Source organism: Cuculus canorus, chromosome 5 (genome assembly GCF_017976375.1).
Source record: "Cuculus canorus isolate bCucCan1 chromosome 5, bCucCan1.pri, whole genome shotgun sequence".
NCBI lineage: Eukaryota > Metazoa > Chordata > Aves > Cuculiformes > Cuculidae > Cuculus > Cuculus canorus.
The window spans coordinates 8,673,396-8,961,753 of NC_071405.1; the positions used below are offsets into that span (position 1 = coordinate 8,673,396).

General features: G+C 44.1%; 2 protein-coding genes and 2 long non-coding RNA genes across 9 annotated transcripts; 2 read left to right on the forward strand and 2 right to left on the reverse strand.

Moving 5' to 3' along the window:
• The first annotated feature begins 416 nt into the window (after positions 1-416).
• On the forward strand, positions 417-29,586 carry LOC128852243 (uncharacterized). Its single transcript, XR_008449966.1, has 3 exons — positions 417-568; positions 25,552-25,644; positions 28,836-29,586. It is a non-coding gene; the product is annotated as an uncharacterized LOC128852243 (long non-coding RNA).
• Positions 6,191-39,435, reverse strand: HIF1A (hypoxia inducible factor 1 subunit alpha). 6 transcript variants are annotated; one of them, XM_054067149.1, is made up of 15 exons: positions 39,276-39,435; positions 23,233-23,423; positions 22,179-22,324; positions 21,993-22,077; positions 18,494-18,606; positions 17,209-17,411; positions 15,755-15,861; positions 15,426-15,573; positions 14,305-14,525; positions 13,839-14,119; positions 12,940-13,062; positions 12,314-12,708; positions 11,368-11,476; positions 8,529-8,655; positions 6,191-8,360 (listed from the first exon to the last, which is right to left on the reverse strand). In XM_054067149.1, the coding sequence occupies exons 1-15, from the start codon at positions 39,308-39,310 to the stop codon at positions 8,209-8,211; spliced, it is 2,436 nt and encodes an 811-aa protein (XP_053923124.1). In that variant the 5' UTR covers positions 39,311-39,435; the 3' UTR covers positions 6,191-8,208. The 6 variants fall into 6 exon arrangements, 5 of the variants coding, with proteins under 5 accessions (XP_053923124.1, XP_053923122.1, XP_053923125.1 ...); XM_054067147.1 differs by lacking the exon at positions 39,276-39,435 and adding an exon at positions 37,597-37,673; XM_054067150.1 differs by lacking the exon at positions 39,276-39,435 and adding an exon at positions 32,947-32,978.
• Positions 39,436-41,046: 1,611 nt separating this feature from the next.
• Positions 41,047-63,511, forward strand: LOC128852244 (uncharacterized). Its single transcript, XR_008449967.1, has 3 exons — positions 41,047-41,692; positions 47,125-47,299; positions 61,153-63,511. It is a non-coding gene; the product is annotated as an uncharacterized LOC128852244 (long non-coding RNA).
• Positions 63,512-89,207: 25,696 nt separating this feature from the next.
• Positions 89,208-219,742, reverse strand: PRKCH (protein kinase C eta). Its single transcript, XM_009564404.2, has 14 exons — positions 219,119-219,742; positions 191,112-191,175; positions 165,482-165,632; positions 164,629-164,663; positions 163,078-163,166; positions 161,319-161,448; positions 160,276-160,403; positions 155,642-155,785; positions 154,751-154,924; positions 140,705-140,859; positions 112,539-112,677; positions 111,395-111,583; positions 92,174-92,317; positions 89,208-90,734 (listed from the first exon to the last, which is right to left on the reverse strand). Exons 1-14 carry the CDS (start codon positions 219,476-219,478, stop codon positions 90,588-90,590), a joined length of 2,049 nt encoding a protein of 682 aa, XP_009562699.2. The 5' UTR covers positions 219,479-219,742; the 3' UTR covers positions 89,208-90,587.
• Between the last annotated feature and the right edge of the window lie 68,616 nt (positions 219,743-288,358).

Genomic DNA, 288,358 nt, shown 5'->3' on the forward strand with positions numbered 1-288,358 from the left:
TGGGGAAAGGCTGCGAATAGAGGTGATTATAGGAGAAGACACATCTGTTCAGCACAAATCACACTTCATGCAAGACATTATCATTTCCAAAGAGTGAACAGTGTCTGGAGAAACACTGTCTAAAAGAAAAGATGCTATCAGAGAAAGAAAAGACGCTACCAGAGGGATATCCTGTCTGACTTCCAAAAAAATACAGTTAGATGAAACTTCACTTTAGCTTAGACCAAAAATATTCCGCTTTTTGGAATAGGAACTGGTCCTTGTGTGGGGAGAGCCTTGTTTCCCAGGGCGGGCTGTCGCCCCCGGTGTCCCGCAGCGCTCCCCGCATGCCCGCTCACACGTAGGCGGGCGGGTCGCGCTCCGCGGCTGCCGGGCTGCACGTAGAGCGGTGGGCGCGGCTTCGCGGGGCTGCCCCGCTCCGCACGTAGGGAAAGGGCAGCTCCGCACGTAGGGAAGGGGCAGCTCCGCAGCCTCCGAGGCGGTGGGCAGAGAAAGGGAGAGGGAGAGAGAGAGGAGGAGGCTGGAGCCGGAGGGACCTCCGAGGAGAGCAACTCGCCGAGCTCGCAAGGTGTGTTTTGCGGGGAGTCGGGTGCCTCCTGTCCTGGGAAGCCGCGAAGCCTGGGCGGTTCCCCAGAGGGTTTAGGGATGGGGATTTGGTTTCAAAGCGTGATGGGAGCCCAAGAGAGGGATGGTTTTCCGTGGCCAGGATGGACGGAGCGGGGCTGGGCAGCGGCGGCACCTGCGCTGGGGAGCGCGTCCCAGGCTCGCCGGGATGCTGCTGCTGCATCCACGGGGAGAGCGACGCTGCATCCCTGGGGAGAGGGGATGCTGATGCTGCATCCCTGGGGAAAGAGGATGCTCCTGCATCCCCTGCGGAGGGGGCTGCTGCTGCTGGATCCCCGGGTAAGAGAGATGCCGCTGCACTCCTGGGGAGAGGGGATGCTACTGCACCCCTAGGGAGAGAGGATGCTGCTGCGTCCATGGGGAGAGAGGATGCTGCGTGCTCAGCTAGTCGGAGATTGCCCTTGCGCCGGGGGAACCTTTACGGGTGGGGAAAGGTAGATAAAGTGAACGCGCATGGGAGGGTGAGTTGTGTGATGCCTTTGGGAGGATATTTAAACTTGCAGGAGTTTCACACCATGATTAGGTTAAAGATCTATATTTCACTTTCTTGAATAATCGTGCACTGCTCAATGAATTTCTCACTATGCTGCCCCGGTACTGGGTCTGAAGTACTGGTCCCCCGGTACTGAAGGTCTCCAGTTCACCATTAGCATCCACTACTCGTTCTAAAGGTCGCTTCCTTTAGGCACTTCAAGCCATCAGCTCCTACAATGACTGTAGCTTCTGCAATGCTTCAGGCATGAAAGCATCTTTCCATACTTGTATTTTCCAAAAAGTTGGTGGGATCCAACCTCTAGTTGCCCGTATAGATGAGCAGGAAATGAATGGCCAAGCAGCTATTGGCTTTAAGCACCACTGGCTTCCTCTTCCACTGATTGTAGGCACAGAAGCTTTACCAGAGCTCTCATTTCTGAACTGGGCAGGTTCAGCAGCGGCATGGGCTGAGCTGTACCTGCTCCGTTTCCGTTTGGCTTTTTTCCCCGAAAAGACATTTTCATCTGTAATTTGAATTCCTGCTTAGAGCCATAGGGCAGTGACCCCGTTTATGCAGTGTCTGACCCTATCTTCAACAGATAGTGCTGATTTTGAAACAGAATGCCAGTCCTCTTGGCAAAAGTTGTAACATACTCTCCGCATTTGACTTACCGATTTGAAACGCAACCAAGTTAATAACTGAGCCATCGTGGAGCATATTTGTCGTTACCTACAAGTCACGCCAAGCCCTACTTAGTTACAGGCATACTCCCTTCATTTAAAAGGCTCTGGAGAGATGCAGGACTTGTAAAACTCGAGAGTGTTTTCTGATTTTTGCATTATAAGTGTGCAGTGAGTGCTGTGGTTTCTCAGAGATAGTGTTCGAAGACACGCTAGATAGAAATCTTTCTTATTTTTCCTAAGGCAGACGGGGCTGGGTATTGTGACACTTTCACTGTCTGAAATGATACAAGATGTAGTGAGGATGAGGCTGTTGTGCCCATACACGTGCTAAATCTTTCCTTGCAGAAAGATTGGGTACAGTGTAAAAGAATGAAATCATAGAATTATAGAATGGCTAGGTTGGAAGGGACCCACTGGGTCATCGAGTCCAACCATTCCTAACACTCCCTAAACCATACCCCTCAGCACCTCGTCCACCCATCCCTTAAACACCTCCAGGGAAGTTGACTCAACATGCAGAGGAATAAAACAAAAAATAAAAAGTGTGTTTTTGTAGAATCTGTGGTGTATACAATTAAATATGGTCAAGTTTTAGACTTATTCTCTACTCTTCGTGATAAATTGTGTGGTTTCATATAGTGCTCCTTCAAATTTTTCATTTTAATTCTTAATAGACTGCCTTCCAAACTAAAAAATGGAATTTAAAAACATGATTAGATGATGTAGGGAAGAGTGTGCTGGTTGCTCTATCTTCTCCGTTTTCTTATTTAACTCAAAACAAAAGGATGAGGTCACGTTAGTCCTATTAATTTGTAGGTTATAAATTGCAAGTGAAGAAGCTGTTTATCCTGCCTAGATATGAATAACATATCTAGTGGGTTCTCCAGCTGTGTGTGGACAAAACAACCCTTTTTTTTTTTAAATACTTTGCATGGTTGTATTAGAACATATTTTTTTAACTGAAAACATAAACATAACTCTTGTTTTCATGGATTTTTATGAGAATCAATCATGGATATATTTTATTAAATAGCATATTCAAACTTCTGTATCATTAATATCAAATAACAAGTACATATTCTACTGTGACAGCACTTGGACAAGCCGTCTGCTTTCAGACTTTCCAACAAAGCCAAAATGTTGCAGAAAGATTTTTAATCTGTGTGATAGGAGGTGGTACTGATTTCACAAGAACAGCAAGACTCAGAGACCCTGTGGAGTCATTCGCACGTACTGAGAGCAACTGAAACCACCTGAGGTGTCATCTGGGATTCGAGATAGTTTCTGTTTGTTTCCTAAGGGTGTTCCTGATGTGATTGCTCAAGAGAGGTTTCATACAATTCCTCTGCCCCCCTGGTTGTGTTGCTCTCTGCTCTCCATACCTTTCCACAGGAAAGCCTCTACAGTCCCCAACTTTAAGTCCAACTTTATGCTTAACCTCTTTTGATCATGCATGTAGTCTAGTTAATTCAGGTGGGATAATCACTCTATCCAAAGTGAACAGGATCCAGCTGTAAGGGCGAGACAGAATTTATGGAAAACACACTTTTTTTTTTTAAAACAGACCACTTCTATGCTTAGTGTCAAAGTTTCTGACTTTGTTCGTCACTTCAAACACGCAAGGAGTTTTAGTTTAGCTGCATAGTGGTTATTTAGTTGATTTTAAAAAGTGGTTTTGCCATCTTCACCTTTTAGAACAGGAGTTGTGGATGAACGGAAAGATCACACGTCACAAATTAGAAACAAACCCTCTCTTTTATTGAATTTTATACTGTTACACAATCAAAAAGAAATACAGTCACAAGTATGTCAAAATGTTTCAAGAGAAATATCAATTGCAATACGTCGTACTTGGTTCCAAAAAAGAATTCCATTAAAATATACCACTTCTTCATGAGAGAATACTGCTATTATTCACAAAATCTACCATACTGTATAAATCCAGTAGCAAACTCTTTAACTTTTTGGTAACTTGGCAAGCCTTGCTCAAGGTAAACAGGGAAGCAGAAAGAAAATGACAATTCACTTCTAGCATTTGTATCAAACCTTACAGTTCTCCAGCACTGAGCTTTCCAGGGAGTCAAGCGCCTAATTGTTAATGGTACTTCTAATGAAAGCCGGATAATTGGCTCAGGTGAATTCCTATGAAAATGCTCTTCCTACAAAGCCCTCCTGGCCTGTGAAATGTTTATTGTCATGCTGGACAACTACAGTTTGAATAATGCGCATGAAGTGCAGTGACATTTGAGTGAGATGCATGGTTCTGTGCAGCAGCAGCCGCCGCTAGTCTGAGAGGATGGAGCAGATGGCTGACCTCGGGCACGTCCAGCCATAGCCTGGTTGACAGCAGTCAGGCACTCACAGCTTCCACAGCCCTGTTCATCAAAGAAAAGGGTTCATTCTGCTGTTTATCACCGACAAATACTGGGGAACAGCCCACATTTCTGCCTTTAGATACCGCTGTTTAATTAAACAGCTTTTAATAAACATATTACTATTAAATATGCTGCAGTTTAACCTGTCACCGTAAGAGTTTTGATTCCTACAGTTGTATTTCATTTAAATCAAATCTGATCAATTAATCCAAAATAAGCTTTTAAATTGTTACCAATGTTATATGTAAGTTTTAATTGTATTTTCTGGCCTTAAAGGATCACAGATTATTCAGTGAATACTCAGGTAGTGTGTACACAGACACAGAGGAAAAGAAACTTCACCTTTGAGTGAAATGGAAACAATTTGCTGTTTTCAAAGAGCAACACACAATCCAAACCTTTCTTACTACATGGGAAGAAGGTATGTTGGAAAGGTGTACTTTGGACTCCAGGCTACCTTAATTTACTCAGTATATTACACTCGAGATTAAGCCACTGGACTGCAAACTTCAGTGACTTCTTGGGAACTACAGCTGTAATTAATTATAGGTAAGGGAATGAATAATATAATCATAAATAGTAGTTTAAAAATTCCTTTACCTTTTAACAAAACCATCACTGTTGCTGATAAAAACATGAGTTAGAATCCATCCGTAAACATAACTGTGCTATGCCATGAAGAAAGGCATGGCTCAGCTACCGCTGTAGTCACAATAACCTTCTGGCAGTCAGCTTTGTTACCCTCCTCAGTTTTTCCCCGGAATCTAGCGTGTTTCAGTTGCAGAAGGAAGGAAACGCTCTCTGCCTACAGGTTCTTTACTGCTGGTAAAGAACAAATCCTCAACACTTTTAAAGGCAGCAAGTCAGCAAACATATGATTCAAAATCAGTAAGAAAGCATTTTGAAATTAATGTATTCTAGAAGTAGGTTTAGAATCAGGCTGTGTATTCTCAGAGCCTAAGCGAAAGAAAAAGTAAAAACCAAACAGAAATAGCACCTGAAAGGTGAACTCCTATAGCTTTTGCAAACTTGCAGCTGCATTCAGCAAAGCTTTCACAGGACCAGAGCCATTACTGTTACTTTTCCATGTTTTCTTCAGTGTCTAGAAGGTCTGAGAGGTTTATTTATTTGGTGGGATTTTTTTTCTCCCCTCAAAGTAAACTGAAACAGCTACTGCAGTTCATTCCTTTAAGTGCTTGTTTCAGTCACTTTTACCAGGTCAGTAAAGAAAATACTAGTCCCATTATCAAGCATAATAAAAGCATGTGAGAAATGGGAAGACTCTTAGAGGAAATGTGGCTCATTAAAATCCACAAGTGCTGTCATTAAGACCAGAGATGATTCCAGCAGCCTCATAATCATAAATCACTTAAGTCTTCCTCCTCTTTTTAACACTGATTTTTCTCTGTGAAAATTTACTGCTCTCTTGAAGTGCACAGAAGAGGAACTGACAGATCGGAACAGGTCAGGCTCCCCCAAAAATAAGGTCAACAGAGTAACAGAACAACATCAAGCAGAAAGTATGAAGTTTGTTGAGAGATGAAAAAAGATAAACCCTTCAGGCCAGATCCAGGCTCGCTGGGGCAGTAAGAAAAGCAGAACCGCTTGTACCTTTCATGTCTACAAGACTGCCCTCACTACCTCACAGAAGCATCATGTGAATCCACGCAGAGCTAGGCACAAGGGACACCCCTACCAGCTGGTAGTTTATCTAAGCCTTCAGCAATTTCACTATTAAACTTTAACCGCTGACAGAGATGCTGCAGAAAGATGCCATCCGAGAAGCCTCACACAGCAGGTATGCGGTAGCTCTGCTGCTTTTATTTGGAGAGCTTTGTAAGCTTTGTACACTCAGATGCTGAATTAAAAATCTTTAGTAGTGAGGAGCAGGTGTATATATTGAAAACGTGTGCACAAAGCTTCAACTGTAGCTTAGTGCACCTATGTGTCTTCTCTCTTTGTGCAACTTCAACTCAAACTCCAAGAAGCATGCAACCATCTTCTGCTGCCGGTGCCTGACCTTTTTTCAGCCAGTAGCCAATAGTCTCCCTTATGTTTAATACAGTCCTGTCAGTTTAGAAAGTGCTCCTTTCAGTGAGACAGTAACAGGCATTTTAAGAATCAGGTTAAGGTTATGTACCATTATAGTGATTTCATAAGACTCAAAGGAGTCCGTCCAATGAAACCAAAGTTTCCAAAATAATTGTTGTGACACTCGACATCTGATTTCTTACATTCATTTTTTTAAAACAGTTTGAAGAGTGTGGAGTATCTTGACCCTCTTTATGCATTACAAGGTTGCATTAGTACATCATGTTTTATGACAGCCAATGACAAGTCACCTACTCAAAGTTACTGAGTAAACAGCCCAAGAATGGAGAACAAGCTTTATCACCAAGTACCAGCTTCATTTTTAATCATGCAGTTTTGTGATAAAAATCCATCTTTAACTGATCCCTCCTGTTAGTATTACTTTTTCCTGCTTTCCCGTGTTACCTTGATGCAGCTTCCAGAAACAAGCTTTTAAGCTGTCCATAAGGAAGAATCTTCCCACTCTGAAGTAACACAAATGTGCCGTCTCCTCACTTTCAAGTTTGCTAACTGGTGTGATAACAGATTTAAAAATCTAACATCTTTGGCGAGCGGTATTACAACACTGTCTAGGAGACTTCAGTACTGAACAGACTCAAATAATTAACGTGGAGATGTTACAATCAAAATAAGGAAGCAGTGATTTCCAATCAACTGTAAGGTAAAAAGGGAACACGGATGAACAATAACCACTAACAAAAATATAAATTATCTCATTTCTCTCAGATAAAACACTCCCCCAGGGGGCCTGGTCCACATATAGTTTATTGATGTAAGAAAACAATACAGTTAGTGTTAGATCCAACCACAAAGAGCAAAAGAATGAGTGAATGAAGGTTTTGTACAGTACATATAGGAAAATAAGATGTTTGTGACAACTATATATCTCTAAATAAAAAGGCTTCTAAATATATTCAAGTTATTGAAATCTACGTGAAAACATATGGATGTTAATAGCAACAAGGTGCATAAAAACCAAAACATCAAAATATTGAGCAACTCAATGAAGTACTAGATAAAACTTTGCTAACGATGCAAGATGTTTTACAATCTGCTTGAAATATCACCTATACCACACAGGGTAAGCTGAACATTTAGATTTAAGATCATACACAATATTAGCATTAACTTCAACAACTACAGGCAGGGAATTATTTTCTTAAGCTGGCAAAGTGACTACTTCAAGAACAAACTCTCTCTAAATTGAGAACATATCCAAATAAAATGCTGCTAGCCCTTTCCAGATAAAGCCTTTCCTTTGAGTAACCACGGTCATTTAAGTCAAAAGCATAAGACAGCATTTAAGAACATAATGACATAATGACACAATCCAGGTTGAAACATTATTTCATAGGCAAACAAAAGATTCTTTTTAAAAACTAGTTTTTATAAATGCAGAATATATTGCATGAGGAACTGCTGGTATTTTTTAAGAAAATATATTGTGCGATTGTGGCTACAATGCACTGCTGCAAAGCATTGTTGTTTCTTAAAAAAAAATATTAAAATAAAAAACTTATTTGAACATAAAGAGTAAGAGAGCACAAGTCTTCCAACTACCTATGAAGAGCAGGATGGAAGTATTGCCAGTTTTTCCTGTGTTGATGTTTTACTAATGATAAGTTTTGGTGACCAACTCCCCAGCCAAAAAAATAAATATTTTTTTTTTAAAAATCAGGTGCATATTTCAAAGCTGCTATTGCAAGTATGTTTTAAATGTAATGGACTTAAAAGTGTATGTACCAAAGAATTATAAAAATGAACTACTGTTTGAGTTATTGTTACATAAAGAACATATTAAAAAGACTGTCAAAATAAGTAGGAAGGGGATCAAAACTGAACTAACTGAATTAGTGCAGTACTGTAGCCAGGCTTCTAAAATCAGATATAGAAAATATAAATAGACTGCTTTAGGTCATGATTCACCAGTGTCCAAAAAAGGAACAAGTATTGTGAAAGCTCAGTTAACTTGATCCAGAGCTCTGAGCAGTTCTTCCCCCTGTAGCAGGTTTCTGTTGCCTTGTATGGGAGCATTTACTTCGCAATCATAACTCGTGAGTTGGGGTAGTCCACTTTCATCCATCGACTGCCCTAGAAGTTTACTTGCTATATCTACAGAGGGAGGGGAAGGAAAAGAAGCACACTTTATTCACCATGCTTAACATTTTCTCCAAAGCTCTTCATAAAGTAGGTTAAGTTTGGGTCTGTTTCTGTCACTCACTTCTCTCTCACACAGTCCCTTTTCCACCCTTTTCTACCGATTTAAAAGACAATACGAACCAGTCGATAGTAGAATGATTGTCTTTTGCTCCACTCCATTATGACCACTCGTTTTACATCCCTTTACACGCTTCCAAGCAAGTGATGCATTTCCTCCACGGTCACCTGTCTGCTGGAATAAAGACCCCTAGAAAGAAAAAGAATAAATCATCTTTATTAAATACTGTATCTTTCCAGCCCTCCACGCCCCTTGTCCACACTAATTACTAATACAGACATTGTTACAATGTAAAGTGGGCTTCATTCAGAACCTGGGGAAAACATATTTCCTTGAAAATTGTTTAAAACTGAATCAGATTAAGACCCAAACTTCCCTTACAGAAAGCAATTACTAAATGCTGGTTATCATTTACCATGCTCAAGATTAGCATGTACATGTACACATACACACCCATTTAATTACCACCACTCTTGTGTGAGTAAGCATCAGGTTTTCACTGAAGTCTCTAATGGTTTTCTGCACTGCAATTAATAGCGTAGACATTAGATTCGGGAACCTCAGTAGGTTGATTCTATCTAACTCTAAGATGTAAATTCTGATTGAACTGCGGTTATTGCTACCAAGCCATCTAACCCAAGTCTTGTGGGGAATGCAGTCCTAAGCCATTCTACTGCAGATATGGCTCCTTAGCATAATGTTTTGACAGCAGCATAGAAGATGTGGAGATTAGAAAGCTTTTAAAGGCTCCATATAATTAGGATAAGTAAGAAGATGCTGCCACAGAAACAGATGGGATGGAAGGAAAATATGCCACCTTAGTATATAAAGTTTGCTAGCAAAAGTGCTTGAATCTGCAAAGTTTTGTCTTGGCAGTAGTAATGAAAGCTGCAAAGAGAGGAAAAGGTATTTCAGAACACCATTGTTATCCCGAACACTTGAAACAGTAAGGAACATATGTTTTCATGTTATAAAACATCCAAGAACAGTTGTGTAATAGAAGCTAAGAGTTAAACAACTCCGAGTAGCTAAATTTCACAGTAAGGTCAGTCACCTACATTGTTGCTTATTTATTTTTTTTTAATTGTGAATGCAACACAGCCCTTCATACTAGGAAAGGTGTAACACAGATCTTTAATTTAATGATTCAGACCATCATTTCATAGCTTACTATAACACATCTTGCCATGTCTCTTTCTTCCATTTTCTAGAGAACTAAAGTAGTATTTTACTCTTGTCTTTGCTTATTTTCATTCTTGGCCAAGTGAGTCCCACTTCCTTACAGCTAAAAAATTATGGCAAGTTTTTGCCCAGACCCAAAATACGATGCATTTACAAAATACCATACAAAAGCCTGCATTTAGCATCATTTTTCTTCTGTGTGTGCAGAAGGCATAGTTCATCCACTCAGAAATTCATTGTGGAAGAAGATGACAAACAACAAAAGCACTTGCTTGACATAATGTCAGTAAGATGCAGATACATGGGAAATTCATCTTCTGTGTGGAAACCATGAAAATATATGTAACGCTTTTGTCAGGTACAGGAAAAAGAAAGAGGTTTAGCAAAGGACGAAGTCTGAATCTATAAGCATTAAAAAAGCACTAAGCACAGAAGCCTGAACACTGTTACAGTGGTGAGCACAGAACCGCTTGTGTTCTGTGCATTTAATGGCATCCATGCTATGCTGAATATTTAATCAGCAACACTACATGACACCTGTAGCACCAATTCATGATGAGAAAGAGGCAACGAAAGGCAATGAAACTTCTTGCAGAGCTGTGAATTCTTACAGGGCTACTGGAAGAAACAGAACGAGGTGCACGAAAGTGCAAAGCATTTGGCAAATGACAACAATGCCGTAAGGATGATATTTTTTTAAATAAAGCCTGCTTGCCTGAGAGAAAATGGACATACAAAAGCTGTCTCAGCAATTCTAAGGGAGAGTAATGATAAAGGCAGTATACAGTGATTTGCCTCATGCCCAAACCAGAACGCTAATACAGGAATTAATTCGTAGTTCAGAAGAAAAACAATTCCCACACTTTAAGACACAATAGATGACTACACCTAGGAGATGGACCACTAGCGAAATAAGGAATCTCAAAGGCTACATCACAGCAGATACACTAAGAATTAACTATGTAAAAACTTAGGAGAAGTGCACGTTTGCAATGAAAGCAAGAAGAGAGGTAACAGTTTGTAACAGCAAAGGTAAAAAATTCAAAATACTAACAACTGACAGTAAGAGACAAAGAAATACCTCTGCAGAAAATAAGCTTGAGAGCCCTAATCAAGCGACAAATCTAAGAATACCTAAAAGGTTTCTTCTGACTAGCTAGGACAGATGATTGTGAGCTACTCAGTCACACACACACACTAGAGAGTGTGCACAAAATGCAAGTGCTAGCAACATACATTTCCTAGGTTATTTGTATTCTATCCCATTATGGTTCAGATAGTCTTGTTATCCGATCAAATAAAAGAATCTCAGACTCGATGGAAAAATGAAAGCATAGACAGAAGCATAAGAACATTATCTCCAGTATTGACAAATATAAAAACCAAGTCTGAATTCAGAAGTGAAATAAATATAGCAATTATAAATGCTATTTATTGCATTGGTGCATATTCTACTGAAGAACACACGTTCACAAGAGTATTTTCTACCTAATCAAGAAACGTGTTTGGGTTTGGAGGACACTTTTGAGACGGCTGACAGTAAAAGAGAACTAAAATCAGAGTATCTGCATATATGTGGGAATTTCACTATCAAACAATTATCTGATCCCAAGATTCCACTGCACACCAACAGCTAAACTGAGAAGTCTGTACTGATGCCTCACTTCAGAAATTGCAAGGTTATAAGTGAATATTTTAAAATGGTAAAACAAAACTCACAATTCCAACTGCCTGAAAAAGTGAACCATCATGTTCCATTTTTCGTTTTCTCTGAGCATTATGCAAAGCTAGCATCTTTGGATTTAGTTCTTCATCCATTGCAGTAGATCTAAGAAAAATTGATTCAGGCTGTTAAGACGTTTCTACTACCCTCAAGCCATTCTTCTTTTGTGGACACTTATACAATATCACAGAACTGAGTTTATGAGCTATACTACTTTTCTTTCATAATCAACTCATTTTAACAATCATTGTCTATGAGCATAGCAAATATTAGCTTTTAATCTCGCCGTGAAGCTCAGAATATAAAAAAAAAAAATAAAGTCTTTGCAGGGGAAAAAAAAAAAGGCATAAAAGTTCAGCAATTGACTTTCAACAGAAAGGAGGGAGAGAAGGGTGAGGAAAAGTATTCTTAATATTTCTGGGTACAGATAAGTCTTCTATATATCCAAAGTCTGATGTCTGGCATTACATGTACAGTTTTCTATCTTGATAAATATCTACTACATATGCCACTGTCCATTATCAAACACAGCCCATTTTAAAAGCAATAAATGTAACACACAGACTGCAGTCAACTCTTACCTCATAACCAAGTGGACAAGAAAAGCACTAGAAATATCGTGTGGGTGTAACTACATGTAAATTGCCTACTGCATACTTTTAAAAAGGCTGCACTCAGATACAAGAGCAGAACACAATTATGAACACAGTTTGCATACAGTAGCTGCTTCTTACATAAGATGTTTACATAAAAGCTACTGTGAAATTAACTTTGGGGAAGCTTACTATCAAAAACCCACCAAACTTGTTTGAAATGGCCAAATTTAAATGTATCGATTTCTACTTTAAAGTAGAATGCTGAAGACAACAGTCAGCAGTATTTAACAGTGTATTATACCTAATCTCTTAGACATGAGGGCTTAAAGCTTTGCTTCTAAAATACCTTTTATTCAGAGTGACTGTTAGCAAACTGGGTGTTCCCGGACAAGATTTTTCCGTCTGATCCAATGTTCCTTTTCCTGCTCTGATTGGAGATGCAGTTCGACTCCTGTTTCCACCATAAGGTGATGCTGGGGCACTACTCGTTTCACTGATTATGTGGACAGGAGAAGAAGGAACAATTAGCGTCTTTACGTCATCCACACGTTCTGCCACTGGTTTTATTTCATCAGCAGTACTTGATGGCGCCTGAGTCTGCTGAAATATGGTAATGGTGGCTGCATTTTGAGAGCCGGGAGAACTGCTTTCCAGTGGAGATAGCTGATCAAAGGATCGCAACTGAAAGTCATCATCCATTGGGATGTAAGGAGCCAACATCTCCAAGTCTAAATCAGTTTCCTGGAAAAGACAAGAGATAAAAATTATAAATACATCAGAACGTCTTAACCATGGCTTCACTAAGGCTCTTCTTTTTACCAAACCCTTAAAACATTTTTTTTTTTTTTGCAATTTAGTTTAATATAAATATTACATAAAGGAGGAAGGAGGTTCCTGAAGACGTTCTGAGAAAGAGAAGCAAACTGAGAATACCTATTAAACAACACAGAATTTTAAATTTATGTACATTACCTGAGTAGAGAATGGATTTTTTGCTTCTGTATCTATTGCAAAGAGCTTCTCCACTAATTCCAGTTTGAATTCATTAGCCATATCATTATCCACATCAAAGCAGTAGTCGTTGGGACTACTGGGCTGTGAAAACAGTTTGAGTGCAGTTGTAAATTTCTGCCATTACATCATTGTGCTGTATCTACAGAGTCTCTGAAAAGCATTCTAGCGTAAAAACTAATTCCAAGCTATAGTTGCACAAAATTACAAGGAGAAAAGAAAAAACTTACATTTATCAGTGTACATGCAAATATACCTTACTTGAGAATCATAGAATCACTACATTGGAAAAGACCTCTTATACCATCGAGACCAACCATTCCTATCTGCCACTACACCACATCCTTGAGTACCTTGTCTACCTGTCTTTTAAATACCTCCAGGGATGGTGGCTTTACCACCTCCCTGGGCAGCCTCTGCCAGTGCCCGATGACCCTTTCTGTGAGAATTTTTTTCCTGATGCCCAGTCTGAACCTCCCCTGGTGCAGCTTGAGGCCATTCCCCCTTGTCTTATCATGAGTAGTTGGAACCTGAAAATAGCCTCTAAGGGAATTTATTGCAACCAATTTTCTGTTTACAGAAGTTATCTCTGAGCCATACTTTTCTAGAAAGACCAATCCCAAGCTCTTCTTATTTCCATCAGGTGTTACTGCATGGTTTTGCAAGATTTACTTTAATGATAAGATAATTCTCAATATGAAAATTTATCTTTTCCCCTCAGATCATGGCATGAGCTTAACTAGGTCACTACTCAAATAATTTGAGATTCCCATCTTGGCTGCATCTTTAACCAGATGTGCTCCACAAGCCCCAACAGCACACACATTTTAATGGCATTATATCCACATTACGTAACTAACCTCAGGTGAACTTTGGCTGGTACTTGCATCAGAAGGGCTGGTTGGCTGCTCTTGCACCTGAGGCATGGTAAAAGAAAGTTCGAGTGGCTCTGAGTTTGGCTCCAGCTTTGATACAACTTCTCTATTGAGTGCAGGATCAGCATTGCTACGGAGTGGCTTTGTAGTTTCAGAGGCAGGTAGTGGGGACATTGCCATATTTATATTCTGCAATTTCTCACTGGATGAGGGGAGCATTACATCATTATACAAAGGAACTTCATCACATTGTTGTTCATCAGACTCTATAAAAATTAAAAGAAACCATCAACCTAAGTAACAATACTGTGCGTGTCTACGGACCTCATTAAATTTAAACAGTGGCTGAAATATCACTAGACAAGTGATACTAGGAGGTTATATTTCAAAGTTTACTGTAAAATAGTAACTTGACTAATTAGCATGCTCTCCAATTTAAACACAAACCCACCATTACTGCTGAAATCTAGAGAGATAATAGTGTCTCCAGCTGCTGGGGCCAGCACAGTTAAAGCATCTGGTTCCTGTTTAAGTTTTTCAAATAGGCTGTTGGTATCATCCAGGTCATCTTTGCTGAATATTTTGGTCATTTTCATATCAGGAGACTCCACTGGTTTCAACATACACTCAGTTTGTCCAAGGGAAAAAATCAAGTCCTTCTGAACAATCCCACTGCCAGAAAGAGAGCAAGATGACTGTTAAAGAACAGCTAGAAGGAATAAATTCAGGCTTAATAGTTTGATGTTGAAAAAAAGAAAAAACAATCCTCCAAAAAAACCAAACAGATAAGCCCCAGACACCACACCACGAGAGGACAGGAGTTTTAAAAATTCCCCTTTTTCGCACTCATTCTTTCCTAATATATAACAAACAAAGCAAGCACTAACTGTGGTGCCATCAAAAAAGGAACAAAAATAAACACGCTTTTCTGAAAGCATTGAGAAAGTAAAGAAAAAAGAAAACAGGTATTTCCTAAAACACTTTTATTTGTTTTAAATGAAATGTGTGATATGTGGACAGCTTGATACTGGTACATTCACTGAAGTTTCAGAGAGCTAATTTAGGACTACTATTCAATTGCAGAAAACCAGTCAACAAGTCTGCCTTCAACTGAAGCTGTCAATTGAAAGAGAAATTCTAAGTAAGAAAAAGGTAAATAGGATTAAGAAAGACATCATTACTCTGATTCCATAAATAAAAGTTAGTAGTGAAATTAACTGCTACAGACTGCAGATAAAGATTAGAGAGATGTCTAGAATGCGCACAAATAAATTCTCAAATGTTTCCATTTAAACAGCACAGAAGAAACTGGCTCTACGATCATTTGCTTGCAGAGAACTTCCTCCTGACATTGCTACATCCAAAAAGTGTTTTGTTTTCAGATACAATTCCTAATCTTAGGACTGGCTGTATTCTAAGCAAAATTTGATCTGCAGGAAACAGTAACACCATAACATATTCAACAGGGGATCACATATCAGCAAGTTGAAAAAAAGATGTAGTGCCATCCAATTCTGACTTTGTCTTCCATAAAAATGGAAGACCAAGAACAGCAATGTCCACTCAACTTACCTCAAAACATAGTTTACGCACACAATGCACTGTGGCTGAGAGTTCTTAGTGTTGTATATAACAGTTGCTTGAGTTTCAACCCAGACATAGCCCCCTTGTTTAGCAAGCATTCTGTACTGTCCTGTCGTCACCTGCCCTTTTGTGAACACTGAAAGCAGAAAGTAAACCAGCTTTAATTACAGGCAGAATAAACCAAAACCATTTCAAGTAAGCATTCAATGCAGATTCATATCTGCAATTAAAAGAATGCCCTCGTTCTCCTGCTGCTTTCCCCCGGTGCTGTCTCATCTCTTGTAGTTGGAGGGATTTAAATACGCCTTATCACTTACTGTCGTGGTGCGTTTTGGTCAGGTGATCAGAATCCAGAGCATGGTAGTACTCATAGATGGAGCGACCCAGGAGTTCCTCTGGCTCATACCCCATCAACTCTGTAATTCTTTAAAACAAGGGGAAAAAAAATCACTAAGTAACAGTAGACATGGACCAGCACCAATACTTGAGCATCTGGATGCAGGGACATCTACAAAGACCCCAAGAGCCACTTCCATACAGGTTAGCAGCAATTTGGTTTTACTGGGAGTTTTCATTTTGAAACAAACTGCTCTTTTTTTATGATGCTTTAAGAGAGAAATTTCAGCAGGCATCGGATTTTACTTCTCACTACTTATCATTGAGTATTAATCACGTCCTGCGGTGGACAGGATTAAGTAAATCCCCGCTTTCTAGACTTTTTTTTGGACTACAATATCCACCTTATGCAAATATGAGAATGTAATAAAATAACAGATATGCTTCAACAGTTTTAAACCTGCAACTAAGAGAAACGAGGAATGAGATTTATCCTTCCCACTCAACCAATGCCAGCTTTAGAAGAGCACAGCATTTCTCCAGCCTCTAGAGGGCAGAGCCAGCCAGGGGAACCCATCACTTTTGCCCTATTGTACAGGCAGAGTGTGACCAAATAAGTACTTTTTACACAAAACCATCAATCCCAGAAAGGCAGTTACTGCAGAGGACAGAAAGTAACCTGCACTAGCACCTCTCTGCATCTAACTGCAGCAACTCAATAGTAGTTCAGTTTTGTTACAAACACCTCTCTGCATCTAACTGCAGCAACTCAATAGAAGTTCAGTTTTGTTACAAAGAAAAGGAAGCAAGCAGCAATAATAACCAGCTGAAAACACTACCCCCCCAACAAAAAACCTCAGGCCAGATTTCCTTCACTTCTGTTTTTCAAAGTCAAGCTAAGTGTCCAGAGAACAGTAAGAGCAGTCTTACGTATTTGACTACATTAAAATACAGCTGAACTTTGGGTTTTTTTTTTTTTGAACTGCAGAAAGCAGACAATCTCCCGATGAAAGGAGGAGGGAAATAGTAGCAATAAAATGCATCTGACAAGTATCACACACACTCTTGGCAGTCACCAAAGTGCACCACCATCTTGTCAAACCTAAGATCCTTCCTGATTTTTCAGCATCCAGAAAAATCTACGCATTTCAATTTAAGCACCGTCACTACACTAAAGACCAGTTTGAACAGAAAGTTAACTGCAGGCAAAGGATTTATCCCCAAGTAATACTGCACTCTCCTTAGATTTAAAAATCTGTCTTTAAATAAGATATCCTGATCAGTTAGGAAAAGCCAAAGTATCCCATCGATAACACCACTGTCAACAAGTAAGACTACATAACTGCATAAGGCCAATGTTAGCCAACAGGTACCAACCCTGCAAATCCTTCAAATGAAATTTTTTTTTTTTTAAAGTATTAAGTATATATGTTACCTTTCATCACAATAGGAAAATTTCATATCGAGACTGTGACGACTGAGGAACGTTTTGCTGTCCAAAGGGACCTCAATGTTTGATGGATGAGGAATAGGTTCACAGATCAACACCAGACACGTCATGGGAGGCTTTCTGTAGCCACAGTGAGTTTGATTGCTGCATGTGTCGTACACGCGGATGTGTCCAGTGCAGTGGAGTACCTAGGGGAAAGTTATATTTTCAAAAGAGAGTATATTCTTGTCTGTCAGACAATATAATCGTATTTCCATTAGCACACCTGTAACAAAGACTTTCCCCTTCCCGCCCCTGGACACGACAGCAACAAAGGCAGCAGCACTTTCAGACTGATGGCTAAGCAAGAGCAGTGGTTCTCCTCACACTGCACAGACTGCAATGAGCACACAGGCTGCCAACTCCTTCCTCTCGGGCACTTACTGAGGCAACACCAGATGTTTCCGCATTTCTGTGAACTTTTCTTCTTTGGAAGTCATATAAATGACACTGACAAGCAACTGCCTCAGCAGAGAACTATTTCAATGTGAGAGTTAGGGTAACAGTAGCAACCTCCATTTTAGATCTTCCATGGAAGTGATGTTAAAGATCAAATATATTCTTCAAACCAATAAGTTTTGCATATTGTGGTTTAGGTTTTCTTTCTTTAACTATCTGAAGCAGAAACTATTCATAGACAGAAGCAAAGAAGAAAGAAGTTGTTTGATTGAGAATAACTAAATTTAAGTTACAAAGAGAATTGTGAGCCATAATACCACTCAATACAGTAAAAGGTTACTTTTTGTCCAGAGGAGAAAATGCACTCACTGCACAAAGTTATCAGGCTGGGCTCTTTTTGTTCTAACTGTTACAAAAGGGATAGCCAGCAGCTTCAGAAAGAATGGTATTGAAGTCCTTCAGAAAAACCTAACTGTCACATTACAGTGTGAAATCAAAAGAAACCAGGTATCAGCATAAGTGGTGTCAAGTTTTTTTTTCCCAGAGCTGAAGGCTTTATGCAAACATTTAGTAATTACAATTTCTAGTAAGTAAATGACCTCTAATTTAAAATGGAGAATTCATTAAAAGATATTTGAAAAGCTAATTTTAAAACATGGTTTCAGTTACCTCCGTGATGTATCCAGCATTGAAATTAAGCACACTGAAGCAAAATCATTAGTTAGGTACTTAACTCAAGCTCGTTACTTAAGGTAAAAATGTTGAAATACAGTGTTATGACACCTGAAGAGGAAGCTGCCCAACTATGTGAATATTCTTTTGCATTAGTTACCTTCCATGTTGCAGACTTTATGTTCACTGTTCTTCCCCTGCTAGTCAGTGTACACTTCATTCTGAGAAAAAAGCTGCGTTCCGTGTTTTGCTCTTTGCCCTTTTTCACAGGACCTAGCAAAAGCAAATAGTAAAACAATGCTAAAGCTCTTGGATCATTTTCCAAAGGCAGAACCTTCCCCCATGTTATAGAGCTCTTAAGACTAGGGGATGACCCAAGATCGAAATTTAAAAGATTGATAAACCTAACAGCACTTTCAATAGTAACATTTTTGAGAATGAGTTTTACTGTGAGGTACAAAAACCCATGAAGTTTCAATGTTTTAAGATCAGAATCATATTTGCAGCTAACTCCACATTCCCAGATTTTGGGAAAAAGGGATAGTGAGAAAGAAACTGATTGAAAATTGAGTATATTTTTAAATCATGACAGAAGACAAGAAAAGCATATTTGGAATGAGAAGCACTGTTGAGTTGGCTTCCATTTAAATCTGCGAGGTTCAAATCAAACACATTTTGTGCCTGTAGCTCTACAGGACTGCAGTATTTTAAGTTTTTTTAATTCAGAATTAACAGCTCTGCTGTCTACACACATATGAGTATTTCCACAGTGACTTGCACTCTTCGATTAAAGAGGGATCAAGTTTTTAAACACATCATTGACATTCTTGCAAAAAGTAAAGACATCCTAATACAAGTTAATATTGGCAGCATTCATTTTTTAGCCTTACTTGCTAACAGCCAGCTTTAAGTTAAGTTTTTGCCTCTACAGGGGAGGGCCTTTCAGAGCTGATTACTAGCTAGGCTATTCTGGGCAAAGAAAATGCAAACTGAACCTATCAGGAGGTCTGCTTGCAGCTTGCTGTGCATGGAAGAAGGAAATAAAGCACCTAGGATAAGGAGCAGGGGTAGAGCAAGTTTGCTGAAGCATGCTAAGGAGCAAGGACCATATCTTGGCACAGGGCTGAAGGTCAGAACATGTGTGCTTACTTCTGATACAAGCTTATACGATAGCTTGCTCTCATCCTCCACAGACAACAGTAGCTATGAAATTCTCCCTAGTGGCTTGCACTACAGCTGCTTGTTTGACAAAATTGATTAGAAAAATGTTTAAGACCTTATGTATGCTACTCTGTCTATTGCTTCTAGCAGAGGCAACGATATAGGAGGACAAGCCTACTTCGTGCCACATAGAAATATCCTCAACGAAGGACGGGGAGAGCAGAGTTCAGAGAAGCAGTCAAAACTTATTTAATTCAGTGTTTTCTAAAGAGTTACACTAATCTAGAAATTCTTAGCTGAAGGTCACACAATGTTATTGTTACCAACTCCTGATGCTTGAGGCTGGGTTTCGAGAAGCAACTGTAAAAGATGGAGCAACTTTTTCAACTAATTCAGCACTGGACACAATTTTTAGAATAGTCAGCTTTGAAAGCTTAAGAAGCAACTCTGTAAAATCAGAATCCAGCAGTTCAGCTTCTGCCAATCACATTTGTATTCATTTGCACTTGTATAATCCCAATGGCGAGTGTTTAATACTCAATTAAAAACTGAAATAATTTCACTGATGTAAAAGCTGCAGTAGAACGCAACCTGGGAATGCTAATAAATAGAAAAACATACTATTATTACTGTAATTTAGACTTTCGTCTGCCAACTTCATTTGTGAAACAGATTCTGTAATAATGCTTTCCAGACATCTAATTCCACTCTGGTCAGTTTAGACGCTAGAGTTGGTTTGTGTGAAACTCGGTAATATGACGTCAAAAATAAGCTTTTGCAACAAGACCAGTTTTTATACTGCTTCAGTGAAGCCGTTTCTCCATCTTTCACAGATGCATTGCTGTACTCCAAAAGGCAGGGTCAGGGTAAGTCTTATCCAGCCCTAGAAACATACTGCAATACTGAGGGCAGACAAGTTTAGAAAATGCTTAAAATTCTGAGATGGGGCTCTTAATGCTATGACATCTTATTAGGTCTCTTTCACTGAATTAAATAGAATGACAACATAAAAGACTTCCGATTTAAAGCGCTACATGAAAGCAGAGGTCAGGCTTGATAATTTATCACTATCTATTGAGCCGGCAATGCGTGCTCACAGCCCAAGTGGCCAGCCCTATCCTGGGCTGCATCAATAGCAGCCTGGCCAGCAGGGCGAGGGAGGGAATTCTCCCCCTCTTCTCCACTCTCATGAGACCCCACCTGGAGTCCTGTGTCCAGTTCTGGAATCTTCAACATAAGAAGGATATGAAACTGTTGGAGTGGGTCCAGAGGAGGCCACGAAGATGATCTGAGGGCTGCAGCACCTCTGTTATGAGGACAGGCTGAGAGAGTTGGGGTTGTTCAGCCTGGACAAGAGAAGGCTCCAGGGAGACCTTACAGTGACCTTCCAGTACTTGAAGGGGGCCTACAAGAAAGCTGGGGAGGGACTTTTTATAAGGGCATGGAGGGGGAATGGCTATAAATTGGAAATAGGAAGGTTTAGAGTAGACATTAGAAGAAATTCGTCACAATGAGGGTGGTGAGATACTGGAATAGGTTGCCCAGGGAAGTTGTGAATGCCCCCCACTGTGGTGTTCAAGGCCAGGTAGAACGGGGCCTTGAACAGCTTGGTCTAGCGGGAGGTGTCCCTGCCCATGACAGGGGGGATGGAACTGATGGCTCTGAGGTCCCTTCCAACCTAAATCATTCTATGATTCTGCATCCATGCAACCCTTGTTTGATGAAACAGGAATTAGATAGGTTGGATTTTAGACTTCTAACAATTGAGTAAAGTAGATTTGTTTGGAGGCATGCAGGCTGCCAAGTCTTTAACATCATTAACAAACCTTTAGAAGAATTAAAAGCTATAACTCATGGGCATTTGTTAAATTCAGAACTGTACAGAATGTGTGTGTACAGAGTGTTCTACTCTCTTGAACAGAGAAGAGTCAGAAATCTGTGAAAAGATACCAATTTCATGCACCAATTAAAGGGTGGAGGGAAGCATCAATCCTGAAGCCGTTTTGGGAGCTGTCTCAAGCATTCCCCAATTAGTTTTTCGGTGTCCTAAATACAGGATCTTTCTCATGCCTTCAGTGTACCACCACAGATTCTGGAAGAAACGACTTGCTTTTAAGTTGCCCTGTAAAGGTAAGCCCAGGCCAAGACAAATGTGCCAATTTAACTTCTCCATCCTTCTGTAGTAATCACTTCATGCCAGTCTCAGTTTTATTCCTGTAGGCATGCTAAATTCTTTCAACCCTCAATAACTCCATTTTAGTCATTAGTTTTGTTTTAGAGTACTAATGAAGTCTAGTCTCTCCTACAATTAGGATATTGCCAAAACATTCTCGTTATTTCTGTTGTTTGGTATCTCTAAACAAGGTTTATTTTGAGATCTAAGCAGTAAAACACAGTAGTTTGTTCTCTCAACACCTTTTTCTGGCAGATATCCAGCTGTACTAATGCCAACAGGAACTATCTATAAGTAAATTAAATAGATTGTCTGTCTTTCTCACCATTCCTGTGTGTAAGCATTTCTCTCAGCTCTTCATGGTCACATGGATGAGTGAAATCAAATACACTGTGCCCCGTCAAGTCAAACTGCAAAAAAATAGAGGTATACAGGTGTTTAACTTTACATATACAAAAATGTAGCAATGCTTCCTAAGACTGTTTCCAATCTGTAAAGGTCAGTATTTCACCTGAGTGAGTCCCATACACTTGTTCACGTTTTCAGACATGAAAATCATGTCACCATCTTCGGACAGAACCATGACAAATCCATCAAGAGCTTTCAAGTAGAAACAGTTCAGTTCCTTCTCCATTTTAGCTTCTGTCTCCAGCTCACCTGCAAGCAGCCACACAGTTTTGTTTAAGTAAACCTCAGCCATTCTTCCCTTACTAGCAGGAATGACTCCTGGCACCAGTCTGCAGGGAGTCTTGCAGGACTATTCAAAACCACTACAATTCACTCAGATAAATGATCAATTAAGTTCTTCAAGCTCTAGTAATGATATCACAAACCACAGAGATACAGAGTGAGGCTAAAACCCTGTGCTTTTGTACATAAACCAATAAACCTTCCACCTTAAGGAAAAAGTCCACGTGGCAAAAACATTACCATCTATCTCAAAAAGGCATTATGACCTTCTCGCAGGCATTCTAGGGGACATTTCAGAGTATGGCTACCAAAGTCAGTCCTCCGTACCGTCTAGACAGGCAGGCATGAGGACAAATCATCAGGACAGCATCTATGGTGTGCTACATGTATACTGGTTCATAAGCTAACCCAATACTGTTGCAGTTGCAGGTGTAGGGGTAAGTGTGACTGCAGAGAAACAGATATCCTCGCCTAACTTCACATTCAGTGGAGTAAAATTCACAGTATGAATTTTACGGTTTTTGAATTCGCCCCACTGGAGCAACCAGCTCTAGGGGAAAGAGGTTTAAAGGAATTAAATTAACTTAGGGACAAGGGTCAAATAACCCAAACTGAAAATGCCAGTATGGCTGCAATGAGCCAACTGGGATCATGAGAACAGAAAGGGAAAAACTAAAGTCTGTTGCACAGTGGCCATCCTTTCTGTGCCATCCCCAACAGCCTATTTCTACTGTAAGGTCTACCACCTTTCTAGGGAAAGGATGTAACTATTAATGTATTTATTTCTTTATTTAACTGCTGGTGGGTTTGAGAAACAGTTTCTTCCTCAACATACCTCCATCCCCTTTTCCAGATTCTGCTACGTATTCACTTACCAGCATCTAGCAGCTTTCTCATGCGCAAGTAGCTGATGGTCAGTCTCATAATGGATGCCTTATCCAGGTGTGCACTCACGGTGTGAGGCAGGGGCAGCTGATGAGCAAGCTCGTAGAAAACTTCCGATTCCTTGCTCCTTCGGCACCGGGCTGCATCTCTTGACTTCTCTTTTCTGCGTTCTGAGCTAATTCTATACAAACAAAGTTTGGGGTTAATATAGGAAACAGAGTCCTCTGTGCAAGTTAAATTTGAAACTAAACTGCCCAGTAGCCAATTAACCAGTTAGCAAAGTTGAATAATTCAAAACCTCAGTTTAGAAATGTAAATGTAGTTCTGTGGATAGAGTTCCACTGCAGCTGGGTTCTTACAGAACTAAATTCCAGCCCACAGTGTCTTCCAAGAGGATTCCAGAAGAAAACTTTTCACCGGGAGAACAGTTAACATTGGAATAATTTCCCCAGGGAAATGATGGATTCCGCTACACTGGGCACTTTTAAGGCTCAGCTGGACAGGGTTCTGGACCATCTCATTTAAACTACGTATCACCTAAAAGGCTGGACCGGATAATCCTGGAGGTCCCTTTCAACCTGGCATTCTATGATTCCAACAAGTACTTCGAATGGACATCTACGTACTCAGAACCATTCCTGAAGTGCTTCTCTCATACCTTGACCACTGCCTCTCTAGCCTGCAAATCCCGTTTCCTTCCTCTTTCCTGACCCCTGAAGACCATTCAAAATACTACAGCGCAAGTTACTTCCAGATTGATGCTCCAGCAGCACTGTGCACACTCTCCAAGTTCTTCCCTTTTTACCATCCTTACAAAGTCCACCTAACAGGTCAGATAAGCAAGGATATTGATATAGCGTGAGGTGTCCTGCTTTTCAGGTGGTCAAGAAATTCCTCTTTTCAGCTCTTTCTCCAGTGAACCCCCTTCCATAGGACCTCCAGCTGTAAAAAAGTTGCCTCATCCTTCCTTCATCTCTGTTAACAAAGACTTGCCTCCTGCAGGACGCATGAAGTAAAGGACAGCTCACAAAAAGCAAGCACCGAAACAAATGAGACTCTCCTTCAGTCGGTAATAGGGATAACTCCCTCTCTGCCCAGTACCCATACCAACTCATGCTGGTCTCATGTATCTCTCACATGAATTTTGAACTAAACATTTGGAAGTGGGAACTCCAGATTTGTCTTAGATTTGAACAAAATCTCAGCACTTCTGTGGCCCCTGAGGAAATTATGCAACTGTAGTTAAATATGCTTTAATTTTTAAATGGATGATACAAAAGCATTCAGTATTATTGTCTATTTTCTTACCCTATCTTCATTCTGCATACACCTGAGCTACAAAACACAGTTGCGTTTATCAGTAGGATCCCCTTTTTTCCACTGATTTTCATAAAAGTTGTAAGATATACCTATAAACACTGCTTTTACAATTTAAAGTCACATCCCTTTTAATGACATCGTAAAGAGATAAAGTGTGACTAGTTGAAAAAGACAGACAATAAACCACTGCATTATTTAATGCCAACAGCACAGGAATTACTTTTCTCAAATTTCACTAGAGTCAAGTCATGTTCTACCACTGCCAAATTCACACTGCGAAGCCTGCAGACATGTGCAAAAATGATTTAATTAGCACAGATCTTGAGAGGTACCACAAGCTACAGAGGAAAGCTATTCACCAGCTGATATTGCCTGGGAAATATCGAACTAGGTTCAAAGTAAGCAGTCGAATACACACCCAAAGAAACAGATTTTCAGTCCTTTACCTAATGTGCGACCCACAAAAGGCAAAAACCTGCTCAACTTGTGCAGAAACATGCAAACGATACTACTAAGACTGATGTCGGAAGCATGAATACCTTGAAACATAAAAGTTTAATAAGCTCCGATAAAGACAAAGAAAGCCATCAGAATTTCTGTGAATGCCTTCGTATTTCCTAACTTCATAATAGTGTATGGCATCCCATCCATGCCCACTCCCACCATCCTCCACTCCTACCCGCTGTCACTGCCAGAAGGAAGCACAAGGAGCTTGACTTTCAGAATCATAAGTTTTGTAAGAGCTGAGAGGGTGATTACATTTTCTCCTTTGATGTCAAAACTGGACTACTAGATCACAGAAATAGGATGCTATTTCTATGTAATGAGAAACATTAATAAATGAACATAATAAATGAAATAAAACTAACTTATGGGAATTACAGTAGCAAAAAAAATCCAGACATGCAATGGTTTGGTTTCTGTGAACGCAAGCTCATGTTCCTCAGAACAGCAGCCTAAAACATCTGATAATATTTCATATCTTGCAGATTTCTTCACATTCCATTTCCCTGTGATAACATATGTTCCCGCTCTTGTCATGGATATCTTGGTCTGAGAAGCTTGAGGCTCCTGACAGACAGGTATATCTGGAAACAGCCATTACAAGAAGTCTGACCTTTAATACTGACAAAATATTCTACCTAACCAGATTGATTAAACATTTCTTACTGAAGACAGGCCTCAAGTACCTTTTTCTTGGTGGAAAGCTAAGGGCAGGGGTGAAAAGCCCTCTGGATTCTCTTTGTCCTCTTTCTTGGACCACAGATTTCACTGACAAATGTAAAACAAGTAATTAAGCTGCCTTAGAAAGATTCATGTTTATGCCTCAGATTTTCCTTTGTTAGCTACTCATTAAAGATCCTTTCACCCGCAGAAACCTTCTCCTACAAGAGAAACTCATGGGAAAAATCACTGGAAGTAACTGGTTTCCTTCTGCCTAGATACCTGCAATTCTGTCACAGTTTTCATTGCAACTGCAGGCACTCCTTTAAATTCCCCACGCATTGGCAACAATGCTGTGCACTTCAAGGCTTCAAGCAAGAGGTGAAAACAGACACTAACCTCACAAATTGCAATTTCAGCCCTTTCCTTTCTATTTTCTTTCCGAAAGCCTGATGCTCATGAAAATATTTCAGCTAGTTTTCAGTTTTTTGCCTGGGTTTCACACACTTAGTAGCAGACTTAAACAGCCAAAACTTCTCACAACCATTCAATTATTAAATAGGGACTGAAGCACTGCTCAAATCAAGCTCATAGTGCTTCCGTTAAAAATTAATCCTGGAGAAAGAGAATCAAGTGCTGCCTTCTGGAGCACTGCCCAACTTCGCGACGGGCAAGACTCAAGTGCAATGTTGGCACCAGCCACTGCTGTCCAAGCGACAGAGCCCTCTCTGCCTCTCACCAGGTATTTCCTTTCAAGAAAGGCTACTGCTATAGATAGATATATAAACTGTACAGCACAACAGCTTGCTATTTTTAGCTGCTGTTTAAAACTAAGCCGTAACCAATCTGAGTAAAACCCAGCCTTTTAAATAGGAAGATTAACTACCAGCTTCAAAGAGCATTTCTTTAATGGATCAAATTAATAGGGAAAAGGTCTTTCACAAATGAGGTTTAATTACCAAGTGAAGTCAGAGTTGCCTCAACATGGGATGCCACCAAATAAAAAGAGACACAAAAAAAATCCTTTACTGCTGCAACTGCTCTAAGCTTTATTACTTCCAGTTGCACAAAGTAAATGAAAAAGCATACAATCGCTGCATGTACCTGCCCCAAAGTTTCCGTGCAGTCAATTAAAGGATTTTGAATTCCTGTACAGAAAATTTATTTCCTAAGCGAGCTCTCTCTCAACAAGAAAAAAAGAGCTCAAGGAAAAGGATTTTAAACAATGAGATAGTAACTGGCACAGAGGCAGTTTAAATAAGTCATATAATTTAAAAGATTTTCAGAAGTGCCCATGTGCAATATTCATGGTCTTCATGACAGAAACACTACTCTGTAGAGACAACAGAAAACTGAGCCCCATTTAAAATAACTCCTAAACTTAAGAGCTGTATTGCAACCTTCTGCTATCAGTCTTGCATGAAACAAAACCACCTAAAGTCTCGGAAGAAAATTGCAGCTGAAGAGTGGATTATATGTGCAATGAGAATATCAGAAATGCCAGTGCTAGACAGGAAATTGCATGCATTTTCAGGTCTGATGTTTCCTGCACAATTTCACTGCTAGTCATTCATTTCCATTTTGTATTTCTGCCACCAAAACACAGAAGAAGAGAGCAATTCAAAGCAGGTTATGCACTGCAGCTCACAGAAAGCAGTGTTCTGCTGACAGCTTTACACCCAATACCTAGCACATTTTCTATCTAGAAGATGTTCACATGCAATCGCTGAATAAACACCTGAGTTCCAAAAGATAGCTGAGCTAGAGACCCAGAGCAAAAAGATATTTCATCACCAGGATTCATGCAGTTGAACAGAGAGCTCAGCTGAAGGATATTACGCAGGGTCCCAACTCACTGCCTCAAATCAAAAAGGCTTTAAGATATGGCTAGGTGAATATAAGCAGAGTTTTACAGCAAGCAAGAATTGGCCCCACAGCCTTCAGAACAAAACAGCCAGCAGCAATTCCAGATGTTAAAGTGGCTTATGTACTCAAATGTGCGATTCCTGCAATTACAGGCCAGAGCGTCTCCCACACCAATGCACTGTTCCCCTTACTACTCCAAAGACCCCTCCCTGCCAGTGATTCTCCACTCAATCTTCTAAATAAAGCCCAGTTTTCATTTCCTCAAGTGTAAAACTAATCAGTAGCCACATTTAAAGCCAGCTTGTTCCTCCTTATTTACCATCTGTAACTAAGATGAAAAGAACCCTGGAAAACAGCATCAGTAAATGATAAATTTCAACTAAAAATAACTAATTATATTAAAAGTGGTCAACAGATCTTAAAATATTTAACACATCAACTTTGTCTCCCAGTTTCTTACATCATCATCCAGTCTCAAACAACACTGTACACTGTACCTGCAATATTACATTAACACAACTAATCGGTTGGAGGTTTCTCCCGTATGTTGCTTTACTGCTGTTAACTATTTTCTAGTCTTTTTCTCATTCTAACTTATTGTTTCTCTAATCACATTTTTATACAGCTGTTTTTAATTCTCATTTAAATAGCTATTTTGCATATATTAATTAATCCAGGCTTACCTTTCTTGATCCAGATTTCGAGCACGTTCTAAAAAATAAACAAGCATCTTCCGACAGTGATTCACTTTTTCTCTTTAGAATTGTTTCCTACAATTGACTGGCTTTGCAATTGTTATCTATTCTTAGAGCTGTATAGAAGCATGACATGTAGAAACAATATAATCCAAATGGATAGCACGCTTCAAATACGATACCATTTCATTATTGAACTTTAACTAGTTTTCACCTCTGATGTTAATTCCTATAATTTGCCAGTACAAGACTGCATACACAATCCTTCCATATTAGATAGAACCTCTCCCAAGACCATTAACCTAGTACTCAAAATAGTTGGCTTACTAGTGGAGTCACAAAGACTGCATCTACCATAATACAGCTTCACTTTTTCTTCATTACGCAAAAAGATGCGGCTATTGCAATGAAACAATCCCCTAATAGCTCTATGTCATCATGATGGTACTGAAACTTAGATAGCCAACATTTAAGTGGCCCCATATTTAGCTTTTAAGGTTGAATTTGTTCCTGCAGTTGGTATAAAACTGTTGTCTTTTCCTACCTAGCCTAAAACAGATACTTCTGCCAGCACAGCTGTATGGGACAGACGACTCCTGGTTTGCAGCTGTAGCCCAAGAGAACACTCCAACATGGTTAACACATCTGGCTGTATCCATGGGGAGCAGCCGAAGAGCTCGACCCTGGGCATGTCCATGCCAACCACTCTCATTGACCACACAACAGCACGCCTCGCCCAACAAATACCAACTAGGCACAAGCTCACTTAAAAGATGCAGATGTCACAGAGCCTGTTTACAACAGAGCTCTTCTCTTTTGACTGTGCTGAATATGCAGTCATTCCATTTTCTTCACTGCTTGTTGGAACTTTATTTTGTCCAGTGCTGCTAACCACAATAAATTATTCTTCCATGGAAAGGAGTCTCAAGCAAGCCCAGCACTTAGCACAGAGAAACCAAACCAGTATAACTCAACTTCCCTAAAGACTTCATAAAAAAAGGGGGGGGGGATTATAATGTAAGAGAACACCACCAAATCCAGTTATTCAAATACATGGTGAATTAATGATGCAAGTAAAATAAAACCAAATACCAACAACCTCATCTCCCACCTAACAGACAGAGAATACAACAATTAGGTGCTCATCCGCTTTAAAATACTTGTAAGTTGACTTGATCAACTTCAGCCAGGGCCAACAGAGATGTAGGATTGGCACTATGAGAAGGACCCGCACAAAACACAACCCAGAGCTGCAGGCAGCCCCAAAAGCCCCATTCCTCTCTCACCACCCACCCAGCAGCAGCGTACCTGTCTGGCCTGACAAAAGCCGAGATACAGCAGCACGGACTCCGCATCGCTCAGCGGGAAAATGATAGAACAGCTTGTGAGCCAAGGGTAGACGCGACTGCGTCCACTATACTTGGTCTTGCAAGAGAGCCCCAACCTTTGCTGCTGTTTGAAGATGAGAAAAGCCAGACAATGGGATGGGGAGGAAAAGGGCCACCTGACCAGCTTCAGCTCCTGTGCCAGCTTACAAGGCTACTCATTTCTGGTATCCAAACACCCCTCCCAGTGGTAGCAGGAAAGGCATGCACTCTCCAACACTTACTGCGAAGTCTGAATTTTCAGTGGGATAGTCAGGCTTTCTGGGAACTGTAACATATTTGGAAATCCTCCATAAATGGTACCTTTCCCAAACTGGTTAGGAGGGGTGGCTCCTTCCTTCTGTAGCCGATTTACAGACCTAGTGTAACCTCTCAGCTACCAATTCACAATGAACTCTTGGTTACAGCTTTGCCTCCTCTTGCTTTGATGCGATTTTCTTGAAACATTATTGCTTTCACCACTACAGTCAAGTTTATTTAAAAATTCTCCTTATTTTACAGAGTCCTTATGAGGAAAATACCAACCAAACAAAAAACCCTACACAAATCTTGTGCATAATCACAAGCATGTGATTTTCTAAAAGAAAGTCTTGCTCATTATGAATTAATGAACATCACAGCCCAGTAACTCCACACAGGAAAAGAAATCAGAGATTCCTTGCATACAGTTACAAAGATTTAAGAGGTTTAACTGCAGAGACTAGCATAATAACCAAGCACAGAAACAACACTTCTATATGTAAACTATACAAATTCATTCCTTTTTACATCACCTTCTGACAAAAGAATTTAAACTATTTTTGTTATATAATGGCATTTACCATAGCTTGACCACCACCAAAAATAAACCCTAACTGAAGAAACTAACAAATTAAGGGAGCAAGCAGGCAGTTCAGACTGAATTAGCTACAGCAGCACAAGTGTTCCGAGTGAAGAATAGAACCCATTGCCATTTGCAAATGACAGTGGGGAGAGGCAGTGGGGAGAGACTAGAGCTACATGTTAACTTGCAAAGCAAAGTCTTACTCTGAAGACAATGAAGTCTGTATAAACATCAATTTTACAGACAGGTAAATTACAGCACGTAGGAACCGGCAGCAGAGCCTGGAACTTCTGAACGCAGCACAGGACCACACTGCCAAAATTATCTGTCACCTGGATTTGGCCTTGAACTGACCTGAAACCCCAACTACATCCCCGATTACAAAGTGTGAGTAAGAAGGTAAAAGCTTCCAAAATAAGTATTTCTAATTCAGAACATGGTGAAGTGATTCTGCTGTGTCTTGCTACACAATGTAACCCACTGATATTTTACCTTTGCATAGTAATTTACTATTTTAAAATAACTGTATGGCATACAGTAGTTTCTTGTAAGAAAATGCTATTTATTTTCCAACTAGTTTATTTGTCTTTTTCCTAGAATAATTTTCTTCTTTTAATTAGCTGTACTCTGCCCTTCAAGATGAAAGATACAAGAGAGTTAAATTGTGGTTATTATTACAGAAAAAACACAGCTATTCAAAAGAGGTACCTGGACACGGGCTTCACAACTAGCCACTAAGCACTCCCCTTCCTTCAGCCCTAGCGCTTTTGCTTCTACCAGGATCACAAAGAAGATGCAAAAGATATCCCCAAGACATATGTCAGACTCTCAGTTACCAATGTTTTAGCTATGAACTCGTCTATCTTCAGATAGATGGAAACTCTTGATAAAGTAACTAGTGTAAATTATGGTTTTAAAATACACCATTTATTTTTATGTCATTGCATCCAGGTTTTCCAGACTGGAGGCTGGACATTTTCCCCTCACTGCTTCCATCCAGCTTCTTGTCCCTTCATCTCACGTTCCCCAATTGCTTTCAGCTAACAGCATATTTCACGATCAAAGGTTTTAAGAACTAAAAAAGCCAAAACAAAAAGAGAGAAAATTTTATTTTCCCATACAAATAAAGAACAAATGGATCCACTAAGCAATCAAGAAAAGCACTTACAACAAAAGCTAAAACAAAAAGCCTGCACCAATGTCAGCAGATTGAACAAGTCACAAGGCAAAAGTCTTTTCTGAAGGACTGAGCACTGAAGACTCCCGTCACCAGCTAAATCACGAACGGTTTCTCATTCCTTTAGCTTAACTAGTAGAGGCTGCAGGTTTTACACTTTATGGGTACTACTTTAACTCTTCTGTTCCTTGGAGCATGTTCCCATCTCTTCCAAGGGGTGTGAGCATGCGGCAAACACAAGGGAACCCTCTCCTCTAGTAACTCTCCTTCTAGCGTAACAGCAAAACATCTATTTCTCTCACATGTGAACAGCATGAAATAATGTCATGAAAATCAGAGGGCTGGCCTCAAATTCTTTTGTTTCTTGAAATGCAAGAAGCATCATAAAGTAACGATAATCGGGTTTTGGTTTAGGATTGACTGTGGAACTACTCATTCTGGTAAACAAAAGGGTCATTTTTTCCAGATAATGCCTCCAGGATTATTAAAAATTTATTTGAAAAGGTTATTTAATAAAGTTACTTGGAAAAAACTTCTGCTGCTGTAAACGCAATAACAGCGCAGTTCAGTGCCACTGGTTGTTTCCTCACTTCTTCACTCGAACTTCCAGGTTCTATTTGAATGTAGTGAGTTACAAGTTCTGTTGTAATATTTTTCCTCAGAACACTGAACAGGCATTCATTCACACCAAACTGACTTAAACAGAAGCTGCACAGTGTCTCTCCTAACCAGGAGAGATAATGGGTCTTCCTGAAGCACCAGTTCTGCAGTGCCAGCAGAGACATTTCAAACATCTTGGTAGTAAACTACCTCAGCATTTTAAAAGGCTACATTTCTGTGCAAGTCCCACTATTATCAGGTTTCAACAGAGAGCAATGACGGATTATGCATACGATGAAACTCCCCTTTATCGATGCCTTTACTCCAAGATCTCGGACCAAACCCGCAGGCTGGTATGAACAGGCGTAGCTTCAATGAACCTGTGCTCATTTACATCAACTGAGGCTATGGCTCCACATCAAAGAACCCTGAAGTGTTCGTCACCTACATAAACTGCATTTAAAAAAATATATATATGCTGGCATGTATTCACTTGATTTCTTGTTCATGCTTCTAATAATTTCAGAACTTTACTTTCACAGAGACTTTTATTCTTAGCTAAATAGCTTAAGTCTCAGTAGAGGAAAACCTTAACAGCCTTCATATCCAATGGTAATTTGGAAACCCGATTCTTTCCTGAATTTTCAGACATTAACTAAAGAAAAAAGGCTCACCTTCTCTCCTGGGCCATTTTTGTAGATCACAATAACATAAAACCCCCGAGTGTCTCCCGTTTCAGAGCAGTTCTCAGTGGAAAACTCAGATTTTCCTGCATGCTCTTCCACCTGCTCTAATACAAAGGAGGCTTCACCAGAGAGACTCAAAATGCTCAAACTTTCTTGAATTCAAGAGAGAAAGGGCTGTTATAACATGAAAAGATGATTAAGGTCCAAGTCCTTCCCATGCATTACCTAGGTGGTTTTTCTGAGGCATGTAAACACCTGCCTGTATAACTGTGTATGTGAAGATAAAAGCAGCATTTGAGCTGATGACTTGTAATCTGGAACATTCCTTCCTTTTGGACATCAGCTAGATAGACATGGCTTACTGCACCTTCTTGCTAAGGTTCTTTCAAGATTTGTTTTTGTTTTGAAGCTGTTTGGTTTTTAAGGAATACATATTTTAATGGGATCAGTATTTGCATCTCCTTGAAAAAGCATTATCATCAGGAAAATCTAGATGCTCTTGTCTACCGCCACTGAACTTCCCCATGGGTTTACTTAGCGATGCACGCTCCACAATCGTATGAGAATTATTCTGTTGGCATATTATAACACCAAGATCTTTAAGAATAAATTGAGATAATACTGCCCGATTCTCTTCAGCAGTATAAAAAAAATGAACTCTCAAGAATCAGCGACATCTGTCACTCAGGGTCCCCTTTAATACTGAAAAATCTCAAAACATGAGCCTACTTTAAATCCAGCCTTCTAACATAAACTGGTGCAATCCTACTACCAACCACCAGAAACACACTCAAGAATCCATTGTGTTACATAGGCTCAGAAAGAGTCTTCAAGCCTTTCGGGCAGAAGCACACTAAAGTAAACACACGCACTTTTAAGAGCCTCAGAAGGGTCTCGGCTTACGCCGCAACACTGCTGACATTTGCTACTGCTTTTTCTTCCACTCTGCCATGAGCAGAGTCTTGCTAACAGTCTTATAAGCTCCATGCATTATAGTTCAAGGATAGCGAGGAACAAAGTCTACGGTTCTTTTCACAACATGTAGAGAAGGAAGCAAGAACCTGCAAGTAAATGCATTCTGCTACATTGCTGACTGAAGCCTACACATGACAGCAGGATAGTCTTCTTTGGCCTCTCTTCTGGTGCAGCATAAACACAGCAAGCAACTGTGCTTCTCAAGGCTTACAAAGGACATACATCAGCATGATCTTAGCCTAACCGAAAGAAGCCCTTAATGGACATTTCTGGGAAGACAGAAAACACGAGAAAATGGGGATGGCAATTAAAAGGAAGACTAAAATCCACTTTACACCTCCACCTTTAAACCAATAGTTGACTTAATTCCCAGACTGAATTTGTTGATAATATTATGCAGCTACATTTGCTTCCCCCTGCCCAAAACGGTCCCAGATGTGCCTCCAGAGATGGCAGAAAGGAAGAGCATTAGAACAGAAGGCACAATCGCTAAAAAAGCTTGGACATACGTGAAATAAAAACTGCCTACCATCCCATCACCCTGTTATAGACCACCTGACAACCTGGATCACATCTACACTAGACCTCTCTGCTAAGTGCAGACTGGCTGTTGATATATCAAGTATGCCAACCAAGAGACCCTGACTGCGGACTGAAGACATTATGTTTTAAAAGGCCAGAACCAGCATTACTGTAAACAAAAAACCAGAACCCCCTCCCGCTGCTTCCATCAACTTACTGCCAAATACTCAAGAGCCTCACTGATAAAAGGAAATCAAAGCACCAAGAGTGAAAAATTATGAAAAATATCTGCAGTAGGCAAATCCTTCGCAGCTACCCTTCCTTCACTTCCAGTGCCTTGATAACAAGGATGAAGGGCAGTAGCACTATGCTGTTCCCTCTAGTTTCTGTGGGCACTGGAAAGTAATCTCTGATCGCCTTTACTAAAGGAATCAAACCAGTTTCATGTTTGAAGAAATGGCAAAGAACAGACAACAAAGGCACTACCACCAGGTAAGCCCTGTGGCAAGGCAAACAATCCAGAAAAATCCAGAAAGCAATAAAAACACTGTTCTGTAAGCCAGAAAGCACTCTGCCCTCCTCTGCCCCGTACCTGTAGGGAGACTATCTACTGAAAGATTTCTCCTCTTCTTACAACAGGTAGAGAGGTACAGCTAGAGCGTATACAAAAGGTTTTTGTATTCCCTTTGGACTCAGTTCCACCAGCGTTGAAAGAAATTAACAGAAAGAGCAATGGCATGTATAATCCCAACGACCTCACACAGGTTTAAGAAAAACCAGCAGTAACCACTGACCCTCAGAGATCAGCACAGCACTCAGGCTTCTCAAACAAATTTTGGAGCTGGACTTCAGTGGCAGAGATCCAGCAGCAAACCCCTGGTCTTTCAAATCACCTCATTAAACACTAGATATTAAGTTTCAAGTCCCAGCTCTGAGAAACTGAAAAGCTGAAGTTCTTCTGCAAGATACTCACTGCAAGTCACTTCAAGGGATTTCTGCTTCTCATTTTTATTTAGTACCCATACCATTAAATACACATATATTAAGCTACAAGTAAGGACTTAAAACAGTCCAAGATCCATTTTGGTAGTGTATCTATCAGCTGCAAGCCACTGCCAAAGCAACTAGTAACCCTAAATGGCTCATTTACATAAAATGGTGCAAGAATTACTCTGCTAATAGCAAAGCATCACACAGACCTGGGGAAAAACTTTTCATACCACTAACCATCTGCACACTGGCATTTGTTAAAAGAATGTTGAGAGAAATAAGCATACTTCTGAAAAAAAGCCTGAAATTTGAACCAAATCAAGAGCAAAAAAAGTGAACTAAGCTCCCAACAACAGTGTTTTACCCACAGTGTGTACCAAGATAAACTTACTTCTTTTAGTACAGAGGGAGTTTCCCAGCAGCAAGTGGAAAGGACGCAAGTACTGAAGATACCCCAAAACCCAAATAACTCAATACCTTATGTTGCTGATACTCTGTTTCGTATGGAATCTTAAGCCCTGTAGGTACATGAGCAGCTCAAGACTACATCAAGGAATGGTATAAACAAACCAGTAGATGAACCCACACTTCAGTTACTCTTATGACTAAATTTCACTTATGTAAGACATTCATACACATTCGGTCAAATTGAGTATTTTCTGCATCTCACAGCATGTAATTAAGCACAAAACAAGAAGCTTCACTTTAACTATCAAGAGCTAAACACTATCCAAATAAAAGCACAGAGAGGGACAAGGAATAAAAGGATCTTAACAAATGTCAAAACTGAAGTGCACTACATAGACAAACAGCCAAAACTTTATCATCAAAGAACAGAATTGGAAGGTCTTCTGCATTAAAGGTAGTCTGAACATGGACACCATCAAACCTAAACCCTTCTAAAACAAACCAGATTCTTGAGAAATGCTTAAGATTTTCAATAAATTCTCTGGTAAGCTCACATCCTTCCCTTTTTGTTTAGCCATCTTTGCTCAACTGCACATTCACAACCCTCAGGATGAGTACACAACAGATACAGGTTTATGTTTTCAATTAAAAAGTACCCTACAACAGAAGTAACCTGAATATTCCTTACTGTTTTATAAGAAACATTCCCAACTTTGAACTCAGTCTACAGGAAAGAGAAAACAACAAATTCTCTTTCTTAAGCCCTGCCTTTAGGAAGGAAGGATAAGCTTTGCATACTGATTCTTACATTCTGAAGAAAGCAGATTACATCCAGGATAAGGAAATTGCAAAAAAAGTACCCAAGTGGGACAGAATAGCAAGTAAAAAATAACAAATGCTCAAGGGTGAAAAAATAAGTCAAATCAAAGCAAAACCCAGTAATAGCGAATAACTTAAGTCTCAAAACCCCTTTATAGGGTGCCACTAAATTTGGGCAGCAGAGCAAAGCTCAGAATAACACCTTCTCTTGCAACATTTTCTCCCAGACTTCTGGATAGCCATTAGCTTTGAGGAGAAAAACCAAAGGCTACAGAACCGGTGTCACCTCAGGTGCTTACTGCGTGGATTTCATTAGACCAAAAGCTACCTCTGCCCTTCCCTGCTCCAGCACTGCTGTAACAACTTCCAACTTTCCCAACTTCCAACCTTCACAGGAATGGCTCTGTCCTGATGTCCTGTAGGTGAGGTGCTGGCTGCACCCCACACAAAGCTCACCATCCATTTTAAAAAGCCAGACGCTTTCCCTTCCAAACACAACTTACACCCTAAACACTTAACTACATTTAACCCACTCAGACAGCTCTCAGATAAAGCTAATCTTAAAAAAAAAAATAAAGGTATCGATACCACTATAAACAAACGGCGTCTTCTGCACAGTCACAGAATACTTTGGGTTGGAAGGGACCTTAAAGATCATCCAGTTCCAACCCCATGCCATGGGCAGGGACACTTCCCAGCTGCCCAAGGCCCCATCCAACCTGGCCTTGGGCACCTCCAGGGATGGGGCAGACAACTTCCCTGGGCAATTAATCCCCCCACAAATCCGCACCAGCGCAGGGATCCGGACACCCAAACACTCCCAAATCCCCAACTTCACCCATGGAACAAAGGCTTTTAAGGCTTTTATTTCCCCTTCCTAAGTGGAGCTAGCAATCCTCGGTGAATTATTCATACTCAACTCACATTGTCCAGCCACCTTCCCCCAGTTTTGGCAAGGGGGAGTGTGTGTTGTTTAACCTTAACATTCCCCGATTCCCAAACAGCAAATCGTCCCGAACACCATGGGCTCGGGGGAACAAAGCGCAATCCCGTTCCCACTCGCTCCCTTCCAAGAGCCCCCAGGATCCAGGCGCCCCCCGCGGCACCCCCATCCCCGCATCTCCCCCCTCCCCGCCAAACCCCGCAAGATCGCGGTGCAAAAAAAACCCCCGTGGATAAACCCCAGTCGGCGATGCGGCCCCGGAGCAGCGGGACAAGCCCCGAGCGGCCCCGCCGCGCTCCCCCCGCCGACAAAATGGCGACGTGGACGGCGGGGAGGAGGAGGAGGAATGAAAGAGAGAAGCGCTCCGCGGGCTGGGGGAGCGCGGGGAGGGAGGATGGGGAGAGGGAACAAAGCGGGGGAAACCGAGGGGGGACAGGGGAGTAATGGGGGAGAGGATAGGCGAGCGGGGAGCGGGTGGACAAGGGAATGGGGGGGAGGGATAGGGGAGCAGTGTGGGGGGGGATAGGGGAGCAGTGTGGGGGGGGATAGGGGAGCAGGGATAGGGGAGCAGTGGGGGGGGATAGGGGAGCAGGGGGGGGGGGATAGGGGAGCAGTGTGGGGGGGATAGGGGAGCAGTGTGGGGGGGATAGGGGAGCAGTGTGGGGGGGATAGGGGAGCAGTGGGGGGGGATAGGGGAGCAGTGGGGGGGGGATAGGGGAGCAGTGGGGGGGGATAGGGGAGCAGTGTGGGGGGGATAGGGGAGCAGTGTGGGGGGGATAGGGGAGCAGTGTGGGGGGGGATAGGGGAGCAGTGGAGGGGGGGGATAGGGGAGCAGTGGAGGGGGGGGATAGGGGAGCAGTGGGGGGGGGATAGGGGAGCAGTGGAGGGGGGGGATAGGGGAGCAGTGTGGGGGGGATAGGGGAGCAGTGTGGGGGGGGATAGGGGAGCAGTGTGGGGGGGGGATAGGGGAGCAGTGGAGGGGGGGGGATAGGGGAGCAGTGGAGGGGGGGGATAGGGGAGCAGTGGAGGGGGGGGATAGGGGAGCGGGGGGGGAAGCTAGGGGAGCAGTGGGGGGGGATAGGGGAGCAGTGGGGGGGGATAGGGGAGCAGTGGGGGGGAGTCGGGAAGGGGAGCCCCGGGCTTGGCGGGGAGATGGAGGAGCACAGCGATGGAGGAGTCATAAAGCCTAGGGATGGGGGCATAGATCAGGAAGGGGAGCCCCGCGATGGCGGGAGGAGGGGGGGGGGGCGATAGAGGATCACGAGGATGGGGAGGGATCGGGAAGGGGAGCACAGGGATGGGGGGGTGGTCGATAGAGGAGCATGGCGGGGCGTGTGTCAAGAAGGGGAGCACCGGGGGAGGGGGTACGTCTTGAAGTCTCGGAATGGGGGGGGTCGAGAAGGGGAGCCCGGAGGAGGTAGGAGGGGGCGACGGAGGAGCATTGGGGGGGAGGGGTGGTGAAGCCTAGGGATGAGGGGGGGAATCGGAGCCTTGCAGTGGGGCGGGGAGGGGGTTGGGAAGGGGAACCTGGGGATGGGGGGAGGAGGTCAGGACGGGGAGCACCGGGGGGCGATGGAAGAGCATGAAGGGGAGGGGGGGTCGAGAAGGGGAGCAGGGAAGGGGGGAGTGGAATGGAGAGGGTCTCGGGGGCCGCCGGTACCTCTTCTTGTCGGTGACGCCGCCGGGGCTGTCCATAGCGGCGGCTCTGGGCTCTCGTCCCGCCTGGGAGCGCAGCGGGCAGATGGCGGCGCGGGGCCGGGTGTGGGGCCGCGCGGGCTCGGCGCGGCGGGGCCGGGGCGGCGGCGGCGGCGGCGCGGGGCGGTGTGCGCGGAGGGGGCGGGCGCGCGCGGCCCCGCGCAGCCAATGGGTATCCGCGGCGCCGGCCCGGCCCCTGCGCCCGCGGGCTCAGCTGAGCGCCCAGCTGGGAGCGGGCGGCGCCGCGCGGTCCTAGCGCCTGCCAGCCACGACGCGGGGGGGCTGCCCGCTCGGGTTCTGGGATCCCGGAATGGTGGGATCAGAGAGTCGGAGAATCACCGGATCAGAGAGTAACAGAATCACAGGCTATAGAATCACAGAATCGTAGAATCACAGGATCAGAGAACAGCAGAATTACAGAATTGTAGAATCACAGTATCGCAAAATCACAGAATAACAGAATCTCAGGATCATAGAGGAATAGAATAAATTAATTGCAGAATTGTCGAATCACAAAATCACTTATTAACAAAATAAGAGAATCATAGAATAAAAGAATAACAGGATCCCAGAATCATAGAATCACAGCATCACAAAATCACAGACTAACAGAATAACAGAATCCTAGGATCACAGAATCACGGAATGGTTTGTGTTGGAAGGGACCTGAAAGTCCATCCAGTTCCATCCCCTGCCATGGGTAGGGACACCTTCCACTGGGTCAGGCTGCTCAGAGCCCCCATCCAAAAAAGTCCTAAAAAAACAGAACGTTGCCGGTTTAAAAAGAGTACAAACTCTTCATATAAATTACAAAGAACAGGCAACTGCGTGGCCGGGCGGAGAACGCGCAGCTCATTAAGCGCGTTTCTAGCAAGTTTTACAACTTCAAACAAACCCCGACCCCTAAAGGCAGAGCCGGGAGGGTGCACGGGGGCTGCACCGCGCCCCCGATGCTTCCTCTCCCACCAGGGAAGGTTCTTCCCACAGCACTGCAGCTTTCGCAGGGGCAGGAGTGCAGCTGCCCCCGCTCCTCGCCGAGCGGGGGCCGGGCGGCGCTAGGACCGCGCGGCCCCGCTGCCCCTCTGGCGGCCGCCAGGGAGGCGCCCTTGCCAACCTCTATGGAGGGGAGCTGAGGGGCGGGGGTGCTCAGCTGGGAGAAGGGAAGGCTCCAAGTACTGAAAGCGGGCTTAGAAGATAGATGGAGAAGAACATTTTAGTAGGGCTTTTAGCTACAGGACAAAGGGTAGTGGTTTTAATCTAAAAGAGAAGTTCAGATTAGATAAATTTAGATAGATTAGGAAGAAATTTTTCATGCTGAGGGTGGTGAAACCCTGGCACAGGTTGTCCAGAGAGGTGGTGGGTGCCCCAACCCTGGAAACGTTCAAACTCAAGTTGAATGGGGTTCTGAGCAACCTGATGGAGTTAAAGATGTTCCTGCTCACTGCAGAGAGCTTGGACTGGATGACCTGTAAAGATCATAGAATCATGGAATAGTTTGGGTTGGAAGGGACCTTAAAGATCACCCAGTTCCAACCCCCCTGCCATGGGCAGGGACACCTCCCACTGGCTCAGGCTGCCCAAGGCCCCATCCAACCTGGCCTGGAACACCTCCGGGGATGGGGCAGCCACAACTTCCCGGGACAACCTGTTCCAATGTCTCACTACTCTCATGGTGAAGAAATTCTTCCTTATGTCTAGTCTAAATGTGCCCCTCTCCAGTTTATATCCATAAGATCCCTTCCAACCCAAAGAATTCTATGATTGTGTGATTCTATGACTCCATGATTCCGTGAGTCTGTGAAATTGCCTCAACTTGAGCCAGGGAGGTTTAGATTGGGTATTAGGAAATATTTCTTCCCTGAAAGGGTTGCCAAGCACTGGAACAGGCTGCCCAGAGAAGTGCTGGCATCACCATGCCTGGAGGCATTCAAAAAAACATGTAGATGTGTCACTTAAGGACATGGTTTAGTGGTGGGCTTTGCCGCACTAGGTTTACAGTTTAACTCAATGATCTTAAAGGTCTTTTCCAACTGAAATGACTCTGTGATTCTGTATCCTTAGTCCCATGCGCCTGAGCTGTAGGAAGGCAGGAAGGGTAAACCTCCAAGTGAAGGGACTCCATGGAGCTCAGGGGTTCCTCTACAGCTTGTAAGCTTCCTCCAGCAAGGACTTAAGTGATCATATGGAGCTGAACCTTACGAGACTAGTCGGTTTGCAGCTCTGAGGTAATGATACCTTTAAAAAAAGCAGCTTTGACAGGCATAAGTAATATCCCTGCACTGCTGTGTGCACATGTGTTGCAAGAAACACCTGCAGGGCAGAGTGATGCCGTTTCAGTGCTGCACCATCCTCCCACTTCTGCACTGGGTTCCGAACTTCCAGGTAACGAACAGTCATTTCTGCATACAAATCTGAGTGTTTTGTGGGGTGGGTTGGTTGTTTTTTTGTTTTTTTGTTTTAATTTCTGCTGAAGAAAAGCAGTGACTGTGACATTTAATAGAAATCACAAGAAGTTTCTGTATGAGATAAATTGCTTCTGCCCCCAGCAGTCAGATGTTCAGAAGAGGCACAGGTGCTATATACTCCTTTTATTTCTTTAAGGTTCCTCATCTAAGTGCTGACAGGGCTGAGCTTTACTTAGCTTATGAGATGTGACAACACGATAGCCTATGGCAGTGTGACTGTGGACTACTGATATTTTTGTTGTTCTGTGCTCACTGGAGCCTCAAGAAGAGAAATAATCAAAGCAAGGCTCAAACTCAGGTCTCTTGCCGGAATATCATGAAGCCTTGTACAAGAGTTCAGGGACAACTTCATCTTTCAAAATGGGGTATAGGCAGTTTAAACATAGGAGGAAATTCACTCGTGTGCAGCAGCCGTGCACTATTTTAGTACAGTCATAGAGTCACTGTAACAGTTTCAGTGGTGGAGCAGTGCTACCAGAGGTACTTCCCATGCGTTAGAGGAGGCTGGTACAATTTAGAGCAGCTGTTGCCGCTTTTGTAACCCAAGTGTGAGGATGAAGAGGTTCCTGGTGAGCCTGGCACACTCAGAAGTGAGAGTATTTTCTGCACTTTGACTGCAGTCTCGGTGCTCACACTCCTTTCAAACACCAAGTAGCAGAGATGTGGTCCAGACCAGGGACTGCCTAGCTGTAACCCAGCTTACCCTACTCAGTACCCTCTTGTTTTCAATCCTACAGCTGTCACTCCTTTCAATGACAAGTTTGGTGCCCATGAACATGCATGTCTTAGTATCCCCATGTGTACCTTTGCTGCAATTACGCAAATTCACATACTGTGTGATACGTCGAAAGGCTTCCTCGTTGAGTATTCTCACACTAGGTTCTGATAATTTTAAATTATTCTAGGCTAGAGATGTGTTAGCAAGCCCTGAATAAAAGACACTGCAGAAAAATCTCGGCCTACAATTTACCGACACTGCTCAAGCTGATTGTTCAAAGATGTCAGACTTCCCAGCATGAACTGGCTGATGAGCTGTGAGTAAGTGTTGTGGTCTCCTTACTAGACACATTTCTTTCATGCCAAGCGTGCTTACCCCAAGCTCATAATAAAGAATACTACATTAAAAGCCAACTGTGTTTCAGGACCATGTTAGTGGAAACTTGTTCAACAATTAAGCATTTCAAATCATAGCAGCTTGAGAGAGATGTTAAGCGCTCTCGCCTCACATTCCACCCCTGTTATTAAAACTTTGCATCACTCCACTAAAATTCTGCACATACTTTTTCTTTCCCGCTTTTGCCAGTGAATGATAACAGAAATTTATTACAGTAAATAATTCCTTAGTAACTTTTCTTGACCTTTATTGCTGTGCTAAGTTCATACTCCAGCTTACGTTAAGAGAACTTCCTGAATAAAATAGCATTTGCATATGACTAATTAGGGCAAATGCACAAGCTGATGAGTCAGCGAGCAGCTTGGTGAGGACAGTGGCAGGGATTCAGCAGCAGAACAAATCAAGTGAAGAGGTGAGATATGCTCCTGTCTGTGGCTTCAGATTTACCTGCTGGTGGGTCAAATCTCATCACGATGGGCTCAGTATGCCTTAACTCTTCGGACCCAACTGCATCCCCATCAGTAATGATGGGCAAAACTTCTGCTGACTTCAGTGGGAAGAAGATTGGGGGCTTATTTTTCTCAGGCATCTTCCCTGTGAAGAACACTTAGCATTTGTGAACATGGACTTCACAGCTGGAGGGTGTTAAAGAGAAGTAAGAATTCCATTTATCCCACTTAAATTGGCAACTCACATCTTATGGGATGTCACTGTAACAACCTGCCCATAGGACTCACTTTCCTGGGCTTTCGCTCTGTAGTACAGCCCTTCATATTTAGGGAATTAATATTCCTTGATTCAGTAAATAGGCATATAGTGTGGCGTTGTGACTAAAATACCTCCTTTACCCACAGCGCCGCTTTGCAAGCATCGTAGAATCATAGAATCACAGAATGCCAGATTGGAAGGGATCTCAGAGATCATCTGGTCAAAACTTTTAGGTGATATACAGTTTAAATGAGATGGCCCAGAACCCTGTCAAGCTGAACCTTAAAAGTGTTCAGTGTAGAGGAATCCACTTCTTCCCCGAGGATATTATTCCAATGTTTACCTGTTCTCATGGTGAAAAATTTTCTTTTGGAATTCAATCAGAATCTCCCTAGGAGCAACACATACTCATTACCTCTTGTCTTTTCTGTGTGATTCCTCTTAAAAAGGGGAGTCCCCATCCTCTTGTCAGACACCCTTTCCATACTGGTACGTGGTAATAAGGTCTCCTCTAAGCCTTCTCTTCTCAAGGCTGAACAAACCTCATTTTTTCAGCCTTACTTCATATGGAAGGTTTCCCAGTCCTCTGATCATTTTGTGGCCCTTCTCCGGACCCTCTCCAGCCTGTCTGCATCTTTTTTTGTGTATCAGGGACCAAAACTGGGTGCAGTACTCCTGACAAGCACTGAGTAGAGTGAGTAGGGTTCATTTACTTGAAAGACAAGTGCCACAAGGTCTCTAAGAGTGTGAAGACCTGTGACTTTGCTACATAGGCTGCCGATGATCACTGACTTTGCTTAGCAGTGCAAGAAGCTGATGTCTCTGGTGGTCAACTTAATCCACAATAGAAAAGTGGTTTGAAATCTGAATCAAATTCAAACCAAACCATTTGTAGCAAAAGCCTAATGCTGCTGTTTCTGATATACAAGGTATTGTCTGAAACAAGAGTATGCGATGGGAGATGCAATCTCTCTTTGGCAACTATGATTTCCACTGGTCTTTTCTAACCTCAGCACTTCTCCTCTCTTTCTGGTGCCAGGATATTATTTGTTTCTTTTTTCGCATTTGCACAATCCACATTTTTTAAACTATGACCGTCTCCTAAAGCCTGCCTGACTCAGTGCATGTTTAAGCATTTGGAAATACTGTCTTGACAGGGATTTCTGAGATGTACACCAACATGGGTAACAAATTCTGCACCATAATAAAAAAACCCTATGTCCACTTCAATGTAATTAGATTGGGGGCAAGGATTTTTCTACCCATGAAAGGAATTTTCCAAATGAAATCGTAAGGCAAGCAGGCACTCAGCAGGCTGCACTGTACAATTTCACCAGTTGGCTGCAATCCTGCCGACCCCAGGCTGCTCCTGAATAGGTATTGCCAATAGCATGGTGGTTTTCCTGACGTGGATGAAAAGCAGGGTGGAATTTAAAAATTGTCCTTACAGAAAAGATGGGTTTGTGGGACAAGCCTTGAATGAAGGCTCAAGGAGCTGAAGTTTTGTTCCAGGCTTCCTATTGGATTCTGGATAAATCACTTAGAGAAAGGCTTTCAGATTTCAGTGCTGCAATCCTTTGCCACAGTGCTGAGAGGAGGAATGCACTCCATGCCAGGTGTGGAGTCCGGCTCCCCGTGCTGTGCGCTGGGAAATGTGGGACCTGTGCAGGAGCCTCAGAAACCAGCTGAGGAGGGAGCAATTGAGATAACAAAAACAAGGACACTGAAAAAAAAAGGAGTGCTGTTCACACCCATAACCTTGCCAAGGCCAGGTCCAATTTTCAGCCTTGAAGATATTACTCTGTGCTCAGGATCCTCAGCTGGGAACTTTGCCCCACAACTTGGTACAGCTATGGGACATGGGAAGAGGAGCCAAAGTGTAGGGGGTAAAGAACTGTCTTGGAGGTCAGAGATGCTTGTTCAGCCTCTGTCCTGTGCAGCTCAGACTGGAGTGTGGTACCCACATGGGCGACGCCTCACTGCTTCTCTCCTTTGGGAGCTGTTTCACTTTAGCCCGTGAACTGCTGTTTACAGGGAGGCACACGGGGACATGAGGTATCTGGGTTTCAAATCCTTGCTCCAAATCAGGCAAAGCAGAGTCTCGCGCACAAATTTGCCCCAGTCGGCATTTGGAGATTGCAGAGGTGCTTAAAGAGTGGGTTTGCTGCTCCTCACCTCAGTCCTGAGTACATTTGAGCAAACCAAGCACTGTTTTCATGGTTGTCAGTCTTACTGTATAAGATAGAGACACAAACACTTCCTTCCCCTGCCTTGCCTCTGCTCACACTCCAAGCACAACTTTCTCATGAGGCTGTGGTGACCAGCCCAGGATAGTCTGTCGTCACACCGGCAAGCAGGTCACCAGCTGGTTTTGCTCGTGACCAACAAAGTGTTTTAACCTACATCTCTGGAGCCAGCAAGACACTCCCAATATGCCAATCGGCCCATAACACCTCATACCTTACCAGGCTAGTTTTACTTTCTTCTTTGCCCAGCTTCCCTTTTGAATGTACTATAAACAGAAGTGAAATGCTTTGAGGAGACGTAAGGGAAAATAGATGAGCAGCCAGCAGATGCAGCATGATCTACGCGACAGTCTTTGCATGAGTTATCCCTAGAGCAGAAGGAAAATGTTTTTCTCAGAAGGAGACATGGTTTCAATCTCATGCAGATTTCTGACTCTTACAGCTAGTTACGTTCCACAGAATTGTTGTTGAAAGAGGTTTCTTTTTCCTTTTTTTTGATCCTTTTTGTCCCTTCTACCAAGCCCTTTTTTATTTTACTGTTTGGAACTGGAAGTTTCTCACACGGAGCAAGAAAGACTCAGAAATAAATTGAAAGATGAAATTGAATGGGCTTCACTTGTCCTTAAGACATAAGCGGACCAAACTATCTTACCTGCTCCAAAACTGAGAACTGTTTCAAATTCTGGTTTATTCCAGTTTTGGTACTGAAACACACTTTCTTGCCAACGATACAATTTCTTAAATGATTCCACTTAACATTTCCCCAGCTTGGATCTTGCTAAAACACAAAGGGCTTGAGGTTTTGTTTGTTTGTTTGTTTGTTTTCCCACAACACATTAGAAAATGCAGTGCAAGCTTTAATGACTATGTGTGTTTTAACATGCCTTTTGGAAGACTGTAGGCATTTATGGGGGAATGAGGTAATTAATATATTACTTAGGCATGCAAAGACAAGTTAGAAGCGGCTGTCTTTCTTCTCTTGATATGGCAACACAATAATTAAAACAATAGCTTCTAACATCTTTTTTTTTTGTTCCTCTCTGTGTTCACAGATTGTTCAAGTTGCTTGTTTGAGCCAAAGCTTTAAGAGATCACTGTGTTTTCAGGACCAGTATTTCTCTCAAACACATTGTTCTCTCTTTTTATTTGAAGTAGCAAAATGAAAATAAGTATCACAATCCATTTAAGGAAATGTTGGCATCCAAGTAAACTCAAGAGCTCCCACGTTCTCATTTCAGCCGCTAACAAATGACGTTTGTAACACATCCATTTCTCTTCCAGATTCAGTTTTTCCACCTATTAAGCTAGAGCCACAGCCTCCACAGCTGTGGTGAGAAGATGTGACCTTAGCTGATCCAGCCAGCTGCAAGAGGTGTTACGTACCCTAGAGTCTGAGATCTACAAGCAGATGAAGGAAGGATCAGGTCGCATTGCTTCCTGCCTTGCAGTAAGCCAGGTAGGTAAGTGAAGGGGGGATTCCTAAACTGATGTTTCTAAATTGCAGGGTCAAGGAAGCCATCATTACTCTAGGCAGAAATAAGCCCTTTGCCAGTTTGGTAACAACAGAGCTGAGACACAGATTACAGTTCCTTTAATTTTCTTCCAGTTAATTAACTGACCAGTTGCAGCATTGGCTTTCAGCCATGGCAATGCCAGCTGAAATGAGCTCTCCCGTTTATGAGAGATTAATCAATAGGCATCATTGGCAGCAGTGATATGCTTTTTTTATTTTACAGCCAAATATCAAAATGCAGAGGCAAAATACTGCTGTTATTCATAGCAAATCGAGGTCTTCACCTGCCCCCAGAAAATCCCATTGAAGGGAAGAACAACATAAGTAGTTACAGCTTTAGCTTGGGTTGTGTTTTTACTTCTCTGCTTACCATAGATTTCCTTCATAACCACAGACAAAACACTTAGGTCCAGATATACAAAGATATTCAGGCAACTGAGATAAAAATCAGTCGGACTTACATACATAAATAGTTTGTGGATATGGTCCTTTGAAAGACTGAGTTCTCCACTTAAGAATGAGTAATAGGTACTTTCCAGCAGAACTGCAACACCTCTCCTGTGGAAGACAAAGGCCAAGTAAGAGCTGAGGAAAGGCAGCAACTGAGCAGCTCCAGGGTGTTTGACCACAAGGCAGCATCTGAGCACTCTGCTAAGTGTCTTCTCCATAGCATTTCCCACGTCAGCCATCAGTAACAGAGACAGACCTCCACTTTGATCACTTTCCAGCTGTTCAAACTAATCATTCCCTAGGACTTTAACTGGAGATACTGTGGAACGCAGGAAGGGTGAAATGCTGGGCAGCGAAACAAGGACCACAATTGCTGGGTCGTCAGGGCATTTTGGCAAGTGGAAAAATTAAAACAAAAATAGTTGAGGCGTAGAACGGGCTAGGGGCAGTCTTATATTGTTAATGAAGATTTCAGCAATCGTGGCAGGTTGTGGCAGGAGCTAATCTGCAGTGCGTTTCAGAGACCAGGAAAACCCTGGGTTCCTGTATCAAAAGATGTCAACACAGGATGGAAGGACTTTGCCAAGGAACTGAGTAAGCAAAATTGAGAACCATAATGACAATGCTGGTGCATCAAACCTCTCTTTGCTATCTGCGATCACATGTTAAGTGATGAAACACTTTATCGATAAGAGACAAGTCATGAGCGTGGGAAACAAAGATCTCATAGGAACACGATCTAGATAAGAATGACCACAGACCTCATCGTTTTCAAAACCAAATGAAAATTTGTTTATGCTGCCAGCTTTTGCTCAGTGCAAGTCTTTAGTACATATAGGTATTCATGCACCCAACCGAGAGAGATACACACAAACTAATCAAGTTTCCTTTTTTCTTATAGTCTTGGAAAGGAGAAACAAAGTTAGTTCATGGATTTGATTTTCATTTCTAGACAATTGAGAAGCTGTCAGTTCATCATGAACAAAATATCTCACAAAAAGACTGGATAGTAAGGTCAGAAACCAGTTGAAATTCATCTCTATTTCATCGCTGCTGACTTTATTAAAAAACTAAGTCAAGAAGAGTATAGCAATAACATCTCTACTACTCAGTTACATTACTTGAACTGCTACGCAAAACTGAGAGAAGAGAGTATTGCCTGCACTCTCCCCCAGGTAAAAGCATGCGTAGGCCTGAGTACAGCAGTTCGTGGATTATTGATAGGACTAGCAGCTGAACATTAAACCACCTTCTCCCGAAGCACCAGCAAAAGAAATCTAGTTTGTAGAGTAGAGCATGGTTTCTGGAGAAAGAAGAATCCATTCTGGTGTAACAGGGACAATTTGCAAAGTTTTAAACTGATTTAAGCTTGAAAGCAGACAAACAGAAATCATCCATTAGATACCAAGATTCATCAAGGTGAACTGGGCCAGGAATTCACACGCCAAAGAGTCTCAGTAGCTGTTAGAGGCGTATGTATCACTGTAACTGATTTATTGGGCAGGAACACACCATCTGACACATCTGGAGCACCATACCCTCACCCATCTGCCAAGCACCTCTGAGCCTCAGACAGACAGAAAAAGGCCTGGAAGCAGTAGAGTTAGGGGGAAAGAAACACCTCAGTGATATCTTAGGCTCCTCTGTAGCCAACCTCACTGAGCAATGCCTCTTACATTGCATCTTGGCATTATCTTGCTTCCCCGCAGGTATGCGCAGAGGAGAGCCTATGTGAGGTGCCCCCAGCTCACCAGGCTGTGGGAAAGGCAGGAACAGGCAGGCTGCTCCACCCCTGTGGTTTCTCAGTAGAAAACTGGAAATATAGGAACATACAATAATAAAATACAAGAGAAAACAGCCCTTCTCCCCCAAAATACAGACACACAGGCCTGGCTCAACCTAAAGGTCAGCTTTTTGCCAGTCCATTGACTTCTTCAAGATCACGTAGGCAGCCCGACAGCTTCTCAGGGATACATCCCAAGTTTCCAAATTCACAGGCCTGCATGTTAACCACTAATCTCCCTGGCAGAGATTTTTTACAGGCAAGAAGTCCCTCGTGTGGTTTTACCCCATCAAGAAAAGACAAGCATTTTGCATCATGCACCTCGTATTATTCGTCTCTGCAAAGCAAATTTGTCTTAAAAAATGCTGTGAAAATTGCTTAAATGAGATGAAAACTACCCAGGAGCAATGTTTATTTTACAAAACATAGTTATCTCATGTCCAGGAGCCCTCATTAATTTGAAAACTTTCCGCATGACCTCAGAGTTTCTGTAACATGTGTGAGCGTCCTGAAGCCACTGCTGCATATGATGGAAAAGAAATCACTACTGCATCCCTGTGGAAAGAGTAACAAAGTCCTATCTATCACGTCTGAGGCAGCACAACCAGTTTCTTTTTTAAAATAAATTATAAAACTGCACATCTCAGTGCAAATACTTAATTGATGCATATGTATGTTCACCCCAAAAATGCTGCTAAGCAGAGGTACCTGCTAGTCCAAGGGCAATGGCCTGTGTCAGACACTGTCGTGCTTCTTGAGGTTGGATGTGGACAGCTTTGAAGTGCTGGGTGTCAGTGAAATCAGACCACGCTCTTGCAGGCTCATAGGAGGGGTATGAGGAAAATACAATTTCCTGGAGTTAGCTAATACATCTGACCAGAGAAAGTCAGTCTCATCGATTAGTGTTTCTTCTTCAGCTGGCCCTCTCTAATTTCTCCTGCTTGGGCGACACCTCCCAAGCACCTCATTGCTAAATAGCAATTAAAGACTAAATAGATTAACAACTCTGTATTATAAACTTGCTGGCAAGCCACATGGTGCTGCCAAGCCTGGCTGTGACAGTGGGACTCCGCCTCATTGCTGGCGGCTTTCCCATGCCAGGAATATCGATCAGTCATGACCAGAAATGACCTCAGGGTTCATGTCCCGTTATAACATGATTTTGACCTTTGTAGCCTTTGCGAGGCGTGCAGTGTTAAATGGGGCCAGGTTCAGGTGACTGTTCCTGTTCCCTGTTCGTGGGCAGCTCCTGCCCCAGCAGACACTTGCTTCTTCACTTGACTGGGTCACAAGTTGTCCTTTCTGAGTTCAGATGGTGGGAAGCATTCATAGTCCATCATACTTGCATCATACATTGCATATTGCAGCTCCTGTTGCTGCAGCACACCCATGCAGGTACTTGATGTTCTGCACACAGAGCCTGGCAAGGCAGGGAAAACCAGGGCTTTCCTTTCCAATATTCAGCTTATCTCCAAGAATATAGGGACCGGCCGTGGAAACCTGTATCTCCATTTACCTTTCTGAGCACACAGAAGTTTGAAGTGAGATTTTTGTGAAGGCACAGGAAGTTTGATGGGACACTATCATCTGCGGTTCACAAGGGAAACACCAGGTGTGATAGCCCTAGCAGAGCAGGGAATCTCTCACTGCCAAGTCAAGGGCATGCATGTGGAAGAGGGTAGGATAGGCAGCGAGAAAGCACTGACTCTGTAATCCCTTCCTTACACAAGTAATCCCTGCTCTCCCGAGTCATCTCTCTGACATTTTGCTGTGGCAGGTCATAAACAGCAGGTCCCCAGGTATGGAAACAGGATGCTTCTCCAAAGCATGTTGACTTTGACTCAGTGCACCAACAGTGCTGAGCACACGAGCCTCAGGCCAAGCCATTCCCCCTTTGCTGCTCCATTTCTTCTGGATATCAGCTGGCCAAGTTCATTTCCCCTGTGGTGAAACAAGAAGATAGTTGTTTTAAAGTCCTGGAGACTTGTATGAGAGGAGAGTGTGGGCCTCCTCACTTGTTTACTCACCATTTTGGTGAAAAAACAAAGAGATGAGCCTGGGAAGAGAGAGGCTTTCCCAGGGCATCCTGCTGAGCTGTCCTTGGAGGTCGCTGAACTTCTAAACCAACACAGAGGGTGGGTAAAAGGATAGAGGTGGCTGGAGAGCAGAGGGATGGTAAACACATGACTCAGGCACTAAGTGGTTTCAGCAGAGGGATGGTAAACGCACAAGCAATAAAATGGGAGCTACCAGCACATTTCCTGCTAACCACATACCAGACTTGCTCAGCTTTCCAAGAAGAAGAGATTGGAGAGAGGAAGGGGGGATCTGCTGAGGAGCCACGGCGAGATCCGTACCAATGTGTTTCCCTAGATGTAAAAGACGAGAAACTCCCATCACAATCCAGCACAAGAGCTGCAGCCGGCAACAAAAAAATAAATAAAGGCAGAAACATGGGCAGCGCTGGAGTGAAAAGCCTGCAACCTGGCAGAGCTAGGGAAGAGCAGCCGCCTGCTCGGGATTTGTGCCACACTGCTGGATCAGCTCCCCAAGATGCATAGGATGGGGCGTTCCGCTTAGGCTCTGCTTGTTTTTCCTCTCTAGAAAAGAAAATTTGTGTTGGGGCAGGTATCTGGAGCCACTCGTTGTGCGCTGCTAGATCAGGAGCTGCACTACCATCAGAAAAGCCAATGGTGCAAAGTGCTTTAATAAACACTTTCTGCAAGCAGCCTTTTAATGGGATCTTTTGCCTCTGGAGGATGTGACGTGTGGGAACAGCCTGTCTGCAGAAACACTTGCCTGTCTGTCTGCAGAAATAGGCCAAACACGGAGTTTTCTCCTGATTCACACCAAAAAAAAAAAAAAAAAAGATGTTTTTTTTTAACTTAAAAACTGGCGTGCTTTCTCAAGCATGAACACGGCGCCAGCAGCTGCTGAGGGAGAACTTTTCTCTCCATCACACGCAGTGGGATCTGCTGCCTCGCTGCCATGGAGTAGCTGCTCTGCGTGCCCCTGCTTCTACTCATGAAATTAATTTTATGCTTCGCAATGCATAGATTTACTGAAGTCCGGCACTTATGGAAAGCCACCGGATATTAAAAAAAAGTGCCGGGATTAAAACTGGAAAAATGTACAATATTAATAGCAGCACTGATTTTTAAAACAGTTAACATGCATAGAAAATATAGCTGACCACATTTCATGGCTGTTTAAAAGATGAATGGTATTTTGTGGCAACGTACTGCTGTCAGGTAGGGAGGGAACATCTGGGACAGAGGGACTCAATGGCATTCATTTGTCTCTCCGTGTATTTTGGAACATGATTTATTTGTGTTCATTGAAATGACAGCTTTTCTGGTAATTTCTTCCTTTTCCAGCAAAGAAGCCTTAATCTCCTTACTGGAAATTGTACTATTTATGCAGAAAATCCTCCTGCCTCTGAGATTGCTTGAGATCACAAGTTATGTAACCCAAACAGATGGAGATGGAACCTTTTTTTTTTTAATGTCAATTCATATTACAATCCCAACAGGCTGCAATCATTTATCAGCTCATTTGCAGCATAATAAAAATAGACTCAGGATTTTAAATACACATTTAATATACGCTTACATAGGAACACTTAAAACAGTAACAAGACTGTCACTAAATACCAATAATAGTAATAATGCTCATTAAGTACTTTCCTCATTCTTATGAATAGAAGGACTCCATGTGATACACATAATAATATGTACATGATATTATGACCATCACCCTGCAAAGACACGTGTGTGGTTGTCGGCAGCAATGCTATAAACTTAAATCTGAGAGTACCTGGAAGATCAAACCAGTGAATAAGCAAGAAGGAGGAGCTAGAGGAGAGCTGGAGAGAAGCAGGCTAGGGCAGGGCAGTCGGTGTAAAGAACCTGATTGATGCTGTCCCGTTCGACTCTTGAGCAATATTAATGAATCATCATCCAGCTCCCATCTGATCACATGTGTACTCTGTAGAAGACAATATTTAATATACAGTATCTTGTTTTAAAATTCACCTTAACTTAATAGCCTGTCTGGTAACACGATCAGGCAGATAAAACCCTAAAAGGCTCAACCACACTTGCAGACATTTTATCCTCTTTTTGTTACTAATGTGGATGTTCTTGATTCATGACAGTTCAAGCTAAAGTGAATCAATGGCACAGGAAAAAGAGGATAAAAAGTGATGGAAGGGAAAGGTAGCAAGTTATTCCAAAATAGAATGAAGGTAAATGTAGTATCTAGGTGTTCTTAAAACTGAAGAGGGCTTGCTCAGATGAATTTGGGAGAAAGAAGAGAAAAAGAATAATTTGAACCTAAGCCTAATTTTCTATCAAGCTGAAGTTTAGCCTGCTTTAAAAAAGCCACCAAATTTAAATATGATCTTAGTCCAACCACATTATATACTTCTGTTCCATTCTGTGGGAATTCCCCATGTGACACACTCGCATGTTTGGGCCCAAAGTATAATCTTTGGCTCAAACCATGGCAAGCGGCTTTGCTAGAGGAGAGCTTTCAAGAAGACCTTAGGAAGCCAAAACAGAGCTCCTGGTATGACGCAGTGCTTTCTGTAAAAACCAAAACGGAGGCATGGTGCTGCTTCCAAGGCTGGGTTCAGGGATCTGTGCATGGAGCTTAACCTCCGTGGACCTGTCTGTGTGTTGTGTTTAACTGTTCTTGCTCAACCACTGCTTCGTTCCAGCACACTGCCTTATTACGCTGGGGTTTGCCAGCAAGGGGTGTAAGTTGGTTGGAATGGGCTTTGGTCCAGGGAACATAAGGAGAACCCAAGGTCTGGTCTGTCTCCAGTGCTCTCTGCTATCCTTCCACACATTCGTGGTGGCAGTTTTTCCTCTTTTTTGGGGGCTATTGTGGTGCTTGCCTGCTGGTTTATCGTCCCCAAGAGTACAACTGAGTGGGATGCTGTGAATGAGAGTTGTGCTGCAAGAGATGTCAGCAACAGACCGGGCCCTGCTGCAAGACAAAACCTTACATTTTGATCCCGTCTTCATTTTGCTAAAATCTGAATGCTTTTAGAGGACCAAAAACTGCTTGTAGGCAGGTGCTTCACTATCAGTCATTTCAAAGTCTCACCACTGACAGCTGATCTTCCACTATTTCTAAGCAGAACAATAAAAACCAAGTCAGCAGGAGACAAGCATTTAAATCCACCTGTGGTTATAGCCTCTAAATTCCCTCATCCCCTCAAAGTTCATTTTTTTCCTTTAATTTTTAAAGCTGCAGAGAGAATAATACATTTTAATGGAGCATCAAGTGATGGAAGTTATTAGAAGGTGGTCTGACAGTAGAGGGAATTACGACATTTCAAAGACAACCCCAATTTTAGCCAGGGACTTGCCATTTCTTATACACAATGCTATGTAGTACTTTGACCTCCTCTATTCTGGCCCATGGGCTTTACATACTTGGGACTACTAATGTGCATAAATTATAATGGGTTTTTAATTCATTGTGGATTTTGGCCAGTGTTTAATTTAGTCAGAAGATTTTCTATTAGCCAAAAATTCACATATCCTTCTTTTAAATTTTCTTTTTTTCACAAGGGAAGAAATGAGTTACTGCTCCTGTTTGTAAATATACATAAATGTTTAGCTGAGCTGGATTTTGCTGAAGCTTATAAGGTGTGCTTTCTTTAGAATAGCTTTTCCCTGGATGATGTAATTCACTTGACTGGGTATTTTCTACTCTTGCACAACTGTGTTAGTCGACCTAAGCAGATTAATCTAAGCACCAACCTGGCACTTGCTTTGCCAAACAGTTATTCAGTGCCCTGAAAAAAAAACCTGTTGTTATTTCAGGGAGGCAAAAGGATCACTTCTCTGTGCCCGAGATGACTTTCAGATGGATGTTAGTCTGTTTGTGTGTAAATAGGTCTAAAAGCCCCAAGGACTGACTGGCTGGATGAGCCAGATTCTGTATCAGCAGTTACGTAACAGGAGAGGAGGAAAAAATGCCATTTTTTCTCCACATTGTTACAATGACAGTCTGGAGTCAGATGATTTAAAGGGCGTAGAGATGATTTTAAAGGGAGCATCCACAGCGCTGGCTATTCTGACGAGTCCCTGGACACAGAGCTCTTGATATGAGAGTCTGGGCTTGGAGGGTAGGAGAGGAAAAAAAAGAGAGAGAGGAGAAATAAGGAGGCTTATTTTAATAGAAGTTATTCTCAGACAGGGGAAATGTGATAGACTGGCAGCTTTCAGGAAACATTTTGTTTAAACCTAAACCACAAACTGAGGGGGAAGCAGATCCAAACCATCTTTGTAACACACTCCAAAATGCTTCAATCTCACTGGGTCAGTTTGCCCTTAAGGGTGAGAAAATTACAGCTGTGCTGTCTGAATGAGGGATTTTTTTGGTTCGCTGAACAAAATTTTATTTTAAATCAACTTGAAACAAAAATTTGACTCCTTGTTTTATTAGAGTTTTGGGGAAGTTGATATTTTCCCCCTTTTCACTCAAAATTAACAATATATTTCAGGCAATACTCAAGAAAACACAATTTTTCATTAGGACTAAGGAGATTTTGGGGAACAAAATCATCATGAATATTTTTGCTGTTGAAAAAATACTTCCTAAATTCAGCGTAGGTACTTGGTCACGCCCAACCTGCAGGCTCCTGTGGTGAAATGTCTTCTGGGCTTCTAGTGATCTCTGAATAAAGCTTCAATTCCTCAATATTTCTGCCCATTAAAGACATAGATTTGGTACATCCAATCACATCTCCCTCTTGTGGCTACTTCCCAGGACTAAACCCGTTATCTACCCAGAATTATATGGGATTATATAGGTTGCTTCTTTCACTAGCACTATGTTTTCCAGCCTGGTGCCCTGTACGTGCATGTTCAAGAGGCTACACCACCATTTCTTGCCTTGTGCTTCCCAACAAGGTGCCACCAACTGCACCTCTAGTTTTGGGGACAACAATACCAGGCTGGAGGGTCCTGCCAGCCCCACGCTGACCAGCTCATCCTTTAGACAAGATGAGAGAGATGTTAGCAAAGCAAAAGCTTCTCTGTATGCGTGATGGGCAGCTGACCAATCCAGTAAATAGACAATCCCGATGAGACGAGGGCTTTTAAAGTTTTGCCCTCCAGAGCTCTTGTGGAAATTTGCCCCTATATTATAGCATTTTGCAGCTCCTCGCTTGGGTTTTACAAATAGCTGCTTTTATAACTACATTTATCCTCCTGCTAATGGTTTCACAGCAAATGATATTTCATTTTGATTAGAAAGCTTTTGAGCAGAAGCCAAATTGCTCCAGGCAAAGCAGATTTTGTTTCCCTACAGTTTAATCAGTAGGAAATTAAGAGGCCAATATTGTGTTGCCACAGACGTGGAGGCAAGCAGCTGCTTTTGCTCGGGTGAGTTTTCCCTCTCTCCCTCCCCAGGACATAACCAGGAGTCAAAAGTCACACTGTCTAATATAAATCTGATGGTCCAAGCCCTGAGCCCATGTAAATTAGTGTCATTCCATCAGGTGAAGTGCAGATTTACAGCCTTCATCAGTCAGCAGGTACACAGCATCCATCACAGAATAGTCCCAGATCAGCCAATCTCTCTAATTTGTTAAAAGGTCAATTTTACCTTTTAAGAGAAAATCGAGGACATAATTAAAATTCTTGTTTGTGTTCTTGCCTCAAGAGGAAGATGGCTCCTAAGTGGCTTCTGGCAGCTGGTCAGACGGTATGAAAATACACTGAAATTATTCATATGTATATTTTTTCATGCTGTCTCAGAGGGTCAAGGCTGGCTGCTCTGAGGGAAGGTATTTCTAGGCAAATATGAATGTGAAACTCTGTTTGAAGGGGTGACTCAGCCCCAGAAACGTGTGCCTGTTATCACACATTTCAAACTCTGTAAAAAAATAAGTTTACAGGACTTCAATCTTCTCATTCTGTGGTGGAGTTTGGCTCAAATTCTCCATCCGAAAGATGTTCATCTCACAGGTTTTAGCTAACGTCAAAATTTACAGACTGCTCCCATGTGACAAGTGATAGGACAAGGGGAAATAGCCTCAAGTTGTTCCAGGGGAGATTCAGATTGGACATTAGGAAAAAAATTTTCACCAAAAGGTTCATCAGGCACTGGCAGAGCCTGCCCAGGGAGGTGGTGGAGTCACCATCCCTGGGGGTATTTAAAGGACAGGTAGACGAGGTGCTTAAGGATGTGGTTTAGTGGTAGATAGGAATGGTTGGACTCGATGATCTCAGAGGTCTTTTCCAACCTGGTGATCCTATGATTCTATGAAATGCTTTCCAAGAGGTATGTACTTTATGTAGAAACTACAATACCTGTGTTGCTTTAAAAAGAACCCAGCGTTGTTATCTAGGTGATGGCATTCCGACACAAACCTGAATGATGATGAGGGACATGCAAATCCTACAGAGTTGTCCCTGTAAAGTCTCGCTTTACAGCAAAAGACTTATACATCCCGTGCTCCATCCGTGAGAGTGAAAACTCCTTGCTGGGACCTCAGGCTCCTTCAGAAGGAGTTTTTTGCTGGCTGGTACAGAGGCATGTTGCCAGCAGCCGCTGGTCCTGCGGCCAGCAGGGCTTTAGCACTTGGATTTTTACGTGGGGTCATCTGAGGCAAGGGTGGGGGTGGGGAGCATATTAGCTTGGGCTCCTCCTGCCCTCTTTAAATCAGGATCAAACTGACACTTATTTCAGTGCTGGGTCTGCCCCCTCCCCCCTTCAGCCAGGGAGGGGTGGATTTACCACACTCTTGGTGGGGGTTTTAAGGGGAGACATCTGCAAACTCCAGCTCTCACCCTGGCTCTCCATGTGGAATGCATTTGAGCAGGCTCAGCTGGTGGAGAACCAGCAGGAGGGAGCCAGGAGGGAACGGAGCAGCCTGGAGATGCCCATGCTGGCCAGGCACAGGTTGGATGCGAATAAACCCCATTGAGATGAATGGGCTGAGATGCAGCGCTGAGCAAACCCAGCTGAACTGCCTCCAACCCCAAACGGGTCAGTTCTGTGCTGCCAGTGGTCCCCTCTGCAGCATCCAAAGCTCCAGGGATGATGAGTGTGCTTGATATGGAAGGAACATCTTCCAGCGCTGCCTCGGCATTAAGTGGCTTTCCTGGGAAGGCAGCCACTGATAGCTGATCCTAGGAGAGGAAAGGGGAGGATGGCAGCAGGGAAAACCCTGTCACCTTTCTCCACATTTCCTCATCTCAAGAGTCAGCACTTTATCATATCGCTGGCGGAAACTATTTAAAGGCTCCTTAATTAGTCTGTGGTCTCAGGCAGTTCCTGTGCTGACTGCTAGATGGGTCTGGGAGATACCACAGGGTTCATTTTGTCAGACAGAAAAAGTTTTCATGTAAACTACAGCAAAATCTTGAGTTCACTTGACTACAAAGCGAGTGGAGGTGGAGAGGGGGCAGTTGTGCCACATAGGATTTGTCCGTGTGATGTCCTGGCAGGAAGCGACAGGCTCTAGATGAGCTGGAATTCAGCAGGTCTCACCTCTGAAACGCTTCCCTACTCCTGACTGTTGATGTCTTGTGCCGTGGCTGGTGGAAAGAGGATGGGAATTGTTTCTCTGAGAAAAGCTGCTCAGCATCTTAAAAAAAACATTCTGGGTTTTGTCCACCACATTCTGCTGCGTTGACAGCCACCGTAGCTGAGGTTTTCCTATCTGAAGTCTCACAAAAGCCTGTTTTTGTAGGACCCCTACCTACCGTGAGCCGTGCCTTGGGTACCACCACCGCAGTAGCTCTGCCTCATCCCTGCTGCCTGCACTTCGGCTCGTGGCCACAGTGTTGGGGAACTGAAGGCTGGAAAAGGACCTTTCATCCATTTCATGCCAATAGTAGAGGCTGAGTTAATCACTTGCTAAAATTATTGTGAAATTAGATAGTTAACTCAGCCTTTTACTCAGCTGAGGAACCTGCTTTTCATCTGGGGAACCTAGGCGCTTGCCCCCAAGACTGGGCCAAACCCCAGGCAAATCCTAACTGAAGCTCCTAAGCTAGAAGGAGATCCAAAACTGGAAACTTGGAGACATTTCCTTGCTGCTTCCCCCTCAGGAGAATGGGCCTGCCTCCCATTCTTTATTCAACGACACCTCCTGAGTTGTACAAAAGTATGTGCACACATGTGAATACAGTGATCTATTATAGGGAAGTGTTTCTCCCACAAGTGTTCAGAAAAGAGCAATCTGGGACCGCCTGTTGCTGATTTTTCTCATCTTTACTCCTACACATGCAGCAGAGGCTTTCACAGGCAATAACAACTGGAAAAATACTTCTGAAGAAGTTTAAATTAAGAGTATTTTCCTGTGCTTAGGCAGGCATTTGACAGTGTAATTCTTAAATATACTTTATTGCTATTAAGTTTAATTCCCTTGAAGGATTACATATCTGCTTCCTTGCAAGTCTGGCAGGATTAGGAGAGTAGTGTCTGCTTAGTGTATTTAAAACATCAAACACCTACAAAGCCCTGAGCAAGAAACCTTTTCTGAGGGCTGCAAAATGCCAAGGGTCCAGGGAATTGCACCATGCCGGGAAAGCTGATGGCATGCTGTTTGAGGAGCTCTGCTTTTCAGCTGCCGAAGCATGTGGTGACAGAGAAACAGCCGCTGCAGAAACTCTCTCTGCACCCAAATAGTCCAAATTCTGCTCCCTGACTGCATAAAACCGCTGGTTTCAACCCAGGCAGCCAGTTGGGGAAGTGGGAGCTTGCATCCCTTCTCCACGGGATGAAGAATTCTAGGATTTGGGATTTAGATGGCCTTTGCAATATTCACATTGTAAGTAATTGTTTCTGATGATCTCCCTCCTTCTCAGATGTAAATGTGGAATGAAAATCAGTTCCTCTAGTCCTGAAACCATGGATTTGTAGCAGGGATATTGAAGAATTGTTGGAGCAGGAGGTGCAGCCCAGAATGGGATGAGCCAGGCTGGCTTGGACCCTCCTGACATGGTGAGGAGATTAGCACAACGCTCTTTGGAGGATCTATCTCTTTAAAAAGGCTCCTCAGTTTCTCAAAAGGGGCTGAAAGTCACTATTATTTGTGTTAATTAATGGCCTCTCCAGCTCAGGCACCAGCCTTCGGCAAATACACCCCAAAAATCCCCTGGAATAAACACTACCACTTTGATGATAGCGTATGAGATGACTTGCCTTGCGTTACAGTAAATTGGCATGTGGGAAGAGCAAACCAGCCTCGCCGCTTCCCCACTCCCTCCAGAAAGCTCTGGGAAAGCTGCCACACAGGCACAGGATCCTTCACCCTCCCTCTTCAAGGGAACAGGGGCTGTGTCTTGTGGGTTGGAGCCAGTCATGCCAGGTTCTGAAGGGCCCATAAGCACCACGTAGAGGTACGAAGCAGGGGTAGGGAAGCATATTTTTGTTTCAGCTGCTATTAAGGTGACTCTGGTATCTCTACAGATGCATTGGCTCTGCATATTTCCAGGCGTAAAGGTTTGGCACTGGAATGCGTAGAAAGAAACACTTGAGCTACAGTAATAGATTTTTAAAAATTATTATTATTGTGTTTTCTTTTTTACAGCTGATGAGTATTTGTCCCCAGGGAAGGAAGCACGCGCAGTGGGAAGGCTGCGGGTGCCAGGGGCAGAGCCAATCTGCAGCAGAGCAGCACCTCCCATTTGGGAGAAGATGGACACGGAGAGGACTCACCCATCTCTGGCAAGATGTGATGGTCAGGAATCCCCAGAAATCTCATTTTCTGCAACAAAGGGGGAAGAAGAGACTAGAAAGCAGAAATTACTTTAAGAGCTGCCTTCAAATCTCTGGCAGGAGATTTAAATCTAATCTCCAATTACTTTACCTCCACAGCGCAGCTCAAATTGCTTGTAACTGTTTCCTTTACATCAAAGGCACAGAAACTTGAAATAAAATAATAATCAAAGCAGCAAACAAATCATGAAGCAAAGAAAGGGCTTCTTAAAGCAGAGAGGGAGACAGGTCTCTCCTCTTTTGCTTGAGGAGAGCCCAAAGACAGAGCCTCACAGTTGCTTACTAAAAAGTGGGGTCACAAGGGAAGGCTCTTGGCTAAATCCTCCACCCCAAACCCACAGAGGGGTTCAGGCAAGCTTGGTTTAAAGCCATGCTTCCAAACCAAGCTTCTTGCACTGAAAAAGAGCTGGGGGCACGGGAGAAGCACTGGCCAGCCCCAGAGGCAGCTGGGCAGAGCGTTTGCCAGCAGCTGGGAAAGGGATCAGACACCTCTCCAGGCTGAACCTCACCCACAATTACCCAGCTCTAATTAGCCTGATGGGAAACATGATTTTTCATGAACAGAGTCCAAGGTGGGGAGTGTCACCATGTCACAACTTCAGTTTGAATCATCGGCTTGAAATGCGATAGCAGCATCAGCCAAGAATAAATATTTCCACCTTTGTCTGGGATTTGTTGTCATCAGATGGTGACATGAACGCGGGAGGACCCACGGGCATCCGATGTGGGGCACACCAGCTTTTCATAGATGACCTGGTGGGAAACTGAGCTCTGAGTTATACTCAGAATCTGTGGGCAATTCATTATCCAGCCTGCAATATTAAATGTCGCACAGTGTATACACGCCCAGCAGAAGACTGATTGCTCTGGCAGCGATCAGTGCACTCCTGGGAAGTTTCCTTTGCATTAAGTGCTTTTGACACTAATGTCGGTGCCTAAGCAAACACATTACAATGACTAAAACACTCGGACTGCGAGGAATCACAGAGCACATATGCTGGAAACCCAGCAGCAGATCCCGAGCAAGAGAAAAGTAACGTGCTTTTGTTTTACGGCTGGTCTTCGGTCTCTCCTGCTTTTGCACAGTTGTAAGTTGGGTTTGATGAGATGTTTATGGGTGAGTCGATACTTCCTCACAACACTTTAGTGCTATTTATGAAGCAGACCTAAATATTCTGCGCTTAAAAGTTGTGCGTGTGCATTATGCTTCTGTGAAAATTAAGTGGATTTGAGTGTGCTCTTTACAAATATTGGGATATAAACCCATAGAGCCTGCACTCAGTAGAATTACTAAATGTAAGGGTAGCTGAAATGATAAGAATATCAGGTTCATTGTGCATACTTGGTGCCGCCACACAACACTAAAGGTTTTGTTGCACAGATTTACAGCACAGATATTCCCATTTGGAAGAAATCGAGATCCGAGGAATTATAAAGGATGCGTGGGAGTATTAGGCAGTTCTCCATGCTGAAGATGAAAAAGACTCTCACAGAAATACTTAATGGCCTTTGAAACAAGAATAAAGCACGCAGGATATTTTTAGAAGCCCGCCTGCTCTTGCCAACACCTGCATCTGCTGATGGCAGAGGCTCCTGAGTGTCGACATCCAGCACCTCTCCTTGCCGTACCCCTCTGGAGATTTATACAAGATTATCTGCTACAGCCACAAGAAAGGGGTGAGCTTGGAATGCACATTCTTGGCTGAAGCACGGAGCATACCCTGACTAAAGCATCCTGCAAAAGTTACCTTGATAACTTCAAGGACCTTGGTTCCCCTTCTACAAACCCAGAACATGTTTGTGCTTCAAAGATGCCACTCTGGAACACTGGAGGTAGTCCATAGCACGTGAGAAGGAATGAAGTGGGAGTCGCCCAGCGAGAATTTGACAGGTCCCTCCTTTGCCCATCTCTTCTCTTGGTTAGGGACATTGTATCCTCAACTATGTCTTCTGGTTTGGACTTCTTTCTGGAACTCCAAATGGTGGCTGCCATCCAAAGACACCGTACTAGTCAGTTATGGAAATGCTGAAGTGATGCGAGTTAGAATTTCTTTGGAACTCACACTTCAAAGCAGCAGAAAAATACAGAGTGGTTCAGTGTTTTGCATGTTTACCTGCCACTCCAAAGAATGGTTAGAAGCAGGTTGATAAGTGAGGGTTTGTAATTATTCTTTGTGTTTTTCCTTTCACCCCATTTGCTATTAGTTTCCTTAAAAATAGATACGCGCACATTGGAATGAAGCATTTTCCCATGAAAAACTACCAGTGCTGGGCTGTGTAAGTCCTTAGGAAATTACTTGTTATTACTTGTTTGTTTTTTGATATTAAACTTTTGTAGTGTCTGAATTTTCCAGCAAGAGAAACTTAATTTTATTGTGTAAGAATTATCCCAGGCCAGTAATAACATTTCTGAAGAAACCAGTCATGGAAAACATGTTTCTCAGAACTGTTCTCAGGACTAGAAATTTCCTAGGAAAATCTAATACTCAAAAAAATAGAAGGAAAATTGAAACCAAAGGTCTCAAGATAGAGCTGGAACTGCTGTGCAAGAGTGATATGTGGGAATTTAACTTGTTGCTGCAGCTAATGGGGGGGGTTGTTCTTCAACAGGATGGGTAACTGTTGTGTTTTAGATTACAAAGGGCCACCTCACATAGGAATAACAACATTAAAGCTATCAGGTTGCAGAGGCTGTGCCACAGAAATCTATACACTTCTATGGGTCAGCCTTTGGGCTCAGTATGAAAGTCCAGGACGGCTTTCTCTTGGCACAATCTCCATTCCTGAGCAGAGCTTTGGAGGAGAAGCCACCTTTGCATCCCACTGCCTTCTGCTCCAGCCAGGTGGGTCGAGGTGGTCCCCCCAGCAGACCCACAGTGCAGGCACCTCTCCAGAAAGCTAACGGAGCACGTCATGAGCTTAGTCCTTAGGGGTGCTCTGGTTCTAGGGGTACAGCCAGGCATCTCCCTCAACATCCAGGCCCCGGGCAGGCTGGCTGGCCGCTCGCTGCTGCAAGGGGCAGGAACCTGGGCTCCTATCCCCAGGACCTCCCCTTGCTTGCTAAGCATGGCTGCAGGGATGGACTCTTTTCCTACCCAGAGTCATACATGGAAAATATATTTTGCTGACAGCGTTATATCTGTCAGTTCTCCTATTAAAAGAGGAGACATGAGTTTTGTCTCTGCTAAGGCTTGTATGTGCAGTAAAAGCCCTTCTATCAACAGAGGCACCAAGGAAACGAGCTGGCTAAAACCCAGCTAAACTGTACAAGATCCTATCTACCATCTCACAGACTGCTGGATTATTGCCTGCTTACACTGAGGGCATTCAGCTTGAGCAGGGTCTGGGACTGGGCGTCAGGGGAGAAAAGAAGCCATGCTGCCCTTGAGCCCTCGTCTGGGATCATCAATCCTTTCCATCAGGCCACCCTCACTCTGCACACTGAAGAGCCAGAGAAAGTCTGGAAAAAGGCTAGACAGGGAGGAGAAAAAAGAAAAAAAAAAAAAAAGTTGTTATTTCAGACCTACCAAGGACATTATCAATGTGATAAATGCTTTTCACTAGGAGAAGCAATGATTTGTTTGGGAAACAGATTAATTTGGAGCCAGTCTGATGTAGATCTTTCTTTTCCCCCTGTATTTACTGTTACCACTTGGAGTCTTCTGCTGTGATGTAAGGGCATGTTGCACAGCGGAGCACTGCAATAAGTATGGTAGTCTTGCATTATTCACTTACTCAGCCAACAGGGAGCAACTTTGTTACAGGAGGCCGAGGGCAACTCCAATCTCATTCTGAAGAGCCATATTTCATTCAGGCATCCTTTGAGGATCAGAGTCTCTCCATGATCTGAAGCTATTGCCTTAATCTAAATTGTTGGTTCAATTGCTTTCCATGAATTTAGCACTTAAAGGGATTAGGGTGAAAAAGCTCTAATTTTCCTTCTGACCTTTTATCATCATCAAATGAAAGCTGGGGCATCAGCAAAGGAATTTTAAGTCAATAACTGTTTTGTAGCGACTGTATGTTTGTGAGCCAAACACTGCCCTTGCACTAATCCTCGCTTCCTGTAAGAAACAGAGTCATTGGCTGTAGTCTTCTGGGTTTGGCTTCACACCGGCCTCACCAACGGGACAGAACTTGCAAACAAGGCAAGAGAGCAATGACTGGAATAAAAATCAGAGACATGAAGCTGCGCTGCCTGAGCCCCGGCAAGTTCTCAAAATGGGCTGTTGCTGAAACCCTGACCTTGTTTGCTCTTGGGCTGCCTGAGCTGCTGCCTACCCTGTAGCCAAGATTAATTAATTCTCACATTGATGTGTCGAGCAACTGCCATGAAATCATAAAACAAGCAGAAGGCTGTCGGCATCCAGTAAAACTTGAGGAGGAGACAGGCAAACAACACATAGGGATTTACAGTGTGGTATACAGCCCTAGCACAGATATAATCTTGAGTTGTGTTGCCCAAAAACAGGCAGATTAGGCACCTCACTCTGTTCTGTATCACCCTGGGTAGAAGTTAATGGACTTACATTGACGTAAAGCATGTGCAAGTGAAAAGAGTAACCAAGGAGGCCAAATCCTTAATCCTTTGAAGTTTCATCTCTTAGACCAGGTAAGAGACTAGACTGAAGTCTTTTGGCAGACAGGTTTAGTTACAGAGATGAGTTGTAGGTTTGGATTTCCTTTCAGCCATCGGAGTTCATCTTTGTCTCCTCCTTGGTCCTGTGTTGTCTTCCCTTGTTGTCACTTCAAACGGTCGCAGCGACATTCCCGGATTTAGAAAAACTATTTTAGAGGTGTGATTCATGCTCATGGAGGGGATGGAGGGGAAAGCAAAGCCGTTGTGCAAGCCCTCAGTGGTTGCAAGAAACAGCAAGGCTGGAAGGAGGTGTAACCCATGGCAGGAGCCTCTCACCATCGTCTCCTCAAATGAGAAGGTCCATGGATCATTTGGGTAGCACAGATGGTGCTGGGCCATGTGGGGTTGGGGTAAATGCCTCAGTGGTTCTACAGAACTGGAACAGGGGCCCAGATCCACGGCAGCATTTCTTTGCAGCAGGCTGCACACGAGGCCAACTCCACTTACTTCTTTCTGCTTTGAAGGTCTTTTCTCTTAGATGCTGCCTCCTTGGGAGTGGACCATCTCTTGCAAAATCTCTGCATTTTTCCAGCACAATGAGCCCCTGTCAGGATTCTTCACTTTCTTCAGCACCAAAGTTCAGGGGAACCACAAACAAGAACTGTAGTGTTGCAACATCATTGCACTGTCACAAGCCATCTCGGTTAAAACCAAACTGCCAGGACAGACTGGCAGCCTAAACAAGCAGCAGCTTCTCAGTGAATGCTGTAAGGAAGACACCTATCGAGAGTAAACTCAGACCAAGCCTGAATATCTTCAAATACTGTGATGAGTTTAATTTTTTGCCTCCCTTCGGAGTGTAAGTCCGCCCTAACCCTCTCCTGCTCCTCTGTCCCAAGCAAGCAGTCTGGAAGCTGCTGGGATTTCTGTAGAAGCTCTTCAATTTAAAGATTTTTTCCCTGTTCTCATCACTTCAGAGTATTCATGTAGCCTACAAGAGAGTAAATTCCCATGTGTAGGGACAGGAACAACCCTCACTTTCGCTTTAAGTTGAATCCAAGTGACCTAAGAGCTCTGTTTCTTAGCTCACCCCTTCACATTTTGCGGTCATACGCAAGTTTTGTACTGCTTCATAGGGAGCAAGGGAACCAGCCTTGCGGAAAACTGCCCACAGGCAGACAAAAGCCGGCAACAAAGCCCAGCAAGCTGTTTTGTCTGAGCTGAGACTGCTTTTGCCGGGACCGGCAGCAGTGGAAAGCCAAGCTAGTTTTCTCAGCTGATCTTGCTTTAGTCTTAGCAGGTTATCTGAAGTTCAGCTCTCCCTCAACCCGTGCCAGGCTGCCCACGGCACATGGCTGCGATTCAGGGCAGGTTCTCAGCCTCATGGGAAGTTACTGGCTGCAGCGAGACTAGGTCTGATGCATGCTGTGCTAGACAGATTCCTATCTGAACCTGGATTTGGAGGCCACACTGTGTGTCTCACTTAAAAGATTTTCCTTCCCTCTCCTCGTACTTTCTTTTTAGTGGTTTCCAACTCTGTGAGAGAGCCTAAAAGGCTAGAAAGAGAAATCTAAATGGTTTTCCCTCACTTTCCCCAGATGCAATGTGGGATACAGCTTCATAAGAACCTCTGGCTTCTCCAGGAAGCTGCTGCTGGGCTCAGCAGCAAGTCTGCCATCTGCCTTTAGTCCTGCCATCCACCTTTGGTCCTGCCATCCTACAGGTCTGTGTAAGAAACTAGGATGTGATCCAGAAAGTTTTCCGATTTCACCAATCCAAAGTTCGGGGGGACTGGACCAGCACAGCTCCTGTAACAGTCCCGCCACCATCGGATCCTCATGAGCTGCATCTATGACAGCAGAGAAGCAGAGACCTGGCTGGGCCCAGGCATACATGGCCATGTCACTGAAAGGATCCATCCCTTTATTGCTTGCTCGGTCTCCCTTGTGCCCAAAATAGCCACATCCTATGGAGATCTATGACCACAAGGAAATCCCACTCCCTTTAGCCTCCTGCTTTGCCTTCTTGTCTTTTGAAAAAGACTTGGACCAAGTAACGGGACAGGATGCTGGCAAGCAGAGATAACAGCAGGCTGCAAGTGGCAACAGACTGTTTTTTTTCTCTAGTGTCAAGTAGGCAGGGAGCTGGTGGGGCTGCCTCCCTGTGCCGCCCTGACACAGGCAGTCCTGCTCCAGGAAAACGTGACATTCTGTCCCCAGCCCGACCCCGTAGAAGGCACTGCAGATCCCTTGTCCTCAAGCGTTCTGCTGATATGGCATGGGGAGAGACGGACGAGAAAACACACCCTGGGTCTACATCTGTCCTTGTATAACATGTCTCCTTCACCAGTGCGGAGGAATAGTGAGAGATGCAATACTGAGAGATGACCACGGTTCAGCACGGGTGCCCAGTTGTTAGGAGTATTTATGGTGTGCCCAGTTTCAAGTGGGATCAAGGTCTGGAAAGATTTTGATTCAGAGATGCCAAACCACTTCCAAGTTAAAGCAAATGTATCTTTGATGCTCCCTCATCCAAGGGTTAAATTTTTAGCTTAGCTTAGCATGGCACCTCAGTTGGACACCACTGAGTGAGGGCAAAGTGTGTTTTCATGCACAGATCTCTTTGCTGCAGGGCTTTGGAGCTGCAGGTGGGATCACTTGCAGGTTTGCTGAAACAGTTCATCACCAGAGTCCCTCTTGGCAAGAGGCAGCACTGGGCTGGCGAGTGCGGGTGCAGAGTATGGGATCAGACCACCTCCAATCACTGCTCCCATCCAAATCACCGTCATAAAGTCATTGAATCATAGAATAGTTTGAGTTGGAAGGGACCTTAAAGATCATCCAGTTCCAACCCTCCTGCCATGAGCAGGGACACCTCCCACTGGACCAGGATGCCCAAGACCTCATCCAACCTGGACCATCAACAGTTGGAGCAGGCACAGGCACAAGCTGAGCCCTTGCTAACCAAATGAAAAAGAGTTTTCACTGGGACCTAGCAAATGGCAGGCAATGCTACAAGGAATACTTCAGCTCCTTGTAACAAATCATTTCAGCTTCAACCCTTCTTGGTTTTGCAGAAATTACTGGAAAAAACCAAGGCACCAATATTCATGGACAGGTCCGTCTCTGACTAGTGTGATTTGAATCTCATTTCTTCAAGGGATTAGCAGATGTAATGTGAATATTAAAAGTCTCATGGGGGGATTTAGGAGTGAAACTATGCCCTGTCTGCATCAGACTCTGAGAAAGGCAGAGACAGCGAGGAATGCAGGAGCAGACTTCCATCTCGGGTCTGAAAGGCTAGGCAGAAGACTATAAAGCCACATGCAGCTGATTACGGCTTTCATTCACCTTCATTTGCTGATTGCAAGGCTGGGAAGGAGGGAGGCAGACAGTACAATTAAACAGCTAAAGGTTGTTGTCAGAGATGCAAAGCAGAGATGCAGTTCCCCAACCTCCAAGCTGGCCTGTTATAGCCCAGTCCTCCAAGACCTTTGGGACAGACTGAAAACCATAGCCTGATGGTGCTGGGCAGCATCAAATCCTTGGTCCCTAGGAGATAACGGAGACTGGGATGTGCCTTTGGCAATGATCCTTGAAGAAAACAAAGCAATAGCTGGTGCTGGAGCTGGAGCTGGAGCTGGAGCTGGCGCTGGAGCTGGCGCTGGAGCTGGAGCTGGAGCACCCTGCCGCAGGATGAGTTATCTCTTGCTAGAAAGGGGCCGATGCTCACGGTGTGTTAACTCATACCTAACTCACAACAAGCATTCAGTCTCGTGTGTTTGAAGGCTCTGTACCGAATCTCTCAGTGTCGGCTGCAGATGTGGTCATTGGTATTCAGGGATGAAGCAGAGTTGTGGCCTGAGGCAGAGCTCCCTCAGCATCAGGGAGTGCGATCAGCTCTGGTTAGAGCGGAGTTCGGCACCTCCCGGATTGCCTACAGAGGCACCACTCCACTGCAAACACTCCTTTGGTTTTCTATTCTTTCGATCAGCAAACAGCTCAGCCTGGCTTCTCCCTATTTTCTGCATAAATGTTCAAAATTCTTCCGAAACGGCCTTTAAAAATTTTCCATCTTAAACACAATCTGGAATTTAAAAGAGAAAAAAAGCTGTGTGTAGCCAAGACAGACAATATTGGCTGGCTATGGGATTTATGCTGTGTCATTGTTATATTTGGCTCATCCTAATGACAAAACCTACTGTGCTTTTAAGGTTACATTAAAAAGATAAAAAAGGAAACAGAAAAGGACATTTCAGGCCAAACTTTACTGTTGAATTGGACAAATATACAAAGCAGCTGCTTTAAAATCCAGAATCAATATTTTCTCATCAGAGCACTGCACAAAACACAAACCAGAGAAATTGGGGAGGTTTTGACAGGATTTTCTTTGGAAGGTCCTGGCTGGGCTCTGGAGGCTGGGCTGGCCAGGAGTCAAGGCTGCAGGAAGCCTTTACAGGAGCTTTGTGCAGGGAAACATCCACATGTTTTATAGCTCCGCAGCTGTATGGGCCAAAGTGGAGTTTGCAGGGCTACAACTATTTTCCACTGGATCCACTGGGGGCTGCAGCTGCTACTCTGTGGGAGAAATTTGGTCCTGTGATGACTTGTATTTCCTTACATGAAGAAAAACGCTTCCCTGCTAGTTTATGTGTCCTAAAATATACTGAGGAGAGGGAAGTCATGCCAGATGGCGCATAGCAGATAGCAGCCCCGTCACTTGCACCCTGCATTATCCTCCTGGCTGACTATGCTGCCGAATAAATAGTGCAGCGGGGATGATAATTGGTGATGCTACCGCTTGAAGAGTAAATTACTGCTTTGTGAGCAAAAGCAGCAAGGTTAGTTCATCAGATATAACTTGTTTCTCTTAGGAAGGAAAAGTTCAAGCCAAGGAGCTTCTCTCCACAAAAGCAAAATTTGTAAAGTAATTCATGCCAGCAAGTTATTACTTTTCTGATCAAAGCATGTTTGAGATTGATAGAGAATCTCTCCATATACAACATGTATATGCACAGGAATACCGTGTCTCAACCACTTTATAGCTCCAGGAGATAGGAAGGTGGGGCAGCAATAAGAAAGGCTGGATTCATCCAGATGGAAGCCGGCACAGCACACAGAAAGCTGACTTCTGAGCAGAAAAGAAAGAAAAATTAAAGTAAAACTAAGATCAAAAGAAAAAAAGCCCTGAGATGTGAGAGGGATGCTCAGTGCCCTGGCGCAGGCTGGGTTCACCTTTCCTTGATCAAGATTATCTTTTATTAGTTCACTATTTCAGTTTAAGAAAAAGTCCTTGAAAATAAAATTGGAGTGAAGTTTTAAACTCTAAGAGCAAAACCCACATGGCTGTGATTTTCCAGGGTCTGCTTTTGCCTGGATGCTTAGATGAGGAGGGCTAGAGTCTCTGGCAGCTTCAAGTATCCTTGCCATGGAGGGAGGACACCACTAAGTCAGGGACATTGCTGACAATCACAAACTGCTACTGGAAATCACTGCCCCATGAAGACAACATTAGCAGCTCAGGCTGGGTAAGAGGTGGTGTGAGAAAGTCAGAAGTGAGGCCATAATACTTACAGAAGAGCCTGAGCAGCTCCTCTCCTCAGCCTATGACACTCCAGCACCTCCTATTTATATACTCTGCACCCCGTAATTGCCTTTCTCAGAGCTTTAATCAGCTGCAGCAGAAATACACAGCAAATGGATGTCGGCGGAGACGCAGCCTCACCTTGCTCAGGCTCCCTGATGGTGGGGGAGAAAAAGAGGCTGTCTAGGGTAGCCAAGAGTATGGTGTGAGATGGGAGAGAAAGAGCTGCAACCCCTCCATCGGATCCTGGCCCTTATGGCAGCTCTTGGATGCTGTAGGAATGTGACTATAGCTCTTAATATCTGCTCTGTATGCCATCCTCACCGGCGTACAGCAATGGCATCCCCAAGGGCAGCTGGAGATGTGGTTTTCCCTCAGTTAGGGTCGTGTCCAACATTCAGGCACATTCCTGCCTCCGAGGTGGCTGAGGCCCTGCATCCAAGGCGGGCAGCACCAAATCAGGCTCCTGAGGACCTCATCCCTCTTGCCTTGTGGAGGGAAGAAAGATGAAACACCGGATATAACCACACACATGGAGTTCAGACTAATTTTGAGGTGGATTGGCCCTCTGGAATACCCTCCCCTCAGTCCCAGCCATGTTTTTCCAGCAGAGGACACTGAAGGACATCCTGGGTGCTGCAGAAAGCAGAGGTCTCCTGGGAGAGATTTAACAGGGAAAAACCTGTATATTCTGCGGCCTCCTGTAGGCACCCATCCTTGGATTCTTGAGCAACTCCAGTTGCCTGATTTGCCCTATTCCTGTTCCAAACGGTTGCAGGCTGATTTGCCCGTCCAGGCTGATGAGGGTTGAAGAGGCCAGGCTGACTCAGCACGTACAGAGCCGTGACTCACCCCGGAGGGTGGATTTCACCCCAACTCCCGTGCCTCACTGCCTGCCCACCCGCAAATCCACCGGCTCTGTGGTGGGCGGCCACCGCTCAGCTGCCGGCATCCCCACCAGCAAGGTGATGCCCTTGGGACCTGTGACATTTCGCACTAACAACCAGGGTATGCAAATGAGGGGCAAGGAGGAGCTGAGCACCGTGGGAGGTGCAGTGCCAACATGTAAGGCGGGTGGGCAGAAGCCAGAAATGTGCTGGGTGATACTGCTAAAACCAGCTGGGATGGGGAGGCAGAGCCCTTAGCTCCGACCCATGCCTTGGGAAAGCAGGGGGGATGCTGAGCCTGCCTGGCTAACAGGGCTGGGATGGAAACCCTGGCAGTTTGCCGTCAGAGCTTGGAAATGCCTTGCGGGTTAGGAGATAAACCATAGTGTGCCAGGAAGGAGGAAATGGAGGGGCAAAGCAGTAAAAGGTTCTGATTAGGGCTTTGTAATCAGAACAAATATTGAGTGAATCTGAATCAGCAGCAGCTGATCAAGGGAGGGGTAAAGTATACTTCTTGCCATCTGCGACAGCACAACAGACTCAGACCAAGCAGCAAATGTGGCAAGCAGGCGGCTTAGAATCATAGAATCATAGAATAGTTTGGGTTGGAAGGGACCTTAAGGATCATCCAATTCCACCTCCCCTGCCATGGGCAGGGACACCTCCCACTGGCTCAGGCTGCCCAAGGCCCCATCCAACCTGGCCTGGAACACCTCCAGGGATGGGGCAGCCACAGCTTCCCTGGGCAACCTGTGCCAGTGTCTCACCAATCTCATGGCTTCCCCTATTGCTATGACACCTGCTCAGCTTCTGTAATGGGGACCCCAGAAAACCGGCTTCTGGGCTTCCTTCAGTGAAAAAATGCCTTCTGCTGTGGTGAGCCCTGGTCTTTGTCCCGCAGGGATGGCAGGAGCACTCAGCACTGGCTGCCAGGCAGGAGGCCAGGACAAACTCCTGGGTTTTTTGCTACATATCCCAGTAGACAAACACTACTGGCAACCCATGTTACCTCACTGGGGGATGTTGCAAGAAATGCCACCCCCTCCTAGCCAAACCTTAAGCAGGGGCAATGGCCAAGCAGCAGCGGAATGCCCCAATAGCCTGTGTCATTTGCCTTTAGCCTTCATTTCACATTGCTGGGGTGCGGTCCCCACAGTGCTCACACCACCTCAGCTCTGGGCTCAGGGGCTGGGTTGGTGCCTGGCATGGCTATTGCCTTTTGTTTCCCTCCAAGGTCATCACAGTAGGTAGCCAGGAGAGGGCTCGTTTGCTTTTTTTCACTGGGAAGGCATCGGGAGGTGTCACCTTTGCAGGGCTCACCAGGCCATGTATGGGCTTGCCATCACCACGAATACGGGCTTGGAGCCCAGGCTAAGCCCCGCTGTTGAGAAATTCAGACCTTCAAATGAGACCTTCAGATGCAACGGGAAAAAGCAAACAGGAAAAAAACCCAACCCAACCTCAGCACCTCCCAAAACCATGACCCAAAATTCACTTCTGAAAATCCAAATTCTCACTCTATATGTAAAAGACACTCTTGCTTCCTGCTGGCTCCACCCTCTTGCTCTCAGCATGGCCGTTATTTCACAATATGTGGCTGACAAAGAAATCTTCACCTTTCCTAACAGAGACTGATGCCATCTGGGGTTCTCTGATGTGCAGCCCTTTTGTTCTTGGCTGTTGCAGATGGGCCATGGCTTGAAGGAAGGCTGCTGGGCTGCCTCTGGTGCCTATGGAAAACCAGCAAAGTTCAAGGGGGAAAAGAAGCAGAGCAGGACCAAGAAAATAGTAGTGGATCCTACGGATGACCACATCATCCCAGGGTGGAGACTGAGAAGGTTCCTTGATTGCAAAGGTCTTTTCACGCTTCCTGCATCCTTCCCACCCATCGTGCCAGCGTGGGCAGCCCAGGGGAGTGGTGCTGTGGTGGGGGGCTGTGCGCGCAATGGGGCTGAAATCTGCTCTGCCAGAGCAGCCTGGGGAGGAGCGGGAAGAACTCCCTGTGCCAAGAGCACCTATCTCCTTTCATAGGAAAAGGTGAACATTTCCAATCCCACTACGGTGCTGAGCAAGGGGCAGTGGCCTCCCTGTCGGTGATGGAGGGGGCTCCCAGCCATCCCGTCGCCAAAGCTGGTATTTCAAAACCACGGCAACAGTTTGCTCACAAGACATGCACCCACAGTGGACACATCCATACCCAGACAGGCAGAGCTCATTTACACCAGCTTCAAGTGCGCAGGAGTAGTTTGGCAAGCTGAGTAAATGATCAACAAACTACCTCCCCAAAACAAAACACTGGCACAAATAGTGACAAAATCAACATTTCAGAGATCAAATTTATACTTTCACCTTGGAGCAATGCTGCTGCTCCTCAAACAGGAGCTGAAATGACACCAGAGGATCACAAATGACACCAGGCACAGACTAAAACACCAAAGGAGAGGGAGAAGGATAAACAAGACAATGTGAAGATCATGTAGGTACAAAGTAAGGCATGTCCACAGGCCTGCATGACTTAAAATGGATTTGCCAAGACCTGTCCAGTGATTGACCAACCCATGTGTGCTGAGATGCAGCTGGAAGTGACTTGCTAACCAGATTAGTGGGAGGTGGAAACTCCCTACAAAACCTGCAGTCACTGGCTAAGAAGTAGGGGAAAAAATCAAGCAGAGGACTTTACGTCCATGCAGATCACAGCTCACAGGACAAAAATGCACAGCCTCGCTGTTGCCTGATGGAGCTTCTCCATCAGCATAAGTCAAATATCACCTGGGTTCTGGCAGCCACCACTGTCTGCAGTTCCTGCAGCCGGCAATGCACAGTGCTGCTTTGTGGCTGAGGTTCCTCACTGCTGCTCCAGCCCTACACTTCCCGCCCCATTGTACCTCCCCAGTGGCCTTCAATGGCTTTGCCTGAGAAGAGGAAGAGCAATAAGTGGAATGTGGTGAGACTCTGGGAAGTTACCGATGCACTGGTCAGCACTTGGGGAAAACGTGAAATGTTTGTCACAGGCTTCTTATCACAGGCACTTACTGCTAAATTGACTCTGCATCAAGATTTTGTGCTCCAATTACAGAGTGCCTTGCCCGTGGTAAGAAAAGTAGTGAAATATGAGGGACCTGTTAAGAAATAGCTCTGGCATCCTCCCTGGGACCTGGTGAGGAGCTGCTCCCATTTTGTGCATCACCTCAAGACCACATGTTGCCTTCTACAGACACTTTCCCTGCTCGTGTCCTGGCCCCAGACGGCTGGCCGGGCTCCTTAGTGGTGCAAGAGCCATGGCCCATTGCATCATCCTTGCTCCACCTGTCCAGGGCAGGTCTCCATCAGCACCAGACCTTCCCCTGGGAGGACTTTGCCAGCCAGGCCCAGCCAGCCAAGAGGAGCTGGGGCAACGCGTGCTCCATGTCGTGGAAAATACCCAACATTTTGAATCATTTCCTGGTTCCAGGTCATGAGGAAGCCAAGACATTTCCCAGTTCTCCTGAGACAAAGAGGAGCACCCTCCTCCAAGACCTCTGTTCCAGCTCCTGCCTGCTTGCAAAGACTTGCCCCAGAGGGACGGAGTTGATGGGTTTCCAAGTGCCTGGAAAGGGTTGTTACGGGCATGTATTCAGATTTACGCACTAAAAGCAAGATTATTTTACCTGGATTCCTAGGAGACCAGAAATGAGGGCAAAAGCGGAGCAATTAGCATCCCCTCTAAGGCAGGGATGGAAAGGTGAAGGTTTAAGGGCAGGGTGGCTGTTTCTCAGCAAAGTTGGGGCCGGGTGCTGCTGGGAACCTCTAGGTAATAGCTGTGAGAGAGAAGCTGGTCCAAAAAAGCAGCTTCCCTTGGGCTGGAGAGCACCCAGAGATGCTGCATCTTCTCCACAGCCACCGGCCACTTTTTTTTCTGGGCTGGGAGGTGTTCCGTTCTCTTGTCCACCTGCAGCGTGATGGCCTGTGTCTCTGTCTCCGGCCTGACAGAACACAGTCTTAAAAGCAAATGCAAAATGCAAATCCTGTTTGTATAAAAATAAAGTTGGCAAGAGTTTTGGGCCTGAGGGAGTCCATGAACTCCTGTGGAGAAACGGGCTGGTACCAGAGCCAGCAGAGGACTTCAGGGAATCCAGCTGCGTCTCATGACATGCGGCTGGAGGCAGTGGAGCCATCGCTGGGCATCACTGTATCACACGGCCAGTGGTTCAGGCCTTCCATCATGGGCTTTTCTATTTTTGACCTTCCATGTAATCACATAAGCTGCTTTCCAGGGTAACTACAGCGTTTGCAGCTTTCATTGACTTCCTCAGCAAATGACAGCGAGGACTGCCAGGAGGGAGGTGCCAAGGCTGCACTTGTTTTGATGTGGTTTATTCACCTGGATGGTCCATGGGCTTCAAATAACACCAGGTGGGCAGGCAGCAGGGTGAGCACAGGGCTAGCAGTGCCCAGTTAGCATCTGCCACCCCTTATTGCTGGCAACTAAGAAGCAAAATACCTAATGAACAGAGGAGTTTGGTTACAGCTCTTTCCAGCAGCAGAGGCTGAACTAAAAAGCCAAATCAGTCTCCACTCCACAAGAAACAGTGAGTGTTGGGTTTTAAAGAGCATCTCACCATGACCTTGACGGCCCATTTTATGCATGGTGGCATGGAAGGGAGCCCAAAGGTGAAAAGGCTTAATTAGTAATACTTCAAGCTGATTACTACGGCCCATATATAGGGTGACCTGCATCTACTATCACTTAGCACGGTAATGACTAAGTACGGCATGTGGCTTAAATATCTCCCTAACGCTAAAGCTAAATGCATCTATAGCCCTAACCCTCTAATTGACTGATTCTAAATATGATAGATTAGCTTTCCATCTCATTATACGTATCTAATCAGGGGATGAGGGTGTGTATACCTTTGGACAAACAGTTTTTCGTTTCTACTGCCCTACAACAGCAATTAAAAGAAAATTAGTTGTCCAGTTGGGTTCATTGCAGGCTTATCTTGCACTCCATCTCAGAAAGCTACCAGATCGACTTTATGATGGTAATAAAAATAACCTGCAGAATCCTCTTTCTATGTGGACACCAAGGTTTAGAAATATAGTTGTTGCCTATGTGACCTTTGCCTGATGACCCTAAATCAGCTAGGGGCTTTTGCTGCCTGTGGTCACTGCCCTGTAAACAACTGGCTCAGAGGGTGCAGTGCCCAGTGGGAAAGACTGGGAGCAAGAAGCAGAGGAGGGTCTTGGCACGAATGACAGCTTAGGCTTCAATTCCCCATGCTCAACTAGGATGCTCATTTAGATATGGTCTAAAAGACGTTTCCTGATTTCAGCAAGCAGCTGTATGGGGTTCCATTTTCTGCGGTCATCAAACCCATCTGCAAATTCCTGCTCATCAGGCAGGCTCCACTCCCTAGGAGCCGCTCACTGTGGCCCCATCCTGAGGACACGGGTGGGTGGAAGACTAAGTCAAAGTCCCTGAGTGACCTCATGTGCACCTTCCAGCCCAGATGAGCACTAATAAGCTTCCTTACTGCATTTAGGCTTTCACTCCAGGTCTGGGTAGCTCCAGGCACCTCCTTACTCGTGCCTTGTCTCTGCCTACAAATCAGTTCCCAAAGCAAGATTCCAGGGGCTGGCTGCCCAGTTTTGAACTCAAGTTGCTGCTGGGGGTTCCTATGCCTCTTGTTAGTGCTCAGGAGTCCTCAGGACACACTTGCAATCCACCAAAACTGAGAGGCAATGACATGAGGTCACCCTCAAAATTTGGAAAGCATCAACAGGCTGAAATTTCCTCTGAAGACCTCGCTCTAGCCCAGGAATCATGTCCCTTCCTGCTGGGAAGAAAGTGTCCATCTGTCCCTCCCAGTCCCTCTGCCTGGGCTGTGCTAAATGGGAGAGAAGGTCACTGGCTTTTTGCCCAAGATGCATTTAAGGGAACCAAGAATCACCCACCTCTAACAAACCTCCGTTGTTAGAATTGCTTCCTTTTATGTTGAACCCAATACCGAAGCTACAGAGCCAAAACAAAGGCTCAGAGTTCTTTTACGGTCACGCTGGCTGGTCCAGACCAATGCAGATACATCTATGTGTAGACACAGAGTATTTCACCACGGGGAAATCAGCCATGCTATAATTTTGTTATTTTCCACTCAAGTGTCCCAGGCTCTGATTGCAGTTTGGGGATTTTCTTTCTGAGACAAATTACCAGGCTCCACCAAAATAGCTGAGACACTGCCCCATTTTGGATTACATCTTCACCAGATCATCACCAGCAAAGCTCCCTCCATATCCACAAGGGAAGCGCCTGCCATACGCAGGAAACTCGGAGCCAGGGTAAATTGTGGCAGCACAAGGAAAATTAAAGGGGTCAGGGCAACAGATTAGAGAAGGTATCCTGAGATGGCAGAGGAAATTTGTGCTCATTAGAAACAAAACCAAAAGTATGTTCGGTTGCCAAGGTGTAATTTAGACTCAGGCTTTTCAAGGCAATTTTTGTGCGTCTGCATGGAGCCCCGGTTAAACTTGGTGATGAAGGTTCCCACAAGTGGAAGGATTTTGCCAAAGTCCAGGCCTAGCAGAGCAGGTTTAAAGGTCACAATTGCCTTCCCCTCCATTAGCATTTGAAAGGGAACATTAGCCTGTGACATCCAGATCCTGACTGGCTTCCTTAGGTAGTTGGAGGCAGGTTTTCCAGCAGTCCAGGGAAGTGGTAGAAGTACGGAGCTGAACTAAACCACCACCTCGCCTTCCCCTTGGAGAAAGGGTTAGCAATGAGCAAGAATAAAGGGCCTGAGAAGTGGCAAACAGAAAGGCAAACAGAAAGACTGCCCCAAGGAGAGTAACATGTTCAGATATGTCTATCAGATAACAACACTTAAGCTCAAGCCTGAAAGTGAGTTCACAGAGCTTAAAAATTGTGACTCAGCTCTAGGTGAAATTCTTACTCACCTGTATTACTGCCCTCCTGTTTCAAGTCAGAAAGCTAGATCCACCAATGGTCTGGCCTTCACTCCAAGTTTGGGAGACATCAGTATCCCAGAAGGAAGAGCAGACATCAGCCAGAGTCTTGTTGACATTTGCAAACCCAATGAATCATAGAATCATAGAATCATAGAATCACAAGGTTGGAAAGGACCCATTGGATCATCGAAGCCAACCGTGCCTAACACTCCCTAAACCATGCCCTTCAGCACCTTGTCCACGCATCCCTTAAAGACCTCCAGGGAAAGTGACTCAACCACCTCCCTGGGCAGCCTCTGCCAGTGCCCAAGGACCCTTTCCGTGAAAAATTTTTTCCTAATGTCCAACCCGAACCTCCCCTGGCAGAGCTTGAGGCCATTCCCCCTTGTCCTGTCCTCAGTCACTTGGGAGAAGAGCCCAGCTCCCTCCTCTCCACAACCTCCTTTCAGGTAGTTGTAGAGAGTAATAAGGTCTCCCCTCAGCCTCCTCTTCTCCAGGCTAAACAACCCCAGCTCTCTCAGCCACTCCTCGTAAGACTTGTTCTCCAGCCCCTCACCAGCTTCGTTGCTCTTCTCTGGACACGCTCCAGAGCCTCAACATCCTTCTTGTGGTGAGGGGCCCAGAACTGAACACAGGATTTGAGGTGTAGTCTCACCAGTGCCAAGTACAGAGGGAGAATAACCTCCCTGGACCTGCTGGTCACACCATTTCTGATACACGCCAAGATGCCATTGGCCTTCTTGGCCACCTGGGCACACTGCTGGCTCGTGTTCAGTCCACTGTCAACCAACACCCCCAGGTCCTTCTCCTCCAGGCAGCTTTCTAGCCAGACTTCCCTTAGTCTGTAGCACTGCATAGGGTTGTTATGCCCCAAGTGCAGGACCCCGCATTTGGCCTTGTTAAACCTCATGCCATTGGCCTCAGCCCAGCAGTCCAGCCTGTTCACATCCCTTTGCAGAGCCTCCCTACCCTCCAGCAGATCCACACTTCCACCCACTTAGTGTCATCTGCAAACTTGCTAAGGGTGCACTCAATGCCTTCATCCAGGTCATTGATAAAGACATTGAACAGAGCTGGACCCAGTACCCAGCCCTGGGGAACCCCACTTGTAACTGGCCTCCAGCTGGAGTTAACTCCATTGACCACCACTCTCTGGGCCATTCAACCAGTTTTCAACCCAGGAGAGTGTGCATCTGTCCAGGCCAGAGGCTAACAGCTTCTGAAGCAGAGCACTGTGAGAAACTGTGTCAAAGGCTTTACTGAAGTCCAAGAAGAGTACATCCACAGCCTTTCTCCCATCCAGTAGTCGAGTCACTTTGTCATAGAAGGTGATCAGGTTAGTTTGGCAAGACCTGCCTTTCATGAACCCATGTTGACTGGGCCTGATCACCCGGTTCTCTTGCATGTGCTTCATGATAGCACTCAAGATCACCTGTTCCATGACTTTCCCCAGCACTGAGGTCAGACTGACAGGCCTGTAGTTCCCCGGATCCTCCCTGCAACCCTTCTTGTAGATGGGCACAACATCAGCCAGCCTCCAGTTCAGTGGAACTTCCCCAGTCAGCCAAGACCACTGGAGGACGATGGAAAGGGTTTTGGAAAGGACATCCACCAGCTCCTTTAATACTCTCGGGTGGATCCCATCTGGCCCCATAGACTTGCAGGTGTCTAGCTGGGCAAGCAAGTCTCTAACCACCTCCTCTTGGATCATGAGAGCCTCATTCTGGTCCTCTAACTCCTGGGTTTGTACACAAGGGGAACAACTTCCCTTACTATAAAAGACTGAGGCAAAGAAGGCATTAAGTACCTCAGCCTTGTCCTCATCCCTTGTCACTGTTGTTCCTTCTGCATCCAATAGGGACTGAATATTCTCCCTAGTCCTCCTTTTCTTGTTAATGTATTTGTAGAAAGATTGTTTTTATTATCTTTCACAGACTTAGCCAGTTTGATTTCTAGTTGGGCCTTATCCAACTAGATTTTTTTAGCTCCTGATTTTTTCCCTGCACGATCTCACTTCCTCCCTGTAGTCCACCCAAGACGCCTGTCCTTTCTTCCAAAGCTCATAGACATTCCTCTTCTTTTTGAGGTCTCTCAAGATCTCCCTGCTCAACCAAGCTGGTTTTTTCTCCCCCCCCCCGCCGTCTCCTTTTCTGGAACATGGGGATGGCTTGCTGCTGAGCTGCTAGGATTTCATTTTTGAAGAGCGCCCAGCCCTCGTGGGCTCCTTTGCCATTAAGGATTGTCTCCCATGGGACTTTGCCAACCAGCCTTCTGACCACTCCAAAGTCTGCCCTCTGGAAGTTTAATGTGACCGTTTTGCTAATCCCCTTTCTTCATCTCACCTAGAACTGAAAACCCTATCATCTCATGATTGCTTCGTCTCAGATGTCCTCCAACCGTCACTTCAACCATAGTGTTCCGGAGGGGACGTTTTAGCTGAACGATCGCCTTGCTGGCAGGACCGAGTGGACAAAGACCCCGGGGCTAATCAATCACCTGTTCCACAAGATTCAGGTGAGCAGCTGAGAAACTTAAGAGAGATAGAGATGGGTTCTAATATGTCAACTGAGGAAAAAATGATAATGAGAATGTTGCAACATATTTTAAAGAAACGAGAAGTTAAGCATGACAAGTATATGCTAGAATTATTATAGCATGGTTGAAGAAAAAGAATTTGCCCGCGGAATTACCACGTGTTTTTGATGTTGAGACTTGGAAAAAAGCTCATAATTTGATTTTTGAACATGCTTCCAAAGGTGATGAAAACGCTATGCGTGTTATGACTACGTGGTGTTTAGTCTTTGAGACTTTAAAAGAAATGCGTTGTAAGGAGGGAGTAGCAGAGACAGCTCAAAGGTCTTGGGCCACAGATATGTCTGTGAGACAACGTCCAACGTCAGGAGAGTTGGACAGGCAGGAAACTGCCACCCAAACAGATGAGAGTGATATTGAGCAGGAACAAGGAAGGAATGAGATTGATGGTTCTGATAGTGAAAAAACTGTTGTTTCGAAAACCTCCTTGTTGCTTTCAAGAAAGTGGATGAAGAAAAAGGAGAGAGATCGAGGGAAGATAAGACTTGGGGAACAGGATAGTGATGGAAAGCAAGCAGGGTGACTTAGTGGAAGTGTGATAAGGGAAGGATGGAGGAAGGTACAAAAGGATGAACTGAAAGAAGGGGAAAATATACAACTAGCCTTTCTGGTGATCGTACGGCCAGGTCAGCTGGGACAATATCAGGCATTTCATTGAGACTTGATAAAAGAAGTAAGAAAAGCAGTGATGCAAAATGGTTTACAAGCCCCTTACATACAAACGTTGTCAGAGAGAATGTGCTGTGTGGACAATTGGTGACTCAGTACGATTGCCATCAGCTGGCTTCACTGATCTTATCACCAACCCAGAAGCTGTTGTGGAGAGACAAATGGCGTGAACTTTGTGAGGTGTCAGCCATAGACAACCTAGGCAGACTGGTCGGTGACCCGCGTGCCAGAGTGGGAGTACAACATCTGATGGGAACGGGTCCATTTGCTACCCCTGAGGTGCAAGCTCGAGTGGATCCGGAGATTTTAAGAGATTCTGCACGTTTAGTCTTAAGAGCTTTTTTGACAGTGCCAGAGTCAGGAAAGAAGCTGGTGTTGTTTACATTAATAAAACAAGGAAACTCAGAACCTTACATGACGTTTATAGATTGATTATGTGAGGCAATAGAAAAACAAGTTCCATCTTACAGCAGTTGGTACAGGAACAACTACAAGCTAGACACATAAAACCTTCACGGAGTCCTTGGAACACTCCGGAGTTCGTGATTCTGCAAAAATCAGGAAAAGCAGCTATGACATGGCAGGAAAATAACAAGTGGAAATCACATGTAGTGGTTACCACTGGATCACCACAAATTGTCAAATTACAAGCAGTTATTGAAGTATTTAAGCGGTGGGATAAAGTTCCAATTAACATCTCTATAGATTCAGCCTATGTGGCTGCAGTGGTACAACATTTAGAAAGATCATTTTTGAAACATATCAACCATGAGATGTTATTTTTGAAAATGAAACAATTGTGGTTGTTAATTCAACAGCGAGAAAATGAATATTATATATGTCATCATCGCAGTCATACCAATTTGCCAGGATTTTGTGCAGAAGGTAATGCTAGAGCAGGTCAGTTAACACAAACAGTTTTTGTATCCCCAGTGCCTAATATACGGCAACAGGCTCGCATCTCCCATGAATTTTTTCACCAATCAGCTAAGGTGTTGAAAAGACAATTTAATCTACTGATATCAGAGGCCAAAGCAATTATACAAGCGTGCCCTGATTGTCAGCAATGTAATAAAGGGCCCAATGTTGCTGTCAACCCTCGTGGATTGTATTCATTACAGTTGTGGCAGATGTTACACGTCTCAGAATTTGGGAGATTAAAATATATACATGTGTCAATAGATACCTATTCTTTGGCAATTTGTATGACAGCATTGAGTAGGGAGACTTCATGGCACATTCAGACACATTTTCAACATGCATTTGCAACCTTAGGAGTCCCAAAACAGATAAAAATGGATAATGGACCAGCATATGTTACACAAAGTACAAAAAAATCTTTCAACAATGGGGAGTGTAACATTTTACTGGCACTCCGCATTCCCTGACAGGACAAGCGATAGTTGAACGGACACAACAAACAATTAAAAACTATTTGCAAAAACAAAACCAGGGGGACTTAGGGGAATCACCATCAAATAGAATCGCTAAGGTACAATACGTGATGAATTTTTTGCAGCTACCAGGTGAAAGTTTAATTCCATCAGTTGTGAAACGTATGCAAACCATGTCCACAGGAATGTTAGAACATAAAAATCAGATAAAGGTAATGGTAAAAACATGGGAAGGAAAATGGGAAGGACCATTTCAGTTAATAACATGGGGATGAGGGTATGCTTGTGTCATTACAGATAAAGGAACACGCTGGGTACCAGCAAAGTGGATGCGACCGTATATAGAGAAGAAGACACAGATTCAAGATGAAAACGACTTGGACAATATGGACAGTAATAGTGAATGTTGAATTGTTGGTTGGAGCCAAGAAATCATATTGCGAGGTAGAATAATTTTGTTAATGGTTTTTATGATGTTAATGATAGCCTTTTGTATTATGCAATGGTTACGGAGGCTTTTAGAAAGAGCTTTTAATACTATAGCCATAGTTGAAAAACAAAAAGGGGGAATTGTGGGGAGTTTTTCACTCGGCGCCATTGCCCGGAGCGTGGGATTGCCAGCTCCTGCAGCCAAACGGCCACCCCCCCAGCTCTGGGCACTGCCGCGTGACCTTGAGCGACCTTGAAGAAACGGACAACAGAGGAACATTGCTGGGAAAGTACCTACGACAACACTGTAAACAGAACAAAATAGACGATTGTAGCTTTCTGATGCCCAAAGAAGGAGTTGGAGCTGCGCGTGAACAGCGAGTGATCAGTTACCCATTGACCAGTTGTTCTGAAGTTTGAGCGCGGGGACAGTTGTTTGTAACCAATCAGATAACACCATGGTTTTTGAAATTTAACAGAGTTGTATGAGAGCAGCCTGCTTTTATAATAAAGGGTCTTCTGTTAATACAAGTTCAGGAGTCCGTGTCTCAATCCCCTCACTATACAGCATGCAAATGTATTCCACAGCCTTCCTTCTCAATTTTTTCACTCCTGTGCCTCTTGTGTGCAGCATGGTTTGTTACGTGGGGTTTGAGACAGGGAGACAAGAGGCCACACTGCAGTGACTATACAAAAAAAGGAAGCAGTGGAAAAATACAGAAATGCCATGCCCTCTGTTCTTACAGTTTTATCACCCATCTCTTGGCGCTTGACATTTTCCTCTAAGCTCCGGCACCTGGCTTCACATCAATTCATGGACTTCACCTTCAACCTAAAAAAAATTATAATTACAGGACATTCCAGTTACTATTGATGTGGAGAAGAAGTGCAAGTCAGAATCTGAAATATTCATAATCTAGATGTTAAAAGAAAAAAACAACAAAAAGACTTTGACATTTATTATTTTGGAAAGCTCTCTTGATTTCTGAATGAGCCATGATTTTCAGACGACCTGAGTCATCATTTCTGAATGCTTTGGTTTGGCAGCCCTGTATATATTTAGTAATACAAACCCTGACTTGCAACTTCCAATAAGAATCCTAATGGCATGATAAGACAGATTCCCATCTCATTCGAGTCATTTCCAAATATCAGGGGATTTCAGCAGCAAGAGTCGTAAAAGCTGTGAAATGATCTCCCTGGGGAGGCGCAGAAACCTCCTGACTACACTCTTGAGCAGCTGAGCAAACCAACAGCGAGCAGACAGCACGGAACAGCTCTTTACTTTCTGGCCAAGGCACAGAGCAGATGACCCCAGAGGCACGTTTTCCTCTTCATTTCTCCTGGCTGTGGGCACTGCTAATCAAGTCCTCATACCACAGCTCCCGAAGCCTCTCTCATGCCCAACTGGAGAACAGGCAACTTCAGCAGGAGAAGCACGCGGCTTCAAGGAAAAAACCTGTTGCAAACCATTTAGGACTTCACAAGAAGTAAGGAACCTGTGCCAGTCTTTGAGAATGCATTCAAAGCATCTTCATCCAGCTTGCATTTTTTACATTAAAACCCCTTAGGCACTTGGAGTCTTTGAGATTTTTTTCCCATTGCCTATCTAGCAGCAATATTAAAAACGATGTTTTTGGCAGCACAGCCAGCCCGAGTAGATGCGAGATGATTTTCATCTATTCATTCTAGACCATCTGCTTCTTACCCTCAACTTTCAAAGGCCTTGAATGAGACGTAGGCCACTGAATTTTATAGCTAAATTTCATGAACCTCTTTGAAAATGAAAGGATTGCACAGAACACAAATTTAGAGACATCAAAGGGACCTTCCCTTTTCATGCAAGCACTAGAAGCAGAGCAAAGGGAACTAATTATAATCTGCTCTATTGCCAGTTTTCACACTGGAGCAAATACAAGCATTTTATGCTTTAAACCTTATAAACCAGTGGCTGCCAGCTCAATATCCTCCTAAAGCCAAGATCAAATTAATAGACTAAAACCATCTTGCATCCACTCAGGTAAGCAATGAAGCCAAAAGAGCTGGCAGGCTGGCTCACGGAAAGAGTCTTTCCTTTTTTTCTTTATCCTTGCTTTGTTTATAAAGAAAATAATCAATATTTCTTTGCATTTTCAATGCAGCGTAAACATTAATTCAGCTTTTTCAAAAGCAAAGCTATTGCATAGATACTTTTTATTGAGCCGATCTTCATTCATGCTGCTGACAGAGTGTGGCTGGAACACGACTGAAATGGCAGCCCCTTGTAAAGAGTACGGCAGAGTTCAGGGATCTTGGCCAAACGTGGCTGACTCAGGATCTGCTGACTTAAGTGGCTGAAATCATTATATAGACATGTGAGCTCCAGGCAGGCAGTGGGGGGGGAAGAGCAGCCCTAAATTATGCAGCAAGATTGAGGGGAAATTGTGAAAATCAAGGAGATTACTGTATAGCAGAACATTAGGCTTCCAGTCCAAACACAGACCTGCACACGTGCTTTGCAGCGATAGTGATGGTACGGTGGAGTGACCCTGAATCCACTTGAATGAAATCTGTGAAAAGTGAAGCTGGGGAAGAATCTTCCTTTGCTATTTAACCCCTGTCCCATCAAGCTAACAAGCCCTGGGCCAAAGGAGGTACTGGCTGGCCAGTACAAAAGCTTTTCCTGCTCCTCAGGGTGGCCTTAGGCACCATTTTACATCTTCCAGAGAGCTGCAAGCTTTCTGATTTACAGTTGACAAATATGCTAATGGAGCACCTACAGAAGTGTCTTAGTTTCTGTTCCCCAAGTTTTCAGGGCACAGATTGGAAGGTATTGCTACACAAATATAAGTCTCCAAAGGTGTTAATTACATATTCTTCAAACTGTCAGTGGTGTAAGCAAAGCTGCTCGGACCCTGGGCCCACGGAGATGGGATCATGTTTTGATGTTGACGATGATTGGAATCAGTCCAGGTCTCCAGAGCCCCAAGGAATAACACAACCAATGAAAAAAATCCTGGGATGATATCAACTTACTGGCAAAAGAGTTTATCACTTACTGTTCTCCCAAGTTGATCTTCAGGGAAGGAGAGGTCATCCACAATCCTCACCAGTGGTAGAGTTAAAAAGCTGTCAACACAAAACTCACAGAAGGTTTTGGTGCTGTCACTTTCGGTGGCCAGGTTCACTGGACTTACGCCTTATGAAGCGAGTGCTCCTGTAGTCATAATGCTGGGAAACGGAGTGGGAAACTGAATGAGGAGTTGCCTAGGGTCATATCTGCACCAAACAGGCGAACACTACCTTTAATTCATTCGTGAATAAGATGCCCCGGTGGCCCCTTCATACAAACGCGTTCATCCCTGTATTTCTTCCTATATGACAACGCAATTCAACCTAGTCTGTGTGACTGGTCCTTGGATCATTTTTCCAGATATCCACTCTTCTTCTCCCACTTATACTATACAATCTGTCTTTCCTCCTCACTTGCCCCCCTTTGGAGGAGTTGGGTATCTTCAGACCAGCAAAGAGTTGAGAGGCTGGCTGGTTGCAATTTGGCCAGAAGATGCTAACGGAAGGGAGGGACAACCAAAGGACGAAGCAGTGCTTATATGAAAGAGGAGATGCAGGAGAGAAAGAGGGAGAATTGGTAAGACACACAAGCACAAAGGCAAGAAGAGTCCAAGGGTAATTGAACTGCCTCATCTGTCAAACAGTTCAGTGGATGGTTTCAGGGTAGAAGTAAAAGGGACTCAATCAAGCAGAAAGGATTTGGGTGGGAAAGGGTAACACTTATACGTAGATCTCAGGTTTCATTTCCTATTTCTAACTTGGTCTCACAGCAGGTGGGCATGTACATATCGGTAGGCCTGTGCCTATGTAATTTCCTTGACAAAAGCTTATGCTCCCCTACGTCACCTCCATGTGCAGAAGGTCTGTCATCTCAATCTTTAATCAGACCGGTTATCCCCAGGGTATTCAGCCCCTTGAGTTGGAAGACAGGAGTGGAGAGCAGAATAAACCTCCCCGTAACCCAGGAGGAAGCAGTTAAAGACCTGCTACACCACCTGGACACCCACAAGTCTTTGGGGTCTGAAGGAATCCACCTGAGAGTACCGAGGTAGCCAGCAGAGGAGCTTACCAAGCTGCTCTCCATCATATATCACCAACCCTGGTTAACAGGGGAGGTCCCAGATATCTGGAAGCTTGCCAGTGTGATACCCAGCAACAAGAAGGGCTGGAAGGAGGATCTGGGGAACTAATCTGGCCTGTCAGCCTGACCTCAGTACCAGGGAAGATTATGGAGTGGTTCATCTTGACTGTACTCACCAGGCATGTGCAGGACAACCAGGGGATCAGGCCCAGCCAGCATGGGTTCATAAAAGGTTGGTCCTGCTTGATCAACCTGATCTCCCTCTATGACCAGGTGGCCCGTCTAGTGGATGAGGGAAAGGCTGTGGATGTTATCTACCTGGACTTCAGTGAAGCCTTCGACACCATTTCCCACAGCATTCTCCTAAGGAAGCTTGCGGCTCATGGCTTAGAAAGCTGTACTCTTGGCTGGGTAAAAAAATCTGGCTGGATGGCCAAGACCAGAGAGTTGTAGTGAAGGGAGTTAAATCCAGTTGGCGACTGGTCATAAATGGTGTTCTTCCGGGCTCAGAGATGGGGCCAAGTCTAATATCTTTATCAGTGATCTGGACGAGGGGCTTGAGTGCTCCCTCAGTAAGTTTGCAGATGACACCAAGTTGTGTGGGAGTGCTGATCTGCTTGAGGGCAGGAAGGCTCTGCAGAGAGATCTGGACAGGCTGGATTGATGGGTCAAGGTCAATTGTATGAGGTTTAACAAAGCCAAATGTCAGGTCCTGCATTTTGGTCACAACACCCCCATGCATCGCTCCAGGCTTAGGGAAGAGTGGCTGGAAAGCTGCCTGGTACAAAAAGGACCAAGGGATGCTGGTTGACAGCAGCTGAACAGGAGCCAGCAGGGTGTCCATCGGCATCCTGGCTTGGATCAGAAATAGTGTGGCCAGCAGGACTAGGGAAGGGATTGTGCCCCCGTACTCGTCCCTGGTGAGGCTGCACCTCAAATTTTGTGTTCACTTTTGGGCCCCTCAGTACAAGAAGGACATTGAGGGTCTAGTTGGAACTGGATGATCTTTAAGGTCTCTTCCTACCCAAACCATTCTATGATTCTATGGTTAGATAAAGTTTATTGTTGTTGTGGAAGAAAGTTGTCCTTTTGTATTAACTGTTGGTCAGCAACTCTGCTTTCAAGCAGTTTGCCAGCTCTGTTGCTCCAATCTCAACAACGATACAAATAACTTAAGCGCTGCCACTTTGGATCAAAATTTTAATGAGGCACTAAGCCCACAAAAGGGGCTCTGCATAGCATAATTAAATATAATGGGCCTAAATAAACAGTAAGATTTTACAAGTCATGTTATAGTTAAAAACAGGTGGGAAGCAAAGAAAGGAGCATTGAAGATGCATGATGTAAAAAGGCATTTCACAGAATGCAAACACTAAAACTTTTCATATCGCACAAACAGTAAAACACTATGAGCACATGACTTCCCTTTAATTTGGAAGAATCTGAGTGGGGAGCAGGGCATTTTTTTTTCCTTCTGCTAGTCAGCACAATGAAATATTTCACATAGAAACCCAAACAGTGGCAAAGAAAGCCGTTTGTCCTTCAGAAAGAAATAAATACTGCAGAAACAGGTAAAGTCAGTAGGAACATCTGGTTCAGTCAGCCCATGTGGTGCTGGATCATGGCTCCAAAACGCCAGAGTGTGCTAGGGCTCCTCAAAATAGTCTTGCAAACAATCAGAATCGTAACAAGTCTGTTTGGCTCAGAGCTGCAAGACACTTGCTCACGCCGACTCCTCGCATCCACTGCAAGCAGTGACATTCAGGCTGCGCCAACTAGCTCAGCATTCAATTCTCTGTCTGCTTCAGCTATTTACAGTGTCACGTTTGTTCCATTCCTGCCAATATTTGATCCAAGAACTGCATAAATCCTACAAACACAGGAAGGTTTCAATTTCACATTAAGGTAATGTTGACAGTGGTGCTGCTGTATTGGGTAAAGTCAGTGCATTTTTACTCCTTGAGTATGAAATTTCTGGTAAACTTGGTTTTCATTTCACTTCCCCCCAGTCCTCTCAGCAGCCCTTCCCCAGAGCTGATGCTATTGCTGCAGTTCTGGGCTCGTGAAAGAAAAGTTTCTAAATTCATCTTGGTTTATCATCGGTAGAATCCCTTCTTCAATGGGAGTCAGGATGGGCTCCTCTTTTATAAAATCTGGATCAAAGTTGCTCACGTCATCTTTGGATTTCTGTCAAATGGAAAAGACAAAGGAAAGATGTCAACAGCAGGCAGCATCTGCCTGATCCTCACTCTGCATCTTGAGTACAATGAACCACCCCCTCCATAACCCAGGCTGAGCTTACTGAAAGCTTTCACTGGGGTTGAAGTTGGAGCAGCTGAGTGAAACCACGGAGCTTCTCGCAGTGTAAAGCCTTTTAGAGCCTCTGCAGGCTTTTGACAGGGAAACCTCCCTCTGATTTAACTGACACCACGTCTGCTAGGTTGCCTGCCCAGACATGGCAGGCCAGGGCACATAAATCAGTTCCTTTCCTCAAGTGACAGCACAAATCCAGCCATTCGAAGCAGTTAACAGCCGTGTTTCCAACGAGCTGACTCCACACTGTCCCTCCTTATCCACAGAGTGTCTCAACTGGGGTTTTTGGGGGGATAAACTCCTCTATGCGTGAGCTATTAAACTTGCACAGTTAGGAATTACTGGGTGGTGGGAAGACAAATAGCTTGTCTCCAGCTGTTGGATTCCTGCTGCATGCCACGAAGCGGGACTGTTTACAATGCACACACACAAACTGGGTTTGTGGCACATTTTGACAAGGTGTGTATTTTTCCTGCACCCAGAACAAGATGTTTTATTGACTTTGACGTCTAATGTTCCCAGATGCTGTCCAGCTCATGGCAGACTGAGGAGGCTCCCTTAGCCTTTGATTCAGGTCAAGAAACAACTTAAAAGCCTGATCTTGAACTGACAAAGCTCCCCTGAGGGCCTGATCCTGCACCCAGTGATTTTTATGGACCAGGACTGGGTTGACCATTGCCACTAAGAACTTTCCGAGTGACCACAGCGTGAGACAAAGCTGTGCCAGGTTACAATTTCAAAGGCAAGGAAGCCGCAGGAATAACCTTGGAAAGTCTCCCCATGGACAGCAGCACTCTCTGTCACAGAGCATCCTTCCAGCTGCATGGCACCACTGGGAAAAGTGGCAGCACTGTGTCCTATGCAGCCTGTCTGCTGTTTGAAGCACTCAGCTGAGAGCAGACTGAGCAGGGAACACCGTGCTGGGTGCACTACAGACAGAGAGATAAGAGAGAGACAGCCTGTTGTGAAGGGGAGGGTGGAGGGGGAAGGACGAAGATTACATACCCTGTTTTATTCTGGGGGCAAGGAAAGGGTAGTTAGGTGCCTAATCAGCTGTTTTTCCAAACTTCATCTTTTTGCTGAGCTGCCTTTGAAAATCCAGCATGGAGGGGAAAAGCAACCTGTACAGCAGCTGGCCAACCAGCAACCAAGCCAAGACCAGACACCTCAGCTCCTGGCTCCTGGGCCAGAGCTTTTGTTTCAAGGTTGCCCTTCCTTCACCTTCTTTCCTGTCTCATGGGAATAAAACTATTTAGAGAGCCCAGACGAGAAAAATACAGGGATCCCTTTCCCCACTTCTCCTTCCCACGTACAATCCGAGGCCTGAACGGTGGCTCCATCTGACGCTGGTTCAGTAGGTCCCAGTCCAGATCTTTGAAGTAGGGATGCCGTTGAATTGCGCTCTCGCCTCCCAGCCCTGGGCTGCCCAGCCGCATGTTGGGGTTCTTCGTCATGAACTGCAAAACAAAAAGGGCTGTTTGTTTCCTCCCATCTGGCAGAGCCACGGGAGAGGGACCTATTAGCAACCGCACAAAAGCTTGTCCTCAGTTTTCCTGTCGTACCCTGTTGCTGCCCAGACTTCTCAATTTCATTGTACTGGAACCGCATGCAAGGATCTTGACTCATTTTCTAGAGGAAGAAGCTGGGGTGTGTTTCTCCTTGGTCCTTTTTATTTTGGTCAAATCCGTGGTTACCACAATAAGAAAAAAAAGTTGAATTGCATTGTTTGCAACATTACAAACGTTGCACAATGTATTTGACGGTCATTTATTTCTGTATTAATTTCTCAGGAATACAAGCTCACACTCAAATGCTGCTCACCAACCAGCCAAGCTTTGGACTGGAGTCAGTCCTGAGCTGTGTCTTTTTCCTAAACCTCAGCCTGCTGAAGCACAGCCAGAAGCCTACGCTTTCCTTCCTGTCATCTTAGGAAACAGAGGAAAATGAGCAAGACGCTGGCTTTTAGAGCTCAGCAAACTCCAAGCAAATGCGAACAGATAGGTGACCATCTCCTCTCTCGGTGAAACTGTAAAAGAGGATTCCTTTTTGTAACATTTTCACTCTGCTACCAGTGAAAAGAAATCTCAAACCTCAGCCAAAGTGCCCCGATTTGCTAGGGAGCAATGAGAAAAGCTGTTCGTCAAGCACACAGTGCGAGAGCCCTGGTGGGTGCCCTTTAGGTCCTGATAAAAATGATGAACATTTTGTCAGTGCTGTGGATATTTCTTAAAGGGAAGGGGAATATTGGGGGGAAGAGAGGAATCCTTTCCTCAGGAAGGAAAAGAGCTAGTTGGCTTGTTAATGTAAGATTACAGTTCTTAAAAATTCATTAAAAAAACACCTTTCCCTTACTCTCAAGCGTTTCTAATTCATTAGAGAAATCAGGTTATGTTTAAACTGGGAAAAGAGCCTCTTTTATTCGCCTATTGAAACAGTAGCATAAAGCAAGCTCCACTCTGGTAGAGGTGTCCAGACGATTTCCTCGAAGATGAAAGAGCATTATGTTTAGCAAATAGCTGAACCAGCCAAACCAGACAATCAGTCACTGTTTCGGGAACGACCAAGTCTGCTGCATCTCAGCAATGGGGAAATGAAAAGAAGGGGAGGTGCAGCGAGAGACCAACTTCATTCTGACTGTAGGAGCTTTTCAGAAGGTACAAATTCTCCTAGGACAAGTAGATAAAAGGTCTAGTCATTCCCTACCTAGAGAGAAGACAGGGAGAAGAAGGATAGCTGCCAGACTTATTTTAGAAGTCTCAATATCCCATTCCCAGCGGGCTTCAGAGCCAAAGCAGATGGGGCATCTGCAGCTGAGACCTTACAGGACCCCAGACTTTGCTGACATTAGCACAAAATCCCCAGCTCCAGCCCGACCTCCTGAGCTCTTGAGGACGTGTGCTGCCATGGGACTCCCTACAGCAGAACTGTTTTCCACCAGTCCACCAAAACATCAGCAGAAAGAGCTGCTGAGTGCATCTAGATTTATAAGAGCAGTCACCAGAACAGGAGCAAAGCTGATGTGGCTCTGCAGCTGGGGTTTTCCCATGCTTCTCCAGACTCTTCAGCCCTGTAAGTCCAGGGTCAGACCCAAAGACAAGCACAAATTCTCTGTCTCCCTGACCACTTGAACCTCTTCTTCTCCCTTTCTATCAGCAGAATCCAAACACAACTTGTTTCCCAAATGTCTGTGCCTCAACGTTTCTGTGGGATGCTGATCTCCAGACAACAGCTTGGTTTCCAAATAAGAAATGGGTCAAGGCAAAATCTCTCAGCGACCTGGTTCAGGCAAGCCCTTGAAAGTCATAAACTAAACTTCTTTGATTTGCAAATGAGACCAGAAATCTCTTGGTAGCCCCATCTTTCCCTATAAATTCCTTGCCCAGCTTCTTTGTCCCCACAGATGGCTATCTGCACCCCACTAGCTCCTATTTGCACTGCTGGAACACCTAGAAAGTTCAAACAAGATCAGAGCTCGCTGGTGCTGGGAGTGATATAGACCAAAACAGTCCAAAAAGACAAGACAAAAAGGAGAGAAGAGGTGGGAATAAGTCTCATGTCTCCTGGCTCCTGACCCACTGATGCCTCCTTTACACTGCTAAACGTGGAGAGGAAAAAACATCATGAAAACAAATAATCTCTGAAAAGGACTGGTAACTTGCTTTGCTTGTGTTTTCATTCATGCTCAATCCTATAAGACCAAAATCTAAATTGGATTGCCCATTCCCAGACCAGTTCAGAGCATTGGGGTATAAAAGTGTGTTTACATTCCTATTTGCTTGCTTTATTCCACATGATGCCAAAATTGCACCAAGCGAAGGCAACTGATGCAACAAACTGAGCGCCAACGTAAATGTATTCCTGGCTGCTTTGGGCTCTGAAAAAAAGAAAAACATAAAATTCAAACCAAAATGACTATTCAGTTTCAACTGGCTAGCTCAGATTTGTGCATCAGACCCAGAGATTGAGAAACTTCTGTTGGGTATCTCTAGGCACCATCTACCCTGCGTTTGGGGTCCAAATGAGGCAAGAATAAGAGTGAAGGCTTCAAATTCACCCACTGCTGGAACATGTCCCCCCAGCCAGCTGCTGAAAGTGATCCACCAGTACCATAAACCACTCTGAAAAGGTTCCTCTAAGCTTGTTTCCCAGATACTTCAACACCCTAATGCAAGCTAGGAAGACCTTGAAAGTGAATATGAGACATGCACTCTCAAAAGAGTCTCAATGAAGTGCGCAGAGGCCTTCCTTTCATGGCAGTCAAACTCATACTGATCTGCTCCAACAAAAGGGTGGGATAACATTTCAAGGGACTGTCGGTCTCTCACTGTTATCTTACATCCCTGATAAATGTATTGCATGCTGTGCTGAGACCTCTCAATTGTATCTGTGCACAGGAATCAGCACTGAAGATGTTTTCTTTAAACGTCATTATGCAGTACATGAAATACGGTCCTATTCTGGGCAGCCACAGCCTCCTGCAGGTTCCTCAGCCTCGGGATATACACACGCCTCTGCACCGGGTGGCTGTGACAGAAAATGAGTGATTGGCCGTTGCTGCTTTTCCCTTACATAAAATCTCCAGGTGGATTTTGGAAATGTCCAGTCCGTCACAGTCAAGTGAAGGTGCAGTGTTTCCTTTGGGAAGCAGCTTCATTCTTTATTTGACAATAGGGCTGAAAAGCAGATGTGCAAACTGTGACTCTAACAGAGACAGTACCGATGCTCTGTGCTGGAACAGTCACCTGCCATGCTGTCAGAGGCATATAAAATTAAAGGATGATATCTTTTAAGCCAGGTTCCACTAAAATTAATAATTAAACCTCTCAAAAACTATTGGAATTCACCAGAAATTACTGCACTGACAAAGAAGTAGATGAAGTTTTAGCTTTAGTTGTCCAGTACATCAGGAAAAAAATAAAAAAAGAGTATAAAGACCTCTCAAAGGCTCAAAAGCCCATGAATCCCTCTCTTTCTCTGCCTTAGGCAGCACTGACATTTCTCTGCTGACAGCCCATTTCTTGCCACCTCTGCTATCTCACCACATTTCTAGCAAAGCAAACAAAGAACTTGAGATTTCTGGGGAACTTGATTACAAGCACAGCCTTCAGCTCTGAAATAAGTAGCTGGAGCCCATATCCATGTCTCCGACCATACAACAGGCACTTCTGCAGCAGGAAGGGTAAAGTTGAGTGCCCAGAGCACACAGACGCTGCTCTCTGCATAAATGCAGGCTGAGCAGGAAAAAGCTTTTCACAAGCGCAGCTCATCTTTCACCTGATCCCTTTGGCTGCATTTGGAAATAGCTGGAAAATGTCTTACGAATTGTTGGCTGCTCCTGGGATGCACAGGAAGGCCAGAGTTGGACCCTTGCTTCACAGGCTGGATAGCCCTGAATGTCCTTCCAAGTACAACCACCCAATGTTGTTGCAGGTGATATGAGAAGATGTTCAGCGGAAAGTTTTTTGTGGCAAAATGTCATCTTCTAGTGTTTATTTAACAACCTTAACTTTCCCTGACAATCCAGAATCCAGCATGAACCTCAGCTTCTGGCACACAGAGCTCAGTGAAGAAACACAAAGAAAAATATCAGCAGTAACAAAAACAAGGCAAAACAGAGATGTTTCTGAGCAAAAAGCAACACATAATCACCCAAATCCAAGATGCCTTCCAGCAAAAGGTTGGACGCTATGATCTCAAAGGTCTTTTCCAACCAAACGATTCCACAATTCTATGAAAACCAATAGCAAGGCTATCAGTCTTAAACTTGACACAGGTCATCAAGCCCATACTCTATAATGACATCCAACCAATTATCCTATTCGCAGTATAAGGAGCCCCTTGGGAGCATCCACAGACTAGATCCCCTTGGGCTACGCCAGTTTGCCGAGCAGAAAACGTGGGTGAGGCTTTCACTGACCTTACCTAACCCTCTCAGTGGCATCAGAGCCAAAATCAGCAGCTGCAATGAGCCAAAAACATGACTTCATGAAATAATTTGAAAACATTTACTGAAAGAAAATGCAGCAAGCCATGACAAGAAATTTAAAGCTGGAGATTAGTCCACAGAAGGCCTGTGAAGTTACAAGGAAAAAATGCAGACATAGCAGCGTCAACCACTGGGAAAAATCTGCGTCAGCCCTGGGAGCTCAGCACATGAGCAGGTGAGGGAGCACAGAGGACCCATATTGGTCCTCCCCTTCACCTGCTATGTGGCTTGGACCAAGCTGGGAAGCGTTCCAGGTCTCTCATTTTTTTGTATTGGACCACTCCAGTGCTGCCCATGTGTAGCACTGGAACTTCTGTCTCAAGATGCTAAGTCTGCAAATCAGTCTAACAGCCTGGAAGCTGGTAAAAGAATGTTTGCACAAAGCAGTTATTTCCAAGCATTAATTTCCTTAAATTTACAAGTTCCCTTTCTCAATACTGGAAACCCTGATAGCATTGACGTGACTCGTGTATGTACTAATTGTATCAGAATAATTAATGTCATGACTAATATCACAGGGACTAGATTATGTGAAATTGTGTCACATTCTAGGAAAACACTAATAAGCCCAGCCTCTTTCAGAGAAGTAATGAGCTTCAGGAAGAGGAACACAGCTTTCTGCTCAGCCGTTCCCTTCACACTGGCAGCCATCTGGTTAAGGAAGGAAACATTATTTCTAGTATTAAAGGAAGTCTTAAATGCAGCAGATCTCATCGGGATTCTGTTGTCCTAAGCAGGGCAACCTTGTGATAGAGAAAGCCCATATGCTGAAGTAGCTCATCTTTCAAATGCAAGCGCATGGCAGAGATGGAGGCTCTCCCTCATCTGGTAACTAGGACCACAAAGCCACGCTCTCACTCCACAGTCCTGCAGTGGAATGGAGAGGAGAATCAAGGGGAACAAGGAAAACTTGTGGGTTGAGATATACACAGCTTAATGGGACAACAAAGGAAGAGAGAATAAGGATAACCATTGTCATCACCACAGAATACATAAGACAAGTGATGTGTAATTAATTGCTTTCCAACGACTTATATTCAGCTTGTCCTGAGCAGCGATCCCCAACCAGTGAACCCTGGCTGCAGCCAACTTAATGTTTATATTGAGCATGACATTATATCATACTGAATATCTCTTTGGCCAGCTTGGGTCAGCTGCCTGGCTATGCTCTCTACCAACATCTTGTACCCCTGCTCACTAGCAGGGCATGAAAACCTCAAAAAGTCTTGATTTCTTAGCAATAACTAAAAATATCAGTGTATCATCAACATTCTTCTCATATTAACTCTAAAACACAGCGGCTGCTGGGAAGAAAATTAATGCTATCCCAGACAAGCATAAGAATTTCCTTGCAACAACCAGAAGAATGTGTTATCAACATTATTTTCATACTAAATCCAAAACACAACAGCTACTGGGAAGAGAATTAACTCTGCCCCAGCTGAAACCAGGACACCATCTTTCAGGCATGGAACAGAGCCCCAGAGAAATTCATCACTATTTTGCCAGGAGGCCAAGGGCAGCGTGTTATAGATATGATGGCAGACCCTCAGTCCCACATCCTCTCCATCACAGCTTCCACGTGCCTCAACAGGCCCCTACTCAGGACTGTGCCAATGCAATAGCGAACCCCAACTCTTTCTGTTAAATGAAAGCAAGATTTCCCTGTTTGTGATATTAACATTTCCTGCCTGTTTGTATTTGTACCGAAGTGAAAAGCACTAGCAGCACAGGAGATTTAACGCCCCACAATCTCCCCTCCAGTAATGAGGGAGAGAGGGAGAAGTGGAAGATACCAACACACTCGTCTCCATTAAGATTCATGTGTTAAACTAACAGGGCAGAAATTAACTCAAAAGGAAATAAGATTTCTCAAAGATCTATTTGATCTCAGACAAAAGGGAATCATTATATAAATAGAGCAATTACTCTAATTAAGGCTTCCCTCCATGAATCTCTTCACTGAATGCTGCAGTTGCTGAAAACAGTTTGGCCACCTATTATGTAAGGCAAACAAACCCACAGTGTGGAGTTTCATTAGCCTTCATCCACCCCTAAACAAAGGAGAAGAAAGATGGCTCTATGGCTCCGGCTGTTAATGTCTGTATTATTTTTAACGATTGGAAGCCAGGAGACATTAGCATAGCAGAGACTATTTTTCCCTTCTTAGTTTTTCTCTAACCAAAAGCTGTTCTTTTGATTCATTCTCGTCTTTTGCTCTCCTGGGCAAGGCTCCCATCGCCCTTCATCACAGTCCTGCTGGGACGATGCTTGCAAGAGCCATCTGAGGCTCAGACACACAAGTGGGTCACAGAGAGCGAGGGAGTCAGCACAGCCTGGTATCGCTAAGTGGTGCCAGCCGGAGCTCCACTGCCCTGGGAGCAGAGTGGTTTGAGAGCTCTCCAAGGAAGTCCTTCTACTTACGGCAGCTCAACTGGTGCCTGGTAACTTAAACGGCAGCAACTGGACTGTGCAACTGGACTGTGGGTGTGAGCCAGGCGCTTGGGAGCCCGAGTCCTACTGATCTTCAGTAAGGATTGTGTGCTGAGAATAGGACTCAGAGTCATTGCAACTCTCTTGAGAGCGATTTCTATTTTACACCATGGATTTGCTTTCACTGCAGCCATTAGAGGCCACGTGGCATTCAGCTTCCTACCCTACACACAGTAGGATGGATTGAAAACTCTGATTTGTACCAGTGCAACTCATTGTGGTGCTGAGCCGGAATATGACCCATGCATGCACAAGGTGCTTCCACCCCTGCGGCAGGGCCCTGGCTACGGAAAATCCGTGAGCAGGTGAAATCCTTCAGCGCAGAGAACGTCCAGTGAGCGCAGTGTCGAGGCTCAGAAGTACCAGATTGGTCTGAAAGCATTTTAAGGAGCAGGGAGAGGGAAAGAGAAGAGTGTGAGATCTCAGTTATTTCCTTTTCCAGATAAAAAAGGAATGGGAAGGGAGGTAAAAACCAGTTTTCAGCCATGCTCCTGAAAGTCAGAAGACTGTAACACTAAGCATGACAGCAGTCACATGTTTAATGCGCCTGCCGCAGGCGAGAAGGACAAAATGTCAGTGCAGTGGCTATTAAGCAGATAAATTTGATCTCGCTTTCCCCTAGTACAGAAATGGCTGCTCGATGCTGCCCAGTCAAAGCTTGAGGGAACAAGAAGGATTAACTGTATTACAAACACTGGTGAGCAAGACAGACTTGCAAAATAAAGCAAGGTAAGCAGAGCAGCTCACACGTGGGAGACACATCTGGCTCCACATCTCCTGGCAGTGTAAAACAGATGTAGCTTTGCTGACTATCACCAGGAGAGAACTTAGCCCAAAATATGTGAATTAAATGTTATCAGAATAGCTACAAACTTCCATACTATGCTGAAGTCTACCTGCCTCCCTGCCTCTTCTCTCTCATCAAGAAATAACTCATCAAATTAATGCAGAATGAAAAGGCCACAAGTATCAAATGTGTACTGGCCCTGATGATAGCTAAGGGATTATAATACAGCCTTTGATACTCCTGTAATAAATTATAATAAACAGAAATTAACTTTAGTCATTAGATATATTGAATATTTAACATAGGTTTTGGTCAAGATGTCACTCTAGAAATCTGTGCTTTTAGAACTGATGAATCAAATCCAGTTCCCACGTGGGGGCTGCACAGGCTGCTCGCAAAGTATCAAATTCCGGCTGCTGTTTTTAAATTACCCTAACTGGACTATAGGTACAACACGGGGATATGTGGGTCAATTACTAAATCAATACATCAATCAAAGCAACACAAACGTGGAGGGAGAATGAGCATCGCACTTATTAACAGACTAGGGGCATGATCCCACTCTTTTTAAGCAGTAGTAAAGCATCTCTAGGGTTGCATGGGAAAACAATTAATCCTTTTCTGAGAGTCTTGTCAAGAGGAACCAGGAATCTACTACAGAACCCTGGGTGGCCTATTTGCATAGGGTCAAGTACAAAGGCGACTAAAGTGCCCCAGACAAACCTGTAAAGGCCAATTAGGAGGAAAAAAAAAATCATAGGAAAATACAATACTTCAAAGGAGCTTTTTTGTGGTCTTGGTTATATCTCGATTCTTTTAATTTTGAAGTTCCTGAAAAGACACAGCAAGTCAGAAAGTTCAAAGCTGCGAGTATAAGTGAGACCTATAGCCCTGAATGGGTGGGACAGTTGGACATTTGTTACCCCTGTGGTGGTGCTGAGACCTCCCAGCCAGATGGGATGGCCCCTCTGCTGGGGGCTGCACAGCAAGAGCTGGTCCCACCATTCAGCAATCATTCCCACCTTCAGGTCAGATCCAGGCTCTCAAGGGAATCCTTGGGCCATCCTCCAAGATTAGATTTCAATGAACTTCATAAAAACACCTTTGAGGGTCTATAATTGCATTGCTTATCTGTGGCAGAGCTGAGAATTGAGCCCAAGCCACAAGTTTTAGGCTTGGCCACAGGAACTGCTTCTTGCCAAGCACCTAGGAGCAAGCAGAAGACGAGTTGGAAGACAAAGTTGGCACAATGAATGCTCCTTCACTTCTTTCTCCACCTCTGGCAAGAAAGAGAAGGATGAGTCACACTTGACATTACAATAGACCGAGTTAGGAGCTTTTGTTACGAAGCAAATCTGAACCTGCACAATGTGGACTTAAACTAGAAGCTAATTTCAGCCTATTGGAAAGGGAAAGGTAAAAGACCTAACGACTACTTCAGGATTAATTCGGCCTTGGCAAGCGATATAGATGGCTTAAGCTTTCTTTCACGGTGAATTAGTCAGAAGCATGGGACTATACTGTGTGGAAGAGGAGAACTTCAGAAAAGGTTGTGATCAATTGACACAAAAGATTAAAATCATGGGGGAAAGTTGTTTGTTGTTTGAGAATTAGGAGACAGAGTAAAAGGCAACACGTTACAGAGATGGGTATGCAAGCTCAGGCAAAAGAAGGCATTTTGTGGTGGAGCACACCCTCGTCACTTCACCACAGTGTATGTTTACGGCAAAAATGGTCTAGACGAGATCATTTAAAATTGCAGAACTCGTTCCCAGGTGGGAAACAACAGGCTCTGGAGTCCTGCTTTTGCTGCAGCAGCTCCGGAGCTAACCAGGAAATGCAAAATGAAAGCATTTCTAAAAAAAAACAAAATAAAGGAAAAACATGTACACAGATGCAGCATGGAGCTTCAAGGAGAGATTTAAATATTGGCCTCACTCTGACAGCCAAAGCTTAATCAAACTGTGCAAGAGGATTTATAGAGCCTGCCAACTCTGAAGAGATGCCAAGGAGAATAATTTATTGGCATATTTGAAGGCATTTTTAATACCTATCTGCCTTTGTTAGCAGGCTCCTTAGCTCTGAGGATAATGAGCTCACCTACTTCTTTCTTTGATTGCAGTGGGTCACTATTGTGCTCTTTCCTTTTCCTTTTAATTTTTGTCTAAAAAATACTCTTGGCATCTTGTTCATTCAGAAACAAGTTCATTCTGGCTATTCCAGCACTGGATGTGAAACAGATTATCTGTTTTATTCTGTCCCTCGGAAAGAAAGATCCTGGTCCAGATCCGTAGGATGCAAGTGCAAAGGACAGGCATGTGCCCTTGTGCAGAGTGAAACGTAGGCAACCTTGCACCATCAGCATCTGGGTGCCTCATTTCACACCTCTTAAGTGTCCAGGAGAGAACTGGAAAGCACAAATGCGGGGGTTTGGTTTAGCTCACACAGTGGTCAAACTGACCCTACAAGACTTATGGAAAAGGTGAGGCACAAAGGCAGCAGGAAGCACAAATGCATTGAGCGTTGATGTGCCAGGCGAAGCACAGCCCAGGTATTCTGAGTCATGTCTTGCTTGCTGTAGCATGCAGGGAGAATGCAGACACCTACTGCGGTATCTGAGCTGATGACAGCCAGTTCTGACCCCTCAGTATCTGGGGGGTTGGACCCTGAGCAAGTGGAGTGTATGAAGAGAATAAAATCCAGGTTCAGAAGACCTCACCCTCCGTGCTGACATTAGGGGCAAGCAGCTGCAGCAAACAGGCAGTTTTAACCATCCACGTCTCTCCTGAACTTAGGTGTCCGTGCCAGCAGTCTGAAAACAGCCCTTTCCCCTCCAGTACTCTGTCACAGCAGACTCTTTGCTTTGATTACGTTAAAAAATCTGCCTCTAAGTCCTCCTGCTGTGAAAACCCTGGCCCTTTGCCTCCTCTCCTCATTAATGGCATTTTCAAGTTGCTCACAGCAGTGGGATCAGTCTGGTTCAACTCAGAACACTCACTATCCAGAAACCCTTTCTGAATAAAAGCCACAGTGCTCACAAAAAGGTTCCTCAGTGAAGCTTTGGGCAATTATGGTGGCATCTCCTTAGGATGCACTTCGAATCTTCTGTTCAATTTTAGGCCCCTCACTACAAGAAGGACATTGACTTCCTGGAGCAATTCCAGAGAAGGGCAATGGAGCTGGTGAAGGGGCTGGAGAACAGTCTTGTAAGGAGAGGCTGAGGGAACTGAGATTGTTTGGTCTGAAGAATAGGAGGCTGACGGAAGACCTCATAGTTCTCTACAACTGCCTGAAAGGAAGTTGTAGTAAGGTCGGTGTTGATCTCTTCTCCCAAGTAAGAAGTGATAGGATGAGAGGAAATGGCCAGGGGAGGTTCAGATTGAATATTACAAAAAATTTCTTTACGGGAAGAGTGGTGAAGCATTGAACCAGGTGGTCCAGGGAAGTGGTGGAGTCAGCATCCCTGGAGGTGATCAAAAAGCGTGAAGATGTGCCACTTCAGGACATGGTTTAGTAGGCACAGTGGTGTTGGGCTGACAGTTGGACTTCATCTTAGAGGTCTTTTCTAACCTTAATGATTCCATGATTCTATTCTATGATGGATAGTTTACTCTTCCTGCAGCACAGCTCAGCGTTGACTTTGCTTTCTCTCCTTCATCTGAGCCTGAATGGAGTGCCCTAGGAAATTTCTTTTCTCTATGTCTGCAAACTTCTTTCTTCTGACCCTGTTACATTAAGTTCATGCAGCACCGCCTGAGCCTCAATGGGCTCTGTTGGAGCTGTTATCCTGCATCCAGCCAGACTGGACTGTCCTGTGCTCTGACCACGTGAGACATTAGAAGTTCCTCAGAATCTCTTTGGAATAGCAAGAAATAACCACGGGAACCCTGTACTCCCCAGGAATCCTGGCTATAACTCACACACACATACACACAAACATAATAATCAAATTTATCTCTAGTTAGGAGCAATCACTTAGAATTCCTGAGAAATGATGGGAAACACTGCATGTTTTCATGAGAAGGGTACCCTTCAAATTCAGTTTTTCCTCATCCACTATGACTGGCAGATTTAGAGAAGAAGATAACTCGTAACATATACACAGACTTTCCCAACTGCTACCTAACATATTTGCATGCATGCAAAGCATTTCTACAATTCACCATCAGTGCCCCTTGTTTTAAGGTAGAATTGGGCTACATTTTGAAATAATATGCACAGGCTTCATCCATCAACTCAAGAAATTGCTGATGGAGCAATACACTACTCATTATAGTAACTTGTAGAGAAGTTTCTTGTGTTTGAAGGTTACCCAAGTGATTGAGGGACCCAAAGTGGCCTCATATTTATTTTTCTGGGCAGCAAAGGAATGACAAACTTCTGCAGGAAGTTTTAAGTGGCATTTTTAATTAGCAAGATGAAAATTGGCTGAGCTGTTGTAGAAGGACCCTCATACCTCTCTCTGGCTGAAGATGAAGCGGCTGGTTGTCATTTGCACTGCAGCATTCTTAAACCCTTTTATTGCTCTCCGGAAAAACCCACCGCGTTGCCTCCTACCAAAGGGCGACAGGTGACACTGCTGGTAAACCCTCAGTATTGAATATTGCTGTGTGTGCTAGCTGTACAAAGAAGCCAAAAAACCCAAGGAACTAACTGAAAAGCTCTGGTTTCTGGGTCTCAGTCTGTGACACGGATTCACAGGAATGGAAGAGATCATGCAAGCTCCCTCCTGGCTGCTGGCAGAAGCCAGGAAGGAAATCCTAACTCCCTCATCTTGTGCTCTGACAGCAAAAATGCGTCCATGAAGCACAGGTTGTCAGAGCAGGACCTGGCTCCTGCTGACCCACAGAGCATCATTATTGCTGTGGATAAGTTTGAAGCACTAATTTCCAGGCACAAAAGACCTCTGATGTTCTCGTGGTAGAGCAAAGCTGATTTTAAGCAACTCTGCAAGAGCAAAGTCTACAGGAGGATGGGGAAGTTGTGGTGTCTGCATGTTAGACTTCAGTCATGTTGTCGGGGTGCAGAGAGCACCAGGGTATCACAGAGGGGGGAAGTGAACTCAGTGACACGAAGCAGCAGACAGTTCACTAAAACAAGAGTATTCTCCTTTTGAGTCAGCATCATCTCCAGGCTATTGATCTCTAGAAAAACACATCAACTTCAAATTTTTCTTTTGCACCCTCGGCACTGTATTGTTGACATGCTTTTTCTCTGAGATACAGGTCACTCTTGCTCTCAGCTGAGCTCCCTCACCTTTCAATACCTCTCACTCTTCACACTAATGCATCTGCATTTGGATTCCCCCACGCTGTTCCACATGTGCTGGGCAGGAGTGCAGGCTGCTAAAACCACAGCCAATTTCCTCTGCACCTTCCTCTTTTCTTGCCTGGTGTTAATTTTTCACACAATAAACACTTGGAGAGGGACAAACCCATTTTTGCCCAGCCTCCTAACTCCGGTCATATTTTCTTCAAAATACATGTTTTTAATCAGTTGGAGGGAAAATAGGCCTTGGTCTCATTTGTGTCCCCAAAACATCCAAGCCTCACTTTTGGAAGAGTCGTCTCAGCTGAGTGTTTCAGAGCTGACATTAAGATTGGAAGTTGGCACACAAACACCAAGAGACATCTTTGGCTTCAGCAGACTCAGCTGTGACAGGAGTTCAGAAAGCCAGGGTGCAGAACGCAGAGCAATGCTAACACTTCCCTGGGGAGATGCTGCTTTCTTGTCCCTGCCGTTACCTGGCTCTGAGACCGAAAATATCTAAGCTGCAATTGCTCATCCAAGTTTCCAAGCCTTTGGGCCAACCATTGCTGCGTCAGATCATCAGTCCATGGAGTGACTCTATAGGCTTAGCCCTTCTCAACTGAAACTAAGCTTGGAAAGAAAAATCCCAGCATCTTTCCCTGTGAATTTGCTTCCCATTACACCATCAACTTTTGAGACCCGATTTTCACCGTGTCCCTTCATTTTCCCCTCCAACTAAACCTGACTGTGAGTGAGACAGCGACTGAACTGCATTTGAGAAAGTCATATGTGAAGAGAGTGAAACATGATGCCAAAATACCACCTCACTTACGGGAAATGAGAGGATTGTATTTCATTTTGCAGTTCTCTCAGCTGAATCCCAAAGCTGCCTGGAAAGCCACCCTCTATGCTCAAGCACATTTGCTAGTGACAATCTACAAATTCAGAATCTCACCACGCCGCAATAAAGCAAACTCCAGCTGCACTCTCATCATAAAAAATACAGTGCAGCAGTATCTGCTCTCTGCATGCTCACAAAGTTTGTCTTTCACAGTCTGTTCACCATCAGATACTGGTGACTACTCTGCCAGCTGACGGTAAAGAGTATTTGAAAGGATCATATTTACAGACAAAACCCCATAGCTCTTCTGGCATAAATTCCTTGCAACTGCATTCAGGTGGGGTTACGGAGAAACCCTTTCGGGGGGGAGGAATCAAAAGCAAAGCAAAACTTACGTTTAGAGCGAGATGAAGTTGTCTGAATCCATTCAGCAGCAGTTCTCCTTTTCTGCACTTTTTTTACTCCCACAAGCAAATCCATGCCCAGTTTGACTTGCTCACACAAGCAGGGGAGACCCCAGTTTGAGTCTTCTGTGCCTGACTTGAACCATCAATACCTAAATTCCCCAGTGACACACTCGGACAGGGCAGTCACACTCGTGTCAGAGTCAGACTTTCTGCTTCCCTCCTCTGGAAGTATTGATTCCAGCAAAATCCTGCTGATTTACACCGCTTTAGCTCTGCCCCACTCTTTCCTCAGCTCTGAAGGAAAATATCAAGGACCAAAGAACTTTAAAAAGGGAAACAGATGAAACATCCTTTTTGCTGGAGTACAAATATTTTTGCTTTCAATTCTAAACAAGGTCCCAGGGCATTGAGGTTGTTTTTGTTTTCCTTGGTACCAGTGCTCAAAAACACACCAGGACCACCCAGTGACCTAAATTTGGTCCTTAGGATGTATTTTGATTATCAGGAAACTGCCAAGATGAACAGTATGCAACCTTTAGAAATCGGGTGGTTTCTCATGGAGGAAAATTGGTACAAGACAATTATGGTAAACAAACGCCAAAGCAAATAACACCATCTGTGAAATACTTCCTAAAACCCTATTATACTTGTTTACAAAGAAGTTCTTCAAGAAGGCAAATGGATCAAGTGCTTTCTAAACCCAGACATATCCATTTGTAGAGCATCTCTAAGCACCTACGTGTAATTGTATCTTCTTGGCAGAAGAATTTGATTTTAATTTCAGAGCCTTGTACTACTCAAGACTAAGCGAATTCTTGCTAGTCCTCTTCAAGGTTAGAGGCCAGAACTTTAGTGAGGGGATAATCCAGTTATTAAGGCTATTAAGGCCTTAGCCTGCGATACAAGAGACTCCAGGTTTAACTTCCTGGCCTTCCACATGCTTCCCATCCCAAGTAGTTACTTATAATCATTCGCGTCATTGCAGTAGTTGAGTTCCAGAGCTCATAATATCATGGGTTAGAAAGCACTGTCACATCTGTATATCAGGGGGCTCAAGTTCACTGTTTATTGGAGGTAAACACAGTATGAATTAGAAGATGCTCACATAGTAATAATGCTGTATGTAAGAGAAATAATATTAGCATCAGAAGTCTATGAGAAAAAAAATCTACATATTCAGCACCTAAAAAATCTACTGTCTACCTTCATAAAATAGCCACAAGGGAACAAAAAAACCCAACCAAACAGGTTCACCACCCTGTGTTATCCTGACAACGAAAAATACTGACTAAACATTCTCAGTACACTGCAAATATAATACCTCAGCAGCAATCACATTTGTTATGACTCAAGAGAAACGAAAGTGTGTGATTTTTTTCTAATTTAATCTAGAGCCCTAGACAATCTTGTGACAGGATGTTTCCTTCCCATTAAAGCTAACATGCTCTGATGCCTCTAAAAACTCAGCATAAAGAAAGGGAAGAGGAAATGAGGAGTTCTTCTAGCGAACAGCTCTTGATCCTAAAAGCAGCCAGTGTGAAGTTGCAGAAATTCAGGCAGTAGCCAGCTATCATCAGCGCTGTAAATTAATATGCAAAAGTATCCTCCAGATAGCAGCCACCCAAGGAACAGAAACACTGAAGAATTTCAGTTGCAGCTTCCCACTAGTGAATCACAAGACTCCTAGTTAATACCTTAAACTTCAGCCTTTTCCCCAAAGCAGGCACAGAATCACAGAATGCTTTGGGTTGGAAAGGCCTCTTAAAGCCCACTCAGTCCAATTCTCCTGCAGAAGCAGTGACGTATTTAACTCAATCGGGTTGCTCAGAACCCCTTCCAACCTGACCTTGAATGTTTCCAGGAATGGGGCCTTCACTACCTCCCTGGGCAACCTGTGTCGGTGTTACATTAATCTCATTGTAAAAAAAATTCTTCCCTATATTCAGTCTAAATCTACCCTTCCTTAGTTTAAAACTATTACTCCTTGTCCTGTCACATCAGGCCTTGCTATAAAGTCTGTCCCCATCTTTCCTACAGGCACCCTTTAAGCACTAGGAGGCTGCGATACGGTCCCCCCCCCAGTCTTCTCTTCTTCAGGCTGAACATAGCACAGAGCTTCTCTTGAGCAACACATGCATTTCAGAGAGGCAGTTTTGCTTTCATTTGGGTTTCACCAGCAGCACGTGATACAGCAGACAAGCAGAGTGACTGGAGAGGAGACCTTTTTCGGGCAAGTAACCAGCAATTGCTAAGTTCACTGTGTAGTTTTGGAAATGCTGAGTCTCTCCTTAAATTCTTAACTCCCTTCTCAATTCTGGCTTTCTTCCTTGAGTGGCTGTCATCGAGGTGCTTGCCTGCTCATCACAAAAGGGGCCCACTGCTAAAGTTGGGCTCTGAATATGGGCTAAGGCAGCCTGGGGTGACTGCAGCTTGCGCTGTTTCTATGAGGTTCCAATCAGAACAAGGAAAACAAGTATTTCATCCAGATGCTAAAACACAAATCATATTTTATTACAACCTGAAATTCCTGTTATGATGAGCATATATCTGATCGCATTTTACCACCATCTCATACTTATGCAAGATACCTGCAAGAAATCCACTGTACTATTACCTGTCACTGCAGAGCAGGAATTGGTTCAGGCATTCAAGAGTCCCTACTCAACAACATGAATGCTGCTGCAGAACCTGCAATGAGTCTGAACTTCCCATATTATTTTTTTTTTAAATTTTAAATATGTTGCAGGTTATACCCAAAACACGAGGGCCTCCAGCATGACAATCAATCAGTCCTGAAGATAACCTGTGATTTCAAAGAACAGCCCTTTGCCTCCTCAAGAAGTGGCATGAGGTTTAACAAGACCAAACGCCGGGTCCTGCACTTGGGGCACAACAACCCTATGCAGCGCTACAGACTGGGGGAAGAGTGGCTGGAGAGCTGCACGGAGGAGAAGGACCTGGGGGTGTTGGTTGACAGTGGACTGAACATGAGCCAGCAGTGTGCCCAGGTGGCCAAGAAGGCCAACGGCATCTTGGCTTGTATCAGAAATGGGGTCACCAGCAGGTCCAGGGAGGTTATTCTCCCTCTGTACTCGGCACTGGTGATACCGCACCTCGAATACTGTGTTCAGTTCTGGACCCCTTACCACAAGAAGGATGTTGAGGCTCTGGAGCGTGTCCAGAGAAGAGACCTTATTACTCTCTACAACTACCTAAAAGGAGGTTGTGGAGAGGAGGGAGCTGGCCTCTTCTCCCAAGTGACAGGGGACAGGACAAGAGGGAATGGCCTGAAGTTCCGCCAGAGGAGGTTCAGGTTGGATATCAGAAAAAAATTCTTCACAGAAAGAGTCATTGGGCACTGGCAGAGGCTGCCCAGGGAGGGGGTCGAGTCGCCTTCCCTGGAGATGTTTAAGGAACGGGTGGATGAAGTGCTTAGGGACATGGTTTAGGGAGTGTTAGGAATGGTTGGACTCGATGATCCAGTGGGTCCTTTCCAACCTGGTGATTCTGTGATTCTGCGATTTTATTCTCAGCCGATTTCTGTGGAATTTATTAGATTCATTTTCAGCTACAGAAAGTAGTTGCTCAGTTAACATACAACAGAAATCTTTCAGCAGAAAACTTCCAGATTCTTGCTACTAAAGACCTGATGATGAAAACACTCTCTCTTTTAAATGGTCCCATAATTGGGACTACTGGGGGTGTTGGACTAGATAACCTGTAAAGGTCCCTTCCAACCCAAAGCATTCTATGATTCTATGATTCATTATCCCATTTCTTTGTATCAGTCTCCACAAGTTCCTATTAATTATTATTTATCCAACTATTTCTAAGACCCTCTATTACCACAATATTTAGTAGTATCCAGACTTGAATCCATCTTTGTTGACAGTGCTTTTGCAAGAAAAGGAAATACTCTGACCCTTCTCGCTCTCTCCAAAGGGTGCTTAGAGCTATGAGGCGATATGATCAGGGGCAGGAAGAAGTCAGAAGCAGAACAGCCAAGTTAGGTCTCCTGAGTCGTAGGTTAACACGCTCATCATTTAATCACCTTTTGCTTCATTACAGTAAAGCCAGTCAGTTCTAGAGCACTAGGCACTGCTTGTACAAGCACAGCCTGAAACCTTAAAAAGCTTAATTCCCACGTCACAGGCAAAGATGTGAGGCATGTGGATAAGAGAGGTCCTGGGAAAATTTAGGAATACATGATAGAACAAAGACTAATCAGAGCCAGAAACAGCTCTCCTCAAACTGTTTGCTATATGCACCCATTTTTTCGTTAAACAGAAACCCCCAAAGACTGTCTTTATATGCAGGTAGACAGTAGCCCTGGGGAATGGCTGATACTACCAATAGTCAGAAGTAAGGATTATCACAAAGAATTCACTTCTTCACCACTCCAGTTGCATGGAAATAATACGGTCACCGCTGATTAAACACTCTGTGTGTACCTGCTGCTTCTGTTCTGGAAGATGCCCATACGCTGTAAATCATTAAGTCAGCAGTGGAATGCCCAGACACACAGACATACACACACTTTGCTTGCCAAGTTGGCTGCTCAACCGTGCAGAGGACATAACTATGCAAACACACCTAAGTGTGGTAGGATTATTTTTTTTGTGTGTTTACTCTTCAATCCAAGATAAGAAAAGGCTCAGGGTCAGGGTAACCACAATCTCTGAGTGCCCGTTCTCCAGTCCGCTTTCTTTTACTAGATTTAGGCTGAAGAAAGCCGGGACAGAGAGCATGTAAACAGCCAAGGAAACTCACCGCTTTGAGGATTGCCACTGCATCCTGCTGTAGCCATGTTGGGTAGACAACTTCATCATTCAGAATGGCCTCAAAGAGGTCGTCTTCATTCTCTGCCTCAAAGGGCGCATGGCCGCACAGCATCTCATACAGCAGCACGCCCATGGCCCACCAGTCAACATCAGGGCCATACAGCATCTCCTGCAGGATCTAAAGAAGGGATGGGAAAGAAATATCAACGCTGAAGCTTGCGAAACTGAGCAGAGGAGGAAAATGGATTTGAAACATTAATGCAGAAGTTCTTGCTGCATTCTAACAGAACTCTCTACTAAGCTGGCTGGATGTCCAGAAACATATAGGTGATCTGAAGTTGAGAACCCCCAGATCTGCACTAAGGTACATCAGATCCATTAAACAAGGGCTGAACTAGCTTGGCTGCTTACAGAGCCACCTGGAAAACAAGCCCTTAAAATAATGCTAGGGCTTAGGAAGAGAAGAGGCATTTCAGCAATACTGGATGAGCCTCAGAAACAGCAGAGCAGCCATGTGTGTGGGTTAACAACACTTTTTCCTTGCCTCTGGGAAGGAAATGCTTACCCAGCTCCAAGGGCAGGGCTTTCAGCTAGAGAGAAGAAAGAGCATGAGTGTGTGAGAAAGGCACAAACGCCAACCACAAACAAAAATTCAATTGTGTTGAAGAATGACCTGAAACCTTGTCAGAACATCTGGCAGCATCTGGAGGGCAGCTGTTCCTTAAAGAGGTATTTAGTAATTTTGCAGTGACATTGGGGAATGACAGAGAAGGGAAGGAGGTAGAAAAAGGAACTAGAAAACAAGGGAGAATTCAATCTCCTTCCAAATAAAACTGGGTCGGTATCTGTATGTGCCTCTCAAGATTTTTGCAGCTGTGCCTCCATTTTTCACCTCATGTATCCTAAAGAAAAATACAGGCTTATCTTGGTGCCTACAGCAGCCTGAAGGTTTACTCATGGTTTGCTTACACAAGGGACTGATTATACGAGCATACACCTAGGAGGAAACCTTGCACGTGGAAGTCAAATAAGGGGTAGCTAAAGACACCAAAGGGTCCACTTGCTGCTCAAAGCTAACCTACACTTTTGATATTGTAACCAAGTTTTCCTGGCCAAAGAAAGGTTTCCTCTACCTCTGGAGCAATGTAGTCCGGTGTACCACAGAAGGTGGCTGTGGTAATGCCATCGTGAATGCCCTCTTTGCACATTCCAAAGTCTGCCAACTTGCAGTGACCCTCGTAGTCCAGCAGCACATTGTCCAGCTTCAAGTCCCTGCAACGAGAGCCATTCAACGAGTTGCTACATGCTTGGAGCAGCCTCAGCACAAACGGAGGCAGCGTCCCAGGCCTTAGAAGCTTAACCTGCAAACTGGATAAACCTCATCATCATAAAAAAAATAAACAGAAGTAATGCAGGAGGGGTTTTCTTTTGCTTCATCTCTTACAAAAGGGAGGAACACACATCATTGTGTCGAACTGCATTTAATATGGGCAGGTGCTATACGAGTTTGCCCACATGGTTTTCCAAACACACCATAAGCCTGGCTGGCAGAGCTCCTGCTCATTTAGCTCTGGGACTCACTGGAGCAGAGGTTGCCAGAGCTTCCAAATTGCGTAATGATGTTATGATGCAGCAAAACACACTGCATAGGAGGTGCTCTGATTCAGCAAAGCACAGTGCCGGGAGCACGCAGACGAAGCTGGGGAGGCATGTGAAGTCTCTTCAGAGGGTGAGCAGGTTTCCTTTTCTCTTGAGGTTTGAGGGGTTAAGCTCTAGACTTCCCTGTATCATGGCAAGTCTGACTGATAAACCTCACCTGGAACGTTATCTGAGCTGAGAAATAATGAAACTCCCTGCTGACACCACACCACATGGGCAGGGTGAATCTTCAGCCAGCATAGAATGCCTCCACCATAAGGCAAAAAAAGTCCTCCCACATGTATCGATTCCAGCAGGACTGCACTAATGTAAGAAGTGAATGTCCCCCCCCAAGTGCTCATTGGGGTGGGGACCTCCTTGCCACAGTCACAAGAGACCTGCAGCCAAATGCTAGTACAAGCTGCAGAAAGGCACATTTTCCAATACGTCACTCCTAACAGTCTGGGAGCTCCTCATCAAAAGCAGAGATGCCAAAATGAGAGAACCCTAACAAAGCTTATCAGCCTGCCTGACCTTGAGATTGCCTGAGGGAATAGCCCGCAGTCAAGCAGTGCCTGCGGGAACATGACCAGAAAGCACGGAGTCATCTGCAAACTCAGGCAATGCCTACCTAAAAACACATACCAGCTTGCAGCACCTCTGCTTTTTAGCTGCTAGACAAGCTCTACGCACTGTCACAGACAGAGGAAAGAAGCTATGATGGGAGCTCTGTGTGGTACAAATAGGTCACAGTTCATTTTTTGAACCATGTCAGGTATTGGCCCAAGAGTTGCGCAGAGTCCTCATAGCAGCTCTGAGGCAGGGAAAGCATTGCTATCACCATTTTACTGAAACAGAGGACACCATATATGCCTAGACAAAGCCACTTTCAAAGACATTCAGATGCTCAGACAGGGATCAAATAACTAAATACATTCCAGGCTCTTATGGCCCTTTTGTGAAATCTACACTGGATTTGATCCATTTTGCCTTCTGGTTGTATATCCATTTCCCCGGGAAGGGGAAGCAATGGGGAGCCTGGTAACATAGGTGGTGGTGTATCAATATCAAAACCTATGAGAGAGCTGAAAGCTGAATTCAGTTTGATCCTGTTCAGCATCAGTCTATGACCTTAAAGTGAAAATCAGGTGGTCGATTGCTCTGTTTTACGTTGGCACTTCTACAGCCCACACCACCCCCAAAAGCCCCTCTGGAGCTTGCAACGCTTCTCCCTCAACTTCACTGTTGCAGTGGAAAGATCAATGACACACCGTGCTAGACAACCAGAGCCACACCCTGTCCTAAAGAGATAAGAAAAGGTATTATTAGCATCGTAAGAACAGATGGGAAAGTGAGGGGTAGAGGTTAAGAAATTTGCCCTTGTCCCCCAGAGCCAAGACTGAACACCAGCTTCCTGAATTCCAGCTCCAGATCTTCATTACAAGATCATACATACTATCTCAACAACTTTAACATAGCACAGCAATAAGACAGAAAGAAACCCCTCCGTAAGGATGCTGCCATTCCCAGCAGGCCTACCAGCCATCTGGTGGCCAGTGAAATTTGGGTTCTGAGCACTGTGCCCATGCCTGTCTTATGCTGCAGAGTTTGCTTGGGGGGAGATGCTCTGCAGAAGACACTTATTTTTCCCCTTCTGAGAATCAAAACTGGCTACTAAGGCCTGTGGGCAATGGCCTGTCTTGGAAACGCTTTAGGCTATCACAGTGAGAGGTATTGTACATGTTCACCCATGACAGTATGCCTTCAGCAGCAGTTTTCAGCCAAAGCTCCCTTGCTCTTCCCTGTGGTTCCTGGCAGAGCAGGGAAACCCTCCAAGCGTGAAGGCAGGCCTTGTTTCCAGGAATCTGCAATGATGTGGTCGAGACATGCAGTTTATTCTTGGCTCAGTGTTAAATGCAGCAAATACCTTTTCAGTCCTGGGCAGGCCTGACTGTTGGAGGCCCCTAAAGACATGACTGGAAGAGAAATACTAGTGAACCTGCTTGGAGATCCCCCTTCCAAACCTCCCCTCAGTCCCCAAAACATCTGCCACATCCTGGCATGCTTTGTGAATACCTCAAAATACACGTTCCTTATACCTGAGCCAGCAGAAACAGTCACGTACATTGACTGAGTGAGCAGGTGACAGTCCCTCACGGACACGCTGAGGAGCAGAGGGAAGGCACACTCACAAGGCAAGGCCAGCTCTGCAGACCAGGTCACTGGCTACTCTGCATTTCTCAGCCTCTGCCCCACAGGACATGCTGCAGAAATCAGCATCCCTGCTAGCTGTATAACGCATGATGGTTATAATCAAGATGGCAGGAGCTTCTGCAGGTGCAACAGCCCTCTGCGCTTGCTGCGTCCTCCCAGAGAGCCTTTATCTATGTCACAGCCACTAAATTATAACCGTGCACCTCTCACTGACTGCATATAGTTTTAACCACCCAAGGCAAACCTGCAGCCCTTTGGCTTCTCTACATTGCACATTAAAACCCATTAAGAGTGCCTGTTGTGTCCCTCTGCAGTTGGAATATCGGCTTCTCCGGACTTCTTTCCAGCAATATGAAACCCAAAACTTGCATTACTTATTTTCACATCATCTGTAATGTGACAACACCTGCTCAGGCACTCTGGCTACGTGTGGATCACTTCAGAAGAGGACCTCCCATGACCAATGAAGGCTTCTCAATGGTCTTTGCTTGGCAAGAACACAGGAGATGGTCCCATGCATCCTGTCAAAGCAGGTCTTGTGGGTCAGCACAGTAGCAGGCTCAGCTATGTGGTTCCTCTGGAGCCTGCTCTCTCTAGCTGCCCTCTAAGCTAATTCTCTGAGAAAGTTGTGGTTTGGTCTCATGTTTGAACATTTGTCTCAAACAATCCCGGCAGCTGTAAGCTCTGTGCTCAGTGCTCAATGTTGACAGGTCTCCCCACGCGCTGTACCCCTGTGAACCAGCACAGCCACAAGAGAGGAAAAACACTGACAGGTTTCTGAGATTTACAAGGAGCTCTTCATTTCTGCAGTGAGGATTCCAGGAAGCTGATGAAACTGGAAGTCATCCAGCTCAAAAAGACCAAATCTACCTCATTTCCTTAATACTTGCATTTTCCATTCAATATTTTTAGCAGTTCGATGAAGCAATAACGGCGGAGAGGTTTTCTGAGGGCTGCATTTCTAACGTCCTGCTGAGGTTTTGCCCTCCACTGCAAACCTCTGCTGGCAAACAGGCTTTATTTTGACTCAGAAAGGCAGCTTTTGTCCTTGAAGGCTGCTATGGCACACCGTCTTAACGGACTCAGTTTAGTCTAGACCCAGAAGAAACGACAAAATTAGCTGCTTCGGTGTCACCCGCTGGAAGAGATGTTCTTTATACCTCTGCTGCTTGAGTTTAACATTAGTGAAAAATTACGAAATTACAATTGCAGATGATACAATCCTTCCCTGAAGCATCTGTCAAATGCTATTTCCCTGCACTGGGGAGTTTTGCCAGTGAATAGGTGTTATACACGTAACTGCCACTCGCTCTGCTCAGATCATCTCACTTGTGATGTAGAAGCTATATTTGAAAGGATGAGGCTAGGGTGGGGGTTTTTTTCCTTTTTTTTTTTTTGGTTTCAGCACCCTGCATTATAAGGGCTGCGCATGTGGTAAGAATTTACTTTGCAGGAGTAGTAGTTGCAGAAACTAGCTTACATTTTCAAAGCCTCAGCTCAAGGTTCTCCCAAGTTTGGCAATTCTAAAGGTCCAGTTAAAAGCTCATAAAAGGCTGGTGTTCCCATCTCAATGCAAATCATCTAGTCATGAAAGATGTAGCTACAGAGCAGTGAGAGCCAGGCACAGACACAGGTGAGACTATGAGCCAAACGTTAAAATATATATATATATACACACACACAATTAGAAATAAAATCGCCAAATCTGGAATTGGCTACATGAATACCTTCAGAATTTGAGTCTTCAGCATGTAAGGTCATTTAGACATTCATTTGGAAACACTTGCAAATATGCATTCAAATTCCCTTCACAAGTAGGGAGTAGATTTTGATTTTTCTCCACCTCTTCTGCTGAAGTCATTTTACTTCATAGAAATACTGAAATCTCCATCACGATGGAGAAAAATATGTTTCTATTGCCTGTTCTGGTAACTAAAGCAATATCAGTTTCCAACTCCTGCTCCAGTGAAATTGTAACAAATTTTTGCAAAATGAAGCAACTCCAGCCAAGGAGAAGGAAAGACACACAGCCTGGAGAATAGCACAGTTGGTAAGACACTCAGCAAAGAGGTAAGATTTTTCAGGTTGGAGGCCTTGTTGCAAATACAGTGGGCAATGGATTTAAACGAATATTCAGATTAAACAAGAAGGAGAGCAGATAGAGTTCTCAGTTTTATATAAAGCCATAAATACTCATGTGATGCTAATATTGTTTCCCATTATGTAAAGCCATAAATACTCATGTGATGCTAATATTGTTTCCCATTTTCCTTTGCGTTCATAACACTCAAACCAAAATATTTTATTCTATTTGAATCCAACACTCTCTTGAGCTGTAAAAAAAATGCTGCTTTAAAAAAAACCCAACAACTATTTGGGTCCCACGAAACCCCAAACTATTTTCTATCTTTCTTTCCACATCAAATTGTGGAGACTCAGTTACCACATTCAAAGCAAATAATTATTTTCACAATTCTATTTCCACCAGCTTTGGACAATGGACATCCATGTTTTGTTCCCAAGCTTTGGGAATCACCACTTTGGGAATTAAGGATTTCCAATCCTGGGTGCCTTGGTTTGTAGAGGACTCACTTAAAAACCCCTTCACAGAAAATGGTTCACTTCTCCTACTAAACATTACATATTTTTATGTTTAACTAAGTTTTTATAATGAGAAGCTCATAGTCTCACAACATCAAAGAAGAGTTAAGCAAATTTCCTAAGCAATGGTAAAGTTGCGTGTCTTGGAATCATAGAATGGTTTGGTTTGGAAGAGACCTTAAAGCCCACCCAGTTCCAAGCCCTGCCATGGGCAGGGACACCTCCCATTAGATCAGGCTGTTCAAAGTCTCATCCAATCTGGTCTTGAACACCTCCAGGGATGGGGCAGCCACAACTTCTCTGGGTAACCTGTGCCTATGCCTCTCCACCCTAGCTGTAAAGAATTTCTTCCTAATATCTAATCTAAATCTCCCCCCTTTCAGCTTAAAACCCTCTCCAGCTCTCCTTCTGGCCCTTCTAAGTTCCGGTTTGTCAGCCGGCAGCAGTAAATCCAGGCTAAAGAAGACACCTGCAATGTGTTCTGCCAGAGCTAAGACACAAAACCCCAGCCTGAGCTGCTGCTGTTTGCTTAGTTGCTACCACATCTTTAGGGTACCAGGAAACATTGGAATCACAAATGAAAATCAATGTTACTGGTCTTTGAAAAAGGAAGCCACAAAGCAGAGATCAGGAAAAGATTGAGCTGCACCGAGCTGGAGAAAAACAGTTCGAAATCCTGAGTTTTGCTGCCAAATAAGAGAATGAGCTGCTGCTACCTTACAGCCTCGGAGGCTCACTCTAATTTGACTCCTGTCATACTTTAAACAGGAAAATCAACATGGCTGTAGTGGGACACACACGTTCTCAGGTGCAGAACCAAGCGAAGAACAGACAGTAAGACTTAGTGCTGTTATACAGCACATACCCAGTATGGAGGCACTTACATCACCACTTCAGGCTATACGCTGAGATGAAAAGTGTTGCTTTACACACCCACAGTTTCACAATGCAATCCCTAAACCCTGTGGGATTTAGTCTCCACATCCTTTACTGTTCCATCCTTCCTGGCGCTGCATGGTGTAACATCAAAATACAGTGCGGGGACTGCAAAACATAATTTCAACTCCTCGCTTTCTTGGGTAAAGAAAATGCTTCTGCTGATATCTGATCATCTTGTGAGGTACAAACCTGTTCAGCGCAGCAACATGCATGCAGACAGCCAACAAGACAGAAATGAAAGGAAGACCTCCCCAGGCATCCACATATATGTGTGGCTGCCCTATCCCTGGAATTGTTTAAAGTCAGGTTGGATGAGGCCTTGAGCAACCTGATCTAGTGGGATGTGTCCCTAAACATGGCAGGGCGGTTGGAACTGGATGACTTTGAAGGTCCCTTCCAACTCAAACCATTCTATTCATAATTCATAATTACCAGAAAGTAGGAAAGAAACATAACAAGTTGCCTTTCTCTACTATCCTAACAACCAGAAGTTGTTTTCAAAAGCTGACCATGCTTCAGTGTTCAGGGACTGTAAATATAGCTACATTGGCTCCGGACTGAACTTCTCCATTTCTCAGAAACAAAGTAAAAACAGAAATATGATGCAACGATACAAGAATCCAACTCAGACCCAAGATAAGTGGTATGAGCAAGTGAAACTCCACCAAAACTCAACTCATTGCTAGCCATATAACAAGAGACAGCCGCCTGTCCTTGCCAGCTGCTCTGCGCAGCCACAGGAGGTAGAGAAGGTTTGTGGGGAAGGCTGATCCCATAGGCGACTCAGCATCTGAGCAGTTCTCCAGCCAGGAGCCCAGCACCATTCCTGGAGATTTTACGGTGTCATCCCACCACAGCACATCCCACAGGCTGCAGAGGCTGCGGTGGGGGAACGTGGCAGAATAGAAGAAAGCCTCATGGCTTTTCTTACCCACCCACACTGGCATGCAAAGGTCAAACCTTCTGAAATTCTCTGCACCCATGTGTTATGATAAAGGCGTGATATACTACAGCCACAGAACTTCCAAAGCAGGCTCCACCTCTCTTGCAGACACCAGGATGGTATAGAGTGATGCAATATGGACTTGTGTCCAGGTTCAGATACAACGCCAAAACACACAGCTGAACCTCCCTGAAAACGCACACCAAAGCACACAGCCAAGGACAGCTGTGGAGGGGAAGGTGGACATTTGAATTTCTGTAAGTCAGAGTGAAATTCTTATGCCTACTTGCATCTGCACTCTTGAGGATGTACAAAAGCACTCTGTATCAGTTTTATACACTTGCAGGGATAAGTCTGATTATGCTTTAAAATACATTCTAAAATACAAGCTCTGCTGCTTGGGCTTCAGACTAAACCCTGACTGGCAAGCACTGGTATCCAGAAGCATTCTGTTAATACATTTTAATCTTAAAGTCAAGCAGCCCTTCAAGCATAAGGACAAGTTTCTGCAAGCCATCTGCCCAGCTAAGGCAGCACCATGGGGTTTTTGGCAGAGATGGGCTGGAACCTGGTGCAGCCAGCTCCCGATTGGCCTTACCCCTTCCTGCTGGCAGGGTCTCTGTGGAAGCACTCGTCTCCTCCTGGCTCTCCTGGGGCTGCTGCTTCAGAGACGAAGCGGTGCCCAAGGCACTGACTTCTCTTACTGTAAAGATGCTGACATTACCTGGGATGCAAGACCTCTCTGATGGTTTGAAGCACCAGCAGTCCCACCTCCCCTCCCTCTGGGCACCTCAGAAAAGTGTCTGTGGAAGCTAACACAATTACCGACATGATTTCATTGCTATTGAGATGAACAAGCCTGATTCATCCTCCACTTAAATTAGAGTGGCAGGCTAAAGTATACAGGCATAGACCACAACAGATAGTCACAAAGCTTCCACCACGTTAGTGGGTCTGAACCTGAGGGGTACAGATCCCGTGGGACCCCACAGGTGCCCTGAGTCCCTTCATGGTCGGGCACACCTATAAGCTTCCCCTTTATTATAAGTGCAGCAGCTGTAAGAGAGCTAATGATAGTTTGCAAAGACAGCTTTACAAGGGCAAAAAGACACTCTTGTAAAATGGAGCAGCTGAGAGCCAGAACCATTACTGCTGAAACACAGACGCGCTGGAGATTGCTACATTGGAGTAATCCCAAAGATGGCGCAATCCATATGTATTTATATCTCCACATTTGTGTGAGTACATTATTTTATGTATGTATAATATATATATTATTTGCTGCACTTTCATGTGGGACTCTAGTCAGGAAGTTACACTTCAGGTACTTCCCTGAATCCCATAACAAATGTCTTCCCATTTACTGTGGGGAGAGGCAGGCAGAAAAAGGCTTCATGTCCAGCTCTTGGTATGCATACCACACGCTCTCTCCGGATGAGCTGCCAGCCTAGTCCTGTGATAGACTCCTTGGTCCCACTGAGCAGTGACACTGGAATTTGCTGGCCCTGAGACATCACTTGTGGAGTTGCTCCCAACAGAGCTTCTATTTTACCCTTGCCAGAAAAAGTGGGAAACAGAAAAAAGAACCAAAAAAAACCCCAGCAAATCACAACGCTTCTTTCTGTGTGTCCTCTTGCCTGAAGTCTTCAGAGGAGACGTACAACAGACTTGAGACCCAAATGAACTAACAAGAATCAAGTGTGGACTTATGACTCTTGGTGCTGAGAGGGGTTTAAAAAGCATAAGCATATTATGTCACCTTGACAAAAACAGGCCAACATTGATTCGAAGCCTGATACAGAAACAAAAATTAAATCAGTCTTGTGCCCGCAATATAACATGGTCTCAACATTTCAAGACAGAGTGAAAGAGTTACCCAAGATTACCCACCACTACCTGCCTACAGCGCACTGTAGAACTGCTTGAAGGTTCTGCCCCAGCTCCAAACCGTCGCAGTAGGATAGGGGCAGCTGTGTTGCTGAAAAGGCTCTTATTTCTACTGGCACAGAGTGACAGGTTCCCATTTCACCACTCCATGTCACTAAGCCTGCCCTAGGGGAATCAGGCAGTAGCTCACACCAAAGTGACACTCCTGCCCTCTCACTGCTTATCTCATAGCTGCTGTGAAATCTATCCTCCCCATGCTTGGAGTCTTAGGAGGAATGTTTCACTCCAGGAAACAACAAAGAAAAAATAATAAAAATAAAGGTGGTCCTATTAATCATGATCATGTGTGCTGACTGCCTCTGGCAATGCTTTGGGCAGCAAACAAACCTGTGCTAGCACTCGTGATGCCAACAAGGTTTTGTGCGGAAGAAGACACCCCTGCAATGAACCTGTATGTCTAGTCAGGCAGACCTCTCTATATTCATCTGTTTTAGGTAAGAGTCACTTTACTCTAAGCCTGATCCTGAATCCGGGGAAATCAGCAGAAAAATGTCCTGACATGTTTAGTTGATTTTGGATTAGGACCTTAGAAAAAAATAATTACTTAACATTACTAAGGCTCTGAGTTACAGATTCAGATTTATAAATCTAAGGCTATAGGAGCTAATTTCCTTTCTATAATGGAATGGACAAAGTTGAAGGCAAAAGTATTCTGTATTTATAGATGCAATTTTTAAATACACTTTGCTTTGGTCTGTGAATTCCCACTGTCGAATTTACCATTAACTTTTAAAGGTGCAACACTGGGGCAGCAAGGATGCTTTCAAGAAGCTCAACATCTGCACTGAATTTTTAAGCACACAGTGAAAGAGCAGTCTTGGTGCCAGTGACACATTCTGGGCACAAACCACATAGGCATCCTACTCCTGCGCAGGAGAGGGTATTGCTTAGTCCTCCTTGGAACAAAGTTTAAATATATTTCCTAGGAAATGCTGCCTTGAGAGCTGTTCCTTAAAGAATTGAGACCATCACTGATATCATTCTCTTTTTTATTAAGACTCCTGCAAACCTTCAGGTGAAGAAAGTGCTTTCCTGACTGCTTTGATCTCCCTGCTTTTTGCCACAACAATCACTTAAATAGCAGCAGTGAACTCAAATGGAAGAGGTATTTGTAGGAGCCTAGCAAATCAGTCATTATACCAAGATTTAGTTTCTCATTTCATGTGGATTACTGTTGCTATTCACTCATTACAGATGATTCACCCAGGGCTGTGTGAAGCGCAAAGAGCTTTGATAAGCAGGGCAGAGCCAGGTGAAATTCCTGGCTGAGCATGCCGAACTCTCTGCAATCCTGCTCCCACTTCTGGGGACTCCTCCCAAGCCGCCTGTGTGTACAAACCAACAACACCGAGCTTTGTCCCAGGCCAACAGGGACAGATTAGATCCCATGTGCCACCTGGAATGCCATAGAGGCAGCAAACAGACCCCAAACTGCCTATGAACAGTGCTAGTTAGTATTGCCCCTGGGTTACGCCAGATACTTAGTCTCTTTGGTCTGGGCTCCTTGTCCAGCTAGCAGAAGGAGATGGGTGCTTTCTCAAGCAGCTCAGCATCCCTGAACTTTGACTCACCAGCTGGCAAGGCTGTTTAAATTAGGTGCCTTAAGCTGGTTGCCCAATTGCAAGCAAAGCAGAAGTCAATCAATTCTCAGCTACCACGGACAAAAAGCTGCCGGCTCTCTTGTTCCTGTAATATAGGAAACAAATTAATAAGAAAATGAATATAAGCCCTGCCTCAACTGACCCATCTAGAAAAAGGATAGAAACGGGTCCTGAATAAAGAAAGTCTGCTCACCTCTTGAGTTTTTAGCCCACAGATCTGTCAAGTCCCTGCCCAAGATTCACTGCAACCCAACTGGCACCTTCCCTGTCTACATCAGGGCATTTCGGCCTCTGCAGCTTGGGACCATAGAGGAAGATACCCAGTGGCACTGTGTGTCTGTGTCTCTGACATAAGCCTCCTGGCATCACTCAGCTTTCTGTGGCACCACAATAAAAGATTGCTTTCCAGCTCAAATATGACAGTCCTTTCCCCAGTCAACAAGCCAGCCCTTCCACAGGCTTCTAAAGTCACATACTTGCAACATGAGTGTGATGGATACACTTGACCCTTTAACTAAACTAGCATCAGTTTGGTACAGGCTCCAAAGGAGGTAAAGGCTTGAGTCTTAGCTGTGCCCAGAACTCCTCCAGTTCCAATCTACGCTCTGAAAACAAAGGAGCAGAGTGACACAGTGAGCACTGATGCATATGAGCTTGGAACATCGATCATGCGATTAACACACGAATAGCAGGTGGCTTTTCCAAGACTCATTTATCAAGGAACAAAGAAAGTTGTGGGTACAAGGAGTCCCACGCATACCTTTCCCATCGCGTGTAATTTGACTACAAGCTAACCACTCTATTCAATAAATACTACAGCCTAAGTGAGGCTTCTCTGAGCTCTCCCTGCTAGGCAGCGTGGTTGCATGGCAGTGACCTCCTCTGGAGCTGGAACGCCTCTCGAGGGTGCTTCTTGAGGCAGAGACCTTTTACCAATGGCTCTTGGATCTTTGGATAAGCCCAAACTGAGCTCTCCCTGAACAGCTGCTGCACTGTGCATCAGGTGACCCTCCCCTTGAGCAGGGATGCCCCTCAAGGTTTGAGATTCCTTACCTGAGACTAAGAGATCTTTCCTTGACCAAGGCAGAGAGATCCCTTAATCGCAACAAATACTTGGTAAGTGACTGATAGCATCCTGAATTAGTACTAAAGAGACATTATTAATTCATGTAGTCACTCAATATTAATTACTATAAACTGTGTTTAGATAATTCTATTAGACAAACTGTTGTCCAAGTCTGAGACAAAGACTGAAACTGGCTGCACCTAAGTTCCATCAGGAGTTCAGAAAGAAAGGGGGTCCATTCTGAACCTCATGACTCAAAGGGAGGGCTGTCTTTACCCTTTGTGTCTCCAGTCTCAAGGAGACTGAATCTGAATGTGAATGTGAATGTGAAACATTCTAACTCAATTCTAACTTAATTTTCCTTTATGTTTCTTCTGTGCAGCAGTTAATCAACTGTACTTCGCCATCGAATCTTGTTAAACCACTGTCACATTTATCATTGAACTTGGTTAACTCACTGTCTTATATCAATAAAACATTGCTGCTTCTCTTTTGTGAGTGAAATGCACTATACTTTCCGTGACAAACTGGCATAGTTGGCAGAATCCTAAATCAGGATTTGTGACAATGAGGAATCAGTGCCCCTTTCCCTTCATCACCCAATGATGCAGAGTACCAACTCCAAGGGAGGAACTGGGATGTTTGTGTAAGGGAAACACAAGGGGCATTTTCAGCACTGGAATAGGAATAATGACTAACTTTAGTGTGCGGCAAGCTCCAGCTAAGATGGAAATTCGGGGGTGTTCCACGTGAGCAGCATATGCTTTCAGTTGGCTGATTCAGAGTTAATTCATGCTCTGACTCTGCGTTCACTCGTCTTTCCAGGACCGTGATGCCTTGCTTACTGGAAGGTACCTGCAAAAACTGTTCTTAACTGACCCTTTTTCAGGCCAACACCACAGACTAAAGGACTCAGATTTACTGCTTTAACTAGAGAAGCTGTCAGGTCCCTCTCACTTAAACAGGCCTTGACTATAGGCTTGATTTTCTTGATTAGAAATCCCTTTCTGCAGAAAAAAAGACATCACAAACCCTCACTGAATCTTATTTCCAATCCAGGGAGACAAGAAACAACAGACAAACCAGAAAGAAATCCTTGCTGTGAAGCGTGATGACACCATACCAGATCAAAACTCAGAATTAAAGATTTTGAATCTAAGTTTCCCGTGTTTACTCAGGCCAGAACTGCACAACACATCTTCTGTCACAATACAAAAGTCAGGCAACTTGAAGGGAAGATATTTTTCACAAAAATCCTTGTCTGTGCTTGCTAAAGGTATGTTCAGGTGACATCTAAAGTGCATTGGTTTTTTAGCTCATGTGCTCATCAAAGTTTAGCACACTGCACCTACAAAGCTGTATTTTTATTTTGTGGTAGGAAAGCTGATCTTAATGTTATTGATGATTCCAGCGGGTTCAGTCATCAAGTACTTCAAGCTCATTTACACAGAGTGCCACCACTCTTTGACTAGACCACTGTTTTCAGATACTCTCCCCATGAATAAATAATTGATTGAGGACTAATGGAAGACCATAAAGGCTCAGGGGAAGGAGAACAACTCTTTACTGCCCTGAGGAAAAGGAACAAAAAGTGAATTATTTTAATTTTAACATGCTGAAATGCATCACCCACAAAAGATATATTAAAGCTAATGAATTCCTGGAACTGTTCTAGATAGGCTACACGGAAAAGAAGCAATAGGTGATCAGTGTTCTCTCTGCACTTTGGGGACACATGTGTGGTTTACCTGTCCCTCACTTCTGTTCTCAAGCAAACTCCACAGTGCTTTATTTTACAATTGGTTTGCAAACCTCATAATGATTTTGCCTGAGAAATGATTCAATGGTAGGATCGTGATAGCAAAGAATGCTCCATGGGGGATGGTGGTGTGGATGCTGCAGCATAATCCATGCTGGACTGTGACTGGAAAGCAACCACACCACGACATAGCCACTTTCACAACAAGATTACATCCATGTGCATCAGAAATCAACTTTTAAACACAGGGTTACTTTCACTTCCCACCCCACATTGTCCCTGTGGTGACTTGGGAAGCACCACAGTGATATGAATGCACACCCTGCTTGCTTCCTTTCCAACCAATTTCTTAATTTTGTACTATATTTCCATTCTGCATGCCTGTGCCTCCACAGCCACCCCTGCTACCTGAAACTCAGCCCTTGGGCATGGATCTCTGCTTTCAGACCAAGTAACTCCTGGCACTGCTGGCAACCTTCTCCACGGTGGGAATGACTGAAAACAGAAAACACCAACAAGAAGACAATCCTTATCAACAGCCTTTCATTCCCCTACAACAACCAAAGCATGCTTCCAGAGCAGCTCTGCCCAGACACGGAGCGGGTGCAGCTGACACCCAGTATGAGGTTTGGATGCAGCAGGCTCTGCCCCAAAGCTAAATCAAGCTTCAAGTATGAGGCCGAAACACTTTTTGTTGCGTATCCCCAGACAAGCCTCTATGGCAGATTTCTTCACCAAGTGCTTCTCCACCCCAGCTTGCCATCTCAAGGCTAAGTGCTTCACAGCCCGACGGCTCTGGTGCCCACACAGCACCTTCATACCACAGATGTCAGAGCTCCAGAACTAGTTACGCATTATTCAAACACGTGGTGACTTGCTGTTAAACCAAGCAAGCAGAGCTCCCCTTTGTCCTTGGTTGCCCCGGGCAGCTGGAGCTTTTTCTGGTACCTGACTAGCAACCCTGTGGCTTTTACCTCATGTGTGGAATAAAGACAGAACACGGATTCAGGCTTCGTTTCTTCCTGCATCTTTAAAGGAAAGTGTTGGGGTTTAGCACTGGCCAACTGCTATGGTGCCATCAGGGCTGCTTTTCAGAAGCAAAAGACAGCAGGTTCCCTCTTTCTGGTGATTCAAGACTTCTGCACCAGCAGCATGGCCACATTGCTTTCCTATTTGTACCTGCCCTTCCATGTCCTGTCCCATCCACGATTTTCAGGGCAGGAAGGGTACTGCAAGCCAGGTGGGCACGGCGCCCTGCAGGGAGATGCGGTGATGGGGGAATCCAGTGCTTCCTCACATGCTATAGTCAACTTCAGCAGCAAAAGGAAGGCCTGGCACGATGCACAGCTGCAGATTTCATCCTTAGCAGAGGAGAGCACTTCACAGTACTCATGTCGCAAGCAGTTACAGGAATCAAGAGATTTCTGGGTTCCTCCGGCCAAGCTGCATTGTGGCTCTTTGCGGTGCTACCACAGGAGTTCAGCTGGCCCTTGGCCTCCCTATCACATCCCAGCATTTCTGCCCACCTGCAATGCATTTGCCCACATCATGTAGTGCCCTGTTCCACTACACCACCCCCTTTCACAGGCTGCGCCATTCCTAGGATCAAGTACCACTCAGATGAGCAAGACTGGAAAAAATCACACACACACATACACACACCCCACCTCCCCCAGCAAGTTCTATATTGGCCTGTCGGTACAAACCACAGATTACTTCATGGCTTTCTGGCACCCACAACCCACATCATCAGCCGGCGAGTGGGATGGGCCATATACGCATGAGAGCGCCTAGGCAAAACCTCAGAGGGATTAACCCTGCAGCGGGCACAGAAAAGACAGCCAGGACAGAGGGCTCTCAGGGGAGTCAGAGGCTGAGACTCACCGGGAGGGGCTACACAAAACCAGGGCTTTCAGTGAGGCCCACGGGAATTTCTTTAGGGAGAATCTTCCTCCAGAGACAGGAGAGGGAAGGTGCCTCACCTTTCCCATCCAAGAGTAGATCCGGTGATTGCCTTGCCAAGAGAGGAATCGCTATTGTCCAGTCTATTGTTTCTAGTCTGGCTAAAAACTGTTTGACAGGAGACTAATTGTTTCACTGGAGAAAAAAAAAAGCTCCAGTCTGGAGTGACAGGATTATTTTGTAGACTGTTATTGTTTGGGTTTGTTTCCATCCTGGCTTAATAGCATTAATGACTTCAGTGGCAAGAGAAAGGGGAAGGAAAGCCATTAGGGTGAGAACATGATATGCACAGACATCTCTCGCCCAGCAAACACTTCTGTCCCAGACAATCACTGTAGTCCTGCTGGCAACAGGGCATTACATCTGTCTGTCCATTCCTTCCTCCTCCAGCCCCTCAGAATGTGGAAGGTGGCTGAAAGCAAAGAGAAACATTGAGTTTTCCTTTTTAATCTGTCTGACTGGAAGTGCCAGCCTTCCCGCAGCTCAAATACTTCAACACGTTAGCTATGCTTGGCAGTGCCTCCAAAAAAACTGCTGTCCCTTCTCAGTGGCAGGGAAACAAAGAGAAAATATCCGAAAAGAACGGATGCTCCAGGAGAAAGCAGTAGAGCCCAAAGCCGGTAAAATACAGTTTGCTTGTTTTGTTTGCAGAAGCCACACTGGGACAACTTCTGGGGTCAGGAGAGACAAAATTAAACCTAAAGCTAAGATGCATAACTAATGTTGAAATTGTTCCTCACATAACAGTGCCTGGGACACAGATGCCCACTTGGCCAGTGCTGCGAATGGCCCCACCAAGGAAAAGCCTGTGAGCGAGAGAGCAGCGCCTGGGTTATACCCAGTGGCTGCAGGCATCCTTACATACTCGCTGTGGGTTTCAGGGAATTAGCGATCTGGAGACTATGGGAATTATGTGCTTACATTGATAAACCAAATCTACTGAGGGAAACCCATCTACTAACTGGATGTATCCCCCAGGGAACAGGAAAACAGCTTGAACCACCCCAACCCACAGGAAGGTCCCAATGAAGACACGAGCAGAGCAATGATTCTGAAATATTAGGAGCTTCCCTAGGGAAGAGGTGGTGAATTTGAATACAAGCCTGGTTGCAAGAAATAGAAGAGAAAGCAGGGAAGGTTCTCAAGTGAGTCAAACAATTACTTCGATTAACCAGGCCTAGATATGACAGAACATGGAGATACCCCATGCTCCATATCACATTTCAACTCAAGCAGAGGTAACAGCTAGGCCTCCAGGTTATTTGACATCCCTTCCCTTTCACATGTCCCCAGTCCAATGTCGGTTCACTGGTTCATGGCAACAGTTGAAATTTGCTGTCTTTCTTCCTGGCCTGCAGGGATCCAGAGATGCCACCAGCTGACACTGGGAAGCAGCATCCAACAGCTGTGGTAGGAAGCTCTCGTGACTGCCCTGTGGCTCGAGGGATGCCATCAGTCCTGAAGGACCCCAAAGGCAGCTGTGACTGCAGATGCTGAGGTGCAGTAAATAGGGCAGGGTGCAAGACAGTTTTCCATTCATTTCATCACACAAAATACCTGTCCTTTACCCCGGGGCTATCCCTGTCAGGGTAGTCAACAATGTGACCATCAGTGAGCAGGGTAATTCCACTAGATCAAAACAGTGTAGGGGGATGAGCAACGCAGAGACACTTCACTCATTAATTCAGCCCACTTGAACTGCAGACATCTCGTGGCTTTAGAGATCTGAAAGCCCATCTCACTTTGCACTGACTTCTTTCCAGAACGTCAGGTTTCCCAACATGAAGCACAGCATTGCCTTTCTGAAAGCAGACAGGAAAGCACGTTTCAAGTGGCTCAGTCACAGATAAAAGCTACCCGTTTAACAGATATGGTAAAATAAAGGCTTATTTGACTATTTTCTCTTTTTGTAGGGACAGAGAAAAAAAATCATGATTTCAGGTATGAGTTACACTAGTCTCATCTCAAACCTATCACCGGCAGATTGGCTGCCACTGATCAGACATCACAACTTGGAGATTAACTTTGCAGTTCATGGTGCGAGCTGGACAAGCTGAAGCTTCGCTGACTTGCTGCATCCCAAATAGCACAACGGAGATGGACAGCTGTAACACTCCTGCAGGGGCTGGCCCTGGTCTCAAAGAGAAACCAGCAGGAGCAGAACTGGCAGGACCAGGTCTTGCTCCATGCTCCGTGCTGATGCAAGGGTAGAGCAGCCAGGCAGTGCCACGCTCTGACCTTCACAGTGGGTGGCCTCTCTCTTTGGGAGCTTGGCCAGCTGGCAAGAGTCAGAGCAGCTCCTTGACTTTCTCATTTATCAAGGCTGGGCAGAGAAGCAAGAAGCAGGAGCCAGCTGCCAAGACTTTTGCCCCATTCTGTGCTCAACAGTGGCTGAAGACAGAAATTCTGTCTGTAAAGCTGCTGTTTAGGCAGCAGGTTTCAAACTAGTGATACAAGAAGTACTGAAATAAGAATCTCCAGCTAGGAAGAATGTCTATAAAGGAAGAGGAAAAATTAAAGAGAAGGTGCAGGCAATGGCAAAGGCTTAAAAAGATTATAAGATTGTGTCAAAATCCTCAAAACATAGATAAGCATGCAATTCCTCAACTTATGGTCAAGACATAATGACAAACAGAAACACAAAGCACACTAATGCAGCTTTTAGGCACAAGGACCTTGCTAGACTTTCATACTCAGGTAAATGTCAAAAGGAATGTAACCAGATCCAGAGAAGGGAGGAGAAAAGCCAAAGCCCACATGCTAAATGTCACACACCAGCTTGGACTGTAACACAGGTGCCACAGGGTCTGCACACTGAAAGGTGCTGTAGTCTTTCTACAAAAGCACATTCTTATTTGAAAGCCCATGAAGAGTCTAAAGGGATCGCTACCTACTGTTCTTTCTACAACACAGGTTTGTACATTGAATAATTTTACCCTCATGCAGCTAATCCTGCTTTTTCAATCCTCCACCTCCCCAGTCACCTTCTCCAACCCCCTTCCTTTTCCAACACAATAAACAAAGCAGCCATGACCCACTTTGGCAAGACACCATGGCACTGCTGCCTTCCCCAACACAGCATAGATCAGAAACAGTTCAGATGCAAACATCTACATCCTTATTGGATGGGCTTTGCTATGGCCTCGATCAGAGATTTAGCTAGTAAATAACACTGCCTTGCTGGAAGTGATTTTCCTGATTCATGAGCACTTCTGTACTGTGCTGTCAAGAGATTTGTGAAAGCGGCTCTAGTTGTTAATAATAAATCGTGCTTGTGAAACTTTAATTGATTCAGAAGAAATCAGCTCACAGCGTGGAGCATCTTTGTGGTTCTGAATACATCACACCTTATACATGGTTGAGACTTGAAGGCTTGCTCCCATTTCCATTGTTGTCAGCTGGAATATCACCACTGGCTTTAGTGGAATAATAATCAGGTAATACAGTTCTGAGACTAAATTGTGCCTTTAGGCACAGCCTCATAAAAGGGGAGGATTTCAATCCTATTAACAGCAAAGGTGTTCTGACTCAGAAGCCAAATGATGAGTAATGCTTTCCCCTTGCTCCATGGGAATAGGCTTGGCAATCCGAACGCTGGCCCACAAGAGCAGCTAACTGCAAGCCCCAGCACCGGCTCTGCTGGCACACACAGTGCAGAAGCCAAGCTGTGCCTGCCGTCTTGCCCAAGGTACTGCTGGCAGAAGACGGAATTTTCTCCCACAGAATTTTCAAATTGTAAACCAGACAACTACCACTGCAGTGTTGTAATAGTTGAAATTTTCTAGCGTTTAATTTTTATTTTTTTTTTATTTCTGTATCATTATAGGCACCTGATGACTCTGAACTGGTGACTTCACAAAATTCCTCTGTTTGCATAAAAACAATCACAGAATCACAGAATCACAGAATCACAAGGTTGGAAAGGACCCATTGGATCATCGAATCCAACCATTCCTAACACTCCCTAAACCATGTCCCTAAGCACTTCATCCACCCGTTCCTTAAACACCTCCAGGGAAGGCGACTCGACCACCTCCCTGGGCAGCCTCTGCCAGTGCCCAATGACTCTTACTGTGAAGAATTTTTTTCTGATATCCAACCTGAACCTCCCCTGGCGGAGCTTCAGGCCATTCTCCCTTGTCCTGTCCCCTGTCACTTGGGAGAAGAGGCCAGCTCCCTCCTCTCCACAACCTCCTTTCAAGTAGTTGTAGAGAGTAATAAGGTCTCCCCTCAGCCTCCTCTTCTCCAGGCTAAACAACCCCAGCTCTCTCAGCCGCTCTTCGTAAGACTTGTTCTCCAGCCCCCTCACCAGCTTTGTTGCTCTTCTCTGGACACGCTCCAGAGCCTCAACATCCTTCTTGTGGTGAGGGGTCCAGAACTGAACGCAGTATTCAAGGTGTGGTCTCACCAGTGCTGAAATACTGGTGAGAACTCAAATACTGTGAGGATACAATACCTGTATCCTCACTGACATAAAGAACAAAATCTAATAATTTGGATTATTGACCAAGGAAACAACAGGTGCTGATCTTGCCACAGCTAAAAGAATAAGTCAGATTCTCCCTGGATAGCTACAGTGGTTGCTGCAGGCCAAGTATGTCAACAATACTGATTTTCTCATCGTCTCCCTTACATATGTAGTAGCTTAACCTGCTGTAACATGTCATGTTACAAGAAATCTTCCATTTCAGCAAGTCAGAAAGAGCAGATGAAACAGCATTTTGTTGGAGTAATCTTTGTTTTAAAAATTTGTACAAAACATTTATTAACGTTGACAGAGACCTTTTCCTTGGCTATATATATCACCCTCCTGAATGCTAACTCAGGGGTCATATTCGCTGACATTAATATTGAAAGCTTCCTTGATTCAAAGTGGGTACAAAGATCAATGAAATGATTAGATTAATGCTTGGCAATTTTGGAGAACCTAGAGCAAAAGTTATCAAAATTGGGTTCTTAAAATCATAGGTGTGAATGCCCTTGACATCAGCGTACACCTTAAATGTCAGATGAGTGGTTCTGGCTAAAAAGGTAGCGATAATAGTTAGGGGCAGTTTTTAAAAATAATATTACCTAATATATTAAAATTTATTTTGATTTTTATTTTTTCTCCTTCTCATGATCTTCATGACTTTAAAAAAGAAAGAAGAGGGCAGGAAAGGCAGAGAAAAACAGTCTGTTTGTAGAAAAGTTTCTCAGTTTCTGAAGTACTAATCTAAATAATCCCAAGTGCTCTGAAACTTAATGATTGCATCTAGTTCTGGGCTCCTTTCTATAAGAACTTGTTCGCAATAGTTACACACAGCTATTTCATAGAATCACAGAATGAGTTGGGTTGGAAGGGACCTTAAAGACCATCCAGTTCCAACCCCGCAGCCGTGCGAAGGGACATCTCCCACTGGATTAGGTTACTAAAATTTCAGATAAAACTGCAGACTGCTTTTTAATCGTGAAATGCCTTCATAAACCCATATTAGCCATGAAAATAATGAGTGAACACAAGTCACACGTAATCACTTATCTGCTCCACAGGTGAGCACTACTGGTTATTTTTATTGCACCGGTACCAGAATTCCCAACTAACACTGAGCTCTCGTTTCAAACATTCAGTAAATGAGAGTCCATGCCTGTAAGAGTGTAGTATCCAAGTTATTACACGCAAACGTAACAACCACACCAAAGGAGAAGAGGAGTGAAAGTACAAGAAACTTGCATTTAGGTGAAGGTTACCCAGCCTCAGGGCAGGTGGATGAACAAGACAAACTCTTGAGGCCCCTTCAAGCTCTGGTTTTTAATGATTTATACAAACTCACTATGTGCAGGGTTTGCAGGTTTCAAACCAATCCTTTTAAATAACCATAAAGGAAAAGTAGACACTAGCAGAGCCAATAACTTCTGCAGGCTATTCAGTAGTCCTTAGTCATGTGGAAAGTTGCATTAAAGTTCACAGACTATATACAGTGGAGTCAATGGGGCACAGAGATCTGATATGTGGATCTCAAAACAGGACTGCTCTTCGTAAGCATAACTGTAAATCAGGACTAAACTGTCCTGCACTGTGACTGATTAAACATGACATGGAAACGTGAGAGGCTGGGTTTTTTTCTCTGCACTTTCCATTTGATCAAGTGCAGAGAAACAACACTTTAAACACTGCATGCCAGAGGCTGTAAAACAGCCCAGATTGCAAGCATGCAGCAACCACGTTTGAGTGGAAAACCATGTGGAAGATGCACTGTCTAGAAGCACAAAGCAGTCTACACAAGCTGCTGACTGTCAGATAAGATAGCCACAGACATTACTACACTCCTGACCCTAAGAGACATTCCTTTAGATTTTCTAAAGCTGAATGAAGCATTTCAAGAGACTCCAGCATTAAAATTTCTCTTCTGCGCTAAGCAGTTATTGTAGGGACAGGGCTGTGAGTACGCTATTCTGTGCCAATTTGCAGCTTTAAGCTGATTTGCTTCACTCATTCACCATAAAATCAGCTTATATTTCATTCTCCCTGCTCTCCTCATAACACAGCACATCCTTCATTTTGTCCTGCTTACACATATCCACTCATCTTCAGGGTCCCCATCCAGGAAAGTGCTCAGTCTAGGAGCTCTCCTGAGTCAAGGTCTCGAAGCGACACAGACCACATCCCACAGCTGAGGTTATGGTGCTCCACAGAGTGTAGACTCACATCCATTTTGGCACTGGTTGGGCTGTTTTCTACCCTTTCCTCCTGGATACAAACAACATGCCTCTGCCTGCATAGCCAAATCAGGGTAGGGAAGAGAGCAGTATCAAATACAGCAGAGACAACCTAGAGATGCATCTGCTGTAGCTCATCCAGGAAAAAAAAACCTTCAGAAAAGGCTAAAACCACCTCATTAAACAAAAGATTTATCTTTATTTGTTAAGAAAACAAAGCTATGCATAGCACCTAGGCAAACCAGTGATAATCCCTGGATAGCCCCCCAGTCAGCCAGTTTGCTTTTCAGGGCACTGCTGATATCAGTCACACATCCAGTTTCACTGCTAATCTACCTCCCTGGGGAAAGCCCCTTGGCTTCAGGGGAAACAAGATCTGGCTCCAGATGTGAAAAAGGGCATGAGATAAGAATAAACAACATCAATAGTTGCCAAAACCCCCCTCCTCCCAAAAAAACAACAGATAGAGAACATGAGGGATCCCATGTCCACAACGGCTTGACCCATGGAAAAGGAAACAGCATACTAAAAAGAGTTGCTCTGTTAACAGTGGCTGTATGTAATTAGGAAAGGCATTCAGCTTCTGTTTTCAGCCTGTAATTTTTAATTGATTTTGCTGAAAGAAACTTTAGTGTTGTTTCAGTTAATAAGAGTCCTTCCAGCGAAACTGGTCTCTGTAAAAGGCTTATGTAAACCTTCCTTCAAGTGTCACAGGCTTATTGTTTGAATTGGCAAGGAATTAACCTGTTGCAAAAAACTCATTCCGTATAAAAGTCAACAGTCATGAGAACACACGGCTGCAGACCTGACAGGTCTCCTACATGAAGGAAAGGTGATGATTTCAGAAAGCTGGCCACTATCCAGCAATCTTTCCAGATCCCGGAGGAGACAGAGCCTTTTCCTGTCATAAGGAGTAACACACATATAAAGGTGATGCTTTCAGGTAACAGAAAGGCAAACACTTCCTATTAATGAGTCCATCTTATTTGTCCCAACAGCCAGTGTGCTAGGTCTCGAAGCAAGACCACGCTCCCATCTGAATAATTGATTAATTACCTTTTGCCTTCCAAAGGGACTGTGCATCCTATCAAACACAATCAAGCCACGGGACCTACTCAGTGGTGCCACATCAGAGCATGGGGACTCTGTCCACATCGCCCCATATTCAGAGGCATGGTGGAGCACAAGCAGACCCTGAGCATGTCTAGAAAGGCCAGTTGCATTAGAAATATCAATACAGACAAAAAGGCAGTGGAATAACCTAACTAGCATGAGCCCTCAGGATAAAAACAAGGTTCTTCAGCCAACCAACAACCAGTCCTTCTTCCAGGATCTCCAGCCCAGCATTTTAGCTCCTTCAGCTCTTGGTCAGCTACATTATCTACGTGACACACTACCAAAATCCCTAATGATACCCTCGCCACTGTGCTGTGCCAAGCGGCAAGCAGTGGCACAGAGGTGTCTCCGCAATCCAGTTCCACACCTAGGGCTGGCAAAATCAGCGCTAAAGTGCAGGGTGCAAAGATGACACTCTCTCTGTTTCCAGATATAGTCCAGGTATGCCACCATGTACTGCATGCCACAGCAGCTCTGCAGGTAGCGATCATCTCGGCCCATGCATCCTACCAGTGAGACACACTCGTGGAGGGAGAGAAAGGTTTGTCATACAAATCAAGACCATGCCACTAGGTTGTTCTCTGTTGCCTGTAAAAAGGTTGTTACCTTTCTGAAATCAAAAAAGTCTGCACAGCAAACCCCTAAATTCCCTCCTCCGAAAAAAACAAACCCACAATAATCAAGTTTAAGAAAACATTTGTATTTGCCCTCGGTACTCAGGTATGAAGCCTCTATTGAGGGACACCGTGTAGGTGACCTTGGTAAGTAGACCCATCCACTAGCAAAGCTGTACATTTACATATGCAAAGACTTGAACTTGAAGGCAGCAGGCAGACCAGCCACTCTTAAAGTAATGGAAGTAAAAGCCCTGCTTTTAAAATAAATACTTATAATCTTTTACTGTTTTTTAGAAGACTATGAGTAGACTAGCTCACTTGCATTGACTAAGCCACTATGCAGTCTAATGCTGCTCAGACGTGCATGCTGTTTTGTTTTGTTTCCAGCGTGCACACAAGCCAAAATACACTTCCTGTACCCTGGGAACTGCCGAGTTGGGAAGTGAAAGTCAAGAAAAGCTGCCTTAAGAGAAATAGCACATACAGTCTTTAGATAAAAATCACAAACCAACCTACCTGCCTGCAAGAGGACCCAGCATACCATTTTCCTTTAGAAGTAAGCTTTAAGAAGGCAGTAGTGCAAGAATACTGCCCTGTGAGCAAAGATTTTATCTACTCAATTATCACCTAACCTTTTCCTGGCAACATCCAGCATGAGCTGATCCCAAATATGTCTTTGTCCTGCTGCTCTGTGGTTAGGGGTGCACAATATACTATGATTTGACAGGTTGAAAAGTCTGCTTTCATGGCTGGATGCATTCTAGTCCTACTCTCCGTAGGATGAGATAAGGAACCGCACTGCACTTGTTGACATTTTTGTTAGGAAGCAACAATAAATAGGTGCCACTGAGTTGACAGAGAAACCTCAGCTTCAGGCAAGCCAGAGATGTTTCACTGATAAGGCCAGAAAGCCATCTCCTTCGCAGTGTTACAAATGGAAAAAAAAAGTATCTGCAAAACTGAAAGGTTTCTTTTAAAAAACCCCAAATACACACATACACACACATTTATGGGACTTCTATTCTGGCCAGGGCGTAGTAACAAAAAGCAGTTTCCTTGAAGTGAGGAGCAAACCCACTGAAAATTTCAGTTGCGTCATGAAAACCACCCTATGAAAGCACCAATCCAGCAGCAAACCTGGCTTAACATTAAAAAGTTGCATAAAACCAGAATACACCATCTGCTTCAAGAACCCCATTCTCACAGACTCACAGTGGCAACTGCAGAAATACTGCACTACAGCTTCTTCAAACTGCATACGTGTGGCTGGGAATGGAATCAACAAATACCTGATTTTAACTGTTGCCAGCACTGTCACCCCATGCTAGAGCAGCACAACTACTTCTCAGTGAACTTCCAGTGCTGCCTCTCAAGCCTCTCTGCCATTTCAAAGCAGAGAAGACTCAGCTTTTGACAGCACTTGTTGCAAGAGGAACTTGACTTACCGGGACAACTATCATTGTTTGGTAGATGTAGACTCTCTCCTTAACTGCTTAATCGTGAAAGGGGCAAGGAAAAACACTGTCCTACTATGTTTAAGGTTAGCCCAGAACGAAAAAAAATGACCCAGGGCATTCTAAGCCAGCAACTCTCTTACTCCATCAACCCTGGCAACCCAGAAAGAAGAGGCTCATTGAGCAATTTGTAGCACAGGATTTTCTGGTCGGGCTTTTCCTGGTGTCTCCCCTCTGCTCCCAGCTTCTTAAGCAAACACTCACATTCTGAACATAAAATCTTCCAACTTTCTTACACAAGTGCAGTGACACCCTTCTGAGCATCTCCTTCCATCCTGCAGACTTGTTCCTAGAGCCCAGCGCTCGTGACCCAGTCCAGGCGCACACAGCAGCTCTCTCCCCTTACAGCTTCCAGAACAGAGTCACTCCAACTAATTTTAAAAAAATAAGTCATCCCCTCTGCCCTGTGCAGCTGAAGCTACCTGACTCCACAGCTCAACCAGTTTTCCAACAAGATCAAAGCCCATGCAGTTGTTCAAGGAGCTTTTCAATTACTCCTCCGGTTTCTATCATGTATTACAGCAGCACTTGAAGAGTGCTAAAACCCAAAGGGATCAATTACTCCTGCCCTGTGACAGGCAGCAGGCTGGCGGGGGCACGACAAGCTATAAGCACAGTGGCATTACTTTATGCACAGACAAAGTTTTGCTGCTGAGTGATTGACAATAACTACTGGATGTCACTATTTTAAGAATAATGTCATTTGCGCAATTATCTGGCAAAGTCTCTCTTCAATGGCTGGCATTATTCACAAGGGAAGAATTACACTGAAATCCAGCTGTAGAGTAAGCAGATTTGCTATTCTATTCAGACAATCACGGTGCTTTAGAAGCTCGATACATATGGTATATATCACTAGTAATTTTCATACTGTCAGGATTCTGGGAATATTAAAATGACACTCCTCCTCTATTTCACTGTGCCACATATATCATATGATTTCATACTTAAAAATAATTTAATATTCTCTGTCCTCACCTGACCATCTGTTTCTTACTGGAGCTCAAGCTGGGAGGATAACTTGCTTTTACTTGATCTATCCTACCACCTTGACATCATACAGGAAAGTGTCCTCTGCGTGGCCCCTGGCCCCTTGGCCACTTTAGACCTCAGCTATTCTGGTTTTAGTTTGTCCAACACAGGGTTTATCTGATAGGGGATGAAGCACTAATAAACCAGGAGTACACTGCCTGAGTTAAACTATGCAAAGCCCCAAACCAAATAGCATTTGGCCCAACCCACAATCTGAAATGGTACTAACAGAGCCTGACTGAGACTGGAACCGGTCCCATCCTGGACCCAGATGTGGGTTCCAGCTTTGCAAGTGGACCAAGAAGAAAAAAAGAGACTTGACATTATTCTTTGCAGTGCAGGCATGCAACAAGCAGAACCGAGCAGGGCTGTTGCAGACCGTACCCAAATATGCGTGCTTTGCTGCTGGAACCCAGGTAACAGTATTCCAAAGAAAACAACTGACTGTTCCTCCTTTCCAGTGCTCTGGGCAAGAGAATGCCAGAGGTGTTCTGCAAAGCATACCAGAAAAGAAACCTTCCTGTATAACCAGACTGTCTCAGTGCTGACATCTTCCGGCTCCAGATGTCCTGTTTCACCCCAGAACAGGTCTTGCTCTGCCCCTTGTTTACATGGGAAGATGCTGGTCAAATTGTCGTCTTGGTTAGAGAGGCCTGTGCAAAGCAGACCAGCTGTCTGATCCATGCTAGCAGCCTGGTTCACGCCTTGATACTTCAGTTGATAGTGGAGAATTTTGGGAGTCCAAAAGGGAACAAATATAACCAGACTTCCCCCCCTAAGTACAGAGGAACAATAAAAAAGAGTGCTGCGTATGCGAAACGGCTTCCTGAGACCTGCCTCGAGACCTAGGGGCAGAGGCTGACGCAGTGAGACAATGATGCTCTGATCCTATTGTAAAGCAAAAGATGCCAGATATGGACAGGAAGGAAAAACTCCTACTGTAGGATCATGACAGGAATGGAAAGATTTTCAGTGGCTGAGCAGAGAGGCACTGCATGGGTACATCAAATAGATAAGGTGTGAACACAGGTCAGTAGCCTATAAAGGGAAACAATGAGGTTTGGGTGTAACAAGTACATATTAGCCTTTAAACAACAATGTACACAGTGTCAAAAGCAACAGCTCCTTCTGTTTACCTCCCAGAAAATCTAGGAAGGTTTCACTGAATGCCTCTCCCTTTGTCATCAGCTTGACATGTGCTCTCCAGAGCAGCACAACAGAGGCATCTGTCAGTCAGCAGCTAACACCCAGCAGCCAAGCAGGCACCTTGAGGTGCAGACAAGGGACAGTTCTGGGGTTGATACGAACCAGCTACATCTGCAGAGCAATGTCAATTGACACCAGTGCAAAAGGTAGCTCATGTCCCTCACAGGAAAACCTGGTTTTCTACGTGTTCACACACATGTCATAGACTCTCCCTGTAGTCAATACTGCAGCCAGAAATTTCACTCCTTCCTGGAAGCTGGTGCACGTTGACCAAGGTGTAGGGGGAAAGTGGAGGTACTGTTATCCCAGCTGACAACTTGCTTCCAGTGGACAACAAGTAACAGTTATTTATTCAAGCAGAAATCTTAAGCTATCATCTCAGCCATGGGGTTGAGACAAAGGGAATGAATGAATGAATGAATGAATGAATGAATGCAGAGCTCACCGATAAATGATTCCTCTTTCATGAAGAAACATAAGAGCTGAAATAATTTCTGCAGCATAGAACCGGGCCCGATCTTCATCGAAGCGACGTGACTTCTGAATATGGAACATCAAGTCCCCGCCATTTACGAACTCCATCACAAAGAACAGGCGATCCTTCACACACGCAAACACAACAGATATGAACAGCATTAATCATATCCTCTGTCAGGCTTAGAAAATTCTAAGTAAAACTATAAAGTCCTAAACAAAAACAGATTAAGCACCCATGAGATGTTGGAGAAAATAAAAAAATACTGATTTTTTCAAAAAAAGTTGGGTCAACACCAGGAAGATCTGTTAATACTTACTTGTCCTGCACTCCTCCCAAAAATCTTGCCCCCAGTAAGGAAATGAATTCCTGTTCACGTATGGATTAGGTATATCAGTAGGTGTGTGCTCATCACTAACCAGCTCCCCTTGGGCTTCCCTGAACTCTCCTTAGCTTGAATCAGCAGAGGATGATAGCCCTTCAACAGCACTCTCTGGGACGAGTGGGCACAAAAGATATCTGTAAAAAGCCACTTGCTCCCTACTAAACCCCTCAGATCTCTGCAGAGTGATGCTCCATAAGATCATGTGCATAACCAGACTGCTGCTTCACCACAACAGCACAAGGTCTCAGGAACAGCAATGACAATGTTGTCTCGTGAGATATATCGACACTATTTATGAGGTACGTGTGTTGTTTTCCAGAATAAGAGTTTTTTGCCATACAATTGCCTCAAAACTGCTTTTCAGGCCCTCAGATTTCAGCCTTCCTCATAGCTCTGATTAACCTGCAGAGATCTCTCAGTGATGAAGGAACTGATAAGAACAAAGTATTAAAGTTTCTGCTGAGCAGAAAAGCAACTTCTTCAATAAAGTGCAGCTCATTAACCACGGTTGCTGGTCTCTGAGGTTTCTCTTTTGGCTTTGTTCTGGTTTTCACACATAGGGAGGCACTTGCTTAAGCTGCATGCTCAATAGTTGGGATATGGATTTTGTGCACGCGAAAGGAGTGCTAGCTTAATCGTGACAGGAAGGACACACAGTGATTTATCACAAAGCTAAACCCTGGAATTGTTGCAGTCTGGTTCAGAAATTTCCCCTAGTGATTGTTTCAGGACATTCAGTATTAATTGTCTGAGTTTTACTCTAAATACCAGGAATAAGCAGTCTGGAAAAAAAAGAGGTATACAATTCAGTTGACACCAGTCAGCCTTTTAATGGCCCTATTTGCCCTTCTTTCCCCACAAGCCCTTACCCAGGTCTGATGTTAATCATCCACAAGATTGTTTTAAACCATCTCTAAGTTTAAGAGGATAAGCATTGTTATGCTCGACTTTCTGGCAGCCAGCCAGCTTGAAACGACTACTGGTATTAACATCTTCAGATGCACACAGCAGAAGAAAGGCAACCAGGAATCGTTTCATTCCTTTCTGGACATGGGCAGGAAAGCAAATGGCTCGTGACAGATGAGGACAGCTTGCTCCTCGTCACCATCCTGGGCTCTGCCCAACAGCTCCTTCTGAGCTCCTTCCAGAAGCCAAAATAGATGTGTTCCCAGAAATCTCACAATACTACTGCGTGTAATGCCTACGCCACGTGTTAAGGGTTCTCTCCAGCCCTTATAAACATCAATACTTCATTGTTTGACTTTGCCTTTATTATAGGGCTGCTGAAAGAAACTCAGGCTGGCTCATCTATGGCAGCATCCTGAGCCAGAGCAGCACAAATCATGCAAACCCACCATCAACCTTGGCGCACATCAGATCTCTCATACCTCATCTTCATTACAGTTGGTTAAACTGAGCGTGGCTATGCTGTGCCTACCTGTTCAGCAACCCTTCCTCCAGCTGCAGCACAGGTATCACCTCTGCCTTGCCAGTCGGGCCAGCTTTTACATCTCCTTGTTACTCTTTCCCGCCTCCTTCCTCACTGATCTCTCCTCATGTCACATGCTCATCAAGCCCAGCTTGTTCAGGCATCTCTTCAAGCCCATATTTAAAAAAGAAATCCCTCTTGCCAGATCTCCAACAGGAAGTAATTTAATTTACCAGCAACCTGACGAGGGATGTGTGTGTGTATTTATGTGATACACATGCCTGTATAAACATGCACACAGTAAGGTGAACATGCATACATTTTCTATTCTTTCCTTAAAGGTGAGCTTCAGGGAAACAAAAATAACTCTTCCTATCTTAAAACATACAGATCCTGCTTCTCCTATGCTGGCAAAACACCACAGCCCATCTAGATCTATTTGTCTGTACTATGATGCTTAAAGGAAGATACTACCTCTTATTTCTCAAACATTCCAGCGGGCACAGACACAGACAGTTTTAAAATCCACATCACTGTTGACATGGAATTAGCATCTTTTTGTTACAAATAGTTCGTTTCAGATTAACCGCAAACCTGAGGGAGTATCATTGCAGGTGGTTACATGGTGCTCACAAGCTAACATCTCACCTCCACTCACGGTCTCAATTTCTCAGGTCAAGTATAAATATGGAGTACTTAATAACTGAAATTTTCCCATTTGGGCCTAACAAAACTTTTTTTTTTTTTTCTTTCTTTAAAAAGAGGTCCAAATAATTGTCTGTCCAGTTTTCTAACACTTAAAAATCACCATGAGGTGGCTGAAGAAAAGGGTAGGATGAGTATTATAACTTCTTTATAATACAGCATTTGTACACTGGCCTGTTTCATAACTGGCAACAATGTTAGAAAAATCAGCACTAATGATGATCCTTTGGGGACCAGTCAAGCATTCCATATCTACTCTTAAGCAAGGCCATCAGCTTGCCAAACTGTAAATACCAACCACTCTCCCCGGAATCACTGAGAAATGAACTGAACAATGGTATTTTTAAAAAAAGGCAGTTTGCAGCAGGTAGAGTGAGACAATAAAAACCTTTAATAGGGGCCAGGAAATCTTAAACCATGAGATAGTTCCAATATTTGCAAGTTTGACCTGACTTAGAGTTATGTGCCTACTTTCTTGGGGTCTACTTGCAGGAATTAGGAGGAGTTGAAAGCTGGAGTACTTTTTGACAAGGCTTAATGCTGAAATCCTTGCATTTCTATTTTTCTGTTTTGCATTGCCGAGAAGTCTCCTCTGATATGCTATCTCTATTTGACGTTGGCAAAAGTAACAAAAGAGCATTTGTGTCAACAGGAAACAGTGACGTAAAAGCCTTTGCAGCAGCAGCAGCCCCATGAGGAAATCACATTGCACCATTTCTGCACTGGCACAGAGATGAATAAAGTCTCACAGTAATTGTTACTGTAATTTAAAGAAACATTTGGAGGAAACAAAGTCCATGGGACCAGGCAGGCTCTTTTCAAGGCTGGCCTACATCTGGAGATTAGCCCTGCCAATATCAGAGCAAGAGAGCTGTTTCAAGCGGTTTTTATTTGTTTAAATTTCAGTTTGCCATCTGTATTTGTTCGCCTGCTAGCAATGCAAGGGCTGCTGGAAGCACATGCAGTGTCCTGAAGACAGTGTTTGATAAGAGTTTTTTTGTATTTGTTCGTTGCCTTAGCAGAGTGTTGGTGGGGCTTGAATAGAATCCTTGCTTACAAAAGCCACTGGGTGGGACAATCCACATACTGGTTACTGCCCCTTACAAACACCAGTACCCACTGAAATCCAACTCAAACATGACTTTAGCCCTTTGTTGTCACCGGCTCTGCTAGAAAGCTTTTCTATACCTTGATACTTTTCCTCTTCATCATCACAGGGGGAAAAAAATAATACAAATTTTATTAAAAGAGCATCTTATCTTTTCCCTTGCCCCAAAACAGCCAGTGCAATGGCTAACTTCCACTTCCTTCCAGTTAAGAGTCATAGGTGATATCCACATACAACCCACACAAGACCAAAGACCTCTGAGGACAGCGAGGGTGAGAGGCTTATCTCTGATCACAGATCTTTCATGCTAAGTAAATCGGACAGAACAGCACCACTGCCCTGGTTCAGGCAGCATAGAGGGTGAAGATGAGGAAAGACAAGTGTATCCTACATGCAGACATCAAAGAAGATAATAGCAAAGCTGTCTCCTCTATCTGCCACCCTACAAGAGGTTCTGTGCCAAGGGCAGTCTGGAGGCCACAGGGAACTTCTCTCAAGAGAGTCATTGGAAGAATCCTAGACATAAGTAAGAATTTCTTCACCATAAGTAAGAATTTCTTCACCATAAGAGCAGTAAGGCACTGGTACAGGTTGGCCAGGGAAGCTGTGGCTGCCCCATCCCTGGAGGTGTTCAAGACCAGGTTGGATGGGGCCTTGGGCAGCCTGAGCCAGTGGGATGTCCCTGCCCATGGCAGGGGGGCTGGAACTAGATGATCTTTAAGGCCCCTTCCAACTCAAAACCATTCTATGATTCATTGGTGGAGGTTCAAGAGACCCACTGGAAAACCCCTAGGTGGTCTTCTCTCCAACCTCCAGAGCCACCTGGAATAGGCTTGGACATCTCTATTGCCACAGAGCTCTCCCAGCCACTGCTTCTGCCCGCACTGATTCCTCTGCAGGACAAGGGGTTGAGTCACCCCATCAAGGACACATCCGAGCGGTAATTTCACCCGAGCCCCTTCTTTAGCTTACAGAATCTGGAGGATATGGAGACCTGATTAAATTTCATTTAAAGCAACGGTCCAATTCTCCTACACATGCATCAAAAAAGAAAAAAAAAAATCAGCCTGGCTCGGGAATTTCACTAAGTTTGCATTTCATTTTTATGGAAATAATTTATGCACATAACTCCTTAGAAAATCAGCTTTGGGCTCAGCCAGAGCTCACTGAAGCCAAAGGGTTTCCCCAAGGAAACAGTCATTTCTCACTGTTTTGCCAATTTATGCTTTGCAGAGCAGAAGGCAGGCTTTCAAAATTATCTCCACACAGAGACAGCTGTGTCACTGCTTCCCAGCACAAGTTCATTGTTTCCAAAAAGAGTAGCAGGGCTTAGGGAGCTTGCAAGCAAACTATTACAAGATAATTACAAGAGTTGGCAGGCTCCCCCAGTGCTCCCAATGTTCCTACTCTCCCTTCGTGGTCCACAACTCCCACACAAAGCAATCTGCCTCAGGTCTTGCTGGGAGCGTGCAAATAAACCATGCTGTCTCAGTACCAGGCTTCGGAAAGCCACATGTCCAACTCCCCCAGCAGCAAGAGTGGCCACCCGTATCTGGGTCAAGTCATGCTAAAGCACAGGACTCGGAGGAGGAATAATGAACAGTTGATTTTCTCAGCATTTATCTTCATAGGAGTAAGACAATCACCAAGGACACTCAGGCTCTGCTCCGTGCTGACACACATCTCCTCCATACCCAACCCTTTGATGAGGCAGCGCTGCATCTTGACGAGCTGCGTGCTGCTCTCACCTATGAGGATTACTGGAGGGTAGGCTGCTCAGGGTGGGTTATATATAGCAGTGTTTCAAAACCAGAAAGGATCGCAGGTGTCATCAGAATGGGCTTACTAACCGGGAATTGCCAAAACAACCTTTGCACACACAATTGTGCACAAGACCTGGAGCAGATGCAATGATCTGAGCCCCAGATTTCTGGATGATGTCAAAGCTGGAGTCTCCTGACTACAATGGAGCAAGACAACGACTTACGGCAGGCAAAGATGTGGTCCTTTGATTTCAAATCAAAATAACTACACTAAGCAGAGGAGAAGAAATGCTGCACTACACTTGTTCAGCATTTGCACACATTAGTGATGCTTCTTGATCACAGTCGCGGCAGTGACTGCCACGGCACCTGCCACTGCTCCACTCACCGCCACAGCCCAAGACTCCCAGATGAACAGGGCGGCGGCAGAAAGGCGGCAGGTTTTACAGCCATCTGCTAGCCGATTTTTGGTGCTCTGGTAGCTGTTTTACCTCTCTGCTTCAGTGACTTGCAGAAGCATGCGCCAGCCTCAGGAAGCACTTCTGCCTAGGAGCAATCAAGCAAGGGAGCGTGCCACAGACGGCACGTGCAGCCCTGGGGCTATCAAGGACTGGGGAGATCGCTGTGCACACTGCCCCATCTGAAAGGCTGAGAAAGGGAAGATTTCTTTGTTTTGCTGGTTTTAGGGTGGGTTTTAGCTAGGAGGAGGTGCAGGTGAATATTCAACAAACTCAGGAAGGGCGTAAGGCATCTGCCACATCTCCTTCGGGCTCTGAGTGTGTTTCTGAGAAGCACAGGTCACTTCCTCACTCCGGGCTCATTTTTAGCTCCTTTAACAAAGAGCTACCGGCGTCATTGTCACAGCTACAGGAACAGGGCAGTTTCCACTGGTTATCACTTACAACTGCGCCCTGTGACGCTGCTGATAACAGGCACAACGTAGGCTTCGCCACACCACAGCAGCGAGGCACATAAACATCGCCTAGAGAATAACAAATTGGCTCTTTCCATTTGCATAAATAAACTCAGCAGGTCCCTCGGGGTAAAGGCTGCCTCCCGCGCGCATGCGCACGCAGCACAGTATTAACCCTGAGCTCATTCCAGAAGAGCCGAACAACGACAACCGCAACCCAGAGTGAGCTGATTGGAGCTGTGGGTTTCCCAGAAAAAGAAAATAAATCACGAATCTAACCACACCCCCCAATTTTCTGCCCCTGTTTTCTTAATGTCAAGTTCATAGGCTGGACAGTTTTTGGAACACAAATTCAGTCATTTCTCTGGAACAATGCATCCTTTGGGATATGCGAGTAAACTATAGGCGCATCCTTCTTCCTCATCCCTTCCTGTTAAGACAGTCTAATTCATGGCAAGATTACATGATTAGCTCATCTTATGACCAGAAACTTTTACTCAATATACACGCAAAAGGATGTTTTCTATCACTTTTTTTTCACTTGTATCTGTTCCATTAGAAACAAAACAAAAACCCCAACTAGGAAAAAAAAATCTCAGGTACTAGGTTAACTAGTTTAAATCACATACAAAAAAAGTGTCTGTGTAATCCCATTTTTTTTTTTTTTAAAGCCAGTTTGGCCACCATTAAAACAGAATACCCAAAACATTCAAAACAAGTTGAAAAAAGAAATAAAATTAAATCCACCCCTCCAGACCTTTTAGAATGACCTAGAAAGATCCTTTCCCTTTGTAAGATCAAAAATGAAAGGGCTGGCTGAACTGAGAGGGGAATAAATTGAGAAATAAGTACCTAGAATGAATCAAGCTATAGACATCACTTGTTAATCAAAGACTTATACAGCATCTGTACCCCTCAGCTGGCTGCTGGATCATCATCATTTATCAGAAGAGAGCAGGTGGGTAAAGATCACACTCTTTTTACAGCCTTCAATTCAGAAAAAGCGACAGGAACTGCTGTTTCCAGTTTACAGTGACCAACTTAAGACAGGTCTGGACTACCTTTATAAACAGTGAACTCTGCAATGTCTGCTGTCCTCGGACTGTGCTGGGGAAGGCTAGAGTCTTCTACAAGCTTGGCCAAAATTCTTCAGAAAAATTAAGAGTGCCGAAACACCCAAAAGCCACTTGGGAATGGCTTGATACAAGGGCTTTGTGCAATGATACTCACCTTAAACATCACCTGACAAGCAATACATATTCAAAGACTTAAACCTACAGCAATCACTGGACTGCACCTCATCTAGTTCTTCTCTGAGCTTTGATTGCCTTTTCTTTTCCCTGTGCTCCTCAATACCACAGCACCTGCTTGCTGAGGTGACCTGGCTCCACTTTGACCCCTTTTCATGCCACAACTTCCTCAATTTTAAGTCCAAAGAAATATAGTTTCACAGACTGGGGTGAGCCTTAGGCAACAGCACCTTTTTCAGCCACCCTCGCACTAAGCTTGATAATTTTGTCTAACAGTTACAACCTCTCTCACTACTCACTGCAGATGGAGACAGGCATTTTCTCAGTTTCATAAAAAAACAAGTCCCTCAGCAACAAGGAGTGGGAAAGATACACTCAGAGGCTACAACGTGATGATGGCAGCTAACCCTTCATTTCATATTTTCACTTCAACTCACATCACCTCAGAGTGCAGCCCCAGCGTGGACACACAGCACAGGTCACAGATAAAATCAGAAATGTCAGTCTGAACTTGTTTCATCTTCTGCAAGAAAAACCACTCCACCTACAAAAATAAAAACCCTGACCCAGTACGTTCCTGCAATGAAGAAACCTCCACAAGCTGTTACTGTGCACGTTAGGGAAGCCAAGCCTTTCAGACTGGGCTTTGGAAGGCTCACATATCTGGTTTGCCAGCATGCCAGCAAAGATGTCAGGGTTTTGGTAGATATGAACACTGTAAAACCACAGAAAGACACAGCTTTGACCAATTTGCCTTTATTTGCTGCTAGGCAGGACAGGAGCCAGAGGAAGGCAGAAACCAACTGCCTCTCCTGTGGTCACAAAGCCAGTGTGAGGGCAGCACACACACACCTGCAGAAGCCACACTGGAGAGAGGACATTCCCCTGTACCTCCCTGTCTAACAAGCCCCCCAAACACCTAACTTGCTGCCCCAGGACACCAGGCAAAGTACAACTCAAGCTCCTTCAAGCTTGACTTCAGCAGGACTCTGCAGCAGCCCCCCAGTGGGATAGCTGTGTTCATAGCCAGAGGGCATGATAAGCTGCACCAAGCTTTTTTGAAAGTGTCAGCGTTAGAAACAGGATGCCTCCCTCAAAATCTTCACTTGATCTTGACTGGCAGCAACAAAACTGAAGTGTATGCTCATTTTCCAGCACAGTGGCTTGGAGTTAGAAAAGGTCTCAATGCTCAAGAACAGGGAAAAAGTCTCAGTGTTTGCAGAAAAGCATGCAAGAAGAGTGCTTGGCTGTTGGGTGTATGCACGTATGGCATCGTGCTTCCCCGACATGCCAGAGAGGGAAGGGTGGGGGTTTACAGCCTGGGAGATGATCAAAGCTATCCTTGCTGCTCCCCAAGGGCTCCCTCTCAGTGCTTTTCAACAAGAACATCAAAGAGGCCTCACCACTTCCTTACCGCCCACCAGCAGGCTCCAAGGCCTGTGTCAGGATACTTGTTCATCTAACCAGAGCCTCAGGAAGGCTGCCTTTGCCTTTCCAGCCTTCCTCACCTCCAGCATGCCCATGCCAGGCTCGGCCCCAGGGCTGCCCTGTGCTCTGTGCATTTGCTGACAGTGGAGTGGCTGGCGGACAACCAGGCTGATGCTGGAGATCCCCTGGAGGGACCACGACTCAGGGACTCCACTAGACATACAAAGGCACCTAAACCACTCTTGTGGCATCCAGGGACCAATGGATGGGTGAGCAGCCAGCCAACTGCCACTGCTCAGTCCCACCAATTTGGCTGGTGGGCCCTCATTTGAAAATTATGCCTCCATCAAAGGTTCTGGGTTAGCTCTAACACTTTTAGGAGGTGAAATACAGGCTCATCTCTCTCTAAACACTTGGGTGATCAATGACATGATGCCCACACTGACCCTGAGAGAACTACCTGAGTGCCCCAAGAGCCAGCAGAGGTGTGGAGAAACCTTCCCCTTCCATGCTGAGGAGCATGACATCAGCCTGCAGCTTGTAAAGGGGATGGAGAGCTGCGTGCCGGACAGCAGGCTGCCCTTGTAAAATAGGACCAGTTCAATGATTATGCTGCCCTGGAGTCCCTACTGGCTTCAATAGCACCCCTGCTAGCTATTATCTCGGAAGGACGCTCATTATAGAAAATCATGTCCTTCTGCCAAGTTCTCATGTCTCACTATTTTTGGAACAACATGGCCAGGCTCTGTGCCTCAGCAACTGTCAGCAGAGTCACACAGAAAGCAAATCCATTTAACGATCAGGCTAGCAGGGACAGCGCTGAAAACAGCACTGCCTATGGGACAGTCCCCTGGAAGCACCCTGTGGTCATGAGGAAAGGGATAAGGGGAATAAACCTAAAGCCCAGAAGGTATCTGACACTCTTTGCATGGGAAGCTGATCTCCCCCAGCCCTTTTCATTCTTATGCATACAAGTGGAGATAAAAGGATTCAAAAGCAAACCACCTATGCAGGAAGGATGGTTCCTAAACCCCAAAGAAGGCAGGACCTACCTACTGCAAACTCATTTTAATTAGAACATTCCCGGATCCACATTCCCCAGGATTAAATGACTGACTTATCTATTTATACACATAGCCTCTTTCACCGGTTCTAGGACAGTATTGTTGAGGTGTTGGATGACACCAGTTTCAGGTAAACAGAAACAAGCACTTTTTGGTGCTTATGACCCCTAACGCAGGATCCATGAATAGATGCAGGACAGCCTCAGCACCTGTCAGCAACTCACAGATTACTGCAGCAGGAGCATAATCCTCTTTGACACTAAAGGATGATTCTAAGGCCTAGAAAAAGCAGAGGTAAATGGTTTAGGTGAGGTGGAAAGTTCTCAAAGCAAGGCTTTCAATTAAAAAAAAATAATTAAAAAAACCAAAGATGTGGTGACCAACAAAGACCTCACACAGATGAAGCTGGAGTAGGACTTAAACTGCCCCCCTGCAAGGTAGCAGCAGGACTCCTGCCATGCTTTTCACAGGAAAGGAATCTGGAGGTGCAAGTCCAAAATTGCCCAGCCCAGCGCTGGGCATGCACAGGGCCATATCCAGCCCATGCCAGCTTGCTGTGCAGCTGATTTTTCCCCTTTAGGCTTTGAAAACTGTGACTTATACCAGGCAGAGACAGCCCTTGCAGCTCCTACCATCTAGTGGCTGCAATATTCCTCTGTGACAGAGCAAAGAAGCTGTTCTGAGGTCAGGCAGCCTCAGCCCACCCCGGGCAACAAGAGCTTCACTTATGCTGCAGATGAGACTAAATTAGGACCACACTGAGCACAGAGGCAGCACAGGAGAACAGAAAACCTTTCTGAAAACCATCAGCAGCTAAAGTAAGGACAGAAAAAACTCAGCTAGCTCTAAAAGAGTTGAGCAGAAGTAGCAGCAACATAGATGAACTTAGGCAGCATGTTGCTGTTTCTGGTATTTGTGCCAGCTGAGCTAATGATGGTTTATTAGCACTACATGACATCGCACCGTGCAGCACAGACCTGTCCCAGGCTGTTTAAATCAGCCCTGGGCTGTGTAAGTCAGAGTTTGCTGGTTTGGGTGAAATATTATACAACAGTCTGAATTCCAGTGGCTCTAGATCCAGCAAAACCCTCAAATCCTTTTAGCACCCTTTGAGCACTGGTGCAGCATTTCAGATGCTTCCAAGGTCCTTCTTTTCCAGTTTTCACAATTTCCTCTTGGACTTGGAGGCCAGGATCATAACTGGGCACCCCTATTCTAGATGCAGCTTCACCAGTGCCAAGGAGAGGGGATAATGACTTCCCCATAGCTCCTAGAGCAGCCCAGCATATAATTTATGTGTAATGAGACTGCACTGCTGGCTCATACTGAACTTGGCACCTACCGTGAACCTCAGGTACCTTCCAGATGGGCTCCTACCCTGCCAGTTAGTCCCAGCCTGTCATGATGCATCTTATGGGATCAGGCTCTTAACTTTTCTTTTACAAATGGTATGAAGCCTCAAAACGGCGAGTTCTTGAAAAATTCCTAAAGGCATGCCAGGTAGGTCATGATTTACTCAGGATCTCCACAGCAGACTGGAGTCACGCTTTGTTTTTTATAATATGAACTGTTAATAACATATTTTCAGAATTTGGGCTGTAAGTGTGATAGACGTGATGTGGTTTCCATGTAACCACAAGTGAAACTAGGTATTGTTTTGGGTAACCTTGCCTCCAGCTCAAATAGAAGTAGCATTTTTAAATAGGGCGGCAGGCTGACATTTTGAGTAAGTGGTTACTCTTATTTTTACATATATATGTATTCTTTTCTGCCAAGTTCATGTTAATGGAGGGGATAACTCAATTCCATGTAAAGAATGAGCAGAAATCTGAAGTGCTGCATTAGCCTGGTCTTATAAGCCCTCCAGGAATTCCAATGCTCTCCTCTGTCCAATGAATATCCTTCTGTTGCAATCATTTCTGTAGTACTGCAAAGGGATTTAATGATGCTTTTATAAGCAATTTAAATCTGGTTATTCTGGATTGAAGTGGGTATCACAGTGTTAGAACATGGGCAAAAGATAAGATGAACCACATTAGCCTGAAATCTACTTTTTGTTTTGTAAATGCTTCCCTTTCTGGTTCTATTATCGGAGGGAAGAGGCTTTCTGTTATTGGCAATATAGAAAATGAAGCAAAGTGGGATTCAAATACAAGATTAACCTGGGAAAGACTGGAAATAGCAGGGTCCTGCTACGACAAGCACCACTCCTCTGGTGCCCTTCCAGAGACTGACCAGCTCTGCATTCAGGGCAGCAAGGGCTGAGGGGTTCTTCCCTCCACTCCTCTGACAGCAAACTGGTCCAGAAAATCCTGTTCCAGGCTGCTCTATGGTTTAGCAACCTTTTCATTTCCAGTCTAACTGTACCTGTGGCCAGTTTAGACTCATTTAATCTTAGGCAACATCTTCATAGCTTTGTTTCTGTCCTCTGTGTTCGACATCTGCAGATATCCATCAGATCCTCTTTTTGCTTTCAATTTGCCAGTCTAAACAGGCCGAGTTCTTCCCTTTTTCTCCCCTTCGCAAGACTCTGCAATTACTTCATCATCCCAGAAGACCTTGTATGCACCTACAGCAGATTGTATTCATTTTTTGAACATGACAGATGGTACTAGCACGGTGACTTTAAATCTTCCCAAAGTTCATGGGAAATACTCTACACAGCCCGGGGGCACACTTGCTATTTTCATATCTACACTGTACTTCAGTAAGCAAAGCCATAGCAAAGAGCATAGAAAGGAGTGGCAAAACCCACTGCTATCCTGCATCTGACCTCAAAAAGCACACATTAGTATTGAGCACTTCTGATATCTTATACGAGAACTTCAGGAAAGCTGTTCCAATTTGGGCCCTGTGTCTTCATTTTATGAAATAAAAGAGAAGTTTCCTTGGTTACTAGTGACAACAGTGGGGTTTGAGTTTTGTTTCTGCTATACAGCACAGCTGTTCTGTGAAACATGTACGGTGGGTATTTAAAAACAAACTTGAACCACTTCATTTCTATTATGTGAGTGTGTACCCAAGGGCTCCACCCAAAATGAGCACAACTCAAACTCCAGAGCTGGCTGTTGCATCACCCCAGTGAGAAGAGAAATGGGTGGGCGGCAGGATACATTGGTCTGCCCCCCACCCCAATTTTTTTCCTTAGTATTTTGGGTTTATGTAGGAGGAGTGAAGCCGCAATTAAAAGGGCAAGTTTCTCCTGCCTCCTGGAAGAGGAAAAGAAGCTCTATTGCCACTTAGCAATGGACAGAAAGCAACTGGAAAGGAGTCCAGGCAGCTTGGAAGAGCTACACTGCAGAAAATGCTTTAGTCCTAACAAGAGCTGAGCTCAGGGACCCCCAAACTCACCTTGCTGGAACACAGCTGTGGCCACTGCCTCCATCACAGCCGCTCCTCCCTCCACCACCCCCATCAACAACAAGTTCCCACCTATGGACACACACCGAAGGAGGCTCTAAGCTGAACAGGCAGCGTGTGTGCTGTGCTCCATTGAGGTACTCCAACCACAGGTGACAGCAATGCTATCATTTGACTTATCTACAGAAGCAGAAATAGAAACTGCATGTCACAGAATCATAAAATTGTTTATGTTGAGAATGACCTTTAAGATCATTGAGCCCAATACTGCAAAGTCAACCATAGTTAAGTTTTGTACTGGACTGCTTCAGGAGCTCAGGGGAAGGCATTATGAGGTGCAGCTGAGGGAAATGGGACTGTTTAGCCTGGAGAGGAGCACGCTGAGGGGAGACCTCAGAACAAGCCAAGATTTTGTTTGCCAAATGCCTGGCAGATGTTAGAGATAGAATACAGCACAGTGCTCTGTTCACCCTTGAGCAGAGAGGCTTCTCTTGGGTCTAATGTGGACATTTATAATGGGCCAAGGAACAACAACACAGGAGAGTGCTTCTGTCTTGAACATGCCAGCCAGCTTCAAGAGGAAGGCTGTCCCCTGCCTAGGCTATACTTACAGGAGTCTGGAAGCAACAGTAGAGTTTGGTGAGGAATGGGTGGTTCCTTGCTAAGGAAAGGATGCGTTTCTCGGTCATGGTGCATTCAACATCATCATCTTGGAGAATGACGTCTTTCTTCAACACCTTCACCGCATAGAGCTGCCCACTCTCTTTCATCTTGGCAAGCATCACCTAAACCAAACAGGAGGGTGAATTGCAAGGGCTGAGCCCTCAGTTTCTATGAGCAACATGGAACCTCTCGCATGTTCTCACACTAGAATTTTCTCATGACCAGGCTTGTGGATGCAACTGAGTCAGCCTGTGAGCATGGCCATCAGTGTACAATCAATGACACCTACACCGCTGTCTGCAGCAGGCTTCTCCAGAGAGAAACGCCCACATATTTCGCTCCAGCCTCTGATGTGGGGCTAGATGGTCAAAGCTCATCAGGGGTGACCCTGAGCAGTGTCACCTAACCCCCTTCCCTCCTCAGTTATCAAATTCAAATGCACAGTTTCACATTGGTTTTTGTGGCAAAGCAGAGAAACAAAACCCCATCTCACTGCATTTGAAACCACTGATGTATTTCCTTTAAAGGAAAAGTCTTTACATGCTCCAAGAAATGCTGCCCAAACGAGCGCTAATGCACACACTTGCAATTTCTGGTATGGGCCCTGGCATGCAGCTGTTCCTTTGGTTACTAACCTTTTTTTTTTTGTGATGACCAACTCTCCACTTTGCCGTCAGCTTGTTTTCTCTTCCCTTTCATCCTTGCTGTCTGTAACCAACCTTGTCACACAAAGTATACCCCACTGGTATGTGCCGCATTATGGAATAACGTCATCTACTTTGGGAGCTTCTTAAATAAGGCACGTGGTTTTCCCCAAAAGAGCCACAAATAACTCTTACCTTTCCAAAACTGCCCTTTCCCAATACACGAAGGAAGGTTAAGTCTTTGATCCCAAGTTTGCTTGCTGAACTTTCACTAAAGTTGTTGCTGTCTTTCAGGCTGCCTTTTCCCTGATGTCTCAAAGTAGATCTTGAAACCAGTTTCTGTGGAGGAAATTAAATTATCAGTCTACATAACAATCAAACTTTTGCCTCCGAGGTGTACACAAGTAGACAGCCCACCAACCTCAGCATTTAGGACCTATTTAGACGTATTGTATGGCCACCAGAACAGAAAGCATGTTGGTACCACCACCCTGTATAGCTGTTAGGTGTGACTGTCCAACCCCAGCACTGCTGGGGTCATCATCTCTGGTCATCATCTGACTGAGATCACAGAATCACAGAATCACAAGGTTGGAAAGGACCCATTGGATCATCGAGTCCAACCGTTCCTAACACTCCCTAAACCATGTCCCTAAGTACTTCATCCACCCGTTCCTTAAACACCTCCAGGGAAGGCGACTCGACCACCTCCCTGGGCAGCCTGTTCCAGTACCCAATGACTCTTACTGTGAAGAATTTTTTTCTGATATCCAACCTGAACCTCCCCTGACGGAGCTTCAGGCCATTCCCTCTAGTCCTGTCCCCTGTCACTTGGGAGAAGAGGCCAGCTCCCTCCTCTCCACAACCTCCTTTCAGGTAGTTGTAGAGAGTAATAAGGTCTCCCCTCAGCCTCCTCTTCTCAAGGCTAAACAACCCCAGCTCTCTCAGCCGCTCCTCATAAGACTTGTTCTCCAGCCCCCTCACCAGCTTTGTTGCTCTTCTCTGGACACGCTCCAGAGCCTCAACATCCTTCTTGTGGTGAGGGGCCCAGAACTGAACACAGTATTCGAGGTGCGGCCTCACCAGTGCCGAGTACAGAGGGAGAATAACCTCCCTGGACCTGCTGGTGACCCCATTTCTGATACAAGCCAAGATGCCATTGGCCTTCTTGGCCACCTGGGCACACTGCTGGCTCATGTTCAGTCGGCTGTCAACCAGCACCCCCAGGTCCTTCTCTTCTGTGCAGCTCTCCAGCCATTCTTCCCCCAGTCTGTAGCGCTGCATAGGGTTGTTGTGCCCCAAGTGCAGGACCCGGCATTTGGTCTTGTTAAACCTCATCCCATTGGTCTCGGCCCAGCAGTCCAGCCTGTTCAGATCCCTTTGCAGAGCCTCCCTACCCTCCAGCAGGTCGACACTTCCTCCCAGCTTAGTGTCATCTGCAAACTTGCTGAGGGTGCACTCAATGCCTTCATCCAGGTCATTGATAAAGACATTGAACAGAGCTGGACCCAGTACTGAGCCCTGAGGAACTCCACTTGTGACTGGCCTCCAGCTGGAGTTAACTCCATTGACCACCACTCTCTGGGCCCGGCCATCCAACCAGTTTTCAACCCAGGAGAGTGTGCGCCTGTCCAGGCCAGAGGCTGACAGTTTCTGAAGCAGAATGCTGTGAGAAACTGTGTCAAAGGCTTTACTGAAGTCCAAGAAGACTACATCCACAGCCTTTCCCACATCCAGTAGTTGAGTGATTTTGTCATAGAAGGTGATCAGGTTAGTTTGGCAAGATCTGCCTTTTGTAAACCCATGCTGACTGGGCCTGATCACCCGGTTCTCTTGCGTGTGCTTCATGATAGCACTCAAGATTACCTGTTCCATGACTTTCCCTGGCACTGAGGTGAGACTGACAGGCCTGTAGTTCCCCGGATCCTCTCTGCAACCCTTCTTGTATATGGGCACAACATCAGCCAGCCTCCAGTCTAGTGGAACTTCCCCAGTCAGCCAGGACCTCTGGAAGATGATGGATAGGGGTTTGGAAAGGACATCCGCCAGTTCCTTCAATACTCTTGGGTGGATCCCATCCGGCCCCATAGACTTGTGGTCGTCTAGCTGGGCAAGCAAGTCTCTAACCGCCTCCTCTTGGATCACGGGAGCCTCAATCTGCCCCTCTAACTCTTGGATTTGTAAACAGAAGGAACAACTTTCTTTGCTATTAAAGACTGAGGCGAAGAAGGCATTAAGTACCTCAGCCTTGTCCTTATCCCCTGTCACTGTTATTCCTTCTGCATCCACTAGAGACTGGATATTCTCCCTCGTCCTCCTTTTCCTGTTAATGTACTTGTAGAAAGACTTTTTGTTGTCTTTCACAGACTTAGCGAGTTTTAATTCTAGTTGGGCCTTGGCCCTCCTGATTTTTTCCCTGCACGATCTCACTTCGTCCCTGTAGTCCACCCAAGATGCCTGTCCTTTCCTCCAGAGCACATAGAGCTTCTTTTTCTTATTGACGCATCTTGAGATCACCCTGCTCCACCAAGCTGGCTTTTCCCCCCGCCGGCTCCTTTTCCGGAACACAGGGATGGCCTGCTCTTGAGCTGATAGGATTTCATTTTTCAAGAGCGCCCAACCCTCATGGGCTCCCTTGCCCTGAAGGACTGTTTCCCACGGGACTTTGCTAATCAACCTTCTGAACAGGCCAAAGTCTGCCCTCTGGAAGTTTAATGTGACTGCTTTGCTAACCCCCTTCTTAATCCCACCTAGAACTGAAAACCCTATCATCTCATGATCACTTAATCCCAGGCGTCCTCCAACCGTCAAATCCCCAACAAGACCTTCCCTATTCACAAACAGCAGGTCTAGATGTCAGCGCTGGTTCCTGACCCTGGGCATTTTAAGTCATAACCCCATTGCCCAGCTGATCCAAGAGGCAAGCTTGCCTCTCTCCATCCTCACTTCCCAGAAAAATAAGACAATGAGTGTGGAAATCCAAGTCCCCTATCTAACATCAGAGGGAGGAAGACTGCATAATTTCTGCAGTATGCAAAGTGCTGGTGAGATCTAGAATCCAAGCAGATTTCAACAAAATCTTTTAGGTTTCTACCTGATTTTAAGACACTCCTCAAAGCCCAGTTCAGTGAGACCCAAATTTCAAAATATTTTTCTTTCCCATAGCTGGGCTGCTGGCTTTCTCCACTGCTGGAAATTCGATGGAAGGCTGTTCATCCCCACACCAGCAGTGAGGTATCTGCATTTTCAGGAACTGTACCAGTATTAGCACACATTTCTAGAGCCTCTGCTTTTACAGTATACAAAGAAGTCAACCTCTGCTCACAGCTCACCAGGTATGAATACACGCGTAAACCATGAATACTTTTATTCTGTTTATTAGCCCAAACAAAGTCACATGGACTTCTTGAGCTCCACCTTGTGACTACTTTGGTGTAAAGCAAAATTCTCCCTGCACAGAAGATTTGTCTCACTGCCACAGAAATGGCAACCCCAGCTATGGGGAAAGAACAGAGAGCATTTAGGACAGCACCCAGCGAAACTCCCTATAGATTTAATCTTACAGCACAGTCTGAACCCTCACCTAGAGCATTTAGTTTCACAAATAACAAGAGGAGACTGTTAAACACCAGGCACAGATTTTTATTTTCCCAGTTTCATCTCCTTCTGATGTGCAGATTAAGGAAAACCTGAATGCTAACAAGTGCTGAGTTTTACAGAACTGCAAAGGGAGCACGGGACTTGTGTTTCTCTGTAACTCTCAGGATAACTGTCTCCCTGAACTGCTAAAGCATGAAGAGCGAAGATAGGAAAGTCTCATTTGCTACATACCAATTGGAATCAAAAGGGGCAGCACAGTCTAACGGTCAGGCTAAGCTGGCAGTGTATCATGTGGTCGATCCATATAGCTGATTAACTGTATGACAAGGTATATCAGGTCTGGAAGTTTGTTTTGAGTTTTAATATTTACTTTTTGGTGAAATAAAAGTAAAAAAAACCTCAACATTTTATTATGGGGTTTTATATTTTTAAGCAAACTCACTTTTCAAAACTGCTAGCAAAGCAAACACAGTGAAAACTTCCTATCAAATGTCAGCTCTAATTTCCATTACCCGTTACGGCATTTTCACTCAAGCTCTTACAGTGTGATTTAAATTCTGAATAGACTCAAATATAAAACAGCTGGATTTATAGGATGCCAATAGTACCATCAAACACAGATTGTACACGTACGTTCCAACTCTGGCAACAAGCTCATTAGGACCCTGGCTTAGGCAGCAAAGACCAGAGATGATGATGTGTTGACAGGGACCACAGACTTTAGCTGGGAAATCTGTAGTGAAGAGTGAAATGTTTTCCCCCAAAATCACAGTACCAAAGCAAGGAAGAGAACTTAGACCTCTTGCTGAGCTCTTCTTACACTCTGTTCCAAGCCACATATGCAGACAGTGTATTTGTGTTCACGGTAAAGGTATAAAAAGCTATAGCATGAATTATACAGACTATTAATTAATTTGGGATCTTATTGTCCTCTCATTCACGCCAAACAGATAAGAGTCAATGGAATCACACCACCGTGAAACATAAGCAGACAACAAAGCAATTCCTATAGGCTAAAGCCTCCATCAGTGTAAACATGGACATAAAACATCGTTTTTCCAGGTGAAGTCGTTGCCACAAGCCACAGAGAGTAATGACTCACTCACGCAGTCCACTACCCAATGCCATCTCCCGTAACTGAAGCCTCTGACTTCTCCAGCACCCAGATAAAGACTCAGCTGTAACTGTCTTAAACAGAGGAGAGGAAGGAAAAAAAGAAAAAGACTCACCGAATTTGGGGAAATGCTTCCTGGTTGCAGACCCATGCATGCCAAGGTTTTAGCAAGCTCCGCTGAGTTCACCCCACAGTTCGGTGCAACGTTTGCTTGGCATCGAATGTGGACGTTCATTTTACAGACTGACCATGGTGGTGGTAGGAATGGAAAGTAAAATCAAAGGAACAATTAAAATAACTTGGAGGGATTCATTGCTGAGAAATAATTTAACAATTCTGCTTCAGGAATTATACCCACATGGATCTAACTTGCAACTTTAAACTAAAGGATTTTTGCCACTCATCTCAGTAGAAACAAAATGTGGACCCTCATAAGAGAATAATATGCTGAAAATCAGGAATGTAGCCCAAACTGTCCAAGTAGGATGGTAGATTGCCTTAAGCTATGCACAAGTGCGTGTTTCTCAGATACATAAATACTACTGCAGCTACACTTGCAGGTAAAATTAGGGTTTATAACACCACAGAATTCGCAACAAACTTACCCTGCATCTAATTTAAAGATATATTGTTCAATAGGAAACTAAAATCTCTCTTGGTCTCACTTGTGAACCCTCATGCACCCTCTTGTGGGAGAAGGCGGCAAGTGGAAACCGTTACCCACACGATTCTGCAGTCTCGATCATTGAAACAAAATCATAACAGCAGGACACGCTTTGTCATCAATTAACAGTGTGGCAGACAGGATACTCAACCTAAAGCAATGCCCATTTTTTCCTCCTTGCATGTCTTTCCATTGCTTTATCTCGTTAGCTGAGAAAAAGCCTTCAGGTAAAGGGAAAAATTAATACAAGAAGCAGCAGTACCAAAATTTTTTCAGTAACACCATTTAAACAAAGGTGTGTTGAGAGTACAAAGCAGCATTCTTCTGGAAGCCTCAGATTAAACAGCAGATCACCATTCTTGTTAACTTTTGCAAAGATGAATATTCATTGCTCTGCTTTCTCTTGAAGGTTGCACACATCAAGCCCACACAGTGCATCAAGAGTCTAAAAATATATGTACTTTATGAAAAGGCTACAGTAAGAAGCTGCTCACTTTTACACTGCAGGCCCTGTCGCATGATTCCCCACAGCAAGGAACCGCAGTGGTCACAGAAAGTTGGGACTTTGTAGTTGTGGACGCTGAACTTATGAGGAATGTTGATTCCAAACCTCTGTTCAGTCACCTGAGGCACCAGAAGAGAAGGACAGATTTAAAATTCAAACATGCACATATAAGCTGATGTTCATTTACATATAGCCATGTAAGTGCAAAACTATGAAAATCATTTCAACTCAGAAAACATCTCAATCCATCACCTCACGGAGGTTTACTGCAAGTGAACACTGAGTGCCCAGCCTCACCTGCTGTGAGTCTGCTCTGGTTTCCTTGTCAGTCAGGCTGGACTATCTGACAAAGCAGATATTAAAAAAGACTGCCAAAACAACTTTAAATTCTTAAACCCAAGTTAGAAGTGTGGGTTACCTCATCACAAACCTATCACAAAGTGCCACATATAAATTACATTAGCTACAGCATTTTGTAACTAACCAGTTCTCAAATTATTAACTTGCATACTGTGTACAAACATGTAACTTTAGATCAAACGTTTGATTTTATCAAATTTATTACAGAATAGTTTTCCCTGTTCCTACTAAAATTCTAATTCCTCTTCTCACCCTCCTTGCTATTAACAGTCTTCCATTTCAGGCTCACCTTTTGCTTTATCGCTCACTCTCACCCTCTTTTTAACCTCATTCTTTTGCAACTGTAATTATGCAGATCTCAAAGACATCTTAGAAAATGTTAGAGGGACTGAAGAAACCCACCCCCACTTAACCTCTTCATTACTTCATTTCATGTCTCAACATGCAGATCCTGGAAGAGTGATGGGGAGCCCATAACTTCACAAAGAAAAGTCAGAGATGAAAAATGTGTTTAAAGCGAGCAGTGCCTCCTCTCCTTTATCTTCTTTTAAAGTAGCTTAGAGGTGTTACAAACGCTTCAGAATCCTAAAAAGGAGGTGAGCAGACTCACCATTTCACTTGTACTTTAGCCTTAAGCATTTTAACTTCTTTTCATCTGGTTTGGCAAGGGGTCGTTCTAAGTCTAGCTCAGTAGTTCAGAGGCAAGAAGTAACAAGCAAAGTGAATTGCTATCTGCACTGGAAAGCCAGTTTCTGCTTAGCGCACCATGCAGAGCTACGTTCCAGTTAAAAATATTTCAATTTACTTTTCCTCAAACAGTTATGAAACAATTTTCAGATACAAAAATGAGATGTGCAGCGTACAGGGAAGTTTTAGATGAGGATGTTACTGCTGTCAAACAGAGCTGAAACTAGCACAAAAGAAAACACAACATAAATAATTTCATAGAGTAAAGGTGTGGAGCAATGACTAAATGGGCACTTTAAATTGCCAGAAAAGAAAATAGAGACCTAACAAAGATGAATGGTTAGATTTTAAAGCCAGAGAAATCCACATTAAGAATCAGGCACCAAATTTTTATGACACAGTTAATCATGAAAGAAAATTAACAAGGAAAACAGTGGGTCTGCAATTCCTTGACGTTTTCCAGTGAAGACACCCTGCCTTCTTAAACCACGTGCTAGTCCAACCAGTTATCGGCATTAACAGAAGAACAACCATATGATATTGCATGGCATTTATGCATGTCTCTATCACTCTTTCTTGCGCTGAAACCCATGGAGAATGATAACACAGAGTAAATTTTGTTATAGGACAACCCTCAGTAACCCAGACCATCCTGAAGATTCACAAATTATGATGACCCAAAATAACCAACACGACTTTACCTTGAACTCTGTCTTGTTAGTATTGTTTTGGCACGTGCAAGCTGTAACAATTAGATGATGGCAGCGCTTGTGTACAACACAGGTGCATACTAGGAAATAAAAGAGGCATGCTGAAAAGAGCTGTTGAAAGACTGAGAACACATGAACTCATCACCTGGATTCTTAAAGGCTCAGCTGTATCAACAGGACACAGTAAATATGTGAAAAATAATCAGGTGGCTTGGCATTTCCAAAATCTCCTAACAGATCTGGAAACGTATCTCCAATGCACTGCAACAGAAATTCTGCCCTGGATCATTCACACAGCCTAGAATACAGCTGCCTACAGAAAATATGAACAATGCACACAGAAACAACGGTGTAACTTCTCAAATGAACTTAAAAAAAAATGTTGTTGAAATTATCTAGTTGTGAGTATTTCACACAACATAAGCAAACAATATTAGAGAACACGGGTCTGAGATAACAAAAGCCATCCCTACATCTCAGCAGCATAGGGCTTCTTAGGCTGGGTACCCAAGTGAGTCCTGCTCAGGTTGGTTTGCTGCTGAGGTTCAGTGCAATGCTTGGGTCTCATAAGCTGGATAACTGCAGCAGAATGCTGCTGTGCCTCAGCTAATTAGCTAGTTCCCATCAAGATGGATAATCAGCTCTAAAGCAGACTTGAGCTTTCTCCAGGTCTTAAAGCTGGCTCGGCTGGACTGCACTTGGATTCCTCCACTCTATAACCCATCATGCGCTGCAATCACTGCTAAGGACCATAGCTACTGTCTACATTAAGGAGATTTTCATAATGGAAACTGCAAGTTACAGGTATGTTACAGGGTCCCACACTATTACATTTGCTGCCACCTCAAGTTTGCACCCATGAAGGTCTATCAATAACATTCACTTTCACTCGAGGATTTTATGTGGGATATACATTTCGTTTACATGCAGCTTCCTTTCATATGAGGACACCACTGCCCTATTATATTATTCTAGAAAAAGCCTGCATTCAAAGGTTATGCTGAATGACCATGCACAGGTGAAGCAAGTAATTCTGTCACCTTACCACAGAAAAAGGGAGTAATTAAGCATCACATACATCTATATAACCATTCAGACAAAAGTGCTGTGCCAGCCCACAAGGCTGCCCTTTGAAGTCACATTCCTAATTTCACTTTGTTGAACTTCACAGGGAGAAGAAAGAAGAGGGTGGCCATTCCGGTAGGGTATTTCTGTCCCAATACGAGCTGTACATAGTCCTGAAGAGAACCTGGATGTGTCACTACTGGGTTTTGCGTGTACTCAGCAACTCTGTGGGTCTGCACAGGAGGAAAACCGTGGGTGAAACACAGCAAACAGATCCCTAGGCGTTTGCAGGAATATAGGTGGTTGCTCCTGTGTGCTTGCAAGCCATCAGCCTCATGGCTGCTCAAATACACAATTTTGGCTGTCTAGGGAGAAAGAGGAGTGGTGACTTCAGAGAAGGATGTCCCAGCAGCATGAGAAAGCCCTCCCAAGACAGCACATCCCGCACACACACTGTGCAGGAGCAGAGCACCTTACCTTGGCACTGGTACCCCTGCTTTCCAAAGACGCCCCTGTTGAAAACAAAATACGAACGTAATTGACATCAGAAAGTCAGTCTTCTTGTAGATCAGAAGACAAAGTCACAATGAAGGGTGATCCCAAATGACCAGATCCCTGGGGCAAAACTGCCCAGCAATAACAGTGCAATTCAGCGCAGGGGTGTGAGAGTATTAGAAAGTGCTGCAAGGGCTGTAGCTTACAGGGCAGGCTGTCAACACACATGTTATTCCTCGTATTTCCCCTCACTCTAGTTTCTCAAATACCTCACTTTATTACAACACACACCACACTTGGACTGATCCCAGCAGCCCACACCCTGTTATTATCTCTCCTACTCCATGCTCTTTTGAGACATATCTAAGTTTTTCTCCCTTCTCTGCCTACTCACTCACCTGCATCACCCCACACCTCACATCCCTCATGGCTTTTCTGTTCTCAGGCACTTTCTCTACTCTTTCAAGTGACTGTTTTTTTTCTCCACATAATCTCAAAGCTCCACTTCAGTTAATATTTGGGGGTTTTCTTCAGATTGCCTGAGTTACCTCCCCCTCATCCTCACCCTCCAAGATAATATCTATGCTCACAAGAGAGGAACACTGCCCCATCCCCACACCCTCCTAGCTTGTTTCCAGTGTTCAAGGTAGCCTCTTGCCTCTCTGCAGTGGATTCCAGTTTGTAGCATAAATGTACCCTGCAGTAACCTAACGGCCTGGGAGAGTCACATTGGTGGATGCTGGGTGACTGATTCAGGATCAGGGGTGGCGTGTTGAGGTCCCCAAAATGCGAAGTGATAGGAAGCTCCACATCACTGTATTCAAGCCGTTCTTACCAGATGAACTCCCTGCAATGTGAGCAGTATGTTGGCTGTCGCAGGTAGGTAGCCATGAATTTGTGCCCATTCACTTGATGCACTCGCCTTCGCATGGCCCGCTGGCGTTTGCGAGTGAAGTTCTTAAAAATTCGATCCCTCTGGAGGGTTCCTGTGCAGACAAAAAAAAAAAAGGAAAAAAAAACCCAAACCAAAACATTTACACAATCATGCACATTTATTAGTCCTGGTTTTACTATAGCACAAATTGCTTTCTGAGGCCACAATTACGTTCCTGGTTTAGAAGCTGGGGGACCACACTCTCAAATGAGGAAAGCACATAGGACAGGCAACAAATGAAGCTAATTGCAATGGCCCCTTTAGCACAAAACTACATTCTTCATCTACAAATAACTGCCTCTTTCCATCTTCCTCTTGCACCTCTCCCACGTTGAGACATCACTTGGCCATTAATTCAAAAGCTGTAAACAGACTGGATGCTCAAGGCTAAGAAGTTATTATAAACACACAGATTTTACAGGATCATAGAATCATTAAGGTTGGAAAAGACCTCCAAGATCATCAAGTCTACACGTGTCTTGAACACCTCCAGAGATGGTGACTCCACCACTGCCCTGGGCAGCCTGTTCCAATGCTTCACCACTCTTTCAGTAAAGAAATTTTTCCTAATATCCAATCTAAACCTCCCCTGGTGCAATGTAAGATCATTTCCTCTCATCCTATCACTTGTTACTTGGGAGAAGAGGTTTGGGGGCAGTAACTCCTGAGGAACATGACTACATGGAACTGATTGCATTCCTGCACCTGGATCAGGGCAACTCTGGGTATCAATACAGACTAGAGGATGGAGACTGAGAGCAGCCCTGTGGGGAAGGACCTGCAGACATGAGCTAGCAATGGGCACTTGCAGGCCAGAAGGCCAACCATAGCCTCTGCTCTGGCGAGATCCCACCTGGAGTACTGTGTCCAGCTCCGGAGATGTCAGCATAGTAAGGACATGGACCTGTTGGAGTGGGTGCGTAGGAGGACCACAGAAATGATCAAAGGCCTGGAACATCTCCCCTATGAAGAGAGGCTGAGAGAGTCGGAGTTGTTCAGCTTGAAGAAGAGAAGACTCCAAGGAGACCTTGTTACGGCCTTTCAATACTTAAAGGAGGCTTATTAGAAAGATGGGGAAAAACTTTTTAGCAGGGCCTGTAGCAACAGGAAAAGGGGTAAGGTTTTAAACTAAAAGAGGAGGAATTTAGACTAGATATCAGGAAGAAATTTTTTATGTTGAGGGTGATGAAACACTGGCACAGGTTGCCCAGAGAGGTGATGGATGCCCCATCCCTGAAAACATTCAAGGTCAGGTTGGATGGGGCTCTGAGCAACCTGATGGAGTTAAAGATGTTCCTGCTCACCGCAGGGGGTTTGGACTAGATGACCTTCATGGCCCCTTCCACGCAAACCATTCTATGATTTTATGACTGACCGGCTCCGCAGGGCAGCACCCCACTTGCTGAGCCACAGCAATGTTTGCTCAGTGAATGGTGTTTATCCATCTTTGGTATTCTCGTGCTACTCTTCAGGATCACTGTTTGTAGCAATTTTGCTTCCTCTACTGGATAAAAAGGCACTGCCAAATTTTCCCAGGACTGTTAGTTGTTTCATATGTGCCACTCTTTAAAGGGCTCATTTTCCAAAGGGTAGATAATATTTTAAAGCTCTGGAAAGCAAGAACCCAGGAACTGCTGGTATTCAGATCTGAACTGTTCCAGAATTTAATTTAATTTTTCTCTATTACTGTCTTAGTTCAGCCATATCACAATTTCCTAGCAAAGCCCAATTTACACAAAACAAGTCACTCTCAAAAGGCAGAATGGAGCTCTAGATCAAGAAAGCCGTTCCCATACAGCAGCAGCCATACGACTTGCAAATCACAGCCAGCTGTCTCTGGGATCCCTGCACAGACCTGGTCAGACTCAGCTGGGCTTCCCAGATCAAAGCCTCATCCAGGGCACACTCGCCTCAGAAGAAAGAAATGGAATTTTCAGTTTTCAAGTTAGTTGTTTGGCAAAGTGAAGGTCTTGCTAACAAGTGTGTTTGGGGGACACACACTGGAGTCTGCCAGAGGTGATTACGCATCGATGTATGTGCTCAAGACTCTTGTTTTGAGTGCAGACTGGATGCAATACAAAAACCAGCTATTGCCACCCCCCACCCCCCCACATGGATATAATGCACAGGAAGGGACAGGCAGTTTGTAAACTTCCCACTCATCTGATCATCCTGGAGCGATGGAGTGGCAGCAGTACCTAAACACAGCTGTTACCCTACCACTTCATTTACCCATTAAAGGGGGGCAGAGCATTTCCCTGCTTTCAACTAGCTTTGTTGATTAACCGCTCGTGGGAAGAAAAAAAGGGAAAAAGCTGTCAACCTGATCAAGGCTTGAAATGTAAGAGTCCCACATCACAGGCATACTTCCCGGTCCTCTTTGTAGGACTGGAGATAAGGGAAGCCATCCTGTCAGTACTGAATCCAGCCACTTCAAAGAGCCGCAAGCCACATGGTGTATTTCTCTCGGTAGCCTTGCCACACAGGTTTAGAAGTAAAGCTCAAGGCATTTTTATCTGCTGTTTTCTCCAAGCCATTTGTGCACACAACCCCTCCCCAGGCACTAATGGAACCCCCCTACTCAACGGCATGACTGCGACATGGAGCATGGCTTGACTTTAGGACAGTTTGCATTTATTTTTTAAACGGAAGTGCACACTATAAACTAGGGGGTTCCCCACTAAAACACAAAAAAGGATGTGGTAGGGCTCATCCAAGCACTGAACAGAAACCTGCTTTCTTTACTGCAGAGCTTCAAGCAGCTGGGCGACAGTGGCACAGAAACGCCTGTCTTTCTAGGGAAGTCCTTCAACATGTGTTTAATTCTCACTGAAGTCAAAAGGACCCAGGAGACCACAGGAATTGCCAGACTGAATTGGAACACCGGTCCACCTAGTTCAGCATCCTGCCTCTGTCAAGGGGCCACCAAAAACACATGACAGCAAGATGGAAGAACCCGGCAGCTGGCAGATAATTTGCCTCTTTCCCACACATGAGACATCATTTTGATCTCCAGAAGTGAAAGCTGATGTGTGGAGGTTTAACATCCTTTCCAAACATTCAATCATCATTGCACAATTTCAATAGCCTCGTTATCCACTGTAGGAAACATGACTGAGAAGAACTTGAAGATGTCAACCAGTTCATGCCTCTTCTCCAGAAGAGAAAGATCAAGAGCCAATTCCTTTACTGAGCCCTGGTCTCCTGCAGCTTCATGTAAGAATTAAAAAACCCCATCCTTACAGTATTACAGAATTTGGCCACCGTTAAATTCAGGAGAACATCTCCTTGATCTTGTTTAAGCAGCCATTTAAGTGTTTTCCTGTATTAGGGCCGAAACCTCAATTGGTAAAGTATCCTGTCTTGGCTTTCAGCATGTGCAGAAGCACTTCCAAGGCATGGACAAGAGAGAGGAGGGTTTGTGAGTGGTTGGTGACCATGTACAGAAATCACCTAAAGAAACAATTCAGTTACCAGCTTGCTTCATACCAGTTGCTCCATTAGAAACCCAGCAGCTGATGCTCTTCAAGTTCTCGCACTCACATTTAACACAGTCTAAGAGAATATGTACCCAATTTAGCTCATGTAGTTTCTGGGTTTGCTACAGTTTCCCTCCAGGACTAGCAAAGGGTAGTTTGGCCCCGGTGCTCTCCCAAGGACTGAGCAGCCCACACGAAGCCAAAAGCAAATCAGCCCTTTGCACCACAAGTAGGTGACCCTTGAAGGTGGACCACAAAGCCACCAAGTGGGACACTAGTGTATGTCCACGTGGTTTGCCTGCCTTCAGAAAGAGTGCGCTTTTGAAATGATTCAGGAAGATCAAAAACCAGCAGGCACTGGCTTTTTCATAGGCAGGAGGGGAAGTCTCCATACTGCCTGCGCTGGTTGACCACACGCACAGCCAGCCTTGAGCCTTCTCTGAGCTGTACTTGGCCTCTGTCTCCTGTTCTCCAGCCACTGATATCTCATATGCAATATAACAGCTTCCATCTCACAGCCTCCCTTTTCACTAAAACACATGCCACAAGTTTTTTTTAAGCATCATTTGTATTTAAAACGTTCCTCAAACGTCACATTTTCCCACACTACTTGGTTGCATTGCCCTGCTAATTTCTCTAGATGCTCATCTTCCATGTGATCCTCTCCGATGCTTATATTCACCTCCCACTAAATTTTAGCAGATCTAAGTGTTACTAAGCAGGAGACCGACTTCAGCGAGGCCTGGATTACTTTTCATACACAATCAGCTCTTTTGGGCACTGCTCTTTCCATTTCCTGATGAAGTCTCAAGTGAAAAGGGAAGAGACAGCTCAGCATAACTTCAGCCACACCTCAGGCCCAGAAATAGCTGCAGGCGGCCATCTACTATGCAATCTACAGGACCTACATATACAACCACATCCCATGGAATAAATCCCGCTTTCAGAGGGCTTGGGCGCTCACCCATCCCATGCACCACACCACGGAGCAGGCAAGTTCAACCTTCCAACAAGGTGCAAGTGAGTTTGAAATGGTGGCATATATCACTATCAAAACCACTTTCCTCCCAAACATCAGCCCCCTAAACTCCCAGGATGGCAGTTCCTCAGCTCACACACATCACATCTGCTAAACGGCTCACAGTGCTGCTGGGCAAGAGGTTGCGTGCAGAAACCACCAACCACTGAAGTCTACTAGTGGGCAGCATGGCCAATGCAGCAGCCCTTCATGCATCTCACCTTTAGAGTCAGAATATGTAAGTCATGATAGACATTTTGCTCACTCATGTTCTGCATCCTGGCCAGTTTGCTATAGAATACGTATGTTCCTTCTGCATACAGAGAGCATTTCACAAAACAAAGCAGCTCTATACTACTTCAGGAGTTCCAGACCTCTAAAAGCCTCTAATCTCTGGTAAAGCAAAAACCACCATGAATGGTTCAAATGTCCAAACGCTGCTATAAAAACAGGCAACTAATTGCTCAGTGAAAGGGGTTGTCCACGTTCATGGTTAAATTTGGATGTCTGTAACTATGGGGTATTTACTGTGTCTGCCTATGTGCAGAAGTAACGACAAAGTTAAATAATAAAAATCCTTTTCCCCTTTCCTCCTCTCCACTCATGCCTAACACGTGTTTATGACAGTGGAAATTATGCACATGGATGGAAAGGAGAATAAACAACCCACCAAGTCATCTAAGGACACCTGCGTGTACTAGCACACTGCTCACTATTCAGCAGCATCATTACACTGCCCTACCTGCCCCCCAAGCTCACCAGACTCTGCCGTTTCCATCCAGAGATCCCCCATTTTTTATTCCACATGGTAATTTCATTTAAGTCCTTCCATTGGTAGCATACCTACAGCAGTAAGACAAGAGGAAAAGCTGCAAGATGAAGCGCTGTGCATGTAACTATTTGGTTTGCCTCAAGCAGTTAATGCCTGTCAGGTCTCATCTATTGGAAATCAATCTCACCGTTGTGCTATCAACAACTGCTCTAACGCCAGCACAGCAAAGGTCACAGAATCATAGAATCACTTAGGTTGTAAAGGAACTTTAAGATCATCTGGTCTAACTGTTAACCTAACAATGCCAAGTTCACCATTAAACCATGTCACAAAGTACCACATCTACACGTCTTTTAAATACCTCCAGAGACAGTGACTCAACCACTGCCCTGGGCAGCCTCTGCCAGTGCCCGAGAACCCTTTCAGCTAAATAATTTTCCTAATATTCAATCTAAACTTCCTCTGATGCAACTTGAGGCCATTTCCTCTCATCCTATCACTTGTTACTTGGGAGAAAAGACCAACACTCACCTCACTACAACCTCCTTTCAGGTAGTTTTAGAGAGCAATAAGGTCAGCCTTTTCTCTAGACTGAAGAGCCCTCGTTCCCTCAGCTGCTCTACATAAGACTTGTGTTTCAGACCCTTCACCAGCTTTGTTGTTCTTCTCTGGAGACGCTCCAGCAGCTCAATGTCTTTCTTGTAGTGAGGGGTCCCAAACTGAGCACAGGATTCAAGGTGCAGCCTCACCACTGTGGGGTAGAAGGGTCATTTGTGTACATCCTGACACATGAAAACTTCCAGTGTTATACACCTGTAGGCGTCAATAGGATTTTTCTTTGAAAGAAATAAAGATATTAAAAAATGCAATGTAAAAAGTCTTGCAGCAATAATGCTAACAGATTAAAACTTAATTAAGCCTTTTTATTAGTAGCAGTAACATTACATGTTATCCTATGCTCCCCTGGAAGCACTGCAAGCAAGATTCCGTTGCGTGACACACAAGTGCAGAGCAGAGACCAACTGATGAATTTATCAGACTGTGAAAAGCAAAACAGTGGATCGACAGACTCGTCGCCTCTCACAAGCACTGCAGCACTGAACAACGATTTCAGATGAGGCTAACAGCTCGGCTAGCCCTGATTGTAATGGTAAGCAGTAGTGGATATTTCAGGAAATAATCCCTACGGCAGGGGGGTTGCAATCAGAGGATCTTTAAGGTCCCTTACAACTCAAACCATTCTATGATTCCATAAAAACAAATCAAATAAATGGACGGGAATGAATACACACATCCACACCCTCCAGGCACCAGTATAGAGGCATTTTCTCAATATTTACCCAACAGCAAGTTTCCTCACATCTACTGAATATAAACAGAGGCTAAACCAAGATGTTTGTTTTCCAAGCTGGAAAACACTTATTCAAGACAAAAATCCCCTTACAAATGCTCGGTATCTTTTAACCAGAAGTTTTATCACCATAAACCACAGGAAGTCTTACTAATTAAAACATTATAAACACAACATAGTGTTAAAGAAGAAGCTGACAGCCTGACTCTGAAAAGAAAAAAGGATTTAAAGGCTACAACCCAAAGTGGAATTTCCATTGCTTACTACTCTGCTTCCCTAGTATTAGTGATGCAAGCAAAAAAAAAACCCAAAAAAAAAAACCAGAAAAAAACCCAAAAACCTTTGTCTTTCTTAATTACTGCAGAAGCTTTCTCTTTAGTTCCTTCCAAAAGTCACTTGGATGCATGAATTGGCCAGCTGGAAAACAGCCACATCTGCCAAGATCATGTTAACCACAGGGTTTCTCCTCCACTTTATGCCCATCAAAGCTTCTGTCCTTCTGCTGCTTCTGCCAGTCTGCACACAAAACCAAATTGGTTCAACTCCCAGGAGAGGCTCATTGCAAAGCAAACATGTGGCACATCAAACACAGGCTGGGACTTATGTTTGATCCAGCTGCTGGTTCACCCCCTGAAACTGGGTGAAGTTTTGCATGAAGACCACAGAAAGAGCCAGCTGGTGCTGGGAGGACTAGGTAGTCTTCTACTAAGACCTGACAGAAAACCCCAGTTAATGGACAGTTCATCTTTTAAGATGTCAACCCATCAATGGAACAGGAACAATGATGCTCTGGATCAAAAAAAAAATAACTTTCCCACTCCTAAGTATGAAACAGCATTAGCAGCAGTCTTGGAAATGCAAAACCATGTAATCATCCCTGCATCATATCATACAGAACTTCACACTCAAGGCAAGATCTTTTTTTCTTGTTCAAGTGCTGAAATAGGGCAGCTCTGTCTTCCCCATTTTCCTGCTAGGTCTAGGAGATAAACCCGTCTCTGCTCTTACCCTCAGTGATTGAGTACCAAGGCTGAACAATGATGTTTCAATGCAGCAGCACTAAGAACAGGATCAGTGATGTTCACACAACAATATTGGTAAGCACGACAGTGCTCAGCTATGGCTACAAAAGCCCATCATAGGTTTATTTCTAGAATTACACAATGATGCCAAAGCTCTGATGGCACCAACAGATGAGAAGGCAAAGCTGAAAGTCTCCATGTGTCCCAGCAACCGCCCTGCTCCATCCATCAATGCTAACCTGTTCACCTCGCCAGCATGGAACTGGGGTCCAGGATCTTTTGAGAGGTTCAGTTTTCTTCACTCATAGTCTCTTGCACTTGGATGTAGCAGTGCCACGGAGAGAAGGACAGCTCTGCAAAGCTGGAGTGACCAGTGTGTGACTGCTGGAAGCCGTCCACATGTGCAGGAGGGGAGAAGGCTGCAAAGCAGCTGGTAAAGCCCAGTACTAGGGCTGAAGGAGTAATAGCTTCTTATTTGTTTGCATAAGGTCTGTGAGAACATGAGAGAGGAGGAAGAAGGCAGCTTGAGAAACTCTTAAAACAAGTATTTGCTGCTGTTTCGAGTCTACCAACCAGTTATGAATACCACACAGGTTATTTTGCATAGAGTTTTAATCATGATTGCCACACAGATTTTCAGACATGCACAGGGCAGATCAAAAATATTCTCCACATCTGCTTTTACAAGTTATTTCTGGGAACATTTTTGTAGACGTCTGCTTGTGGATGTTGTCAGCTCTGAAGCAAAGCACCACAGCATGTCATGCAAGGCTGAAAAATATGAATGGAGAGCCTTGCCATTCATTTCTGTAGTGAGTAAGAACGATCTAAGCAACTGGGATACTGAGGATTACAAAAGATTTCAGCAACCATGAGCAAGCCCCTGCCATAAGAGACCAGGCTCTCAGAGATCATTGCATGCCAGCCCATTTGTGCTTTCCAGGCCACAGGCTGGAGAAAAGCTGCTGCCTGCCAAGGAGGATGTGTTTGAAGGAGACAGCCACTTTCCTCTCCCTTCTCTTTGCAGCCACACCACTGTGAGAGAAGGGACAGCCCCTTTTTCCACCCTGTGCTTGTTTCTCTGCTGAAGGCAAGAAAGATTTTACCTGTGCTCTGTCTTATCATTCCATCTCTGCCTTAATTTGGAGACGGCAACCTCATGATACTTCTGTTTGCAAGAGAGATCAGGCTTGCATGATAATAGTGGAGAAGAACTGTCTCAGCTTGCACAAAGAGGAGATGTCAGGAGAGAAGGATTTTATTTTAAATTAGAAGAGGGACTCGAAGTAAGACATCAGAAACCTCAGCACTGAACCGAATCTTTTGGAGCCCCAGATGGGCACTGTAATGGGAAGGCCAGGTCCACAGACCCTGTAGCCAGCAGGAGGCATACAGTACCTATGAAATCTGGAAAAGCAAAATAAATTAGCCAGGCCTTACCCAGTGAGATAACAGCTATGTGCCTCCCCCTTTGTTTGCAGTTACCATGGTCCTCCAACAGCAGGGTCCAAAAAGACACCCCAGCCCCACTGCTCCCTCCTCACGATGGAGCTCCTTCCATCTCAGACCTACCAGCATGACTTCATCTGCAACCACTCCATAACCCAGTCTGTCACATTGATCTGGGGTAAGAACAGGCAACAAACAAAATATAAACCCCATATTATTAAAAATTTAGGTTGACCCACATAAACAGAAAGAAACAGGCAGTAACAGCCACCTCCCCTCCTCAGCTTCAGGCAAAAAAGCACATCTGCTTGCAACCTCAATTTTATTATAAGATGGGGACGATCTTTCTCCTTACTTTAAGATGTGCAAATAATACTAATAACTCATATTTCTCACTGCATTGTTCATTAGAGCCTTAACAAACAGATTCCTCTCTCACCCCCCATCACCAATTATAATCATTATTATTTCCTTGTGCTTAGGCAAGTGAATTTCCATTGTAAAACCTCCTGTTAGTCCTTCCCACCTATTAAACTCAAGAGAAAAATGTTGAGATGTGATTTATTAGGGAAGGAAAACATTTAAATATATTATTCATTAAAAGCAGAAAAACAAAACTAACAAAGCAACTTTGATCTTTTCCATGATTAATTCATGCGCCAGCAGCCTTCCACACCATAAGCTTTAGAAGATTTCGAATTACGCTGGCTACAGAGCAGAAGTAGAGCTAACGGACTGACAGCATTTACAGGTCAAAGCTACCAGCACCTGTGCAAAATCCTTGAGAAAAGCACAACTGGCAGGCTGAGAAAACAGCAGGGAGATCTTGAGCCTTCCCCTGCTCCCAGTGCCTCAGGGCTTATGTGTGTCGTAACCATCAGTAACTTGCACGCTCGTAGGTGGCTCCGTATAAGGTATCACAACATGCTATTAGGAGGCCCTACCCACACAGGGAAGCACGAGCTCCAAGTGAAGCCTATTTTTAACCAGATGCAGTTTAAAGCTATTTTTAAGTAGATGCTCTGGGGACATCCTTCTTTAGGACTATGTGGCCAGCTTCAGAATCAAAATTGTCTGCTTTGGCATCAAAACGAGGGTGTCCACACAAGGTTTCAGCTAAATCTGCTTAAAATTCATGCCTATTCCAGAGACACAGAACATCTGTCTCAAAGAAGGAACACCAGGAAAATATTCTTTATGTAACATAAAACAAAATGCACAAAGCAAGCAGGATCAACTGAAAGCCAGTTGAAACGAGACCATCAAGCAGCTTGTAACCAGAAGGACTCAACAGCTTTGCAGCAATTCCACAAATGGCAATCACGTTCCTTAACACAACAACCATTCCTAGGACAAAACCTCAAGCTCTGCTCACCAGGGGCATAGCATCTTTCAAAGGAAAGCAAATTGTAAGGTAGAGCACAACTGGAATCTGATCAGGAACAAATTAATTGGAAAAGCTAATTAAGTAGGACAAGTTATGCACTTCCCTCTTTCTGCTGTTAGGGCCCTTCAACTGTTGTGGTGCCATGTCTAAGCCTTTCCCCGGTTCCTGCAGGTGCACTGGCCTTGGGCTCACCAGGAGGATAACCAACACTTGAATCACCTCCCTGCAACACCTGGATTCTCCTGGTCGACTGGTCACCCAGCAGTCACACGGACCCAGCCCAAGTGGTCTGGCTGCATACTCAGCTCTGATTACACAGCCAGTCCCTGGTACTCTCAAGATTTCCATGTGGCAGCTTGCTAATAAGTTCTTTAATTGCAACAGCCTTAAAAAGCAGGTTGTTTACCACACTGCTCTCCCACGCAGATTCCCACGCACAATGGGCTGAGCAAGATGCTGCCACAGCAAAGCAGCTGTCAAAAGAAAAAAATTCAGCCTCTTGTATTCCAAACTTGCTGCTACCGTTAAGATATCTGCCAAAAGACAGCACCTCTTCTTATCAAGAGAACCATGCAGTAAGGAAATATTGTGTACTCCAGAGCTCAGGCTAGCAGCCACACTTGGCTTCATGGCACAGCCCATCAAAAAACACTTCCGCAGATAGCAAAGACCATTACTGCTCTGCCACGCACTGTGCCCCTCCTAATGCTGGCAGATTATTACTAATTCCCAGAGGGATTTCCCCAGGGCTGCAAGCCAGGAGGAACCGTGCGTTGGGAAAACACAGCTGTCCCGACAGCTCCCCGTTCAGCTAACACAACTAAACTTGATCTATTGCCCTTTCCCATCTCCTTCCCAACAGGCATTTCATGCCGCGATACATATTTCTCCATTTCTGAGATTTGGAAAGCAGATGTAGCAAATCCATACAGCTTTAAAAGTGCTGGGTGCCACATGGAGAAGGTGTTTCTTGCCTTGGCTCAAGATCAAAGAGTAGAAAAGAATCATTAAGGTTGGAAAAGACCTCTAAACTCATCCAGTCCAACCATCAGCCCAACACCACTAAACCTACTAAACCATGTCACAAAGTGCCATGTCTACATGCTTTTTGAACACGTCCAGGAAAGATCTCTTCATATACAGAAATAGGGAAGGACCTTGCCCATTTCACCAACTTTGTAACAGTCACCAGCACCACCAACCAATTTTATCTTGCAAATGGTTGGCCCTTTCCACCAGGTGTAAGAGCAGTAGTAATAAGTACATATTCTGCCTCCCTGCTGGCTCTCCCATCTCACTCATCTCAATTAACGAACAGGCAGAAGTGAAGAAAATCACTTTCTCCAACAGCTTGTGAGAGACACCTAAAGCTGCACCTTGCTTTCACTTTTTTTCCCAGTGCCTCACTGGAGAAGGAACACACAGGGAGAATATTTGCTAAGGCTCAAATGATATGAGATGAAAGCCAGACTGTGGTTTGATGCTCACAACAGCCCTTACACCAATTTAAGCAGTTCTTCCCCGAAATGGCACCCTGCCTTCCTTCCAGCACTTCCTTCCACATAGTAATTTCCCAGCTGGATCAGCTCCCGGATCTAGTTTGCTGGGCACCTCATAAAGGTGTTGGCACAATGTGAGGTGTGAAATCAATCTGGGAAGAAAATCAGCCAGACGTTGTTGTGCTTTCTGCAAGGTCCGTGTCCCTAGCAGCCAGGCTCTGCACTCCTTACAGCACAGCCCAAAGCTATATGTGCTGATGGATTCAATCCTATGTGCCCGCTTGCAGGAACATGGGATTCCTCTAAAGGTAAGTTGCGTGATGGCCCTCATGAGCAAGTTATCATCAGCCCTTTTGGATGCAACACTGGAGCCTCTCTCTGAAGGACTCATTTTTCTGGCCTTACCCAACATCCACAGGTGAAATACGGGACCAGAGAAAATGCAGGCAAAACCCACATAGGACTACCCTGCTGGAGGCCCAGACTCCTCACTCTCCACTTAAGTACTCTGAGCTGGGCAGTCCCGAGAAGACACATCTTTCTGCCTTTTTTCTTGCTGATCTGCAAGTGTGCTTTGCAAGTGTGTATCATGAACATGCAGGAAGGACAAATTTTAGACATAAAAATTCAGCATTTCCTGACTTCGAGAGTTTGGGTTTCTAACATTAGTGATATCCTTCAAATGCAAAGGTTTCCAGTTTTAAGGTAAAGATGTTCAAAGGACTGGAGGACCTCCCCCATGAGGACAGGCTGAGAGAGCTGGGCTTGTTCAGCCTGGAAGAGAGAAGGCCCAGGGAGACCTTAGAGTAGCCTTTGAGTACTTGAAGGGGCTACAGGAAAGCTGAGCAGGAGCTCTTTATCAGGGAGCACAGTGATAAGACAAAGCAGAATGGTTTTAAGCTGCGAGAGGGGAGATTTAGCTTAGATATTAAGAAGAAAAGTTTTCCTGTGAGGGTGGTAAGGCACTGGTACAGGTTGCCCAGGGAAGTTGTGGCTGCCCCATCCCTGGAGGTATTCAAGACAAAGCTGGATGGGGCTTTGAGCAACCTGATCCAGTGGGAGGTGTCTCTGCCCATGGCAAGGGGGGGTTGGAACAGGATGATCTCTAAGGTCCCTTGCAACCTAAACCATTGCATGATTTCTTAAGTTTTCCAAACAAATGAAATTATCAATGGACACATGTTCACTAAACTGGAGCAGCCTCCCTCCTCCATGGTCCTGGTTCGCCAGCACAGCTGTAGTCTCAGACACAAAGCTCCAAGGAGAGAGGATAGCACTGAGAGGGGAATGCTGCACGGAAAAGGACTATGCTCTGCTGTGCAGATCCAGCACTAGTGCTGGCGGCCACACTTGCTCAACAAGTCTGACAGCTAGACGGCAGAAAAGAGCTGAGAATCTCAGCTTAAAAACTTGGTTCCTGATTCCAGCAAGAAACGAGCTTTGCAGGTCACTATGCGTCTGCTGCAGCTTTTCCTTGTCCTCTGCAGATCCTCTACCACCAATTTGTCCATACTCTTGCCTTCCCACCATCTTAAACCTTTGAGCTTTTTAAGGTGCTTCTTCCTTAGAGCTCCTGCCTATACCCACCCATCACCAAACTCCAGACCAGTCTCCTACCTCCTTCTATCTCTTTATGTTTCTTCTTTGTCCTTCAGCCAGACTCTGGCTTTATGGCTCTGTTCCTTCTCTGAGTGACTACTCTTCACCATCCTTGGCCCGTGTCCCAGCAGAGAGGGCATGGAGAGCAGACACCTGCTCAGCCACATCTCCCGCCTTCTTCTTCACTGTCTTGCTGCAGCATTCCAGGCCAGCGCTGAGCTAAACCAGAGCTCGAAAACAGACCAGACCCCTGCACCAGATCTGCTCAGTTCTCCAGTCCAGCCAGCTGGTGCAGAACTGGCCCCGTGTGAAGACAGCCCAAGGGAAACCTGAGAGCATCCTTTTCAGACAGACAGATTTACCCTTAATTATGAAACTGCCTCAGTCCCACATCTGCAACTACCAGCAGTGTCAGCATTGCCAGGAGGAACAGTCACCATGGTGGAAAATTGCTCAGTGTAGGTAGTGTCCACAACCCTCAAAGTCATGCTCATTTAATGCAGTTTCTCCCATAGGATCACAGACAGGTAGATTTTCCCAAAGACAGGAGAAGGCAGATAGAGACAGCAGAGGCTCTCATACCTCTCACCCTCTCCTCTGCCAAGCCCAAGGTTGCCCTGGAAAAACTACATTAGGACCTCTTTACTCAAAACTCTATTTTGATTTAGCATCACCATGCTGGAAAACAACTGAATCACTGCTGAAACACTCCAGAAAACAAAAACTAGCTATTACTGAAGAACAAGAAACACAGCATTTTATGCTGTCCATGCTCAGGAACAACCCAAAACAGGGGGGTATAAATTGCAAGCATGAGTATTTGCCTTTGAAAGCACCACTAGAAAATGAGTTTTGCTTCCTACAGCTCTGTGTCAGTTTGCCTAAGCCTGAACAACCCGCAATGCTTGGCTTTTAGCGAGATCTTGCCTCACTCCACTGAGGTGCAGGAATTGACTGCCACAACATCCACAACCTGCAGCAGACTGATGCCGCTGGTCCTCCTTGTGTCTGCAGGGCCAGAGGGAACCTTGGCCCCCAGCAAGCACTAATGATGCATGAATACCTCCTAGGTAAATTGAGGTAATTAAGCACCATGGCACAACAGCATCCTCTCATGTCAACAGGCCCTGCAGATCCACTCATGCACCAAGTCCAGTGCTGCCCCACACAGCGGCCAGGAGACAGGGTCTTCTAGACACACAAACTAGGCTGCCAGACACTCAGACACAAGAAAAACACTTGCCTGTGGTGGTACCACCTAAAGTAGGAGTTTCCTCCAGCAGCCAGAGCTACCAGACCTGGATATTAATGGGACACAGCCTAATTCAGTAGTCAGTGAAAGTGAGGTTAAAAAAAAAAAAAAAAAAACTGGTGTTTTTCAGTTAGGTTTTGGGGTTTTTTTTCCAATTTCTACTACAGATTGACAGGGTGACCGTAAGTAAACTACCGGGGCTTTTGGTCAGCAATTCACCTACTTCACCAGCCAAGCTGATGGAGGAACTCAGACTCAGGTACAGACAGTAGCAAGATAAAAAAAAATCAAGGCCAAAAGCACAAATAGTATCAGGATGGTGAGAACTGGGCAAACAAAAAGAGGATTTGTAACATTATGCAGGTGCTTGAGGACCTGTACATAGCAAGGATAACTGGTAACTTTTTAGTGAAGAAAGTAGTTAATCTTGTGTTGATTTGAAACAATAAGACTGGAATAAGGTCAACAAGATTTGGCTAAGAGAAGCGGTTGATTAATGCCTGGCTCCGAGCCTGGTGTGAGGAGAGAGGCTTTGGGTTCTTTGATCATGGGGTGACCCACGCACCCCCAGGCTTTCTTACTAGGGATGGGACACGCTTGTCTCCTAGGGGGACTAAAGTCCTTATTAAAAATCTAGCTAGACTCTTAAATAGATCTTTAAACTAGATGTGAAGGGGGAGGTGGACGAGACCGGTCTAGTTGAGAGTGAGCCTGGAAGTGGGACTCCAGTAACTGAGAGATGGTGTTCTAAAGAGGACCACCAGTACATCACCACACAGCAAGTGGGGGCGACTACACCTTGGGACAGTAAGGATGAAACTGGCACTGTGGAGTTAGTTATTCTAAGGACCAGTCAATTGGGAATGAGCTCTATTCCCTTCATGAGGGCTGAAGGTTTGCCAGTCCAGATGAAGTGCATTTACACCAATGCACGCAGCATGGGCAATAAGAAGGAGGAGTTGGAAGCTGTTGCAGGGCAAGGTGACCACAATGTCGTTGCCATCATGGAAACTGGAGTGCAGCCATGGGGGGGTATAAACTCTTCAGGCGGGACAGGAAGGGTAGGAGAGGAGGCGGAGTAGCCCTCTATGTTAGAGACTGCTTTGATACCCTTGAGCTCGATTACGGTGAGGAAGGGACTGAGTGCCTGTGGGTTAAAATCAGAGGAGCCCACAAGAGGCAAATATTGTGATGGGAGTCTGTTATCGACCATCCAGCAAAGAAGAAGCAGCTCATGAGCTCTTCTATAAACAGCTGAGGATAGTCTCTAGATCGCTACTTCTTGTCCTCGTGGGAGACTTCAATCTTCCAGATATCTGCTGTAAGTACAATACAGCAGAGAGGAAGCAGTCTAGGAGGTTCCTGGAGTGTGTGGAAGACAACTTCTTCACACAACTGGTGAGTGAGCCGACAAGGGAGGGTGCCCTCCTCGACCTGCTGTTTGTGAACAGAGAAGGCCTTGTGGCACCTTGAGCACACCCTTAGCAAGTTTGCAGATGACACTAAGCTGGGTGGAAGCGTGGATCTGATGGAGGTCAGGAGGCTCTGCAAAGGGATCTGAACAGGCTGGACTGCTGGGCTGAGACCAATGGCATGAGGTTTAACAAGGCCAAATGCCGGGTCCTGCACTTGAGGCACAACAACCCTATGCAGTGCTACAGACTGGGGGAAGAATGGCTGGAGAGTTGCCTGGAGGAGAAGGACCTGGGGGTGTTGGTTGACAGCGACTGAACATGAGCCAGCAGTGTGCCCAGGTGGCCAAGAAGGCCAACGGCATCTTGGCTTGTATCAGAAACGGTGTGACCAGCAGGTCCAGGGAGGTTATTCTCCCTCTGTACTCAGCACTGGTGAGACCGCACCTTGAGTACTGTGTTCAGTTTTGGGCCCCTCACCACAAGAAGGATGTTGAGGCTCTGGAGCGTGTCCAGAGAAGAGCAACGAAGCTGGTGAGGGGCTGGAGAACAAGTCTTTTGAGGAGTGGCTGAGAGAGCTGGGGTTGTTTAGCCTGGAGAGGAGGAGACTGAGGGGAGACCTGATTGCTCTCTACAATTACCTGAAAGGAGGTTGTGGAGAGGAGGGAGCTGGGCTCTTCTCCCAAGTGACAGGGGACAGGACAAGGGGGAATGGCCTCAAGCTCTGCCAGGGGAGGTTCGGGTTGGACATTAGGAAAAAAATTTTCACGGAAAGGGTCCTTGGGCACTGGCAGAGGCTGCCCAGGGAGGTGGTTGAGTCACTTTCCCTGGAGGTGTTTAAGGGACAGGTGGATGAGGTGCTGAGGGGCATAGTTTACAGATTGTTAGGAATGGTTGGACTCAATGATCCAGTGGGTCCTTTCCAACCTAGTGATTCTATGATTCTATGATTTGTCTCTGCCACCAACATTAGGGCAATTAAATACTAAAAAAACACACCTCTATGGAAGGGATCTTAAATCTAAATAAGACGCTTCATGCTTATTGAATATTTAAGTAGAAGGCAAGCATGTGCACAGGGATCTCTTCCTATGAAATCATAATGAACCAATAAGAAAAGTTATTATCTTAGTTATTTGTTTAAATGTCTATAAATACCCTATAATCCGACCAACAAGCTATGTGGGCTGTTGAATGCCGAGCACCCGATTCTGCGGAACTGAAAACACAAATATCTCGAATCTGTGTGTAGATTGGGCTTATGCACATTGGGTGAAGAACACTATTTTTGGAACAACAAAGTACCTTGCAAATTATGGTTTAGGGGAATTCAGGCCAGCCATGTCCGCTGCTGTGCAGGGTACCACCTTTCATCCCAGTCCAGGGCAGCATCCAGGTGCCCTTGACCACAATACAGAGATGCTGTGAGACAGCATCCCCCAGCACATGGGGCAGCAGCCAAGGACAGGGCTGCTGTCATCATTCCTGTCCATAGGATCAGTCCTGACCTCCAACAGCTTCATGCTCTGCTCCTTCCAGCCCACATTTGCCACGCTGCTTCACTGCAGCACAAACACCTGCTCCAGCCCAGCGCTGTCCTCCAAGGCCAAGCAGGTAGATGTAAGCTCCTCTGGGAACTACTGTCACTTCTTCCAGGAATCACATTAAAATAAAGCAAAAAAAAAAAATATCTGTTTTTCATTACAGCCAGGAACACCAAAATCCCAGAGCAGATTGCAAGCTTGCATATTTATATCTAGGTTTCAGAGCCCAGACAAAACACAGACCACTGAGGAAGTAAAGTTAACCCTGATATTGCTGTTTGTCACAGTTGGCACATCTTGGCAAGTCATGAATTGCTGCCAAAAACCTCTCCACAGTAGACATTCTGTAATAGCTGTGGAGATCAAACAGATCATTTTCCAAGTAATAAAGGCGGTCTTGGGGATACACAGCAGGTTGAGGTTCCGCTCACCTCCTGGCTCTGCACTGGATTCCCTTCAGAATACCAAGCAAACCTTTTCATTTCCCAGGGCCTAGATCTTCCAGCAATCAGGAATTAACAGTTCTGTTTGTTTGTTTTCTCCTGTTAAAATCCTTTTTTTCCTGTGAAAATTCAGAATTTACCCAAATTGGCTTGTCTTTGTTTCTTTTCGTGTTAATGGAGGAGAAGAACGTGTAGCATATGAGTGCCAGGGTGCAAAAATACTTGGGTTCTCTCTGCAATATTTAAACGTGAAATGTACTATGTAAATTCTGAAGGCTTCACTTTAAAAAAAACTTGCTCACACCATCAACCCAACATAAACAGTAACAATTATTCATTATCCCCAAGTTTATCCACTGTCTATCTTCCAACTGGCTCAACATCATCACAGCGACTCCTCATGCCCCTGTCAGTTTGAACAGACCAAGCGAACAGCAGCGCTCGGGAAGACACAGTACAGCCCCTTCTCCTAACGGCAACTCATAGCTCAAAGGACATCTCCCAGAACACTGAAAGGCTCACCCCTGCGAAAATGATCTCCAAGAGGTTCTTCACGGTCTCTCTCACTTGGAAATTCTCTCCTGAGATATTCAGTGTTGCTGAGAAGCTTTTACACCCTTGTGCTTAATTCATGAAGGCTTCATAACAAGGATAAAGCTGCTCTTGTTCCCGTTGGTTTGGCTGACATCTCTGCTGGGTGCAGAGTCACAGCATCTGACTTCCAGGAGAGCAATACCTCCTTAGGACTTCAAGATCAGCCTCTGCAACTGCCTTTTACTTTTTAACCTGATTGACACCTGATTGCAAGGCTGGGGATGCAGTGAAGTTCACCTTCCTCCCACGCAGAGATGCACAGCATCTATGGCCAACGTTCCTGGTCTCCGAAAGGACTCAGTCTTCTCCAGGGAGCATTTAGGGTATATATTCTCATGGAGTGCCTCTGGAAATTCCTTGCCAGCTGCATGCACATATGCAACCAGTGTAAAACATTGGAAGAAGAGTAGGCATTGGAAAAAAAAATAAATAAGGATATAGATAAACATATCTCCTGCTGCTCTCTGCCACATAAGACTCATGGATAGATAGTAAAGACTTAGAGCAGACTGTGAATAAAAGATAGCAGAACTTTCTTTAACCTATTCTGCACTAATATTACCTATTCAGATTAGGAGGCTCTCTGGATGGTGGCTACTACATGCCTTAAAATTCTCCTGCTTGGGCTAGTAACTCAAAGCAGAAGAGTGACCCAACTAGCCAGAGGATGAGAACAGAGCATTTTTCATTCCTAGTTCCTAGTTTCCAATAATTATTGCCTTAATTACAAAAAAAAATAAAAAAGAAAAACAAAACCAAACAGGCTGAAAACAGTCATTATTGCAGTTTACAGAGGACCAGTAAACATCTTGTGCAAGAGCCTAATAATATATCTGCGGATATTAACAGAAGTTTTGTGGGGCTGAGGAGCTGCATTACAATTCAGAACAAAGATCTTATCAGCACAAAGCATATAGATAATTTGAAACTTTAAGGTTGTAGATGTTTACTGAGGAAATGCTACAACTTAAGACAAAAATCACTTCACGTTAGAAAAAATGTATTCTAAGAAAAATGATAGCAAAAGACTAAAGAGTCTTCATGCTTGAGAACAAACCACCATCGCAAACACATCATGTGACAGTTGCAAAATAAAGAAGCATTTCTTGCTCTAGAGGCAGGTTCAGGCTCCCTTGCTGCTGCAAAGCCTACCAACATTAAATATTTAGCAAAGACTGCTATATCTGCTCTACCAAGTCACTTGGCTTTTCAGTATTCTGGTTGTTCTATTTCTTGCCCAGACCTCAAATTTGTCTTTGTCTTTCCTGACACTGAAAGAAAAGAAACAACCATTAGTTACCTCACAACCATGAAACTAAAATTGAACTTCAAGCCAAAATTATCACTCTGAGTGACAACGTGAAAAAAAAAAATTAAAAAGGCAAATTGTAGGAGTTTGAAGCACAAAAATAGAAGAACTTTATTTTCCACAGGGCTTGCTTCATTCATTAATTTAATTAGCTTTGTTCAAAATGAAAAGGAGCAAATAGCAAGAGAGGTGGCAAACTAAGGGCACAGCAATACACCTTGCAGGCAAAGGTGGAAGGGGATTCATCTTGATCTGAGACTCCAGTTTTGCAGAGGTGAGAGGTTCACACTGTCCTTCAGGCACATACCTGGCACCTCTTGTTGCCCAGCCTGGCCGCACTGCAGCGCATCACCCTGACCCATGCACCATCACCTGCTCTTGAGTAGCTCTACTCACAGGTCTCCAGAAGCACCAACAAGAGAAGTAGCTCACGCACACTCACTGCAAGGCTTTTCATTTCAAGTCAGTCACCTCCTGCCCAAGGAGAAAGTAATTCATGGCTTGCTCTTTCACTTTCCCAACTGAAACTGATGTTCAGTGGCAAAGAGAGACAAGTAGTGGGAGGCAGGTCTGAATTTGTGCCACTGATACCAACTATGCAACACTCTGATAGGATCAGTAATTGGCTATGAAAAACACCAGCCTCAAAGATAAAGTTCTCAGTTGAGGCACCAGGTCACCTTCAACCAGAGAGAGGGGGACCTGGATGACATCCTCAGAGTGCACAGAGAAACGGAACTCCAGGAGAACCAAAACGGCCCCCAGTCAATGGTGTCTTCCTGATAGGGTGCTCCCAAGTGCTTTCCATCAGTGGTGAGGAAGAAGACAGTACTCAGAAGCTGTCTACCTGGAAATGGTTATGGCCAAGCTTAGAAGAAGAGGAACAACATTAGGGAACTTAACATCCTACACAGCACTACCCATTTTAGAGAGTAGGAAAGCAGAAATTTTACTTTAAAGGAATCTTGAAACAAAGTTGAGATCTTGTGGATTGTCTCACCCACGCAGGCCATCACAGAGAGGGAGGCAGGACACTACCAGCGAGGGAGGCAGGACACTACCAGCTCAGTTAAACCACAAGTCCTGCAGTCCCTAGGGCTGTGTAGAGCTGAACTGCCTTCCAACAGCTATAACTCTGCTTAGTCCCACATAGCATGCTGCGCCCCACTCCCATCCCCAGCTCCTCAGCTGGAAATGTGTCTCATCTTTTTGGATGATGCATCTCCATCACAAAGATGGACCTCTCAGAGTAGCCACATTTGGGTTTTTTAAAAGGATAAAGAGCAAGGAGACACAAAGAGAAAGAAGCAAGAAACGCTAAAGGCACCATCAGTGACAAAACCAGAGTAATATCCAGATTAAAAATAATAAAAAGAAATTGTAATTTTGATGACTTGGGAAAAAAAACATTATCAGGCAGGGTTACATAAAGAAACCCTAGGAAATACTAAATAAAATTCTTTGAGGGAGGGAGGGAGGTTGTGGGGGAAAAAATCAATCCCTAAGCAATGCCAGGAATCTGGCAGGAAAGAAGTCAGTCCTCACCTTCTCTATAAAATAACCTGGAGTGAAACAGCCTTTGGGTCAAGGGGGAAGATGGTTGGAGGAAAGGGTGCTTTCCTCCACCGCAGCTGGGTGCTGGGGCTACCAGGACCCAGAGCCAGCAGAAGAGACACAGTCGTGCTTGGAGAGGTAATCTCCTTGAAGGTAAGGAGATTTCCATTTTAATTTTATACTGGTCGGTTTACACAGGAAATGTCAGCTGAATGAGCGGAGTTAATATAATCAGATATAGCTTAGCACAGCAACAATACATCCAGCAGAGAAAATAAAGATAGGCAGAGGTAATTTCGCTAGACCTTCCTCACTTCCTACTGCTCTGTTCTTTTCTCTTCCTGAAAAATTATATTTATTTTTAACACGTGAAATAGGCATATTTCCCTGCCTTAAAACAGCAGGTTAACACTGATGAACAAAAGAGCCAGACAGGAACCTACAAAAGACTAACCACTTTCCAGCTGTACGTTTTCTATCCTGCCTTCAACCTGACGGCACACAAATGTTTCTGTTGCCCCTTGCAGGAGTGCCACCCTTCTCCCCCATCCCCAACATATATAAGCATAATCAAATCAAACTTTGATCAAACAAAAACCCCAATATTCCCATAGGTAAAGAAAGTACATGCTGTGACCACCACCAGAACTGCCTGGTTTGGGTAAGCTTTCTAGGACAACAAGTAAGTGTCTCACATAGACCTATCATCTCAGGTACAATTGTTTGCTTTGTCTGGGGTCTTTTTCTCCTTCTCCCTCTGCCTTCCCCATCTTTAGCTGCTTTTTGGGTTTTTGCTTTTTCTAGAGCTAGATGATGATACCCGAGACCCTGTGGATTTGGCTGTCCCCATAAGCAAAACAACCAGCTGGGCCAAAAACCTCTCCAAGATGAATCATGCGAAGGCAGCATGAAGACCTGCAGAAGGCACAAACCCTCCAACCTGTGCTTAGAGGAGGCCTCAGAGGCTTTTCAAAGGAAAATGCTCCCCATGGCTCAGACTGACTCCATTATCATTCTGTCCCCACGCTCTACTGAAAGTGATGAGCTGCTAAAAAAGTTTGTTGCTGTCTTGAAGAGTCAGTCTACAGACACTGCCACATGGCTCTTTTTACCTGATGGAGTCTGGCTTTTTTTGCAGCACCACATCATCATTACTGCATACTTTTCAGAGCAGGAAACACACCTGAGTTACACGCTTAAGCCTTTATAAGACAAAAGAAAATGATCAAAAGCCCTAACCATTGTATTACCTGGAACTCCATGTGGGTCTACATCCCACCCTGATGGGGTCTAAATGTGAACTACTACCCAGACAGCTGAGATGTCTGTGCACCTGTAGACACACAAAGCCTTCAAGTGGTCTCTGCCATGTCAGCCGTAACTAGCAGGGTGATGTGGTAGCAGCTGCCCCACAGATTAGGGCAAACAAGTGAGAAGCCACTTTTTGTGCAAGCTGTGAGTTATCCTCAGACGTCTTTCAAATACAATTCTGAGCCTCCACACTTCTAGCAAAAAAAAAAAAAAAAAAAGAAGATATTGAAAAACAGAATAAAACATTATGGTATGAAAGAGACTTCACCATTTTTCAGAAAGAAAACTCTTCCAAGACCAACATGACTGGGAGAAGTTAGTACCGGCACTCAGGCTTGCCCTGGGTTATGTCTATTCTTGGAAACTCTAAACATGACCACGCATGGGACTATCCAGTCAAGAAAATCCCTGAGAGCCACCTTTCATCTTCCTGTTCCATAACTCCACACATCCTCAATAAAGACAGAGAGAAAAGAAGTAAACTGTTTCCAACATTTCCCATTTTCCTTGCAAAGTGTGAGTTCTCCATCTCTCTTTGAGATCTCGTTAGCAACACCCCTTAATGCTTACAACCACGAGTCTGAACCGCACTTTGGATTTATGCTGAAGCCTGCCATCCCTGCTCAGCTCTGCTTTAAATCGCCAATGCATGCACGTGGAAACTGGCATGATAGTCAGTAAAAGCCTTCTCATTTCCTGACCTCAATTCAACTCTCTCCATTATCAGCTGTATCATAAGCAATTAAAGCCAATTTCTAATGTCCTTTTCACCCCTATTGCTGCCTAACAGGCACCACCTCTGGACCTGCAAAAAGTCCTCCATATCTCCCTCACACACCTTTGCACTCTCTCAGTTCCCTGGTTATGAACAGAAATCTTTTTCCAAATTAACTTGAAAAAGTGATCTTCACGTCTTCATGTCCTAGCAGAGTTACAGGGAGCATGTCCCCAGAGGGCAAAGGGTAAATGATCTGTTATCATTTTACACATGGATAAATGTGAGATCCCAGACCCCAGAGCTGACATCTGGGCAGAGAAAAGCATGTGCTCCTACTGGACAGATAAAGCACTGAAAGTTGTAGTGATGCTATGTGGCCTGTCCAGCTTTGCATGGAGAGAGAACTTCATAGGAAAAGCGAATTCTGGTCCTCTTTGCCCTGCTGCAGTGTCAGACAGTGATACTCCTCGTCTTCTCCATCTCCCTGGGGGTACTGCAGAGGAGGAGGACATCATCTCCCAGCAAACCCTTCCTGGGCCCTGAGGTGTGGCTCATATGATTACAGACTAGAGTGGGCACAAACACTGTGCATGGCCACCATTACCCTGCCAAGAGCAGACCACTCCCGGGATAAAAATCACCCAAAGCAAACCAGAAGCTTCACCAGCTCCTCTGACACAGCAGCTCCCCATCAAGCAGCTGCCCAGGGCCTAAGCACACATCAGACTGCTGGCTCAGAAGGAGCGAGAGAGATCTCCAAAAGCCTCCAATTAAAGGACAAGCTTCCATTCAAACGTGCATTTGAAAACAAAAGGCAGAAGCATTGACAGACCTGGTCACCTAGCACAAGATGGGAGCTAGGGGAACTGCTAGGCAGGAGAGTAGAGCTCCCCGTAGTCCCTGAAACCCCTCCAACTTGTGTCCACCCCTCATCCAAGACTGAGCCCAGCAGGATGATCTGTCTGTGCTGTAGCCCTCAGCACAGCCTTCACGCCGAGCAATCATTTTATCAGGCAGAACAAGAGAAAGCATTATAAAATCCAGCTCCCCTAGGCTGTAGGTAACAGGGATCAATGTAGGTCCTACCTAGAATCTTGGCTTCTATACAGAAAACACCCCCAACCAATTGGTGGCCCCTGCTAAAATATGTGAGAACCACGGTGTAGATCTGAAGAAAACCTTTTCCTAACGCCCACAACAGATTTCCTGGGTTCCTCCAGCAGCTCATATCCATGTTCATAGCCAGTATCACAATACGCAACAGGAAAATTAAAAGCATCACACTATAAAATGCAGTTACAGAGAAAAAATCTGTCCAGATACTTTTTCAGAGCAGCTGTCACACTAAAAGCATCTAAGTTTCCTGTGCAATGTGAACTTGGGAAACTGAAATGCACGTGAAGTAGATGGGAATCATTAAGGCATAAAAATCAGCCAGATGTTGTAAACACATTCTATTTTAAACATGCTCTACATGCTCCTCAGCTTGTCCTTCGAGAGGTACCCAGGTGAAAAGCATGAGTGACAAAAAGAAAAATCCATTAGAAGGACAGTTTCAGATAAATAAACTAGATCAAGCAGGCATCAGCTCCCTGGGTCCAAGATCAGAGTAACAGCAAAGCAGAGGGCACACAAAGTGTGAGCTATTACCAATAGCCCCTTCCAGACTTCCCCTGTCACTGAAGAAATCTCTGGTCCACAACAGCACATGGCCTGTGTGATGAATGTCATTCACTTATGTACTGCTTGCTAAATGATGACAAGAATACACACCAAAGTCCAGCTCTTAATGGAAACAAGCCCAAAAAATTCCCTTACCTTCTGTGAAGCTGCCTGTAAGAGTTATGACAACAAACACTTTGCCTTCTGGTTCCAAATCCACCTGAAAAAGTAAAGGAAGCATTAGGAGATTGATGTTCAAGGCAGAGTTTTACATGATAAATCATACAATGGTTTGAGTTGGAAAGGACCTTAAAGCCCATCCAGCTCCAACTCCCCTGGCATGGACCAGGACATCCCACTGGACCAGGTTGCTCAAAGCCTCATCCAGCCTGGCCTTGAACACTTCCAGGGATAGGGCAGCCACAACTTCTTGATAATACTTGATAGATGTTCACATGCATACCCTCACATGCACATCCATGGCTCAAATTGTTCAGCACTTCCAGGAAAAAGAATCAAGTTCCTTATTTTTTATGGAACCCTGAATGTTGAATAATCTTCTCAACCTTGCTAGAGGAAATGAAAGATTCAAGGCCAAAAAAAAAAAAATAGAGAAATAACATTAAACACCCACAACTCTCTGAAAAGATCCATGTGTATCTGTTTGGTGAATTACATGCATATATTATCCCTATTATTTCTTATCACAATGAAATTGTCGGTCTCTCAAAATACCATCAGCACTGGGGTAAATCCTACTTTCTTACATAAATCACCTTTTAGCCTTAAACCACAGAAAATTGTTAGTGCTATTACCTAAGGACCTGTCATTTAATCTAAATTAGGCAGAGATACAGAATATAATTTTAGGGATCAGAGATTCAATCAGTGTCAGTCAACCTGTCTTTGAAAGAAGGTCTGTACTTCTTTGTTAGCAGCTTTTTCATTTTTAGTTACATATTTAATTAAAGTCTTGCTTTGTTTTTTTGTTCACCAGCTAGCTTTTAGCAAAAATCACAGCTAAGCATCCCTGAAGTTGGAATCAGGCTGTTACAAAGAAATGTTGCTTTTTAAAAGTTAATCCATGCAAATGGGATTCCCCTGCTCAGGGTAGCATAGCCTCACAAAACAGAAACAATATAATTTTGAAAGTAGTAGAAGATTTATGAGCATTATAAAACAATCTCTCTCCCCTCCAGACTCCAAGTTAAAGACTAGTAAAGACCCTTCACCAACCAACTTGTAGTGCTCACGTTATACCACAAATCTCAATATAAAGGATCTTGCTACACGCAAGATCTTTTCACAGCACACGCTAGCATGATCTAATGAAATTATAACTTAAAGGCTCCAATGAAGACTGAAGTCCCGGGAGCTGTAGAAGCAGAACATCTTTGGCACACCAGCATCCCACTGGATGCAGGACCAATGGTGCAATCTTGTCTTACACACAAGATTAAATCAGTCTTAATAGTCTCTTCGGTCTTGAATTGATAGCAAGAGCAACAACAAAAGATAAGATATAATTAAATTAAATAATTAAACTTAATAAACCATTGATAAAAGTCTGGCTTTTGGACCTGCCGTGCTCTCCTTTAAAGATGAAATTTGACCAGTTAAATAGCACCTAACACAAAATCCGAGATCAACTGCCAGATATGTGGAAAGTGTCTGAGGCAGAAAATAATCTCTGATATAGAAAACAGAAAGGAAAATGTTTGACTGCAGATCCACCTTCTCAAGAGCCTGCCCAAGATCAGACAATGGAACAGCTCCCAGACAGCAACTCCACCTGGCAGGATGTGCTTCCTTTTGCCAATGCATGGAACCCATGTCCCACAGCTACACAACACAGTGGGAACTCATGCTGCTGGCAGTTAACACCTGTGAGCTCCGCACGCTTGCTGGACCACAACCCATGATGCCCATGCAGCCAGAGAGATGCTCACGTGCCGAGCTGGCATGCACAGCAAGCAGGGTGCTACGTCCAGACACCAGGGCTAGCCTCAGCCACCCTTGGAGCATGGTTCCCCAAGTTCCTTCCCCGGTTTACACCTTCATTACTGCCCTCACGCTTTGGATTGCAGCTACAGAAAGAGTATACACAGCAAGACAGCTTTACTGACCCAGCAAGAACCTGCAACATTTGGGCACACAGAAATATGCCTGTAATAATCTGAAACCAGATACCCATAAATGAAGAGTGTGGTGCCCCACTTCTCCCCCAAAAGGAGGAAGTTCTAATAAAAGCCTTCGTTCAACCTCTTTGGTCACTAAACAGTTTCTATCGCTAGCACCTTTCACAGATTGAGAGTACTTCTCACTATGCTCTGCTATTTAATAAGGTTTGAGCACTTCAAAAGGAAGCAGCTGCCAAAGGACTGGCCCTCCAGCCACGGAAGGGATAACTCTATCTAGCGACGGCTGGCTGGCAGCCCGAGCCTTGACTGCGCGCCGGCAAGGCTCCGGCAATGGCAGTTCCTCCCAGCATCAGTGAACACCCTCAGGATCCAGCTTCACAACAGCAGCGTGGGTGTAACACAAGGACCAAGTTTTGCTTCATGGTTCTTCCCAGCATTCAGCTTCCCATTTTAAGCTGCAAGAGAGCAGATTTACATTAGATATTAGGAAGAAAACTTTACAGTGAGGGTGGTGAGGCACTGGTACAGGTTTCCCAGAGAAGCTATGGCTGCCCAATCCCTGGAGGTGTTCAAGGCCAGGTTGGATAAGACTTTGAGCAACCTGATCCAGTAGAAGGTGTCCCTGCTTATGACAGCAAGGTTGGAACTGGGTGATCTTTAAGGTCCCTTCCAACCCAAACTATTCTATGTTTCTATGATTAACTGTAGCTGCTTAAAGGCAAAAACTATATACATACAGAGAAGCAGGAGCCACCAAGTTATTCTTGATTAATTACTGAAGTCCAAAGTGGATCATGCAATCAATTTGGGTCAGAGGAGCAGCTAATGCTGATCTTTATTCACAAAGAAAGCAGGAGAAGCTTAGAGAAACTCAACAGCCTGAAGACAGCACAAATGATGCCAAAGAGGAATCCTACAGCTTAATATAGCAGATAAGCAATACTGGAATGTACTCATCTGCATATATTTGACAAAAATATTCAAAGAGCAATAAGTGATATTAAAAGAGTGTGCTTCTACAGAGAAAAGTTTCCTAATGCCAATATCTATTAGGTACAGGATAACTTCTTTTAAGTAATAGCAAAATACTGCCTGGAAGGTTTAGTACCAGAACAGGAGATACACTGCAATGGCAAAGTCCTGCTGTATTGGCAGAAGCAAAGGAAAAGTCTGAATCCTCGTGTATGCATGATATTGTGAACACTATGAGGTACACTGATCTCCAAATAAATCGAACTAAACTGGTAGTGTGCAGCGCAACGAACAGCCCGCGCGGCGCAGCATCACACCATTGGCATGCAGAGCTGTAAACTGTAATCACCCTCAGCCCAGGCCCCCCTAGAGAACAACCCAGAGGGAAAAACGTGGACTTTCTGGCTGGTTTAGAGGTAACTTTGCCAAATTTCAGCTAACTGGGAGAGGGAAGTATGCTTATAGTTGTAGTAAAGCCATCAGTAGTTGCTCTTTTCTAGTTCAAGGAAATGGAAAATAGCATGTTCCCCTGTAGTACATAAGGTGAATATAATCAACTGCTGGAGCTCAGGAACCCCCATAAGAACATCACATGATTTTGGCCCAGAGCTAAGCATACACTTTAACTTCTCTTGAACTTCACAGCCGTACCCAAGAGAAAACAAGCACTGGAGGATTTTGGCAAGAGAGCTGGAAATGATCAGGTAAGGGCTGATGAGTTCAGCTGTGGTTTCATTACGCTTCCATTGTGAAACACAACACTTTGGCAGCGAGGCTGCACACAAGACCGAGGAGGACTTCACTCCTAATTCGAAACCACGCACATAGTGCCCCATGCCTGAACTTGCTGAGATCGCGCAGCACCGCGTGACTTCAAAGGGAGCTGCAAGGGATCGGTTTCCCACAAGGAGGGGCCCCAGTCAACCATCTCATACACCTTCTTCAGAAAAGGGCTGTACTAACACTCTTCCCAACAACTAGGCAGGTGTTATTAACTCCCCTTCTCTGCATTACAAAAAGAGCTAGTTTGGGAGCGAAGGAGGGAACAGATGCAGGGAGACCAAAACTGAGCTTCTTAATCATATGCCTTCACACATGTAATAAAAACTGGTAGCGCGTGATTCATCAATGGAAGAGGTTAGGAAAACAAATTCAGAAGGAGGGTAATCTCTCAGGCAACATATCAACACCCAGCTGAAGCATCCACTGAACCCGAAGAGCAGGTAAAGTCAGTCAGCCTCTGAGAGCCCGGCATGCCTCTCTGAAAAACTCACCGAGGATGGGAAGAGGCGGATGCAAAGAGTGGCTGCCTGCCTGTGAGTCGCTCTCCAAATAGAGACAAAGTGGACCTCCAGGATGAAGATACACCTTCAACACTGCATCTGGCATGAGCATTGATTCTTGCAAACATGTTTAGAAGATTCTGAGATTCTGTCCCATCCCCCCACAACTGCTTCTCCACAACAGACAATCCAGTCTGGGAAGCCTGATAGGAAGTATACTGAAATAAGTGGGAATCTTTATTGTCTTTGGATCAGACACAAGAGACGACTCCATTTAACCTGGAGCCCGGAACATCTTTTCTCCCATCGCTGCTCCATCCTTTCTTCCCCACAGGCACAATTAGTAAGCATCCTAGAAGTACAACCTTTTTCTAAGCCATGTCAATGCTGACGTGGCTTCAAAACCAGAACAAGACAGACACTTGCAGTGAAGAAAGCAAACATAAAAGCTACCTGGGGACTTAATTAGCTTAATTAAACAAGTAGCTATAGCTTTTGACTTCCTACACAATTTTTAAATTTAATTAACAGAACTGCATATATAATCATTCATTTGTAGAGGCAAATCCCAAGGCTCTGTTCAGTCGAAAGAGCTGAAAGTCTATGTTGGTTTAAAGCTGTTTTTTCACATGCCTCTAGTTATTTCTTTTAATTTTTCTTGTTTAAGCTCCTAACAAATCATGCTTATGGAATGTCAGCTCTTTCTGTATTTCAATAAGGTGGCACCTCCACCTGAGCATGCCTTTGTTGGACAGGTCAAGTAGCAATTTTCTCAGCCAAATATATGGCGTCTGGATTAATCAGTCCCTCCTGAATGTTTTGAGCCTGATCGACACCTGTCTATCAAGTCAAGCATCTTAGAAAAATCCATAGGGCTCCCTAGTACGAAGTAGTTTTTGCATTTCCTGACCAACAGATTAAAGTATCTTTCCTACAAAGGCAGAGCATGTGATTTTTAAGATCCAAATCAGCGTGCCTAAAAAAAATAATGAAGTGCCAGGTATCTTCTCATTCCTGCAAAGCCTGGAAAGCGCTTAGGGCAGTAATTTCCGCCCCAGATGCCAGTGGGCAAATGTGGACAGTTTCTCAACAACCTGTGACAAGCTCCATGCAGGGGAGGCCCTAGGAGTGAAGAGCAGCGACCACAGCTCTTGTCCCACCTAAAATTTGAATGTGCCAAACAGCAGCATCTCCCTGCTCCTACCAGGATTTGATTTTGATGCCAGGTCTCAAAACAAAGAGTGACCTTGGGGTGACTGAGCGTTGTGGAAAGGCTGCCGATCCCACCAGCAAATGGTAGGTCCACACACAGGGTTGAATTCACAGAGCATCCCAGCCGTTGCAGCTCACTGACTCCATGTGCAGTAGACACGTGATTAGACCTATAGGTGATACCTTGTCCCTTCAGGGTCAGCCTGGCCATCCCCTGGTAGGGGACAAAGGCTCAAAACTTCTGCCTCCTGCAAGTGACAGGAACTGTCAGAGTTCCAGAGGGAAAGAGAAACCTTCCCAACAACTCTTACTGCCATATGTTTAACACTCTAGAGGTAAACCCACAAATGGGTGGAAAGTCAGTCTCTCTCTTAACTCCTATAACCAGTTATTCCAGCTATTACTGTAATATTGTCATTCTAATTTTTTGTTCCAGGACAGCTGTTTAAAATATTACTTTTGTATTCAGTCAAGCTGCATAATTATAAGCTGTGCACCAGCCATGAACAATCATGCATAACTAACGACTCTTAGCCAATCCTGGACTCTTTAATCAATTTTAGTCTGGTTTCATCCAACATGAGATGAAACAAGAGATTTGCTCAGGTAGGAAGAGCAAGGGCTGCAACAAGATTGAACTATCCGGTGGAAATTCCTGCCAAGAAAATCTGCTTGAAGGGCTAGAAATAAAATATAGATAAAAAGGTTTCAAATCTTCAAATAAATAAAATTTTCAAAAGCATGAGCCATAACCTGCTCTTACTGGAGTTACACCAACTTATATTGCTTTTGAGAAATACCACCTCTAAAACAATGAATGATTTACATGCAATAGTTGCTGGTGGCTGCTCTTTAGTATATGCGAAAAAAATTGTAGTGTTATAAAGTTAAAAAGAGAGAGACAGACACACAACTGGTTCTGGGAATATTAAAATTTTGTTCTCCCTATATTTTTAAAAGACTCTCTGGAGGGATTTATAATCTCTTTTTCCTGAATTATGTCGCAAGGGGAAGGAATCCAACTGTTTTGTTTATCAGCCCCACAGTACTGAAGTGTTTCGAGGACCAGGCATCAACTCCAACAGCACCATCGTGAAGCAAGAACCTGTTCCTTCAGAAAGTTATGTCAAACCTAAAATCAAATGGGAGCCAGAGGAAGTCTAACAGTTACATGCACACACTGGAGTGCTTTCACCCACAACCTCAAGGAAAGCACAGAGCCAGAAATGGTAAATGGGCTGAGACGAAAACATGCAAGACGATCAGATCCTAGCAGTGAGGTTCTCATTTCCAAGGGCATGGAACATGCCAAATGTGGGACAGCTCTGCCCATCTGCCTCCAAATAGCAAAGCAGGTGCTGAAACTCCCATCTAGGAGCCTTCCTCTCCCAATTCATGGGGTGGTTTGTTGTCAGCCCTCTCCAGCAAGGCTTGTGGGTCAGGGCAGGATGGTAGTCTCACGCCACTGCCAGCAGCTCTCAAAGCAGTAAGCAGAGCCTGAGCTTACCACAGGCGGCTCAGCCATCGTGGGGGCACAGCCACACTGCAGCATGCAGTTTCCTGTCCTACACGGCTCCTGCAGCAAGCCACCACTGCTGGAGAGCTTCTGGGTGAGACGGGTCAGCTGGTGGAGCAGCACTCCCAGACTCAGAACCCTGGCAGGCCAACGTTTCCCCTTTTGGTGAAAGCCTTAGCAAACAGAGAGGAGCCAGGCGGCAGAAAGCCTGCTCTGAACCAACCTCATGCCCAGGACACATCAAGTGGCAAGCGACTCTGCTCCACTTTCTCATCTGGATGACCAATAGGACCTTGTGTGTTCTAGTGACTGTACACAGCGGCCAGGGGAGATGTCAGGCAGAGCACAAAGCTTGCTCTGTGCCCCCCAAACAGCACTGCAACCGAGCTGACTGCAAAACACAGGATACCACCGCCCAGGGGGCCTCTCGACACCCCTGTGCCACCTCCCACAGCTCCTTCCCACAGCTTGGACCACGACAGCCCACATGAAACCAAAATTGCGTGGGCAGGACGCATTCTGCCTTTCCCTACCACATGCACATGCAAGCAGCTCTAGCTCTGCTGTACACAAATTACTAAACCTAGATCTTCCTTGTAACACCAAACCACCATCTCCAGTCCATCACCAGATTACGTTTTTTAAAGTTTTTCCTTTCTTTAAAAGCGATGGAGGTGGGTAAAACACAGATCACTTTAATTTCCTAACAGTCAAGTACTAACATCAATGCAGGACCACTAAATTAAAGGGTGGCAAACGCAGGGCTTCATTTTGCGTTATTTGAACCCCTGATCACAGCAAGTACACCCATGCCCACATTTGGTAGCTGGTATCAGAGTATTAGCTTTGCATATGCAATGCATGGAAATCTGCCTGCAAACCCCTATATATGCAACTGCAGACAAAGCCGACTGAAAGTGGGACAGGCACTCTGCTCTTGAGAGGACTTAGGACCTCTGACAAACAAACAAATGAATCTTCTATTTCTACTCAATCAACAATAGCAACAGGTCAATCAACCTCAACAATCAGTTATTAGCAACAAAACAAAACTCTTTCAACAGCTATAGAGACACTGAGACACCACTTAAACTTTACGCTCCAGACACATAAATTGCGAAGGGGTGATGCTGACAGCTCACGTTTTAGCTCCCTCACCACATACACAATGCAAGAAATGCCATTTTATAAGCTATAAACAAACATATTTTCTGTCATATATATTATATCAATAACACTTGGCAGAAAAACCAGGAAGTTGCACCAGTTTTGCTATTTACAGTAATAAAGAAATAAATCACTGATGGGTGCCAAGCAGGCATGTTGGTGGCACTTCCCGTTTGGAAACACTCCAGGGGCCAAAGCAATGAGCTGGTGAGAGGAGTTTCCTCAAAGTAAAACACTGACATAGCTGAGCTTATCACTGATGCAGCATCCGTCAACAAGGGAAGGGCAGGTGAATGTTCATGAGGGACTGAGCCCAAGTAGCCCATACACCAGCCAGCACACACCAGAGACCTGGGTTTTGACCAGAGAGAAGCAGGACAGGCACCAGATAGAAATACAGAAGGATAAACAAAAAGATTGGACAGAGAAGCTATAATGAGGCTCTCGGTCTTGAGAAGTCTTCCAAGGCACGGCATTCACCTGCAGTTTTAATTAACCTTATTAACAAATCTAGACAGGCTTATGAATCATTCACGACTTTACATTAAGCAGCAAAGTCTGCATCACAGTCTGAGGTTCTCTGTTCAAGGCACTCTTGTTGGTCACCCAAGGACTGCCACCACACAGCTACAGCAAGAAAGCACTGTGTAGCTTAGGGGAAATCCACTGGGTCAGACAATGTCAGACAGGGCCTTCAATATCATAGAATCATAGAACGGTTAGGTAGGAAGGGACCTTAAAGACTGCCCAGTTCCAACCCCCATGCCATAGGCAGGGACATGTCCTGCTGGATCACGTTGCTCAAAGCCTCATCCAACCTGGCCTTGTTCATGGATCCAGCCCAAGGAATTGTGGAGCACTAAACCAGCTGCAATACCCTGCTAAGAGCTCCTTAGCAATTGTCTTCCTGGCACCTTGCTCATTTACATACCTGTGCTGCTCTCCAACATAATATTTTCTTGTTATTCATAGGTTTTATTACATAACCTTAAAGTTCTGCAAAATTCTTCTCATTCAAGTCTCTGTTAGGTGTGTCATTATTTCTAAAATATCTTCCTACTACATATAATTCATTTGGTGTACTGCTGCTTTTCCATTTTTGTTCAATAGCTCTTTCTTCTTTTGAAAACCAGGACGCAGCTAATGACATTATGAACCATTAAAATCCATTAGCTCTCCAGATATAATCCATCAAATTTCTCAGTGTTGCAGGTAGAAAGGGCAAAGGTCACTCTGCTACTCCAACCATTTCTGATAGAGACTCACATCCAAAGAGCCAAGATCTGTATCTTTAATAACAGTTAAAAAGTTAAGTTGTGGTGGTATAGCAAAAGGCAATCTGCTGGAAAAGTCCAGCTATTTATGGTGCTTGATCATTACTCATGAGTGCTGTAAAATAAAAACAGGATCCTGGAGTGAGATGAGATAAGCAGCTTGATGCCTCCAGCTTGATGGCAGGAAGGTGGGGTTCCGCGATACCAAGATTCAAATGCAAACCAAAAACTCTGCAAAGGGCTCTGTTTGCAGGCACCTACCCTCCTCTTCCCTTCAACACTGAGCATCTAAAACATCTGTGCTTAGCAGAGGGCCTTGCAATATCCAATGCTACCTGTTGTGTTGGCAAACGTTTCGTGTGCTGTGCAAGTGGCCAACAGCTATCTATCCTGATCACTGCTCACCTATCTCAGCTGGACTTCCAGAACACTAGTCTAGGGATAGCAGGTACCCCAAAATGTGGATGGTAGGGCTAAGAGAACCTCCATGCCAGGCAGGCCCCCAGTGCTTGCTTTCAGCCAGGGGAGTTTCCCACAGGCTGTCATCCCTTTGTTTCAAACCTGATATCACATTCCTACAGCGGTATTGCTGTATTTCTCCTAAAGGCAACGTGATGTATTAAAGGAGCTGCGTATACAATACCACACACACCTGCACCTTTTCAATCAAAGACCACAAATCTCCTTGGTGTGCTGAGGAAAACTTCCACCATCATGTTTATAGACAAGGAAAGCAACTCATGGAGATGGCAGGAGCAGAGTTCGAAACAGTGCTTGTGTTCCTCAAAAGCCCAGCCTAGCACACTGCAGACACATTGCCTTGGAAAAGCGCATCAAGGAAGACTCTGCACCACCCATGAAAGCCGTGCATGCCTGGACTGCACAGTGGTCAAGATTCAAGAAGAGTCAATTGCTCCACAGCACTAGAACCCATCATTCTTTGCAGTGACTACAAAGCCTTGCACTCAGTGCAGGGGAGTGGGGCACACACCACCACCACTACCCCCCATCAGTATCACAATGAATTAATTTATGCTCAAAATCAAGCTATCAGCAATATTTCAGATGAAAAGTAATTTCAAATGACACGTCTCAGTGGCATGCCAGTCTTCAGAAGTACAGCTCTCGTCATGGATATCCCCACTTAGACTAGAGATAAGGAAGAATTTCTTCATGATGAGAGTGGTGAGACACTGGCACAGGTTGCCCAGGGAAGTTGTGGCTGCCCCATCCCTGGAGGTGTTCAAGGCCAGGTTGGATGGGGCCTTGGGCAGCCTGAGCTAGGGGGAGGTGTCCCTGCCCATGGCAGGGGGGTTGGAACTGGATGATCTTTAAGGTCCCTTCCAACCCGAACTATTCCATGATTCAAAGTCTTGACTGCATAACATCCTCAGTGAGGATACAAAAAGGAGGTATTAATTCCAGCAACTTTGGAAACCTGGCATGGGCTGTAACACCACAGACAAGTCTAAGTACCTATGCTCTGACAATTCTTTCCAGATCTTGAATTAATCACAGCCACTTCTTTCTTCTTCCTCTCACTTCCTAACCTGGCTGTTTCTTAACAGTGAAACTACTAAGGACTAACATTTATATCCAGCCAGTATTAATCCACCACATCTCCTCTCATACTCCATGTTGCAAGACAGTCTGTTGAGTGATTTGAGATGGAAGGTTGAAACATAAACTATCAAATACAGGTGGTGTCTCACAAGAGAGAATCTGCTTGGGGCACAGGGAAAGGTGGAGAGGAAGGTTAAAAGTACTTTAGCCTGCACATTAACCCCTCTCCCATTTGCTTCGATGAGATTATGAGATCGTTTAATATCCCTGGTACACACATCCGAGAACATCATGTAAAAGCAGTAGCAGTTGCTGGCCACACAGCCAATTAGATGTTTCTAAAGGTACAAAAGAAAAAAAAGGAGTGCCAAGGCATGCAATCCCTCAGCATTCCTGAAGGTATGATGCTTGCTCCTGGTGTCCAGATGTTACTGTTCATGTCTGTGCTCTAATCCCACAAGGTCCAGCACTGGGAGTCACAGTCAAGTCTTTACATAGCAAAAAGAATGTAGGTTGGGATCCAGTACGCAGCTGACAACACCCAGAAAGGACATGCCATTGCCAACACTTGCTTTGCCAAGTTAGATCATATCCTTTTTGTACAGTGGGTTTTGTTTGTAGGTTTGTTTTCTGGTTTGTGGGTTGGTTTTTCTGGGGGAGGGGGCAAAATACAATAAAAATTTCTGCAAAATAGCTGTTATAAAAAGGGGCGCATAGATGTTCTTTGTAGTGAAAGACTGCGTGGGTTGTGCTGGTTTTGGCTGGGGTAGAATTAACTTTCTTCATAGTAGCTGGTATGGGGCTGTGTTTTGGATTTGTGCTGGAGACAGTGTTGATAACACAGGGATGTTTTAGTTATTGCTGAGCACCGCTTACACAGTGTCAAGGCCTTTTCTGCTCCTCACCCCACCTCATCAGCGAGCAAGATGGGGGAAGAACGCAAGAAGTTGGGAGGACACACGGCTGGGACAGCTGACTCCACCTGACCAAACGGATATTCCACACCATATGATGTTGTGCTCAGCATATAAAGCTAAGGGAAGGTTGGCTGGTGGGGGAGGTTGCTGCTTGAGGATCAGCTGGGCATCCATTGGTTCGTGATGAACAATTGTTTTTATTTGCTTCACTTGTCTTTCTTGGGCTCTATTGCTCTCTCTTTATTATTTTCCTTTTCATTCCAGTTTATTATTATTTTTTTTCGGTTACTAAATTGTTCTTATCTCAACTCATGAGTTTTCTCATTTTTACCCTTCCAATTCTCTTCCCCATATCCTGCAGGGGGGTGGGAGGTGAGCAAGTAGCTGTGTGGTGCTTAGTTGCCCAGTGGAGTTAAACGACAATAGTTGTATATTTGTATAGAAATGACTAGGAAGTTAAAAAAAAATTAAAACAAGAAGCCCCAAAAGCCTGAAGCCACTCACTGCAATAAGAAACAGTCTGTCAGAGACTAGACAATTTTTAGTCCCATCAAGCCTGTGATTACAGTTTTCCTCATCCACCTGACGGGAGAGATGATCTCACCACTGACTTGTGACCGTATAATCACAGCTGACTTCAGCAATTGAGTTGAGACAGGAAGGAGCTGAAAAGCATCAGCCTCCAGCCTTCTCCAGGCCACTGGATGGGTGATAAGGTGCTGTGTCACTGGGAGATGCTGTTCAGCTGATACATCTGGAGAAGGAGGCACTTCTGGGGTTTGCATGCAACTGCAAGCTGACAGACAGCTCATCTACCAACAACACATTGTCACGTATTTCCCTTTTTCAATATTTCTTTTTCCATTTCCAAAGCATGGTTTCAGACGAAGAAGCACTTCTCAACCAACATGACCAAGATGTACCTTGGATTAAAGAAGAAAATCAAGAGAGGAATGGTCTGCTGACAAAAAGGTCAGAACATGGTTGGAGTGTTTTGCCCACATGTCAATCAGGAACATAATCTGATGCTGACCACATTTCCCATCCGAAGCTCGGCATCACTTACAAAGTTGCACAAAATGTTCTCTTCGAACATAGCTTTTGCCGGGGATCACTGCAAGGCCAAGCACAGGGCAACCCTAGGCAAGCCAAGAGCAGGACAGGCTCTGTTGTAAGGCCATCACGTTTAGGACAACTGCTCTCATGTTCCCTCCTTGGTAAATATTTAGTGAATGGAAGGCTTGGCACTTTATCTATGCCACAGCCAGCGCTGCATGTGCTTTATATTACAAACACACATGCTTTTAACTCCAGCCCACTAGCTAATATGTTTAAAAGTATAAATTCCCTTCTAGAGAGAAGTACTTCCCCACCTGGGTGGCACTGCTAATGTGGACCTTATGCTTCTCTTCCCGCTGACAAACAGTCCTTGCTGAGGGGGGGAAACACTACCTTTATTCCCAAAGCAAAATTCTATTCACTCCAGGAAAAGACACATCAATTTTAGTCTTATAACCTTAAACAGAGAGCTTTCACCAGCTGAGAACAGAAATCCCTTGGACAACATTTATCTTCTTTCAAAATAAAATCAAATAACTTCCCTTCTTCAAGGCTTACCGAGCCCTGTAATATAAAGCCGAGAAGCCAGCCAAACAGTTCCTCTCCTTTGTACGATCAGGACGCCTAGTAATGACTTTGGGGAAGAAAATGAAAGAGATACAGTCCCTCTAATAACTGCCATACATCTAGTGAAGCAAATCATTACACTGCAATGCCCTAAGATAGGGAATAAAACACCTAATGCTGTTCAACTCCTACTATTTATGAGCCTAGAGAAGATTACAGAAGTGGTAAGTTAGATCTTAAACTAGCTGAATTGCAGCTGCTGACTATCTAGATCCTTGCCGTCCCTGCAAGAGTATCGGCTTTATATGAATCTAAAAGATTCCTCCTGCAGCCCAGATGCCCTTGAAAGGCTTCTGGGACATTATCACATGCAGTAATATAAAGCACTGCGGTGGTTTTAGACACTGAGATAGAAAGTCTGAACAAGTAATGACCCACTGGAAAATTCGTAGTGAGAAATGGAAAGATCTGGTACTCTTCAAATACCTCGACGTTCTGACTGTGGTTTTGAAGCAAGCCACAACACTGTCTATTGTAAAGAGCACCATTCCTGTGGAAACAGTTGCTTAATGTTGCTGGAGATGGAGTAAGAATAAATACGATAGATGAACAGAACTTTGTGACTACCCATTTACTGGCTGAAAATGTATATGTATTGTTACAAGAACAAAAAAAAGGTCCTGTTCTTATTGTTGACAGTCAAAAAACTACCAGGCACAGATAAGGAATATTTCTGTACAGCTGAAATAATTATGAGAAAAAAGCAAACTCACATTTCTCTGAAAATATTTTCATATGCCCAGGACTATTAACATAAGGAGACTGTTTAGTCAACCTAGCAATGAACCACATATACTGAGAAAGTGTGGATGAGTTTTTTCAAGGCCAGATAGAGTCTTTCAGAATGACCTTTCAGGAGCCAAGCAAGGGGGTAGCAAAGGTTGTTTAAAACCAGCAAGCCTCAGCTATTACTCTTTTCTCACCTAATGTTCTTGTTCAAAACAGGAACAGGCGCTTCCAAAATGTTACTAAAATAAGAAGTGGCATTGCTTAAAAACAATGACTACTGCATATGCATTGCTGAGGCAAGTGTCTTTGCAGTAAGCTTATTTATATATAGAAATAAATCCACTGACCCCCTATTAATCACAAATATGCCATTTTGTATTACAAAGGGAAATGACAAACTTTTAAGGACACAACAGAAACCTTCTGAGACCGCATCCACATGAGCCAAAACATGTGACAACTTGAATGATCATTTTTAATCTTCGAAGGAAACTGCCCAGATCCTACAATTTTATTCTTGACAAAAATCAGAACAGTGAAGCTGGAAAATGAACCACCTGATAATTCTGTATGTAGCTTTAATTCTTCGTTAGAAGACTCTTCTAAAATTCTAGAGTGTAAAAGCTCTTAATTCTAAGAGTTTTGCCCAACAAATCAGTAACCAGAGGGAACACAAGCAAAGGGATTTCTCCTCGTTACATGCATCAGTAAACGAGAACTGAAATGAGTGTGCATTGTGTCCCATCAGTCCCTCAAAACACGTGTTGATGGGCATTTGTACACTACGAGCATCAACACGCTGTGCTCCTGCAGATGTGCAGCCGCACGCAACAGCTGTTTTCCCAAGGCAAGCTAAAAGACATGGCTTTAAACATCCCTTCACTGGTGCTCAGGCAACACCAGAATTGGGTTTTGTACGTGTCCAACAGTGGTTGTAGTTAACTGCCAGGAAGAGCACAGCATTGATTATGAACTGATAAATCACTAACCAAGCTCTTCAGCAGATGCAAGACAAAGAGAAAAGTCATCTTGGAACCAAACTTCGACCAAAATGAGCTGACTGTCCCCAGCCACCCCCAGCGCTTCCCCCATTTTTCTTCCGGCCGTCACCACTCCTCTGCAAAGGCAGCAGAATGGACGCTGCTTTCGCACGTCTCCAAAACCACAGTTCACAGACCACCGCATTAACTCATTCTGTCCTTGACTCATGTTTTCTTTAGCAAGCTTGGCTGTGAAATGGGGTAGGTGAGAAGCACAGACATGAGCAGGAAGTGCTCCACCTCCCCTGCTGCACAGAGACTGCCCATGGGGCAGAGAAGGACAAAAACCTGCTAGGTATCCTCATAGATCTACCCTACACAAACTGCTAGAGCTCACAAGTCACAAGCCTGCCAAAAAACATGCTTCATCATGACTAAACACAAAACCTATTCCTAGCCTGGATGGCTGTGTATGCTTTTACCCAAATGAAAAGGGTTTTATCCATACTAGCGCATGAATGTATTTTGTCTACTACGGGCTGAAAACTATTCTGTGAAGTTACGTAGCAAGGACTGAATTTTTTATGTTTTATTCCTGAGCCCATTAGATACTCCAGAATCCAAGAGTTTGCTCCCCATTCCAACACTGTCACTCCAACATGATGACAAGCCCTAAGAAACTGGATACAGTGAGTCCTGACCTGCAGAGACAGCACTCTAACAGTGAATGCAGGGGTCCTGCTGTCCTTCAGGTAGAACTAGAGATCTCAGCCTGTACAGTTCTGGAATACGCAAGAGAAACCATATCTGCTTCTGTAACACCACTGCCTGTTTCTTTTGTCTCCATAGTACCTTTTTGTCCTTCAAAGGGAAAGGATAGGAGCCTACCGGCTGCGCTCACTAGTGTGGCTCAGAAATGGACCCTTTCTTAGGCATGGGCACAAGAAACTTGGTGCTCTCCTAGGCTCAAACCAAAAACCATTCTGCAAGATTTTGATAAAGAAAGTGAAGCACTATCCTTCCTTGAATCAAGAAGATGGGGAAACACTTCATCAATAATCTTTATTGGTAAAACAGGCTAAGTGTTACTTGAGCTAATTATTTGGAAATGTAGTCGAAGTGAATTACTATCATTAAGTGCTGATGGAGTTGTTATAATAGGGGCTAATTTTTGAGAGGAAGATGGCTTGTTCTAGAAAAGGTGTGTTTCTGCACAGTTTTGCTCCACTCCAAGCCAAGAACAGCATAGTTACTTGTACAGTAGCTACTAAACCACTACAATTATGTCCCACTACGTTAAGGAAGACTTAATAAACCAACACTTTTTTCATAGTGTAGGTCTGTAAGTTGCCACATCATGCATCTCTTGCAAAAACAAGAGGCTTAGACATCTAAAAAAGAGTTATCTCTAACAATCTCCAACAAGCTGCCACCCCTTGACAAGGCAGTCTTGTTGGCAATTCTTGTGGGAGTATCCAAGCTCCTACACTGGACTGTTATTAAGTAAACAGATAATAAAGTGCTAGCTGCGGGGCTCCATCTTCCAAATTGCTTATCAATAGCAGAGCAGTACTTCCACAAAGCCCTCTTAGGAGCTAGAAGATCACATTACACATTTGACACCACTGTATCTTGTGTACTGAATAGTGGGTTCCAGATGAGTAGCTGACAAGAAATCCCACCATGGATTTAGACAGCACAGGAACGCTATCCTCACATGGTTATATTTTCTTCCAGGCTCAGGAGCGTTTGCCTCACAGAATAAATTTTCATTGAATATATTAATGTTAGATGCCTCAGTCTGTGAATGACCTAGATAGAAAACCCAACAGACGGAAGCCAATTCTTTCCTCTATCTCAGAGCTCCATGAGCACTCACTGTGCTCAATCAATAATGCACAACCCATCATTATAAACCCTTGTTGCACGCAAGAGGGAAAGAAACGTGTCCAGTTCTTCTCCCAATTAGACCAGTGCAAAGCTGGCAGCGTAACTCCACTGATGCCAGTGGGAATGCTCCAGTGCAAACCTGGCAAGCAAAAGCAGAGCCAAGCACCTGGCTCCTATTCTGCTGAAACCTCACAGAAGACAGAGGCAAACTTTTTACAGAATTACATTTGACAACAAGTAAGAAAAGAGGAAGACTGCTTTCATATCAATGTTATCAAAAATAGGTGCCAGAAAGAAGTGAGGTATGGAGAGCACCTTTTCATTGAGTGTGCTGAAGCTTACATGTGAGGGAAGGATAAGAATTGGGCCCCATTGCATTAAAGGTTTCCCTCTCTCTTCTTCAGACTTAAAGCATTTACATTTAAAGAGAATTAAAGGATACGAGATAGAAGAAAACATTCAGTAAATCAGTCCCCAGGTTTCACCACTTAGAACATTTTTTCCCCTTTTCTTCTATCCTGAGCAAGAAGTTGACAAGCTCTATGGCCTCATTTTACCAAGGAAAATACATGCAGTACAAAGTAGGAAGTCAGATGGGATGGGCTAGTCTTTCACCAGTTGTTCTCGATCTAGAAGACCTTCCTTATTCTGAAGGAACTTATCCCAGAATTTAATACATTTAGTACAAAATGAGCACACTGACCAGTCTAGGTGGAGAAAATCACTTTGCAGACTAACTTGCACATAGTTTGCCAAGTCCAGTGCTACCAAAGTCGGTAGCTAGTTGTGACTATTTCACTAGATAAAAGCAATTTAAAGTATAGACATACCATACTGATTTTTACTGTCGTAGTAAAACTGTCACTCTCTTTCCTATCCAGACCATAGAGCCAGCCAGCTGCAGTGGACTGACACAACCCTAAATGACCTTCCTGACCATGCATGTCTCTCTGACTCATACCTACTGCACTCAGCACAGTTGCGACTGGTCCCTGCCTGAACCTACTACAGCATCTATAAAGCTGTGAACAACAGCTGTACAGATGGATATTATCTATCCTTCTATATTCCCATATTTCTTTTGGATGTTTTCTACCCAAAAGCCATGAAAGGGTTCCCAAATGAAGACCTCATTGCTACCACAGGAGGTTTAAGATACTGAAGCAAGAGGAGATGTACACAAAAACTTTAATTTACAAGTGTTGTCTTGCTTACACAACAGAGTAAAACGAAATTTACTCAAGAGAAAAAAATAAAACACAGTACTGCACTAAAATGGAGACTAATGACAAAGACCTAAGAAAAAAAGTATGAAACAAGTAAAGGAAAAACAGAAACCAGAAGTGCTATAGGAAGGTGTGAGTTGCTTTTTCAGATGAAATGAGACGGCTGACAAGGCAAAATCCTGCCTCTGAGGATGGATGATACTAAACACATGAGACAAAAGCAGGAAAACCACCTCAGTATTCAGATATGGCATTACCATCTGAAACCCCCCCTCAGCCCATAGATGCACATTTTCACACTACCTGTCAATATAATTTTTACTGTTAGGTGCAATGACCTGGGACAGCACAGAAATGCAGCCTATTTCTCACATCCTCTCTCTCACTCGCCTCCATCTGAGAGGTTACAGGTTGCTGCTGATCTAAGTGATTCCACACTGCAAATGATTTTATCAATTTATTTTTTAAAAATGCAAAGCAGACGTGTAATGCTCTTATACCAAACCACACATCAAGAAATATGCCTTACACGGACATATTTTCCTCCTATCTTCCTTTTGACAGAGATATCTGTGTTGCAATATAAAGTAAAAAAAAAAAACCAAATGTAAAAGAAAATTCCATTAAGATCTGAACAGCATTGTCATGCAGATTATTTATTTTATTTTTTTAATCAATCTCCCATCTCACAAACTGAATTTAGCTACCAAAGCTGTGCAACTTTTGTTTCTGCACCAGTATTTCATCTCCTGGCTGTTCAACAGCAAGGACACCTCCCCTGGAAGGCGTCTGGAGAGCTGCCACCGTATGACCAATACAAATACAACCAACTCACTCATGAAACTCAATACTTACGAAACTTGGCAGGTGAATACCAAGAAGTCTTTTATGTAATGTCATCTACATGTTCACACCCCCCTCCAACCCTCCCTGCCAACATTTTTGGGTATTGGTAAAGCTCATGGGTAACTGCAGTCGCGGCAGCACGAAGTTACTCCAGTGCAGACTGTGCCAACCCAAAGGGCAGGTCTACACCATATAATGAAGCACAAAAATTCCCATCCAGCGACACACAGGGCCAGAGAGCAAGCTGAAATCTTATCCCAGACTTGAAGTCCCAAATGCCCTGTGTCTGTGCAGCCCAGGGCTGCCATCCTTCCCAGGCTGGGCTCAGACATGGCATATAGGCAAGGCACAGCATCCCTTGTCTGCGGTGGATGCACCTCTCCGTCTTGAGGGCTGCATCCTCCCCTCAGGACACAGATCACCAGTGGGCTTGGGAGCACAAAGCTTTCTGGAGATGCAGTAGGTCCCACAAGGAAAGCAGTGGCCAAAACCATCTCCTCTGCCTCCAACGTGCTCCCCACTGGAGGAGCCCCAGGAAAGAGCAAAGCAGGGAGCGGGCTGTCAGCCGATAAAACTGCTCTGGCAGGCCTGTAGAATAGATCTGGTAATCAATCAGATGCCTCTCATCTAGCATAACAAGGGCACACAAGGCCTCGCAGGGACAGAGAAAAAGCAATTTTTTCCATCACCTTCGGCCCAGCACAGACACTGAGATTTTAGCACTAAATATCAGTAGCACTTGAATTAGTGAGGGAACATTGGTCTTGCACGGCATCGCACTAAGGCAGCAAAACTTAGCTGTTTGCAGTGCTGGCTCTCAAAACAAAGCAGGATGGGTTCCTCAGCGATTGACTTCCCTGAGCGATGAGAACATCTCATGATACCAAAAGATAAAAAAAAGTCATTGGCGTTGCAGAAATTTAAATCCTTTGTCTGGCTTGTCCTAAGTGGTTTAGCAACATTAATTGGATGCTTCAGGATGCACTTTGTTTTAGACATCCATTTGCTATTTTGTTATAATTATAAAGCAAATCTTTCCCTTGCAACTAGCCAGGGCTTCTTGTACCAGCACAACTGAGGGGCATGTCTCGGGAGAGGAACAACCACCTGGTGAGCTCCTCCAGGACATGATGCCAGGTTACTTATCCAGGACTCCAGCCTGGTTCACTCCACAACCCCACAAATAACACAGGAGTAGAAGAAGCCATCAGAACAAAGATTGCTCACTGTCTTCAGAAGAAATTAAGTCCATAGCTTAGTTTGACATATATTAACTATGCATAAATAGGTTGAGATTTGGGAGGCAAGAAGCCGTGATGCCTGATCCAGAATCCTGTACAAAAGCTGCCAGAAATGTGTTTCACTTGGTAACTCTTCTGCTCGTCTTTTTCTCCATGGTTACACAAAATGTCCCCGATTTCTTGATTGTATTAGCAAAGCACAATAGCTACAATCAAGCCTAAAACATCAAAGGAGCTTTAATAGTTCGCAAAGAAAGGGTGGGAGTCTTATTCACTTCAGTAAGGGATGTGCTTTCATATTGAATTACACTGTAAATCAGTCGACTTTCTAATGGCATTTCAATAGCTTAAACAGCCCCCTTGACAATCTTTTCTGCAGGGTTTATTGCCTATAAGCTCAAAATGGCCAGAAACCAAATCATTACTCAGAAAATACTCCAAACAGAAAGCCTCAGACAGCCTGGATGAAATGCATTGTTACAGGGAGACCTGCAGTAAAAGCTAAATACAAAACACATACAGAGCAAGGCAAGACCGGCGGGGTGCAGAATGCAGGGCTGGGGACAGGGCTTCCTGCGGGTGCTGGGCTCACTTCTGCTGTGGTCACCCACCCTCCTCTGCACACCACCTCTCTGAAAAGAGCAACCCCAGGTCTGAAAACACACTTAGGAGTTGCTCCTGCTGTGGATCGAGAATTGGCTGGACAGCCAGGCCCAAAGGGTTCTGGTAAACGGAGTTAACTCCAGCTGGGGGCTGGTCGCAAGTGGGGTCCCTCAGGGCACAGTGCTGGGTCCAGTCATGTTCAATGTCTTTATCAATGACCTGGATGAAGGCATTGAGTGCACCCTTAGCAAGTTTGCAGATGACACTAAGCTGGGTGGAAGTGTGGTTCTGATGGAGGGTAGGGAGGCTCTGCAAAGGGACCTGAACAGGCTGGACTGCTGGGCTGAGACCAATGGCATGAGGCTTAACAAGGCCAAATGACGGGTCCTGCACTTGGGGCATAACAACCCTATGCAGCGCTACAGACTGGGGGAAGAGTGGCTGGAGAGCTGCCTAGAGGAGAAGGACCTGGGGGTAATGGTTGACAGCCGACTGAACATGGGCCAGCAGTGTGCCCAGGTGGCCAACAAGGCCAATGGCATCTTGGCTTGGATCAGAAACGGCGTGACCAGCAGGTCCAGGGAGGTGATTCTCCCTCTGTACTCGGCACTGGTGAGACCGCACCTTGAGTACTGTGTTCAGTTCTGGGCCCCTCACCACAAGAAGGATGTTGAGGCTCTGGAGCGTGTCCAGAGAAGAGCAATGAAGCTGGTGAGGGGGCTGGAGAACAAGTCTTACGAGGAGCAGCTGAGAGAGCTGGGGTTGTTCAGCCTGGAGAGAAGGAGACTGAGGGGAGACCTTATTGCTCTCTACAACTACCTGAAAGGAGGTTGTGGAGAGGAGGGAGCTGGGCTCTTCTCCCCAGTGACAGGGGACAGGACAAGGGGGAATGGCCTCAAGCTGTGCCAGGGGAGGTTCAGATTGGATATCAGGAAAAAAAAATTCACAGAAAGGGTCACCAGGCACTGGCAGAGGCTGCCCAGGGAGGTGGCTGAGTCACCATCGCTGGAGGTGATAAAAGACGGGTAGACATGGTGCTCAGGGACATGGTTTAGTGGCAGATAGGAATGGTTGGACTCAATGATTCAATAAGTCTTTTCCAACCTGGTGATTCTATGACTCCATGACTAAGGCTGCTGAAGAGGACACAGGCATTAGCCCTTGGCCTGCTCCCTCTCCTTTTCACCAGGGCCCGCAGATAGTTCAGCAGCAACACCACCAGCTGAGCAACAGGCAGCAGCCAAAATAGAAAGTTAGCCCTGGCATGAAAGTCAACCCCAGCAACCACATTAGCAAGGGCTTTGAAAAACAACTCCAGAAAACCTTGCGTGATTACATGAGTTGAGTCCTCTCCTAGTGCCTGCTCCACTCCACACCAAGAAGCTGCCACAAAGCCAGAGAGCCGAAGAGCCAGTGCATGGGCTGGCAGACAAAGGTAGAGCAGGCTGACAAGCCAGCGGACCAGGATCTGGCTGTAAACCTACATGCCCACCACGTTGTGGAGCCACAGGCTTGGGTGCCTTTCAGTGGAGTCCAAGTTGAGCTTTTGGCTCAGCTGTGGTGATATTTGCACAGCCTATCCCAGCCAAACTGCACTGGCTGGGTAAGTATTCCCCTCACTTCCCTACTTCTCTGGCATTCCCAGAGCACTTCCCAGCTCCAACAGCATCAAAGCAACGGTTCTTAGAACATAGCTGTGGAAAATCAGACTAAAGAACACACTAGAAAACTGGTACTGTAGTGGGACCAGGCACCCAACTGCATGAAGGTGAGCCAAACCAATACCTTCTGTACCCAATTCAAAGCCAGGACACAAACTCCAGTGCCACAGACCCCTAAGGCATCGCAATGGCACCAACCACTGGAAACAAGCTCTTCTCGTGCTTTGATCAAATCTTTCCAGCCTCACACACTCTCAAGCAAAATGTCTGTGTTCTCCAGGGATGCTCCCAATTGCCAGCCAGGCCATTTATTGAGGAGAAGCTCGTGGATGAGTGAGAAATAGGACTCCTAGCTCAACTTCTCATATTGAAACGGGGCAGTATGTGTGCAGCTCTTCGTGACAGTCAGCTCTAGTTTTTCTCATTTGCCTCGATCAGTAAAATTGTTACTTAGCATCACACACCCCAGGATTATTTAATACCTGACAAAGAGCAGCGTTTTTTTCCACCATCTACTCCACTCCACAAGCTGCAGGTGGGCACAAGCTTATCCAGACACATGATATTGCATCACAAAATTCTCTGTCAACAGCTATGAAGTATTTTTGGCTTCCTGATGTAAGTTTTGCCCACCTGGAGAACACTCTGCAGTGAAGCGGGAGTCAAAACAAGAAGCAACCGTATCGTATTTGACCTGCAGCAGCCTGGCTCCCTGCCGAGGTCATGATGCTCTGTGGAAGAAGTTTCATTCTCCTGTAACTCTTCAATGTAATGTTCAATAAAAACAACTGCATATAAACTTGGGTAAAGCAACTCGTTTTGCCTTAAGAAAGAAAAAAAAATCATAGGAAAGGATACAGGTGAAAGAGCTCAAGCTACCAAACACACTAGAATTATTTGTCTTAATCTCTTCCTGCACACATGAGCAAATGGTAACAAACTCATCAGGAAGTTGCAATTGGCTCATTAATCTTGTAGTCCATCTGTTATCTAATTTCCTTTGGTATACTCTGATAATTTGCTACTTGAAGATCCAGGTTTAATTCTAACTCCTTGTTAAAGTCCTAGAAATTAATACATCTCTACTCAGGGACTAACAATTTTTACACTCATAATGAAATAATCCCCTAGTAACATTGCAATTCAGTATGTATAAACAGTGTTTCCCAAAGCTTAAAAATTTCTTCAGCTACTACATAAAACTCATAGGAATAATCCTAACCATTGTAAATCTCTCCCCTTTCAATTACAACTCAGTACTCCAAATTATTTATGTTGTTCCACTGACATATGACTGCCTCTTACACTGCACTCAGAGACAGCTAAAGAGACAAAACTACCTTTTAAAGATGCATATGCTGAGTAAAAAGACCTTGGCACATGCCACTGAAAAATTAAATCCTTTAAAAAAACAAGTTTCAATCCTGATATAAACCCTAACATAACAGCTTTCGGATAGCAGCCAGCTTCATTCTCCACTGCGCTGCACCTGGCAGGGTCACGCGCACCTGTGGAAAATGCTACCATTCAGGTTTGCACAATTTCACACCCACACAGGAAAATGCCTACCAGAAAGAACACAGCACCAGAGAGATCACTCCTGGTTTTAACTACATTAAAGCCTGCTGAAGGCAACATGGCATTTAATTGACAATATTAATAAAAAGTACTGCTCTGCGACTTGACAAGTAAATACAAGAAATGGGAAAGAGAGACGAGGATCTTCAAGTTAATAAGCACTTGCAGATTTGATCTGTGTAAAATTAGTCAGATGTGTTTAACAACTAATACGCAAATTAAAAAATATCCAGACCATGCTAATGTGTTTACTAGCAAGCTTCAGAAAACAGTCAAAAAGGTTAGGAGACAAAGGGTGACTTTTTAAGAGTTTTTGGAAAATGAATTTTAATGCAAACCACGAGCAGAGAACTCTGCCCCAGTACCCAGTGGGATGACTCAGGTGCATATGCATTACTGATGAGACAGTTCATGTCCATACACTTACTCATCTGCATAAGTGTTTGGGGTCATAATTGCAGTGATGTACCTGCAAGTCATCGGGGAAGCACCAGTGCTTACACACCAACTGCTCCTACTTGCCCCTCACTGATGCTTCTGACAGTTCCCACAAGAGACAACTAATCACTTTTTTTTCCAGCAGGAGAAAATCCACGTTTATAAACAGAGCAGCATGAGCCTGAGAGCTTGCACTGAACCTGTCAGACCAGCATGTGAGCAAAGGAATAGCCCAGGTAATGCCTGGCAGCTTGGTTCCCTGGAGGAGAGCTCATGGAGCAGAGGCAGACAGCTGCCCTGCTTGGCTGTTATCAATCCAAGAGGCATTTGAAGTTCACCAATATATTGTTGTCCTTGTCTTTGAAAATGAATGTAAAAATTCTGTTTCAAATCAAAATGAAACATTGTGCACAGCCAAGCATAAGTCACATCAAACTTTGAGGATGCACCAATTTTGCGCTCATTCCATTCACTCCTCGCTTGCCTATATGTGCTTTTGCTTTGGGAGTGGAAAAGGGCAGTGTGAAGGATTTCATAGTGGACAATAGCAAATCATATACAAATCCCTTGTGGTGTCTTGTATCGTGCCAACAGTTCATGCACCTTGGATTAGTGCAAACCAGCATTTCCTACCCTTCTGATTACACAAAACGCCATGACAGCCTTGCTGGATTTGTCAAGGCATATTAAATTATCAGGGCAAGATGCTGTTCCCTGTCATCATACGATGCTGGCTGCACGCTATGCAAGATGTTAATGAAGCAAGTCAAAAGGGAGGGCAGAGGAGAAAGGGAACAGAAGACGAACGCTTGCTCACTCCCAATAAATCCACCTCAACTGTAGTTTTCAGACACTAACAGAGAACGGGTCAGCAGCTCTGATCTGTCTACATGCCCAGATATAACATCAGTTTATACCAGCCTAGTTATAAAACTCACTGATGTCCCACCCCATTGCACCACCAACTGACAGGTACAGTAGTTCACAAAACTTGTGCTTATACAGCAGGGATAAGAAACTTTTCTCTCGCCAAAGACCAAACAAACATTTCAGGCACCTTGGCAGGCCACGTACTGCTTCTGTCTTAAAAATCAGCACTGCAGGATATATGAGTGAAAGAAACAGTGGGCCCCTGGACACGCACACATCCACCTGAGGCAATATTATTACAGATATTTTGGTAATGTAAATAAGGCCACCACCTTCGCAAGAGAGGAGTCCATGTAGCCAGACCTGGTGCCACCAGGACTGTAGCTTCCCAAGAGGATCAAGCCTCTCTCAATAGCAAAGAGGAAACATTCCCACCAGCAAACCAAACATGAAGAAAAGCCTCAAAACCACAGCTCTGTCTTGAACTCATTCCTTCATTCTGGCCCATAGGAGTCCTTTCTGTATCTAAAACTGGTTTAGTACAAGTCCCAGGAGCCATTCCTCTCCAGCAGCACAACTAGCCTGAGACACTGGGCACAAGCACATCCCAGGGAACTCTGCTCTGGCTGTAATGTCAGGAGCAAGACCTGAGCTAACTGATTTGAGGCTAGCTTGGATCCCTCCATGAGACACAAGATCACATCAGTGACTGACTGAGACAGATCGCCTTTAGTGAGTGAACCTCAAGCTTATCCATAGGGTACTTAAGTACACCAGAAGAAGAAGAAGAAGAAAAATAAGGACCAATATACATCTATTAATCAGTCCTGCCACTGATATTTCACTGTAATACCTCAGAGGTGCAGCATCACACCTCAGTTACAAACACCGGCTGAGAACAGAAAGCACCAGCACTCTCCCCAGTGATACGATAGAGATGCCTATCTGTGCTCTACACTGTCAGCTCTCTTTCCTCCACGTCTGATTTTATTGTGCTGGTTACCTGACCACACGTGCTGAACTTCCTGGCCTCAAAAAGTTAATACCTATATTAACCTTGAAAATTCTCAGCCCTTCTGCACCTTGCCTACCCAGTAGAAATGCCTTTTTTTCCCCTTATGTTTTAACCTAAGAAGCAAACCACTGTCTGGATCAATACAGTCACTTTCTCCTTCACAGTACTGGAAAGCAAAGGCACAACTTTAGAGCCTGTAGTATTCCTTTCACTTACCATTAGAACTAATACATAAATGAGGTTCTCTGGGCTGGATGCACACGACATCTACTTGGAAACAACCTAGAATTATCTGCAAGTGAAAATGTGTTCAACCAACACAGCAGTGCACATAAGAGACACAAAACTAGTCCTGCCATTCTGTTAAGAAGTCAAAGAAATCTGCGTGCACACATCAAACAATTGTGCAAGCATTTATAGATCTGAGCAGAAATACACCCAACCCCAAGTATCCAAGTTTCCAAGTACGTATCTGTGTGTTAAGCCAAAGACGGACTGTGTGAGTCTGCAGTTGTATTTTGCTGGTTATCACAGAATCATAGAATCAAAGAATAGTTTGGGTTGGAAGGGACCTTAAAGATCACCTAATTCAAACCCCGCTGCCATAGGCAGGGACACCTCCCCCTGGCTCAGGCTGCCCAAGGCCCCATCCATCCTGGCCTTGAACACCTCCAGGGATGGGGCAGCCACAACTTCCCTGGGCAGCCTGTGCCAGTGTCTCACCACTCTCATGGTGAAGAAATTCTTCCTAGTGTATAGTCCAAATCTGCCCCTCTCCAGTTTATACTCATTGTCCCTCATTCCATCACTACAAGCCTTTGTAAACAGCCCCTTCCCAGCTTTCTTGTAGCCCCTTCAGGTACTGGAAGGTCGCTATAAAGTCTCCTCAGGACCCTCTCTTCTCCAAGCTGAACAAGCCCAACTCTCTCAACCTGTCCTCATATGGGAGGTTCTCCAGCCCTCTCATCATCTTTGTAGCCCTCCTCAGGACCCGTTCCAACAGCTCCATCTCCTTCTTATGTTGAGGATTTCAGAACTGGACACAATCACATATTATCGGTTCCCTCTCTGCTACCCTGCAAAGAGGAGAGACTTCACCACGCTCAGCTACAATGTCTCGCCCCTCAACCTGTGACAGCTGAGATGTTTTGTTCTTAGCTTCTCCAAAAGTATGAGCTAAAACAGCAGTCAAAACAGATCCAGAGCACCGGGGCACGAGCAGAGCAGTGAAGGTACAGCTGTGCACACGCAGACACGCGCATCTGCAGCTCGGGCGTGCGACGACAAGCCCCGAGCACCCTTGGGGCGCCTTCATTCATTCCGAGAGGAGCTCCCCGAGACGGCCACCCACTCACCCAGCCTTCGAAGCTGTCGCCGGAACCCGCGGAGCGCAGGAGGTCTTGGAAGGGCAACGTGCAGTTGGCCACGAAGTCATCGTAGCCTATGGGGGTGTCGTGGAAGACGGACAGCTCGATCTGGTGCCCGTCGGTGACCGTGGCGGAGAACTCCTCGTTGTAGGTGGGTTTGTTGGTCTTCTGCTTGGTGCTGGTCTGCCCCACGCGCACCTGGTCCACGCTGACGGTGACATAAGGGTCCAGGAGCTGGTAGCCCTTGCGGAAAAGCGAGTGCCGGAGGGACCAGCGGGTGGGCTGCAAGCCCACCGCCTCCCCGATGCGCACCTTCAGGTACCCGTTGAACTTCATGGCTCCGGACATCGCCGGCAGCCGGAGGAGAGCCCGAGCCAACCCAGCCGGGAGGGCAGCCGGCCCCGCCGTGCCTCCTCAGGGGGGGCGGGCGGTGGCAGCGATCCGCCCCCGGCACATGCGGGGCTCCCAGCACCGCCCCAGCCCGGCACCGGCTCCCGGCACCGCCCAGCCCGGCACGGGCTCCCAGCACCGCCCAGCCCGGCACCGGCTCCGAGCACCGCCCAGCCCGGCACCGGCTCCGAGCACCGCCCAGCCCGGCACCGGCTCCCAGCACCGCCCAGCCCGGCACGGGCTCCGAGCACCGCCCAGCCCGGCACGGGCTCCCAGCACCGCCCCAGCCCGGCCCCGCAGCGCCCCGGCGGGAGGAGCCGCCAACCCGCGCCCAGGGGCGGCACCGCCGTGACCCCGCCCTGCCCGGCCCGGGGGAGCCTCGCCCTGACCGGTCCCGTCCAGTTCGTTCAGAACGATGGTCCCTCTGGTGATGTTGCACCGCATCCCGCCCCGTCCTGTGCCGTCCAGTTCCATCCCGGGGATGCCCCCGCTCCTAAAATCATAGAATCATTAGGGTTGGAAGGGACCTTAAAGATGATCCAGTTCCACCCCCGTGCCATGGGCAGGGACACCTCCCACTGGCTCAGGCTGCCCAAGGCCCCATCCAACCTGGCCTTGAACACCTCCAGGGATGGGGCAGCCACAGCTTCCCGGAACAACCTGTGCCAGTGTCTCACCAATCTCATGGTGAAGAAATTCCTAATGTCCAGTCTAAATCTGCCCGTCTCCAGTTTGTAGCCGTTCGCCCTCATCCTGTCCCCACAAGCCTTTATGGATAGCCCCTTCCCAGCTTTCCTGTAGCCCCTTCAGGTACTGGAAGGTCGCTATAAGATCTCCTGACCCACCCTGTCCCGTCCATTCCATTCAGTTCCATCCCGGGGATGCCCCCACTCTGACCCATCCCGTCTCGGGGGTGCCTTCACCCCTGCCCTCTCCCTGTCTTGTCCCATCCAGTTCCATCCCAGGGATGCCCCCGCTCCAGACCATCCTGTCCCATCCCACCCCATCCCGTCCCGCCCCAGGGGTGGCCTCACCCCTGCCCTATCCCAGCCTGTCCAATTCCATCCCAGGGGTGCCCCCGCCCTGACCATCCTGTCCCATCCCTTCCCCTGCCGCCCCATCCCGTGCCGTCCCGGGGGTGTCCTCGCCCTGCCTCATCCCGTCCAGCTTCATCCCGGGGCTGCCCCCGTTCCTGACCCATCCTGTCCCGTCCCATCCCGTCCAGTCCCCTGGGTGCCCTCACCCTGCCCTGTCCGTCCAGTTCCATCCCGTCCTGTCCCGTCCTGGGGATGACCTCACCCCTGCCCCACCCCAGCCCGGCCTATCCTGGCCAGTCCCGGGGATGCCCTCACCCTGCCCCGTCCCATCCAGTTCTATCCCAGGGATACCACCACTCCTGACCCATCCTGTCTCCCACCCCATCCCACCCAGCCTCAGTGGTGCCCTCACCCCTGCCCTATCCTGGCCTGTCCAGTTCCATCCCGGAGGTGCCCCCGCTTTGACCTGTCCTGTCCTGGGGATGCCCTCGCCCTGCTCCATCCCATCCAGTTCCATCCCGGAGATGCCTCTGCTTCTGCCCCATCCTGTTGCATCTCGTCCCAGCCCAGGAGTGCCCTCAACCTGCCCCATCCCGGCCCATCCAGTTTCATCGTGGGAGTGCGTCCAACCCTGCCCCAGCCTTTCCCAGCCCAGCCCAGACCGTCCCAGTGGTGCCCCTTCTCTGACCCATCGCGTCCTGTCCCAGGGGTGCCCTTGCCCTGCTCTGTCCCATCCAGTTCCATCCCAGTGATGCCCCCGCCCTTGACCAATCCTGTCCCGTCCAGTCCCATCCCATCCCATCCTGTCCCAGCGGTGCCCCCACTCTGACCCATCCCATCCCAGTGGTGCCCCTGCCCTTCCCCATCCCATCCTGTCCCAGTGGTGCCCCTGCCCTGCTCTGTCCCATCCAGTTCCATCTCAGTGATGCCCCCACGCTGCCCCATTCCATCCAGTAACATCCCGGTCATGCTCGCTCTCTGCTCTATCCCATCCAGTTCCATACCAGAGGTGCCCTCACTCTGCTCATCCCATTCAATTCCATCCTGGCAGTGCCCATGCCCCTGCCCCATCCCATCCTGTCGTGGCAGTGGCCCCACTGTTGGCACAGGTGCAACTGGGAACCCCACCAAGGGGGAGCCATGACAAGCATGTCTGGGAAAACAATGCCAGCAGCCAGTGGGAGAGCAAGCAAAATCTTCCCTGCAAATCCAGGGGTCTTCTATATGCCCCCTCCCCGCTGCCACAGGCCTTTCCCTCTCCATGAGACACCACCTGGAGAAGGACCGAGGCTCTCCCTTGTCACACCCACCGTATAGCGAGGATACAACTGCATGGGGAGAGGAGTTATCTGCGTTATCAGCTACGGTGTACCTTGTCCTTTATAGCAGCCATTTTACAGCATCCCAGCACTGGCGGAACAATTTAATGTGTGTAGAGGACGTAGAGACATGTTGCTTTTGCTATTGAAGAGTTCATTGTTCCAACCCTACCATTCGGCATTAATTGCATGTGATTAACATTCTTGGTACTCGGTGAGCAGGGCTTGTATTGGAGTGGATTTCTTTTGGTATTTCATTGCATTTAATAAAGTTAGGCTTTAAATACTTTTAATTACTTTCCAAAGCTCACAGCACAATGGTGTAAACTGAGTAGGAGAACAATGACATCCTGCTTTCCTGGTGACACCATTCAGCTAACATTGTCTGAATTAGGTTGCAATCCCTGGAGCAGAAGAAGATGTGGTCATTTTAATGTCCCCAGTGCCTCAGGATAGTGCCAAGACTGGCTGAGAGCATGCAGCCTCTTTTTCATGTGTGTGTTTCATTTGTTTTTTTCTTTTCTTTAACTTCTCCAGCCTATTCCTCTCCTCTCAGCCCTTGATCTTTCATGTTCTACCCATTTCCTATCAGACTGTCTCTGGTTTTCCACCCCCTTTCCTCCTTCCCAGACCTTTTGCCTTATTCAAGATCATAGAATCATAGAATGACTTGGGTTGGAAGGAATCTTAAAGATCATCCAGTTCCAGCCCCCCTGCCATGGGCATGGACACCTCCCACTGGATCAGGTTGCTCAAAGCTTCATCCAATGGGGTCTTGAACACCTCCAGGGATGGGGCAGCCACAACTTCTCTGGACAACCCGTTCCAGTACCTCACCACCCTCACAGTAAAAAAAAATAAATCTTCCTAATATCTGATATAAATCTCCCCTCTTTCAGCTTAAAACCATTACCCTCTGTCCCTGTGCTCCCTATGCTCCAAGCAGAAGCACCAAGCTCAGAGTCCTTCTAGCGTCAGACAGAGCCGGGCTTCTATTGCCTCCTTGGGAGAAAGCAGGTGGAACAGGTTCAGTAATGTGATCATTCCTCACATGGAAGAAACAGTTCTGCCAGAAAAACTTGTAGACCCTTAAATCACACTTTTGACAGGTCTCCTTGCGAAGCTTTTAAGTTCCTTGATCTGTCACTATTAGCTGGAGGAAAGAAGTGTTTAAGAATTTTTTGAGCTTGGTAGGACAGTTTATCCTGGGAAGGAATACAGCCTTAATCTTAGAAACTGCCAAACGGTACAAAATCCAGCCACCAGAGTGTTTGGGATCTTGTCTCAGGGAGTGAGCAGCTCCAGATCTTTTAACAGTAGGTATGATCGATCAAAGACAACATAGTCTCTTCACATAAAAGATATAAAGATTTAGGATTTTTTTTTAGTATTTGCTAAGATCATTCTGAGTAGTTTCCTTTTCCCTACGGATATCTCAGTTTTAATCTTCATGCCCTCTTGGATTTGTCTATCCCACAGCAGTGAGGTGGTCAAAAAAAAACCCATTTCATTTTATCAGCTGTAGATCTGCTATCATTTTAATTTCTTGATTCATGACCTTCATATACTTTCTCAAGAGCATTATTGGTTGCCATTTTGCACTTACATCACCTCTATCCTTCCTAATCCTGAGCCATTCCTTGGAATCCATATGAGCCAGGGAAGAATCCATATTGACCATCACAGGCAACCCGCAGTTCTTAGAAGGCTTCACCAGGGCTCTCTGTAGTGCCTGCAGACAAGACTTCAAGACAGCCTGAACTTTAAAGCACCCAGCATGAGTGTTTGAAGGCCTTATAAGGGCTGGAGCTCTCACTCTCTAAACTCCAAATCATCAAACATAAATATTTCTTTGCTTAAAGCACAGAAGCAGTGAAGAAGATAGATATAAAAAGAATAAATTTTGGCTTAGTGCAGCATATCCAGTTTTCCTCTAATTTTCCTGTGCTGGGTTTGTTTGCCTTATGGAAATTAAAACCTCTGTAGGCTCCCGCAACGGTGCAGATAAACTCTTTTTGGAACTCTGAATGTCAACTCATATTCACGAGAGCTTTTGCAGGCTGGAGACTATTGTTAATAGATAAACATGGATTGCAATTGCAAACTGCTATACCACCGTCAAGATTTTTCTCTTTACTTTTTCCTCAATTTTTCAGGTATCAGAGTTGAAAGCCTCCCTAAGCAACTTGTTAGAAGCAATGACTGCCTCACATAGGTCCTGGCACAAACCAGGAGAAGACCATAATCTGCTAGTTAAAGGTTCAGACGGTGCTATTTCCTCTGCTTAATCACACAAGTACTTTAGTGCACTGGAGTTTCATGTCTAATAGCAATGGGAAGTGGGGACTTGAAGAACTTTTTCTGTATAGTGGGGTTCTATTTAATTTCTGTTCACTGGGGTTTGGTGTGATAATAGGGTTCCTGTACCTGAGCCTTTAAAAAACACCAGCAAGTACTGTAGAACTTATGGAAAAATAGGTGAGCTGTAGTCATAAATATTTCTGATGAGCAAAAGTACCGTTGCTAGCCAGTTTTCCATTGGAGGAAAAATCAATCCTGTGGACTCATATGATGTGAATCTAATTAATTTTGTTTCTCCACTTGCAGTCTGGAACAGATCACCTCAAACAGCATCTGAACACACCCCTGCTCAGAACCCCCAGCCAAAGCCTGAATGTCCTGCTCCCAAAGAGAACCAAGTGGTGACATGAAATCAGAACATACCCCTGCCTACTCTCCAGACATCCGAGCAGCGCAAAACATCCCCAGTTCAGTATTCCTTCCAAGAATCAAAACATCCCTGCACACAATGACCTTGCAAGGCTGAACGCAGCAGCACCATCTGGCGATGTCTGCGTTGAATCTCCTCGCACAGCTCCCTGGTGCCAGGCAGGTCTGCACGGGCATGGCTCCTCTTCTCTCCCCCAGCAGGAGCTCAGAGACCAGGCTCCAGACACGGCAAGCGGATTCATTTTGTGCCCTCAAGTGTTCAAGGAGGCTGAGCTTCCTGCCAAGCTCTATGTTTTCCTAAACAGTTGGCTGATGACACAGAGCTGTTCAAGAAACCAACTGAGAAGAGTGAACAGATCTCCTGATGTACCTGAGCAGCAGCACGGTGGATGACATGCAGTGGTGACAGATACAAAATAAAGCACATAGAATCATAGAATCACCAGGTTGGAAAGGACCCACTGGATCATTGAGTCCAACCATTCCTAACATTCCCTTAAACCATGCCCCTAAGCACTTCATCCACCCATTCCTTAAACACCTGCAGGGAAGGCAACTCGACCACCTCCCTGGGCAGCCTCTGCCGGTGCCTGATAACTCTTTCTGTGAAGAATTTTTTTCTGATATCCGGCCTGAACCTCCCCTGGCAGACCTTCAGGCCATTCCTCCTTGTCCTGTCCCCTGTCACTTGGGAGAAGAGGCCAACTCCGTCCCCTCCACAACCTCCTTTCAGGTAGTTGTATAGAGCAATAAGGTCTCCCCTGAGCCTCCTCTTCTCCAGGCTAAACAACCCCAGCTCTCTCAGCCGCTCCTCGTAAGACTTGTTCTCCAGCCCCCTCACCAGCTTCGTTGCTTTTCTCTGGACGCACTCCAGAGCCTCAACATCCTTCTTGTGGTGAGGGGCCCAGAACTTAACACAGTACTCAAGGTGGGGTCTCACCAGTGCTGAGTACAGAGGGAGAATAACCTCCCTGGACCTGCTGGTCATGCCGTTTCTGATCCAAGCCAAGATGCCATTGGCCTTGTTGGCCACCTGGGCACACTGCTGGCTCATGTTCAGTCCGCTGTCAACCAACACCCCCAGGTCCTTCTGCTCCGTGCAGCTCTCCAGCCACTCTTCCCCCAGTCTGTAGCACTGCACAGGGTTGTTGTGCCCCAAGTGCAGGACCCGGCATTTGGCCTTGTTAAACCTCATACCATTGGTCTCAGCCCAGCGGTCCAGCCTGTTCAGATCCCTTTGCAGAGCCTCCCTACCCTCCAGCAGATCCACACTTCCTCCCAGCTTAGTGTCATGTGCAAACTTGCTGAGGGTGCACTCAATGCCTTCATCCAGGTCATTGATAAAGACATTGAACAGGGCTGGACCCAGTACCGAGCCCTGAGGAACCCCACTTGTGACTGGCCTCCAGCTGGAGTTAACTCCATTGACCACCACTCTCTGGGCCATCCAACAGTTTTCAACCCAGGAGGGTGTACGCCTTGTCATATGAGACAATACAGTCTGAATTATAGGTAAATTAGAGGGTAAAAAGACAGGTAATAGGCAATCTTAATAACCTTCTACCACTCTAGGAGAAGATTTTAGTGTAGTGGTGGAGAACCCCCTGGAAAAAAGGCAAAACAGCTCAGTGCTTACCAACTACCAAAAGGATAAATAGACTATTAGTGATTATTAGAAGGAGATCTGACAGCAAAGCCAAAACTGTCATTCAGGCACTGTATAAATGATACGCCCAAACCATTTATACAGTGTGCAAGACTGCTTCTCCCTCCGGCTCAAAATATGCAGAGTAGAACTAAAAAAGGCACAGAAAAAGATGATGAAGATGATCAAAGGCATGAAATATAGTTGTGACGGGAGAGAGACAGCCAAGCTTGAGATTTCTGGGTCTGGGAAAGAATGACTGAAGAGAAAAATGTGAACGGGATCTGTACAACCGTAGACCATATGTGCAAGAGGAATGGGAAAGGATTTTTCGTTCTTTCCCAGACAACACCTAAAGTGCAGTCACTGAAATTTTGAAGTAGCGGGTTTAAAATATAAAAAAAGCAAAAACTTTTTTCACAGAAGGCATAATTATAATATAAAAGTCATTGCCAAAAATGAAGGCCAGAAATATAAATAACCTTATAAAGGGATTCATGCAGGATAGACTTAGTAGTGGATATGGACTATGAGATGAACCCTGGCCCAGGAACTTCTTAAACAACAAATTGCTAGCTGAGAGGATTCATAAGAGGAAGGACCACTCCACATTTCTCTTATTTCTTATCCTTTTCTGCTTAAGCATGTTTCTAACTCTGAAGCCACATTTTGAAACAGCATGGCTGAGGTATGATGAATGTAAAAGGGACCCAGTGTGCCTATCATGTTCCCCTGGATTGTAATTTCCATGTCTAAGTAAAAGAACTCAGAAGTGACACTTCTTTAGACTGGCTTAGGCACCATTCCCTGCAGGTGGCTGAACGGCCAAAGACAGGAACAACTCCGAGTTTAGTCTTGCACTCTTCCTTCAGGTCAGAGTAAAGTTAAGCGTAAGTTTATGCAAGTTCTCTTATGTTTTTGGGGCTCTATCTGGAAAACTTGCGATTCAGCTCCACAAACGAAGCCAAAGAGCTTGGCTAAGTCCTGTTGCTAGTTTATGATTTAAGCCTGACTTCATCTCACACTACAGCTATACACAAATTAAAGCCCATTCATGCACCGTGCAAAAACTTCCAGTTCTTTTTCCTACCGGTGTGCATTATTCCCTTCACCAGTAACCTCTAGTTCTGTAATAATTTAGTATCGCCCCCATTTGGCAAATTAAGGACAAAGGCTCAAATTGCTCCACTTTAAATTTCTACCAAACACAGGTTACATTCAGAAATGAGTCTGTAAAGCGATGGAAAAACTTTGGCTTTCACAGCTACCATTACAAAAATGCTACTGACATTTCTTGTAAATGGAACTGCAGTTAAATACACTTTAAAGATACAAAAATTAAAAGAGCTGTAGAGGCTAGTGAAGCAGGAACTAACTCTATTCGGTTCCTCTATTAATTTTAGTCTATTTATACAACTTCCCCTTTATGGTTCTTTCTATAAGAGTGCTTGTTAAACCTCTGAACAATGACAGCTGCTAAACTGAATATCCCATGTGTGGAATCATTTGTGGTCGGGGGTGGGGGGAGAGAACAAATTCCTCTCTAATGATAATAATTATGGGATCAGTCCAAAACTCACTGAAGTCAAAAGAAAAGCTACCGCTGATTTAAGATATAGAAGAATCAGAACTGGTTTATACATCTGCTATTGCTCCTGATTTATTCCAGTACATGCTAGAAAAAGAGATTTAGCCTAATATCAGGTTTTTTAGTTAGCATGCATACTTCTTTTCCACTACTAAATTGAAGCTCACCTGACCCTTATTATTTTTTATTTTTTGGAAAGCACCAGGTCATTTTATAAAGTGCTGGTATTATAAACTGCAGGATATATTTTATAAGAGCACTAACTCCTACAAGCTAACCATTAATACGACTAATGGCCTGTTTGTTGTATTAAACTGCTCTCATTTGTCTGGGTCCATTAACAAATGCAGTGGTCATTAACTGTTAACAGCAACTCAGTTATTAGATTTTATTACTTGTACAGGAAACACTGGAGAGCAAACTGATTGTTTTGGTTTACTGGGTTTTTTTTCTTTCCCAGAAGTCTTGCCCTATTATTTGTAATTTAGCTCCTTACTTATTCCCAAACACAACTGACATGCTCAGAAATGGATTCAAGCCATCCGTGTAGACAGTCAGTGCACATGCCAGCCCGACAAACCCCTCCTGTACACCAGAGAGCTCCAAGGCATCAGGCATCTGGAGTGCGCTCTGCTGTTTTGATTTTTCTATATGTTTTAGTTGGGCAGCAGCTTCCACTGACATATACAATAATGGGATTGAAGTAAAAGATAAATTAATGTCTATCTAGACAGCTGTAAAATTTTCTGCTTCATTCATGGTTCTCTCTAATTCATTGAAATCCAACAATATCTTTATTTCCTCTTCATTTAGACTGGTGCATCGAGTAAGGGTGATCTCTTTCTGCCTTACCCCAACATTTAGTTCAGATAATTGTAGAGGTCTCTTCTGGCTTTGTGATTTACAAATAAACTTAACAGAATCCTGCAAACCCTTGCACCTGAGGAATATTAGCCGGTATTATTAAGATCTGAAAACCCTCCCGTACTCTGAATTCTGAAGACCCCTGATGCACACCTTCTTTGCTCTGCTTTCTTCACCCTGATTCAGTTTGAAGCAATGGAAAAAATGATACCAGTGTCAAACTGTCACGAAGAAGCGGCAACTGCTTGTCACAAAAGCGGCTTTCAACAAGCAGTTTGAGCAGTTTTCTTCAACCTGCAGTGCCATCTTAAATGAGAGACACCCAGAGATGTGTTGTTAGTGCTCTTGGGAAACAGGATCTTCCAGACTCCCATCAATCAGTGTTAGACCTGACTGGTGTTGCAAGACAACTATCAGTACTTCAGAGGTAGAGACACGTGATGTGACTGTAGTTTGCCCTCTGTGGGGATGGGTATATTTAATGAGATTGAAATAACTCAATTTCTGAGCTGCTGGTCTTTCTCTGCTGTTTAGTCTGGAGGAGGCTGAGGGCAGCTTTTAGAGAGGTGGGTGTTTGTCTCTTCTCTCAACTAATAAGTGATAGGATGAGAGGAAACAGCCTCAAGTTGTGGCAGGGGAGGCTGAGATTGGATAGTAGAAAAAAATTCTTTTCTGAAAGAGCGGTCAAGCATTGGAACAAGCTGCCAAGGAAGTGACGGAGACTCCTTCCCTGGAGGTGTTCAGAAAGCATGTAGATGTGGCACTTTGTGATGTGGTTTAGTAGGCACAGTGGTGTTTGACTGATGGCTGGACTGGATGATCTTAAAGGTCTTTTTCAAACTTGATGATTCTACTGCACTGCAGTTATTAATGGCATTTAAAGCTATAAGTGCTTCTCTCCTCCTACAAAGGCACTAGGGTACACCTGGTATAAGTGATCCTACCTGTTCACTGAAGGCTTGAATCAGTTAGAAAGACAGAGCCACAGTCAGCACAATGGCACAGTGCATCAGTGGCACTGATGAAGACTAAAGTGGCAGTCTAAAGACATTCTGAAATGGCACTTCAGAGACTAAAGACTAAACGGAATCAAAAGACTAAAGTCTCTGAAGAAAGGCTACACTCCTCCAAATAAAGTGATTCACAATGCAGGATCTCAACATGTTGCATTGGAGATGACCCATCGATCTTCTTCTCAATTCGTTTGTGAAATAGGGTCTTACCATGGTTTGATTACACACAGGTGGTCAGAGGGTGGTCATGGAGAGCAAATTTGGTCAAATTACACCATCTCAGCGTTATCTGCAAACCTGTTTGGATGCTATGGTAGCCAGTGGATCCAATGCAGCATCAAGAGGGAAAAGAGATATTGCTAAGAACAGGCTTAAGGCACTGCTAGTTTGTACGATCAGTGCAGGTGATTACAAAGTGCTTCTATTATCCTTGGGGCAGAGGTTAAAGCCTCTTCTCATGGCTGTGCCTCACGTGATGTGTGTAACATTGCAGTGCTGGGGACTGAAAGATCCGAGTTGGCTTATCTGCTTCTGCCTATAAACAAGGGACTTCTGATACAACTCCCCTCCTATCAGCTTTTGATAACAACTTCCTTCCTAGCTTCTTTCCCAAGCTAGCACATGCTAACATATTGTGCAACAAAACTAGTCGGACAAGATATTTTAAAGTATTTAAGAAGCCCAAGGATGTGCACATTACGCCATTAAGAAGCTGACATCAGCAGAGACTTGGTAAGAATGGCCCCGAATGTCAGGTATGTATTCTCCTTACCTTGCAGTAACAGGGTAGAATAAAAATTAGCATTTCTGTCTCTTTCAACTCCTGGTACAGCTCAGAACATATTAAATCCCAGGATTTTCCATGAACAGGACTGTTCAATCACAAGGAAGAGCCCATAGTCCTTGTTTACATACAGAAAGTAGATGCCAGAGCTGTGATCTAGATCCTTGTTGCAAAAAGCCTGAGCATCCCATTCCCAGCTGTTGCATGAGAGACCCTGCCACTGTACCACCTCTCCCATTTTCTCCACTTTACTCTCAAGCTCCTCTTACAGAAATGGGTCTTTCTAACAAAGTCACCAAGCACTTCATGCAGGGTGTTATTCCTTCTTTTTGATCCCACTCCATCATTTTTTTTCATTCCAAGGATCTGGCTGTTAACTCAGCAAAGGAAGAGATCCTTCCACAGCAACTGAAAAGCACATTATGTTTGCCAGCAAACCCAGCCATAGCACACCAACAGGCTGAGCCATCCATCTGTGAGATGCCTTTGTTTATACTCGCCGTTCTTCTCTGGTCAGGAGTGCCTACCTAAACTAAGTTGATGAGCCCTGCATGCATGAGGCAAGAGCTTCACATTTAGCTCATTTTAAAAGAAAGTGAATTAGGAAATTACGTTAAGATGTTAAGATGGAAATCATGTTCAAAGGGGAGAGCCAGGTCAGGGCCCGTCACTACAAGACTATGTAGCTTTATTTCAAATCAAGGAGATTTAGCCCCAGTGTTCTCAATCAGAAAAGCAAGATTTTAGTGAGGACAAGCACTCAGCTTTCAAATCTGTGTTTCTCTGCTCTCTGCAGCACACACACGATCAGGCACAGATCCACATCTCTGAGGTAAAAGATGCCAAGACACCCTGGAGGAAAAATAGCTTCTGGAAGCAGGTAACTGCCACAGCCAAATAAAGCTTGGATGTTTCTGGATCAACAGGACAGAATCCTAGCTGCGCTAGACCTTGTGCAGGTGTCAACGCAATGTAGCTCAGAGAGGAACTCTTCTGGCCATGGAGAGACAGGGGGCTGTGTTACTGAGGAGATTCAGAAAAGTCTGGCAGGCATCTCCAAGTGCTGCCATATCCTGGTCCTGAAAAGACAAAGCAACACCCCTGTCTGCTGGCATTGAGCAAGGAATCTGTGAGAAACCAGCATGAGCCGTGCCCACCCGCCTGGTCCTCGCCAGCGAGTCTGAAACTGGAATAGATGAAACAGCAAATGATGGAGCACTTGGTAAACAAAGCTGCTGAAGAGGTTGCCAGAGATGTTATTAAGAACTAAAGCTCCAAATGTTCCCCAGAAAGGATTATCTAATATGAATATTATTCCTTAGGAAGTAGGATGTTGTTCTTTTCTAGACTAGTTTAACTTTACTTTTTTTTAAAGTCCTCTAAAGACTGAACGATGACCTGCACTGAAAAATAGTACTTATTGTTTAACAGAAAATAGGCTAAAAAGGAAAGAAAAAGAAACATATTCATGTTACGGGACTATTATGATTGCATATTGCAGACTCATTATACTAGCTAATAATACCTAACTAATTTGACTCCTTTAACACTGTCAAAGGATCATCAAGCCCTCCAAGTTCTTTTTTTGGTGAAGGCTTAGCTCGATATTTCAGTTTCCTGCCATGGTTCTCATTAAATTCCTTTTTCTCATAAAAAAAAAGAAGTTCCATATGCCAAGAACTGCACGTTCTTTTTTTCATCTCAAGTGCTAAACTCTATTCCACTCGAAGGCAGTAGTTCGCCAACATTGTCTATTTATCAGTACATTTTCTAGTAACCACAATCATCTTTAAAACTTATAGAGCAGATGGAAGTCAAAAAGCCAGCAGAAAAGGCTTAGAATGAATGGAGTTAAAAATACACTGAGGTAAGGGTATAATAGAGACTATAATGATGACAAAGAATGGTCAGAGGAAGGGAACAATTACCTGGACTCGGTGACTAGAAGAAAAGAAACACACAGGAGTTACTGGGCATTATTAGCCTTTAAATTCTATGTAAAATACAACTTTTTTTCCTTCTGTCCATTACGAAGAAGTCTCTTCTTTGTTCAGCACCAAACCCCAAAACATCCCTCACCATACGATGACAGCGCTGTGACAGGCCTGTCCTCTGGGAATTGCTGTGCATGAGATGTGTGTCTTTCTGCTTTAATCAGTACCGACAGGAAGAAAACCATGTATACACTTCTACTGAGAGCTTCAGCATCTCAGTAAATCATAAGAACCCCGTGATACCAAGCTGCCACCCGAAATACTCATTGAGGCAAACTGTTAGATTCCTAATTACTTAAAATGAAACCTCTGTTGGTGCACACCTATGAATATAAGTTACCTGCATGTCCCCCTCCCCACTCCATGGTGGTTACCACAGTGATACTCTTCCCTTCTTTTGAATCAGAATATAGGCTCAGCCACCAAATAGCTGTGCTCAAGCATAGTCCTCTCTTACATATTGCACTGAGAAATTCAAAGATGCCTATGAAAAAACAGGGAGAAAGAACAGTCAGGACCTCCTTGGCCAGCCCATTTCTGCTTGGAAGCTCCATATTCTGTACACAAGCAGCAAACTATACACATATGGATGCTCTTGCTGAGCTACAACTTCTAATGAACGGAGGGTAAAGGAATATCTCAGGATTTCTCTAAAACTTGGAGGCCCTGCTTTGAAATCTTAGAACTTATGAAACATTTAGTAACCAGAAAATGTAGCTGCACCGCACAAGAGAAAGAACCTCTGTGTACACAACACTGCATTAGGTTGAAACTCAGTACGGAGTGGAAATCCAGGTTTTCTTCTCTATCAAAGACCTCTAGATGGAGCTGCCCCTTTTGTTTTCAAACCAAGCAACAGCTGGTGAAGTATTGCCAGGCATAAGGGCAAGGCAAGAGAACCATCATGCTATGTAAGGAAAGGAAGCTGAGGCACTTGCAGCATGGGAGCATCCTTTTGCAAGCATGTGGTGCTGTCATTAGATACTTTCAGCTTTTTCATAATCGTTCGAGAAACCAGCTCTGTTGCCAATGCCCTTGAAAAAGTCATCCCCTCCAAAAGAATAACATTTGGGAGTGAAAAGAGAGTCCAATCGAGCTGCAGATGCTGAGAACTGAATGCAAACAACTTGCCAGATACGCAGCTGGACAGAGATCAGCCAGGTGAATTCATTTCAGTGCTGTGGTACTGATGTACAGAAGCCTAAGAGCTGAACTCAGTGATGGAATAGGTCCCTATGAAGAGGAAAAGACTGCAAAAAAAGGGAGACCAAAAAAATTCCTTTGCTTCCCATGATGGGAGACTTCATTTCTGGAAGACCTATGCCTTCCATGGGCAGCAGTAGCAGTTTTCCCACCATGGCCAGCCATAGAATCATAGAACAGTTTGAGTTGGAAGGGACCTTAAAGATCATCTAGTTCCATCCCCCCCACTGGCTCAGGCTGCCCAAGGGCCCATCCATCCTGGCCTTGAACACGTCCAGGGATGGGGCAGCCACAACTTCCCTGGGCAACCTGTGCCAGTGCCTCACCACTCTCATGGTGAAGAAATTCTTCCTAGTGTCTGGTCTAAATCTGCCCCTCTCCAGTTTACACCCGTTCCCCCTCATCCTATCACTACCAGCCTTTGTGAACAGTCCCTCTCCAGGTTTCTTGTAGCCCCTTCAGGTCCTGGAAGGTCACTATAAGGTCTCCTCGGAGCCCTTTCTTCTCCAGGCTGAACAAGCCCAACGCTCTCAGCCTGTCCTCATATGGGAGGTGCTCCAGCCCTCTGATCACCTTTGTAGCCTCCTCTGGACCCATTCCAACAGTTCCATGTCTTTCTTATGTTGAGGGTTCCAAAACTGGACACAATACTCCAGATGGGTTCTCACAAGAGAGGAATAGAGAGGCAGAATCCCCTCCCTCGCCCTGCTGGCCACAATGCTTTTGATGCAGCCCAGGACGTGGTTGGCCTTCTGGGCTGCGAGCGCACATTGCCGGCTTATGTCGAGCTTCTCATTGACCAATACCCGCAAGTCCTTCTCTGCAGGGCTGCTCTCAATCACATCATCCCCCATCCTTTATTGAAATTGGGGATTGCCACAACCCAGGTATAGGACCTTGCTCTTGGCCGTGTTGAACCTCATAAGGTTCATACAGGCCCACTTCTCCATCCTGTCCAGGTCCCTCTGGATGACGTCCCATCCTTAAAGCCAGTCTGAAGGGAACTGACTGTGCTGGGTCACATCCAGCCTGCATGATCCCCTAAGCCTGGAGAACAAGTACGCAGGTACCACCATAGCAGCACTACACACAGCACGAAATACTGACAATGTTGTGTCCCTCTTTGCACCGCATCATTCCCACCATGCCTGGGAACTACCAAAGCCCTGATTTTGGAAGGATTAAAGCAGAGCACATCTCCCTTTAAACACAACCCTTAAACCCATCCGTACCCTGTCACCCTTGCACAAGGTGAAAAGCAGAGGTGGGCAGGGGTCAGAATCAGGATTTCATTTCTCCTAATTTCTCATCAGCCCCTAAGAAGGTGTCCTTTTTCTGTAGTTGCTGTGTTTGCTGTGGGCGCCCATTCCACTAGAGGGTCCCCTCGTCCCACAGTGGTGCTGTGCAGGGAGCTCTGCTCAGACCTGCTCCCAGTGAAACTTGAAGGCCAGGCCCAGGAAAGTAAAACTTAATCTTTACAGAAAAGCATGCTGTAATTTTATGATGCGTTTTAATTTGATTCTGTTTAGTTAGAGCAGCCCTCTGGGCAAGCGTGGGACCGCACTGTGCAGCGTACGGCTGTGCTTTCAACTAACAGCTCCAGCTTCTTCCAAGGACATAAATGTTAAAGCCTCCTGTGCAATCAAAGCCGAAAATTACTCTGGGGAGTAAATGAAAAAAACCAGGAGGCCCACAGGAGCTCACGTTTAAAATACAAGTTTAATCTTATTAAAGGTATAAGAGCAAAAGTGTTCAGATCTCTAATATTATTTGCATTATAGCAGTGCCTGAGGGCAGTCAAATAAGCACAGGACTGCTCTGTGTTAGGAACTGGACAAACACCTAGTAAGGAGTACACAGCTGGTCCCACATAACTTGCAATCAAAACAGGCAAGTCATAAAGGAAGAAGGAAAACAGACCAGAGAGGGTAAAAACGGTGGCCTGAGACTACCCGACAGATGAGACACAGCTAGGAGGAGGACCTATGTCACCCAGGTCCCCTGCTAGGGTCCTACTCCTTAGTTCACACTATCTCAAAGGCCATATAGTCACAGCACACCCTTGTTTCGCTGTGTTTTGTTTTTTCCAGCTAGGTTACACACATGGATGCACAGTTCTTCTGAAAGCCACGTTCCCTGAAGCCCAGTTTCAGCTGAATTAACCAGGTCACAGGGAAGACCTAGCATGGGAAAACATTAGCCTAAACTGTGACCTAGCAAATAGAACCAGATATTTGGAAATGCCACCTGTTTTCATGCCTACAGAAAATACATCCAGCACTTTAAGCCCTGCATGTTCCAATACCTCCCATATCCCTGGAGACTGATGGCTAAGTCTGCACCTAGCGTATTCTAGGGGAAGCTCAGAAAGACTTAGTGAGCAGTTTGGCTCACATAACTGGCTATGCTAACTGTTATTTTCTCATCCATATTAGGGTTATCATCCTGGAATTCATGTAACTCCATCTCACTTCAATGGAAAAGACAACTCCTGTCTACAGTGACCAAAATCCCTACCTTCATTCTGCTCCATATTGCTGCAAGTCTCGGTTTACTTGGTTTGCTTTCTAGTAGACCGGGATATTTCAATTACATTCTTAACACTGGAAACTGCAGGAAAAATATCCTCTCAGATTCATTCCATTAGCACCCACTTTCCAACAGTTCCTTCCCTACTCAGAGGTCTTTAGATGCCAGTGAAGGTAGAGTATGGAAGATGGACACTAAGTGGATCAGATAGTATAGTATATCCCAACACAGAATAGATCAGGGGAAAAAATATACAACTTTGTACACAGAATGATAAATGGTTTGGGTTGGAAGGGACCTTAAAGATCATCCAGTTCCACACCATTGCCATGGGCAGGGACATCTCCCGCTGGATCAAGTTGCTCAAATCTTCATCCAGACTGGCCTTGAACACCTCCCAGAGATGGGGCATCCGTGACTTCTCTGGGCAACCTGCACCAGCGCCTCACTACCCTCACAGGAAAATATACCTGACATACTTGAAACTGTTCCCGATGTCTGAAGAGAAAGTTGAATGGAAGGGAGTTGAGTACTACTGGACCAGTTTTAAGAACCAGGAAAACCTACGTGCGGGTACTTACATCTCTCTTTACTGCAGAAATTATTCAAACCCCACTGACATTACTGGGGAGCTTTCCTGAACTTGGGATATAAGGATTCTTCCTGCAACATTAGATGTATCTGTTATATAACTTGTCCAGATAGAGTTGGTGGATCATTTTTCATTCAAACTGTTGTGTCTTTCTTTTTTTTTTTTTTTTGGAGGGGGGAGAGAGGAAAGGGGAATAAACTGTGACAGATTTCTCACATAAAATTATATGATGTGGTTTTGACTAATATGAACATTTCTGATGTATGTGTCTATGCAGTTCTGCCTGTAAAACATTTTAGGAGCCTTGTGCACAAGCTGTATTCTGATATAGGTGAGTTATACACGAACAAGCAGTGCAATGAACGCACACTCACACGCTCCCCAAAACCCCGGTGGGTTGGTAGATATCAAAACCAGAACCTGAAATTCCCTTTTGGATGCTTTACATAGTTGCTTGGAGCTCTCCCCCGGCATTTGATTGACTGAGTTACAAAATGAATAGCAGATGAATGGCTGTCATTTCCCTGCTGATTTTGACAGTGGCTGCACCCTTGAGGCAATTGATGTTTTTTTAATGGAAAACACTATGTTTGTCAACTGGATTGTGCAGTTATATTTTGTCAATCTGTTTATGACAAAGAATTATTTGATATTGAATCCTTAGTGGTCCATAGCACCAACTTCAGCCTAATTACCAAGGCAGCCAAGTAATAGTTTTCTCCATTTACAGGTATTTGTAAGACTATAACTAGAAAGCAAGCTATGAATGACTGGGCCAGTAAACAGTGCAGTTTGCTGACTAATGTTTGTTTTATAACATTTGGCACATCTTGATATGTACATAATAATAGTTCTTAACCCATAAATAATATTTTACAGAGGTCACACAATAGTTATTTAAGTTCAGGGCTTTATTTCCCAGAACACTAAGTAGCTGTGAATGAATTATGTTTAGTCTGATCTGCCACAGAAGGGTCATAAACTTATAAGTTGTAGCAAACCATAGAATATTACTCCTGTATGTCAGGCAAACTGTAAATATAAAAGAATAATGCTTGATAAGGGGAAAGTCTTTTCATTTCATTAAAGTAATATGTGTTCCTAGGGAAAGACTATGAAAATTCATGTTAACTTAAGTGACAATTTGGGCAATCTCTCCACAGACAGCTTGTGAATTCTGCTGGCTACAGGCGATGCTCTGCGTGTCTGCGAGGCCTCAGACTCCATTCTGAGCAGGCAATGTTTTTCCCTTTGGCTTACAGTGTCCCAGAATCCACAAGAGGCAATGAGAAAAACTTTTGTGCTTTTGCAAAGGGATAATAAAAAGAGGGGTCATTAAACATTACCGATAGCCTGTTCAGCTGCAACAGCCTTGGATGAAAAGAAGGCTATTTCTTCGTTTATTAAGTCTGATAAACACATAAAGGACGGGCATGGAAGAGCTGCTGGTCATCAGGTAGACACTTTGATCACTTGGGGCTGCTTAGGGTCACCTTACATGGGAGGTTATTGCAGAAAGCAGTGATGGGGAACTGAAAATTAAGAGACCAAAGAAACTGGATGTTCTGGGAAGGATTCCCTGTGCAGGAAACAGGAGATGGGGCATGCTTTCATAATAAGAGGATATTTGTTAACTGCAAGACCAGCTGAGATAAAGAAACCAGCCAAAGAGGAGTGGAAATGGCTCTCAAGCCCTGGGGAGAAGACATAGACAGTAGGAGTAAGAAAGAACCATTCCTGCAAGAAGCCTGCCTTGATCCCAAGAAGCACATAAACCCAAGGAAAGCACGGATATGCATCTGGGTCTGTATGGTTTCGTGTTGAGTGTAGTAATGACTTCAAAGCAGTAATTGAATTTAGAACCTGCTGCAAACCTGAGTTTCTGTGTGTTTCCACAATCCCTTATCCCCAAAGCAGTGAAATGTGAGGTTAGAGCCTTAGGAAATGTCAGTTTTAGGTGAGAAGAAAGGGGAAACACTGACCCTGTGCTTCTCAGGTGCTGGACCAGTAACTCGTACTTCAGAGAAGAGGTAGCATATCCTGTACTGGGGACAGAGCCCCCACTGCCAATTAATCTGAAGAAAGGATACAGGAGAGCCAGATCCCTGCACAGGAACCCTCACTCAAGGTCCCAGCAGCCACTGGCACGCTCCAGTCCATGTCACGCTTCCCTTCCCTGGGCTCTGCCCTGTCTCATCTGTGGCAGGTACCACACTGTGCTATCCCCACATTTTTATTACCAGATGAACTGGAAAAATCCGAGGAGTCTTAAAAATCTGAGTTGTTCCATGGGTGACCTTTAATGGATGCCGTACCGAGGTGGCAACAACTTCCCAAAACACAAATCAAGTATGAAACAACAGGATCAATAATGAAGATCAGAGCTTTCTGGTTCTCCAAAATTTTCCGACTCCAACAAATTACTTTGCATCCACCGTCTGCAGGGGGTTTTGCTGTGAAATCCTACCCAGCCTGGAGGCTTTTAAGAAAAGGAGATAAATAAAAATAGAGCAAAAAAATCACCAGTTGCCTTTTTCAAGTTTGCACTCCTAGTGCTGCGTGCCTAAATCTGGGATTAGCTGTTGTGAGAGTGCTATAGCATGGTGAGACAGGACCTTGTTCACCACCCAGCTGAGCCCTGTGTTATTTACAAGTCATATTAATGTTCTGTCACTTCCTTCTATACAAAATCAATCCTGTCTAAATGAATACTCCCACATCAGGGGGGAAGATTTTTTTTAAAGTAAAAATATGACAGTGAATTGTTGAGTTCCCACTGAAAGCCAGCAGGAGATGCATGCCAAACTTGTTCATTTGCCTTGAAAATCTGCAATGAATATTATCTTGAAATTCATTAACTATTAAAAGGATACTAAAATTCAGGTGATTATTCTTGAATTTAAGAAATTTAAGAACGAATCATTTCTTCTGTGCATAACCTTTGAGGGAACTTTGTTGCAGCCATGAAAAGAAGCCTTTTAAACAAAATAAAAACACTCTTAACTGTCCTGACCATACAACAAGTATTTCCATTTGTAGACACTTTCTTATGAGGCTGAACTCAAATTGAATTGTGATTTCTAAGGGTGGGGGTCTAAAACCGAGGTGTTCCGGGAACAGTGTATCTGGTGAAGCCTGGTTTCCTGTGACTGTGTCTCATGCTTGGACCATCCTGTGTGTCTAATACAACCTGAACTCCAACAGAGGCTTCTCCTGTTCTTGAGGTCTTCAGTATGACTATTTCTCATGTATTTCCCATTTCTTTTAATATAGCAGAGGCTGTGCTGCAGCCTTTCACTTGAGAGGGCATTCATTTGCATATTTTCCCTTTACCTGTTTCCATAAAACCTGTAAGAATCCTCTCTGAATCCCTACTTTGAATCTTCTTCCTGTTTGGCAGGTTTAATTGAAATTCCCAAAAAACTTCAAAAGTCTTTTTGGGTGAATGAAAGCCAAAGGTGTGAAAAACATGAAGTATTAGGTAATTTTGTTTGTTTCCTTATCCGTAATTTCAGCTATATTTTATCATGGAATTTATTTATTGTGAAATATCATTTCAAAATAATGGGAAAATAAAATAAATTTACTAACGAGAAAATTTCTTAAGCCCAGAGAGGTTTAAGTAACAGAGGCTTTGGGCTCCCTGGCGATCCAAACAAGTGACATGTCACAGAGCTCCTGGCGGTGCTCTGTGACCACCCATTTCAGAGATACCAGCATGAGGTCATGTTGTAATTTTTATTATCTGTATTTTTATTCAAGCATTTGAGATTACAGCAAATAACAGCACTGTTACATAAAGCATAATAATTGCTCAGCCCTTTATTTGCCACCCTCAGCCACCAGAAAACAGTGGGATATGAAAATGTTCACAGATACCTCCTAGGTAGAGAAACCTTACCAAACTATGTAGTGTAAAGATTACCGGGTTTCAAGGCCACTTTATACATAGGTGCCAATTGCCCTCGTCTGGAAAGAAGATACGTAGCGACATTCCTATATTGCTAGGGCTTATACATGACTGAGATTTTAATATATGAAAGTCTTGCACTTCATTTCTGAGTGCAATACATTTTTGTTACCTTCTGGAAAAGAGAACATTTACAAAACAAAGCATTTTAAAACATGACATAAACATCTGATCAGAAGGAAACATCAGCTTATTCCTTACTCAATACATTGCATTTATTCAATGCTTTGAATAAACAGATAGTGCCCTCAAGGATGCTATTGTGCCAAGCGACACACAACTAAAGAATGAAGAATGATCTCCCACGAGATCTCATGCCCGTGCCTCGTTCTGTTAAACATATGAGAAGTTTGGCATCTGAGCCCATCGGTGTGTTTGTGACGACCAGTTCCCCGATGCCTGTACCTACCTATAAGCACATCAATTCCATATTGTTCCCAGGAAGCAACACTTTAAGCTGCAGTTTTCCACACTTCCATTTTTTTTGAACCAGAAACTTCCACTGCTGTTACTCAAAGGGAAGCTTAATCACGCGAGAAAAGTCAATAGCTGTTGGTTGCCCAAATAAGATTGGAAGCGTCCTTTTGAAAATCTTAGCCTTGGAATTTTAGGTGCACCAGAAATACAAAATGAGACTTCTTCCGCTTCTATTGCTCAATACAATATTTAAACAGAATTCATTTAGGACTCTGTATTTATTCTTTCTAGACATGAATCATTTCCTAGCACCACAAAGTATCAGTCAAATGTCATTTTTTGCTCCTTATAACTTACAGTGTAGTCAGCCTTGATGAATCATCCTAATCTTGTCTGGTACTTAGGGCTGCAGTACACCCCTCTCTCCCAAGTACGCAGACACACTCAAGATTGGCCATACTGTGGGCACATCATGTTTTCTTGCCAGCTTTCAAAAGCAGCATTTCTAAATTACTGTGAGATCGTTATTTATTAATTGTAATAGTGCCTAAAAATCCCAAATATTATTTTTCAAACAGAACAGAGATAAAGAGAGATCTAAAAGCCCTGTAGATGAAAGGCCCAGAAACACAATCAGGTTGCAACAGTTTAAATTACCACGGGTCAACAAAAATGTAGCCACTGGCCATGTGCATATTCTTGATCTGTTGCTGATAAGACATAAAATGCATTAACTGGAACCTCTTTTATTGAGACGTAAGTGAATATGTATTATCTTGCTTTTGTTGCAGGTTAAAAACGTAGCCCTGGTGAGGAAGCACTGCGTGGCCGTGGTGGTAAGCCTGGTTAACTCTCTGGGGTACCTGAGCCCATGGCACTCCCTTTATCACCCAAGCAAAGATGTACTCACTCCTGTGGACCCTGCGTATATTGGTTACTGCAAAGCACAAGGCCAAACACACATGATTCCTACCACCCTCTGCAAAAAGGGCAGATTAATAGATAATTAACATGTATTGACTTGTCTTGTGGTGCTTATAAAATGTGTTTTGCATTATGTTTTTGTAACAGTTGGCTAGCAAGCTTTGACCTGCAAGGGTTAGGACGAATACCTGCACAGCTGGAGCTTTCGGTGGCCAATCACAGTTCCACTCTCATCATTTCCCAGTTTTATGAATGTAAATATTGGAGGTCTTGTTTAAACCTTCAGAACCTAAACATGTCATCACTATTAATAACATATGTTATGAGACACCACATGCTGGCAAAATAACCTGCAGTAAATGACACCAAAAATATTGAAAAGCTTAGCATAAAATTGAAACTCGTTAATAGTACACTGTGCAGCTTGGCATACAACTAGAGGCAAGAATTCCACACAATGGGACTGTGTGAGTGCTAACAGCAGGCTCCCACAAGATAAAATAAACTTGTTTTATGGACATGAGGAATTGATTTTTAATGAGATTCTGTTCGGTTGTAACATCATCCTGGGAGGGTGAGCTGGTTTTCCCCTCTGGTGCAAAACTATAGTTTGCAGAAGAAAGGCATGTTTAAATTAGACCTATGGATTTGCACCTTCATCATATTAAGTGAAAAGTAGGTGTTATCCCAGGTCTGAGTATAAAGTGGCTGTTAAAATGCCTACAAAGAAGATCTCCTCTTCCCTGCCTTACCTATCTGTACGTTCTGGTATCGGGAGGTCAGCCTACAAGCAGAACACACTCCTCAAGTTCTTCAGGAGATAAATTATCTTGCAAGCTTATTTCCTGAGGACAGAAGATTAGTAAGAAAAAAGAGATAAATTTCTCTCTTAAGAGAAGTTGAGTATAGGCATTTGAATTTATCTTTCTGTGTCCAAGGCTCAACTGCCTGTTAACAAACTGTTAACACGTAAAGAAGTTATCAAACTTGCAGTTTGATTTCAAATCACTGACGAGCTCAGTCACAGAAAAAAAAGCTGTCCCTTTGCTGCCTATTCACATTTTATTTTTTTTCTTATTCATTCCATTCATTAAAACCAACACCAAAACTTCTTTTTGAACCCCATAAAGAAAACCAGAGTAAGACAGATGGAAGGTGCCTTGTAACCAGGCAGCACTTGGGGAAGAACAGAATACAAAAGCAAGAAATAAAGCCTCTTCAGCTTTTAAGTCAAAACATTTTCTTTACAAAGAAATCACAGTTTTTCTTCCCAAATCAATGTCACTTGGCCCTGAAAGAGCTGAGCTGCGCAGTGTTGTTGCTTTACTTTCCTCTCTGCTGTTACTGCTTGCACTGTTTGTGTGCAATCATTGGCTTTTAATTGCCTGCTATTGCCTATTTCATTTGTCAATAAATAGAAAGTGCAGACCTATCACCAAAGGCCTTACATCTGTTTCTCATACATCTTAGCCACCCATGGTGCCTTAAGCTAAAGCTATCCCCTACTGCTAACCAGGCTACCAGTTTATTAGGGTTTTTTTTTTTCCCCTGCCCTTTTAAAGAGATGAAAGTTCCTAAAAGCTTTTTTTTTTTGTGCAAGTGATGGTTGAAGTTAATGAAGTAAGCATCTGTTAGGTGAGAGAAGGTCACCCTGGGGTTGGGCATCTCCCAGTGGTGGAACTGGCATTAACCCAGCGATTAGTATGTGATGACAACACCTTAAAGATAATTAGTTGACAATGAGTTGAGAGCCTGTTAACCCCTTTAACACCTTATAGTTTATGATTATAATGAAACACTTTGGGACAAAATAAGATAGGTCTAGTTCTCCTTGAGTGATATAGAATTTTTTCAATGTTCTGCTCATCATTTTTGTAACCTTCTCCCAAAGAAAGAAAGTGCTACCAGCAGCACAGAGCACGTTTTGTTATCTTCATGAACCAGAGCTGAAAGGTAGCACCAACTTTCTGTCCATTTTTCTCCACTGGCTACGAGGTTAAAGACTCTTTGGCCTAGGGTAGGAGCCATTGCTGGGGTAAATAGAATAGATATATCTCATTTCATGGCATTTCACATGTGACTGAAGGCTGAAATGTCAGGCTGAAATATCAAGTTAAATTTTTTCCACACTGATGTGAATGCGCCCCTGCAATTTTAATGGAGATCATTGGATTTGACTCCCTTGAGCGTTACTGCAGAGCTCACTCAGGCTTTCCCCAGAAACAAGAGCTACTTCACAGAACGAGAAAGTTGCTTTTATAAAATAAGTGGTAAGAAAGGCAGGATCAGGCCAACGTCACCATTTGAGTGAAGCAAACAGGACACAGCATTGATCATCAGTGTGGGGAGAGGAGGAGGAAGAGGAAGCAAATGGAGAACAACTGGCAGCCTGCTGTGATTTATAGACACTGGCATTTCCCATCTTCATTCATTCACTTAACGTGTTTAATCACAACAGGAGAGCTGTAATTAATTATGACTGGCAGTAGCTCAAGAAATTTGGCAATAGCAAAGGAAAACAAATCTGTGCACAGCATTGAAAATAAAGCCTGTCTCAAGATAAAAATAATATTCTATTTAATTGGAAAATATGCATTTCTCGCTTCCCTCTTCTTTTGCCTTCATTTGTACTTTCTAGTTCAATGTGATAGAGGCAGTTCTGCTGAGAAAATTTTACACGAACACGTACTTGCACAGACCCAGCACAAGGACTGGTCTTGCTTTCATTAGGTTTTTCCATAGGACTTCTATTGATTTCATGAGGAACAGGCTTCAAGTTTAGTATGTACTCAAATACACGGCTATCTAAGCTGTTCTACAAACTTTCTGGAATGTGCCCATCATTAACAGTTACCAGGGCAGAAGGATGTACAATAGTTCCACACAGTTCTCATTTCTCCCGTGCCTCCCATTTCAGTCCTTTAAAGTGCTTTAAAAACATCAGTAAATTAAGTTCCATGGTGACAAATCTTCCCTGGAGAGAGTGTTATTCCTAGGTGACAGGCAAGGCAAGGTAAGGCTTGCAAAGGGTCCTTGCAGCAGTTACAACCCAGACCTCCTGGCTCCCAGCCTTGTACTTTACTGCTAATTAAATACATCTAGGATAATGCAGAATATGCAGAGAGTTTTGTTATGGTTTTTAGATTTAAAGGCAATATATGGATTCAGCACTGTATCAAATGTCCATAAAGTAAAAAAAAAGTATTTCCAGCAATTTCTAAGTCTCTTATTAACTAGCATGTACTACTGGGTAGTACCAAGCTTAAGGAAAACTTGCTATCATTTATCTTAATAGAATTCTAGGAATTGAAAGACTGTTCTCCAAAAGTCAGGACTCGGTTATCCAAACCTCATTCAAGTCTCTGATGTTATGACCATCAGTTCTTTTAGCAGTGAAAAGACTTATAAAAATGTCATTTAAAACACAGTTAATGAATGTAATCTGCTGTTGTATGTAAATGTGTCATAAAATTGGAATTCCTGGAACACAGCATTGTCACCTGAGTCTCAATTATTAAATGTGATTCAGAGTTAATTAATCAATTCCATGATATAGCAGATAAATATGTTTAAAATGCCTGACACAATCAGATTCTCTTGGCTGTGGGGTACTGCCCTCATACTGGCCTTTACATTTACTGCGCCTTCTTCCTGCACCCCTTAAATGCACGATTTGTCACAATTTCAAGTACAGAATTATTTGTTTGACAATTAGTTTAAAAAATATGGCACATAATTAATGATTTAGTGAAAAGGACAGCTTTATGGGCTGAATCACTGGCGGGTATAAAAAGGCCCGCTTTCATTGGCTTCCGCGGAGCTAGAGATTTATGCCAGCTGAGGATCTGTCCTCATCTCTACAAAATCTTTTTTAGCCAGTTATTTCCGTTATCCATTTTTAAACTGCTTTAGAACATCTCTCTCTGGGGAATTCCTCTAAAATATCTGTTTATAATGGAATTCTGTGTCGAGCTGCACAATCCTGTTGAATCCAGATCTTACCTGCCTTTCTTGTTATCTCATCAAAAATGCTGAAGACTCATGCTGATTTCAGCATATGTGAATCCAGAAAAATGCAATTTAAATAGGTATGTTGGAAACCAGAGCGAGGCAAAAAGCCTTAAGAACAGCTGGATGTGGAATAAGTGGAATTATCAAAGGTGTCAAGGCATAGTGCTTGACCGTTTCTTTCAAAGATGCTTAGACAACCCTCCCTGCTCTCTCATGGGCTGCTGCCTCCTTGGGGCCTTTCCAGCCTCCTTTCCAGCTGGATTTGCATTATCCCAGCAAAATGGGAGCAGCTAGTTTGGTTTTGTTAATCATAAATTATTTCCTTAAGCATTTTCTTGTCGTATAGCAAAGTGTCCAATTGTTTTCAGCTCTCCATGAGAAAAAAAATGTCAGTACATAAAGATTTGGGAGATGTCCCCCATGGCAGGGGGGTTGGAACTGGATGATTTTTAATAGTTTCCAAACCAAACTATTCTATGATTCTATGATTCTATGATTTGGGTATTAGGTGTTTCACCCACCATCCAGCTTTACAAGTACAACAAACGAAACCATATAGGCTGTATGAGTGAGGTATTTTGGTAGAGCAATAGTATGTTACCCATGTCTCAGAATCAGGAAGGAGTAGAATGAGCTGGACAGTTTGACAGACATTATTATTACTACTTAGTTTCGCAACATTGTTCTACAGAGGTGTGACCACAGCCAAAACGCAAAGCCATGCAAGGGCTAATTTCATCAACGATTTCTATGACAGCATTCTTACTAATCAGCAAAGCTCTTCCAGACCAGAGCGAAGCAGGAACAGGGTGAACATGAATATATTGTTGTTCAGTCATGAGCCTAACTCGACCGGCTGCTCAGCAAAATGATCACTGCTTAAGCAAATGTCTTCAAATGAAGAGGTTACCAGCATTAAATCATTTGAAAGAGGAAGATCTTTGATGAGCAGCACTGGATGGAGGAACTTTCCATCGGTATGGAACTAAATAAATATCTTCTCTCAATGTCAGCAAAATGCCTCTGCCAGCACAGCCAAGAAAAAGAAGGAAACCAGCGTGGGAGCCAGCACACAACCTTGTTTGGGGCTGCTTGAGACAGGAATGGAGTCTGATATGTTGCCATTTTCCATACATTGGCCATCATGGAAAAATAAAGTGACAGAAATAACCTTTGTGGGACTTCAAAAAGACGAACAAAATTTTCCAGACACCCCCATGATTTTACAGTGTTAAAAGCTATTGCTAGATCAACTAAAAAAAATTGCTCCCTTTTCCTGAAGATGACAGAGATCCTATCTATAAAGCATGACCAAACCCAAGTCCACTAAAACTTACAGAAACTCTGAGACCATGTGAGGATCTTCTTCAGTTACAGAGGCTAAGAAAACTCCAGGAGAATCGTAATAGTTTGCTTTATCATCTTGATAGTTAAAGATGTTTATGCAAGTTGCAGGCTTGAGTCATTGACTTTTGATTTCAGATAATGCTAAAGATTTAAGCAAGCTTCCTCCTAGAGGGGTACGCAAATGCCTCCAAAGGTCATTTGTCCTTATGTTTATTTAATAGCAGACTATGTTTGTCATGTCCCCTACTACGTAGTTAACATCCGTGGCCTGTATTTCAGGCTAGCAATGTTACTGCAACTTCACCATGTCTTTTTAGTACCGATGCTTGTCTGCCCGTGAATGTCAGCTTTGAGAGATTTCCCTGTTTATACAGCGTCTTGCGTCCGTTCTGAAGGCTCCTGCTGTACCCACAGCTCACAGGTACACTCAGTAGTAATTAACACCAATCCTGTCATTTCCTCTCAATCAAGTTGTCTAATTTATTCTAAATTATAAAAGTCAATGTCTTAAGACCCTTAAAGCAGAGACATCAAACTGTCATGATCCTCTTTTCATGTGACAGATTCTGCGGATGACGAGTCTGTGTCTGCCCACATTAGACTAACTTTTTATAGTTTGAATTTAAGGGCAGGAAGGTACTTGTGAAGAATGTTACCTCATGGGACCTTGGCAGACCTGTCCAAGGGCAATAAGGAATGGGAGAATGGAAGTTATAAAAAGAATCTCTTACCAGCTCTTTTAGGGAGGGTCAGATACTGACTTCATTTTCTGGAGGAGAAGACCAGGGGATTTTTCCTAGAATCAGAAACGTCTAAGTGAAGAGCATGTGAAAGGAGTGAGGAAACTTAAAAAAGCAAATACGCAAGAAGTGTTTATTTTTTAAAAAAATCTATATTTCTCTCTGAAGCTGATGCAGTTTAGTACCACTGTTAGTTAACAGCATTTGAAAATGTTTTTCATCTATATTTCTGCTATTATGTGCCTCTGAAAATATGACCTAGACTAGAGAACACAAAAGCCTGGAGCTCTGCAGAGGATATTCACACTAGCTGGAGTGTCTTTATGGAGGTTTCAAGTGGACAATAAGGTCCATTTTTGCAAAATACAAGAGGGACAAGGCACCTTGGAAAGCGTGCTAGATACAGGAGGACTGAGGCCGTGTTATGCCCAATCCATACCAAGGGGCGATTAAGGATAAACAGGCCTTGTGTGGTAAGACCCACACATCAGAGCCAGTTGTGTGTCCAGCTGGAGAAACTTTGCTGGGGCCGTGTGATGTGCAATGTTCGGGTTTTGTTAACATCTGTGTGGTCTAATTTTCTATTACTGTCAGCAAGTTACTTCTAGGAGTGCCAGGTTATTTTGTCCATAAACATTGTCCCCATCACACATTTCTAATTTTAACCCTATTTGTCTCCAGTTGATTTACATTTGGCCAGAAGCAAATTACCTATTGGAAGCATTTATTGAAAATTAATTAGGTGGCTAAAATACCTCCAGCAGTTTCTGTTAACCGTGTCTGTTCCTTGTGGCTCTCCAGAATTCAGTATTTTCCAGTTAAAACACCTAGCAATTAAAAAAAATCCATAAAGTAAATGATATAATTAGTTCCAGAATGGAACTTAGTCTCTTTGAAATCAGATGCTTTCTTCTAAGGCTACAGTGCAAAGAGGTTTATAGTGCCAGGGGATTTTCAATAGAGGAGAGAGTAAGTACTTACGCTTGCTAAGTCACTGCATGAAGCAAAATGAAGGTGTCTTTTCTAGGTTAAAATTGGCCAGGCATAAAGGATAACTGTGCAAATACCAAAGTGAGAAACAGGAGAGAAGACAAGATGTATGAAGTGAGGTTAAAAGGGAAAATATAGGACTAAATCAGAAGCAATCACAGCACCCAAGAACATGGAAAAACACACTGCATCTCTCTAAAGAAAAGCCAGGATGTTAACATGATTTACTGCAAATAGTTCCACAACATTAAAATGAGTTTTTATTTTCTGTGTGTGCTGCTTCAAAGAACAACTCTGTGGGCTCATAAAAATGCAGAGAACAAATAGGGGCCTCTAAGACCAATTTATATGCCATGCCCACTGTGCACTGAGACACATATAATCTGTAAAATGTCAGCTTCAAAGTTCCACAGAGATTGGTGTTAACCCTGACCCCCGACCTTGCCGACTCTAGCTGGGCCCTCATGCTCTCTTAACCAGCTGTTTTAGATAAATGTGCTCCATTTTTAAAGAGATTGTCTCAGAGTTTTACGTGAATAGTAGTAATATTATTAACTCTCGCTGAAAAAACCACCTTAACTGAGAGTCTTTACAGATGAGCCAATCAAAGTCTTACCCCATGCAGAGAGTGGTGGGTTAATAAATATGTCATTGGACTGAAAATATTTAAACAACACCAGGAGAAAAGAGCAAGGCATACGACAAAAGGAAAGCATATTAGTACTGTTTCCTGTCAAAATACACAGAGGAAGCACTTTACTTTGACCATTTTCCTCATAAAGAGACATGGTAGGCCAAAACAAACAAAGCTAAGGAATCTGGTTTATCCCACTGTTGGATGCCGAGCACTATCAACTTAAATGAAGCAAGGTTGAGTGACCAAAACCAGGTTCTCCTTGACAAGACTGTTAATTGAACATATCAGCAAAGGCAATCACACAAACTGTGACCCCATTGATCAATACTTCTATTTTATAAGGCCTTGCATATGTTTTTCATATTTTACTTCGTGTACATCTCCAACAGTGGGTGGGGAATTATCCACTCATGGTCTGTCGGAAGTCCAAAAGCATGATGCAGCCTGCTGGTTTGGCAAACCATGGACAAAGTCTAAATCATCCTCCTGGAAGGGAAATGTCGAAGTTCAAGGGCAGACAGTATATTTTAGACAACAAAGAAGCAGTTGGTGTCGACTCATATAAAAAAAAAATAATAAGTTGGGGTCAGAAATGCAAGTCAACTCTCTCCCCACTCACTGAACACATGCCAAAGACAACTGGAGTCAAAGGGAAAGCTCAGAATTATTTCATGAGGTTTTGACTCAGACCCACTGTGAATCCAGATCTACTTTTCATGTAAATCGGGTGAGAATATATCCATTATTTCTATGGGACTTGGGTCTGGCTCCTCAGCATCACATTCAGAAACCACTGACCCTTCTTTTTTGCTACTGACATGTTAAAAAACTTAAAAGGATGAAATGTAACTCCTTAGAAACCACAACAAACACAAAAATACTATGTGTAGGTCAAAAAAAACAGAAGATTTAGAAATATTCCTATTTTTTAATAAATAAAATATATTCAATTCAAGTCACTGTTTAAAATACTGCAGCCAAAATGTTTTCACGCTATTTATTTTCAGGGACCACAGTACAAACCAATCTTCTCACCACGCTTCTAAACCCTCATTGCAGTCCTTTTGGGTTAGCAGATAACCATAACATTGAGAAATCGAATAACCAACTGTCAGAACATAGAAACCCAAAACTGAAAGGTTAACTTTTGCTCTTCCCTTCATACCTCATGACTCAAAAAAGAAAGCCTCCATGTCAATACAAATTGTTTGGTTGTTACTGTAGTACAAACAAGAACCTTATTCACTCACCTTCACAGTCCCCTGCCTGCAAAATTGACTCAGTTTTAAACATCAAAATTAGATTGACAAGAAAGGTAAGTTTGAGGAGTAACTCACAATCATCCAAACTTTAGCATATTTAAGCATTTGCTTTCTCAGCTGTTTCTACTTTAAAGTCTGAAATCTTCCAAATTCTTTGACAATGCGAATAAATTAGGTTTTAAAGTTATTTTCCATATTATTGGATTCATGTTTTCTAAACAGAGCATAACCTCCCACTAGAAAATGCAAGATAAACACAGAGCTAGGGGCATAAGAAGTTGACAGAGACACAACAGACAAACAAACAGAGGCTTCAATAGATACAATAAATGCAAACAAAAATTACAAATAGATACAAACAATAAATACAATAAACAAACATAATTATTTGGCATTTCTTATTACATTTATATAATATAATTTAGTGTTTGATGTAAAATAAAAATCTAAAATAATCTCCAATAGAGGCAACATTACGAAGCTTGAGGACAGGACACAGAGAAACCCTTAACATAGGATTGGGCTGTGGCCGCTTTGCTTTTGTCAGCCCTCTTTGATACCTAAACTGGCTCCCTAGAAAATCTGTTTGGTTTTGAAATGTAATCTCCTTAAATAGCATGGGAGAGAGAACGAGTTCTCTCATTCCAGGCCAAACAAGTTTGTGAAGATAAACATTTTGTTTTCTGTATCTCCAAAGCAGGTTAGTAGTTTTGAGTTCTGTGAACTTCAGGAAGTTTGCCCTTACGTGAAATATTTACTTCCTGTTCCCACTTGTGTCAACTTGTGTAATTTGTTCAACACATGAACAAACCTAAATAAGAAACATGTTTCTTCACACTTGTTTATGGTAAAATCCAGTTACAGTTCCTCAGGATGAATGAACAGTATGACAAAGCCCCTGGGAAATATTATGTTGTCTTGATTTTCAGCTCTTTTGAGGAATAAGAAGCTGTTCATCCTTGAAGTAGATCCATTTTTTTCAAACCAAAGACTGTTTCTATCAGAAACATGAAACCATCTTTGCTCTATTTAGGATGCTATGAACCCTAAGTGGAAATCCAACAGGGGCCACATCATGGAACAGTTTGTAAACTCCCCATGGATTTGTAAATCTAACTTTACATTTCTTTCTGCACCACCTCTGTACTATCCAATCCAGGACTTTGTCCTCTCCTTTTCTCCCCTTGGTACAGCTGGCTTGTTGGTAGCACTCCCAAGTTACTGGTTCCCTTCGAAAACTCTTCAGGGGGCAGGGGATATTGGGGGGGGGGAAGGCTTCTTTTACTCACCCTTGATCTGGTTGCTGCCACTCTTGTGTTAACAGAGACATCAAAGCCCTGTGGGAAAGGTCCTAGCCTCATATTTGGCAAATTCAGACTCATATCCTTTCCCTACCAAGGATCTTCTGTGTGGCTTTGGTTGAATCACAAGAGCCTTAATCACAAAGCATCTTTGGTGCCCAACTCATAAAAATACATCTACAGCACCCTACATGCAGTGTTACTTGCAGCCTACAGATCTAGATTATCATGCTCCAAGTCTCTTGTTGCTGGGCATAGAATCATAGAATCACCAGGTTGGAAAGGACCCACTGGATCATTGAGTCCAACCATTCCTAACATTCCCTTAAACCATGTCCCTCAGCACTTCATCAACCCGTTCCTTAAACACCTCCAGGGAAGGCGACTCGACCACCTCCCTGGGCAGCCTCTGCCAGTGCCCAATGACTCTTTCTGTGAAGAATTCTTTTCTGATATCCAGCCTGAACCTCCCCTGGTGGAGCTTCAGGCCAATCCCCCTTGTCCTGTCCCCTGTCACTTGAGAGAAGAGCCCAGCTCCCTCCTCTCCACAACCTCCTTTCAGGTAGTTGTAGAGAGCAATAAGGTCTCCCCTCAGCCTCCTCTTCTCCAGGCTAAACAACCCCAGCTCTCTCAGCTGCTCCTCGTAAGACTTGTTCTCCAGCCCCTCACCAGCTTCGTTGCTCTTCTCTGGACACACTCCAGAGCCTCAACATCCTTCTTGTGGTGAGGGGCCCAGAACTGAACACAGTACTCAAGGTGCGGTCTCACCAGTGCCGAGTACAGAGGGAGAATCACCTCCCTGGACCTGCTGGTCACACCGTTTCTGATACAAGCCAAGATGCCGTTGGCCTTCTTGGCCACCTGGGCACACTGCTGGCTCATGTTCAGTCGCTGTCAACCATTACCCCCAAGTCCTTCTCCTCCGTGCAGCTTTCCAGCCAGACTTCCCCCAGGGTGTAACACTGCATAGGGTTGCTGTGCCCCAAGAGCATGTGGATAACCACTCCAATGCTGAGCACATGTACAATAACTCCAACAGTTCAGTCACAAGGAAATATTTACCAGGTCCCACACATCACAAAAGATCAAGAAAAGAGATGTGCGGAAAGGTGTTGCTTTTATATATCCACTATCAAGAAGGTGGGAACTTTCCCCACAGATGTGCTAAGCTTCACATATTTTCCTGCTCAATTCAAGCCTTCCTAAAGACTTTCCTAATTACTGAACTATAAGATATTCAGAAGTAGGTCTTTTTCAGTCTCTCCTGCTTGTTCAAAATAATTAAATGCTTATTGGAGCAACTGCTGTTGCCTGAGTGATTGTTCTAACCACCAAGCCGGAATAATTCACCCTCTGACCCTTCACGCATCTGAGCGTTTAGAAAAATTACTCCTTGCAACATTACCGAGCTGCAGTTTTCAACAGTTTTAAATTTACAAGCCCCCTAAATTTTTGTTCCAAAAGAGGTATGTATCCTTGTTCAGGGAATTTAATCCAACTGACAATTGGCTTGCTTCTGTTAGTTGTTTTTCATGGACATCCTGGAGTATTCTACAGACTCCCAGAGGTACACAGACCACAGGCTGAAAAACGCTATTGCAAAGGAAAAAAAAGCAGAGGTTTAATAACATTGGCTCATACTCCTGAGGCCTTAAGACTGCTGCCTTCATAATGCACGTTCTGTAGACCTTGGCTCTGAGAAGACGGAATATGAGGCACAATCTAGATGCTCACCTGCCAAGTGAGGAAAATCCTTTCCTTTCCCAATGAGACACAAGTATTGGCACAGGAGATCACTAAAACCAAGTGTTTGCTGTTGTGGTGGTTTGGGTTTGAAAGAGATGTGAGTGAAACAAGATCCTCCATTCCATAAGATCTCATTGTAATATAGGAACTCTGACACAGTTGGAGACTTAAATTTTGAAATGCAAAAGACATGTTTTGCTCCTCTTCCCCCCCTGCAAAAGGAAGGGAAAGAGACATATCCCTACCTGATGTTGATGAAAAGTGCACTCCAGCTAATCTGGAGCTAATTCGGAGCTACGCTAATGGTAATAATGTCACAGCTGCAATACTCGATTGTTAGAATCACCCTAAGATATTAATGATCTTAGGTGTTGAGTCTAAACAGTGCAAAAAAGATGCAATAACCAACAAATCTGTAGGCATTCTGATATCATATTTCTCTAAGGGGTTAGAGTGGATTTTTCACTTAAAGGTCTGTTTTGTAATCACTTCATGCTCCCTTTAATCACTGAAGAGAATGAAGATTAATTAGACCACTTCCACAGCTAGTTCATCTGAACTGCTTCAAGACATCTTCAATAAGATTGCTCAGGAACGTGGTTTAGTGGCGAACTTGGCAGTGTTACATTAAGGATTGGACTCGATGATCTTAAAGATCTTTTCTAGCCTAGACGATTCTAAGATAAATCACATACTCAAAGTGCCTCTCTCCATGGACTATAAAGGAATGCCGAATGTTAGCACAGTGCAGAGAATCACACTTCTATTTGTGCAAACGAGCCCACCCCCCATGTTCAACCAGTGCTGGCTCAAACTTTCTGGTGGAGTGGCAAAAATGCAATGATTTCAGCAAAGAACACAGGAACTTCTGTGATCAACTTTGCAGACACTTTCTTATTTTCCTGTTGAGAGCCTGAGGTATTCACCTTTGGTCAATATTCATTTCTGCACAGGTGATTCACCAAAACACTTACCTCAAGGCCCTGGAGGCTGTGATGTGTAACTGGAGTATGTTTCCTGTGATGGACTGTGGCAGTTCTGACAACCCAGAGAGAAAAATCCAGCTACTACTTAACTGGAGTTGGAACAAACTCCTGTAATCTGGTCTTGCATATGAAGGGGATTGGGATAAAAATGATGAAGAGCTGGAGGAGGATCGTTGAGGAGCAGGAACTGAGCTTATTTGAAAAGAAAGCCTCCTAGAAGCAAGCAAGGGATTAAGGCAGCTGAAGATTATACACTGGTATAATCAAAACAAAATCCCACTTCAAATCAATTACTTACACATTTTGCCTTAGGTAAAAAATACATTTTAATAAACTCCAGTGTATTTCTGCAGCATATAGACTACAGAAGAGTAATAAAGTCCATAATTAAATTTTCAGTAAAAAGCTAAAGCAGAATATGAGCAATAATGTAGGCATTTGTGGGCATTGCATTGCGGTAGTCTTCCATTGCGTTGGTTATGGTAGGTGTTTGCCATTTGGCACTAAGCAGAATGGTGGTCAGTTTTCAGATGACTACCAACCATTATATTGTCAGGTTTCTTGATCTCTAACAGCTTGTCCAGTAGCAATCAGAGTTATACTGTTTAGAGAAGGGAAAATCCGCATGCTCATAGTTCATCATATATTTCTACTTGAAGTAAAACTTCTTCCCAAAATAGTATTTTGAGTGTAAGTTCTTGCTTAGCTACACCCCTCAGCCTAGTGCAGAGTTGGGAGAATGAAAGCAGGATGCTGATGGCCATAACATGAATGTAATGCAAAGTGCCAATAACCAGTTCTTTGGGGGAGAGAGCTTGTCTTCCTCTTCTGGGTTTGTGCAGCTTCAGCAACGGTAGAAATAAGGACAATAACAGACAGTAACAGGGATAGTGAACAATAAATAATAGCAGTGACTTAAGATCTTTCTGGCCCTTCAAGATGCAAGTTCTGAAACTCTGCAGAGGTCTAGAAAAATGACATCCAAACCAGAATCGGAGTGCTTTTATTGTCAGCTGTGGCTCTGAAAAACAATCAATGAGAACAGAATTGAAGATTACCAGTCAATTGAAACAGAAGCACGAACCAAGGCTATGTTTCTCAATACCAAAGAGAAAGAACCACATACAAAATACATCCGAAAACCAAGAATATTCTGACAGTTAGAAACCAGGTCTTAAAAGTTCCATTTCAACAATAACCTGTTTTTTTTTCAGTAGCTGAGGACCAGACAGTGATACATTAACAGGTTTTTAGACCATAAGGAATCATTCTCATAACCAATTCCTGCACAGGATGAGCACAGAACATTTTCCTGACACTCACATATCCAGAACAATACCATGAAACTCACCTGTATCTCAGCTATCATTTCACTACTGCTATTTTGTGATTTTAAGAAGTGAGGAAGGTGCACAAATCTAACAAAAAGCAAGCCAGACATACAGTAAAGTTCTTAAGCGTTCATAGAAACAGTGCCTCTTCCACGGAACAATATCTAATGCCAACTTTAAGAGCCTTTAAGAGTGATGGAGTTTTAAGCATCCTTAGGCAATGATTTTGGTGTGATTATCTCCTCGGGATTAATGTATTCTTTGCCATGACTTTCCTGCTGCTATTTTTTACATGGTAATTTGACCTTTTTAAAGTTTTCTTGCGTGGCTCTACATTTGAGAGCTTGATGTATTTGCAAAAACTTCTTTGCTCTGTCTGTCCCCCCCATTATTCTCGCAAAAGGAAATATCTCTTTGTGTAAGTTAGGGTGGCTGGAAAAACAGGTCTTTGTTTTGACCACTGGTTTTATATTTATTCTTTCTTTGCTAGGTATCAACACCACCACTTTTCTTAAAGATAATTTTAGCTTTATTTCCTGGAGAAAGAAGGGCTCTCATGGTGTCTGTGGCCGTAGTTCAGGGTGCCTTTAAAGCAGCCGCTGCCAGTGTAAAGGAAAAACACTTGTACCCCGACACCCCACCCCTCCTGGCCACCCACTTCTGCCTCTGCAGGAAGTGTTTGTGCAGCCCTGCAGCAAATCAGATGAGGGAATGGTTCTGGCTGCAAAAAAAAAATGATAAGCCATGCAGACTTATTAACCCAAACCTCATATCCAAACCAAATCATTCACACATTTTTTAAGTGTGGTCAGCTCACCACCCAGCTGTGTAAATGCCTGTGCCAAGAACACTGAGAGAGAAGCCGTGTGCAGATTGCAGTGAGCATAGAGCGAGAAGGGCGCTGCCTTTTTCGGTGGCCAGATTAACACTCTGTGTTTGTGTACAGATGTGTTCATCAGTCTTTGCTATTCATGCTCTTTCCCTGTATAGCTCTTAAATCCATCTGGCAGTCTCAACCAAACCTTACAGCAGAGCTGACGACTCAAATGTATCGAGTTCCTATTTCTTACACAGAGAGATTGAAGTAAGAAACTCCTCAGAGGACAAAAGCCACAGCGTGAGCTCACTTCTTATCAGCCACCAGAGAATCCACATGTGCGACCACTGATGTCATTAGACACCAGAGCATCCAACTGGAGAGGCACAGCAAGACTGGTTTCACAACTTCCACTGCTCACTAAGCAACTTGTTAGATTTACTAGCTTCTATTCAACTGTTTTGGGGTCTCCAAACAATCTGCAGTGCTGACTGTACAAGAACAACTCACTCTGGCAGTGGCAAGTAATTAGAGGGAAAAGAAGCAGAACAGCTATTAAAACATGCAAAGCAACTGTTTGATCCAGGACTCTAAAAGAAAAAGAGAAAAAGAGAAAAAGAGAAAAAGAAAAAGAAAAAGAAAAAGAAAAAGAAAAAGAAAAAGAAAAAGAAAAAGAAAAAGAAAAAGAAAAAGAAAAAGAAAAAGAAAAAGAAAAAGAAAAAGAAAAAGAAAAAGAAAAAGGGAAGGGAAGGGAAGGGAAGGGAAGGGAAGGGAAGGGAAGGGAAGGGAAGGGAAGGGAAGGGAAGGGAAGGGAAGGGAAGGGAAGGGAAGGGAAGGGAAGGGAAGGGAAGGGAAGGGAAGGGAAGGGAAGGGAAGGGAAGGGAAGAAAAGAAAAGAGAAGAGAAGAGAAGAGAAGAGAAGAGAAGAGAAGAGAAGAGAAGAGAAGAGAAGAGAAGAGAAGAGAAGAGAAGAGAAGAAAAGAGAAGAGAAGAGAAGAGAAGAGAAGAGAAGAGAAGAGAAGAGAAGAGAAGAGAAGAGAAGAGAAGAGAAGAGAAGAGAAGAAAAGAGAAGAGAAGAAAAGAAAAGAAGAAAAGAAAAGAAAAGAAAAGAAAAGAAAAGAAAAGAAAAGAAAAGAAAAGAAAAGAAAAGAAAAGAAAAGAAAAGAAAAGAAAAGAAAAGAAAAGAAAAGAAGGCTTTAAGTAAGAACCAGCATGTAGGAGGAGAAACAGTTTCTAATCTGCCATACACCCACCCTGTCCCCCATTTCAGGTTTAGTCCCAGAGGGCTTGGAAAAATGTTAATGCTACTCTTAGTGTTGGGCTGAGTTTTGCTGTCACGTGGCCTCTCACATTCATAGCAAAGCCTGGGCTGCCTTAGGGCCAGACAACCACCTTGCAAGGAGCTTTTCACCCTGAATAAAACCAGTGACCAGAGTTTATTACCCTTCACAACCATTCTGTGCATCAGTGGGAGCAAAGGAAACCCTCTTTGAGAACTCCAGGAGCTCACACGAAATATCCACCTGACCTTTTCTGTAAACATCCACTATGAGTTTGACTCAAGAAAACAGCCAAAGAGGAAAGGCTTTCTGCAAAAAAAAAATGGAAGAATACTTGCTTTTTACTGCTACCACTACAACCCCAGCTCCATTCAGACTAGTTTTCTTTAGACCTGGTTTCACTTTGTCCTGCAGAGGTCGGTCTTGCCTGCAACACTCAGTAAAAGAGTGCGCTCTGTAACTCTGCAAACTGCGGCTATATTCCACTCTCCTAAACCATTTCAGGGATCAGGAGAATCAAAATTCGGGAAGGTTTCTCCTCCACCCCCCCCCCCCAAAAAAAGCTTTGTTGAAGTTTCTTTGTACAACAGAGATGCATTGTTTTTACAAGATTTTATGTTAAAACAGAAAAGTGATGATGATTCTTCTAAATTAGCTCATCTATTCCAAGAACAGTAAAGAGCAAAGGATAATTCTTATTTCCCCCAAAACTATGACAACTGGAGAATAAACTAGCCACAGTTGATGAGTTTTGCTATAAGTATACAATATAAATATAAATATAAATATAAATATAAATATAAATATAAATATAAATATAAATATCGAGACTTTTTATTGTATTGTTCAGCCCAAAACATGCACTTGCACTAACCAAGGTCTCTGGACACGAGATAAGCAGTATAACAAGCCCCTAAGGCACTCAGCACTTTTTCCCTTGTAATGAACACACATATCCTGCACATTTTGATGCAGCCTTGCTCCTGAGCACAACCTCAGAGACTATAGCATGCTTTAAATCCTGCTCGAACTCTGTAGTTCTCAGGTGCGTGACTGTAGACTTCTTTCCCTCACATTGCAGCCCCTGAGTGCACTGCACAAAATCGACTGTCGTCCTTCAGGAGGAGGAAAAAACATCCCACCTCCAAAGAAATGAAGCATTGCAATTTTGCTTATTTATGCTAAACAAGATTTGATGTATCAAGTGCTAAGAGCTCCTTGAGGCTGCACTGTGAGGGAGGAGGGGGGTCTTATCTCCTTTGCACCAGTGAAACATGAGCTGAGTGGCAGGTCTCTCCTCAGCTGGTTTCGAAGGCAATTTCACTAACATTTTCCAAACCAGTTCAACTTTCCCACCATCTCAAGACAGATCCGCAGCTAGAAGTATTTAGTGTGGCAGCTGCTTCCCAAGACATCTGGCCTCCTGTATGCATTCCTTTGGGACTAGGGAAAGGATTTGAAGGAAGCCGGAGGTAGTTGACTTCTCAGCATTTTGTGGTCAGCCTTCTTTCTTCATCTGCAGCCCTGTCAGTAGGGATCCTCACATTAGAAAGAAAGAGAAATCCCTGTAAGTTTAAGTAACAGCGAAAGAAGAAGGGGCTCAGAACAGGGGCAGATCTTCAGTTTGCATTTGTGTGAGGGCAAATTAAGTCAGGAAACTTAATTTAAGACCCTGTTGCTGTCAGAGAGAGGACAATGTCTTTGCTTTTTATTAGGAAGATTAAGGATTGGTGAGTAGGAATGAAGGCAAAAGTTCACCTGAGGAAACGGGGTTCGTCTGGAAGGCAACAGAGTCCTTTATTTAGACTTTATCCTGCCTCTTACATTCCTATCTATTGCTTCATATTGTCATGTGCTGGTTTGGATGAGCAGCTAATAGCAGCTGGCCTGATTTAACTGACAGTTTGATATTACCTTCAAACCAAGCAGTAGAAAATTGTGCTACTGTAAATGTGGATGTAGACAACCTGTCTCCTACCTATGCCCTCTATGAACAGGAAAGATTTCCTTTTAGCCTCTCAATACTTTCCAGGTGAAATCACTGAATCCCAACTGGTGATTACATATAGGACAGATCACAGAGAAGTAGAGTCTTGCCTGTAGTTATTATGTCTCATTATTCTTGTCTGGGAAACGTATACTCTCACCTTTATTTGTCACTTTTCCTGCTGTTACACTTGTAAATGCTCCCCACAAGTTAAAAATATTTCTGAAGTGACTAGTCAAATATATAAAACAGATGCACAACTGCATCTTGGGATGAATTAATTCTGTCTGTGTCTGAGCAAGAGAATAAATGTGTGGGTAGATGAGGGAATTCATTGGACTAAGCACTCCAGCTGATTTTTAAATCTCTAGATCTTGATCACTGTTTCTTTGTGTCTGTTGCCCCCCCTCCCCTTATGCAGAGGGGGAATCAAACAGGACATTTTAGAAGGTAATCCCATGTCAAGTATCACATTTTAATTCAAATAAAACTGCCTTAAGATAAGGCCAAAATGTATCCAACACTTTTAATTTCTGTCTTTTGAAGTATAACTTTAAAACAGCCAAATGAGTAGGAATTTTTCTCCAAACTAATGAGGCAAGGAGCCAGATCTGCAGGCCTTCTTTCAGACCAGTTCCTGTAGCCCTCACTGTACAGCAGGCAGTACAAATACTTACTGGGATTTGGAAGTGTAAATTACGCCACCACATATACGGTGGCGGACATTCATATGTGCAAATGCAGGTTCCCTCAATGTATTTTGAACAACTGCTCTTTGTCTGAGGGTTTGACAACCTGGTCCTACGTCTCAAGTGTCAGGGCTACAGCGAGTTTTATGGCTGGGCTCAGATCTTCTCGATTACATATATCATCCTGCATTGAGAGAGACAGTTGGACACGGTTCTTTTGAGAACGCAAGCAACACTTGTGTAATTAAATCCTCACCTCTGCAAATCTGCATTATATGTTCGTATACTCCGCAGACAGTACTTCATAACAGAAACAATATAATGATCAACAAAGCTATAATTAATGGCAAAAGGTATGGCTAGTGAAGCAGGCTCCATATCTAGAAATCCTGGTGAGGTATTTGGATCACTGAATGTAATTCGGAGTATCATAAGCAAACCTGTGGTCAGCATTTCCAAAAATTAAAAGCCACACGCCCAGGACAACAGCTATTAGCCACTTTCATTAATTGTAGAACACGGCTTGCTTTCACACCATCTACTTTATTATCTTCAGCAGGACAAGTGTTAAAATTATGTGTGTGGTATTGATTTGCCTTTCAAGAGAACTCAATTCATTATCCAATACCTTCTTATACAGTATCGGGCATGGGAAGTCCAGACCCATCGGATACAGTTAGTTAGTCCATTTTTGTCAATGGAAATTGTGCAATGAGCCCTTTTTGAGGTGAGTCAGGTTTTCAGCTTTGGTGATTCAATTTTCCACCTATAAAATTCTGTGGGTTTTTTTATTAACTATGATCTTTGTAATGGGAAGATTGTGGGCATGCATGTATGTTTTGTCATATTTTAAGTAAGTATATTTTTCTCACATGCTACACTGCTGAGGACAGGACAGACAAATGTCTAGAAGTAAAAGTACCCATACTGAACAGGCGATTTGGTCCTCTTTGTTTATACTGTTTCTTCTGCATTCTGTATTAGAAAGGATGTGTAATGGGGCCAATCCAGCTTATTTTCTCACACACTCATTATATATTGTGTGTAAACGTCCAGACTCATGCAGCCTAAAATAATGCATTCATGCCCTTGTAAAAATTCAGCCCTTCTACCTTTCTGAGGAGCTTGCTAAGAGAAACAGCCACAGGGTCAATCTCATATATAATAGATTTTCTTTTAGGCTTCAACAATAAAATAGTTGGTGGTCTCCAATGCTGCTGCCTTTAAAACATTCCAGGGTTTTATTAGGATAACCCATAAGTCTGGAAAGTCCCACCCTAAAAGCAGCAGCAGGTTTTATTCAGAGAACACAAGTTTCTTCTTGTACAATGTTGGACTCAAGGGTGTCTGAACTATGAATGGGTGGCTAATGGCATAATGGGCGGCAGGTTTCAGACTTTTACAAGAAAAAGAAGAGAAAAGCAGCCCTACATTGTGGGGCTAATGCATAACACTACCTGAAACATTAAAGGGCTTCATCTAGCTCCTGTTATACATGATCAGATGCTCAGTGGGTCTAGTATAATGAAGCTCCATTGATCTCCAGGGAGCTGTGCAGATTTACATTCCCATATATACCTCCATACCATTTGTTGTCATTAAGCCATCAGAGGACACACAGATTTCTTCACCAAAATTTTCTATGAAACTACGTGCAAATGAGTATGGTTTCTGAAGCACATGAAACATACCTTTGTGGAGCTAAAAGACAGTTTCTGAGATACACATAGTCATTTGTTCCACTGCAAATGATGAAGTTGTTCTTTTTCTTTCTAAAATGCCTGGAAAATAATGCCATGGGTTACTGTTTTCATGAAAGTGCATTTCTGCTCCATTTATTATTGCTGACTGACCTCATGGGGAGCACATGCGAATTTATTTACATACGTGCCAACTATATTAATAGAAAATGCAGTGACTCATCATTGCACGTTGCTAAAAATCCTCCCTCATCTCATCTTCACAGTAAGCTTTCTGTTCCATGTGAATTTCCTCAGCTTACCTTGCCAGAAGTTCACACATCCTTACTTTCTTGGGAAGAAAATCCTGCTTTTCTTTCCGAGACAGCAGGTACTCAGCCTGCCATCCCAGTGAACTGACCTGCATCACCTTGACGTTGTTGCGAGGGCCACTGTAAACTATAAACCTATTTATGATCCAAATTGCAGCTATCTTCCTGGCAAAGAATGGCTGCTTGCTACGTAAAATTCCAGGTTGGATGGAGCCTTGGGCAGCCTGATTTAGTGGGACGACCCTGCCCATGGCAGGGGGGTTGGAACTGGATGATCTTTAAGGTCCCTTCCAACCCAAACTATTCTATGATTCTATGGTTCTATGAGTCTATGATTCTATGATTCTACACTGTCTCTCAGTCCTTTTCCAGTGATGCTCTAAGATCACACACACAAGCAATAAGAACATGTAGTTCAAATATAAAACTCTTTCACAGCATCATAACATCTGTATAAGATCAGGCATATCTCCTGAGGCTGAGGCTGGGTACAAACTTGATATGGATTCTATTTGTTATTTAATATTATAGTTTTTCTCCATCTCCTTTTTGCTCTTTCACATAGCACCCACACCTTTGGTTTTTCCCAGTCTTCCTGCTCTCCTGTTTCTCAATCACATTTGATTTTTCTCCCTGTTCTTTCTTCTCACGACCTCACTTTTACAATATACAAATCTAACCACGATCAAACAGAACCCGATAACCTTATAGTGTTGGCATACATTCAAGATCAAGCAAAATGCACAGCGTGTGTAAACACCTGCAGGTAAGTGGGCAGAATGACTCGAAATACTTACGGTGGGCTTTACAGAACTGCTCTGTGTTGACCCAGCACAGCTTCCAAAGGGAGCTTTGGAAAATCCCATTGCAATATTTTGAACTCCTGATGTAAAGTTCAGAAATAATTCCTAAAGAACACTGTGTTCCTTGAAAAATATAACTGATAGTGTATTTTAGAAGTACACTAACATGGGCAGCTTTTTCAGTGCCTTCTTTTTGGTTAAGTATCTGCAGGTAACTTTAGAGGGTAAGAGCACTATTTCTCACGTGATTTCTTGATTAGAACTAATAAATGTTAACTGTATGGTACACCAATAATCAGAGTTTTTGATGGTACTGCTGTTAACAGAACATTTCAGACAATTTGACTTTCTCGTAGAAAGGAATCAAGTGAAAAAGTGGTCCCTGCTCCAAAGAACTGATATTCATGTCAGACTAAGATAACCATCATTTCCACTTCTGTAGTGACGCAAAGGGACAGATAAGGGGATGACATTTGAGCACAAAACTGGGGGAAAGAAAGAGTGTAAGTGTGGCAAGCCAGGACCATCATGGAGCACAGCCAAGAAGCCTGAGAGAGTATAAGCAACTTCCCCCAAGAGCTCACAGGTTATGTCACAGAGCTGAGCTGAACTGAACTGAACCGAAGCTTGTCAAGTCCCAAGCCAGTGCTTTAACCATCCCTTCACTTAGGCGGCTCTACGCAGGTAGCCTCAGAGGTCCAAATTCTGCCCTGGGGTACGTGTTGGCCTCATTAACTTACTCTAAATAAAAGCTGCGAGCAGAACTTATCCCAGGGCAAGCAAGATTTATAGACTGAAAATGCCACATACTTCAGGTTTTATTCAGTGAGAAAAAAAAGCTTGAAACAAGCCGAGCAAAGGAAATGGATCAAGACTGCATATTTTTCATTCTGCAAACAAGAAGATATATACATGTGAACATAAAAAACACAGGTGCCCAAATATTGCAGTTGCCTCCTAAATCCACTATAAAGCACCAAAGGCTGTTATACCTGTCTCCAGACAGATAGTAAATTACCTTCTTTTGGTGGTGGTGGTGAGAATAATTAAAATAAGCTTTTTTCTGCATCTTTTCCCTGGGCCCTGTGGTCCTTTTACTTGAGTTGTGTATAGATGCAATGCTCTTTGAAGAGAAACTGCACAACAGTTTATTCTCAACTGGAAAAGGCAAAGCTTTGGTTATGCTGCATTCCTAATATTTTTTGCAGTTTATGGAAAACTCCCATAAACAGAGTATAACATAGTAAGCTTTCTCTGCTAATATGCTGTCTAGACTGCTTAAAGTACGAGTTCTGCTTGCCTGCTATGTATCATGACTTAAACTTTTGACCTTGTTTCTTTTCCCTTTGACCATTTCATAGGCTCTGACCCTTTTCAAGTATTTAATACCCCAATGGCCTGTCACCCCAGCTGCCAGGTATATAAGAACAAGAACTCTTAAACCTCTTCTTTATTGTGAATTTGAGAAAACTGGCTGCAATCTAATATAAAAAAAATAAGAAAATGTCTTCTACCTTCATACAACCTCCAACATACGGCACCTTACCATGCTGGGTGACATTGATGCATTATAGAAGTGACAGCAGACTATTCTGTAACACCATCACATACGTGCTAGAAGGGGCAAAGGGTTCGTTGCGGAACCATACAAACACTGGGGCATTGCTAATGCATGCCTTTGATTTCTGTTTATGGCCCCCAAGTTGAGTGATCTGTCTTGTTGGCACCAACTTGACTATTTTTAAATGATGCAGCAGCTGGCTCAACACATACTTCAAAGATTTATGTTCACGTCGCAAAGCCGTCTTACTGAAAGGGAAACTCTGGAGTAGCTTCTACTAGCTTACCCCATATGTGAATACAGTCCATATACTTTACCCCAAACGATCATAGCATACACTTTAATTAAAAGAAAGCAGTGAGATATATAAGGGAAAGCAAATATGGAACAACATGCACAACAAGGAAACCTTTGAGGGTTTACAAATCTTGAAGTTCCTGAATTACAAGACGTAATTCCAGAGTTCTCATGCAGCAAAATCAGACAAACTCTTGACGGGCATTAAGTGAAAGAAACTGGCCTTTCCTATGAAATGAAATGGAGTTCATTCCTGCACTCGCAGAAGTACATTGATAAACACACATCCACTTGAACTTACATATGCTTATATTTCAGTAACAGAGGAAAACAGTCAGACTGGAGGTCACTGTCCTCGTTATTATCAAGTATCAGTTTATGGAAGAGACCCAGCAACACCCCTGTCTGATGCAGAACCACAGAATATTGCATGTAAGGTTTACATATGCTAGTACTAATACTCTTTTGCACAGAGGCACTTAATATGATATTTAGCCTGCAATGCCTCTCCATAACAAATAGTCTGAGTGAAATCCTGTGGTTAACAGTCTTTCCAGAAGTGACCGATCAGCATTGCCTGCGCAGAGGTCTAGAAATCCAAGGGCCCATAAGGGAAAATTTTTCACTGCTGACTAGAAAAATATTCTTAATTCCTGGCACTGCTTTCCTAACTAACTCAAGGTGGACACTTATATGAACTGGAGAGCTGCATTAAGTGTCCTCCACTCAAACGCAGGAAGCATTTGTATAAACATCTGTATGTTTAGCCCTGTTGTGATGGGACAGGCTCTTACCAAACAAGCTTGAGATGTGAATCCCATCATAAGAGACCCAAGTTGATGGGAGAGGAGAGAATTCTAATGCCGTTAACTGCAACAAATTGCCTTGAGCTTATTGCAGCTCGGGTGCTAGGAAGGAGGACCTCCCTGCCCCTCAAAAATGGAAGGAAAACAAAATCATAGGATCATAGAAACATTAGATTGGAAAAGACCTTCAAGATCATTGACTCTGACCGTACCTGTCTACTACTAAATCATGTCCCTAGGCATCTCAACACGCCTTTTAAACACCTCCAGGGACGGTGACTCAACCACCTCCCTGGGCAGCCTCTGTCAGTGCCCCATGACTTCTTCTGTGAAGAAATTTTTCCTAATGTCCAGTCTAAACTTCCCATGACGCAGCTTGAGGCCATTCCCCCTTGTCCTGCTCCCTGTCACTTGGGAGAAGAGCCCAGCTCCCTCCTCTCTGCAACCTCCTTTCAGGTAGTTGTAGAGAGCAATAAGGTCACCCCTCAGCCTCCTCTTCTCCAGGCTAAACAACCCCAGCTCTCTCAGCCGCCCCTCGTAAGACTTGTTCTCCAGCCCCAGCTCTCTGGCAAGAGCTGCACACATAGAGGAGAAGGAATATATCTCCAGGACTCTTTTCAGGGGAGTGTCTCCTCTTTGCCCCTGAAGCCTGTCCTCTCTCAAAGCCCAGGCTAGACAATCTGTAGGAGACCATATAGCCCTTTTTCTGCCTTAGCCTTTGTCATGGGCTCTGGTCCAGCCCATTTTGGCAGCTAAAGCCAAGCAGTTTTGATACCACCTTGCGTCCCACTCACCCCCTGGGAAAAGGGAAATGAGAGGAAAAAGATTTGTAGGTTGGAAACTAAAACAGCCTTAATAAAACAATAATAACACCACCACCACTAATAATAATAAGTACACATATATGAAATTGCGTCCTTCCCACCCCATGACTCTACATCACCAGAGATGCTGCAGAGCAGGCATGGGAAAAGGGTCCTGGGCTAGGACGTAACTGGATTCAAGAACTGGATTCAGGAATTCACAGATCTTGGATTAGGGGCAAAAAGACAGACGAGGTCCTCAGCGGACGTCAGCCATCAAAGAAGAAAATGACACTCTCACGATCCCTCAGTTTTATACCAAGTATGACATATATAGGATGGCTTACTGTTGGTCAGTTTGGGGTCACCTGTCTGGACCACTCATCCCTGCAGGTGTGACTTTTTTCACCTCTTCAGCTTATGGCATTCCACCACCTCAAAGATGGCCTTAGTTTCTATAGTAGTAAGTATAAGCAATGGCCTTTCTGCACGCCAGTGTCTCATGTTATCACTTCTACAGAAAAACACTGTCTGAAAAACATGCAGTTAACTTTCAGAAAACAAAGTTACTTAGACGAGATGTAGCTGAAGTTAGAAAACTGATTCTACTTTAGCTCAAACCAGAACACCTCTCAGTGTCATTAACCCTAGCAGCAGGGTTTACTCTTCTTTGCTTCATTTGAGAACTGAGAGGAGCTGAAAGTGGAGGGTGACCTCTGTCCACACCATGTCAGGGGCATCCTGAATTCAGAAATTCCTTCTGCACTGAGTTCTGATGTGGAGGTAGCATTATAACTGTGTTGAATATTGCTCCTTCAGCTGCTCTCTGGCTGTTTCCTGTGCTTTCTGGTTCATCATCCTTAAATAAATCACTTTTAAAAGAGAGATTTCATAAAAATGTCCAAAATCAACTGGCATTCAAATGCTTGGATTATGGAAAAATTTTAACAGTATAAAAATTTAAACCACGGGGAATGTATACTTGATTTTTTTTCTCCCTCTCTCAGTCTTATAAGGTTGGTATTGGACCCATTTGGACCTTGTGGTGAACTCATCACCCAAGCTATCTCCAGGATTTCTCAGCACTGGGTGGTGTGTACCTGAAGGGTAAAAAGATTCAGCTGCATTGTCTGCCCAGGCTCTTCCCCTGCTCCAAAAGCATTTCATTTTATTCACAGGAGGTTTCTGTTAGCAGGACTAACTCTGAGACATTCGTACATGCACTGGCTGAGCCCTCAATCTGCCAGTCAGCCATAGCTTTCCTCTCCTTCATTAGTGCCTAATTAAACTCTTTCCTGCAACTGTTCAAATCTCAGTTTCCTAATGACTGCGCAACTTCGACAATATGAGCAAATAAATCCTCAGTTTCTGTTCTTCTCTGGCCACAGTTTGCAGCAGCCTTTTCCTGTGGTAGAAAGGGAAATCCAGCTACTCTCCTTTCTCAAGAGCCATTTTTTTCAGGGACTTTACACCCCATACAAAGACTTCTTTTTTTTTTTTTTCCTTTTCCAGTTTAGGACGTCCCACATCTGAGAAGCCAAACAAGCCAGATCACCTCATCCTAGTACCACCAGTTCAGGCAGCTTTCCTCCCTCTGCCTAAATGGGCATTTAACTCCTCCTCGGCAGCCTAGGGACCAGAAGGACACCAAGCCCATTGCTCTTCCTTGGGGCTGGCTGCTCCTGAGGCTGAAGCACACATCTCCCAGGCTTCATTTCTGAACTAGAGTCTCTGGTCACATAGAATTAATGCTAAAAAAATCAAGCAATGGCATTTCATTGGAAGGGATGGTGAGGTGATTGACAGAAAATTAACTTCATCCGAACTGGAAAAGCCAGAGAATAAGTCCATAAAATCTATGCTAAACATATATATAGAGAGAGAAATGCATGCACACATGTTTATTGTCCGTGTCTGTGTCTCAGCCGCATTCAGGCCTAAGTGAAAATTCTCCTAATCTGTATCAGACACTGTGGCTATCACCCCTGCCGTATTCCAGTGCTTCGCTGCCTGTAATTATTGTTGCTAGTATTAGGAAATATTAACCAAAAGCCTTTGAGAACAATAGGAATCTTTCCATCAGCTTTGTTGCATTTCAGATCAGGACCTGAATTCCTAGTCTAAGCCAGTATCTATACATTGTCCTCTCTTTTCACTCTGATTTTCCCTTGCCCACCACAATTCCCTGTCTTTCTTGCATCTGGTAGAGTTTTTTTAATTCATCTATAGCTGAGGGCTGAATTAGACACATGACTTTTATATTGCTTAAAATATTTTGACGTCTTCCAATCTACTCCAAAATCCTACAGATGGGTCAAATTACCTGCTAAGGTCTGCTCAGAGGGTCTCGCTCTAATGTTTTCTTGTCCCTAAATGTGCAAACCAATTGTGTGCAAAGTAGTTCCTCCTACCTCTGCTGAAAGTTATGATGCTGAGCTGAGGAGATAAGTTCAGCTAAACATTTGCATGTAGCAAACCAAATTTAAATAAGAAATTGGTGTTCTGGATATGTCTTCTTGGTGTTCTTGAATGCATTTATACTTATACACCTCAAGAAATAACATTGTGGTGTTATAGATTTCAGGCATGTGTTGAGTGTGTGCACACCATAATATTGATACACTTATAATGGTCTTCATATGGAAAACTCTAGCAAGTTCGAATGATTCACTATGATTTTGTTTAGGTATTCATGTCTGAACCAGAAACTCTCCAGAGGGTCATTTGCTTTTTTGATAAATCAGAAAGGAACACATTTTTATACAAGTATTTTAATACAGGAAATATGAGTCTAGTCAGTATCTTTCCAAATACATGTGTCTGAGTGGTTTTTGATGTGAAATGCCGCTTAATGTCTTTTAAAGTACTATTTAAACAACTTCACATGAGCAACTACCAATGTGTCTCCCATTTTCTAACACTAAAAGACCAATGCTAAATAAATGCATTTTTCAGTATGACATATAATGAATAAACCAGAAAGAAAGTAGAAGAGAAAGAAAAATAAACAGCAACAAGGCATTATTTAGAATATGCATTACCGCAAAAATATAAATGGTCACTCCTAGTTTGGCTCTCTAACGGAAAAGGAATAACATGAAACTGAGCAGTTACAGACCCTTTGCCGAGATATGGCTCAGCCTGCTGCATTTCTTGAGGGCTGGCAGGAATGGCACTGGGAGTGCTGAGCAGTGTCCACACAGGCCAGAAGCAACTTATTTATGGTATAAAGAAGGGTTTAGCCAGAGAATAACCTCTACGTCTGACAAATGTATCTGAAAATGAGCTGCAAAGAAATGATGGCTTGATAGCAATGAGCAGGACCCCAGCAAATACTGGAGTTTGAAAGCTCCCATTTAACTCTGGTTTAATTCTGTTTGAGTGGAACCAGCAGAACAAAGGACACTTTTCCCAGAAACCATGTTTTCATCTTGTAAAGCGTAGAGCAATTCAGACAGTCACAAGTATCTCAACAGAGGAAACAGAAGACAAAGCCTTTTGCCATATATGTGTGAGCCACATTTGTAGAGCTTTGCTTTCAGAAAAATAAAACCTAAGTCTTTTGGTAGTATGGCTTATCAGAAGGATTTCTGAATGAGCATCCAGTGCTGTCATATGTGGGGTGGGAAGTGTGGTCTGCAATATAGTATGACACGTGAATAGAAGCGGTCACTTAGTGTTTTTGATGTTGAGTTTTTGTGCACCGAAAATGCAGACTGAGGGCTGGAGGAAATCATAGAATAGTTTGGGTTGGAAGGGATCTTAAAGATCGTCTTGTTCCAACATCCCTGCCATAGGCAGGGACATCCCATTGGATCAGGCTGCCCAAGGCCCCATCCAACCTGGCCTTGAACACCTCCAGGGATGGGGCAGCCACAACTTCCCTGGGCAGCCTGTGCCAGTGTCTCACCACTCTCATGGTGAAGAAATTCTTCCTCATGTCCAGTCTAATTCTGCCCCTCTCCAGTTCACATCCATTCCCCCTGGTTCTATGGGTACAAGCCTTTATGAATAGCCCCTCTCCAGCTTTCCTGTAGCCCCTTCAGGTACTGGAAGGTCGCTATAAGATCTCCTCTGAGCCTTCTTTCCTCCAGGCTGAACAAACCCAACTCTCTCAGCCTGTCCTCGTATGGAAGGTGCTCCAGCCCTCTGATCATGCTTTTAGCCTCCTCTGGACCTGTTCCAACAGCTCCATATCCTTCTTACGTTGAGGACACAGTATTCCAGATGCGTTAACAATGATTCAACATTGTAAATGATGGTTAACACTTAAACAGTTTGGACTGTTTCGCTCATCAAAAACAAACAGAAGACTGAAAAGTTCCTTCAATACAGTATATGAAGGTCCAACACAAAAAAACAAGACTATAGCTCTTGAACCAAGAGTGGGATGGGAGAGACAAAGAGATGGTTATGGAACACTTTCTAACCTGTCACAGCGAGGCAAGGCTCAACTCAATCGCCTTACTCAGCATGAGTGGACATGTGGTCAAATATAGACATTTTCTTACCCTCGGTAGAAAAATGCCCATGTGTGCGAGTTCATAACGCTTTGTCTGTGAAGCAGTTTCTAGCTAATAACAATATCACTGTGCTTGAACACCTACTCTGTTCACCAGACCTGACTCTCTGATTTGTATCTCTTCCCAAACATCAAGTCAGTGCTCAAAGGAAGCCCTTTCTGTCAGTAGAAGATGTGAAAGCAAAAACAATGGACATTCTCAACAGCCTTTCAGAAGTTGATCTGCAGAATTGCTTTGAACATTGGCAGCATCGTATGCACCTGTGTGTCAGCTCAGAAGAAAACTATTTTGAAAGTGATTGTAGATAATTCTCTTAATTTATTAAATAAAAAGAGTTACAGGCACAATCTGGCGCAAAAAAAAATGCGTAGTTGTAAGAAAGAGCTTTAACTCCTGGAAGAAAATATTGAACGGAGAGTAATTTGTTGCAGGGACGCCTCACCAAGGGAAGTGAGAAACTTTCTGTCTCTTCACATGTAAGGACCAGGACACAAAGCCTTTTGGAAAAGAGCTTTCAGCCAAACCCAGTTTGTCTTATGCCAAAACTCAAATTGCTTGTGCCAAACTCAAATTGCTGGTCTTAAAAGACAGTTATCCCTTGCTGAACTAGACCAGATAATCTAATGCTCCACTCTGATCCTAAATCATCTCAAGCCTTTATCTGCCCAGTTCAATGAGTGCGAATACAGGAAAGTCGAATTAACGTGCCTGTTGAGATTTGTATTAGCATGTGATTTCTGGGTTGGAAAAGCCTCAATACAGTTTAAGAGAGCATTTAAGCATACATTAAAGTTCCAGACCCACCAGGACTCAGTCTCATGCCCTAATGTGCATTCCTGAAGCAAACTGTAGAAAATAAAGATATCCATGTAATGCGAAACACATAATGCTTGGTAACACAGCTTTCGTGTTTTCCACCTTTATTTTCCAGTGTCCTTAAAGCATACACTTGTCATTTTAGAACTCCTCTCTTCCCACATACAGATATTCTCAAAATAAGAAAATACGTGTTTGTTTATGTTGATGTTAATTATGGTAAATGTGGGACCAATTGCACTGCTTTTTATTTTAATTGCTCAGCATTTGCCATTTTAATGTCCTGATTTTGATTGCTTACAATTTATGAGAATTCAATTACATGTACTGAGATATCCCACATATTCCAGAAGCCTCAGGTTGAATGTTTAGGACTTTTTAAAAGATGTATTTATTCAAAGCAACAGAGTTGTCTTTTTCAAAACGTAGGGTTGAGAAACATGCTGTTTTATCTGTGTTAAGACAATTCTAGTGCCTTTTCTATGAATAGCTGTTGTGCTTCTTAACTCGCGAGTGAATAACTCAAGAGCTGGTAAGTTGTTGGAAGGTGACTTTTGCTGTGCCTACCAAAATCTCCCCATACAGCACAAACAAGAAGCCTCTGAGAAATCCACTATTTCCACGTGCTCAGAAAATATTTTGAAAAAACCTCACACAACGCAAAAACCACTTTTACTGCGCATGTTCTACTACCTTGCAGCTCAGACTGGAATGGGACCTCCCCACAGGGCAGTTATGGATGTCTCTTTTGGACTCGGAAGGACTGCCTCTGTAATTACTGTTCTATCATTTGGGCATGAGGACATAGGCACTGAGAATAGGTCCTTGTCTCTTCTGTGGCTTCTCTCATGGTAAAGAAGGAGGGCAAAGGAAACAAGGTATGCAGTTTAATTTTGTGAAAAGTATACACTTAAGTAATGAGAATGTAAAGAACATTAGAGTTGAATTAAGACTGCACAGACAGCCTTGGTTTGGGTAGTTTATGAGTTTTGTGGACCCCTTTTTGCATTTATGATGATCTTCCTTGACTTTATTTTGATATGAGATGTTTAATGCTTCAGTACAACCAGTACGCAGCAATGAACTCTTCCAAAGTGCCATCATTCTGCTCTCCCCAGCACATAGCTATTTGTCCTCAGCAGACAAACTGCAGACCTTACTTCCATGACTATTTCTCCCCTCTCATTTTATTTCCCTTTTTTTATTCTCCTCTAGCAGTTTCCAGTCCTGATGGCCCTCATTCCAACCTGTATGTACCTTTGTGGCTTTCTCTCCTTTTTCTTCACATCTACCTTGACCTGTGTATTTTACAGCCCTGCTTATGCAGCTTGCCAGTGCAAGTAGTTCTTTTGCAGATCTGTCCAGTGTCTTCTCTCATTTCCCTTGCCCTTTTCCTTTATTCTTCTCTTCCTCTAGATGATTTTGAAAATTTTCTGTTTTTTCTTTGCTTTGATAGTATTTTTTCTGCTTCCCATCTCCTGCTTTCCTAATCTATTAATCTCTTCTAAATTCTCATCTATTCTCCCCTTGAAACCACTACATTTCTTGCATCCGTAGCATCCTCTGGTAGGGGCTTCCACATCTCTGTTACCATCGTGTGAAGAAACACGTCCTGCTGGTTTTAACCCGGCTCTTACTAGCTCCGTGTCAGGCCCACTTGTTCTTGTATTAGAAAAGACAATGGACAGTTGATCCCTGCTCAGCATCCCCACTATTTGTGATGCTGTGGATTTGTGCTATACCACTCCCCCAATCTGTCTCTGTTCCAGATTTGATCATTTCTCATATGGAAGTCATTCCAAACCTTTGATCATCCTTCTTGCCCCTTTTTGAGCCTTCTCCCGTTTACTATACCCTTTTTGGCTTGGGTTTTTTTTTTTTTTTTCAGATGAGGAGACAGAACAACACACATTATTTGAGGTGTGGATGAACTGTGGCTGTAGAAAGTGATGAAGTGATTTCTGGCTTGTTTTTTATTCCTTTCCTAATAATTTTTAACATTCAATTTGCTTATTTTTTTTTTTCTGATGGCTTCTGAGCCCTGAGCTGAAGTTTTTATTCAAAGTTTACTTCTTAGTGATAATGGTCAGCTCAGAGCCCATCATTTTATAATGAATCTAGAACTGGTTATCCCCACATGCATCACTTTATGTTTATATACACTGAATTTCTTCTGTCATTTTATTGCCCAGTCACTCAGTCTCATAAGGACCTTCTGCAATTCTTCACCTTTCACAATCCCCACTGTTAAAACCCAACAGGAAGCCTGTGGCTCCTTTTTCTCAGGAAAGGTTAGCGGGGTCTGAGCAATGCAGAGAGACTCATCTTTGTACAAAGTCATCTGGATGAGCTGCTGTTACACTTTTTCAGGACAAATGGGGACTCTCCGGGAGGCCAGGCAAGAGCCTGCAGGCAAGCAAGAAGATATCTAGCACACTTCCACGAATGCAATGTGGTCTTCGTCTAAAAAGGTCCTGAAAGCACGGGTATATGAGCATGGGGAGAAGCAAGGCAGACTTACCCTGTACAGCTGCACATGTTGCTGGGGAGTTAGACTGGCTATGGTACAGCCACACGTCTGCTAATGTCAGCTCATAAAAGAAGAAAAAAAAGAAATTGCCTTTGGTTTAAAGTTTGCCCCCTCTGTGTCCCCCCCCCCTTTTTCCCCCCTCTCTGCTTCAAAAGAAAGACAGGTTTGAGTCTGACTCCGAAGCACCCTCTGCTACAGTATGTGCCATTTACTTTACTAAGGCTGATTAAGTCATGCATTTACAAGTAGACCTTCCATCAGAGCTAATTTAAAGCAGATGTCCTGGGTTCCACAGCCAGGGAGGCATCAATCTGAGAATTGCAAGGGTCTCTGTAAGAGCACTGTTTTTACTGCACTTTATAGTGTGCTGGGAGGAGGTTAATTGGTGTAAAAGTTTAATTTCAAATAAGGATCCCCTTTTAAAGTTGCATATATGCATATACTTTTTATGGAGCGTTATATTACAAAGTCAAAGTGGGGGAGAAAAATCATCCAAAAACATTTCAGGATCAAAGACACCCAACCTGTCAAATACTAAGATATTTTTATGAGGAAATAGGACTCACATTTTCTCCAGAAGACGCAGAGTGAAGTAAGGAGTGGAAAAATATTTAACTAGATTCCGTGGTATATTAGGAGAAGGAGAAAAAAAACACCCATGCCAATATGTTGGTTTCAGAACCTTCTGGCTTGGCTTCCACTGCTGAAATTATTGGCAAGAAAATGCTCTGTGCTGGGATTATTTATTAGAGAAGCAATAGGTTTGTACAGTTTAACAATAGAGGGAGGATTCAGAATCATCCATTTGTTCTGTGTTCTAGCTTTCAACTACTTTTGTTTTTTATTTCTGAGCCAGAATAACTATACTTCTCCCTTGAAATGATCATCAGCTCTGGCTTAGTGTGATTTTATTATTTGATTAATCGTATTGCCTATGGAGGGGTTATGGCCTGTTTCTTACACTGAAAACTTCACAGGTTACTTCCAGATGGGAGATCAGGTTTTTAAATCTTAAGTAATTTAGATTTGCATTTTATGTTTATCAGAAGTTATCAGTTTTTTTTGCCTTTAGCAAACACAACACCAACAGAAACTGTCTTTACCTTCAACTTCAGTCTAGTTTTTCAGGCAATACAAACTATGGCAGTATTCTGCTTTAGAAAGATTATCCCACCCACCCACCTGAGGAAGAATCTCATTAAATTCCACTGCTCTTCCTGCCTTGTGTTACAGTAGCACCTACCAGCCTCGACCAAGTTTGCTTAGCACTGTCCAGACCATGGTCTTGACAAAGCATCGTAGAGTCTACCAGAGTAAGAGAGAGAAAGACAGGACTGCAATCCCTTTGTGCAAATGAGAAATGAATGATTTACACAAGGCTATAGGAAAATTGTGTCTGGAGACTACATACGTGCTTCTTACATCCCAGTCTAGAGCCACAATCCAAGCAAGTTCAGGTTCAGTGAAAACATCTCATCAAACACCAGCAGAACAGGACAGCAAAGCTGTCATCTGTTACTTCTCCTTTCCCACCTTTTCAATGCACGGAGCCATTTCAGACATGTTTTTCAGAAATTTTTGTGGAGTTCAGTGTAGAGGTTCATTTCAGACTTTCTGGGCTGAGGGTGATTTCTGTAACCTACAGACTGAGCTCAGTGGAGTCTGAGCTTGCGTCTTGAGGGTAAGACACACACCCTTGGCCATATCTCATTCTCTTCTTCGCCTCCTTGGCAAGGACTGTGTTTCAGGCATCTGTAGTCTGGTGCTGCAGCAAGACCTCCACCGTGATGTTGTTCAGCCCCGTGTTTGATCCACATCACATTAGTCAAAGTACCCTTTGAATTCCTCACCTCTGTCCACGTGCCCATGAGTGGCACTGTTGGCTGCTATGGAGAGGGCTGAGCTCTGTGCAGCTTGGGAACAAGGAACGTGTGGCACTTGGGAAGGTGGGGGGAGCTTACTTTGATGAATTGCCTACCCTGGGAATTCTGAGTAAGCTGGAGGTGCAGACATGGAGGACATTTCCCAAACAGCAGAACAGTGCAGGTGTTGTAACTCCACCGGCTGAGTGGGCACTTTCATCACAGGCAATGTGGTGAAGGGATTAGCAGGATTTTATAGTTTTTGAAAAATTCTTTTTCCAGATTTATGGGTAGCTGTGTAGAAGGACTCAGTCCTCAGAGCTTTAAGGACTGAGCAGGGCACACCAAGCTCATCACTAAATATGTAATTTCAAAAGGCAACTCAAATAGGTCCTGGCATGATCTGTGAAGTTCTTGTGCATAGTTTGCACCTATTCTTTATGGTCTAGCTTAGTGGCACAGAGACCTCAGTGGGCTTTGTGCCCAAGGAAGAATATTATCCTTCAGGGGATATGGAGCTAACAGCCTCATAATGTATTGGAGACAGAGCACACTGCGCCAAATGCATTCTGGCTGGATATCCTGTGATTTGAGAAGGCTACAACACAGATTAATTTGACCCAATATGCTTTGAATTTAGAATAGATGCCAAATAGTAAACATTCCCATGTGAAAATAGCCAACGTATGTCTTAGAGACCAGCGTGTTCCAATGAAGTGCATGAACTTTAGGGGTTTTCCCTTTCCAGGTGAATAATGCAAGAATAAATTAAAAGCAGGAAACTGATAAGTGCCACAAGGATGTGCATGCTGCAAAAACATCAGTCCCCATCTTCTCTGTCTCCCTTTTCAACACCTTCTTCCTCTTTATTCTCACTTCCAAAGTTCTGAAACAGGTTGCTGCCAAGCCTGTTATCTGGGCCAGGCAAAGTTTTTTATGCTATAGCCATTTGGAATATGTATTGCAGCTTTGTTAAAATACAGAGAGGCTACTCAAAAAGCAATTACTAGCCAATTTATACAAGAAGACAGTGGGCTTCAGGTTCTTTACCATTGTTTTGTCTTTAATATTCACCTCTGAAAAGATTGCTTCCAAGTTTCACGCTGGTCCCCAAATGCATACTGTGAGGTCTTCCAGTTAGCAAATACTGAAATTTGGAGTCAGCTTTTCCAAAACATCTTCTGGAGCACATTACAGTCCTTCTGTCTTTAATAGGGCCTTTTGGTTTAGCCCTTACTGATGTCAGTAGATCCCCAGTAGCTTGGAATCTCTTCACTTTTTAAGCCCTGGACTTGCAGTTCTCAAAATATCTCATTTCCCAGATAAAATACAAATATTTCCCAAGACCTTTGAGAGATTCAGCAGTTGCATCTAAAACCAGTCTTGAGATTCCCAAACTCCTTTTCATAACCTTCACATCCTGAAAGTGCCTAGGATCCCTAGTGCCCACCAGCAAAGTTCCCTGGACATCTAAATTCATGTCTCAGATTAGGCATCTCCTCCTCATTCCAGAGAATTCCATGTTAGACCTTAACAGCATCACAAAGAAACACAGTCTGAACTGAGAACGGTAGACAGAGGAAGGTGTTTCTCTGAAACCAGGTTTAGCTGGCTAATTATCAAGTCAGAGGACAGATTACTGCTACAGCCTCACATCTCGGGTTCTCCTTTTGACCAATCAATGCAACATCCAGCTTGATAAATTCCTTGCTTTCTACATCCCATTTGTGGGTGCATATGCTTCCTTACAATTTGAAGAGGAAAAACTTAGTAGTTTACTTTGCTTTGTGGCTTTTTCTATGTACTTGGAAGGATTGTGATGTCAACCTCAGGTTTCCCACCTCCCTGAAATCAAGGAGAAGGTCTTTTCCAACCTAGTGATTCTCTGATTCTGTGATCTTTTGAATATTAAAGGCACACTCATAAAGGCCAAAGCCAGTAATTCCTCTATTAGATACCTTTGATATGGAATTATTCTGGAGGGGGTGAGGACAAGTATAAGCTAGTACTGTGACTTTCTCAGAAGCACAGAAAACTAAAGATAGGTACAAGACAGATGTTCTCTCCTCTTTATGGTGTGGCGAAGGCTCCAAGTTGCCAAGAGTTGTTCAAATCTGCCCAGCTGGAAGATTTCTCCACCAGGAGTGAAAGATGATGTCCTGAGACAGCTTTCAGCTGTGACATTCACTGCTCATTAGGGACAATCGGTGTTTTATCCTAATTTTCAGCTGCTCTAATGTCCATAAGGGATCGGAAATATCTGAACTGCTCGTGTCTAAGCCAAAACTTTAAGATATGAATGCAAGAGTGGGGCTGACCCTGGAGGTCTAACCTTCTAAGTCTAACATGATCATTTCCATCAGCTACATCCTTTTCCTTTCCTCATGTACCTGTTCTCTCTAACATCAGTGGGGAATTGCTTGCCTGGAAATACCAGCATGGGTAGAACTTCACAGACAGTGAGATAATTTTTAAATTACTCAACTTTTATATACATACCTGCTAAATAATCAGAAATACCACTGTGCTACATATGTATGTTTTCATCATTATTTTTCCTTCCTCCGTTTTTAAATGAACAGACCAGTCTTAAGTTCATTAACTACTAGGAGACAACTACAAGACTGTGTCCTTGGATACATCTCTGTGGATCCAAGAGTCTGGCTTCTGGTATGAAATGGACTCTGCACGGCACTGCACTCAGCTCTTCCAACATATTTCTTGCTCCTTGCTAAAATATGATGTCACTTGGAGCAAAAATCATCTCAATATCTTACTTTTATTACGGTAACTGTGTTGTGAAGCTGAAAATAAAAGCAGCAGTACCTGGCTTCTCAGCTGGTATAAAAAGGAGAGATGCATCAGTTTATGCCAACTGAGGATGTGGTTCAAGCTGTCTGGGGAGTCTGAGGATGGGTTTTTTTCCCTGCAAGCTGTTTGCCGTAACCTCAAGGACATTAGAAAAATGTTAACATCATCCAGTTGGGGGCAGGAGTGAAAAACCCTGAAAATTTAATATAGTTGCGGAGCACTTTTTGTTTTCTCCATTAGCTGATATTCTCAGGTTACCAGAAAGGAATTCATTGTACTTCTACACATTCACTGCTGATGAAATAAGAGATTGAAAGGTTTTAGAATAAATAGCCAGGCTGAAAACTAGCAGTGCTTGTGCTGGGGTTTGGGTTAGGGCCTTTACAAATTCAAGGCTGATTAGGCATCTATTTCCTGATCTTCCACAGTAAGACTAGGAAGTGCAGGAAATTAATTGTCTTCAGCTTGCCAATGCTGGCTTGCTCTAATTAGCTATACATCACACAAAAGACTGACAAGCTCAGAACGTCCATGCCAATCTGCAGCTGCCTTTAATCGTATAGAGATCTATGATACACTCCCTGTACTCCGCTGGAGACCTAGAAACTGTGCTTTGTTTTGATTTGACATACATTTTTCCATTTAAGATTAAGAAGTATGAGCCTTATTAGACTGCATTGCAGCTAGGATACAGAAAGGGTAAAGCTCTGTCTGAAATGGAGGAAATGATGACGTAATTTTGAACCATTAAGGACTGAAGGGATTAAAAGATTTGGAGTAGAAATTGGAAAGTCTCTGGTGTTGCGTACAGTAGGGCTATATTGTCTGCCTCACCATCTGGACAGAGAAGGTCTTTTTCCTTTTTACCAGTTTGGGGGTTGTTGTTATAGCTGTGCAGCTCATGAGCACCACTGCACTTAATACTCCATCACTATTTCCATCATAAACTCTTTTTGCCCATGAGGGACTACAACGTCACAGTAAATATTTGCTGCAGGGTAAAGCTTGCCACTAGGGTCTGGTCTCAGGCCTAAGAGCAGCAGGAGCATGAAGCAGGATCAGGCTTGGAAGCTTTCCACCTTATAGTACTTACTATACACTACACTTAGCTCATTTTCAAAAATGAACATTTTAGCCATTATCAACAACCATGGACCAACAGCTGATGCTCCTTTTCCATGAGTTTGGACATCTTGCTGTCCAGTCCGTGCAAGGATTTATAACTTGGCCAGTTTGGTGGTAGAACATGTGCCGTGGGTAATCCTGGCCAGCCACACCTCACATGAGGAGGTAAGTAAAGCCCCAACAGGCTCAGCAGCGCGCTGGCTTGGCAGTGCTGTGACTCCATGCAGCTGGTTTCTTGATTTCCTGCTTTCTGATGCACCAAGCATGAGCTGTAGGAAGAGGGAAGTGGCTGTTTTTCCTTAGTCTCCCCTTGGCCATTCTGCTTTTACAAAAGATGTCCGAGAGAGCAAGGATTAAGTCATCACATGCTATAGAAATTACATTATTATTCTGTGCTGCTGAAGTCCTGTAGCTGGTGTTTGCAGGGTTATCTTCTAGCAGTTGAACGGTATTTGGAATCTCACTGGTTGCTTCCATAAAGAGAAAAAAAATCATTTTTTTTTTTTTAATTCCATAATCAAAACCTCTTTATGAACTCAAATCCTCTTTATTAACCAAATCTAGATTCTGTGAACAGAGCAGGAATCAAGTACCATGTTGGGCAACACCTGGTCCTATTGAAAACCATTACTCACCCATATTCTCTCTCCCTTTCTGTGTTGTTTTCTTGAGGTCAGGCTCTAAGCACACCTCCAGCTGCAGCTCAGGTCCCTTGCTGCCTCTTCTGTTGGCTTCCTTGCCCACTCTGCTGCTCCTCTCACTTACACACAATCACAATCAGAGCTGCACACTGTCCTGCTTATATGGTCTAAAATGCTTTTACTAAGTTTTTCGTGGAAATCTGAATTTTCCAGGTACGGATATGTCCATATCAAGTACATGACACGGATATCAAGCTAAGAATAAGTCAACAAATGGCAAGGCAATAAGTTATTTCTTAGTCTCTTAAGAGCTGAAGTGATATTTTGACAAGTGTTCTTGCCAGGCTTTAAAGGATGAACAAATCCTTAAAGGATGAAGGAATCAACACTCTCCATCAACGGTCTAAACACATGGGATGTAAGCAAACACGCAAAAAATTGGGTATATTGCCTAGTAAATATCTGATTGAGAAACTACATTGCAAATATATTTTCAAAGCCTGTGCTGTAATTACTCTTCTATATGGAAACACAGCATGAATTTGTGGTTGGCTATTAGTTTTAATCACAAAGCAAGCAAATCAAATCAGCCATTTAGACGTATTGAAATGATGTTAAGGGCCTGAAAAATTTGCAAGAGCAATCACAGCTGCAAATTGTAAGTTATTTAAAAACCTATGTGTGTCAGTCTAATTCAAGAAGGTTTCAAAGATCTGCTCTCTTATCTGCCTCCAACGTCAGAAAAAAATGAGTATAATATGCTCTGATAATAACTTTCACGAGATCCTTATCTGAACAGAAGCAGCACAGGGACTTTCTCACTAAGGTGACTGTAAATCAAAAGTGAAACTATAGTTTTAGTTGTGCTTTGGGGATTTATATCAGCTGAAGACTGGGCCATACCATTGTAGCATGAAACCTGGCTGTAAAGACAGTTGAATGAATCTTAAAATCTTTTAAAGAGATTCAATTCACTTGCAGAAATGATGAGTGATTTACAGGATTCATATTCCTGTATTATTTTTATTATCATTTCATTACAAAGGTCATTCAGGCTCAATTGATACTCCAGAGCTCTCCAAACCTGAGCTGTGCCTATTTCAGTGGCTGATACAAGACCTAATACTGAGGAAGGGAAATAATTTCTACCCGTCCCATGCCTGGGGGTACATTTATGCTGGGGAGCGGGGTGCTGCTTGGTAGGGAAGAGGGTATAGCACTGTGCCACAGGCAGACAGCTCTCGGTATAACTTCTGCAGGGCATAGCAACCTTCATGGGTGCCAACAGGAGCACCGAGATTGCTCAAACAGGACTGTTTTCAGCAATATAAAACACGCTTAGCAGGTACATCCTGCTTGATTCTTGAGACACTACATTGTGGCAATAGAAAACAATCCTGTGTAAACTAGAGGACATCTTGTGGACATTGTCCCACATTTCTGCTTGGATTCATATGAATCTGGTGATCATGTTCAAAACAGAGGACTGGGTGACACGAACAGACATGTGGATATAGTATTCCTATTTGGAAGGCCAGAAAACCATAATCATAGAATCATAGAATCATAGAATCACAGAATCACCAGGTTGGAAAGGACCCACTGGATCATTGAGTCCAACCGTTCCTAACACTCCCTTAAACCATGTGCCTGAGCACTTCATCCACCCTTTCCTTAAACACCTCCAGGGAAGGCGACTCGACCACCTCCCTGGGCAGCCTCTGCCAGTGCCCAATGAATCTTTCCGTGAAGAATTTTTTTCTGATATCCAGCCTGAACCTCCCCTGGCGGAGCTTCAGGCCATTCCCCCTTGTCGATTCCCCAGAAGAAAAAAAAATGGGCCAAATCTAAAAGTCATTGCTTATTCTCATTGCAATCTCATTGCTTAAAAATATTCCACAAAGACAAAAAGAGTGTCTATCGAGGGGTCACAAGCTGTATCCCTTAGCAAAGCTGAAATGATGTGGCTAAGTAGTTTTATAGGCTGCCCCACCGCATTCATTTAGGGAATAAATGTACACAACTAAAACCAACATTATTTTTCAGTGGCTGAGAACCAGAGAAGATACAGTTTTGACTCACATTTTCTTCTCTTTCTCTCTCTATGCCACCTTCAGAACAATTACAGATAGCCATCCAGCAGATGGTTTCAATGCTCAGGCTGAGTTCTGCAGCCTTTTTGCAGATTGGTTGTGGTCATTATGGGTACCAGAAAGAATGGTGGAAAAGTATGTCAAGATACTTTTCATACATTTGACTGGTAAGGTGAAAACAACAGCCTGTTTTACCCAAACTAAATTGGGTTGTCAACTGGGTAGCAACACTGCATCATCTGTTAGTTAGTCCTTATACCTGGAAAGAGTCTGGTCGCTCCTCCCCTAAGACCTGACAGACGTCAGTCTGGGACTTTTGCCATCAATCTGAGGGGAAGCTCCCCTTCCAATCCAGATGCATGAAATGAAATCTGTACGTTCTGGTCAGTATTGCCATTGCTGGCTTTCACAGGGTTGTTTAAAAGGGATTTTTCCTATTGTTTTTCCAAGGACCTGCCCAAAAGTGTTTCCATCCAAACCATCATCACGCAAGACTCCAGCAGAGAAGCAAAGAACAATAGTGCACAAGGTTCCAAGTTCAATAGAAATTTCAAGGATTTCAGCTGTCACAGTTAATTAGTGGCAGTTTCTCTCAGACCACAGTTGCTTAACCCCTGAAGGACAAGGCTCAGAAAACTGCTGGTTGAGAGGGCAACAAAGGTCAAAATACCAGTTTTGTAGAGGCCAGGAATTATTAAGAAAGCAAAACTAAAAAAAACCTGAATGTGTTGTGAAGTGAAAATTTCAGACAAAAATGAGATGCAATTTTTTTTTTCCACTTTTGCTAAAGAAAAAGGCTTGAGCCTGGAGGGTGGGGTCCAGAGTCTGGATTTTGGGCAGGGTTATTTTAGAAAGTTGAACACAATCCAACTGTTGTTCTAGGGCAAGGACTTCCCAACTTTAGGGTATTTTTACAAAAAAATCTGGATTCTGATCTGAAATCTGTGGCTTGGGCTTGTTTCTAAACCTTTCTTTTTCTTGCAAAAAAGAAAGAGCATCCTACAGCAACCACTTTAGAAAACCACCAGAGCTTCGCTTGCTTACAGGAAAATACTTTGGCATGCCTTCCCTTACAAAAGGTGCGGTGTGGTTGTCGGATACAAGATTGAAAGACATAAAAATTGTGAAATCCAATGTTCCTAAACACTGATGCACAAACAGCTTCTAAATCATACACCAGAGCAGCTCCTGGCTCCTCTGTGTGAAGACCCCACACATCATGAGCAAGTACCTCCAGGCAGACCATGTCAGAGGGTGCTAAATGTGTGCAGCCTCTTCCCTCGCAGCTCAGAGAAGCAGCTCTTCACCAGCCTGCACGATGAGGACTGTTGGCCTGTTGTGGTCACCGCCACTGAAATAATAAGGCCCGGGATACAATGCTCTTCCCCTGCTTCATACCAGGTCTCTTGGAAAGGGGCAATCCTCAACAGCCCAGGTCTCATGAAAGGGCCACGTCCCCTTGCTTGGATCAGGTGGTAATGGGGATAACCCTTATTTCAGGTTTTATCAGCCAGTATGTGTGTCATAGAATCATAGAATCACCAGGTTGGAAAGGACCCACTGGATCATCGAGTCCAACCATTCCTAACATTCCCTTAAAACATGTCCCTAAGCACCTCATACACCCATCCCTTAAACACCTCCAGGGAAGGTGACTCGACCACCTCCCTGGGCAGCCTCTGCCAGTGCCCAATGACCCTTTGAGTGAAAAATTTTTTTCCTGATGTTCAGCTGAACCTCCCCTGGCAGAGCTTGAGGCAATGTCAGGATTAAAACTTGTGCCCTGATGCAGCCAGGGCGTTGTGAGAGCTCCCCAGGCTACAGCTTGAAAGAATTCAATGGTGGAAACCATGGCACTGGGATTTCAATCTGCAATATGAGAAGACCTATATTTTACGGGAGGTTAGCAGCCCTGCCAGGCACTGCTTGCTGTATGCAGCCCTCGGAGCCAGTTTATTACTCTAGCAGCAAAGAGATGGATTTAACCTGTGGGACTGAGGGAGGTTCTGAGCAAGCAGAACACAGCAAGACTTAGTGCCTCTGCCTCTTCCAACACTGAACCTCCTGCAGCATTTATTCTCCAAACACACCTCTGCAGCTACTGGCAGGACCTGTCCTGCAGGATGCTCTGCTTTCCTCCCTGCTCACACAACTCTGGGCAGAAGCAGCAGCTCAGCTTTGCACAAGGGGTCAGTACAATTCTCTGGCACAGGGAGACTGGAGGCCTGAGGGCAGTTTTGTCCACAGTCCCCTTCCAGAGTGGATGGGACAAGTCTCTTTGCCCGACCAGTGAAACCGGTGACCAGCTTGCCTTTATCCTGAACACACACGAGAGCAAAGGCTGTCCCTTATGACATCTTTCTGCCATGCTTTGCTGCACCTCAGTGGGGTCTCGGGGCCAGCAGTCCTTGCTGTCCCTACACATAGTGCTTCACTCCCTCTGCTTCTATTTTAATGCATTCTCATTCTCCCACTGTGAACGGTGTCCCAGATGGGAATAAATCAGAATTAGAGGTTGTCCTGTAGGACACAGCAAAGGTAGCTCAGTAGAAATCAAGGGTCTAGTCAGAATATCTACCCTTTGTTGTTAGCTGAGATTCATCATTTGTAGTTGCTGGTGGTATTCCTGAGCCTTCAGTCCATCTTGCAAACAGCAACAGCTGAAGCATGTGTAAATCACCCAGGACATCTCCAGACAAAACAAGAGGCCCTTATATTCAAGGAGAATGCTTGTCACAGTCTCTGACAGGTCTCAGGGTTTGATATGAATGAGGAGGAAAGCTGACAGCAGGTGGAGAACTTCAGGCTAATTACCTTGAATAATTTGCCTGCAGGTGCCGTGCAGGTGGTCTGAGCCCTTAGGCACTGACCTAGGAAAAGCAATGGGAATCCTGCATCTGCCACCGCTCTGTCTGAGCTGCAAGCCTGAGATGCTGAAAATATCCAGATTCCGCATTTTAATCCACAGTTAATAATTTAGGGTTGTTTCCCTAAATGTTTTGAAAGAGGAGAAAAAAGTTTAATCCCATGGAAAAGTTTAACTCTGTTCACTTCAGTAGCTTCTTACATGTCAGCTCGAAAATAACCCTAAAGTGAAGAACTTTCTTGCAGATTAGAACAGTATTCATCAGCTAAACCCAGCAGGCATTTAAAAAACAAACCAAAGCACACATTCTTTCCTGAGGCTGGCGAGGCAGCCAGCAGGAGTCACACCCTATTGAACAACAGCCCTCTGATGTTTTAGGATATTCTGGGGTTTTAGTTAGCTACAAACACTTTGCTTCCTCGTGAAATGTGCTTCAATTCTTCTTCTCCAGATCATAGGATCATAGAATATCCTGAGTTGGATGGGACCCACAAGGATCATCGAGTCCAACTCCTGTCCCTGCATAGGACAACCACAAAATTTACACCATGTGTCTGAGGCCATTGTCCAAATGCTTCATGAGTATTGTCAGGCTTGGTGTCACTACTACTTCCCTAGGGATCCTGTTCCACCACCCTCTGGGTCAAGAGCCTTTTCCAAGTATCCAACCTAAAGACTGCTGACTTGAGGGCTACTCTGACTGGGTTAAGGTTTACAGCTTTTTAACAGTGCTTTTTTTTTAATCCAAATTCTCAAGACGTATGAACCTTGAGAGTCACAGTGGTTTCTAATGTGAAGTAGTAATTTATACCAGTAAGATGCTCTTGATTCTCAGAAAAATCCCATTTCTGGAAACAAATAAAAAAGCTACGCCAGCGTTCTGTGCTTTGACATAAAGGAATAGGTTATCAAATAAGGTTGATAGTTTATGGTATGTGTTCTACTGGTTTCTAAAATCAGATACATTGTGCATCTTTTAATGTTGCATGTGCTATTCTTGGGGTTTATGCCAAGAAGCAATTATAAGCCTTTTCACACCCAGGGAATGCATTGGTCAAGACTCGATATAGGCTGATCCTGAATTTACCAAGAAACTAAAGGCTCTGATCACATGCTTAGAGCCAAACTTCTTGATAGGAGTAGAAAATTACTTCCTGGGGAGTTCTCATTCAGATTGCAGAGAATTCCCTCGAACCCAGGATGGACTGAGGATATGAATGTCCTCCTATTAATTTCAGTGTGAAAAAATAAAAATAATCAGTCTTTACTTCAAAATTCACTTTTTAACAAAAGTTGTCCTTTGGTATTGAAAGCTGAAGAGAAGTACAGAAAAGGATCAAAAGAAATGGCTGTTCAAAGAAGAGACTGTGAGTACTGAAACCAAAGGAATTGCAGGCTGTTCAGCATATCTGATAACCATGTTCCCCCTTTACAGCTGGAAACTTGCCACACCATAAAAGACACCATTATTTTCGTGCCCTATTTGTGAAATGAAGGGCACCCTGTGCGCTCAGCCCTAAGAGGTGAGAGATTTTTGGTGGGGAGCTGAAAGCAAATG

Bases quoted from the DNA above. Each gene is read 5' to 3' on its own strand.
- PRKCH (XM_009564404.2), bottom strand. From the start codon at position 219,478: ATGTCCGGAGCCATGAAGTTCAACGGGTACCTGAAGGTGCGCATCGGG. The intron at 165,633-191,111 runs GTAAGGGAATTT...TTGTCTGCACAG, and splicing joins TACAGGCAGCTTCACAGAAG to GAACCCTCCAGAGGGATCGA. The intron at 90,735-92,173 runs GTACGTGGGAAG...TCCATTTGACAG, and splicing joins CACCGTTCAGGCCTCGGATT to AAATCCAAAGATGACGTGAG.
- HIF1A (XM_054067147.1), bottom strand. From the start codon at position 37,658: ATGTTAAGGTTAAACAACACACACTCCCCCTTGCCAAAACTGGGGGAA. The intron at 15,574-15,754 runs GTAAGTGATAAG...TTCTGCTTTCAG, and splicing joins GACCAAAACGCACCACGACA to TGTTCACAAAAGGGCAGGTG. The intron at 8,656-11,367 runs GTGAGTTTTGTT...TTTTCTTTCTAG, and splicing joins TTTTTCAGGCAGTTGGAATT to GGGTCTTTATTCCAGCAGAC.